General features: G+C 45.8%; 6 protein-coding genes and 1 long non-coding RNA gene across 17 annotated transcripts; 4 read left to right on the plus strand and 3 right to left on the minus strand.

The window, feature by feature from the left end:
* Window positions 1-4,230: 4,230 nt before the first annotated feature.
* Window positions 4,231-95,670, minus strand: PDE4DIP (phosphodiesterase 4D interacting protein). 6 transcript variants are annotated; one of them, XM_083621354.1, is made up of 44 exons: window positions 95,534-95,670; window positions 87,635-87,684; window positions 86,179-86,417; window positions 84,855-84,965; window positions 72,103-72,179; window positions 67,574-67,682; window positions 65,907-66,082; window positions 64,844-64,961; window positions 57,002-57,121; window positions 55,645-55,764; window positions 55,047-55,139; window positions 54,601-54,819; window positions 53,325-53,483; window positions 50,371-50,484; window positions 49,748-49,885; window positions 48,878-49,057; window positions 48,385-48,579; window positions 47,301-47,441; window positions 46,682-46,763; window positions 45,720-45,811; window positions 45,357-45,473; window positions 44,865-45,002; window positions 44,217-44,329; window positions 43,663-43,790; window positions 27,209-27,297; window positions 26,411-26,622; window positions 25,320-25,692; window positions 24,703-24,883; window positions 23,824-23,940; window positions 21,846-22,293; window positions 20,917-21,152; window positions 19,635-19,686; window positions 18,675-18,913; window positions 17,304-17,438; window positions 15,601-15,789; window positions 14,084-14,374; window positions 13,166-13,297; window positions 12,238-12,415; window positions 11,483-11,607; window positions 9,685-9,860; window positions 8,591-8,722; window positions 7,258-7,375; window positions 6,321-6,367; window positions 4,231-5,231 (listed from the first exon to the last, which is right to left on the minus strand). In XM_083621354.1, the coding sequence occupies exons 2-44, from the start codon at window positions 87,663-87,665 to the stop codon at window positions 5,184-5,186; spliced, it is 6,528 nt and encodes a 2,175-aa protein (XP_083477480.1). In that variant the 5' UTR covers window positions 87,666-87,684; window positions 95,534-95,670; the 3' UTR covers window positions 4,231-5,183. The 6 variants fall into 6 exon arrangements, with proteins under 6 accessions (XP_083477480.1, XP_083477483.1, XP_083477481.1 ...); XM_083621357.1 differs by lacking the exon at window positions 95,534-95,670 and adding an exon at window positions 91,806-91,891; XM_083621355.1 differs by lacking the exons at window positions 48,878-49,057; window positions 95,534-95,670 and having other exon boundaries at window positions 87,635-87,677.
* On the plus strand, window positions 31,111-41,257 carry LOC310765890. Its single transcript, XR_014549847.1, has 3 exons — window positions 31,111-34,997; window positions 35,041-37,165; window positions 40,403-41,257. It is a non-coding gene; the product is annotated as an uncharacterized lncRNA (long non-coding RNA).
* A 15,520-nt stretch (window positions 95,671-111,190) lies between the features above and the next one.
* Window positions 111,191-123,121, plus strand: PHGDH (phosphoglycerate dehydrogenase). Its single transcript, XM_083621416.1, has 12 exons — window positions 111,191-111,422; window positions 114,839-114,990; window positions 116,318-116,383; window positions 117,040-117,094; window positions 117,208-117,306; window positions 117,487-117,619; window positions 118,324-118,472; window positions 119,288-119,440; window positions 119,996-120,128; window positions 121,439-121,566; window positions 121,976-122,198; window positions 122,893-123,121. The coding sequence occupies exons 1-12, from the start codon at window positions 111,282-111,284 to the stop codon at window positions 123,039-123,041; spliced, it is 1,581 nt and encodes a 526-aa protein (XP_083477542.1). The 5' UTR covers window positions 111,191-111,281; the 3' UTR covers window positions 123,042-123,121.
* Window positions 123,122-123,786: 665 nt separating this feature from the next.
* HMGCS2 (3-hydroxy-3-methylglutaryl-CoA synthase 2) lies at window positions 123,787-146,675 on the minus strand. Its single transcript, XM_083621425.1, has 10 exons — window positions 146,454-146,675; window positions 141,254-141,717; window positions 137,250-137,375; window positions 135,735-135,899; window positions 133,568-133,736; window positions 131,805-131,975; window positions 126,237-126,343; window positions 125,605-125,730; window positions 124,854-124,996; window positions 123,787-124,108 (listed from the first exon to the last, which is right to left on the minus strand). The coding sequence occupies exons 1-9, from the start codon at window positions 146,555-146,557 to the stop codon at window positions 124,890-124,892; spliced, it is 1,539 nt and encodes a 512-aa protein (XP_083477551.1). The 5' UTR covers window positions 146,558-146,675; the 3' UTR covers window positions 123,787-124,108; window positions 124,854-124,889.
* A 1,309-nt stretch (window positions 146,676-147,984) lies between these two features.
* TNFSF4 (TNF superfamily member 4) lies at window positions 147,985-185,301 on the plus strand. 4 transcript variants are annotated; one of them, XM_083621490.1, is made up of 4 exons: window positions 147,985-150,214; window positions 173,267-173,431; window positions 181,845-181,881; window positions 184,899-185,301. In XM_083621490.1, the coding sequence occupies exons 1-4, from the start codon at window positions 150,179-150,181 to the stop codon at window positions 185,279-185,281; spliced, it is 621 nt and encodes a 206-aa protein (XP_083477616.1). In that variant the 5' UTR covers window positions 147,985-150,178; the 3' UTR covers window positions 185,282-185,301. The 4 variants fall into 4 exon arrangements, 3 of the variants coding, with proteins under 3 accessions (XP_083477616.1, XP_083477617.1, XP_083477618.1); XM_083621492.1 differs by lacking the exon at window positions 147,985-150,214 and adding an exon at window positions 178,319-178,475 and having other exon boundaries at window positions 171,602-173,431; XM_083621491.1 differs by lacking the exon at window positions 147,985-150,214 and having other exon boundaries at window positions 171,052-173,431.
* On the minus strand, window positions 150,707-168,295 carry LOC310765875 (mitotic-spindle organizing protein 2A-like). Its single transcript, XM_083621497.1, has 4 exons — window positions 168,121-168,295; window positions 165,671-165,789; window positions 155,233-155,370; window positions 150,707-151,109 (listed from the first exon to the last, which is right to left on the minus strand). The coding sequence occupies exons 1-4, from the start codon at window positions 168,273-168,275 to the stop codon at window positions 150,967-150,969; spliced, it is 555 nt and encodes a 184-aa protein (XP_083477623.1). The 5' UTR covers window positions 168,276-168,295; the 3' UTR covers window positions 150,707-150,966.
* Window positions 185,302-211,578: 26,277 nt separating the features above from the next.
* On the plus strand, window positions 211,579-231,395 carry TNFSF18 (TNF superfamily member 18). 3 transcript variants are annotated; one of them, XM_083621501.1, is made up of 4 exons: window positions 211,579-211,738; window positions 212,664-212,971; window positions 229,448-229,478; window positions 230,286-231,395. In XM_083621501.1, exons 2-4 carry the CDS (start codon window positions 212,813-212,815, stop codon window positions 230,633-230,635), a joined length of 540 nt encoding a protein of 179 aa, XP_083477627.1. In that variant the 5' UTR covers window positions 211,579-211,738; window positions 212,664-212,812; the 3' UTR covers window positions 230,636-231,395. The 3 variants fall into 3 exon arrangements, 2 of the variants coding, with proteins under 2 accessions (XP_083477627.1, XP_083477626.1); XR_014549840.1 differs by lacking the exon at window positions 212,664-212,971 and having other exon boundaries at window positions 230,286-230,388; XM_083621500.1 differs by lacking the exon at window positions 211,579-211,738 and having other exon boundaries at window positions 212,427-212,971.
* The last annotated feature ends 30,598 nt before the right edge of the window (window positions 231,396-261,993 follow it).

The raw sequence follows: 261,993 nt of genomic DNA on the forward strand, positions 1-261,993 counted from the left end.
GAGTATAGGACGAGCTCCTGACAGTACCAACCTCCCCACTGCACCAAGGATTCCCTGCCCGAGCTGCTTCTGGTCATGGCAGATGTTCTCCTGGAGACACCTAGTTTGGTTGTCCTAGGGCAGGGTTCTGCAACCTTTAAGACAAAAAGAGCCACTTGGACCCGTTTCCGAAGGAAAAAAAAACGGAGCCGCAAAACTCGTCATTATAAAAATAACTTTTTTGTCACTTTTTTTTAATTATTTCTTTGTTTGACCCCTCAGAATTACTCCTCCTCATAGAAATAAACGTTAAATTAACAAGTTACCTTTTTTTGTGTGTGTGTTCTTCACTCCCCTTCAAAAGAGTGACCAGCGTACATGCCCCCTTTCAATGCAGTGACCAGCGTACATGCCCCTTACAATGTAGCGGGCGGGCGGGAAGGTGACGTCGGGGCGGTGCGTGACTAATGCACGCACCGCCCCCATGCGACGTCACAGCCAGTACAGCGCCCACCACAGTGGGGAGTGTCGGGGCGCACAATGCGCCTCCTCCCCTCGCTAGTATCCGCCCCGGAGCCGCGGCAAAGGTGTAAAAGAGCCACATGAGCTTGCCGACCCCTGTCCTAGGGGATTTTAAAATCCATGCCAACACGACCTTACAAGGGGCTGCTTGGGACTTTGTGGAAAGCATGGCCTCCATGGGGCTGTCCCTGAATGAGCTTGGTCCAACTCATAGTCGCGGACATGCCTTAGACCTGGTGTTCACCTCTAGTAACAAGGGTGATCTGACATTAAGTAAAAGTGAAACAAAAGAAGTGCCATGGTCAGATCACTTCCAGGTGCAACTGGACTTCTCCACGACCCTTCCCCTCTGCAGGGAGGTGGGACCAATTTGGATGGTCTGCCCCCACCACTTAATTGATTCAAATGGTTTCCAGAGAGTGGTAGTGGATGCTTTATCCCATTTTGATGGCCTTTCAACTGATTACCTGGTGGCCTGCTGAACCAGTGCTATTGACGGTGTGGCTCCGAAGCGCCCTCTCTGATTGCATGAAGCCTGGACAGCCCCGTGGTTTTCCCAGGAGCTGAGGGCAATGAAAAAATTTTTGGGACGGCTAGAGCGCCGGTGGCGGAAAACTCATTCTGAATCAGATCAGACACGGATTAGAGCTCAACGTCGAGCCTACCAAGTGGTGATAACGACGGCGAAGAGGACTTTCTTCACCGCCTCTATGGCATCTGCAGAAAATAGCAGCAGGAGACTCTTTCAGGTGGTTCGCAATTTAACAGAATCACCTTTGACATCGGGGCCTGGTAAAGACCCCAAGATCTCCTGCAACGATTTTGCAAAGTTTTTTGCAGATAAAGTCTCTCAGATTCGGAAAGAGGTGGACTCCACCGTGGGAGCAGGGCAGGGGCGGGAGACTGCTAAGAGTCCTGTCTAGTCGAGTTGCATGGGATCAATTCCAATCTGTTACCTCCGAGGATGTGGACAGGCTGCTTGGACGAGTGAAACCAACCACCTGATCTCCTTGACCCTTGCCCATCCTGGCTAGTAAAAGTGAGCTGGGAAGGGCTGGGCAGTGGGCTCCGCGGGGTGGTGATTGCTTCCCTCTGTGAGGGAGCCTTCCCAGACCTGCTGAAAGAGGCGCTCATTAAACCTTAAATTCTTCAACATCTTTAGACCTGGCCAATATGGCCAACTATTGCCCGGTCTCACAATCTTCCATACTTGTGTAAGGTAATTGAGCTGGTGGTTGCTGAACAACTCCAGGCATGTCTGAAGGATGCAGACCATTTGGATCCCTTCCAGTCTCACCATGGGGCTGAAACTGCCTTGGTCATTCTGGTCGATGATCTCCGGCGGGCTGGGGACAAAGGTGAAAGCTGTTTCCTAGTTCTGCTGGATCTCTCAGCGGCCTTTGATACCATCAACCATGACATCCTTCTAGACTGTCTAGAGAAGCTGGGGGCACTGTTATACAGTGGTTCTGCTCCTCCCTCCTGGGCCGTGTCCAGAAAGTGGTGTGGGGGATGAGTGTTCGGACCCCTGGGCTCTCACTTGGGTGCCTCAGAGTTCTGTCCTCTCCCCCATGCTTTTCAACATCTACATGCAGCTTCTGGGAGAGATCATCAGTGGGGTTGGGGATGATACCCAGCTCTACCTGTCTTTCAAATTGGAACCAGTGAAGGCGGTGAAGGTCCTGTGTGAGCGTCTGGGGGCGGTTGGAGGATGGATGGCGGCTAACAGATTGAGGTTGAATCCTGACAAGACAGAAGTACTGTTTTGGGGGGATGGGGTGGTCAGGTGTGGAGGACTCCTTGGTCCTGAATGGGGTAACTGTGCCCCTGAAGGAGCAGGTGCGCAGCCTGAGTCATTTTGGACTCACAGCTGTCCATGGAGGCACAGGTCAATTCTGTATCCAGGGCAGCTGTCTACCAGCACCATCTGATATGCAGGCTGAGACCCTCCCTACCTGCGGACTGTCTCGCCAGAATGGTGCATGCTCTAGTTATCTCCCGCTTGGATTACTGCAATGCGCTCTACATGGGGCTACCTTTGAAGGTGACCTGGAAACTACAACTAATCCATTATGTGGCAGCTAGACTGGTGACTGGGAGTGGCCACCGAGACAACACAACACCAGTCTTGAAAGACCTACATTGTTTCCCATTACGTTTCCGAGCACAATTCAAAGTGATGGTGCTGACCTTTCAAGCCCTAAAGGGCCTCGCCCAGTATATCTGAAGGAGCATCTCCACCCCCATCGTTCTGCCTGGACACTGAGGTCCAGCTCCAAGGGCCTTCTGGCAGCTCCCTCACTGCGAAAAGCGAAGTTACAGGGAGCCAGGCAGAGGGCCTTCTCAGTAGTGGCGCTTGCCCTGTGGAACGCCTTCCCATCAAATGTCAAAGAAATAAACAACTATGTGACATTTAGAAGACAACTGAAGGCAGCCCTGTTTAGGGAAGTTTTAAATGACTGATGTATTGATGTATTTCTAATTATTTGCTGGAAGCCGCCCAGATGGGCAGGGTAGAAATTTGTTGTTGTTGTTCATTTCCACAACCTCTCCTGAATCTGATGAAAATAAGAAATGGAACTGAGTGTCATCAGCACTGTACTGATACATTATTCCAGATTCTAAGATGACTCAAGTAGTTGTGGGTGGGTGCTAAAGTGGAGAGACCCCACAGGAGCTCATACCATGGGTGGGGGGGGGGCAGGCTGTAGTCTCCCAGCACCCTCTCCAAGTATCAGCCAAGAATGAACAGAACCGCTTCCTTATGGCGCTTTCAGCTCCCAGTCTGGACATGGACATGTTTAGGGGAGCGTGATTGGAAGCACAGGGGGTGCCACAAGTATGATGGTGAATGGAAGGGAGGGAGGTGCTGAATTTTGGCATCGCACAAGATGCTGCTGAAATTTGACCACAAGGTCCACCACTGCTGGACATCACATCCAGAAGGAAACTCATCGAAAGCTCCTGAGGTCCAGGTAAATCAAGAAATTTCCTTTCTCCTGTACTGCCAGCAGATATTGTGGCAAAACCAGACCAAAAGCACCAGGGCTGCTTAAGACATTTTTGCTGCATGAGGTGAACCGGAAAACGCCCCTCCTGTCCCACTGCCATGGAACCTGACTAGGACCAAGTGATAAGTGACCAAGGTTTTATCTGAAATTTTCTCTCTCTACTGGGTAAGGCTGTTAGGATCGCAGCCCAGACCTCCCAACATCTGCATCTGCCTGAACTAAAGAGTGGTTGTGAACATGTGTAATAGTCCTCCTCAATGTCAGCTGAGAGCTGCCAGGTAAAACTCTGCAGTTGCACTCATAAAAAGACCTGTAGCAGCAGCCCAGTGCATGGAGCTGGTGGCCGAGTCATCAGGAAAGAAGGCTGCAATCCTGGGTGCAAGAGGGTGTTGGCAAGCAGGAGGGAGAGAGAAGGGCTGTGGAACCGGCAGGCGGTTTTGCCGGGACTCGGAGCGGCTAGAGCCATCCCTCTGTCTTCTCCCACTGCAGCGGCTGCCTCACCAAGTCTTGTGACAGCTCTGGTCCTGTAATGCCCAATTGACATCCAGCTCAGTAGCTATCTGGAGCTGTGTTTAAATCCATTAGCTCCTGCAGGAAATAGAACTGAGGTAACTCTTTAATTTAGCGGCTCCTAGAATAGGTTCAGGGACTGGCCCAGGCCCATCTTGCACTGCGAGCAAAGATGCAACTTGTCCGTTTCCATCATAGGCAAACTCCATTCACTTTTTAAAAAAGTTTTATTGGGAATTCAAATAATACAAAGAAAACATGGTTCATGTCTTTCAATAAATTTAAGCAAAGCCAACTTTCATTCCCCCCCCCATCCATTAGAGCCCTTCTTAACAGCATACAGACTATAGTAAGGACTCTTTAATCCTTTCACAATTAGTTGTTGTGTGCATTATATGTAAACTGGTGTTACCTGTTCCAGGTAAGCAACAGTCACAACAAGTCTTGCAGAAGGTGACTTGAGATACACAGAAAACAGCCTATGGGCTGATGGGGCTGGCTTTGAGTTCAGAAGTAACTTCAGAAGATGGAAATGAGTAGCTGAAGAGTCAAATGTTGCCGGGGCTAAGGGAGCCTTGCTCTCTCTCCCCTTTTCCCAGTAATTCAGCATAATTACATTTTCAAATAATATATCTCAGGGCTGTACTTCGCTGGAGCAAGGAAAGCATTGCCTTACATTCTACACCCTGATTTACAGCAACATACACAGGAGAATGCTAGAAGCGGCTGAGCCTCAGCCAGCCAGCCTTACAGAGTCAGACGATTGCAGCTTCGGATGAAGCCACATTTAGAGCACTCCTTTTTTTTCCAGACAGCAGCATTTATAGCAGTAGTCTATTTTTAGTATAGTATTGCACTTTTGGCTGGATCATTTCCAGGCAAATTGCAGCCTGATCCCTAGCAGCAGTCACTCCAGAGCACACACAGGCAGTGGTCGGGAGCAGCTTGATGCCGCACCCTGAAGGAGATGGAGTTGGCAAGTCAGGCAGTGGTTGGGTTCCAGGACAAATCCTAAAAGTCAGGGCTTGCTGGACCATGAAGAGCTGCCGGTCTGGGGCAGGGTCATTTTCTGATGCCTGGGTTTGGGTGATGAACTGTAATTGAATTTCGTTTTCTTCCACCTGCTTCTGGGCACTTAAGCTGCTAGGTTTCCTTCTTCGCTCATGCAAGAACATGGTCACAGGATGGAAGAGGCTGGGGGGAGATCCCCTAGAGAGGATAGTGCGCAAAGCAGAGGTCTAAGAACGGGGTTAACTCCCTCCCTCTCATCCTTCTGCTTAACCCTACCCTACCATGCAGTGGGGACAAGGAGCTCTGAGGGCTCTAAAGGGCAGGAGTGGTACACTGGTGCCATGGGACAATATCTTTTGCAACACCAACTTTGAATTGAAATCCATGGCTGCAAATGGTGGGGAGTAAACACAACCCACTGCTGACTACAAAACTGGCTTGGGGGCCCCTATATTCTGGGTACAAGGCTGCTTAGCCCACATGAAAGCCAGGGACCCGCACTATCTCAGCGGGTGTGGAGAGCGGAACAGGACCTCCTCCCTCTCTAAGCTGGTGATAGTCTGGATTTGAAAGGCAATAAGGCGTTTGTGCAGCAGGTTGGAGGTTAAAGGCGCTCCCCGACAGTCTGGAGAAGAGGCAGCGTTTCTCTTCCTTGGAGTAGCAGAAAAGAAGCAGCACACGAGTGACAACCTGGCCTTAGGACTTTCTCAGCTGCTGTTTCCTCACAGTTCTTTCCCACCTTCTATGATTATCTTGGAGAATTTGCTGGCCTGGAGCAGGCAGGGAGGGTGGTAAACTGAACAAAAGCCCTTGAAAGTAGGAAAAAGTCTGAGTGTTTCTCTCCCCATTATGGGGATGCCTTTTTTCAAGAACATGAGTCTGGGGGTGGTGACCCTGTGACTCAGGGGCCAACTCCTGTGTGGGTAGTTAAGAAGTGTGAAAGGGTTTGTAGCCTTGCACAAGAAAGAGGGACAGCAGTGGAGTAAGGCCTTCGGAGCAAGCCCTGTGGTGCTCAACAGCAACGCCACCACGACTTGTAGGCCAAGTGAACTCTGGCCTAGCCAGGCCTGCATTCCTCTGTGGCCTCCTGGCTCACCTGTATCATTGTGCAGGTAGAATCATAGAACCATAGAGTTGGAAGAGACCACAAGGGCCATCGAGTCCAACCCCCTGCCAAGCAGGAAACACCATCAGAGCACTCCTGACATATGGTTGTCAAGCCTCTGCTTAAAGACCCCCAAAGAAGGAGACTCCACCACACTCCTTGGTAAGTGGACTTGGACTTACCTCCAGGTTCATCCTTGCTTTCCTCAGCACATTGTATGTCCTTGTCACTGTAAGCAAAGTAACAATCAGGCTTGTCTCTGAACATTTCCTCCCTGACCCCTTCATCGCTTTTCCTTCATTGCCCAGGCAACTTGTGAGATTTCCCTTCGTGCAGTAGAGGGCAGTGGGGGGCTGGCCAGCTACGCAGAGGCCCAATATGCCTTACTGCTTTTGGCAGCAGTGCTGTAAGTCAAAGAACCCAGGGCTGTGGGGAGCAGAGCCCAGTGCCCTGATGGGGATGCATGCACCTGTATGTGCTCTGCATGCGTGTGCATGTGAGAATGCACAGGACAGTAGCCAGCCCACTGCTAGGATACAGCCCCAAGTCAAAGAAAACAATGTCTGTGACATGTAATAACAATAGCTTATGCAGTGGGGCTGGGAAGACTTTATCAAACATACCATTAGAACTAGGCAGGCATTTGAGTCAAGGCACTCCCTGAGACCTCTGCTCCGATTACTGGGAACAGAATTGAGGCCGGCACACAGCCCAGGAGCAGGCACCTCTGCTCCCTCTGCCCCATGACAAGCACCCAGATGTGGGAGGCCGTGGAGGAAAAGGCCCTCCAGACTTCTTGAGTCTTTGATTGTAATTTCCTGAAACCCCCCAAGTACTTCTGAGGCAAAAAGGAGGGCAATCACCCATTCCTATTTTTAATTACAAGGATGTAAACTTGTAGTGTAAACTTGTAGTTTTCTTCCTCTCCACTCCCTTCCTGCCCCAAAACAAGACACAGCATTGTTTTCTGGTTGCTGTGGATTCAGCTGCAAAGAGGGCAGGAGGACCCTAAGTTTTGCCCGCTCTGGATCTGTAGGCTGGATGAATGCCTTGAGGGCTGCACAGCCAAGCCACCCACCCCTGCCCAACCAACCATCTCACAGCTGGGAGGCAGCTCACAGTGGCTAAGGAGGACGCTCTCCATGCTCTCCTTCCCACGGCCGGCAGTCCGCAGGCGACTCTCTGGCTCAGCTAGTCTGGCTCTGAGCTCCTGGATCTCCTCCTTCCGAGATGGCTCCTGAGAAAGAAGCTGGTTATTATTTTCTATGGCATCTCCAAGAGTGACGCAGTCCAACCATGAAACAGAACGAGGCTATGGACTCCTGCAGGTAAAAGAATGTGCTGCACCTCTTCAAGCAACATATGAGTAAAAGACATTTTATAATTCTTCACTTTTCAAAAGTAAAACAGCATTGTAGTTCATGCGTTGGTAACCTCTAGGACAGACTACTGCAATGCGCTCTCTGTGGGGCTGCCCTTGGGTCTGGTTTGGAAGCTCCAGCTGGGGCAGAATGTGGGAGCCAGACTGTTGGCGGAAGCTTCTGACTGAGGACAGGTCACACCATTGTTAAAACTGCTGCTCTGGCTGCCCACCTGCTACCGAGCCAGGTTCAATATCCTTGTATTGATTTACAAAGCCCTGAACAACTTAGGTCCAGCGTACCTCAGGGGACACCTGAACCCTTATAGTCCAGCTCGATCACTGAGATCTTCTGCAGGAGTGTCTCTTGTCATTTCCTGAGTTGGTGAGGCTCATTTGGAAACAATGAAAAGTTGAGCCTTTATCTGCCCAGTCCTGAGGAACTCCCTGCCAATAGAGATTCAGCAGGCATCTCCTGTGCCAACCTTTAAATGCCTGCTGAAACCATTTCTGTTTCATTAGGTCTATGCGGGCAATTTAGAGTACTTTCCCCAAATGGTCTGATGATGTTTGCTTAATTTTTTATTTTATTTTTTGCTTTTAACTTGTTTTTAACATTCTATTAATTTATTGTCTGGTTTTATGTTTTTATATTCTTGTAAACAAACCTCTGTGATATATTTTTATGATACAGTGGTATATAAACGCAATTTTCTTTGCCGAATTGAATAGTCTAGTCCATTCTAGCACTCATTCTGTTGCACATATAAATCAGCCCTAAGAGACTAAGTTAGGAATGCCTGCAGCATGACACAAAACTACTTGAGATGCCACTTCCTAAGAGCAGTCTCTCTCTCTCTCTCTCTCTCTCTCTCTCTCTCTCTCTCTCTCTCTCTCTGCACCACACAGAATACGCCGCCCTTTCTTATGTCTCCATCGTCCCCTTTCCAACACACCCACATGCAAAACAAAACACCCGGCTGCATGAGGCAGACAGCGCACAAGGAAGATCTCTGTCACATGGCATTCAAGGAATTTTGCTCCTAAAGGAAAGGATGGGAAGAGGAAGCATCTCCCTGCTGCCTGTCATACTTGCGCAGAGACGTGAGGGCCGGGAAGGGTTGCTCTCCAGAACGTTGCCAGGAGCGAAGCGGATTTCTCCAGGATCTGGTGCAAAGAACTCATGTTGGCAAGCAGTTGCCTGATTCTTTCTTGGCAGAAGATCTGCAGCAGCAGAGAGAAGAAACTTTTATCAAGAGAGTCTCTTGCACAACCTCAGCCACTTTGACGCCCCTGTTTAACTTTTGCATACTCTCAAACATTCCTCAGATGAAAATAGGGGACATTTCTCACGACCTGACAACTGGCCCTCCTTGACACGCCCCTATTTTTTGCTTCCCCCGCCCTGCAGAGCATTTCCTGTCAGAAGAATGGTAAGGGCCACCAGCACCACCCCAACGGGGCATGGCCCCCCCCCCACCGTCCTGAGAAAACCCCTCAGTCCAGATTTTATTTTATTGGTAGACTTACAAAAAGAAAAGCACACGCCAAACAATAAATTTTAGAAAGCAGCAAGATTAAACACAGACACATAAAGCATTAAAAAATCAAAATCAAGACTCCTTGTGCTCTGCTCCCACTTTCTTCCTGCCCTCTCCTTGCCCCTGGGAGCCGGTGCATCATGGGGATCTGGGCCTCAGCAGCCAAAGCCTCTCCTCCTCCTTGGCTGCCCTTCAGCAGCCACTACAAGCTGCCCAAGGGAGGAGGCCAGCAGTGGCAGCCATTGAAAGGCCATGAAGAGGCAACCGCCACTCGGGACAAGCACCAGCTCACCCTCCTCGCTGAGCGTGGGGGCAATAGCACTGGCGGGCAAAATAGGGATATTCTGGGATCAAATCAGAAGCTGGGATGGTTTTTTAATTCTGGGACTGTAATTCTGGAGAGTATGCATTTGGTGGTCCTCAAGCTGTCTCAGTAAGTCCTCCCAGGAGCACCTCTGTCATAACATGAGGGAGCAGCCTTTCTTCTCCCCATGGCCCAGGTGGGCTGGAAAGATACCCTGTGATAACTGTTGCAGTCCCAACGACCTGTGGCCATTCCTGGGCCTCGCAGTCTCGTGATGGTGTGGCTGAGAAAGACCACGTGGCTCCGGAGGAGTTTATATTTTCTGCATCTTCCCACTTTACCTTGGATTGCTGTAGTTCTTGGCCAGGATGCAGGAGAGTGGCCATTTTGTGGATCAGAGTCTTGCCTTCCAGAATCTGTTTCTTAAGGGTGCTGTAGTCCTTGAGGTGGCTGATCACATGGGACCCCTGGCTGTTGATATCGTTTAACAGCACCGGCTTCTCCTGCTTCTGTGTCCCTGAAAGCAAAGCACCAGACTGGAACCGAATTGGGTCAGCACCTCTTTGGAGTTCAGATCACACAGGCTTTGCTCTCTTCAGCTACAACCAGATGCAGGACTGGCTCACCTATGAGGTGGGGGGAGGCAGCCACTTCAGGCAGCAAAAGCCCAAGAGCTGTTGCCCTCGTGGTCATACTGCCCCACCCACCACCACCAGTGGAGAAGCAGCGCCGACTTCTGGCAAGATCGCATGAGATCTTGCTAAAACTTAGTGAGAGTTGGGTGAAATATCAAGATCTGCAATTTCTGGCTATTGCCTTGACCTGCATCCACACAGGTCAGGTGTGACTTTCCTTGCATGTGTGGAGAGAATTAGGTTTAGTGAAAATTCCAGGGAGGATCAAGGAAGACATCCACCCTAAAATAATCCACTGATGGTGTCGGCTGCTCTGTTTAGGTATATTAGTTGTCAGCTTTTGAGTTGCCAACTCAAAAGGTATATGAGGAAAGACTTAGTTGATTTATCTAGCATATTTATCTACAGGTTCCATTGGTCTGCAGCTAATCTTTTGAAAAGTCGCCCTTTTATGTCCATTTCCTAATCTTTTGGGAAGTTGCAATACTTTATGATCATTATTATTGTAATCTTCTGACTATGCTAGACTTCTCACCCAATATTACACAATATTCTCATCCAATACCTGCTCTGATACTGCACAACCCATCAAGCAATACTGTTCATAATGTATTGCAACTTCCCAAAAGATTAGGGAATAAATACATGCTTAATTAATTTCAGTCTGGTCATGATGGGAGCAGGATCAAAGAGTCACATGAATCTTGAGGAGGAAGAGGAATGATACAAGAGTCATAAGGCAAATTACTCAAGCCAGCATTCTGTCAGCATCTAGGAGTGAAGGGAATTGCTAGTTCATTATTATGTTTTTACAGATACAAGCAAAAGAATTAGTACCAAACAACACTAATAAAATAATAAAGTGGAAGAGAATGACATGCCTTCTCTGAGAGCCCCCCAATAACTGTTGCTGAGTTTATCTAAAAGATAAACCAAGGATGGGGAACCTGTGGCTCTCCTGCTATTGCTGGACTCTCCTCCACCCTGATCCACCTGACCAGCGGTCAAAGGGTCTTCCATGTACTGCAGAATGTGAGGCAGAAGCAGCGACCAGCTTTAACACCCCCCCCCAATTCAGCAGGCATTCCTGGGCTCATGAGATTCATCATGTTCTTTTCATTACTTAATGATGTTGAACTGAATGTTTTGTTGATAGCTTCTCTGTTTTTACAGATATATTTGTATTTTTTGCTTAAATGTTGCATATGCATTCTTTTTTAATTATCTCACTGCGTTTTATGTAAAATGCTTACAGATTCTGCATATTAAGGGGTATACAAGTATTAATGGTGGTGGTGGTGAACAAAGTAAGTGGGGAACCCTATGGCCCCTGTGAAGACTTCCTAGGAGCTCCGGGATAGATCTGTTCCACTCCAGACTTCCCAGAGACAGATCCGATGTCCTGCCCTCTCGGCCTCCACCTGCTTCTCCAGTGCCCAGGCCCAACCAGCCAGCACCCCCAGGAGCATTCCAGGGGTGTCCCAGGAAGCAGCTTAGTACCCACCTGAGGCCACCTTCAACTGCGGGCCACACAGCAACTTATAGACCTGTAATTCAGCCTGCAGGGTCTGGAAGTGCAGCTGATTTTGCTCGCACTGCTGCTGAAGCAGAGCCACTCTATGTTGAAGCCTGCAAGGAGAACCCCAAGAAATGAATGGAAGTTTGCCATCTCTGGCTGGGAAGTCAGATGTCTCTGCAAGGCCCTTCCTGAAGGGACAAGCAGAAGCAGAAAGCCTAAAGGCTGCTTCATCAGAATTCCTTCTTCTTCTTCCCTTTCCCAACTTGGGGGGGGGATCAAAGCCCATTCACCCTCCTTTTGGGTTCTCTTCCTGCAAAAGTTCTTTCCTTCCTCCAACTGTAGTGTTTTGGGGTTTTGTTTTTCAAACAATGTCTGATGCTTTCTGGAAGGCTAGTCTTATTAATCTTACAGTAAAACTAATGAAGCAGATTTCACCAAGTTAAAAACTAATTTATTCTGGCCATAAACTTTTGTGGACTGGAGTGATGAAATGTTCAGATGAAATGGATTGCAGTCCAGGACAGCCTATGTCACACTAAACCTGTTAGTCTTTGCTGTGGAGATGCCTGCCGTTGTAGGGATCCTTGTGAATGGCTCTGAGGCCGCCTCAGAGAAAGCCCGTCCCTCCACCCCAATTCCTAGTCATCCAGCCTCCACACCCGACAGCTCCCATCTCCATAAGACTTTGAGGGCAAGGAGATGCTCCATCTCCTTGACTTCTGCCATTCTGTTTGGCCTACCTGGAATTGTTCTTCTGCAGAGCCAGAAACTCCTCCTGGAGGTGCACAAAGTCTTGCTGCTTGCCTCGGATTTCTTCCTGTAGCCGCTGCTGCTCAGCTCGCTGCTGGTGCAGCTCCATCTCGCCGTCATGCAGTTTTGAGTGGGATGCCAGCAGAGCTTCCTGCAGCTGCTCCAGCTCTGGGGATGGGAGAGAGTCAGGGGTGCTTTTATCTTACTAAAGAGTCCTCAAACAGAATGCAACTACACTGCCATTATTTCTTTGATTAAAATAAAAATGTTAGTGCCTTTTCACATGTGACCATCAGAAGGGAGATTGGCCTTGACATGGAAAGGCCAGCTGTCCAAGCTGAGCTTTGATCTCCATCTCCTGCCAGCCTCAGAGCTTCTCCCTCCCCATATGGCACACAGACTGGCAGAAAGGGAAATGACTTTGAAGGGTCTGCTTTCTGGGAGGCAAGCTGGACTTCAGTTCTTTCCATTCGTCATCCAGGTACACCAGAAGACAGCGGAGGGGAGAGATCCCTTGCACTCTGAATGGCTGGATGCAAGGAAGGAAAAGTGAGGGGCATTTCGTACGAGCATTTTGTACTTGAGTACGATCTGAAAGTATGAAATATACAGAGAGCCCCTTAGAGCTTTCCCACTTGGAGCGGAATTAAGCAGAACTTTAACATACTGCTATTTTACCCAATAACACTCTTCTGCATTTCCAAGATTATTCTGTAATGTCTAGTCACTCATGGTCCCATTCAGGAAAGGTCCCTTCTAAATTAAAGTCTTCAGTCAATTTTATTGCTTCCTCTGGATCCCAGCTGAGGGTGTGTGTGACGGGTGTGATATCTAGACACCAACAGAGCACTTTGGGGTTGAGTGCCATCTGTGGCAGATCTCTCCCTGAAGAGAGGGTGAGGATGCCTTTCCTCTTACCATGACTTTTTGGCACCAGGGACAGGCGTTTTTCCAGTTGCTCCCGCAGGTGATCATTGGCAGAGATGGACTCTTCTAGGCGCTGGCGGAGAATCTGGATCTCAGAAAGGTGTTCCTCCAGCAGACCACCAGCTGTGCTCAAGCAGCAAGGAAGGGCACAGATGCAAGAGAGATGAGAGCCAAGGTCGGATGTGCCGAAAGTAATTCTGAAGCTCTGGGAATTTCCTGGCATAGGAAGGAGACCTGACCTGTGCAAGCTACTATCATCCTCAAATTTATAACCTGGCATGAAAAGGTGGAACCACACATCCTGTTCTACAAGAGCAATATTAAGGCAAAGGTAAAAGGTAAATGACCCCTGGATGGTTAAGTCCAGGCAAAGGTGACTATGGGGTGCAGCACTCATCTCGCTTTCAGGCCAAGGGAGCCGGTGTTTGTCCACAGACAGCTTTCTGGGTCATGTGGCCAGCATGACTAAACCGCTTCCATCACAACGGGACACCATGACAGAAGCCAGCGAGTGCACAGAAATGCTGTTTACCTTCCTGCCGCAGCAGTACCTATTTATCTACTTGCACTGGCATGCTTTTGAATTGCTAGGTTGGCAGGAGCAGGGACAGAGCAACAGGAGCTCACCCTGTCATGGGGATTCGAACCGCTGACCTTCTGATTTGCAAGCCCAAGAGGCTCAGTGGTTTAGACCACAGCGCCACCTGCGTAATACCAGTAATAGTAAGAGATGCTGGTGAATCTCACCAGACCTAGACCCGGAAATGCCCATTGATCCAGAGCAGGATGTCACTCATGATCCAAAGAATACTCAGTGGTTTCTTACACTGGAACCATGCAATCAAAGAAGGCTGGTAAGGATGGTTCTCATGACTCATGCAATGAAGAGGACAGGACTGCAGGGTTTACCTGAGAGCTTCTGGCTAGAAAGTGTTGCTAAAGAACATGATGGCAGGATTCCAGAGACACATCTCTCCTGTGGCTCTCTGAAGTTCAGGTGCATACAACAGGGGGGGTTGCTCTCCCCCACCCACCCCTCAGATTTCCTGTTCCATTCAGCAGAGTTTTGCATGGGAAGCAACTGGTCCACATGAGGACAGGCCTGGAGGCAGGGCTTGGAAGAGACAGCAGGGAAGCCCGTGGAAAGGCAGCCAGCCGGTGACCCTGACTTCACAGGAGGTAGAGCTGGCAGCTGCACACCTAGGCAGAGGGGACAGCAGAAAGTCAGAAAGAGGAGGGCAGGACACCATGCTCACTTTTATGTGACACTGCAAGCTTTCCATGGGAGTGGGGACTGCTGCGGCTGTCTACTCCATTCAGCCAACTTCCCCACTTTCTCCCTACAGCACGTGTCCAGGTATTTGGCATCTGAAAACCAGAACACAACTCTATATTGGGTGCAATTCTAGAGAGAAAAATTAGGCACCTGCTTCTTGCTGGTGGAAGATTTGTTAGTATTCAGGAAAAATCCTGCTGTCTATGAAACCAGTCTGGGTTTTCTAGGCTACGACAGTGTTTAAGGGCAAAGAAAAGCAGATGCAATGCAGAGTGAAATAAAACAACATGACAGGTAGTAAGTGCAATAAATAACAACAACACATTGCTTCTTGATGTGGTCCGCAAGTCCTTTCAGCTGTCAAGTTGCCAACAATAAGAAAGACTCAGAAAGCAAGGCAACTCAAACCACACTAGATGTAACATGGGAGATCTGTAATCAGAATCTCCTGTGGGAGAGATAGATACACGCAGAGAGAGATAGAAAGGGAGGGAGCTATGGGTGCTCAACCTTCCCTGGGGATCAGGGAAGGGGGCTGACCCCTTTCTCCTCAATGTTCTCCTGATTAAAATCCTTCCAGAAGCTGGGGAGGGATGGGGAGAAATTGTTCTAATTTGGAATATGGTGCGGGGGGTGGGGTGGGGAGGATTACCTGTTAAAATTCCCGGTCTGATCTGGATCCTCTGAGATTAAAGATTAATTTAAAACACACACAGAGGGAGAAGATCCTAATTGGGGATCTATTGTGTGATGATGTGGCATCTCTGTTCCACACTGTGGCCCAGAAATAAAGGTTGGCTGAGGGAAGCAAAGATGTTGAAGGATGGCTGTATTTGGTTCTCATATTGTTTGAGAAGTGTGAATTCAGTGGCTTCACCTTTAAATGCAAACTGAATCTAATTTCCCCCTCAACCCTGCTCTCGGCAGTGAGCACAGTCCGTCCTACAGTGTCAGTGTCCATTGCCTTTCTGGAACCCTCAAAATACCAGCCCCGAATGAACATACAAAAGTTGGTCTGCAATGGCCTCTGCTATCCTAGGAGGTGGTTAGTTTCCCTGCTCTAAGAGGTGCAGTCAGGCCATGCAAAGATGGTTGTTCACCAAGCCATGCAAGCCATGTGGGAGGTTGGAGAGGGAGGCCAAGCGCTCACTTTCTCCCAGCTGATTCTGCAGCATCTGCAGTTCCTGCTGTGCCTCAGCCAGGGAGAAAACTGGCGCCCTGCAGCAGCCAAGGAGTGGAGCTGGGGCTGGAGGAGAAGACCCCAAAGGCAGGAAGGAGCAGGGCCTGGAGGCAAATGAAACCAAACCAGCTGGCTTGGACAAAGAGTCTGGATGGAACCCTAGGCACAGAATAAGAGAGAGAGAGAGAGAGAGAGAAGGTTAAGAGGGTGAGGTGACAGACAAACATATGAACCAAGTCGGCTCTTCTCCAAAGATGCTGGCTGCAGCTTGGAGGACACAATATCGCCTCTTCAGCGAGTGCTCAAGAAGTCTGCTCAGTGAGAATGACTGATTCTACGAAAGAGCATCTCCCCCCCCCCAGCTATGTGGATAGTTTAGAACTTTCCCTAAAATGATCTGTCCATAAATGGGATGAGGCAGAGTAGTTTTTGTGCACAGGATGGACATATGCTGATCTATCCATCCCCACTTGACCTTGTGGCTTTGGTGGCTAAGGGTCCTTCTTACCAGCTCCATCTGGTTGGTCAGCTGTGGGCTTTCCAGGAGAGACACAGCATGATTGTGATTATTTATGCTCTGATAACCTCTGGGTCAGGGACGCAGGTGGTGCTGTGGTCTAAACCACTGATTGCCGATTGGAAGGTCGGCAGTTCGAATCCCTGCAACAGGGTGAGCTCTCGTTGCTTGGTCCCAGCTCCTGCCAACCTAGCAGTTTGAAAGCATGAAGTGCAAGTAGATAAATAGGTACCGCTCCAGCGGGAAAATAAATGGCATTTCTGTGTGCTGCTCTGGTTTCGCTAGAAGTGGCTTACTCATGCTGGCCACATGATCCAGAAAAACTGTCTGCGGACAAACGTTGGCTCCCTTGGCCAGTCAAGCGAGATGAGCGCCACAACCCCAGAGTCATTTGCGACTGGACTTAACTGTCAGGGGTCCTTTACCTTTACCCTCTGTATGTTATGTGTTATGCATGGGGCTGCCCTTGAAGACAGTTTGAAAATGGCAACTAGCGCAGAATTCTGCTATTAGGATTCTGAGCGGTTTTCCTAGATGCCTGTTCTGAAGTCATGACATTGGCTCTCTGCTGGTTCCCAGGAAATTTTGACTGGGCCTACACCCCCAATGAAACACCTTTATAAAATAATATTTGTTGGGAAGAAAAATAAACATTTACAAAGATGTGGTGAAACTGGAAATATTCTCCCTCCTCACCAAAGGACTGATTCAGAAAAAAGGTGCAGGCTGGCAGGCAGCCCAGCTGAGGGAAAGCTGTTGTTGATGATGTCAAGGGTTAAGTTCTAAAAATAAGCAGTATAGGAATTCAAGCCATCTGGAAATCATTCTCTTCCATGGGAGTTTCCCCCACAAGTTGAAGATGCAGGGAAAAGGTTGTGGCTACATTTTGTCTTCAATATTATGACACATCTAAAGGCAGTGAGGCTTGAGCTGGAAACGCCTGGGTCATAAGCAGCCCCAAGGGGAGGAGGTGAATGAGATGCTTTAGCCCCTTGACAATTAAGATCCCTGAATATTCTTTACTGTATCCTCCTTTGCTCCTAACACGTCTATGTTGCATGTTGATCTTCATAACATCAATTAAGTTATAATTAAAGGTCCACACATGCCGACAATTTGCCCACCATTCCACTCTGCTTTATGTGGTCCACCATACCTCTGCAAGGCTGCTGGGTGGCTTGCGAAGGAGATAGAAGAAGGTTCCTTGGGATGGGCTCCGCTGGAGCAGCAGGAGATGTGGCTGCAGCAGGTGGGGGAGATGGTTGCACAGAAGATTTGCTGGAATAACAGTCTAAAAGAAGCCACAAAGAGAGGATGGGAAATACTTTTGCATGTGGAGAGTATCATGGCTAAACTCTGGGGGCAAATGAGCCCTGATCATATGACAATGGACGAGACAAGAGTGAGAGGAAATGTGGACAGTGATAATAATTTGTTTGTTTGTTGGCTAAATTTATACCCTACACATTAAGAAAACATGGTGCTCTCAAAGTGGCTCATATTAAGTGAGAAGAGACAAAATAAAAGCAGTTGTACAACCATTGCATTAAAAGTATAGCAAGCATCTGAACTGCAGGTATGATCTGCCTCCCACCTTCAGAAATGGTATTCAAATGCAACCAAGGCATGTTCCCATATACACAGCAGTGGTGCAGACCTCCCAAGCCCTTGGGTGCCCCGTGAGGACCAGGTAGTTTGGTGATCTGAGCCTTCTTCTAACCTTACACCAGCTGAATAACTGGCGGAGGAGTGGATACACACATTCAGAATATCTCACTTGCAAATCTAAATTGCTTTTAGACTCGTGTGGTGTGTGTGTGTGTGTGTCTCTTTGGTTTTGTGAATTCCTTGGGAACTTGGAAATGTCTGAACAAAACAACGTTCACCAGACTTAGCATTATGTAACATGGATTGTCTGTGGTTCAACCTAAATCTTGTGCCTTGTTCTGAATATGTTTTCTCTTCTCCTATTACTAACAGGAGGCATGTATTCAGTCCTTTTCTACAATGCTCTCCATCCTGCACCCCACCATACCTGTAATTCGGGTGTTATTCCTTTATAAAAGCAAGCAATCCCATTGTGTGGATATCTACTTGTTCACCTCTCACAAGCCCTTCATTCCAAACGGTTTGGCAACCTTTTGCAATCTCTGACACATGAACCCCACTGTGGGTTTAGTTTTGACTTTCCATGCAAAGTTTTTAGCAAGACTGTACATATATCTGTGCATGGAAGCCCCCTAGGAGCAGCTCCCACCCTGTGGAGAAAGTCTGCAATGGAGCTTTCCCAAGTGTGAGCAAGAGCCTTAGAGAGGCTGTCTTGGGAGAGAAGGGACTACTGGACAGGCCTGGTCTGTTCTGTTCTCTCCCCCTTGCACCTTCGTGTAGAACTGGAGCAACTAGGATCCAGTCTCCGTTCCAGGTTCCCTGCTGCGTTGTCCTTGGAGGTCTCTGCGCCTGGCACAATTTATGCTACTCAGCAGTCCTGGAGAGAGAGCATTCCTCTGGCAGGTCTTTCAGACTATACCTTTGTTTCGGAGGCTGTGGGGCTGGTTTTCACTAGGGTCCTCCTGGCAGAAAACACGCTCGCTGCCCTCATCCATGTCAGAGCAGCCGTCCAGGCCGTCTGAGAGAAAGGAAGTGCTGCTGCCAGAACGGGGCGATTCAGAGATGGTGCGGCTGCTGGAAGGGGTCACTGAGCGCAGGTGGAGCTTCGCCTGGAGGCTCTGGATGGTTTGCTCCTTCTCCTTGAGCTCCTTGCTCAGTCTGGGGAGGGACAAAGTATTTCCACAGAGAGACTTCCCACCTCCCCAAAGAAGACACATCACCTGGGGGGGCAGGGCTCTCTGCCCTTTTAGTGGCTGTGCAGAACAAGGAATCTGAGCAGGTGAAATTGTTTCACACAAATGTTAAAGGTGTCTTCTTGTCACCTTAACATCATGCCAATCTCTTTCTTGTCCTCTGTACCAACCAGCAAACTCACAAAGTCTACTTGTGGCACAAATTCTCCCTTGGAGATAACTTATTACAGGACAGGACATGCGTTGGCTACAAAGGATCCCACACTGCTAAGGGCCACCGGTTGTTGTATGAAGTGTCCCAGCCCTGAGCTAGAGGACCAGGCATCCCACTTCTAACACCAAATTGTTATGGAAATACTGGGGTTCAATACTGGGGTTCAGCCTGGAGTCTCCAGAGGCTAGTAAAGCAGGATGTCTTTATTAAAAGCATTGTAATGTGGCATGACCCAAGCGAGGGAGTGACACACACTTTTCAAGTAAAAAGGAAGCAGAGGGGTAGTTATGCCCATAGGGAGGACAGAAACGGGATACAGAAGTCCATTGACTAAGTGAAGAGCTGTATCACTCTGCCAAGTGGCAAAAATTTACCATACATAAGATGTGCAGTAAAACGGATGCGTAGACGTACCAAATTTGGAGTAAGTAATGTCAAAATAAGCCTGCAGCTAGGAATCTACTACAGTTACCTCAGAGTAAGCAGTTCATGACTAGATTTGTCCTCCATTTTTAGGTCATTCCCTGAAACAGAATTCAGATGAACAGGGTTAGTCCATGATTTTGCAGTCCCCCTACTTTTTCTCCCTCTCCCTCTCTCTAATAGGGGACAAAACAGGAAGTCATGAGGAAAATGTGGGTTCCATACTGAGAAAAACTGATGTCACGCCAAAGTCTCCAACAAGACCCTGCCCTTAAAAAAAAAAAAGCTTCTTAAAAACCTTGCCTATATGGTTTTCAGACTTTTTCACAGACAATCTTAGGAAAGCCTAATTGTAAAACCTGTCTCAGTCAAAGATTCAATAAAGCATGAACACACTGTCTCTGGGCCTTAGCACTCAAGCTGTATGGTGGGAATAACTGCTTGTTGGAGAGAAGCAAAAACATTTCCTTCTCTTGAGCTTGTAGCTAATGAACATATTACTTTAAACCACATGAGGGAACTGTTTGTCTAGTGATCAAGCCAACACTCATGGGTCTAAGTTAACTCCACCTGCAAAAGCTGAACCACTTTAGTCTGTTCTCTCTCCCAACTTGTTGAGACAAAACGTCTGCTATGTTCTCTTTCTCCACTTGTCCTGTAAATAGTTTCTGCATGAATAAAGCCTCTGAACTCCAGAAACTGTAAGTGAACATTCCACTCTAACTCACTCAAGTTGCAAATACTCCCAGTCAAAGGAATGCCCACAGCAGATAGTTAAGTAGTGTTACAGAAGTTGGGCACCAGTCCCACTCTCTGCTGAGTGGTTGCAAGATTCCCAGGAGTTCAGGTGCTCACCCAGGGTTTGTATTCCTTTGGAGGATTGAAGACACAGCGGAGACTGTCATAGCTTGGTCAGTTTAAGAGGGACTTGATCCCCACAGCAGAGCAGCACTGGAGTTCAAGGCATGTCTTCCAGCCAGCTCTGCATCCAGCCTCCCAAAGATGGATCTCTGTATTCTCCCCTTCTTCTTCTTCTCAGTACACCCTGCTCTTTTCATGACATCTCAAACACCCCCCATCCCCATGGCAACCTCCGTCTGCCAAGGCCCAAGATGGGCCTTCAAGCCCTTTTGTCATGTTAATGCCTCTATCCCAGGTGAGGCCTTGGCTTGGAAGGAAGCTGAGCTTGTACTTCCCCACTGGCAGGGCTTTTTTTGCAGCTGGAACTTGCCGGAACTCAGTTCCAGCAGCTCTCAGGCGGGTGCCAGGGTCCCTATCTGCACCCCTACAAGCCCTCAAACTCAAAGTCTGTGAGAGCCAATGAAACTCACTTCTGTTCAGTTTGCTGGCCAGCCGCTCTGCCCACTGACTCCCTTGTGCCAGCTGTTCACGGAAGCTTTGGCCCAAGAAGTAATCAAAGTCGGTGCCTCTCAGGAGCTCCTCAAAGGACTTGATGGTGTCCTGGAAGTGTTGCTTCAGCAGGTGACACACCCCTCGTCCCTCCCGAATCACCTGGCGCAAATGGGAGAGCTCCCGAGCCTGAGCCTGGACCAACGAATTGTATTTCCTGCAGGAGAAGAGAGGACCGTGAGAGGCAAGGCTCCCCCCTCATCAAGTGATGGAGGAACACTCAGTCCCCAGTGAGAAAGAAAGGCACCGGACTTTCAGGGGATGCCGTGGGGAAAAAGACACCTTGGAACGGATCCACAACTCTTGCTTGACTTTGCCAAATTAATTTCACAAGGTCAATGCTCTCCTCAGGGAGGTTATACACCTTTAGGTGCCAGGTGAGAACGCTCCTCTCCAACCAGGCCTTGGGCTGATTAACATCCGACACCCGTTTCCATGTCTTGTGGGAGGGGAAGAAGGCCTTAACGTTTTATGGGTTTTTTTGTTCCTGTTTATATTATGTATTTTGTGCTTTTATCTTGTAATTTTATCTTGTGAATGGCCCTGGGATCTGCAAATGAAGTGGTGTAAAAAAATTTGAATAATGTTGATGATAATAATAATAATAGTACTAGTAATTATAATAATAAAATGTTGTTTGAATATTCTGCCATGCGGAAACGGCTCATATATTGAATATACCAGAGGATATCCAGAAGACCAAGTGTATCTACAGAGCCTTTTAATGGGCTCCACCCCCTGGCAAAGGAGGAGCAAGAAGGCACTGGAGGGGCTGCCTTGGGAAGGTCTGTCTCTCCCAGGCCCAGCAGATCAGTCCCCCCTGCCCCCTGGAACTCTGCCTCAGTCCTACCCCATAGATGCTGCAGGCTTCAGCTCCTCGGCCAGCAGCCACTTGGGCTTGCTCTCTCCCAGATGAGCCTCCAGCAGGGACACCCTCTGGATGAGCCTGGCCAGGTCTCGGCTGGGCTGGAGGCTGGCGGGGCAGAAGGAGCCCAGGCTGTCTGAGTACCAGCCTTCATCTTCTTCCGTCATGCTGTGCGAGGGGGAGCTGCCCAGGGTATAGCCTGGTTTCTGCTGGAGTGGGTGCTCGCCCCCAGAGCCATAGTCACTCGTGGCAGATATGGAGCGCACACGACTCTGCAGGTTCTGGATGACTCTGTGCGAGCTCTGCAGCTGTAGCTGGAGGTCCCGCACTTGCTGGCGGAGAATGGCAGCATCGTCACATGGGCTGGGAGGGGAGCCCAGCATGTTCTTCCTAGGCTTCAACTCCTCATGGAACATATCATGTTCTTCACATTCTGGGGAAACAACTGAAAGGTGAGATATTAGGGCGGGGGGAGGGGACGACCAATATTGCCCTGCCAGGGGGTGCAAGTTGGCCCACAACGCCATTTCCCCTAAGCCACGCCCACCAGCTGACATAATTGGGATTTTAAGATTTTGTTCCAACAGACTTTGAGATTGGTTCATTAAGAAACCAGGAAATGAGCCCCTGACAAAGGTATTTGGGGTTGCAAATCCCTTTTCTTGGCAGCTTCAAAATATATTTCTCTCTTTTTTTGTATGGCATGATACGTGTTACATCAGCTGATGGGGTTCAGTCCTGCTGGTGAAGCAGACCCCCTTCTTGCACCCCTAGGAGCTCACCTATCAGTCACCTGACATTATAATAATGTCAGATGATTCACAGGTAGTCAAGATTAGCACACAGGGTGGAGGGAGATGAGGATCTGGTCCACCAGTCCGAAAAGGGTTTCCACCTGTGCATTAGGGTCCTTTCCACCAAACATTCACTCAGTATGGAGTTGCTGCAAATCCCAACTTCCTGGCAGCTGTTCCTGGACCACACTGTGGATTGAGAGCTCATGGGCTGCATTTACAATTTTTTAGATGTACGGCTAAAAATAATACAGTAAACATATGAAATAGTCCCTAGACCAGTGGTTTTCAACCAGTTTGCTATGGCACCCTGGCCTCTGTCCCTCTTTCCTTCCCTCCCTCCTCTGAGGCTCTCTTGTGTCTCTGCCCCCCAAAGGCTGGCACAGTTGTTTGTGGCAGCAGCCCTGGTTGTAAGCTCCGTAGGTGAATGGTGCCTCTGGGGCTGGCCAGGGGGTGCTGGTTGCCAGGAGCTGAGGCAGCCTTGGAGTAAGCCAGCAAGGGGGTGAGGGAGCCCAGCCAGCCAGTCCACTAACCCTTCCTGTTGGAAATGGGCAGACAAGTGGGAGGCTGGGCAGGCAGGCAGGCGCTGCCCTGGCCTTCCTGGTGCTTGCTGTGTGCACGGCTTGCCTGGGAGGTGAGTGCCTGGTGCCGAAAGGGAGCCTTTCCACCATGCAGGCCCAGCAGTGCCTGCTGCTGCCTCTGCTGCCTCCCAAGGTGAGCAAGGGGCCACCGACTTCCCAGGCAGTGTGAGGAAGCACCTCTCTTTTTGGCAGGGGGGCAGCTCAGAGACCAGGGGCGGTGGCAGAGGCTGCTCAGAGGACACCCAAGGAGAGGGGAGAGGGGAGGAGGCTGGGGAAACCCTCCATGAGAGAAGGTGTTCAAAAAAGGGTGAGAGGCTGCCAGCTCGGCAGACAAGGGGGGACATAACTGGGCTCCTGAGCCCCACAGGGGTGCTGCAGAAAGAATGTAATTGCTCAAGGGAGCTGGGGACTCAGAAAGGTTGAAAACCTCTGCCCTTGATATATCCCACTTTTAGAATCACTCTGGCATCGGGAGGCCTTTGCTTTAGCCCCCCCCCCCCAGGTCACTTGTGGGGCAAGAGCTCAGCTGGAACTCCAAAAAGGCCTTGGGGGCAGCAACAGCCAGCCTGGGGGTGCCTTCCATGTTACCAGGACTGGTTGCCTCTTCTCGGTCAGCCTCGTTTTCACTTTTCCCGCAGGTCTCATAGCCCAGGTCCTGGAGATCCACTTGTATCTGCTTGGTGTCCTGCTGCACTGTGGGTTCACCTGTTACAAAGAAAGCCAAAAATACTAGCCTCTTGCCTTTGGCTGAAGGGCAAAGGCTACTAGAGAGCCTTGGGCACCTCTGCAAATTCCAGGACACAACCTCTCTGCCCCCCCCCCCCTTATGGGAACATAATCCCGAGGGAAAGACTGAGGAAGAGAATCACAGTTGCAGAGCCCACATGAAACAGGGAGTCCCTTTCTTCCCTGCAGCCTTTGCACGCCATCCACAACACTTTCCTGTAGCATTTTTGGATTATTATCAATAATGGTGTGATTCTGGGTTAAATGGCTGCATCCCTTGAGAGGAAGCACTGTGCTCCCATGACCAAAATCTCCACTTCCAAAAAGGAAGATAACTCAGCCACTGAAGCCTACATACAAGCTGAAATTAACTGAAGTGAACTGTTGATTGTTCAAGCTAAAATATATTTATTGTGTAAGAATGACGTAATTTTGCTTTAAAAACCAATGGAACCAACACCCAAAATGGGGGGAATTGGAGCTGCTTACATTTCCTTCCTTTTTAATGCTGTCATGCCCATTCCTCCCCCTGCCCCTGTAAGGCTACTTCATGCTCAATGGGGAATCCTTCTTTGGGCATTTCAGCTCTTCCTCCACAGTTTGTGTTGTATCAGGACAGGAAATAAGACAGCAAAAGGTCACAATGAACTCTCTGCAGACAATCAACCAGCATCTTTTTTTGTTCCTTAGGATTTAAGTGTCCCTCATCCGTGTCCACACATCTGGTGCAACCGTACTCACTGAGCAGGGCCCGGTACTGCTCCAGCTGTGCCACCTGAGCCAGGACAGTGGCCTCTGAAACCAGGAGTTTGCCCCGCAGCCTGTGACATTGTTTTTTGCACTGAGGCAGCTCTGAGGGGAGAAGATGGACTGGCTGCCTGAGCTGCTGCCAGGAGTTGCTTCCCAGTCTGACTTCCCACACCTTTGGAGAAGAAATGAGGGGTTGTATCAGTCAACAGCAGAAAAGACATGTGAGTCTTCAGGGCAGACTTTAAACTGACCCATGAAATATCCCTCGTAGGTTACACTGTCCACACCCAGTCTTTTATTCTACCTTGATCTGCACTTGACTTGCACCAACCTGGTGAGACACATTTTGCAAAAGGACTACATGTATTACCCACTTAAACAGATGCTAAAGCTTACTACAAAGCGCATTAAGTTAGTACTGCAAATAACAGTTTGGAACAGTAAATCCTGCCGTTGCCCAACATCATTATGGAAGTTAATATCCTTTTAAAATCTGTTCTGCGCAGGAGACCAGAGAGCCATCGAACAGGAAGAACTCTTGAGTAGAAATGGCAGCTGCTGCTAGCCTAGGGCAAATCTTCCCCAGCTCTGAGGTAATCCAGAGTTACCTGAGTCTCTTTTAGGCTGGTGTCCACACTCTGGGGACGTGGGCAGTGGCGCTGTGGGGCACTGTCATGGGGAGCCCCCTTGAGGCTGCCTTGCGAGGCCACTTGCAGCTGCTCGGACTCCTGGGTCACACCAGCAGCGACCTGCTGCTGGAAGATGCTTCCACCTGCTTGGCTGCTCAGAGCCAGCTGTTCTTTCAGGAGGCCAATCACCATCTCCGAAGAGTGCAGCTTCTCCTGCAGCTTCCTGACTTCCAACCTCAGGTCCTCTTGCTCTTCCTTTTCATCCTCATTCTCCCAACCCTCAGATAACATTGCTTCTCCAACTTGCTCCTTGAGCTCTGCATTTTCGAGACACAGACTCAGCAGGGCCTTCCTGTAGAGACAGTACCCAGAGATTAAGCACTACTGGTAACTGGCAAGTCTGGGGCAGCCAACGTGGTGTCCCTCCACTGTTGTTCTACATCAGCCCCACACAGCATGGTCCGTGGCTGGGGGTTGCAGGAGATGTGTAGGCCTTTTCTGTGGTGGCTCCCCATTTGTGGGATGCTCTCCCTAGGGAGTTTCTCCTGGCACCTTCATTACATATCTTTAGGAGCCAGGAGAAAACATTCCTCTTCTTCCAGGTGTTTGACTAATTAAACAATGTATGGCCTTTTAAACTGTGGAAAGGGGTTATTGTTTGTTACTATGTTATGTATTTTTGTGTTTTTATACAGTGGTACCTCAGCTTACATACGCTTCAGGTTACATACGCTTCAGGTTACATATGCTTCAAGTTACAGACTCTGCTAACCCAGAAATAGTGCTTCAGGTTAAGAACTTTGCTTCAGGATGAGAACAGAAATTGGGCTCCGGCGGCACGGCAGCGGCAGGAGGCCCCATTAGCTAAAGTGGTGCTTCAGGTTAAGAACAGTTTCAGGTTAAGTACGGACCTCCGGAACGAATTAAGTACTTAACCTGAGGTACCACTGTCACTACACTGTGATTCTTGGAAGGGCAGTATAGAAATTAAATTTAACAAACAAACAAATACGTTAGAACTGAGGTTGCTGCACTCCAGGAGGACATTTCCGGGAGCCACCCTAGCCTACCTGAGCTGAGATATTGAGGAGAACCCGGCTTCTTCAATCTGCCCCTTGAGATGCTGCAACTCCCCTTCCAGCTTCTTCTTCTGCTCTCGAAGCTGCTGAGTCTCGGATTTTGCAGAAAGCAGCTCGGCCTCCAGGCTCTTTTCTCTCTCCAGAGAGGGAGCAGGGAAACTGCTTTGGCCCACGAAGGTGCCATCAGCTCCTTCCTTGGCGTGTTAAAACATGTAATTGAAACAAGAGGAGATAACTCCTGAAAGACCAGAACACCCAGTCTATGGAAGATGTGCCAGAGAATGAGTTGCTAAACAAGCAGAAGTGCACAGCTTCAGCAAGGAGAAGACCGATACTGGGACTTCCAACATAATGACAACAATTTGCACGCAGCAGTTCGCACACACCAAAGCCTTGCTTACCGGGGTTATGTGGTTGTGGGTTCTGGCAAGATCTGATGAGAGGGTCTTTCCAGAACCTGGAAGCTGCAGGTGCTTCTCTGACAGGGACAGGGGGCAGGTGGGGCACCCCCCACACACACCATGAGAGAAGTGAGGAGCAGCAGTGGTGAGAGCTCCTTGAGATCTCCAGACTTCTGCAAGATCTCACCAGAAGTCTCCACCACTTCTCCTTGCTTCTCTGGTGGTGATTGCAGGGATGGGTGGAATTTGGCTGCCTCACTCAGCCTCCTGGGCAGAGCCTCCTTAAGCCAAGCCAAAGGAACAATGTCTCCACTGTTACACAGGACCACACTGCTCCCAGGAAGAAGCATCTGCCCCTTTGAGCATGATGCTTTGCTCTCTGATTCACCTGTTGGCGAGTGGTTCTCTGTGCCTCTTCTTCAATACTGTCTGTGAACTCTGTGCTGGCATCCTCAGCATCCTCCTCTGCCACTGGACCTGGGAATGACACCACAAAGCAGACCCTTGAGACTTCTCCCTGGCCTGTATAAATTTCCATGCATAACTGCCAGCACAGACTCTGCAGCAACTTGATGCCAGATTGACTGCAGATTTCAACAAGGAAAATATTTCAGTACTTGCAGCTCTTCCCTTTACTGCAGGAGCAGCCTTTCCCTATGCAGCAGATACAGATACAGCCAGAAAGTTTGGCTACTGACACAGTGCATGTCCTGCTGCATGTGCCCTCCAGGCCCAAGCAAATGCCCCCAGTGCCTAAGCTTGGATTCCTCCGGTGTGGGTGGGGGTGTTTTGGAATGAACCGGCCTCAAGTAACCACCAAAATGTAAAAAGGTAAAGGTAAAGGGACCTCTGACCATTAGGTCCAGGTTGCACCGCTCATCTCGCTCTATAGGCCGAGGGAGCCAGAGTACAGCTTCCGGGTCATGTGGCCAGCATGATTAAGCAGCTTCTGGCGAACCAGAGCAGCGCACGGAAACGCCGTTTACCTTCCTGTCAGAGCGGTACCTATTTATCTACTTGCACTTTGACATGCTTTCGAACTGCTAGGTTGGCAGGAGCAGGGACCGAGCAACGGGAGCTCACCCCGTCGTGGGGATTCGAACCGCCGACCTTCTGATCGGCAAGCCCTAGGCTCTGTGGTTTAACCCACAGTGCCACCCGCGTCCCTACCAAAATGTATAGAGCACCAGAATTAAGGACTACATTGCTAGATCTCGCTGGTCCATTCAGTAATCTGAAAGTTTGTCCTGAAGAGGAGCCGGTGGTAAAGGGGGAGTGGTTAATGGGGACCGAGAAGAAGGCAGGCACAAGGAAAGAATGAGGAAGTGTTTCTTAACGAAACTATCAGTTAAAATTGCACCAGATTTCCTCTCTTTGTAACAGAAGCAAGGTACAAAAGCTCCCTTCCCCAAGGATTTTGTGCCGAGAAAGAGAGATAGAAGAAGATAGAAGAAGATAGAAGAAGGTAAAGCCATGCAATGCTAACAGATTAAGAAAGGGGAAAGAGAAACTGAAAAAGATCCAAAGATGTAAGGGAACAACCAGACACAAGAGGCTTATTCATTCATTAACCAGGTGCAATCTGTCTCTACCCAGGTAAAAGTGCTTGTGTGGAAGTGTGCACATTTGCACAGTTCAAGTATTGTGTCCACAAACTGTACACTTGTTGACTTTTACAAGTGAATAACTGAGTGTACAGCTCAACTATTTGTGTACGCAGGTATACTGATTGTACATTTGTTGAATGCCATGTGAGGTGTTAGGGGAAGAGTAGTACCTCTGGTGGGGGGCACGTCATGCTCCTTCTAGGGTAGTTTGGTCCCCACTCTGCACTCGGCTCTCACCTGTGGCTCCTAGCAGCTGTCAGCAGGCGGCAGCGGCCACAATCCTAGGAATGGCTTAGACTGGCCGGCTAAAGCAGCTGAGGGGAGCCAATGGGTCTCAAATCCTCCATTAGTGAGGGACTTCCCCTACATGTGAAGACAGGCTCTGGTAGATTGAGCAGATATGACCAAAAGTGGGTCCAATGGTCAAGAAGGCAGTTTCTGTAGAGGGAAGTGAGGGCCAGATGGGGCTCACCTGCCTGAGAAGAGAGCCCATCTAGGAGAAGGAAATCTCTGATCCTAAACCTCTGCTGCCTTGCAGGATACCTTTGGGAGAAGAAAAGGCAAAGAGTAACCCTCCTACACAAGTCCGGAGTGGAGTCCCTAAGGCAGCTGGATGGTGCCTTGTACGCCTCCTCCTGGCAACTCCCGCAGCCAAGCTGGTGCCAAATGTCTTGCTCTGCTTTCCTTTGAGCCACATCAGCAAGGCCAAGATGGTCTTGTCTGGGCAGCCCAGGACTCCCAGACACACATGCCCAGCCTTGTGCCCCAGGGAGGTCACTTTGGTGTTGCTAAAGCAGCAGTTTGTCTTCACTCAAGACAGACAGGTGCCAACATAAGTGTAGTGTGAACACCCCTATGACCAAGAAGAAGAGAATGAGAAGCAGAGAAAGTAGGAAAATTGGGGGAAACAGATTACATTAATTGAGGAGACCCTCCCACCTCCTCAAAACTGGGGTTCTTCAGCCAACACAACAACCTTTTTCTTTTTTGCAAACAGCAGCAATTCAGATTGAATTTAGTTTATCTTATTCTTAAGAGCTGGGTATTTAGTCTTGTGTAAAGCAAGTCTGTACAACTTAGGGTTTGCCCTCAGTGGAGTTTGCTGTGGGTCTGCAGCTTTTTGCATCCCCATTTAGTTTGTGTAGTGCACATGGTATTAGCTTCCGACAATACCAATCTCACTGCTTTCCCCCTATACATTCATGATAATCTGTTAAACGGGGGAAAATTAGGCTCTAAACAGCTTCACTCAGGGCTGCAGACAAACTATTTCTGGTGTGCTTCTGAACTCTGTGTGTGTTCACACAGAGAGAGAGAGAGAGAGAGAAAGAGAGAGACAAAATGTGCTTCCAATGTGTTTCAGCTATACAGTGTGCATTCAGCCTTGGTGTCCAGAGCAGTTTTCACATCTGTGGTGACGCCACCTCCTGGTCAGAAAGCAGATTTATTTTCTGATTTTACCAGAGGGTAGAGCTCCAACCCTTCAGAGCAGACTCTGGCTTATTGGTAGCAACTGAAAAACAAACTTGAGGGGTCTGAGGGCCAAAACTAAAGGACAAAAGTATACATTGTGGCACACAAGTCATTCTTGTTGGGCCCCATTCATTCCTCTCATGCCTGCCTATGAATAAGTTCCAGCAAAACCCAGTTGTGTGCATTAAGCAGCTGGACGGGTGGCCTTGAAGGATCCCTTCCACTCTGATTTTTTTAGAAAAGTGAGCATCCATCTCAGATTGGATGCAGGCTCTTCTTGCCCCTGCAATGAAGTCCCTCTCATGGCACTGGCACCTCTTTCTCTGCTATGTTGATATCCTGTTAGAACTTTCTGCAGAGCACCCTGAAAAAAAGCCAAGTCAGGCTTAGAATCAGCCTTATCAAATGTATAATATCTCTTCTGCCACACTAGCTCATGATGGCCTTGCATATAAAAGGAGGCTGGGCCTGGTAGGAAGAAGAGTAGTCTGAACATGCGAACAGTGGCTTACAGAGCTTGGCACTCACCCTACAGGGTGCTAGTTACAGCAAATTTGGGTGTAGATATATTATAGAAATTTTGTGATAGGAAATCTGTTCTGAGAAAAGCAGGGTCTCCTTCGCAAAAAGAAGACGTCCCCAAGAGTACCTCGCTGATCTCAAATCAATTGCAACACACATGCCCAAAGAGAAATCAGGCTAAATACATACAGAAATCCTTCTGGTGAGGTTACTGTAGGAACACCAGTCTTGTATACTAAAGAACATGGGATGTGCTCCCACGCAGACTGTATTCATCTGCTGCACTTTTGATAACACAGGAGCTCTGTAAGGAAATTATCCTTATGCAATCCTTGATGGCCTCAGAATACTGTATTCAACTATCAAGAAATTGTCTATTGAAAGGTACATTTAGAACAAATGAACAGCAGATTAGTGTCGGAAGCTCAAACTGCTACTTGGCTCCACTACTCAAGTGTTGCCCGAGTCCTGTGACCCTGGAAGCTCCTATCCTTCACCCGCTAGGACAAAAATAGAGGGTGTCAAGATCGCTGCAACTGCATCTCTCTGGGGGACCCAAAAGCAGTCTATAAAAGAGGAAGTCAAGGCAGTGTGTTTACTGACTTAGTTGGTCTCTTACCCTTGAATATGGCCACTCCGGCTGCCATGGTAGCAAAAATAATAATTGGGGAGTTGGGGATGCCTCAATAGGTTCAGTGAGGAAACAGTTTGGGTCGATTTCCTTTATTCTGCAGCCCACTTTTGAATTATCATCTTAATGTTCTAGAGCAGGGATCTTAAGATGATAATGTATTTTGGCCCCCACTGGCCAATTGTCATGGATGATGGGAGCTGTAGTCAAATAACATCTAGAGGACCACAACTTCCCTGTTCTAAACTCGAGAGCTTTGGCAAAAGGTCTGTGGAAGAGCTCTGATGGAAGCAGCCTGTCGCTCTGAGTGAACAAATGAATAGGGCTTCATTTCTGCCTGGGAAAACCCTTCTCGTCTCAGTGGGATTTTATTGATCCCAAGATAAGAGTAAAATCTCATGTACTGCAAACTATAGTACAGGAAAGAACCTAATGACTTTTCATGTTACTTATATTTAAGGGTTTTCTTTCATAATCAATTTTAATGTTGTCTTGTATATAAATAGTTTTAATTTTTAAAGGAACTTCCAACCCAGGTGATGTTAAGAATGCTGTGCAGACTCTGACTTCTAAGGGAGGCGACACACTCTGAAGGGGAATGATTTAACTCATATTCTGTTTTACAGTTGTGCCATTTTCTTAGTGGTGTCTGGTTCCATCATACAGTATATGTTTTCTGTATATAAAGCAGTTTACTCTTGGGTTTCATTATTCCCATAGCAGAATGTTTTTTCCTAATCATATTTGTCCCTGCACAACATTAAATTTTATTTACATGGCTGATGCATTTTTCTAAAGTATGGGATTGAAAGGGCTGTTCCAGAGGGAGTGGTAAAGGTCTCAGAAACTTTCTCAACTGATTTCTTTGTTTTGCTCAGCCTGGAGACACATACTTCCCGCATGCCCGTCAAGGCTTAACAGATTTCTCAGATTCAAGCAGATTTCCATTTCCTTTCCCTTATCAAGTGGGACCTGCCACAGGAGTGCTCCTGTTCAGAGTTCCACATTCCATCCAGCCAATCTTTTCTTGGAGACTCCATTGCATTCCCCCTCCTCCCATTTTCCATCCCACTCCCAACCAAAAAAAGGTCGGCATTCTGGGCCCACTGAGCTGTTTTTGAACAAACACCCGTTAGGGTTACAGATGCCTTTAGGCCTTCCGCCTCCCCTTGTGTGCATTGATAGCACCATAACTTGTCATTTAATATTTGGCTGACTCTCGAGCTTTACTTTGCTTCACATGGTTTGGAAAACCTTGTGGGGGATTTGGGCTTGGCCTTCCACTTACCCAATAGGAGCTGCTCCCACCTCCCTGAAGAGTCTTGGCCCCATTCTTTCCACAAGAGCCAGAAGTGTGCCAGTATCTCTTGAAGAACTATGCACCCTTGACTGGGAGCAGAGGAGCCAACTACTGGGGGCCAAGGTCCCTTTACCCCCCCCCCAATAAAATATCTGAGGTGGTCAGGGCCTCCCAAAGCTGAGGGGCATTGCCATTCAAATGGTCTTGTGATGATGTGGGGCAGGGCTTACCTGACCCCCCTCCAATATTTTATTCAAGTTGGCACCCCTGACTGGGAGCAACTAGTGAGCTCGGCAGGATTTTTCTCTGAGCAAACTTTTGTAGGATCAGGCATCACTGCTGTAATTCTCTGAGCATTTACAAGTAAATCCCACTGAAGCCACTGTTTTGTTTCAAGTAAACATGCATGGAATTGTACTGTAGACTATTCTAACAAACTAATAATAATAATAATAGGCCATGAGAAACCCATCAAAAGAATTCTTTATTGCTACTTTATGCATAAATCTGAAATGAGATTGCTGGTATCTTGAGAAGTCTACTGTATCATTAGAAATTTATCAGCAGGAGTACTTTTTTAATGCAATAAAATACAGTTATTACCCCCGTTTCCCCAGATTTCTAGACACTGCCCCTCCTGAGCAGGACTGCTTTGTAATGAAGAGGCAGAAGAAAGAAACAATGTGTTATTTATGTTTGATTTAATTTAGGAAAGCTGGATGTCTTTGTATATATGATTGTATACAGAGGGGGTGCTTCCATGGGGTCCCCCAGGTATGCAGAAGTATCTTGGTTTGTAAATCAGAAAGTAACCCAAAACATCAAAGAACTTTTAGAAACTGCTGAATGGGGGGCGGATGCCCCCTTAACAGTTTACAGTAATCTGGAGATGAGGATTAAGGTCAGGAAGATGCCCAGGAAGAAGAGGGAAAACCTTCCCTTCCTTCACTAGAGTGGACGTTTTGTGAGGGTAGAAATGGAAAGAGGACAGCCTTGCCCTTCCTTCCTCTCTAGACCCCTCTCCCCATTCCTCTACATAGCAAGAGATTTCTCACATTCCCATTGGAACCCAACCCTGAACCTGAGCCCTTTATCACTATATAGCACAATGCCAAAAAGCTTCGAAGTGCTGGAGAATCCCCTTCCCCGGTCCTTTTTTGACATCCCCTCCCTGGCTCCTGCAGCATTATAATGTACTTATTCCAGAGCGGCTAGAGACCAGAAGAGTTCTCTGCTTAGGAGCTAGAAATACACTGCCCTGTTTCATTGTGCCCATGCACAAAGGAGGAGCAACTTGATTTCCAAGCAGACCTCCCTAGCAGCTCTGCCTGGGACATCTTTCTAACCCTGATCTGGGAAAATATAAATTCTTGCCCAAATAACACATCCACAGCCAGTGTGACAATCATGCATGTGCACACATGCACTGGACAAAGCTCTATACTTCATTCAACAGAGGACTGCCACATTCTCAGGTTTTATTGAGGGATTTGCACTCCAAGCAAAGCCAAATCACCAACATTTCTCAGCCTTCAGCAGAGCTGCTAGCCTGCATTCTGCTCTATTCCACACCACACCACCTCCAGTAAAGTCTGGGGAAAAGACAAGTTGATAGGAGAGACACTGGATGGCAGAGTGGGGGCCGGAAGTATTTGATCAACAAAGGAGCGGCTCAAGAAGAAGCACATTAAGATCCTGGAGTGGCCTAGTCTCCAGACCTTAATCCCATTGAAAATCTGTGGAGGGAGCTGAAGGTCTGAGTAGCTACACATCAGCCTTGAAATCTTACTGACTTGGAGAGGATCTGCAAAGAGGAGTGGAACAAAATACCTCCTGATATGTGTGCAAACCTGGTGGCCACCTACAAGAAATGTCTGACCTGTGTAATTGCCAACAAGGGTTTTGCCACCAATTACTGTCACCTTATGCAAAGGGATCAAACACTTATTTCACTCATTATAATGCACATCAATCTCTGACTCTTGTCTTCTGGGTTTCTGGGGGTTTTCCTGTTGTTATTCTGTCTCTCACAGCTACAATAAACCTACCATTAAAATTATGGACTGGTCATTTCTTCGTCAGAGGGCAAACGGGCAAATTTAGCAGGGATTCAAATACTTTCCCCCCTCACTATAGCTGAATAACTGGCAACTCTGATTTAGAGACTGTACAGACAGGAGAATTTGGGCACACGCAACACAAACTTCCATTTCCTTGCAGTATCAGGAAGTCTCTTCCTGCCAAAGTTCTCCCTCCTCTTACACTAAAAAGCAGGAGATCCCTGTCCTTCCAGCTTCGCAATGTTGCATTAGCTGGCAATGAGACTGAATGAAGGCTGCAGCCACCAATGGCAAACTAACACTGGGAGCTTTTACGTAGGGGGGTCATTCCACGCCAGATCACCTGATTTTAATACTCGACCATGCTCTCACAGTAGGTTTGATAAGCCAAACGATAGGAATTTAAATAAGACAAAAATTAAGCAGAAGTAATAAATCTTTAAAAAGCCAGAAGGGGAGGTTGAGGGAAGTTTTGTTTATATGACAAATGTTACATTGTGTTACAGTGGTACCTCTAGATGCGAATGGGATCCGTTCCGGAGGCCCATTCGCATCTAGAAGCAACGGCACGTCTGCGTACGCGGGTGTCAGGGACTCAGGAGCAGGAGCACTGGGGAGCTCTGACAGCGGGCGTCACTTTTCGCCGCTTCTGCGCATGCACGTGACGTCATTTTGAGCGTCTGCACATGCGCAAGCGGCGAAACCCGGAAGTAACGCGCTCCGTTACTTTCGGGTTGTCGCGGAGCGCAACTCGAACGCGCTCATACCGAAGCACATTCAACCCGAGGTATGACTGTATTGGGTTGAATATGCAATTGTAAAATCCAATAAAATTTATAAAAAACAACAACAGCATCATTGACCATATTACATGTATCGGAAACAAAACAGCTTTGACCATATCATTGCACAATAAAATGAACAAGGGCTCTAAGACGAATTTTGTTTTTATTAATCAATAAAACTTAATTTTAAAAATATATCAGATGACATTATAACATAGGAGGGTACTATTTTAACTATTCTCACAAATGTGTGAGTTATTTCAAGCTCAGAGAGACCTTAAACCTGTACCAAAAAAAATTTTTTCTTTGTAAACAATTTACTTCAAATTCAATTTATTTTATAATGACAAAAAACACCCTCATTTTTAAAACATAACAAGCACATGGTTAGCCCATTCTACAAAAAAAGTATGATACATGTGTTAGTTGTCGTTTGTGCTCTAGGGCTTATTGAACCTTCCGGGAATAAAATGACAAAAATTCACTTTGAATGGTCAGTGACCCTTTTCTGTGGCAGTTAATACCATTTTTATACCTTATTTTGAAATAATAGCTTTATTTTGATACCAAAACAAATATAAAATAAATATTAGCTTTATTTTGATACCAAAATAAGCCCAATTGGTTGAAAAATAAGCGAAACAGGATTTTTTTTCCTAAACGGACACAGAAATTGCATTACCCTAAATCGCGTGAAAATAAAAAAAATAATAATTAAATTCTCCTGCGCCCAATTTTGAACCAAAAAATCTTAAAAAAATTAAATTGAGGTTATCTCATAGGTATCTACACATATATATTTTTTAAAGAAAATCTGAGTCGTAAGAGCACATGGCACCAGGTGATTTGGCGTGGAATGACCCCAGGATGACACTCCAAAGGCAAAGTTGTAGAAGTTCAAAGAAAGTAACAGGTAACTAGATGACTGGCGTAGGAGGCAGGGGGACAATTGCCGGGGGGGGAGGTGTCCTACATTAAGAGAGCCACTTTGTGGGAAATCATTCAAGCCTCTGCCTCATAACGAATGGGTGTGGATGACACAAATATCTGCAAACTTAAGTTTGCTTCCATGTGTTGTTAGTCAAAAACAATACGCTTCCTGGGCAGAAGAAGTCTTAGATGGAACCTTGTGAGCCCCTGTTCATAAAAAGCAGCCCTGGAAACAAATGGGAGGCATAACAAGTTTAGGCACTGCCAGCCTGTAAATAGCTATGAGGAAGGGGTGACACATCAAGGTCAGGCAGGAGAAAACCAGGAGTGAGATGCAGTACAATCACATCTTGCATGGGAGTTAAGTTCTGGAGATAGCACATATACACAAAATACACCCAAGTCAAAGCGCCCCCTTAGAATTGCCCCCCACGCCAGCCATCTTGCCTTCCAGAGCTGGCACACTAAGCAGGTCTGGTGTGCACCCCCCCCCCAATAAGGCAGAGAGCTTAAAGGCCCTCTCCACACCTGGAAAACCTGCACAAAAAGCGCTTTTAAACTCTCTGCTTTTAAACTCTCCGCCTTTCAACCAGGTGTCCGCACTTCAAACACATAAAGCTGAAACTGCACATATTAAACACGAGTAAATTGTGATTGTACTGTAAACAGAGAAACCTCCTGGCAAATACATATATTCACAAGTTAGCAATAGAATTGCCCTAGGATGGCAAATGAATCCACAGCTTAGGACAAAGCTAGGTGCCAGCATGGTTTAAAAATAAAATAGTAGGTATGGTAAAGTGATTACTGTCAGAACCGCTGTGTAAAGGGAGAAGTTTGACTCTTTTCTCCCCGACTCTGGCCCTCATGGAAGTCTCACCCTTCCTCCCATGTCCTACTTTTTATTTTTATTTTAACCACTGGCTGATTCCCAGTGTAACATCTACTTGTGCAGAGTAGAAGGGCTCCCAGTTTCTTCTATAATTCCATGAATGAGAAAAACAGGCTTTCAATATTAGGCACGTTTTAATTAAAAGGCCCCCTTCATGGATCACTGCCTTGCCGTGGCGAAGGGGCTTGAAGAACTCAAAGAAGCTATGAACTATGCCGAGCAGGGCACCCAAGATGAACAGGTCATAGTGGAGAGTTTTGACCAAACGTGATCCACCTGGAGGAGGAACCGGCAAGCCACTCCAGTATCCCTGCCAAGAAAACTCCATGGACAAAGACAGCAGGCATATAAAAGTTATGACGCTGGAAGATGAGCCCCTCAGGTCGGAAGGCGTCCAACATGCTACTGGGGAAGAGCGGAGGACAAGTACAAGTAGATCCAGAGCTGATGAAGCGGCTGGGCTAAAGCCGAAAGGACGTTCAGTTGCGGATATGCCTGGAAGCGAAAGGAAAGTCCAATGCTGTAAAGAAAAATATTGCATAGGAACCTGGAATGTAAGAACCATGAACCTGGGTAAGTTGGATGTGGTCAAAAATGAGATGGCAAGAATAAATATTGACATCCTGGGCATCAGTGAACTAAAATGGACGGGAATGGGCGAATTCAGTTCGGATGACCATCATATCTACTACTGTGGGCAAGAAACCCGCAAAAGAAATGGAGTGGCCCTCATAGTCAACAAAAGAGTGGCGAAAGCAGTACTGGGATGCAATCTCAAAAATGATAGAATGATCTCGATACGAATCCAAGGCAGACCTTTTAACATCACAGTAATCCAAGTTTATGCACCAACTACTAGTGCTGAAGAAACTGAAATTGACCAATTCTATGAGGACTTACAACACCTTATAGAAGTGACACCAAAGAAGGATGTTCTTCTCATTATAGGGGATTGGAATGCTAAAGTAGGGAATCAAGAGATAAAAGGAACAACTGGCAAGTTTGGCCTTGGAGAGCAAAATGAAGCAGGGCAAAGGCTAATAGAATTCTGTCAAGAGAACAAGCTGGTCATCACAAACACGCTTTTCCAACAACACAAGAGACGACTCTACACGTGGACATCACCAGATGGGCAGCATCGAAATCAGATTGATTATATTCTCTGCAGCCAAAGATGGAGAAGCTCAATACAGTCAGCAAAAACAAGACCTGGAGCTGACTGTGGCTCAGATCATCAGCTTCTTATAGCAAAATTCAAGCTTAAATTGAAGAAAGTAGGAAAAACCACTGGGCCGGTAAGATACAATCTAAATCAAATCCCTTATGAATACACAGTGGAAGTGAGGAACAGGTTTAAGGATTTAGATTTGCTAGACAGAGTGCCTGAAGAACTATGGATGGAGGCTCGCAACATTATACAGGAGGCAGCAACGAAAACCATCCCAATGAAAAGGAAATGCAAGAAAGCAAAGTGGCTGTCCAATGAGGCCTTACAAATAGCAGGGGACAGAAGGCAAGCAAAATGCGAGGGAGATAGAGAAAGATACAGGAAATTGAATGCAGATTTCCAAAAAATAGCAAGGAGAGACAAGAAGGCCTACTTAAACGAGCAATGCAAAGAAATAGAGCAAAACAACAGAATGGGAAGAACCAGAGATCTGTTCAAGAAAATTGGAGATATGAAAGGAACATTTCATTCAAAGATTGCCATAATAAAGGACAAAAGTGGTAAGGACCTAACAGAAGCAGAAGACATCAAGAAGAGGTGGCAAGAATACACAGAGGAATTATACCAGAAAGATATGGATGTATCGTACACCCCAGGTAGTGGGGTTGCTGAGCTTGAGCCAGACATCCTGGAGAGTGAAGTCAAATGGACCTTAGAAAGCACTGCAAATAACAAGGCCAGTGGAAGTGATGGTATTCCAGCTGAACTATTTAAAATTTTAAAAGATGATGCTGTTAAGGTGCTACACTCAATATGCCAGCAAGTTTGGAAAACTCAGCAGTGGCCAGAGGATTGAAGAAGATCAGTCTACATCCCAATCCCAAAGAAGGGCAGTGCTAAAGAATGCTCCAACTACCGCACAATTGCACTCATTTCACACGCTAGCAAGGTTATGCTTAAAATTCTACAAGGAAGGCTCAAGCAGTATGTGGACCGAGAACTCCCAGAAGTGCAAGCTGGATTTAGAAGAGGCAGAGGAACCAGAGACCAAATTGCAAACATGCGCTGGATTATGGAGAAAGCTAGAGAGTTCCAGAAAGACATCTACTTCTGCTTCATTGACTATGCAAAAGCCTTTGACTGTGTCGACCACAGCAAACTATGGCAAGTTCTTAAAGAAATGGGAGTGCCTGATCACCTCATCTGTCTCCTGAGAAATCTCTATGTGGGACAAGAAGCTACAGTTAGAACTGGATATGGAACAACTGATTGGTTCAAAATTGGGAAAGGAGTACGACAAGGCTGTATATTGTCTCCCTGGTTATTTAACTTATATGCAGAATTCATCATGCGAAAGGCTGGGCTGGATGAATCCCAAGCCGGAATTAAGATTGCTGGAAGAAATATCAACAACCTCAGATATGCAGATGACACTACCTTGATGGCAGAAAGTGAGGAGGAATTAAAGAACCTTTTATTGAGGGTGAAAGAGGAGAGCACAAAATATGGTCTGAAGCTCAACATCAAAAAAACGAAGATCATGGCCACTGGTCCCATCACCTCCTGGCAAATAGAAGGGGAAGAAATGGAGGCAGTGAGAGATTTTACTTTCTTGGGCTCCATGATCACTGCAGATGGTGACAGCAGCCACGAAATTAAGAGACGCCTGCTTCTTGGGAGGAAAGCCATGACCAACCTAGACAGCATCTTAAAAAGTAGAGACATCACCTTGCCAACAAAGGTCCGTATAGTTAAAGCTATGGTTTTCCCAGTAGTGATGTATGGAAGTGAGAGCTGGACCATAAAGAAGGCTGATCGCCGAAGAATTGATGCTTTTGAATTATGGTGCTGGAGGAGACTCTTGAGAGTCCCATGGACTGCAAGAAGATCAAACCTCTCCATTCTGAAGGAAATCAGCCCTGAGTGCTCACTGGAAGGACAGATCGTGAAGCTGAGGCTCCAATACTTTGGCCACCTCATGAGAAGAGAAGACTCCCTGGAAAAGACCCTGATGTTGGGAAAGATGGAGGGCACAAGGAGAAGGGGACGACAGAGGACGAGATGGTTGGATAGTGTCTTCGAAGCTACAAACATGAGTCTGACCAAACTGCGGGAGGCAGTGGAAGACAGGAGTGCCTGGCGTGCTCTGGTCCATGGGGTCACGAAGAGTCGGACACGACTAAACGACTAAACAACAACAACAACAATTAAAAGGCTTGGACTGACCTGGGGCCCCTTGCTTCACAACAAGGCTCTTGCTATAAGCTGAAGGAACCCTGTGGTTTGGATCCTAAGGGAACTTAAGCTCAGAAAAAGGAAGTTTCCAGGCCCAGCTCCCTGCCCTGGTAGCCGACTGCTCCCCACGCCAAAGCCGCTCTGGAGGGTTGGACACAGTCCTTCCATAGACTTTAACTTACATTAGAATGCAAGTCCTATTGGGGCTTCTCCCCCTGAAGCCCCCACACCCACCCTATATTGTTCAGAATGGTATAGGAAAGGGGGAAAGGGAAGGAAGAGGAAACTTCTCTTCTGTGAATTTCCATAAGTTAACTGCTCTCAGGATCCAAGCCTGTTTTTCTTCCTTAACTAACCTAAAACGGAACAGTCCTTTCCAAAATGGTTTAGAAACTTCCTACTTCAAAGCACAAGATCTGAGCTTGTTTCCCTGGCATCTTTAGCAGGCTTTACTCTCATTTTCAGTCCTACTCCAGCAAGTATGAGGGCTAGGAACCTACTTCAATATAGAACATACAAAAAGCAAGTAAACACTCCATGATACACAAGAATTTAGGAGCTCTCTCCCAACTCCTAGCTGGACAATGGCTGGCTGCTTGCATTCCACAGGGGGTGTGCTACCCAGTTACACTCACATTGGCAATGAGGAGCCAATGGCTCTTTTCCTAGTTAAGCACTGAAAAAAGTAGGATTCACCGCACAATCTGATACACATCCACTCAGACACAAGCACCAGTGAACCCAATAGCACTTATTCTTGGTATGTAAGATTGCAGTCAGAGTTTCACCATCTGCTTCTCAAATGAGACACAAAACAGCAGCAATAATAAATAATGCCAAATCTAGTGGAATGATGAAGTGTCCACCTCTGTGGCCTCTTGGTCTGTCTTCAGTAATGAGAACTGATACCAAGAGAAATATTTGATCTAGTGTTTATGTACCAGTAAGTTTTTGCTTTTTCTGGTGCTGAAGCACAGCAATAAAGTCTGTCCATTTCCAGCATTTGCCAGCCAGATGCTCCTAGCAGCTGACAAGTAGGGCATAAAGGAAAGCAGCTCTCCTCTGTTGTCTTCAGTAACTAGTAAACACAGGCCCTATGCTGGGAATTTGCTAGTTTTTGCTGTCATAAAAAGTAGGCACAGAGAGGCTTAATCTTCTAGCTCATTGCCCACACATTAAAGTACTGCACCAAGGAACAGCAAAAGCAAAGCATCTTGGAAGTTGACTATTCCAAGTTGGAGGTATTAGCAACCTCATTACAAAGCATGAAGGGAGTTAATTCAGGGTAAGTAACATGTTGTCTTTACAGAATGCCACTTCAAAGCCAATACAGGCCTACAATTTCCATTAGATCCATGGGTTCTTTGGGGGAAATGGAACATAATGCTTGCTGACTGACTGGGCAGGGGTTCATGTCCTCTTAGCCACCTGAATCCACAGCAATCTTTTCCAGCCATGTCAGTCCAGGGTTGAAGGCTTGCATTCCATCTCTGTGAATGCACTCAGGATCTAGCTAAACTTAGGACCCGCCAAAAGCCAAATTTGGGCTGAATCCTGCAAGTGAAGGTAACTCCTCACAGCTGTTCTGACAGGACTTTGAATGTGCATAGGCTGATGTTTTATGAAGCTACCCTGGGTGAGATGCCTGTTAACAGGTCTTCTTTCGAAGACAGAGGTCCTTTGGCTGGCCAACTCCCATCCTTTGCAGGGGCGCAACTAGTGCCAGCGCCTTCCGTCAAGAGTTTGGGTGTAATCTTCAATGCCTCCCTTTCTACGGAGGCACAGGTTGCAGCTACAACAAAGGCAGCATTTTTTCATCTCTGCCAAGCTAAGCAGTTGGTCCCTTACCTCTCTCGCCCTGACCTCGCCACTGTGATCCATGCGACGGTCACCTACAGGCTTAATTACTGTAACTCACTCTATGTGGGGCTGCCCTTGAAACCGACACAGAAACTCCAGCGGGTGCAGAATGCCGCGGCAAGACTCCTTACGGGGTCTTTGCTGAGGGATCACATTCACCCAGTGCCATACCAGCTGCACTGGCTCCCAGTGGAGTACAGGATCAGATTTAAGGTGCTGGTTTTAACCTTTAAAGCCCTATACGGCATAGGACCCTCGTACCTACAGGACTGCCTCTTCTTGTATGCCCCATGGAGGACCTTACGGTCTGCAAATAACAACACCTTGAAGATCCCGGGCCCTAGGGAAATTAGACTGGCCTTGACTAGAGCCAGGGCCTTTTCAGCTGTGGCCCCGGCCTGGTGAAATGCTCTCCCACAAGAGACCAGGGCCCTGCAGGATTTGACATCTTTCCACAGGGCCTGCAAGATGGAGCTGTTCTGCAAGGCCTTTGGGCAGGATAAAACAAGCCCGAAGGAGGCCCCCAACCCGCTCAAAGGTCCTTGTATGATCAGTGGAAACAGTTGGTCCTGGCAATTATTAACCACTCTCAATTGCCCGGATTTTAACTTGTCTGAATTAATTTTAAGATGTATTTTAATTAATTGTTGTCTGTTTTTATGCTTATTGTATTGTTTTTATGATGTTAGCCACTCTGAGCCCAGCCTCGGCTGGGAATGGCGGGACACCTATTAATTAATTAATTAATTAATTATTCCACTGTGCATTACTTAGCATGGCAGTACAGGAATTGTGCCAGAATTGGGATGCAAAATCAAGGTCCAAAGACTCCCCAAGGTTAGCCAGGGAACAATTCACATAAATCACCACAATGAAGCAACATGCAACTCCCCAGACTGGCCTGCCTCCATTGATGTTATGCTTATCCCTGTGAGTTGTTATGAGGAGTCTGCTATTAAATAATTTAATTAATAAATAGCTTTGTGGAGTTAGTGGGTGAAAACACAGGGAACTGGTGCTCCGAAAACAAAACAAAACAAAACAAAAAACAAAACCCTCTATGACAAATGCATGTTTGGTATGGCACAGAACAATTAACACAGATTCTGAGGGAGCAGGGATGGGAGAATCTTTATTCAGCCAAATGGGGGAAGAGGTGACGGGGAGCCACTAGAAAGGAATTATTGGCTGCCAAAATCTATTATACAATCTCCCTGGCAAGATTGTACCAGGAACATGAATGACGCATACATGGGTTCCAGCAAGCCCTTATCAGCCTCCCAGTGTCAAGACAGGCTTGCTCTGCGCTAGTGGTAGTGTGACGGCCAGAGCTCAGAAGGCATGCTTGGGCAGGACTGTCACACGCTCCTGTTCCCCACCTCCAATGCCATCCAGCGATTTCAGGTGAGCCAGACTTCTTCCAAGAGCCTCTTCCAGTTGCCCACGGATGGCCTGGACCCGGTCCAGCTCCACCTGCAGTGTCTGTTCACGCTGAGAGCTGGCAAGACTATGCAGAAAGGGAAGCAGATTAGGAGCAGTTTATGAGTTGTTCTGCCAAGGTCTACCACCCTCTCTCTGCTCACCACTTACTCTCATTCCTTCAAAAGCACCAACCACCTCACTCCTCGCAGCTGCCTTTCAGCAACGCTCTCGCCAACAGAGAGAAAACAGGGGAAAGCTGTGGGTGCTGCAAGGTGGGTGCTCACTTCTGACAACCTGGGTATACAAACAGTTCTTCCAAATAACACCTTGAGGGTTTATGATTTACTAAACTAGCCTATAATCTTTGTAGATATGTCAAGCAAACAGCAAGAGGTGGGAAAGCAAGGGAACATAAGCGAAAGAGTTTCTAGTCGCAGCTACAAAGAAAACTCCAGCCTCTACCTATCAAATGCCTCAGCACTGGAGGCAGGGGAACAGAGCATCTCTTCACCTGTCAGGATGAGCTTGAAACTTCACCAAAGTGCTGTAGAGCTGCTTTTCGGCTTTCAGAGTTTCATTCAGCTGATTCTTCTCTGCTGCCAGCCCCTCCAACACCTGCAGCAGCTGAAAGCGCAAACATTTGCCTTCACTTTGTGCTTACGTGAGCATTTTAATGCTATTTAACAGTCAAGCAAATACAACCTTGTGCCAGATTGTGACCTGAGCTGCATTTATGCCGCTTGCTTCTCTTATTTCCTGAGGAAGATCTTGACTGAAGGCAGATGCAGGTGGACCACTCCACATACCAAGACTGCTTTTAATGGTGCTGATATCAGAGTCTTTTGCAAAGGAGGAAAGCCTCCAATTTCCCACAGACAGAGAAATAGACCCCTTAATTTCAGTGGGTCTACTCTGAGTAAAACTTGGTTTGTGAAGTGCAATCAACAGAGGGCTGCCCTTAGACTGCCGTTTGGGGATTAAATGCCTGCTCAGGAAGTTCACAGTCCTTTTCAGCCAGTCACCCTCTCACTGTAGTCTCACAGTGCTGTTGTGAGAAAAGCCTACATAGGTAACTCTGAGCAACTTTGAGGAGCAGGAAACAGACATAAATCAAACTAGCCTGTGTCCACCACATCGCCGCGACACTTTTCTGCCATACCTGCAGTCTTCTGTTTTCAGCAACTTCCTGTCCTTGCTGTTCCATCTTGGCTACCTTTTCCTGAAGCATCAACACTTCCTGGGAAAGTCGCTCAACTACTGGCATTTCTTCAGGGTCAACCAGCTGCATTTGCAAGTCCTGGAAGTCAAGGAGAGAGTGACTTGGAGAATGGAAAAGTGCAGTCATGGCCCTGGGCCATGCGTCTACCACCAACTTCCAGTCAAGAGATCTTCCACATCATTAAAGTGTGGAGTACAACTGGAATGGGAGGCCCTGAATTAAAAACCCAACACAGGTCTTTCATTTGCAACATCCCAAAGAAGGCCTGTGATTAAACAAACTAAACCTGCTTCATATTAAAAGATTCTGCTGCTTCTTATAATTTTGCATTTAACCAAAGGTTTTCTGCTGCCAGTGTTAAATCATATACTAAACTATACACACAGATATCTGTAGCTAGAGAGAACCAGAGTCAGGGCCCTTTTGTCCCACCTTTATGAGTTCTTCTTTTATCTGGATGCTTCTAGTCAGAGATTCAACATCAGAAGCTTGAACCTGTAGCTCCTCTTCTTGGGAGACCAGGACAGACTGAAGAGCAGCAAGTTCCAACTGTGGAGAAGAGAAACGAGAGCCAGTAACAGCAAAGAGAAGGCAAGGGAGAGAAGTGCCCCATGAGGATGTGGCAAATGTTTCTCATGCTGTCTTAGGCTTGCCCGTCTGCTAGATCTGTCGGCTGGCACATGGCATCCTTCCCTAGGAGAACTGCCCTTCCTTTCCCGCTCAGCAGGCAGCACATGGGCATGCTGGTTGTGCTGCCAGGGGCCTCTGTTCCTCAATACCTTGACTCAGACTCACTCTGCTTTCCTTCTCCTTTTTTGTCAATAGCTCAAGCTGTTCTTTGGCACCAGTAAGCTCTTCCTCAAGTCCAGCAGTTGCCTCCCAAGCTCCTGGAGAGAAAGCAGAACAATGTTAGGCTGGGATCTCATACCTCTTACCCCGTCTCACAACTTTAAAAATCAAAAGCGGTGCAATCCCTGTGGAGAGAAAAACTTTCAGTTGAAAAACAACCAGAGTAAAAAGAGTTAAGGATTCCACTTTCCTCCCAAAAGTTTTTTTTTTAAATGAATACACACAGAGAGAAAGATGCATGCAACTATATAATCACATGTTGATTCAGCTTTATTTATTTAGGGCATTCCCAAAGAAACTCCTAGATCAGCAGAGAACAGGAGACAAAGTAAATTAATAAAAATTAATAAGAACAAAGCAAAATAAATAAATAATGGGAGAACAGAATCATATTCATTATTAGCAACAGAGATTAACAGGTCAGCTGCTCCCCCTCCCCTCTCCCCAAAGAAACCCTGGACTAATAAAAAAGCTTTCACCCGGTGCCAGAAAGGCAGTCTCAAAGCCAGGTGATTTTCCTTCAGGACACAGGAGGGTGCTGTGCACCAAATTAAACCTAGTGCAGTGATATCCACACAAGAGATGGGGAACCTGTGGACTACAACTGCCAACACTGGTCATGATGGCTGGGGCTGATGGGAGTTGCGAGTCCAAGCAACATCTGGAGGGCAAAAGGCTCCCCATCCCTGGACTACAATGACAGGCAGCACCTGTCCAGTGTGCTCAGGCAGGGGCAGTTCCCTGGAGGAGCAAAGGGCCCCTGCAGGCAAAGCAAAGAGCTCCATCTCCCTGACAAGCAGCCGTGGGCTTAGAGGTCACATGCAGCATGAAGCAGCTGAATTGTTCCTGCCAGCAAACATTCTGGGTGGCCAAGGGTTAAACTGAATGGAAGCTGCTTATGGACCAACCTTTCTCCACGTTGAAATGGCCATCTCCGTTCTTAGATGTCATGGTAGTGGGGCTCTTGCTTGAGCTTTCTTGCCTCAGTGCCTAAGAACATAAATATACACATTATTTCACTGATAATTCATAGGCCTTGAGAGTTTGAATAAAGTATTCAACTCCAAAGTTGAACAACTACAGTGTTTGCTCACAGTCTGTTTTCTCCCTCTGAGAAGCACCAATTCTGCTCACTCACTTCAACATTGCTCTCATTTCTTTCCTTTAGGAAAGACTTCAAGGCTCTGCTCTGAAAACACTTTGCTTTAAAACTGCACACATAGGGCCAAGCTAGATGTGGTGCTAATGCATCATTAGAGACCATTTCTCTCCATATGGTCCTGGGCTTGCAGGCCAGGCCAGGCCATCATGCAACCATTTCCCCACTTGATTCCTAAGCCCTGAGCACAAGCGGCACTGGAGGCTGAGGCTGAGCACCACTGAAGATGGAAGAGTCTGCTCAGGGCACAGATTATTGCAGCGTGGACCTCCATTTCCTCACCCCTTTTCTTTCCAAGCAGGCCTTCCCCTCCCCCTCTCAGGACAACCTCTGGGAGGGAATGTTCTCTCACAGAAGCACATTCTTACTTCCGAGTCATCCTTCTGTAGGAGATGGGCAGTGGAAGCTTCCATCTTCCCTTGTGAAAGCTGGCCCTGCAGTTGCTGACGTAAATCTTGCAGCTCACAACTTCTTTCTATTAAAGCCCGTGCCATTTTCTCAGAAGATATCTGACAATGATAATGATAATAATGATAATGATAATAATAATAGTAGCAGCAGTAGTAGGAGTACCCTGCCCATCTGATTGGGTTGTCCCAGCCACTCTGGGCAGTACTGATACATCAGCTAGGACTGGTATGAGGGCCAACCGTGAAGGCGGCTCTTCCTGGTGGTATATTGCGAGTGAAACCACTGCTGCTCCCAAGTCCCTCTGCCGCTGAGGCACAAACAAGCTGCAGCCAGGCACTGGTGGCAGAGGGACTCGGGAGAGGTGGCAGTTTCACCCAGCAGTGTAGAACTCTAGATCAGCGTACTCCTGCCCAGATCAAAAGCACACCCTGCCACATGGACTGAACCAGATATAATCTGAGGTAGGATTCCATGGGCTCTGGGGCAACTGCGAGCCTGAGCCACACCAGACAAGGCAGATTGGGTGTGGATGCCAAGCCTCCAACATCCCCTCGGAGACCACATCCAGCAACTCAGCAGGGTGGGGAGTGCGCTCACAGAATCCCTAGCCTGTCATGAGAGCCCAAGCGTGAGGTACAAATATTTGATATGGAAAGACTCCTAAACAGAATACACAAAGAAGGAAGCATACTAGACAGAAGAACCTGAGGGCATAAGAAAAATCCCGAGGGATGAGGCCAAAGGGCCATTCAGCATCCTCCTCTCACGGAGGCCCACCTGATGCCCATGGGAAGCCTGGAAACAGGGCCTGAGGGCAACAGCATCCTCCCCACTTCTGAGTCCCAGCATCTGGTTTCCAGAGACATATTACCTCTGGAAGCAGAGGAAGAACGTAGCCATCGTAGCCATGCAGGAGCTCCTCCTCCCCAACCACTGAGTCTCTCTTGCTGAGACAGAGACGCCTACAGATGCATCTGGGAGAGAGTGGCATTGAAAGCCCAAGAGAAGAGTGCCAACCCCAGTGCACAGCTGCCCACTTACACAACTCTGCTGCTCTCTGGTGTGCACAGCTTGAAGCAACTCCTGAAGCTCAGCCATTTGCTCCACAGTCTGCCGGCTCTTGTCACTGAGGAGTTCCTCTATGGTCTGCTCTTTCTGCTGAAGGCAGAGATACAGCTCTTCCACAAGCTCCCTCTGCCCAGGCCCCAGCTTGCATAGCAGTTTTGCTGACAGTGCCTAGGGAAATGACAATGACAAGGATAATCAAGAGGGAGGAGGAAAGCAGGCCTTCCTATTTCAGACAGGGTGCTGAGATCAAGGAGAAGAGGAAATTTCAGAGGTTATTCAACTACGATTACCTGGGCACCATTTCTGGCAATGTACAATGACCAGCACAACCAACAACTGCTTTCTGGATTCTGGTTTAGTAACGATGTTGTACCTGCAGAATGACTGTGAACCTGGATCAATCACTGGCTGAGAGGAGGGGGCAACAGTCCCAGGGCCTCCCAACAGAGCTGCCTTTCTCACTTACTTCCACTTTCTTATTCCTGTCATGCAACGCCGCCTGCAGCTGCCGGATTGTTCCCTCTTGCTCTGCCTGCCACTTGAGAGATTTTGATTCAACTTCCTCTTTCAGCCAGCGCAAATTCTGGTAGCTTGTCAACAGCTGCTCATGTTCCAGGCCCTTTGCTTTCAGCAAGCTCTCCATTCCCTACGGGAGAGGGGAGAGAGTGGATAGCAAAGAGATCAACAGAAGGCCAAGCCAGACTTCCGTCTAGATTTCTCATGGTACAAAACAAGCAACATCTATTTCCATCAGGTCCTTTATGCACATGGCACTGGGGGGGGGGCACAGCTCTACAGTGGTATGCATACTTTGGACATTTTAAGGTTTTAAGGTCCAAGTTCAACTCCTGCGATCTCTGCTGCAGAAGAACCCAATTCAGGAGAGAAAAGCCCTTTGGAGAGCTACTACAAGTAAGAGCTGCTCAACAGTGGAACGGTCTCCCACAGGAGGCTGTGGACTTACTCTCCTTCCTTGGAGGGTTTAAAGCAGAGCTTGGATGGCCATCTGTCATGGATGCTTTAGCCGAGCTTGCTGCATTGCAGGGGGCTGAACTAGAGGACCCTACTCTACGGTTCTATGATTCTATGTGAGGATAGAAACGTTGGGCTGGCTTGTTGGCACCATTAGGTATAATTAAGTTGTGCTGAGTGCTACTCTGAAACTCTGGATTAACCCTAACATAGCTCAAGTCAACCTAAAAGCAATGGCAAAGGAATTGCTGCAAGAGTCATCTTGAAGAGTGCTGCATTAATACAGTGTCAGTCTCAAGAGTGGGAGGGAACCATGGCAGACGGAAGGAATGGCATAAGCATTGCCCTTCCTGCTGCAACCCACCTGAATGGTAGCCTCATTATGGGAGAGGACCCTGCGCAGCTTTTCCAAGTCATGCTCTCGCTCTTTCACAGCCAAGCGAAGCTGCTGCAGCTCCTGCTCCTTGTCTTCAAGCACACAGAATTTCTCATCGACCGCTCGCTGCAAGAAAAAAGGCCACGAGTGGGCAAAGAAGTAGCAAGCGTCACAAACTCAAGCAACCAAGATTATAATTTAATAAAATACATATAAACTATTTAAATGGTTTACAAACATAGAAAAAGGGTTCCACAATATTGTGGAACTCACAACTCACACCCCACTCATCGTTAAGAGGGAGATTCAGCTCCCCTTCCCCTCTTCAATGTGCCAGACAAGAGAGAAAAGAGGACATCTGCTCTTGGCACTGCAAGGGCCGGTCCAAGGCATTTGGCTGCCTGAGGGAAAGGGCAAGATGCAGCCCCACCCCCTACAGAAGCCACCCAGACTGCCACCTAAGAGCAGCAGGCCACCTCAGAGGTGCAGAGCAGGGTGCTCTGTGCTCCACAAAACCTACCAGCTGAGGAGACCTGGGACAGCAAAGGATGGCACCAGTGTGAACACAGAAAAAATACACAAGAGATTGTGCTGGACACCTCTGTAATTACCTCCAGGATGGCATCCCTGTCTTTGATTCGTTGTTGCAATTTCTTCACCATATTATCAGCTGATGTGGGGCTCTTGTCCGAGCTCTGGTGATACTGAATAAGTTCCTTAGATTCCTGCAGAAATGGAACATATTGACACCATCAATAACACCTGAGCAACTTCAGAAAGCTCCAAGAGAGAAGCAATGCTGGTGAGAGATCCAAGTGTTCTTGGGAAGGCAAATGAAGCAGTTGTGAATAGGGACAAGGAGGCAACTTTTCTGACCCACATTTATCCAAGGTCAGGGCACAAGCCACAGCCAAGCATGGCCTTTTATCATGAGACAGCAAGGACTGGCCCAGCACCTTCGACTCCTTTAACCTTGACTGGCCACTGCAATGTACTCTAGAGCAGCCTAGACAGGGCTTACCTTGAAAGCTTTCTGAAAAACCATTGCATGCCTGCTCACAGGATGGGGGTAGCCACAAGCAGTCCGAACCTGAGTGAATTTATCTGCAAAGAAAGCTTTGCACAATCATTGCAGGAGATCTTGGGGTCTATACCAGGCCCTGATGGCAAAGGTGGTTCCGTTAAATTACGAAACACCTGAAAGAGTCTCCTGCTGCTATTTTCTGCAGATGGAATAGAGGCAGTGAAGAAAGTGAAAAGTGAAAGTCCTCTTTGCCGTCGCTTGGTAGGCTCAGCGTTGAGCTCTAACCTGTGTCCGGTCAGATTCAGAATGAGTTTTCTGCCACTGGCACCCTAACCGTCTCAGCGGTTGTTTCCATGATTGGAGAAGGCAATGAACACATGCAAAGGGTAGGCAGTGGCTAGAGTGGGGAGGGAGGGAGGAGGCTTGTATTCGCAATATACTGCTGGGTTGGAAATTCTGAAATCCTTAACTGCAGTCAAGACCTCAAACTGGTTTGGGGCAATGTTTTGATACATCACCCAGCCCTACTATGTATCTGATCATAATGCAGTTATGTGGGGGCCATAACCTGGGGAAGGCTTCTAGTATCTGGTGTATTGATATGTCTTTACTTAATGATTAACATTTTGTTCAACCAAAGTGGGAAGAGACTATACAATATTTTGAACTGAATTAAGCAACAACCTCTGTGTGAAAGTCTGAATGGGAAGCGTACAAAGCACGTATCAGTGGACATATTATAGCACCTGCCTCCAATAAAAATCAGCTTAAAAACAAGGGAAAGAATAACTTGATAAATGAAAGAATCTTGGGCACAAATGATTAGAAATCCATCTACAAAATACAAAAAAGTATGAATTAAATAATATTCTTTCTCAACAGACAGAATTCATGCTTGCATGTACAAAGAAGAAATACTAGGAAAATGGTGAAAAAACAGCCATGATCTTGGCTAATTGTTTAAAACAAAAGAAAGACAGAGCATTGATTCCCAGTATTAGAGGGGCAACCAGTGAATTATAAAATTCTCCAAGTGATATTAATACCCAGGTTTTTAAAATTTCATGCAGAATGGGCAACTCAATGAAAGTAGAAAAGGAAGATACACATGTCCTTTAAAAAAAAAATACCAAATTTAAACCGTATACAAAAACAATTTTAGCATCTCTGATTTTAAGATCTGGATTAGATGGATTCCCATCTGAATGATTTAAAACTGTGTGGATCTTCTAGCATCAAAACTATGTTTATTATATGAAGAGGGGAATTCTTTCAATGACATTCAATCAAGCATATATCGGTTATACCAAAACCAGACAATATCATTAACTAATGTAAATATAAAGATTTTAACAACCGTTTTGGCAAATAGAGTTCAACAAGGGATATTGCCAATAATAATGAGTGACCAGGCAGGATTCACTAAAACTAAACATGCTTCAGACAATATCAGGCTAGTGGCTGATCTAATAGATTTAAATAGAATAAGAAAGTAATCTTTTTTTTAGGATACTGAAAAAAGCTTTGATATTTGATGCATCCACATCCAAGACACAGGAAATACTCAAACACTTGACTGAATCCTTAGAAGCTAAAAAAACAAAAACCCAGCTATTACTTTTTACAGAAGTTTAGTGTCAATCTGACACACAGACTTTGAGAAATGAATGGAATAAAGAATTAACAAGCCTCATCTTAACTGAACAATGGGATAATGTTTTAGCCTGTTTCTAATGTGTTGTTAGATTCCTAGCAATGCACTGCAAGCCAAAAGCAGAATTAAATAAACCTTCCATTACTGAGCTTTTCCTTTGAGTACATCCCAATATGCTCTGTTGGCACCAACTGGTGTGAAATGGCTGCTGGGGCGTTTGAGCCTCATTGTGGTGGGTGTCATTCCTTTTCTTTACTATACTTTTCACATATTTTAGCCAAGTAAAAGTGAACAAAAATGCAGTTCCCCACAAATCTTATAATAAATGTGTGCTGAGTTGCAATAGGTTCATTTCCCCATGCATCGTTACATGAAGGAGAAGTAGAGCTGGGTATCATCCGCATATTGATGAACACCCAGCCCAAATGCCCTGATGATCTCTCCCAGCGGAGGCATGTGGATGTTGAAAAGCATGGGGGAGAGGACAGAACCCTGAGGCACCCCACAAGTGAGAGCCCAGGGGTCTGAACACTCATCCCCCAACACCACTTTCTGAACACGGCCCAGGAGGAAGGAGCGGAACCACTGTATAACAGCTCTACACCACTCCTCTGTTCTTTTGAAAATGTTATAGCCTTTGTGAGAAAAGACAGAACTACTGCAAAAAATATACAGGATGACAGCATCATGCAGATGAACAAAGCTGGTTAATTCCAGACTAGTGTGGAAGATTCCCTTTAGCAACTGTATTTCCCAACCCAACACCAACAACTCTGGGCACTGTTTTGGTTTTATCTTTGGACCGTCTCACCTGTTAAACACACACACCATCTGAAATAAGGTGTGTTTTTGCCCAGACAGAATTTAACAACCCATCTGTATCTCACCTGTAGAAGCTGTTCTCTGCAAGCCAGCCTGTGCTTCAAATGCTTCAGTTTCAGCTCTTGTTTCTGCATCTCTGACCATCTTTCTCTTTCCAAAGTACAACATTGCCAGTTTTTGTTCTGCAGCTCTGTTCTTACTTGTTGAAGAGCACAACGCAGCTCCTGGAAACCAACACAACAATGTAGTCATTAGTCAATCAGGCCTGGAAGCATCTCTGGAGCTCTCAAAAGGGCAGAAAGGTTGAACTGAGCTGCAACAGGGAAAGCGACAGGACTGCTCACACTCCCCAAAAGGCAAACTCTGGCCATTTCCACCACACTGCCACAAACCGGTTGTGTGAACCTTACTTTTACAGTTAGTAACGTGAGGCTTTTTATTTGTGACATGAAAACATTTTCTGGCCCTTGAAGTACAGCAAAGGACAATGCAAGACATTCAGCTGTTCAAGCTCCATTTAGGCCTGGTCCCTTACCTTTCTCACCCTGATCTGGCCAAAGCAATCCATGTGACGGTCACCTCCAGGCTTGATTATTGTAACTCGCTCTATGCAGAGCTGCCCTTGAAACTGACCCAGAAACTCCAGCGGGTGCAGAACGCCACAGTGAGGCTCCTTATGAGGTCCTCACCGTGGGACCACATTCAGCCAGTTCTATACCAGCTGCACTGGCTCCCGGTGGAGTACAGGGTCAGGTTTAAGGTGCTGGTTTTGACCTTTAAAGCCCTACATGGCCTAGAAGTCTCGTACTTACAGGACCGCCTCCCCTGGTATGCCCCGCGGAGGACCTTAGTGTCTGCAAACACTAATACTTTGGAGGTCCCGGGCCTCAAGGAGGTTAGACTGGTCCCGGCCTGGTGGAACGCTCTGCCGCAAGAGACCAGGGCCCTGCAGGATTTGACATCTTTCTGCAGGGCCTGCAAGACGGAGCTGTTCTGCCAGGCCTTTGACCTCCCTCTTTCTATGGGACCAGCACGGATGGCCGGGCCTGATGAATATTTAATATTCCTTACCACTATAGTTGTTGCCATTCAATTTCATTTTGATTTTAATGTGATTTTGAACTTTATTTTAATCAATCGTTTGCGTTTTTATTGTATTATATATTTGGTGTTAGCTGCCCTGAGCGTGGTCCTGGCCGGGTATAAATAAATTATTATTAAAATAATAATAATAATAATAATAATAATAATAATAATAATAATAATAATTATTATTATTATTATTATTATTATTATATTTTGATGGGTGAAAAGGGCTCAACGAACGAATTCATGCCATACCTGGTTGTGTTTCCATGCAGCCTCTTTCTGCTGCTGCTCCTCTTGCAGCCATGTTTCTGCAAGGCAGGAGGTCTTCCTGGCCTCAGCCAACTGGAGATCCTTTTTCTGCTGAGCCATCTTCAGTTGCTGCACTTCCAGCTGAGTGAAGAAAAGTGTGTTCTGTACCTCAAGGAGTGCTACCGGCTGTGTCTGCTGCAACATGGAGGAGCCCCCTGGGATCTGCAGAAAGGTGAAAACAGAAAAGGGGGGCGGGTTAAGACTGAAATCACTGCCCAGAAAAATACTGGAGCTTTTAAAAGTGCATTCCATGGTATATCATAGGCTCTTGCCGGTAGCCAATGCTGCAGGCAAAATTTTTAAGGGTGGAACATTTTCTAGTTCAAATGTCTGGGATAAGACAAGACATATTCGATATAAGACAAGAAATATCAAAATAAGATACATACCTGCAATTGCCCAAGTTGGGTTTTATGTAGTGTCTCTTGTAGTTTGGCTATTGTCTCATTCTGCCCTTCAATTACACGGTACAGTTCTTCAGACTGCAGGACAGAATTGAGCAGTGAGAAATTAGCAAAGGCACCTATCACCTCCCCCTCCCGAGACATAATCTGTAGTGGGGTAGTTGAGATAATGGATTTCAACATTGCATTATTTCACATGTTCTCTCTGCACAAGCGCTGCCACTTGCTACAAGGAGCAATCTCCCAACTCCTCCCCTGAGTGCTGTTCTGGGGGGGGGTCCCCTGAATCCCCACCAGAGCCTATTTCAGGTAGAGCACAAAGCAGAGGCCCCGCTGCACAAGACAGAGTCCTTCAGCTGGTGGGCATGTTCGGGAAATTCCGCCCCAAGGTGCAACAAGACTGCTAGAATTTCCTAAAATGCTGTACCAGAAAGGACAGCTCACCCCATTCTCTATAGAATTATCTTACCCAATTTCACATACTGGGAAGATTTCATATGCTACAAATAACAGTTAGTTGTAATTTTGAATCACTGGCTCTATTTCAGCATTTACTGGACAAGGAGATGGCAACACTACAAACCTCTTTCTCTTTGCTCTTCAAGGTCTCATTCAAGGTCTGGATTTTGTGATCCTGTCTTTGGGATGTATGCTGAACAGACTTCAGTTCAAAATCCATCTCATTCAGTTTCTCTTGCAGCTGCTAAATGTCGTAAACAAACACACATTTTGAACTCGACCACATAAGATACTCTTTTCCATTCTCGGTACAGACACACCTCAGGGACAATACAGGCTTGGTTCCAGACCACCAAAATAAAGGGAATATTGCAATAAAGTGAGCCCCACAATTTTCTTTGTTTCCCAGTGCATATAAGTTATGTTTACACTCTACTGCGGTTTATTAAGCCAGGCCCCGCCGGCTGCAGGGGTGGAGTGGAGAGGGAGGCAGCTTCCTTTCCCTGGAAGCAGCTGTGCTGCCTCGTAAGGAGAAGTATCTGCAAAGTGCAATAAAATGAGGTATGCCTGTACAGCTTTAACCTACTGCTGAATTACTCAACCTTTCTACATATTTACATGAATTGCAATTTCCTAAGCCTCCAACATATATTGTGTTATTGGAAAGTTTACTGCCCCATAATTTTGGGAAATTTTAGATGAAACCTGAGGATTTCAGGTTTCATTTTTAAAGTAAATGTGTAATACACAACCCCTAGCCTCACCCTAGTGTTAGGTTGCATTTTGTGATACTAGCAAACTGACTGCTTCTGACTGCGACAGATCACATCCACAGGCTGAAATGACAATGTGTGCGTGTGTGTAACACACTGATGGCTCCAACTGGCCCAGAACAGTTTTTTAGGCTTGAGCACAAAAGTTTAAGCCCACATGCCCCAACCCATGGATTCAGTTGTCTCGACACAAATGCAGAGAGTATGGGAAACAAACAAGATGAAATGGAGCTTTTAATTCAGGATGGCAAATATGGCCTGCTAGGTATTACTGAAACCTGATGGGATGAGACTCGTGACTGGAATGTAGGAATTGAGGGGTATAACCAGTTCAAAAGGAGCAGACCAAGCAGGGAGGAAGAGTCCCCACCCCAGTCTTAGGAGGAAGTGCACAGCATCGAAAGTGCTGAGGCAATAGGACTGTGTCTGGTTGTCCCCAGCTCCGCATTCCCATGTCTTGGACAAAGTGTTTTTCATCTAACACACATCGCCTGAAGTATGGAATCTAAACCCTTCCAGCTTTTGAAAATAGGACTGAACCTATGCATTTTTGACTACGGGCACAGGCACCTGTAGATGTTATGACCACCATACAACTAGACATAGGCCAGGAAAAGGCTATAGATGTCTCACCATGTGTTGTGTTTACTCACACACTAGCCCCAAATCTATTTAATGCACTTTTGACTTGTATTATTTAAAAAATACCTTGTTGGTAGCATCAAGGCAGCTGATTTTTTCCAGCAGTTCTACATTATTTAGTTCAGATGCTTGTTTGCCTTGTGATAAGTTGCTTGGAGTCAGTTGCTGCTGGTCTTCAAACAAATACTGAAAAGGGTGAGAAAAAAGTGACATTTGCTCAGATAAGGTTCCTTTTGCAGTTTGCTTCCATTGTTATATAGCTCAGCAGGGAAATGGACTGGTAAATGAAGGAGATTGACAGTGAGAGGCTGGCCTTGGGACAATTTAACCCTTCCAATTCCATAAACACAGCTTTCAAGTTCCCTGACATTTCCATTTTCTACCCAAATATCTAATTTTCCACCAGTTACTAATTAAAGTATCATTAATTATCCCCTTCCCCTGCTCTTCTCAATTCCATTTCTTGCTATTCATTCCTCATTCTTCCTCATTGTTCTAGCAAAACTAACCAGAACTCAAGTTACTTTGTTTCTTCAAGCTGTATTGGAGCTAATATGTCTAGTACAAGAAGTCTGTGTGAGTTTATTATTAAAATATTTCCTGGTGCCTTTCTGACACACAATGACATTCAAGGCAGCTCCAAAATATTTGTTCTCTGTTGCACAATTTCCCCTCATGCTCCTTTAAGTCACTAAGCAAGGAGTCTGATTCATGTTCATCAGCACAAAGTTGCCTCAACTCCATGACTTCCTACTGAGGTAATCTGTAGTCTTCATCACTTTCCCCATGGTGGCAAAAGCAAGGTCTGGCATTAACAACAATTGTGTCCTGTGCCTTGAAAGTATGTACTGCAACCAGGCTCAGACTCACCGCTGAGCTTCAGGATCCAGAGGTATCTAGGGAAATCACTGCCCAGGGACCTGTACCTTAAATAGCCCCACTCTGTGCCGCCCCTGAGTTGTGGAGTAAAAATATTTCATAACCCTTTCGCTTCATCTGAGTGCCCTCCCAAATGCCATTAAAGGTCTGATGTATGGAATATCCTCTCTATAGTGAACAGATTTAGATTCTGATATCTGAATCTGTCACAGTGACGTCAAACAAACATTTCCTGGGGAAAACCTGAATGGCTCCATCTTTCCCAGAGCACAGCCTTTTCTGAGTGAGGGCAATACACTACTGCTGACAGCTCTACTCAGACGTTTCTTGTCACAGCCTTACTAAGCTGTGTCCAAATTAATGAGTTGTTTTATAGGGAAGACCAGGATCTTTTTCTGCTGCAAGCTGCTGATCACTCCTCCGCAGGTAACAAAACTGTGTATTCCTAATAAAGTATGTCTAAAACAACAATGCTACTAATGTCCCACATGCTCCAAAAGCTGTACACACTTGCAGAAAAGTTGTGTACTGTATTAAGCTGCTTGGAAATTATTCTGTGTCACAGGAACAGAGAATGAATTCCAAGAGCTTTAGTGTTTCAAGGGGATGGTGGTATAATACGGCTCTTCTATCATTGCTTGTTACTTTATTGCCATTAAAATTACTGTTTTCATTATTTTGTAGTGCTTTTTCCTATTTGACATTTCTTGGTGTTTTAAAGATGATTACTTTTATTTGTTAGTTTCAAATACTTGTACCCCACCATTCAGGACAATGGCATGACAAGGCGGCTTACCATCACAATTAAAAAGCAATAGATTTAATCAGTAGGTTGAGTAAAATTAAGCAGCCACTAAAAACAGCAGGTCAACATAAAACCATTAAAAGAAAAGCTACATGAGACAAGTCATTGGGGCTCATTTAAGGGAACCCAAGAGGAGCTTGCTGATTATTTTGAGAGGAGTTTCAAAGATCTACAGCCACTCCTTGGAGTAAAAACATATGTATTATTCAATGTATGGTGGAATTTTAAAACCAAGCCACTTAGCTCCTCTGTTTTTACCAACTAGTTTATTCCATCCTGTCTCCAAAAAAACCATCATAATGTACCTAGTTCTCACTCCAACTCCCTTTTATTACCAAAACAAGCCTGTGAGGCAGGTTCGGCTTAGGCAGGCTGACCCTAAGTGAAGCTCAAGGCTCAGTACAGATTTGATTCTAGGTTTCCTCAGAGTTAATCTGACATTCTAGCCCTTAATGCTGGGAGGCATCATCACCTTGGCATCCTAAAACTGCATCAGTGTCTTACTTCAGATGTTAAGCACAGAATACAATATCTGGCTCAAGTACCAGATATCAAGTTTTCTAGCAGACATGTAACTTGGCCCGTTTCTGATTTTCCACGTACATCTTTAAAGCAAGCCGTATCTGGATTAAAAAGGCCTCCTCTGTTGCAATTTGACAATGAAAGCAACCCTGGCTGGTGACAGTATTTTGTTGCCCTCAAAGATAAGAGTGTGGGTTTGTAAATGATCAAAACAGAAAATTAAATCCATTATCTTCTTAAAATTAAACACGGGTTATTCTCTGGCACAGTGGCCTTCAAACTCTTGCACGCCCAGCTCTTATGTTCAGCATGCACTTTTAATATTTTTCTCAAATATGATTTTACTACAACTGATCTGACCTTTTCTCTTTAGCTTGTGAGACCCACCCCACGGGCACAATCCGATGCACACTTACCTGGGAGGAAATTCCATTGTACTTAATGGGACTTAATTCTGAGTAAACATGCATGGGATTGCCAGGTAGCCACTCAAGTTATGGGTCAAAAAGGCCACAAACCAGCTGAAGGCCAACAGATTTGGGGATCTTTTCAGTGCTACGACAATTGCAGTCTTGTCATACCTAGTGACTTCAATTTAAGCCAAAGCTCTAGAAAAGGACCTACTTCTTTGCAATAGTGATAACCCCAAGGTTTAACAGAACAAGATTTTCTCAAGGTGTTACAAGCTCAATATAATCCTCAGCCGCAAAAGGCTTCGGAGGCTCAGCTCTTAATGCGAAGCTTCCACTACTGTGTTTAAAAGCAGTTCAGTGAGCTTCCCCTAATCAAAGCTGGATGATAACTAGATGAAAATGTCATTGTCACCAATCATTGGTATGCATTTTTTAAATTTTCTGCTGCTAGCTGAAATCAGCACTTATCACTGACGTGAATCCAATTCGGCTGACATGGATGTTTCTAAATTAAAGATGACAGAGGCACAATTTCTTAAATACAACCAGAAATTGAACTTAATGAGATTTCAAATTCTAGCAAAGCCAAGAGAATCCAGGACTCCATTGCATATGGTACCTAGAATGTTGGCAACTGCAGCTGACACAGTTCTAGGGGAGCTGCCATTAATTCAAGGTGACACACCAATTATTTAGAATATCTAAACTGCAGAAGTCTGTCTATAGGCAGCACAAGCCCATATTAGATACCATCTGTACAAGGTCACCAACAGGAGAGAAAATTGTCACAATGCTGCCAGGTGTACACTCCGTTTACAAGACCACCCCCTCCTCAATCCATGCCTTTTAAGGGTTTCTCCTCCTTCAAAAATAATTTTGCCAACTTTGCAGTTTCACGTTTTGCACTTAATTACATGACAGCACAGAAAGCGGGATTTTGTTCTGCTGCCCTGATGCTCAACACATCCACTTGGGGGGAAAGCACTGCTTTGTTGCACGAAGTCCAATATACGTTTTGAATAAAATGCATTCTTAACGGTAAAACGAAAACAAGGATTTGTAGCCCCTTTACATGCGCGGCCAGCCGCTCCTTCGGAAACCTAAAAAGGAGCCGGCAGATCCGGAGGCTGCGGCATCCCCTGGCCAAGGGCCTCGCCGGAAAACAGGCTTCTCCTCCCCGCTCGGCTCCCTCCCGGCCCCCGACAGCAGCCCTTCCTTCCCCGCGGCGGCCCGGGAGGGCGCTACCTTCGGCCGCAGCGGGACGTAGTCGGCGCACAGCTCTTCCCACAGCTCGCGCAGCTCGGGCGCCTCGCTCGGAGCCCCGGCCGCCCCCTCGGGGCTTCTCCGCGCCGGCACCGGCAGCCGGCTCCCGCGGGGGCTGCGCACGGGCTTGCAGCCGAAGGCCTTTAGCAGGCTCAGCGCCGCCGCCAGGCCGCCGCCCGCGGGCCCCGACGCCAGCGACTCTAGCGAGGACGAGCCGGCTTCCTCGGCGCGCCTCCGCCTCCGCACCGGCCCGTCCGCCTCCGCCTCCGCCGCCTCGTCGTCCAGGCTCTCTCCGTCGCCGGGGCGCTGGGGCTGCCCGGCGCTCTTCGCCGCCGCCCTCCGCGGCACCCGGCACACGGCCTCGTAGTCGGCGTCGGCCACGCGCAGCGCCGCGCAGCCCCGGCACCGTCGCGGGGCTCCGGGCGGCTGCTCGTCGGCGCGCGCCTCGCCTTCCGTCCAGCACTCGAGGCCCGAGAAAGCGAAGTCCTCCTGGAGCAGCGCCAGGTAGCGGGCGTCCCAAGCGCCCCCGCCGCCCGGCTGGCCCTCCGGCTGGCCCTCCGGCGGGGCCTCGGGGGCGCCGTTGGTCCTCCGGTAGAGGGCGGCCAGGCACAGCTTGAGGCGCTCCTTCTCCAGCAGCAGCCGCTGCAGGCGCTCCACCGACAGCGCCTCGACGCGCGCGATGACCGTGTCGAAGCGGTAGACGCGCTCGAGCAGGAAGGCGCACTTGCCGCAGGCGAACTCGGCGCGCCCGTCGCGGGACACCTCGCGCCCCGTCGCGTGAGCAAGGAGCACCTGCAGGCTGGGCCGGGAGGGCGGCGGCGCGGGAGACGGCGGCGCCCCCGACGCCCCGTGGAAGAGCCAGCGCCGGTGGGTGCCGCACAGCGCCCGGCCGCACACGCGGCACCACTCCGAGCGCATCCCCAGCGCGGCCCCGAGCAGCCGCCCGCCGCCCGCCAAGAGATGCTCCGGCCGCGCCCGCGCCCGGTCCCCCGGCAAGATGGCGGCCGCAGCCGGCCCGCGGAGGCTTCTGGGAGTCGTAGTCCCCCGCCCCGCCCGGCAGCCCCCGGAGCTCTCCAGCATCCCGTTCTCAGAGCAGCAGCCTCCCGGCTCTCCCGGCCCGAGGGGAAGGGGCCCCAGCACCCGGCCATGCAGGCAAAGCCCTCCAAGGAAGGATGGAGCGAGCTTTTTCCTCCCACTCTGGAGGGCAGGATTGAACCAATGGGCTCAGGTCAGTATTAGAAAGAACTTTCTGACGGGAAGAGCTGTTCCGCCGTGGAACGGTCTCCCTCTAGAAACTGTGGACTGGCCTTTCTTGGAGGTTTTTAAGCAGAGCTTGGATGGCCATCTATCCCGGATGCTTCAGTTGAGATTCCCACATTGCGGGGGTTGGACTAGATGACCGCTGAGGGTCCCTTCCAGCTCTACAGCTCTATAATTACGCCATCTAAAATGAACTTTCATGCGATCAGGATTTAAATACATAGAACACAGTGACTTACTAAAAACCAGAAAAATAAAGTTTTAGGCAAACCTTAAACGTACAGTCACATCAGATATGCAAATTCAGATGTTTTGAGCTTGCATTATGTATGTGAAAGGGAAGAATTATGTATCTGTGAGTAATACAATTGACAGAGCAGTTTGCAGATAAAGCTAAGCCAAACCATGGCATAGTGTGAACTCACAGTCCTCACAGACTGGCATCACTGAACTCCTCCCCGAGCTCTCCTGCTGCCATGCTTAAACCATTACTCAGTTTAGGGTGCTGTCTGAACCTGATCTCCTGGTTTTTGGGGGCAAACCACATGCCCAGGTTTGGATGGCACACTTAGCCAAACCACAGTGCAGCAGCAGGAGGACCAATAATATTAATTCATTATTTCTATGCAGCCCATCTGACCAGGTTGCCCCAGCCACTCTGGGCAGCTCCCATCAAAAAATTGTAAAAGCACAATACCACATCACACACTAAAAACTTCCCTTCAGATATCTTTTAAAAATCACATAGCCACTTATCTGTTTGACATCTGCTGGCAGGGCATTCCACAGGGCGGGTGCCACCACCGAAAAGGCCCTCTGCCTGGTTCCCAAGGGAGGAGTACAGCTGCCAGGAACGTACCTGCTTGTGTTTTCCCCACTAAACAATAGTTTGGCTCAGCATTACATGTGAACTAAGCCATTGGCAATGTATGTTTGATTCCGCTAAACCATAGGAACACAAATCCCACATTAAATTGGTGCCTATGGAAAGAGGGTCATGGCCTTTCCAATAAATGAGCCACCTTTAATACACAGGATAAAAAGCCATTAAGCTTTAGGAACAAAGAAAGGAGGAGTACACTGGCTCTAACGCATATATAAATAACAAAGGAGAAGTAAGACAATTATTCTGTCATGAAATTATTACTGGAATGCTGCATTTAATTCTGTGACTCACAGATTTTTTTTGAAAGTTATTTGAAGACCAAAACATTTTTTATACTTTTAAAAGAGACTTAGACTGGAACCTAAGACAAATAATTGGCTTTCTTCCACCACAAGGAAACACAGTTTCCTTCCACATTAGCTATTTTCTCTGGAATCGCCTTCCTTTGAATACTCACCTTGATGGAGAATCCAGAGGACATTGTCAGATAACTGCAGTTGACTGTTGTTGTTGTTGTTTTGTTAAAAAGTTAAAGGACCCCTGACAGTTAGGTCCAGTCACAGATGACCCTGGGGTTGCGGAGTTCATCTCACTTTACAGGCTGAGGGAGCCGAAGTTTGTCCACAGACAGGTATCCAGGTCATGTGGCCAGCTTGACCAAGCCGCTTCTGGTGCAACGGAATACCGAAACCAGAGCAGAACATGGAAACGCCATTTACCTTCCCACCGGAGCGGTACTGATTTATCTGCTTGCACTTTTTGGCATGCTTTCGAACTGCTAGGTTGGGAGGAGCTGGGAGCTTACCCCATCGCTGGGAATCGAACTGCCAACCTTCTGATCGGCAAGCCCAAGAGGCTAAGTGGTTTAGACCACAGCGCCACCCGCGTCCCTGTTTTATTTTGTAGGGACTACAAATTGCTCAAATGCAGTATTTTGTATGTAGAGAAATGCAGTTGTTTCCCCACTCCCCCATTATTTCCTCCTGTGATTTCAGTGCAGGATGAGCAGCTACTAGCTATTGCCTGATATTATAAGTAATTAGTAACATAACTCCCTGGTCTTCCCATGTCACTGGACCATTTTATTAAGTATATTTGCAGCTCCATGCTTCAGGGGGCGATATTGTCTCAGTCCTGCTAACAGTCATCCAGGAATACACACATGTACAAAGAGAGGGAGAGAGAGAGGAATGCCACATAACAGCAAAGGCACCTTCTCACTCCTGGCAGCTTTGGGGCTTTTTATCTCTTTCTTTGTCTACTGGTGGGCTTAGGTGGAACCATGCTGCTCCTCTGCCTGCATTCGCTGAAGCAGAAGCTTGCCTCTTTCAATTGACACTGCACATTAATGCCTCTGTAACAAGGGCTGTCGGCTCATCTGCTATGTGAGGACAGAATGGTCTTTCTATTTGGACTGCGGGGGCGGGGGGGGAGGTACTCAAAGTGTAATGTGTAGGTGAAAAGGTCCATGGTATTTGTGAGGCTTGTTTCATTTTCAAAGCATGTCTGCTTTACTCTGTATTAGCAAAAATAATAATATTTGGAAGGTATCTGGGATCTTTGGGGGGATTCTGTTACGGGTCCAATGATGCTTGAGGATTAGATTGGGACTGAAGGGGTTCTTGTTCGTGCAAGGAGGCCACGTTTCCAATATCTGCACAGGTGGGAAGAGAAGTGGCAAAGGGAGGCAGCTTCCTGAAAACAATGATTCATGGCCTCTGAAGACCAGCGTAAACACTTCCCAGGCAGAGGGAAACATCTTGTGTGGCTAGAGAAGGGACCACAAGGAACCCAACAGCAGGCCGTTTGGGCAGGCAGGATGCAAAAGAACCATTAGAAAAACAGTGCTTGCACTGGAGAAACTTCAGCTGCATTGTTACCTGCACTTTCATTTCCTCATGCTCCTGCAAACGTTGCAACAGGTTCTGCTTCTCTGTGGAGAGCTGCTCAAGGAGCTGCTCCTTGTCCCTCAGATTCCAAGCCAGCTCCTCAATCTTCCTGCAGAGGAAAAACATTCTGGTCACCATGGCTGGAAGCAAGGAACACTACGAGATACAGAGATCCAGGGCAGGATGGCCATTTGGCACGACTGTGGGCAGTTAGACCAGGTCAGGACATCACGGAGGCAAATACAATGAGCTACGGATGGCTTTGTCAGCCTGTCACTCAGAGGAGCACCTCCTCCACCAACAAAGCACAAAACCAAACAAGCCAGGAGACTTCCAGCAGCAAGGCCTCAAGTTCACCCCTGCCCCCAAAAGAGAGATACAAAGTTTGCGCAGACCTCTTCAACTTGTCATGAATTCTGCTCAATATTGATCCTGAGCAGATTCCAGCATACAGTTAGAATAAAAAATTAAACACATTGCAGGATTCCCCAAAAATAGACCAGAGGCAATTTTATTTCATCCAGCAGAGCTTTACTGCTACTGAAGGCAAATGAGCATAATGGTCAAATCTATACATTTAGGATTGGCAGCAAACTTAACTTAAAGTTACAAATAATAAGACTAAACCTTAACACTAAGCATACTGTGTACAGAACACCACACCAGAAAGAAAGAAAGAAAGAAAGAAAGAAAGAAAGAAAGAAAGAAAGAAAAGAGAGCAAATCCAGGCTCCTTCTGGCCTATTATTATAGTCAGCATGACCTTGAGAGAAAGAGAGAACAGGACCACTTTTAAGCCAGCTGTACTCAGCTTCTCTGAAGTGATAACTAAATATAATGAACCTTCTGCTTGTTTCTTTCATACAGAGAAGCTTCCAGAACCCTCTTGAATTAATTAAAATAGGAAAGAGCTCTACCTTCTGCACTAAGAAATGCAAACTGACACAACTTTGGGGAAAATAAAAAAAACCTATCCCCCAAATTTCTCAGAAGATTTAACATTACGGGTGGCAGACACAAACCGAATCAGTGGAACTAAATCCATAGAAACATACTTATTTTTCTCAGCCAACATAGCACTGTAGGTTTCCAAAACAGCCTGGCTTTTCCTGGTCTCATCCTGCAGCTTGGTGAACTTCATCAGCTCCTTGGTGAGTTTCAGACAGCGATCCTTTTCAACCTCTGCCATAGTTGTCATCCTCTCTGCTTTGCTCTTTGCCGACTGGGCTTCCTAAAGGAAGAATCAGAGATGAAATCAGCCAAAGGAATCCTGAAAGAGTAGGTGCCTCCAGTTTGGATGTCTCCTGTTGTGTCCAAACCAAAGAGACCTCAGTCTTTCTCTTCAGAAGAAATCAGGAGGAGGCCAGCAGAAGACTGTGATGGATATTTACATGAGCCCTGTAAAAGTTTTCCCAAGTGTCACCTGAAAACTGCTCTAGAGGAGGCACCTGGTATTTTCATCCTACTTGGCAGGCCACAAATGTCTTGGGAAGGCTCACAGGCAGGATGGATGGCTCTGAGAGGGGCTTGGACTGCTTGTAACACCTCATTGAAGTCATTCTCTCACTTGACATTGAGAATGAACGCATTGGTGAAATCTACAGTCAACATTCAATATGGAATATCAGTACAGTTAGTCTGTCAAAACCACATCATAGAATGAGACCCCTTCACCCCACCTAAATCAACTTGGATATACATCACTGCCTCTGTTTTGCACCTACAGATTCTAACTCTGATAGAGAGTCTGCATCCATCACAAATGGTGACCAGGAGCAGTCAGAGTTCACATGTACACCATTCTCTAGCCGTAAGTACATTGAAGTAATGGTTTTCATTAAGCTCCTAGGCTGCAAGCATATTTACTCCAGAAAACAAATATTCCTCATCATTTAACTGAATTAGGGTTAGATAGCAAGTTCCATGACAATGCAGGACCACTCCTAAGGTTACATAGCTATTCCGTTTGAGAGGGGATCCTGATGAGATCAGGCGCTTCCAGCATATGGAGGATTCTACACACATCTCTTGATGCATTCAATGCACCTTTTTGATCCACTTGGGACAGGCAGCCAGAGATGGCACTCACACATGCAGCCCCTCATGTGCTATTTAAACATGGAGGGGGCATATAAACTGCCTTTGATGGGAGCACTTCTTGGAGCAAGGGTGAACAGAATCCACAAGTGAGAGCCACGGAACTCCCAAATCTCACACCTGAATAAACACAACACTAGAACTGAACTTCCTCATTTCCCAACTGTCTTTTTCCAGGATAGTTACCCTCAGTGAGGCTTTGTAAAATGCTGTCCAAGAGCTTAGCTTGCTAATTATCTTTAAACAGACTTGAGTGGCTAATCTAAACAGAGCTCATTATAAGATTTAAGTTTTTGGATTTTTTTATTGAATTATTATGCAAATACAAATGAAACAAAGAATACAAACATTTCTACTGAATACACAAAGAAAGAAAAAAGGGGGAAAGAAAAGAAAAGAAAAACAAAACAAACGCAAACGCAAACAAAACGTAAAAAACATAAGTATAATATAGCATAACTGTAACAGTCATTCCAGAATGTCATTTCTTTACCTGAATACTGACCCTTCTGGGGTGAATCTATTTCTATTATACTTTTTGTGTTTGCAGGATCTCATGATTGTGCCCTACTAAAATGGTCAGCAAAACACACACACATAAATCCCTGTAAGGGAATTTTCTCACCTCCTGCAGAAGGTGGATTTTCTTCTCCAGGATCTCATAGGCATGTTCATTCTGTTGCTGGTGAGAGATCTTAGCCTCATTCTGACTACCCAGGTTCCCAGCTGCTGCCCTGAAATTCATAGCACTAGTTGGCAAGATAGAAAAAAACACCCCTGGTACATGGCAGAAGGAATACTAACAAGAAAAGGAGGAGCCATGGCTCTGTGGAGACTGACTGCTTTGCCTGCAGAAAGACCAAGGTTCAGATCCTCACGGGCACCTTTTGTGAAATGGGTGCCATGCAGCAGGGCTGGAAATGGCCTCTGCCTGAGAACCTAGAGAGCAACCAGCAGGCAGAGCAGAGAAAACACAAGGCTTGATGGACAAGCCCAGCTCAAAGCGAGAGATCAAAGTGACGAGGGACAAATGTTTTTGCACATACTGAAAACTCCTTAGGCCAGGGTTGAGGAACCTGTGAATTTGGGGTTATAGCCCAATCCTAACCACAGATACACAGTAGAAAATTACATTTATTTTACTGAGTTTTACTTCTATGCAAACCTAACACAAGCTTACTCAGAGTAGGATCCATCCACCAAGATCAATGCAGCAACGTCACCAAAAGTTGTAGCAGCATAGTTTGGAACACAAGCGTTCCTCGTACATTAATGCTTGGAAGAAATCAAACATGAGTCCACTTTAAAGTATGACTAAATCTGGATCCAACCCAAAGTTTTTCTGCAGCTTGGTAAAAGAAAATGTGCTTTTGAACAGAAAGTGCATTTATCTTAGACCTATTTAGTCAAACTCCAGGGCACCAATGCCAACTCAAACAGAGCAGAGCAACCCCCAGAAAGCTCCCTCTGCTCCCCAGCCCTGCGAAAAGAGAAGCAATGGAGTCCCAGAGCCTGCTTGTTTCACTCAGTGACACAATCAAAGGCTTTCATCCTAGTGACTGCAAACTGTCCCCAGAGACTGGACGAGAGAACTTAAGAAATGAATATACATGTCTCATTGTACCTTACAAGATTTGTATTTTCCCTATGGATCCCCCTCTAGGAATAAAACACAATGTAAGTTGTTGACTATGCTTGTCTGTTGTGTATGTCAACGATAGTAAGAAATGCATTTAAAATGAAAATTGTCGGGGGCCACTAGGGGCGCATCGGAAGATGGCTGACAATAACATCTCTCCGACCCACACGAGGTAATTAAGAGGCTGTGATGGGAGTAAACAGCCTCCCGCCCCCCCCAAGCGTGTGGGGGGGACTGCCCTTGCCTGCTGTGCCCTATACCACCCCTGAATTTGAGGAGGTGGGGGCACTAGGCAGAAAGCCCTTGTGCGGACTTCGGCGCTCCTGGACGCTGTCTCTGATTCGCGCCTCTAGCTGCAGCAACTTAGAATCATAGAATCATAGAATCATAGAATCATAGAGTTGGAAGAGACCACAAGGGCCATCGAGTCCAACCCCCTGCCAAGCAGGAAACACCATCAGAGCACTCCTGACATATGGTTGTCAAGCCTCTGCTTAAAGACCTCCAAAGAAGGAGACTCCACCACACTCCTTGGCAGCAAATTCCACTGTCGAACAGCTCTTACCGTCAGGAAGTTCTTCCTAATGTTTAGGTGGAATCTTCTTTCTTGTAGTTTGGATCCATTGCTCCGTGTCCGCTTCTCTGGAGCAGCAGAAAACAACCTTTCTCCCTCCTCTATGTGACATCCTTTTATATATTTGAACATATTTGAACATGGCTATCATATCACCCCTTAACCTCCTCTTCTCCAGGCTAAACATGCCCAGCTCCCTTAGCCGTTCCTCATAAGGCATCGTTTCCAGGCCTTTGACCATTTTGGTTGCCCTCCTCTGGACACGAGATCAGGTTAGTCTGACATGACTTATTTTTCAGAAATCCATGCTGACTATTGGTGATCACAGCATTCCTTTCTAGGTGCTCACAGACTGTTTGCTTAATGATCTGCTCCAGAATCTTCCCTGGTATTGATGTCAGACTGACTGGGCGGTAATTATTTACGTCCTCTCTTTTCCCCTTTTTGAAAATAGGGACAACATTTGCCCTCCTCCAGTCTGCCGGGACTTCGCCTGTTCTCCAGGAATTCTCAAAGATGACTGCCAGTGGTTCTGAGATCACATCTGCCAGTTCTTTTAATACTCTTGGATGCAGTTGATCTGGCCCTGGAGACTTGAATACATCTAAACTAGCCAAGTATTCTTGTACTGTCTCCTTAGTTATTCTGGGCTGTGTTTCCTCTGCTGAATCATTTGCTCCAAATTCCTCAGGTCGGGCATTGTTTTCTTTATCGGAGAAGACTGAGGCAAAGAAGGCATTGAGGATTTCAGCCCTTTCTGTGTCCCCTGTTTGCATTTCACCATCTTCTCCTCTGAGTGACCCCACTGTTTCTTTGTTCTTCCTTTTGCTACGAACATACCCATAAAAGCCTTTTTTGTTGCTTTTAACCTCTCTAGCAAGCCTGAGTTCATTCTGTGCTTTAGCTTTTCTGACTTTGTGTCTACACATGCTGGCTATTTGTTTGAATTCCTCTTTGGTGGTTTCCCTGCTTTTCCATTTTTTGTACACATCCTTTTTTAATCTTAACTCAGTTAAAAGTTCTTTAGATAGCCACCCTGGCCTCTTTAGGCACCTTCCATGTTTCCATCTCATTGGTATTGCCTGAAGTTGTGCTTTTACTATCTCCCTCTTAACAAACTCCCAGCCATCATGAACTCTCTTTCCTTTTAGTATTACTGTCCATGGGATCTCACCCAGCACTTCCCTAAGTTTTATGAAGTCGGCTTTCTTAAAGTCAAGAAATTGAGTCCTAGTATGCTTGGCTGCTCCTTTCCGCTGTATAGTAAACTTCAGAAGAGCATGATCACTCGCGCCTAATGATCCTTCCACTTCTACCCCACTAACCAAAAGAAACAATTAGGAGGAAGCTAATGCACATATTTCAAGGAAGAATGGGGAGTAAAGACTGCTAACCGAAGAGATCTCTGAGAAACAAGACGGGTCGAGGAACAGGAATAAATCATGAGAAGACACACCAAGGCTCGGTATGTTCGGCAACGAGACTGGATGGGGGGGGGACTTTCCTTTCTTTTCTCTATGTGATTAACCAAGAATTCCCCCCCCCTCACAAGTCACAAGTTAGAAATGCCGTTTAAATGACTTAAGCTGAGGATTTAAGACTGTGTGGAGATAATTTTCTAACCAAAGCATGTTTTAAGGAGATCGTGGAAAGTATAAGAGCTTTGGAATGACGCAGCAAAAAATAGCGTCGCCATTTTGGCAAGTTCTGTCGAAAGACTTATGTCTGGGAGGAGGAATAGATCTGTTTTCATATTGTGGGTGAGCCTCCTCAGAGGGACTAAAGAAGGCGACAGATTTGTGAGACTGATGATGGAAAGAGTGCTCTTATTTATGAAAGTGATGATATATGGAAACCATCTTGACATGATGATTGGACGAACGGAAAATTCACACAGGATTATAACTGGTGTTTACCTGCTTAAGGAGCTTATCAGAAGAGATCATAAAGAAAAAAAGAAAAATATACGAACAAGATGAGATGTGAGAACAGCAAGATAGGACTGGATAGAATTATGAACATTATTTGGACAGATTTGTGGATATTAACGCAGCAGCAAGAAGATGATTGGAATCCCCTTCGGAACTTGAAATATGGGTCCCCCCAACAAAAAAATTAAAATTCGGCTTTGTAATTCGGAATTTATGTGATTTGATTTGATTTGATTTGATTGGTCGGTTAATAAAAATTATTTTTTTAAAAAATGAAAATTGTCCCCAGAGCTTATGTCTTATTGACCTCTTTAAAAACAAAGGGTGGAATTCAATGTTGCACTAAGGCTGCTTACCAGGAGGGGGAAATATTTACCCTCTTCTCCCCGCAGAGCTGATTTGGGGGGAGGGGGCCAGGGGGAGCAGAGCAGGGAAGCCCTGCCATGCTAACACAACTATTTAGTTGAACCCAGTCCAAAGAAACCTCCCAGTTGCCTTGGGATTCAATAGAAATGACAACATTCTGAATACCTGAGGCATCTGACTCTGACTGTTTAGCTCTACATGAGCAATAACAGGCATCTTGGGACTCAGCTACATTAGTAAAGAAACAGCCATTTGAATGTGCTATAAACATGCAACACCAGATGGCACCAGAGAGCAGGAAATTTTAAAACACAATTTTCCATAGAGATTTTTTTCTTTTGTTGAAACGATCTGATTTCTGACTTTTTAATAGCATTTTCACCCCCATGTTTAGATCCACCCTTAGTGACAAAGCAAGAAACTTGGTTTGCATGCTAAATTAAAGAAAATCCAGATCTGGGAACTCAAATGTGAACACAGGATTGTGACCTTGGTGTAGTGCAGGAGATAAACAGAAGGGCCCAGCAAACTCTCTTTGTGTGCATGCACAAATACACACACACACAAACACACACATGTGTGCATTCCTAAGGGCGGGATGTGTGTGAACCGGGCTCTGCAGACCCATCTGTACCACCTCTTACCGGGCTTGGTCCAAGCTTTGTTGCTTCTCCTGGAGCTCTTGCTTCAGGCTTTCCACTTCCACCTTCAGCTCGATGTTCTGAAAGGTACAAACAGGCATGAAGGATCATAATCTGCTCAGCTGTGGATCTCTCCTGCTGCACCAGTATTCCAGTCTTGAAGCAGGTCTGTCTCCTTTTGACTTCAAATACTGAGGTACCTGGTAGCAGCACACAAAGAGCTTCCCTTTTTTGAAGACATGGTGAAATAAATATAAACATAGAGAAATCTCCACAAACTATTGCAGTTGCAATACTCTGGTGCTCTATCAGGAGCCTAACTGGGTGGGCATGCTGTTGTAGTTGTTGTTGTTGTTGTTGTTGTTGTTGTTGTTGTTGTTGTTGTTGATACACCAAAAAAGGATAAAACAAAACAAAAATGCAAATAAAAACAGTGATAAAGACAATATTAATTACAAATCAATAAAGCAAAAAGTGGTCCTTGAACTACAGACCTGACCTCCCGTCTATTCCTTATTTCAATTATATATTATTTGTTGCCAATACACACTTTTATCATAGATTAACTAATTATTGGTTTATCTTAGGTCTCATATCTTTCTTAAAGCTACTACCGAAGTTATTCAAATGCTGCGACAGAGTTTAAACTGCTATAGTTGCTTTGAAGACTTCCCATTTTGAGACAAATTCCTGTTTTGGGTTGTTCTTTATTTTTTCTGATAGACTGTCTAACTCTGCATATTCTGTTAGCTTTTGGATCCATTCATGAATAGAGGGGATTTCATCACTCTTCCATTTTGTAGCGATAAGAACTCTTGCTGCCACTGTGGCATATAAAAAAATACCTTTCATTTTTTGTGGAATATCCAAATCTGTAATCCCCAGAAGATAAGCTTCTGGTTTTCTCATAAAGGAAATCTTTATCATTTTTTGTAGTTCTAAGTGGGTACTCTCCCAAAATGCCTGGATTTTCTTACACAGCCACCACATGTGATAGAAAGTGTCTCCACACCTCCAGCAGTTGCTTGGGACACTTTTGTACATCTTCAACAGTTTCCAAGGTGTTAGATACCATAGGTGTTGCATTTTTAGAAAATTCTCTCTTAAGACATAACAATTTGTAAATTTCCAATTTCCAATGATTTCCCCCACAAATTTTCCCACTGTGGCATGGTTATTGAATATCCAAAGTCTTGTGTCCACTTAACCATGGCCACTGTGACCTTCTCCTCCGCCTTGACTTGGGCATTTTGAAGCCATTCAGCTCTTTTGTGCAGCAGCTCCTCCCCACTTTAAGATTAGCCAACATGCAGCTTTGGTCAGGGCATTGCATGTGGAGAGGTCTGAAGACAAGCAGCAGCAGCAGCAGCAGCTCCAGACTGATCAAATTGCTGTCACAACAAACTATTTTTTATCTTTAATATTCTACCTCTTCAGGCAGCTCCATCAGCTTCTGGTGAAGTTGAACTTGAGGAGAACAAGCAACTATGAGATGGTGTCAAAAGGAGTGGGGAGAGAAAGAAAAAAGCAAGCAGGAAGAGACAGTGCAGTGGTTTCTAAAACCCATCCTTAGGTTATCTATCTTAACCCACTTTTTGAAGCTTTTAGAAATCATCTTAGTAAAGTCGAAACTTGCACAATTGCTTTGCTGTCTATTTGTATTGTTATGGGTTTGTGGGGGGAACAGGGTTAAGAAGAACTCATATGCAGCAGTGGCTGGCGGAGGCTGCGCCCAGAGACCAGGGACCATGGCTGGAGGCTGCTTTAGACCCAAGCTGGATGAAGCTATGAGAGGGGCAACACTGAAGGCTCTAAGTTGTGTCAATTAAACCATACTTCTTAAAGACACTCATATTTGCTGTGCCTTGAAACACAACCCTGACCGGAATCCCTAGACTCTTGCACCGCTTGTGGAGCCTGGAGTGGCATGTGCCAGTCTGGTTGCACTTTCCGCTCTCAAAATGGGAAGGAAAGAATTCCATCAAAAATTGCCCCAAACTGTTTTAAAGAAGAGAAGCTGCATGATCTAACTATCTGGCTTGGGGGGCGGGGCGGAATCTAGATTCCCATTTGAATTAAAAGGACTACCCCTTTTATTTTTATTTTTACTGTAAACAGAATCAACAACATGCCTCCGCCTCTGGTCCAGTAAAGAAAGCTTTGGCTAAGCAGGAGTGGATTATTGTGCTCCATTAAGTCCCAGTACTCAAAATAAATTCCTGAGTTTCCAAGTAAAAACAACAAAGAGTCTATATAGCTATATAGCATGTTAAAGACTAACAAATTTATGATGGCAGAAATGTTCATGGACTTGAGCCCACTCTTAGTTTGCAAGAATATAAAGGAGATTATAAAGTACAGATAGACATTAGAAACAGAGTTACTGGAACCCAATACTAAGAATCTGTCAAGAATGTATAACTTGCTGTTGAAATGGAATACACAGGATGAGACGGTTAAATCAGCTATGATTAAATGGGCACAAGACATTGGTCATAACATTATGTTTGCTGACTGGGAACAGTTGTGGACCACCGGTATAAAGTTCACGGCATGTAATGCCTTAAGAGAGAACATTATGAAAATGATATATAGGTGGTACATGACCCCAGTCAAGCTGGCAAAAATTTACCACATGCCCAATAACAAATGTTAGAAATGTAAGGAAACTGAAGGTACCTTTTACCACCTTTGGTGGACGTGCCCTAGGATTAAGGTCTTCTGGGAAATGATTTATAATGAAATGAAAAAGGTGCTTAAATGCACATTCGTGAAGAAACCAGAAGCTTTTCTCCTGGGCATGGTAGGCCAATTGGTGTCAAGGAAAGACAGGACGTTCTTTATGTATGCTACAACAGCAGCAAGAGTACTTTTAGCAAAGTATTGGAAGTCACAAGAACTACCCACACTGGAAGAATGGCAGACCAAGGTGATCGACTACATGGGACTGGCGGAGATGACTGGCAGAATCCGTGACCAAGGGAAAGAGACGGTGGAAGAAGACTGGAAGAAATTTAAAGTTTATCTTAAGAATTGTTGTAAAATTAATGAATGTTAAAATGTCTTGGGTAATGCAAAATAGAATTGCAGTGACAAACAATTGGATACGAAAAAGAAAAAAGAGTTAAAGAAAGTGTTTATGAGAAATTGAAATTAGGGGTTGCTGGAAGGATTTAAAACAGGGATGCAGAAAGGGGAGGTATGGGGAAGTCGGTGAAAGAAGGTTTTAGGAAAGAAAGGTTAAGAAATTATACGTGTTTATATGTTTGTTTGTTTGTTAATGTATTGTGTTGTTTTGTCTTTTAATATGTGTTGAAAAACCAATAAAAAATTTATATATATATAAAAAAAAACAGATAGACACACACACACGGCCGGATTTAGATTTGATGAGGCCCTCAGCTACTGAAGGTAATGGGGCCCTTTATATGTCCAGCTGTCCTTTGTCAACAACAAATTGTCGCTGTTTTTTGTGTTGAATATATGCTATATGGTAATTTATGGACCTAATAGGTATCTAAAGCCATTTGCACATAACATATAGGAGCCTACACAACACAAAACACTGTTGCTGTATGTAGGTTTTATTTTATTTGTTTTTTATCTTATATTTTGGAAATGTACATCCAGGGTTTTTTTCCCTTTAAATTTTTTGGTGGCCCCCAAGAGAGTGGGGCCCTAAGCTAGAGCTTGTTTAGTTTATACATAAATCCGGCACTGCACACACACACACACACACACACACACACACACACACACACAGTGCATACCAACAAGGTCGTGGAGCGCAGCCTATTGCCAAGACAGGAAAGTCACCCCTCAAAACATCCCTGAGAGTTGGCCATGCAGCCTCTGCTTACAAAATCCCTAACCAAGAAAAAATCCACCAAGAACCAGCACCCAAGAAGAGGAGATTGGCAGCTGGCCAGTAGTGAGATTTTCTGAATCCAGGGAGGGGTTCTAGAGGTTGCCCCCTGGATACATCCTGACAAAGAGCACATGACTGCTTCATCCCATGCTCAACCCAACATGGGTCCCTGCCACCTCTCCATTCATCATGTCACTGTGGTCACATAAAATTGCTCTTTGTGCAAATAGGCATGAAGACAGACGGCTCCACTGGGGGTTCCAGCTGTCAAGCAGGTAAAGCACCAGCACAACTGCCCACAAATCCCCACGCAGCTGCGCCATGAAACTCCGCGTCACTTGCCACTTTTGTATTCCCCTTGTGCCAATTTAAGCCAAGGAGCAGAAGTTGTATTATTCAGTAGCCTGTGAATAGCATGGCCAGAAGCCAGCAGACCCATGTGATGCTTGCCTCTCCTGGAACAGAATGTCCCGACTTCAGTTGCCTGCTTTAGAGAACACAGATCATCTGCTTCGGACAGAGAATCTGAGCTGCCCATCCACAATTGGATCCCTCGCCCACATGCTCAACAGCCATCTTCTGACTTGTCTGGTGCCCTCAGGTTCAACCCACGCTTTTCCTGGTACTATTGTTTCCTGCCTGCTCATGAAGCACTTGATGACCCACAGCCCAACCAATAATAATACAGTGGTACCTCAGGTTAAGTACTTAATTTGTTCTGGAGGTCCGTTCTTAACCTGAAACTGTTCTTAACCTGAAGCACCACTTTAGCTAATGGGGCCTCCTGCTGCCGCCACGCTGCTGGAGCCTGATTTCTGTTCTTATCCTGAAGCAAAGTTCTTAACCTGAAGCACTATTTCTGGGTGAGTGGAGTGTATAACCTGAAGCGTATGTAACTTGAAGCGTATGTAACCTGAGGTACCACTGTACGGCCACTTTTGCTCATTTATTGCATTGTTCTTTGTACTTCTTTTGTGCCAATTTATTTTTACTGGCTGCATTTCTCTTTCTCTGTGGATTTTCATGTGAACCAGTGATGTGCAATTGTTACTATTACCACAGGAATAGTTCCAATCAATTTGGTGCGCTTTACCCCCACCTTCCTTGACTTTTAACTTCAAAGAGCTGGAATCTATAGGAATGAAGTTTTATCCTCCATTTTACTTTCCTGATGGTCAGATTTTGCATGTTTTGTGGACACTGCTTCTTGTTGTGTTCACCTGCACTTGTGCCTTCCTCCCAAACCTTCGCATTTCATTTTTTTGGTGGAGGAATTAAATTTGCGGCTGTGGTAGGAACATGATTGTGGTGGTATATTAATCCCAACACATGCCAAGGAGCCTTTTGCCCCAATAAATCTTGGTGGGGCTTCTCACCCCACCCCAACCACTGGGGATCTAATCAAGTCTTTCTTTTCCATCAACTTAAATTGAGATAAAGAGCCTGGTTCCCCCAAAATGGCAAGGCGGAGTAAAAGGGTCCTTGGTAGACAGAATATTTCTCCCACAGGTCATTTCTGGGGAATTAGCCAGTCATTGGGAAGATCACACTCTTTATTAACTTGCATGATTAGTCTGTGCAGACGTGGAAGAGCACATGCAGGTAAATGATTTTTTTTTAAAAAAGTGACCTTTCAGGCACCACCCACTTGATTTTGTGTGCATTTCTTAAGACCCTGACACTTTTCATTGCATATTGCAGTGGCATGCAACAGTGTTACAAACAGGGGAGACTCAGGGTGCATCCACACAAATCTTTTGTCCTGGGCTTTCTAGACAAAGGCCCACACTTTCTCAGTCCATTTCCAAGTGCTTTTTTTGTCCTCCACTGTTTTCCCCAGGAAAACCTGCTCTTTACTGCTGAATCAGAGCAAACAACCATGGGAGTTTTCCCATGGGTTGCCATTTGCTCTGATTCAGTAATAAAGAGTGGTTTTTGTGGGGAAAGCACTGGCGGAGGGGGGGGGGAGGTGCTTGGACACAGAGCTTTACAGCCTGGACCTGTTCCTAGAAACATAGCACAAAAGGAAGGCCAGGCATGTTCCACTGCATGTGTCCTATGAGCAGCAGTTGCGTTGGCAAAAAATGCCAGTCCAGCAATGCACCACAAATAAAGGGGACTTCTGTGTGGATGGCACCTGGGCTAGGAAGCTGATGGCTCAAATGTCACCTTTCCAGCCATTACTAGTTTCCCTGTGTGGTTTGCTCTACTCTCCTAGAGCCACAGCCTCCATTTTTCCAGTCAGAGAGAAAGTTGGGAGTGCTTTTCAAGCAACTGTGATTTACTTTCTCCAGCAATGTTCCCTGGCTGGCATAACAGCTGCCTGGGGCTTGGCATCAGCTCTTGAAAGCCAGGAGATCTAAACCGAGCAGAATGCTGCGTCCAATATTTGTCCAATATTTAGGGCATCTCTCTAGTTTGCTAGATGTGCCACTCCTTACTGACTGAACTGTTTCCCAGTCTGTGATGTGAGTTTGTGACGGGTCTGGTACAGCAAGGGAGCAGTTGGCAAATGTTTGACAAACCAAAAGTGGCACTTTAGGTTCTCCCCTCTCTTTTCCTGCTGCAAAGCCACCCTGTCTGATAAGGCCCTGCCAGTTCTGCTGCCTCACTTGTTCTCCCTCCCACAGCAAGAATCAGAACAAACCTCGCAATCATTTTACCCAGTAACCAGGCTATTTATAACTTCCCTCTCTGAGAAGAAGCTATTGGCTGGCAGTTCTGTGATATGTCAGCTGCCTGCACTTGCTTTTCACAATTTGGAGGGCACCTGTCAACACCAGGGTGACATTTCTCTTGCAGTGCACTGACTGTAAACCTCTTAGCCCCAAGTTCTTAGTACGAATGTGTTTGTACAAAGTCAGAAGATGGGTCCATCAAGCCTAGTATTTTCTGCTCTGGTTGGTGGTAGCTCACGAGCACCTCGGGTCTCTTCCAGACTCTCCCCCTGAGATTGTTCTAACCAGAGATGATGGAGGCCTGATGGACCCGAGGACATTGCAAGCAGAACAGGCCTTCTGCTCTGGCCAGCCCCTCCCCTCCTTTCATACAGGGCTATGGATACACAGCCAGGTGGCGGACAGATGTTTATACCACCCATCCCCACAATGCACATCTATGTGACCCTGTGGGTAAAGCACATTTGTGGCATATTCTGCTACTTATGGGAGGCAGCATGTGTGCACCCACATTTGTGCTCATGGGAGCTGAAAGATGCTGCTCAACTCAGCACAAATTATTTACTGACCACTTTTACCTCTCTATTTTGTTCCTGATCAGGAGGGATGGACTTTAGCAACCTTTCAGAGCCAAAAAAATGGCACTCATAACTCCTCACCATATCCACATTCATGTCCTTTTATTTCATGACTGCTGGTTTTCTCAGGAGTCCTTGATGAGAGACTTTGTCAAAAGCCCTATTCAAGTCCAGATATATAATCTGGACATCTCCTTATCTCTAAGAGTCTCCAAACACTTTAAAAGGATAGTGAGGCAGAGCTCCTTCTCCTGCAGAGTCCGGGCTGATTCTTCCTGGGCAGGGTGGGCAGCCTGAGCTCTGCTAGTCTTGCTGGTCCTGGCAATGAACAAAAGCCGCAAGTAAACACACTCCTGGGAACCCGAGGAGTACAAGAAGCCATGGCACAGGTCCCACAGCCCTCCACTCGCATGCACTGATGGTCAAATTGGGTTCTGTATTGTATGTGGTACTATCCTTGAGGTGGCCTTCAATCCTGGGCAGTGGCATGAGCCTCGCCCACCTCCATAACCCAGGCCGTCGATTGCGCAAATGCTCCAGCTGAGGAGGGGAGCAGCTCTGCTGTGGGCTGGCTCTTCCTCACCTGTTGGGATTCTTCTTGGTTTGCTCACTGGAACTCCCTCCCACTGGAGATGAGACTACTGAACGTGTTCACTGTTTTTAGATGTCAGGCAAAGATGCATTTCTTCCATCAGGCCATGGAGGTGGTTGGTTTAAAAACTGGCTTCTTTTGAAGCTGGACTGCTGTTATGTTAATCATTTTTATGTAATATTGCTGTATTGTATTTTAATTCATTGTGTGCCACCCTGGGAACCTTCTGGTTAAGATAATGATACTATTTTTTATTTTTAGCTATGTAGAAGTCATTCTGAAGCATGAAATTGCAGTGACCTGGGGAAGAAGAGGAATGCTAATTGTGTGCTTGGGAACCAAAGGAATTCACATGACTATCTAAAGGGAGAGCCCTCAGGGGCAGCCCGTCCAGTCCCATTTTGCTGCTTGAGGCGAAACAGGGAGGTGCTGCCCTTGGCCATGAGATCTCACCGGAAGAAGCCACTGCAGGACCCTGGCTGGGGCCCCTGCGGGGACATCACCCTGCGGATTCTGACACCTGAGGCGGCTGCTTCAGCCATCCTTATGACTGGGCTGGCCCTGGGAGCCCTGCAATATCTTTAAGTCCAGGGTCTTAAATTGCCTAACCCTATCGTGGAATCCAGTCCTGGGCCAGGGCTGCAATATCTTAAAGAATCAGGGGAACAAGACTTGCTGTCCAGACTCCCAACATGTTCATTCAAATGAACTGCCATATGCGGTGTGATAACAGAGAAGGCCCTACTCTGCCCTGTTGCACAGTAAACTTTGGCTGTTGATGGAACTGCTAGCAGGACCAAAGAGTTGCTTCTAATAGACAAGCCGCCCTTTAATGGTTGGATTTAATTTTAATATAAAGGTAAAGGTACCCCTGCCTGTACGGGCCAGTCTTGACAGACTCTAGGGTTGTGCGCTCATCTCACTCTAGAGGCCGGGAGCCAGCGCTGTCCGCAGACACTTCCGGGTCACGTGGCCAGTGTGACAAGCTGCATCTGGCGAGCCAGCGCAGCACACGGAACGCCGTTTACCTTCCCTCTGGTAAGCGGTCCCTATTTATCTACTTGCACCCGGGGGTGCTTTTGAAATGCTAGGTTGGCAGGCGCTGGGACCGAACAATGGGAGCGCACCCCGCCGCGGGGATTCGAACCGCTGACCATGCGATCAGCAAGTCCTAGGCGCTGAGGTTTTACCCACAGCGCCACCCGCGTCCCAATTTTAATATATGAAGTCCAAATATCTGAGTACTTGAAAATATGAGGAATCCTAAGTTCATTTTCATATTCAGCAGAAATATCCTGGCATGATATTACTGGAGAAATAAGTGGATCATCATCATCAGTGGGTCCAACCTTTTTTTGCATCTCTCGATATAAATATTGAGTCTGAAAGACAAGGCCACTTCCAATTTTAATATCAACTTTAAAGTACAGTTGTTGTATAAGAAGCAGCAGTCAAATGAAGTAACTGATAGTTTCCCCCCCAGAGATGCTATCAGTCAATGGAGTCAAAGGCAGATGAAAGACCAACACATGTGACATGCAGGTTTTTATAAATAAGATAATTAAAAAACAAAAGAGGGGTCAATTGTGCTATGTCCCTTGTGAAAGTCAGTTTTCATGGGGATAGAACCTGCTTCTCTTCAATCTATGCTGAACAACATTGTGTTGAGGGGACATCAAGAAGACTTACTGGGTCAGCATGTGGGCAGCTATCCCAGCCACTTTTCTTAAAGATGTACAGATACTATAAGTCCAGCAGTCAGCTGTCAACATTTCACTTGAATTAATTGTCATACACGAAGGGACCATAACTGGCACCTATCAAACTGCGTCAATATAGGAAAAAACCAGGCAATATCCTGTCTCCCCTTCTACTTTGCCTTGGTAAGTCTCTTAGTCAGAGTCGTAGCTGGGTGATCTTGCGCCCCTGGCAGAACCGCACAGATTGCGCCCCTCCCCAGTCACTGACAAATTAACTCTTCTTTCCGCCTCTCCTCTAACCCCCACCCCCACCCACTCAATTCACCCTCTATTTAAAACCTTTTCTTATGAGGCAATAATTGATATTTTTATTTTTAGGTATATTTATGGACATATTTTTAAGTCTTTTTTTGGGGGGGGCTCGTCTGCACCCCTGGCAGGGGCCCACGTCACCCCCCCTAGCTACAGCCCTGCTCTTAATAAGACATTCTACTTGTATTTCTATTTACTGCTTCATGAATCACAACAGGTGCTACCTGGGCCTCTTAAAGAGTGCCATTAAGCATATTTTCAAAATGTTAGCTCCATTTTGACATTGGAATTTGACCTCCACAGCTGGCTTTGTTTTCCAAAGTCCCTGCGTATCTGTCACCATGTATGTGCCTAGCTAACTGCCTCCTTGCTGTAAGATACTTAAAAAACTGAAATGAAAGAAAGGATGCTGTGAAAACCAGCCTCCTCTGCCCCGGTGAGACTTGTCCTCCTTGTGGTGGTCCAGAGGCCAGGTGCCAGGCAGATTTTGGCCCCAAGCTCTGGTCCTCATTGCACCCCTGTTGGGACTAGAACTAGTAGAGCACCGTGAATGCAATCTTAGGTTTAAGTGTCGTTTGGTTTGATTCAGAGGGCAGAGGGTCCCAACCTATTCTCCAATTTACTGCCTGCAAAGTTTCTGAGATGGAATAATATATGGCACTTTCAATCTGCCTCCAACCAGGCTCCATCTCCATCTGAAGAGTGCGAATCCCCCACAACATCTGACACGTCCACACAGGCTTCTCTCATGCACCGCCTTCATTCCATTACAACTTTCCACATCCATTTCTATCAAGTTCTCTGGCAAACTAAACAGATATGTACACTTGCTTTGAGTGAACACCCTTTTGTGGTAGTGAGTAAGTCAAACACCACTCCCTTAGAGTCTGGTGACATGCCTGACTAAGTTGCTCTAAATGCTGGTTTTTAAAGTTTTCCACCTCCAAGGAATTTTTTCCTGTTGACTCTTCTGCTGAGGAATCACAGCACATGGCAGAAGATTGGGGGTATGTTGTAGGCAGGGTACACCCTTGGTTAACCCGGAGCACTGGCAAGGCTCCCTGGCCCTTGCTGCCACACCAAACAAATGGAGTGTGTGCACTAGAAAGTCATCACATTCTCCTGCAACTGCACATTGCAAAAGAAGGTTGATAGTGGTCAGCAAGCTGCTTTTCAGATAAGCTTCCCACCATTTCTGACACTCACTCTGAGAAAACCCTGGCAAACTTCAGAGAACCACCAAGTCTTCCTTCAAACACAGTTTGAAAACCACCGTTTAAAAATATTGTTGCATATTCCCCTCTTCTCTGAGCAGTAGAGAAGTTTACAGGGTTGGGGAAAAGTACTGGAAATGGACCTAAAAGTTTATTATGAGGCATCTTGTTTTTGCTGGTTGAGAGATTGGATAACATTGGATAATACAGATGTATTGGATTTAGAGGGATTTGACGCGTATTTGTGGTACGATAAGGTTAAAATACATAGAGGTTTTTAAAATCACACTATTGGCGCTGTGGGTTAAACCACAGAGCCTAGGACTTGCCAATCAGAAGGTCGGCGGTTCGAATCCCCGCGACGGGGTGAACTCCCGTTGCTCGGTCCCAGCTGCTGCCAACCTAGCAGTACGAAAGGATGTCAAAGTGCAAGTAGATAAATAGGGACCGCTCTGGCGGGAAGGTAAATGGCGTTTCCGTGCGCTGCTCCGGTTTGCCAGAAGCGGCTTAGTCATGCTGGCCACATGACCCGGAAGCTGTACACTGGCTCCCTCGGCCAATAAAGCGAGATGAGTGCCGCAGCCCCAGAGTCAGCAAATTTATATTATATTGTATATGAAAGAATATTGTAAACATCTGAAAACGTTTGTAGCTTTGAGTTGAAATGTTTTGTAATGATAATATAAGGAACTGATTTACATTTAACAAGGGGAAATATAAAAATTAGAGAAGGTAAAAAAGTGGTTATAGAAATGCTAAGATTAAAGTAAATATATATGGAAGTCAGGAAGAGGGGTGGGAGGAAGTCGATGCTCTGGTAAGAGCGAGGTTTGAGTTTATTGATGTATGTATGGATATTGTGATTACAAAAATTGAAAATGTAATAATAATTTTTTTGAAAAAAGGAAACAGATATAATTTTTGAAACACTTGCTGTTTCACAAATATATGGGTGACAAGTAGCAGTACTTCTCTGTACGGCAGTATCCCATTCCCCAAAGCAGCAGCAGACCCTTCAAATCCTTCCTCCTCTGATATTTCTGACCAACAACCAAAAGTCACACTTTCCTCTCCTTTGGATACATTCCAATGTCCAAACTTTCTTTCAGCATCCGCTCATGCAGACGGAATTGACCCATTAGCCAGGAACCCCCCAAAATCAAATCCATAAATCAAGCACCTTCCACAAACAAATCTTTTAGAGAAACCCATCTGCTTGCAACTATTCTCCTCATAAGATGAGTTTCAATTGCCCAGATACTGCATTTTTATATTTCGATGCTATACATTCTGTTCTGTTGTCACACAGTATTTTATTCTCCAATGCTCATGTTTTCAGAATTCTAAGTTTGGTGCACATTAACAAAGTTGTCTGATTGAATTACCAAGAAGAACATAAAAGACTATTATACTTAGTGCCGCAGTTTGTTCACAAAGTGAAAAAACACAAACTCTGCAGGTTCACCAGCTATCTCTGGAGTGTACATGCAAGTTTCTCACCTCTTCTCGTGTTTTCCACAAGGCTCCCCACACCCCCCATATTTCAAAACCCTCCTCCAGGCAGTGATAACTAGCAGTGAACCCCAGGCGACTCCTGTCAGAAGGACAGACTCCAGCCAGAGCCCAACTTCAGAGTGACACCATGGCAGAACTGCCAGCCTAGACAGCAGCCCAACGCACTGAAGCACTGTTAGCTCCATGAAGTGACTTTTCTTCAGTTAAGTAGTATAGAAAACTCTTGCCCAGCTCTGCCTCCAGGGCCAAACGAGCTCAGACTCTGCAGTCCCCAGGCCCTGCAGGGCTGTTTGCTCACCCGTCTGTGGACGTCCTCCCCGCTGGCCTCATACTTCTGCTGCATGCGCTCCTCCAAGAAGTAGATGCGCAGCTTGAGGCTGAAGTTCTCCTTCTTCAAGTCATTGAGGTGCTGAGACAGAGTACGGTAGCCATTAGACATGGTGGGCGATCCATGGGGTGGAAATCTCCTCTCACCCCTTTTACTGCAGTAACATTGTGAAGCCGAGAAAAGAGGGGAAGCCCAGAGAAATGGGCTACAGCCACAAGGCCTGGGATGCCTATGGAGACATTGGGATGAGCTCAAAGCTCTGGGCGTCAGCTGCCCTTCAGCTCTGGGGCTGCTGCTCAACTCTGGGGCAGAGTGCAGTTCCATTTCTTTTTTTACCTCCAGGAGGTATTTGAGGAATCCTTGGCAGGCGCTCATCCTGCATGAACCCCTTCGCAAGTGGTGTAATCTGAGACAGGCTGTGGAGGGATCTGCAGCCGTCCCTCACCAACTGCAGGAGATTAGCAGCTCCGAGGGAAACAGGGCGACTAGGGCAGCCCCACTCGCTGCAGAGGGAGACAGAGAGATTGCGCCTGGGCCAGGTGTGGGATGAGTAACATGATCAAGGCACAGCACGACGGGGAAGGAGAGGAGAACCCCCTCAAATGCCACTGGAGATCTGGTTCCATCACATAATCCTGCATCTGAGGAAAGGAAAGAACTCTCCTCTCCCTTCCCTTCATGGGCCTAGTGAGCCCTAAAATTTCCAAGGCTCAGGTGGACCTCCAAACAAGGCCTGTGACCAGGGTTGCAAACCTTGCCAGTATTTCAGTGGCCCAGCAACTAATATAAACTGTCAGGTGAGCAGTAGTGAGGCCTGAAGAGCCAGAAAATCTGCAGTTTCCTTGGTACCCACTCAAATACACCAATATTGTTCCACCCTTCCAGGTTAAGATTCATTCCACAAGGTATGGGGTGGGGGGCAGAAATTATTAAAGCTTCCTCTAGACTGCTGCTATACTTCTCCCCACCTGGCAGTCAAACCATGCTGACCTCTCTGCAAACTTGGCAGACATTCTATTAGAAATTTGCAGGAGGATTGTACATTTGGGAAAGGACTGTGATGTATTCCGCAGGATAGCTCAAATCACAATAGATTCTGCTTGTTGCATAAGAATCCCATCGTCCATTAATCAGTGCTGGAAAAATGCAATATCTTCAAAACAAAAGCACTTCTACCTGGAGGGGAGAGAGATTTTTAGTCTTGCTGTTTCAGTCCCAGTAGAGGGAATTTCCAACAGACTCAGGGACAATATGTGGTTTGACTGTTTGGGGGCCATGCTTCCAGACTGCTTACCTTTTCAAAATCCCGCAGCGTTTGGGTCTGTGCTGTGGTGCTCTCGTCAAAGGCTCCTGGGAGGCGGCTCTCAACAAGGGCTGTCTCCAAGCCGCTCAGAACTTTGGGCTGCACCTGTACCATGGAGCAAGCCACATCCAAGTCCTCGGTGCTGGGCGTCTGCAGCAAAGGACCCGTGTTGAAGAAGCTCAAGATCTGTGGCTGGATCTGGCATCTCTGCTGCGTGGTATCAACAAAGGCTGGGGAGCAGCAAGGAGAGAGGTGCATTCAGACCATGGGGATCTCTGCGTCACAGCAAAACTTCATCACAACACCAGACAAAACCCTAGAGCACTGGCACTAGAAAGCCAGGAGATCAGAAGCGCATTCTCTTGCAAGTTCCTCTCTCATGCAGTCTACTTAAAATGGAAGGTACTTTCTGGCCAAGGCAGGGGTTACACGGGAGTAGGGTCAAGGGTTGGCATGGCTGGGCATCTGCCAACGAAGAGTCCCCTGAACCTGCTGCCTTGAGAAGGAGCCAACATTTGTTTCACACTTGCATTACAAAGACAGGAAAACAAAGAAAGAACTCATAGGAATGGAGGATGGAGATATCACAGCACTGAACAAGGTATGAAAAATGGCAGTAGATATGATCCAAGCCACACAGCACCTTCCCTTTAAGTGGTGGTGGGGAGGGTCATCAGGGGAGAAATATAACTAATGGGGAACATGATAGAGATTCATGAAAAGTATGTCTGTTGATAAGGTGAAAAAAGTATCTGTAGAACTCTTGAGTTTCCCAAAGAAATAGAATCAGATTAAGGGCTGACAAAACAAAGTCATTTGTTTCTTTTTTACATAATGCATTAGTAATTTATGGGATCTGATGCCACAAAATGGCTTTAAAATTTACTAGACACTGAGGCTGACAAATGCACAGAGGTCAGTTGTGATCCTGGCTAAAGCCACCAAGTTTGGTGTCCATGTACCAGGGAATTCCAGCTTGAGGGGGGGCAGGACTGCTGTCATCATGCCATCCTGGTCCAATTCCCAAAATCATTTGGTTGGCCACTGCTGGAAAAGGATCTTAGATCACTTGATTCATCCTGCAAGCATGTTCTCCTTATACTCCTATAGAGACAGGGAGGCAGGAAAGGAGCTACAGGGCCTTTTTAGGGATGGCCTGTTCCACAGAGTGGTCCACTGGCCTGGAATGCTTTTCCTACAATATGTTGCATGTTCTTCAAAACCCTCATTCCTATAATGAAGCTCCCTTTGAGGAGCAGTTTATTCTCCTCGTCGGCTGGGGTGTGCTGTCTTATAGGAAGCCATAGATGGCAGGCTTCCACAGGTCTCACCAGGCCAGAAAGGGTGCGAGTACCAGCAAATGGCACTGGCAAGTCTGGCTATATGCTTAACCCCACAGAGCTAGAACCAGCAGATCAAAGCATAGCCCAAGTGGGGCAGACCTTACCCATCATCACGTGTCCAGTTCTAGGAACCATCTTGCCCTTAGACTCCTCCCTGCACAGAAAATGGCAAATGTAAATGAACAGTGTTCAAGCTCATGGAAGCACCAACAGAGCAAAATTTCCCTTCTTGCAAAGTTTGCTCACAAATCACATTAATTCAAGAAATCCCCTCACATTTTATCCTAAGTGTTCAAACATTACGGCTGTGATAGTTCATTGGCTATTTTGTTGCTCCAGTTCCTTCCCTTCGGGCTAATAGGCTGCTTTTGAAGACTAATTTTGCCCCTGGTATGGTGATGGGGAGCAGTCCTGCTTGGGGGAAATTTCTGGAAAATGGCACATGAAGAGGAACAGCCTCTTGCGCCAGAGATTCCAAACCAGCAGCTAAGAGAGACAGGAAGCATTCGGATTGCCAGAAACGTTCATGGAGTGGGTGTTGTCTGCCTCTCACCTGCATTCAGGGCTGACCCACAAACGCCCTCATGTCAAGGAAAGTGTGTCCAGAACCCTCTGCCGCTGGAGTCTCACCAGAAACAGGACTTACTGTTGAGAGTTCATGTTTCAGGTCAAAACTATCCAATTATCACTTTCTGGAACTATTTGGGAACTGGAACAGAGGCATCTTTGGAAATTCATCTTTATCTAAATTTTGCTAATGCAATTTCTACTACTGCCAAACTTTACATGTCTACCTAGAAGTAAGCCCCATCGAGCTCAGTGGGACTTACTCACAAGTAAGTGGGTATCCGATTGCAGCCTAAATAGCACTACCTTGGACAAGCATAACTTCTCAGTTTCAAATTAAGTTCGTTAGTGATTACCATAGACCAGGGGTTGGCAAGGCTTACTGGGCATGGTCTGGATCACTCCTGCGGAGATCCTCCGTGGGCCGGGCCGGCACAGCGTGACGCCAGGAGAATCCCGGAATTAGCCAATCACGTGCGGCCCATTATGTAAATAATGTATATAAAGCAGACATTCTGGGGGAAACTCCATTCCTCCTCACCACTATGAGCTGAATAAAGAGCATGAAATCCACTCTTGACTCCAAGTATATTTCACGGGCGATGAAAGAGGGATCCCGCTGAGCTGACCGCCACACACAGCACTGCAGCACCGCCACCTGCCGCATCGCTGCCTCGCACCGTGTATCCAGGCTTCAGCTCTGGGCCCCAAGGAATGGCAACCGACAGCAGCTTCTCGCTGTTCAACCCAGCATCCGGAGACTGGGAAGCGTATGCCTCCCATTTCACCTTCCTCCTAGAAGCCAAAGGGGTCACCACCGAAGAAGACGCCAAAAAGAGGGCGATATTCTTAAGTGTCTGAGGAGAGGAGACATTCAAAATCGCCTGGGCTCTCCTTGTGCCTGAAGACGTCGCTACTGTTCCTTACAAAACAATAATGGAACGGCTGAAGGGGCACTTCTCGCCGCAGCCCTTGGTGGTGGCTTGTTGAAATGCCTTCTACGCAAAGCGGCAACCCCTGGGAAACCATAACTGGGTTTGTTACCTCCCTCCGCCAAGCCGCCCAGTTCTGCAACTTCACAGAGTTGGAGAACATGCTTCATGGCTGCCTCGTCGGTGGCCTGAAGGATGAGAAGCTGCAACGACGCCTCTACGCCAAGAAGCACCTAACGTTCCAGGTTGCTCTGGAGGAGGCCCTGGCAACTGAAGCTGCCGAGAGGACGACGCAAGAGGCACAGCCGAGCCTGCCACCCCAATCGAGGGTCCACCACAAAAACTTCGCCGACGACTCAGGATCCGACAGGGAGGAGGTGCACCGAGTTCTGCGGCGCACTCAAGCAGCGCACAGATCACAGCTGCCTCAACGAGAAGGAGGGAACTGCGCAAGCTGCAGGGAGAGTCACGAGAGGAGGACCTGCCGTTTCCGCAACTCAGAGTGCAGGCAGTGCAGAAAACTGGGACACATTGTCCAGGTGTGTCGCCAGGCATAGGATGACCGATCCAAGAGCCCAGGTCCCGGGGCCCAACGCACCAAGGCAACTCACAGAGATCACGGACTGCCAGGTATACCAGTTGCCCCACCCCAACATAGAGAAAATTCATGTAGAGGTACAGATAGAGGGGGCCCAGTGCCACATGGAGCTTGACATGGGTTCAACTCTATCCATAATCTTGGCAAGGACCTTAAGAAAACTGTGCCCTACTGGGGGTCCCAAACTCAGACCAGCCCCATTCACCCTCCGGGACTTCCAGAAACGTAAGATCCCCACAATGGGGGTGGGGACCTTTAGGGTGCAATATTGAGGGCGGACGCGGCAACTGAACTTGCTTGTGGTCAAGGGCCCCTATGTTAGCTTACTGGGATTGGCATGGTTTGGACCACTGGGGCTCGCCGTCACTGGGGTGAACCACACTAGCTTACCAGTTGACGTGGACACCATATGCAAGGAATTTCCGGGGGTTTTTGATGGGAAATTGGGACAGTATACAGGCCATTGCCCTACACCTGACCCCGCAGTACGACCTGTCAGGCTCAAGGCCCGCCGGGTCCCGTTCACCTGAAACCCTGTATAGACAAAGAATTGACCGGCTCGTGGAGCAAGGAGTGCTACAGCCCGTGCCTAATGCCCCCTGGGAAACCCCAATCATCACACCCGTCAAGCCTAATGGTTTGGTCTGCATCTGCACAGACTACAAATGTCCCATAAACAAGGCCCTCACGGCCCACGCATACCCAGTGCCAGTGGTCAGCCATGTCCTCGCCACCCTGGCTGGGTCAAAAATTTTTGGCAAGCTGGACTTGGCCCAAGCCTATCAACAGCTGCCAGTGGATGAGGCCACAGCAGAGGCACAGCCTATTGTGACGCACAGAGGAGCGTTCAAGGTAAAGCGGCTGCAATTTGGTGTCAGTGTTGCACCAGGCACATTCCAGAATCTAATGGACTCTCTCCTTAAAGGGATTCCTGGCGTCACCCCCTTCTTCGATGATGTGTTGATTGCCGGGCCCACATCAGAGGAGTTTGAGGACCGCCTCCGCACCGTTCTGCACCGTTTCCAGACAGTGGGTCTCAAGGTGAAGCGGGAAAAGTGTATACTAGGAGTGCCTCAGGTGGACTTTCTGGGATTTATGGTGGATGCAGAAGGGGTCCACCCGACTGGGGACAAGGTACAGGCCATTTGTGATGCCCCAGCACCGAAGGGCAAGACTGAACTTCAGGCCTTCTTGGGACTATTGAACTTTTACCATGCCCCCCCCATAAGGCGGTGGTAGTGGAGCCCCTACACAGACTCCTGGACAAGCGCGGCCCCTTGGGTGTGGGGCCAGTGCCAGGAAGCCACATTCGAGGCAGACAAGGACTTGCTCATCTCAACCTCGGTCTTGGCACACTTCGACGAGAGGCTGCCGGTGGTGCTAGCCTTACCCTACGGAATCGGCGCTGTCCTGGGACACCAGCTCCCGGATGGAAGAGAGGTGCCGGTAGCATACTTTTCCCAGACACTCGCCGCAGCCGAGTGGAACTACTCGCAAATCGACAATGAGGGTCTGGCAGAGTGCATGGTGTGGACCACCAAGGACACCCTCCGCCGCATGACGCAAGGGGATTGGGAGTACCGCCTTGCCACATTCCTTCTAGCACAGGACAGCACCCCCAGCTCAACGACTGGCCAGAGCCCCGCTGAACTATTAATGGGCCGGCGCCTTGCAATCAGACTGGACTGTCTTCACCCCAACAGAGCTCAGGATGAGGTGGTGGTTGGGGAAGGCAGGAACCCCCGGACTTTCGTGGCCCAGGATCCAGCATAAACAAATAATTTTGGGTACTTGCCACAGTCACCGGGGTCACTGGCCCCGTGTCGTACGAGGTGCTAACGGAGAGAGGGGCCATGCTGCCACTGCCACTGCGACCAGATACGGTGACAATTCCCAGGAGAAAACCAGGAGGAGGACAGGTCAGAGGAGTCCCAAGGAAACAGTGGGGCAGTGAGGCCCGTAGAGCAGGAGGGGCCAGCAGGGGAGGCAGAATCAGTAAATACAGAGAGGACCCGCGAGGCCGAAAGGACACCGGAACCAGAGCCAAGACTGAGCGAGCCGGTTGCGCCAGACCAAACAGGCCCATCACAGCCAGCATCCTTGGAACACGAGCCAGAACCCGAACCCCGGACCAGGGAACACCCCAGGCCGCAACGCACACGTAGACCGCCGGCGTACCTCGAGGACTATGAATGCGACCTCCTGGGCAGGACTGGAACTTAGAGGGAAGGAGTTCAATAGGATCCAAAATGCAGCAGTCTGATTGGTCCTAGAACAATAGGATCCAGAATGCAGCAGTCTGATTGGTCCACAGGAGCCACCCAATCCAGCTCCAGGTGGAAGTTAATCTGCAACCTGATTGGCCTACAGGAGAATCCCGGAATTAGCCAATCACGTGGGGCCCATTGTGTAAATAATGTATACAAAGCAGACATTCTGGGGGAAACTCCATTCCTCCTCACCACTACGAGCTGAGCATGAAATCCACTCTTGACTCCGAGTATATTTCAGCTGCCAAAAGGTCAGCAGCCAGATGAGAAAGTCAGGATGGCACCTTCTGCAGAATCAATTTAGCTCCATTAGATGCTCAAATTCCCTGCTTTTCACAGAAGAGCAGTTAGCTGCCAAGGAAGCAGGAGAAATGCAGTTATCCCTGGGGAGAGATGCTCCAATGAGGTCGGGTTGCAATCAATAGGGACATATTTTGAGAAGCAGGGCAGGGAGAAGCCCTTAAACCATGATCTGAATACTTCACCCTTTTCTAGATGACTCTGTGCAACCCAATGGCCAGGCTTCCCTTACCATAAGGTGACGGAGGGCAGAAGGACTCCTTCTTGCAGAGGAAATTAAACTACGGAGTTGGCATGAGCAAAGAAGTCAGGAAGGCTGACTGTTATGGGATAGCTCCATAAAACACACCCGCTGCAACTGTGATACATTACACAAATAGGGAAATGTTGACTTATGCAGTTTCACAATTTTATTTTGAAACAAAATTTAAAAATTCCTTCCAGTAGCACCTTAGAGACCAACTAAGTTTGTTATTGGTATGAGCTTTCGTGTGCATGCACACTTCTTCAGATACCTGCCAACCTAGCAATTCGAAAGCACGTCAAAGTACAAGTAGATAAATAGGTACCACTCCGACGGGAAGGTAAATGGCATTTCCGTGCGCTGCTCTGGTTCGCCAGAAGCGGCTTAGTCATGCTGGCCATATGACCCGGAAGCTGTACGCTGGCTCCCTCGGCCAATAAAGCGAGATGAGCACCGCAACCCCAGAGTCAGCCATGACTGGACCTAACGGTCAGGGGTCCCTTTACCTTTACCTTTAAGGTGCTACTGGAAGGATTTTTTTTACTTTGTTTTGACTATGACAAACCAACACAGCTACATACCTGTAACTAATTTTATTTTGTTATGCTGCAGAATCTGGAATTATGTGTATTTTGTATTTCAATACTTTAAAAATATTAGATGTTACAGGAAAGCACAGAGGTAATAGGAAAATGAAGAATCATTGAGGGCTTTATTGTGTACAAAGAGGCTTTCCTTTTTATCTTTCTCACATCCTCTGAAATTCTTGTGCAGAGCTGCCCTCTTTTCCACATATCAGGAAGACCAATCCTATCCTTCTGCTACAAGCCATTATGTCAGGACTAACATCAGCACCACACAGATGCCGTCCTATGGCCAGCTAGTGGCAGAGCCATCACCTCAATCGCTGCAGAAACCAAAGCAAGTGTAGCAAAGACAACAGAGAGTCCCTTCCTGACGACGAGGTCCCTGCATACCAACCAAGCCTCCATTAGCCTTCTATGGAAGACACCAACGGACATGTGGCAATGGCAGAATGCCAGAATGACATCACCCTTCCCAGCTCACATCCTGTATTCCCTTCTTACATATAAGGCGCAAGCACATTCCCAGGAATGGGCAACAGGACCTCCCACATCAGAGGCCTCCCATGACCCTCTGGCCACTTCCCTTCTTTGGGAAAATTGCCTGCTTATTCCTACCTTCTACTTCCTCTATTTAACCTGCTCTAGGACCACAGGAGGACTTGAACACTTATCCTGCAACTGCCAAGTTGACTGAGGAGCCACCAGTGAGGGATCTTGCTCACAGCTTCTTTGGAATCTCAAGTGTGTAATGTCTACCAGACCATCCTTAATCCTGTGCTTGCTAATATAATCAAAGAACTCTTATTAATATAATCGGAGTACTGAGGCAGGAGCTACTTTTGCAGAAGCCATGCTGATTCTTCTTCAGCAAAGGTTTGTTCTATATACTTAATATATATATTTTAAAATGCACCCCTTATTTTCAACTTTGGGGGGAGCAAAGTTTGTACTCCTTTTTGTTCTCTTTATTTGGACAATACCTCCATTTTCTGAAAGACCTTTTACAGGGGCTGCAAACAGCTTCCTTGACTCTTCTTATTAACTACACTGACATCCCCCCCCCAATCTTTGATATATGCTGCAGCTAAGTTTCTTTTATCATTGTTTTGAAAAACCTGCAAGCATCCTGGAGAAAATGTGACACTTTTGAAAAACCACACAGAAGAAATACAAATAACCTACAGGATAACCAGACATAAACAATAAAGAGGTTCTTACCAGTTGTAGAAGAGGGAATTTGGGATGGTGTGGCTTGTCATACACCTGTCCCAAACCCCTCTTTTATATAACTGTTCTAAGCACAAGGCCCAGATCTTCTTCTCCTTTGCACCTGAGAACTGTAACCAATGCCCTCCCCCCAGCCCCAAATATAACCCCATCAGACTTTACTGGGTCAGTCCCAATTTTGATGCCATTCCATGTTTTCATGAATGAATCACTTTAATAAAGGAGGAGCCAATACATATCAAAGTTATTATAAAATATAAAATAAGCATGGGGATGGAGTTGACAGGCAAAAAAAAACCATATTTATCATAGAATGAAGAAATGGAATGACAATAAGATAAGATTAAATTAAACTGAAAAAGAACAGGACTGATTTATTACTTATAGATGAGAATCAAATACATAATTATAGCATGGAGGCTAAACAGTTCAGCAAAAAAAGTTGCCAAGAAGGATTTAAAGCTTATGGCACATAATAAAATGAACATCCTTTACAGTTTACTTGATAAAATACTGCCTGCCATATGAACAGTATTTAATTATTATTTTAGCATTTCCAACTACTTTCCACTTAAATGTCTACAAGACAGCTCACAACAATATATACACTAAAAACAATGGGTAAGCACAGAAAACAAAAATTAGAGCAGCTGAGAGTGCTAAGCAGCATCCAAGCCGCCTTCCTGTCCTTGGGGGTCACTGAATGGGCCCCTGCTTCACAGGTGAAGGCTTTTTTGGGGGGGTCACAAATAAGCTTTTTCATTCTGTGCCTTCACTGTGAGGAGGGAGTTTCACTGGTGAATCTTTCTCCCTGAAGAAATGGGAAAAGCACCCCTGGAAGAAAAGCCTTGCCTCCAGCTGGGTTCCTTCACTTGGTTCAAAGGATGCCTCTGACGCCTCCTCATCCCCCAGCAAATGGGGCCCTTCTCCAGCAGAGCCCAGCCCAACGCCTCCTCTCTGGGGTGCAAGCCCTCCCTGGATGCTCCCTGCCGCTGTTCCAGGGGGCTTGAAATGCAGCCTTTCCGAGGGATGGGCTGCGGCCAGGGCAAAGAAGAGTACAAGCCAGCTGTCCCAAGGCAGCCTCTTCTGCAGATGCTCTTCTGTGACTGTCGGGCATTAAGAGTCACAGCGCCAGCAGCTCAGGCCACAAGGGAAGAGAGTTGTGCAACCCAGTAAGAGATGCCCACTCACTGCAGGGAACCCTAAAAGGCACAAGCAGGAAGAAGCCCACAAAGCACACCAATGTCTATTATCACAAATGGGGAAAGTCCTACTTACCCCTTCTGCCAGCCCCCTTTGGCTCAGGTCATGGACTGGTGATGAGCCAGGAAGAAGACATGGAGAAAGGGCTTCCCGCCAGACCTGCCTGGCTCACCGTGAGGCCCTCCCTTTGCACAGGACTTTCTTCTTGCAAGAAACTAAGCGGGAGGGAAGCCTGAAGCAACAACTGCCCCCTTCAGCAACACACACAGGCATGCAGCCTGGAAGGGAAGGAAGTGCTGCCTGCAGAATCCAGAGGCTGAGCCTCCCCAGCGACTGCCTGGCACCGTGAAGTCAGCAGCCCCATGGAGGGGGAGCCCAGGCAGGCAGAGGTGGAAAAAGCAGCAGGCAGCTCCTTGGGTCAGGCGGAGGAAAATAAGAAAAAGGCTCTTCCTGCTTTATCTAAGCCCAAACGGCTGGGCACTGACTGGCCAAGGGGCTTTTGACCACTTTAACATCACAGAAAGCCCTGGGTGAGCAGGCTGAATTATTCAGCTCCTGGTAGATTCAGCTTTAAAGACTGCTGCCAAGAGCCCCAGTGTGGAGAGGATCCTTTTAGAAAATATCGGATGAAGCCTGCCGCTGCTCTTTCCCTGCCCTCTTGTCCTCTGCAGAGAGACAGCTGCTCCTCTGGGCTCTGGGGAAGGGGTTCTTCTCAGTCTCAGCTGCATTTATGGCTCCTGTGGTCCCGCCCTGAACCGCAGAAGCATTACAGGCTAAGTGAGATTTCAAAGGGCAGAAGACCATTAGTGAAGTTGCATCCTCAGAAAGTGACTGGGGGGCACAAAATAGCTGCTCCATGGGAGAAGATAAGTGAATCAGTCTCCCTGAAAATTAGCAGCACAGGCTGAAATTCAGGGTGGAGGGACCATGAGGGCGGGGTTGCTTAACCCTTTCCTTCCTGAAAAGAGCTCTGCTACCAGGCTCCCTTCTGGCTTAAAAGGGGAAATAACAGCGGCAGCTGGTGGGTGCTGGACCTGGTAGGGCAACTAGGAGGTCATATAGGCAGGGGTGGTGGAAAGGGGAAAGTTGCCACCCAGAACTGTTAACAAGGGTTGCCATAAACGCCCAGAGCTATGAGAAAAGGTCCTCCTGCTTCTTCACTTCTAGACCTACTTTCCAGAATATGGAGTAACATTGTGGGACATTTATTGGATCTGGGAGAACAGGGTAAAAGCCACGGCTTGGCCCTCAAGTGAGGCCTTTGGCCAGTCATTGTCTCTCAGCCTCACCTACCTCACAGGGTCATTGTGAGGATAACATGGGAAATGGGAAACCAGGAGGGCCACCTTGAGCACTTTGGAGGAAAGGTGGGGTATAAGGGGAAAGGAGTCATAGAATCATAGAATTGTAACGTGGGAGGGGATCCCAAGCAGCTCAGCTGGTCCAACCCTCTGTGATGCAGGCATCTCAACTACAGGAGAGCCCACAACCTCTAAACAGTACCACCAGAAAGCTCTTCCAGATGTTCAGTTGGACTCTCCTTTCTTGTATAGAGCATTGCAACAATCTATTCTGGAAGTTACCAGAGCATGGCGTCACCACAGCCACGTCTTTCTAAAAGGGGCGAGAGATGGTGAAGCAGTCAGAGCTCGAAAAAGGCCCTCCTAGTCACCAAGGCCACCAACTGAATCCAGCAACATCCCCAAGCTGCGAATCTATTCCATCCAAGGGAGTGCAACCCTGTCCATGACCGGATGTCTCTCCACCTCCTGGGACACTAAAGACCTCCATCTTTTCAGGATTCAGCTTCAACATATTGCCCACATCCAGGACATCAATGCCTCCAAGCACTGGTCTGATTTGTTTGCACAAAGTCTGCAGAGAGTTTGTCCACCTTTGGTGCCCACCCAGCACTCAACTCTCACCTGTGGTTACTAGAAGCTGTCGGCACGGGACAGCGGACACACCCCGGGAAACGGCATTGACTGGCCAGCTGAAGCAGTTGAGGGGAGTTGAGGGGTCTGAAACCCTTGGTGAGTTAGGGATTTCCATGAAGGCCAAGAGAGGACCCAACAGTCAAGAAGGTGGTTTCTGCACATGCTGTAGAGGGAAGTGAGGAGCAGATCTAGGAGAAAGAACACTCTGACCTTAAACCTTTGCTGCCTTGCAGGACATCTCCAGGAGAAGAAACGCTCAGGGGTCAACCCTACACAAAACTGGAGCAGAGGCCCTAAGACGGTTAGATGGCTCCCTGTACGCCTCCTTCCAGCAACCGCTGCAGTCCACCTGGTGCCAAACATCTTGCTCCGCTTTCCTTTAGGCCCCATCAGCGAGGCTGAGAGAGGGGGTTTGCCATCCGGGCAGCCCAGGACCTCCAGACACTGTCCCCAGGCTTGCACCCCAGGGAGGTCGCACTCCCTTGTCTCTCCAGACAGATGGATGCCAACAACATTCTGATTTGTTTGCAGGGAGGTCAGATCCTGCCTTGAGCAACTATTACCCCGCATTTTCCAGGGCATTTTCTCGTCTATCTCCTTACTGCAAAAAGTCTGATTATGAGGGGAAGGGGGTTTGTTGTATAAGAGCCTGCAGTCAACTTCCACTGTGCCGGGATGTGGGTGAATTCCACCCCAAACCAGCAACCATCTGGCTGTGCCTGTGAAACGGGGTCATGAAGCCGGGTACCAGCTTGGGCGCTTCCTGGGATTTTCTTTCAGGTTCACACGCCGCCGCCCGGGAGCAGAAGCCCCGGGAAGAGGCCGAGCGGGGTAAGAGGCCACCATCCCCGTGCGCCCCTCTCGGGATCCCCCTGGCGCGCGGGCGCAGCAAAGAGCCTCCGCGGAAAGGGAGCGCGCAGCAGCCCGAGAAGAAGAGGCGGGGGGGGGGGAGTGCCGCTGGCAATGACCATTGTACCACACGACCCTCCGGGCGGCGCCAGGCCGAGGCTGCCCAAGGCCGCCCGCTTCCTCCCCGGGGCGCCCTCTGCTCTTGAGCAAGGCCCCGGCCCCCGGGGCTGCGCTGTCTGGCCCGCTGCGCGCTGGAGCTGCGCCGCCCCAGGCCCGGGGCGCCCCCAGGCCGCCGCCGCCGCCTTCCCTCCGCGGCCTCGCACCCTCCGGCGCGCCGCGACCCCGAGCCGCCTCCCCGCGACGGCGCGTACCTGCTCCCTCCGGGATGCCGTCGCCGAGCCGCGCGCTCCCGGAGCCGCCTCCAGCTGACCCGCGCGCAGCCGCGGCGCCGTCTCGGCGGAACGAAGGGGCTGCCGCAAGGAGGACCGAGAAAAGGAGCGCATCTCTTCCGAGAGACAGAGGAAACCTTCGGAGCAGCCGCAGAAAACGAGCCGGGCCTTTGCCAGGTCGGCGGGATGCGAAGCGCCTTGCGCTGCCTCCGTCACGGGGCGCCTCCAGAATGGAGTTTCCTGGGCCAGCACACAAGGTTTTGCAGCAGCCACGTGAGGACATGAAAACACAACAAACAAACAAACAAAACACATTTATGGTTTTGGTTTTTGGTACATTTAATACGATTTCCCACTTGAGAAGTAAAAAATAACCATTTTACATCTGCAGCCACTGCTGGTATAGAAGCTTGCCAGCACATTTGTCTGTGGGAGAATCATGGCATCATAGAATGGTAGAATTGGAAGGGATCCAAGGGTCATCTAGTCCAACCCCTTGCGATGCTGGAATCTCAGCTAAAGCGACCCTGACGGAGGGCCATCCAACCTCTGCTTCGAGGAAGGGGAGTCCACCACCTTCCATCCCACTGTTAAACAACCCTTACAGACAAAAAGTTCTTCCTGATGTTGAGTCGGAATTTCCTTTCTTGTAACTTGAAGCCATGGGTTCGAGTCCTACGCACCAGAGAAGGAGAAAACAAGCATGTTCCCTCTTCCATGTGACAGCCCTTCAGATACAATATTGGAAGGTGGCTCTCCTATCTCCTCTCAGTCTCCTCCAGGCTGAGCATATCCAGCTCCTTCAACCGTTCCTCATCAGGCTTGATCATCTTGGTCGCCTTTCTCTACATACGTTCCAGCTTGTCAACATCCATGGGTGTAAGTGGGGGGGGCAGCTGCCCCTCATCAAGTAAATAAATAAAAATACTGAATTAACTGAACAATTGTGACACCGATAACTCGGTTCTGCCCCCTCCCAACATAAATCCTGGCTACACCCATGTAACAGCCTTCTTAAATTGTGGTGTCCAGAACTGAACACAGTATTCCAGGTGTGGTCTGACCAAGGCAGAATCGAGTGGTACTATTACTTCCCTTGATCTGGACACTTGATTTCTATTGATGCAGCCTAGAATAGCATTTGCTTTTTTTGCTGCTTCATCACACAATGGACTCATGTTCAGCTTGTAGTCCACCAAGACCCCAAGGTCCTTTTCACATATACTGCTAGTCAGCCAGTGGTCCCCTGGCTGCCCCACTGCTTCTGCTGCCACTAGAACCCCACCCTCCATGCAGCATTGTTGTGAGAAGATAAGTGACAATGGCTTGCTCTCCTTTTGCCAAGTTTCAGCAAGGGGGGGCAGGGGGCACATTCCTGTTTCACTTCAGGTGGCAAAGTGGAGTGGGCAGGCCCTGGAGGCATGGGAGAAGACAGAGGAGCCTGGGAGATGTGGCTCAGTAGATTGTGGTCCTTTTCTTCGCATTGCAGTGTCTTGGATTCTCACGCCACGTTCCTACATGTGACTCTTCTGAGCATTCTAAACCTTTCCCAGTATAGCCTGGGATTATTTAGTAGGCGATGCTGGGGACTGGAACTGGGAATTCCACCGTCTGCAGACAAAATGGGGAGATCCTCCTGGAAGGCATGGACAGTGAAGAGGTAGCTTTGTTGCCTTCAGTCCCAACCACTAGGTCAGGGGTCAGCAACATTTTTCAGCCGTGGGCCTGTCCACTGTCTCTCAGGCCATGTGGTGGGCCAGACTATATATTTTTTTTGGGGGGGGGGGAAATGAACGAATTCCTATGCCCCACAAATAACCCAGAGATGCATTTTAAAGAAAAGGACACATTCTACTCATGTACAAACACGCTGGTTCCCGGACCGTCCCTGGGCCAGATTGAGAAGGTGATTCAGCCGCATCCGGCCCACGGGCCTTAGGTTGCCTGCCCCTGTACTAGGTATTCTGCAACCTACTTTCAAATATGTTCAAATATATAAAAGGATGTCACATAGAGGAGTGAGAAAGGTTGTTTTCTGCTGCTCCAGAGAAGCGGACACGGAGCAATGGATCCAAACTACAAGAAAGAAGATTCCACCTAAACATTAGGAAGAACTTCCTGACAGTAAGAGCTGTTCGACAGTGGAATTTGCTGCCAAGGAGTGTGGTGGAGTCTCCTTCTTTGGAGGTCTTTAAGCAGAGGCTTGACAACCATATGTCAGGAGTGCTCTGATGGTGTTTCCTGCTTGGCAGGGGGTTGGACTCGATGGCTGTTATGTACTGAGTTGAATAGGATCCAAACTGCAGCAGTCTGATTGGTCCTAGAACAATAGGATTCAGAATGCAGCAGTCAGATTGGTCCTAGAACAATGCAGCAATATGATTGGTTGGCAGGAACCACCCAATCATGCTCCAGATAGAAGTGAATCCACAACCTGATTGGCTTACAGTAGAATTCCGGAATTAGCCAATCATGTGCAGCCCATTGTGTAAATAATGTATATAAAGCAGATACCTCGAGGGGACTTTCATTCATTCCTCCTCACCACTATGAGCTGAATAAAGAGCATGAAATCACTTTGCGACTCTGAGTATATTTCACTGGCGACGAAGGTGGGATCCCGCTGAGCTGACTGCCACACACAGCACCGCAGCACCGCCACCTGCCGCACCGCTGCCTCGCACCGTGTATCCAGGCTTCAGCTCCGGGACACAAGGAACTCAGAATGGCAACCGACAGCAGCTTCTCGCCGTTCAACCCAGCATCTGGAGACTGGGAAGCGTATGCCTCCCGTTTCACCTTCCTCCTAGAAGCCAAAGGGGTCACCGATGAAGAAGACGCCAAGAAGAGGGCGATATTCTTCAGCGTCTGCGGAGAGGAGACGTTTGAAATCGCCCGGGCTCTCCTTGCACCCGAAGACGTCGCTACTGTTCCATACAAAACAATAATGGAACAGCTGAAGGGGCACTTTTCGCCACAGCCCTCTGTGGTGGCTCGTCGAAATGCCTTCTATGCAAAGCGGCAAGCCCCTGGGGAAACCATAACTGGGTTTGTGACCTCTCTCCGCCAAGCTGCCCGGTTCTGCAACTTCTCAGAGCTGGAGAACATGCTTCGTGACCGCCTCGTCGGTGGCCTGAAGGATGAGAAGCTGCAACGACGCCTCTACGCTAAGAAGGACCTAACGTTCCAGGTCGCTCTGGAGGAGGCCCTGGCAACGGAAGCTGCCGAGAGGTCGACGCAAGAGGCACGGCCGAGCCAGCCGTCCCAACCGAGGGTCCACCACGAAGACCTCACCGACGACTCAGGATCCAACAGGGAGGAGGTGCACCGAGTACAGCAGCGCACTCAAGCAGCCCACATACCACAGCTGCCTCGACGAGAAGCAGGGAACTGCGCAAGCTGTGGAGACAGTCACGAGAGGAGGACCTGCCGTTTCCGCAACGCAGAGTGCAGGCAGTGCAGAAAATTGGGACACATCGCCCGGGTGTGTCGAGCTCGGCCCACCCGACGCCAGGCATCAGATGACCAATCCAAGAGCCCCAGGTCCCGGGGCCCAACACACCAAGGCAACTCGACGGAGCTCACAGACTTCCAGGTATACCAGTTGCCCCACCCCAACGTAGAGAAAATTTATGTAGAGGTACAGATAGAGGGGGCCCCATGCCGCATGGAGCTTGACACGGGTTCAACTCTATCCATAATCTCGGCAAGGACCTTAAGGAAACTGTGTCCTACTGGGGGTCCCAAACTCAGGCCGGCCCCATTCACCCTCCGGGACTTCCAGAAACGTAAGGTCCCCACAATGGGGGTGGGGACCTTCAGGGTGCAATACCGAGGGCGGACGCGGCAACTGGACTTGCTTGTGGTCAAGGGCCCCTACATTAGCTTACTGGGATTGGCATGGTTTGGACCACTGGGGCTAGCCGTCACCGGGGTGAACCACACGAGCTTACAAGTGGACGTGGACGCCATATGCAAGGAATTTCCGGGGGTTTTTGATGGGAAATTGGGACAGTATACGGGCCCCCCCATTGCTCTACAGCTTGACCCCGCAGTACGACCAGTCAGGCTCAAGGCCCGCCGGGTCCCGTTCGCCCTGAAACCCCGTATAGACGAGGAATTGGACCGACTCGTGGAGCAAGGCGTGCTGGAGCCGGTGCCTAATGCCCCCTGGGAAACCCCAATCGTCACACCCGTCAAGCCGAATGGTTCGGTCCGCATCTGCGCAGACTACAAATGTACCATAAACAAGGCCCTCACGGCCCATGCATACCCAGTGCCAGTGGTCAGCCATGTCCTTGCCACCCTGGCTGGGTCGAAAATTTTTGGCAAGCTGGACTTGGCCCAAGCATATCAACAACTGCCAGTAGATGAGGCCACAGCAGAGGCACAGACGATTGTGACGCACAGAGGAGCGTTCAGGGTAAAGCGGCTGCAATTCGGTGTCAGCGTGGCACCAGGCATATTCCAGAATCTAATGGACTCTCTCCTTAAAGGGATTCCTGGCGTAACCCCCTTCTTCGATGATGTGTTGATTGCCGGGCCCACACCAGAGGAGTTTGAGGACCGCCTCCGCACCGTTCTGCACCGTTTCCAGACGGCGGGTCTCAAGGTGAAGCGGGAAAAATGTCTACTAGGAGTGCCTCAGGTGGACTTTCTGGGATTTATGGTGGACGCAGAAGGGGTCCACCCGACTGGGGACAAGGTACGGGCCATTTGTGATGCCCCAGCGCCCAAGAACAAGACTGAACTTCAGGCCTTCTTGGGACTATTGAACTTTTACCATTCCTTCCTTCCCCACAAGGCGGCGGTAGCGGAGCCCCTACACAGACTCCTGGACAAGCGGGCCCCTTGGGTGTGGGGCCAGCGCCAGGAGGCCGCATTCCAGGCAGTCAAGGACTTGCTTGTCTCAAACTCGGTCTTGGCACACTTCGACGAGAGGCTGCCGGTGGTGCTAGCATGCGACGCCTCACCCTATGGCATTGGCGCTGTCCTGGGACACCAACTCCCGGATGGAAGAGAGGTACCGGTGGCATACTTTTCCCAGACACTCAACGCAACCGAGCGGAACTACTCGCAAATCGACAAGGAGGGTCTGGCAATCGTGAAGGGAGTAAAAAAATTCCATGATTTCTTGTACGGGCGGCCCTTCACCGTGGTGACTGACCACAAGCCCTTGCTTGGCTTGTTTGCCTCCGAAAAGCAGACCCCCCAAGTGCTGTCTCCTCGTGTCCTCAGGTGCTCAATTTTCCTTGCCAGCTACCAGTATGCACTGATTCACCGCCCTGGGAAGGCGATGGGCCATGCGGACGCCCTCAGCAGGCTACCACTACCGGAAACAGGCCCCGACCCAGCACCTGCACAAGAGGTTATGAGCCTGGAGCTGCTTCCCGACCGCCCCATTCAGGCACAAGAAGTTGCACACCATTCCAAGAAAGATAGGGTCATCTCCCGCGTCCTGGACTGGGTGTGGAGGGGATGGCCCAGCAGCAGCCCCGGGCCAGAATTCGCCGGCTACACAACCCGCAAACATGAACTGTCGGCCCACAAGGGGTGCCTGTTATGGGGAAGCAGGGTCGTTGTTCCCCAGCCCCTCCGCAAAAGGGTCCTCACAGCCCTACACGAGACACACCCAGGGGTAGTAAGAATGAAGGCCCTTGCCAGGAGTTATGTGTGGTGGCCAGGGATCGACGGAGAGATAGAGGCCTGGGTCAAACACTGCCAGGCCTGCCAAGAATCCCGCCCAGATCCCCCAAGGGCCCCAGTCCAGTCCTGGGAGTCCGCCCGAGCACCATGGTCACGCCTGCATGTGGACTTCGCTGGCCCCTTTCAGGGGAAAACATTCTTCATAGTGGTGGACTCCTACACCAAATGGCTGGAAGTCGCACTGGTACCGTCCACTTCTACGTCCGCAGCCATCCGGGTACTACGCAGGCTGTTTGCAACCCACGGGCTCCCTGACACTCTCGTCTCAGACAACGGGACTGCATTTACGTCAGGAGAATTCCAAACCTTCACAGCGCAGAACGCCATCCGCCACATCCGTTCGGCGCCATTCCACCCTGCCACCAATGGCCAAGCAGAACGCATGGTGCGGACCACCAAGGACACCCTTCGCCGCATGACGCAAGGGGATTGGGAGTACCGCCTTGCCACATTCCTCCTAGCACAACACAGCACCCCCAGCTCAACGACTGGCCGGAGCCCCGCTGAACTACTAATGGGTCGGCGCCTTGCAATCAGATTGGACCGCCTTCACCCCGATAGAGCTCAGGATGAGGTAGTGGTGGGGGAAGGCAGGAACCCCCGGACCTTCGAGGCCCAGGACCCAGTGTACGCAAAGAATTTTGGGGCAGGCCCAGCATGGGTACCCGCCACAGTCACCAGGGTCACTGGTCCCGTGTCGTACGAGGTGCTAACGGATGGGGGGCAATGCTGGCGCCGCCACTGCGACCAGATACGGCGACGATTCCCGGGAGAAAACCAGGAGGAGGAAAGGTCAGAGGAGTCCCAAGGGAACAGAGGGGCAGTGAGGCCCATAGAGCAGGAGGGGCCAGCAGGAGAGGCAGAATCAGTAAATACAGAGAGGACCCGCGAAGCCAAAAGGACACCGGAACCAGAACCACGACTGAGCGAGCCGGTTGCACCAGACCAGACAGGCCCATCACAGCCAGCATCCTTGGAACATGAGCCAGAACCTGAACCCCGGACCAGGGAACACCCCAGGCCGCAACGCACACGTAGGCCACCGGCGTACCTCGAGGACTATGAATGCGACCTCCCGGGCAGGACTGGAACTTAGAGGGGAGGGGTGTTATGTACTGAGTTGAATAGGATCCAAACTGCAGCAGTCTGATTGGTCCTAGAACAATAGGATTCAGAATGCAGCAGTCAGATTGGTCCTAGAACAATGCAGCAATATGATTGGTTGGCAGGAACCACCCAATCATGCTCCAGATAGAAGTGAATCCACAACCTGATTGGCTTACAGTAGAATTCCGGAATTAGCCAATCATGTGCAGCCCATTGTGTAAATAATGTATATAAAGCAGATACCTCGAGGGGACTTTCATTCATTCCTCCTCACCACTATGAGCTGAATAAAGAGCATGAAATCACTTTGCGACTCTGAGTATATTTCAATGGCCTTGTGGTCTCTTCCAACTCTATGATTCTATGATTCTATGATTCTACTTTCATCCATGGATCTGTTCGGGTTGAGATGTTAAAGCCGTATCTGGGGTGTATGTGGGGAGTTAGCGGAGGGCTAGGGCCTCTGGTGGGAGACACCTTGTGCTCCTTCTGCAACAGTTTGCCCACCTTGGATCCCCATTCTGCACGCAGCTCCTAGAAACTGTCTGCAGCCACAGCAGCCACACCCCAGAACGGCTCCATTGTCCCCATTGTCTCTGGAAGGAGGACAGCAAATCCCTCTTCATCTCGGATGATGAACTGCTTCTCCTACTAAACCTTTACTGCCACCTAGTGGCTGATTCTGTTATGTAAGCAGACATGTTCAGAATTGGGCTATTATTTTATCATTAAAAACTTTGTAATAAGATTAATAAACATTTTAGATTCAGACACATAATAATATTTTTGTTCCCTGGCTAACAATATTTGTCACATAGAAAATTCCTGGCAAACCACGACATCTACTGAAGGACATGCACAACCCAATTAGATGTTAGAGGCAAAGGAGACCATTTTCCAACTCTCTCTCCTTCTGTCTGTCTGTCTGTCTCTGTCCCTTTGGGTTGAGTAGTTACTACCCTGTTTCAAATATTCTCTTTCATGTCAAGTTTTAATTTATTAATTGATATCTCAACTTTATGTATAGAGTGCAGTCAATGAGGCTTACAACATGTAAGATACAAACACAGTAATGCATTAAAAAACAATCAGAAGGAATGATTATGGATGGACTCTATGGGGTTGCCTTTGAGTCTTCTGCTAGTGCAGAATGACACAGGCTAGCAAAGTTTTCCCAACAATTGAAATCAGGAGGGGGGATAAAAATCCTGGGGGTGAGTACTGAGGAGTGAGAGGGTAGGCTCTGGATTGGGAGGGAGCCTTCAGCAGAGAGCCCCCCCCCCGGCTCTCCTCCTTTGTGGGTAACGGTGGGCCTGCGCTCCAGGGGTGGGCATCCGAAACACCTCCCCTAGCACCCTTTCTCCAGCAATCCTTTTTGGCCCGGAAACTCTTAAAACATATTTTTAAGACAAGGATCAATATAGTTTGAGATTTTCTTTAACCTGCAGTTGTACAGAAAAACAACCCCCCCCCCATCCTAGTGCAGCACTGGGGCACTGAAAAAACCCAAATGGGAGGTGGAAACCATGGATATTTTCAGGAGTGCCATGGCCCTCAGAAGTGGTGAGAAGCTCAAAGATTTCAGAAGCTACTCAATGTTCTGCCTGATCACCCCATGAGGCTCAGCTGCATGAGGAGTCTGCTAGAGTTCAGAAGAGAACGTTTTTATGAGAAAACCAGCCAAGCTACTGCATAACCTACTTAGTTAACATTAATGGCTTCTCTATGACAGAGAGTGAGTGACAGATGTTCTTCAACAGCCCTGTACTCCCTCACCTATACTGCAGCCTCCATTGATTTCATTGGGGAGATGGCATGGGAACCTGCCTGTGGCAGAATAATCCACTGGGTAAATTGGCAGGAAACTGGACCCCTGGCCTGTGTGTGTGTGTGAAGAACTGAAGCCAGATGAAAACATGCTTGTTTGAGGCTGAGCTTCGTCCCACTGTCTGTTTGCAGTTACCTTGGACTTTCTCCTGACTCTGTCATCATCACGTTCATCTGGAGCAGCTGCCAATGTTTGCAGAGCAGCAGTGGTCCTTCCCCCGAGGAACAGAACATGCCAGATTGCCCTTACACAGCATTTCTAAAAAGGCGGAAAGCCCTCACTTTCCCAGGGCCTGCACTGGCAGCTACTTCTCTTTAGGCTGAATGCTTTGAAACTCAGTGAGCAGCACTGCTACTCCTGCCCATGCAAAATGTCGCTCCTTGTTTATATGCTTTGCATCTGCTGCAGTGCTCTCAATACCTCTGGGTCTTATTGTACCAGTCTTTCATCTCCCTTCCTCTGGAATCTGGCAGAACTCGGGCTCTGCAGCTGCAGCACAATGAGCCCACAACTGATGGGGGGGGCACGTTCTAGGGATCACACCTAGAGTCAAAACTGCATACACAGTAGTCAAAACACACACTGGGCTCAAGGGCACGTAGGCAGGCCAAAGTCTTTTTCCCCTGGATGCTTGTCCTCTGTTTAATTCTTTTGCCAGGCATGTAAAACTGAATGTGCACAAGTTAGATGTGCCTAAACTTATTGTATTCAACTGACGTGCCCCCATAACCACTCAGGCGACACTTTCACAGGACTTAATTCTTTGGTTCAGCTCCCAACATGGTACATGCTGTCATCCACCAGCAAATCTATCACAGAAAATAGAACAGGAAAGAATAAATGGGTCCAAGTCTGAGATCAAGAGAAAGCCCTGCGGCATTGAGCTTTGGTGAAACAGCAGCAAGAAGAGACAAGCCAAGAGCTTCCCTGCAGCAGGAAATCCCCACTTACTGACTCTTGCTGTCCCCCCAACCTCTCCAATATTGCAGGAGACTCTTGAGCTGAAATCCCCATCTATCCTGTCATTTCTTATGAAAAACTGCATTTTGATGTGTTTCCCGCAAACCAACTTCAATCTGAACTGAGAAAAAGAATGAGCTGGCTGTGTTTTAAGTCAGCAATGTGTACACAGACTTGGAGCCTTGGAAAAAGAAAAAACAGTAAGAGGCTCAGGACTGATTTGAATCCCTTTCTCTGCCCCTCAGAAACATGATGAGACCCCTGGGTGCTTTATGCTGAAGCTGAAGTATCAGCTGGAGAGACAAGGAGAGATGAATTCTCTTGATGGAAGCTGGTCAAACATATATGCTCGACTCAAAGCATTACACAGTCACCATTTGTTTTATTACAGATCTTGCACAATTGTACAAAAAGATTTTTAAAATTCCTTTTATAGAAGACTGCATGAATCAACATGGCTTTCTCAAAACCTATAGTAAATACCTGTGTATTACTTATAATAGATAAGCTGCCATCCTGTAAGCTAGAAAGATAAGGCTGCCTATTGCCCGGTCTGCTAACTATCAACACCTACCAGCTTTGGTCAAATGAGCAGCAATGCTTTTCCTTGTGCAGCCTTTGAGCTGTGTCTTGCGCATGTCTTGCAGCCATCTGAACATTAATGATTTGGGTAGAAACCCGGACCTGAGTTTGAGTTCTCCATCAAGTGGGAGCCACAACAGTAAGTTTCCTTCTCCACTAAAGTCCACCAGTTCACCCACTTAGGGTGGGGGCAGCTAGCTTTTCAGGCTCAGCACCAACCGTTTCTTCCCAGGCACTTCTGCCTTAGGGACCTGGGCTCCTGGACAGGCAACACGGACTACCAGGGACTCTCTAGCCTGGGAGGCTTGTCTGGGGCCAACCCATGAGACGTAAGAAAGGGGCGATGGACAGCAGGAATCCATTGCTCATTACTGCCTTCCTTAATCGTTTTTGGGGTGGGGATGGGGAGGCTTTTTCAGTCCAAGGGCTCTGTTCCCATCTGGGCAAACTTCCCACGGTGCGCAGGGCTGGGCAGAGACAAAAGTGGCTCCAGCAAGGACTAGAAAGGTTTCCTTTGATGCAGACGGCCAGTTGCTCCTCACACATTTCTTTCTTTCCTCCCTGCAGGAAGCAAGAGGCCATGTCAGGGTACCAGGACCCCTTCTACCCCACCCCCCAAAACACTCCAGGGGTGTGGCTGCGAAGAGGTCCAAGGGCCACACAGAGAGACCTGATGGGCCACATTTGGCCCTCACACTGGAGGTTCCCTTCCCTGGGTATGCAGGGCAGCGTGGGACTTTCTCTGTTTTCAGCAGTCTCTCCCTGCCAGCTTTTGGGCAAGACTAAAATGGCCTCAGGAGAATTATTCATGTCTCTCTATAGGATTAAGTTCCAGAGTATCTCAAGCTTGGAGATATTGAAATTGACCTTGATCTTAGGGATTGATCATGATGAGGTGATTAACCGCTGTGACTGAAAGGTTATGCAACATTTCTTATCAAAGGCTAAACGATTGGCTTTGTGCAATGAAGTGTCCCTCCAATGAGACTTGGCTCCCTTTTTATTTCTACTGAGCATAAACCAGATATGAGCTCATATCAAAGATGGCTTTTGCATGTTATTGTAGAAGCACACATTTAATATTCCAGCATTTGCCTGCTTCTACCCTATACTGTGTGAGGCAGCTATAAATTTATAGGGAAGCTTTTAATATTTGATGAATTATTGTACTTTAATATTTTGTTGGAAGCCGCCCAGAGTGGACGGGGTATATATTATTATTATTATTATTATTATTATTATTATTATTATTATTATTGATAATAATAATTTTGGGGCAACTGGACCACATGGGCAGAGTAAGGGCAAGTCAAGGCTGCAAGGGGGAGGCAAGTCCTGATTTCTCTTGCTTCTTCTACCACTCCCTAAACAGCAGGGCCTAAAATCTTCTAATCTAAAGGGTAATTCTGCGAGGCATGAACACTTCTGGCTTATATTGGAGCAGCAAGAAACTGAGCATGCTGTGGAAGCCTGCGCTGAGGAGGCAGGAGTAACCACGACATCTTGTTGCAATTTTGCAAATCACAACAGTAAAAAATAAAAATGGGTGTGGAAAGGACGGGGGTCGGGGTGACGAAGGGGCTTTGAAGGATGGCCACTATGTGCACAAGCAGCTGGAAAATGGGGTGCTGGGGTGGGAGTGGGAAACGGGGGTCCTGGAACTGCGGGAGGGGGAGACTGCCTGCTTTCCCCCAAGCCCTGGAGCGACGGTGACAAGCACCAAAAATGAGACATCTAGCCTGCAGTCAGGACAGAGCAGAAGCGGCTGCAGTATTAGCTTCTGCCATGAGTTGCGAAGAGAATCCGACAACTCTTCCTGGGTCCCAGATGAAGGCAAAGTATAGTTTGCTTGGATAAGGGACTTATCAATCAGGCATTTTAAATTGAGTGCACCTTACCAAGCTCAGTTTGTACCATATATTTAAGTAGGAATTCTCTGCCCGTCTTGCAGCCCAAGTGACCAAGTTGGTTGCACATCAGATATGAGTTCAGCATTTCTAAGCAGAACACCAAGGAAGGGGCAACCAATTATGGCACGCGCCCTCCAGGCGTTGCAGGACTCCAACTCCCATCATTCCCGACCGTTGGCCAAGCTGCCCGGAGCTGATGGGAGCATCCGGAGAGACCCCTCGGGGGTCAAAGCCTGCGGGGAGTCCCGACGTGGCGCGCGGAGTGCAGGGAGCCCGGCATGTCCGCTGCAGGAAGCTGCGCTTTGTGCAAACCCCGCGGCTCCTGCCGCGCGATTTGATGGATTTCTCCATTTATCAGACAGTCAGTACCCGGAGCGACCCAAGAAGGAGGGGCGGACGCCCAGAGGGCCGAGGGAGGCCGAGCCCCTGGCCGGAGGGGCGCGGCGGGGCGGGGCCGGCCTGCTCCAATGGGGCGGCGGCGGCGAGAGGCGTCTTTAGGGCGCGCGGCGGAGCCTCGCCTTCTCCGGCGGCGGCGGCGCGAGCGGCGAGCGGACCATGGCGTCGGGCGCCGCGCTGCGGAAGGTGCTGCTCAGCGACAGCCTGGACCCGTCGTGCCCGCGGCTGCTGCGCGAGGCCGGCGTCGGCGTGGCCGAGAAGCCCGGGCTCAGCCCCGAGGAGCTGCTGGCCGAGATCCGGGTGAGCCCCGCAGGGCGCGCGGCGGGGGGAGGTCCGAGGGCAGCCCCGGGAAGCAGAGCCCCCAGGCCCCGAGCAGCCCGGCGTGGCGGCGGCAGCCCGGAGCGTCTCCGGAGCTGGAAGGGGCAAGGCAGGGCGCCTGCTCGGAGGAAAGAAGGGCGACCAGGGGTGTGGAAAGAAGTTTATCACGTTAGCATCTCAGGGTTGCCCCTCCTTTTGCAGGACACGTCCTCCTTTTCATGGGTCTGTAAAATGAGAATCCTCCTAGTGATCCATAGTTAAAAGCAGAAGTCGCAAATGTGTCCTCTTTTTTGCTCTTCAAAATATGGCAAACCTGTATTGGAAGAAAGCAAGGTTCTGCAGTGACCCACATGATAACTCTGCAGATGGCTGGGTTTTTTAGTTCCTCTTCCAAGCCTGAGACAGGCAGCACCAGGCCCTAAGAATGCCTTGCTCCCTCATTAGCTGGGCAAGGCAGAACAAATGCTGGCAACCCCAGGAAATGGAAGAGTTGGCATTGATCCATCTCTTCTTCAACATTCCTGGTGTCACCTGCTTTCCTCCTGGCTGAGCTACTCAGGCACTTGCTACAACTCTCCAGTCCGCACCAGCTCACTCAGACACGGGAGAAGAGACCTTTAGAATGGGGAAAGCGATGGAAAGAGGAGAAAACTTCAATAGGGAACGGGACAAATACAGACTACACTTAAAAGAGCTCTTTGGCAAGCTTTTAGTAACTCTTGCAACATTACAAAGACTTTGGATATTTTGGAGGACCATAATGTGGAAAAAGTATAATGTGCAGTTGATTTAGATATACAGTGGTACCTCGGGTTACATACGCTTCAGGTTACAGACTCCGCTAACCCAGAAATAGTACCTCGGGTTAAGAACTTTGCTTCAGGATGAGAACAGAAATCGTGCTCTGGCAGTGTGGCAGCAGCAGGAGGCCCCATTAGCTAAAGTGGTGCTTCAGGTTTAGAACAGTTTCAGGTTAAGAACGGACCTCCAGAACGAATTATGTTCTTAACGCGAGGTACCACTGTACAGTCATACCTCATGTTGTGTCCAGGTTACGTGTTTTCGTGTTGCGTCCCACGACAACCTGGAAGTACAGAAATGGGTTACTTCCAGGTTTTGCTGCTTGCTTATGCACAGAAGTGCTAAATGGTGCCGTGCATGTGCGCAGATGGTGGCGCTTCGGCTTGCGTCAGTTCCATGTTATGGGCAGGCCTCCAGAACGGATCCCATCCATAACATGAGGTTCAACTGTATAAAGGATCCATGGAGGGGAGGAGGGGAGTCCTAAGATTTGGAAGAATCTTGTTTTATTTTAAAATTTAAATGTGGTAAATGTGAGTTTATTTTGTAAAATCAATAAAAATGATTTCAAAAAAAGAAAAGAAAAAGCAGAGACATTTTGATATCGAACAGTTAAAACTTGGTGTGTGAAGTTTTTGACATCATGGATAAAATACAAAACAACTCTAAAGTAAAAATTGTAATTGTTCGGGTAGTTTATCCAAGCACATGCACACAACTCTTCAGACATGCTGAAATTAGGATGCTTGCATTTTTCATTGCCTTCATTTTCTTTTCCTGTTTTGAAACCAGATCTCAACCAATTTAGAGCAAGTGAAAGTATGCAGGGGGGACTCATTCAGGAAGCCCCCTTCCTTGGGGAGCTCACCTTCATTTCCGTGGGACTGGAGGAGAACATCACATAGGGTTGCATCCTTTGTTCCTTATATTTCACTGTTGCCCTACCACAGATGTTAGGGAAGGGCAAAAGTGTTTTCAGGTTGATCGCTTCTCTGCCTTTTCCTCTTTCATGCTCCTTAGCTTTATTTATAGACAATCTCCCATTCCCATTTCTCACAGGGAGGGGCTTTGTGGGAGAACCACTGGAAAATATTCCACCATGGAAAACTGCTGTTTTGTTAAAATGTGGTTGGCTGGTGCTGAAGAAATGCTGCCTCTCCCAGTTTTTTGTGCTTGTTTAGAACAGCCGAAGGTGCAGAATATCTGCTTGGTTTAGCCTCAGTTCTTGTGGAACGGGAATGAAACTTGCCTCCACCTGTCTGATTTTACAGCACACCTCAGAATTTGAAAGACTAATAGCAGAGAATTTGATTAACTTTCCTCTTGATGTGTCAGCGTTCAGCACTCTCTGCCTTGAACCACATTGGCTGAAAACACCTTCCTCATCCCTATTCCAGCTTTTTCTGGTGAGGAGGGTGACAATGTTCTTCTTTGCAACATAAATTGCAAAAGCCGAACAACAGTGCATTTGTACATGTGTGTGTCTGTGCACACTGTCTATACTCCATGCCACTGAAAGCCATCCCAGCTAAATGGCGAGATTCTGCCCTTGTGGAATGGGCAGCCTTATGTGGCACTATTGTGTCCATCCTTTGTGGCTGAAAGTAGCTCCCAGATGGTCTTGTGAATGAACTTGACGATCTGTCAAGGGGCCCAAGGGAGGAGGCTTTTTCCTTGGGTTCAGAGGGTTAAAGCCTCTCAAAATCAAAGCCAGCACCCTGAATTGTTTGAGCCAGGCTGAGGGCACAGACCCTGGTTCAATGGACTCTTGGCTGAGCCCTGTGGATAGGCAGCCAGTTGCTGAAGTATCTGGGCAGCCATCAGAGGCCAGCCATCCCATGCAGCCTGTGTGACAGTCATTGCAGTGCACCTGGAATTTGCATTTTGGGTTTCTCTGGCCATATTTTGGCTGCACTTTTGACTTTCTGCCTTAGCTCGGCTGCATTTGGGGACAGATGCTGGGGTACCCGCTTGGCATGGAGCCCTCAAAGCCAGGCCTCCCCTGTTCATGGTAGAACAGCTTCTTCCCCCAGGTCTACTGCAGGAGAGAGATCCCAGAACTGGAAGCAGGTGGCCTGCTACTGTTACCTAAAGGTGGGACTTCTTTGGGAGATTTTGTGCCCATGGTGCCATAGTGCCCAACTTGACTTTTGCTGACTCTTTGCTCATAGCGCAACCCTGGTAACACTTCTGTGCATCTCTTAAGGGGCTGTGTGGCTGGAGACTGAGCTGAGGAACTGCTGGCATATTATATCCACAGATGTACCTATCAAGAGCCATTATTTACCTCAGTTCTGCACCTAGCGTGGTCTAATCCTGCCTCCCTTGGCCTTCAGACATTTCAGAGTCAAACCCCCAGATAATAGTTCCACCCTAGTAGCTACGTTTGCATAAATTAAAGCATGGCATTCAAATTTCTGAATTTGCATACCGTAATACGTCATTCATGCACCTTAGAGAATTTGGCTATTGGTGCAAAATATTTGTTGCCTTGGCCAATGGTTTCAATTTTTTAAGCCCTGTTCCTCCGCTAGCCTCTCTGCTGGCTTCCGGTTCTCTAGGCAGCCCTTTGCTCACTCCTGCTGTGATTTCTTTAGGACTGCGATGGGCTCATTGTGCGATCTGCCACCAAAGTGACTTCAGAGGTCATCAATGCTGCTGAGAAGCTGCAGGTCATTGGTAGAGCCGGGACTGGCGTGGACAATGTGGATGTTGATGCCGCTACGAGGAAAGGAATCCTGGTCATGAAGTAAGCCGCTTCTCACATGGGCGCAGGGGGTGCCACAAGATCAGAGGAAGCCTGGCAGGAAGGGTGTCCAAAGAAGGTGGAGGCCAACAACCTATTAGTTCAAGACCCCCCAAGGTATCCCCCCCACATAGTCACACACGCACAACGTAGTTCATAGAATCGTAAATTTGTAGGGTTCGAAGGGTCATCTAGTCCAACTCTCTGCAATGCGGGAATCTCACGAAGCAGCCTGTGACGCTCCAAGGAAGGGGAGTCTCCGCCTCCCGAGGGAGTCTGTTCCACTGTTGAACTAATAATAATAATACTTATACCTCACCCCTATGACTGGGTTGCCCCAGCTAGTCTAGATAGCTTCCATCATCATATAAAAATCACAGTGAAACGTCAAACATTAAAAACTTCCCAATACAGGGCTGCCTTCAGATGCCTTCGGAAAGTCATATAATTGTTCATCTCTGACATCTGATAGAAGGGTGCTCCACAGAGCAGGGACCCCTACCAAGGAGTACCAGAAAACAAGCTTTTTTAATCTTCCATGTGACAGCCCTTTAGATATTTGGAGACGGCTATCCTGTGTCCTCTTAGTCTCCTCCAGGCTAAACAGACCCACCTCCCTCAAGCGTTCTTCATATGGCTTGGTTTCCAGTCCCTTGATCATCTTGGTTGCCCTCTTCTGCAAACATTCCAGCTTGTTTTGGAGCTGGGCTCTCTGCCAAAACATTCAGTCCCAGGGACAGGGATTTTCCCCTGTGGTTGAGCTGTGCTCCCTAGTGCCATGTAACTTTGAGTGATCCTTGGAATGGCAAGGGGGGGGGAGGGCAAGCTGTACTTGTCTCCCTTAACCACAGTTAACACTAATCATATTTCTCAGTTCAGCTATATTGGGTAATTGCAATTTACTGAAAATTAAAGCAACAGCTTCTTCCTCCTAACTGCACCACAGGAGGAGAGGGAGCAAAGTATTATTCTGCCTGTGAGGAATATTTCAGGTGATAACACATCATGCTCATTAGGGGGATTTAGATGCATTGCTAGCTTTGCCCAAATTTGTACAAACAGAACTTGGGAGGAAAGTTGTCTCATGTGTCCACAGGGAGTGGGGTGTGTGTGCTCAGACACGGAGCTTTTGAGCACTGACCTGTGCCTTGGTGGGCAGGTGTGGGTGAGCCCTAAAGCTCTACACAAGAGGGATGCCAGGGAGTATTTGCTGTCTCTGAAGAACAACAGGCACAGAGTTCACAGCTCTCATTGTGGAAGAGTTGGGGGGCCTTGGAGCTTTTTGCCAGGGGCTCCATCCAACTTCCTCTGCTTTTGTTTTGCTCCTCAGCACACCGACTGGCAACAGCCTCAGTGCGGCCGAGCTGACGTGTGGCATGGTCATGAGCCTGGCAAGGTAGGTGATGGGGCTCTGGGAAGAGAACAAGGCCTTCCAGAAGCACCGGCTGCACCGCACTGCATCTCTTTGGGCTTGAGAAGAACCTGTAGCTCTCCCCAACGACATGTTTCACATGGAGCTGCACACTATCTGTGCAGACATACTCCATAGAACTAGGGCAGCCCCCTTCTTGTCACAGAAAAGCAGCTTTGGAGGGGTGCCTCACCCTTCCCTCCTGTTATTTTTCTGCTGAAACCCATCTCTTCAAGCTACACGTTCCCATGCAGAAAAGGGCCCTCGCATACACATCTGAAACCCTGTTTGGGAAAGGGGATGTTTTTGGGAGGTGCATTCTAGAAGAATAGGGAAAGGGTGAAGCCATTCCCTGCCACTGTTCTACTCCAAATGTCTTCCTCCTGCAGTTCCTTTGCCTCATAAGAAGTAGCTGTTAGGTTTTGTTACACAAACACAAACACACTTGTGAAAATTTCCATAGCTGTGTCTCTTTTGGACACAGGCCATTCCTACCTTCGGGAAAATGAGCTTCCCCCACAACCAAAACAATCTTAAATCTTCCGCACCAACATGTCCAAGAGAAGAAGACATGCAGATGGCTCCTCTGCTGTGGCTTGCACCCTTGTTGGAACCTGCTAAACTGGAGTCTTTCATTTCAGGCAAATCCCACAAGCTGCAGCTTCAATGAAGGAAGGGAAATGGGATCGAAAGAAGGTAGGAGGCTGGGTTGGGGTCTCCATCTCCCGCTGCGCTGCTGGGGCGCAGGAAGGACGCTGCGCAGGCAAGGCCTGCCATCTTCTCACACGGAGGTGTGCTTTTTGCCTTAGTTCATGGGGATGGAGCTTCAGGGGAAGACACTGGGCATTCTTGGCCTAGGCAGGATCGGACGAGAAGTGGCCGTTCGGATGCAGTCCTTTGGCATGAAGGTAAGAATGCCCTTACAGAGGGGGACCACTTGTGGTCTGGAGGAGGCAGATCCTGCGGCCCTGATCCGTTGCCTTCTCAAGAGGCCCTGTGCCTCTCTTCCATGCTGGGGGTGTTGAGATGGGGTGGGGAATCTCAGTGACCTTAAAGAGCTCTCGGTCTCTCTCCGCCTTGGCCTTCAGACCATAGGCTATGACCCCATCATCACTCCCGAGGAATCTGCTGCTTTTGGAGTTGAGCAGCTGCCTTTGGAACAAGTCTGGCCGCTGTGTGATTTCATCACCGTCCACACCCCTCTGCTGCCTTCCACCACAGGTAAGGGGTGCTCCTGGGGACTGCCAGAGGTGATCCTGCAGGGTCCTGGGCTGCTTGTGTGCCTGCAGAGTGCTCCACTGGGAAGCTGCCTGGTTCTACCACGAATGGGGCAGCAGGGCTGTGTGTGGGGACTGAGGAGCCCCCACAACTGGCTTGGGCGTGGGAAGTTGGCTGAAGCAGCAGAGGCAGCCCAGCCTTCGCACGGGGGGAGTGCAGAAGGTGGATCATGGATGTGAGGGAGGAAGGGTGCTGCCAGAAAGAAAAGCCCGCGGATCGCCTCAAGCGGGAGACATACAGCTGGTACAGAAAGGCAGCAGGGGAAAGCTGTATTGTTGCTGCCATAATAATAACGATGTTTGCCTGATGGCTTGTTTTTCATAATTCTGTTTCTGTTACTCATGCAGAGGAGCAAAGAGTTAATATGCAGGAAAGCGTCAGAAACTTCTCCTGGCACTCTATGCATTTTTCAAATTTTTCAACTTTAGGATAAGAAAACTGCTTCCTTCATTAAGAAACTGAAAGCTTGATTTCCAGGGTGGCACCCATCTACATTTGGGGGTGTGGTAATCATAGACGTGCAGCCCCAAAGCCCCCCAGGGGATGGTGGGCCCGCTTTGCCGCCCCCCTCCTCAGGAAAGCCGGCTGCGGCTGGAGTGGCGTGGGAGCTGCTGCCACCTGTGTTTTGACGGCTGCCTCCTTTCCAGGGCTCCTGAATGACGCCACCTTTGCTCGGTGCCGGCGTGGGGTCCAGGTGATCAATTGTGCCCGAGGAGGCATTGTGGATGAGGGTGCCCTTTTGCGGGCCCTGCAGTCTGGCCAGTGTGGGGGAGCAGCCCTAGATGTCTTCACGGAGGTGAGGTGCTTGGGCATTGGATTTCATTCCCTGGCTTTCCTTGGGGTGCCACCAGGATCTCTTTCAATGCCTCAGGCTGCACACGAGCCCTTCTTGCTTTTGTGTGGTTGTTGGAATGCCAGCATGTGGCAAGAGGGTCTCATCCAGTGCCTTGCCTTGGAGCAGGCAGCCCTTCTGCTCCCCTGGCACAGATCAGCCGCACCCAAGAGGCTCGTGGAGGAAACGCTGCTGGTGAGGGAAGCCTTTGGGGTGAGGGCCTGAGCCTTGCCAGGACTTTGCTGAGTGTGGAAGCATGAAAGGGCTCCAGGACTCCTCCCCTGGTTTCCAGAGAAGGTGGCTATCTTTGCAGCCTTGGGCTTGAGGGTGTGAGAGCGTGGCTGCTGGATCAGGCCTGGGGCTCATCTTGGCCAGCATCCTGTTCTCACAGGGGCCAACCATATGACTGTGGGAAGCCAGCCAGCAGAACAGGAGCGCAAGAGCCCTCTCCGCCCCCGTGGTTGCCAGCCGTTGGCCTTCAGAAGCATGGCTGCCTCGTGGCTGGTAGCCCTTGAGAGCTACTCTCCTCCAGGAATTTGCCTCGTCCTCTTCCAAAATCCTCCATGTTGGGGGCCACCACTGTCTCCTGTGGGAGCGATTGCTGTAGTTTAACTCTGCGCTGTGTGAAGGACTTCCTTTTGTCTGTCCTGAATCTCCCAACATTCCCCTTCACTGGCCGCCCGCGAGAGATCAGCTCGGACAAGGAAGCCGTACAAAATGCTTTGTGACTAGAAGGCAGGCCTTAGCAACCGACTCGGCTCTTCTTCTTCCCCCTCCAGGAGCCACCCACGGACAAGGCCTTGGTAAACCACCCCAATGTCATCTGCTGCCCCCACTTGGGTGCCAGCACCAGAGAAGCTCAGAGTCGCTGTGGCAGGGAGATTGCAGTGCAAATAGTGGACTGGGCCCAGGGCAGGGCACTGGTTGGCGCCGTGAGTCCTTCTCTTCAGTTGTTCTTCTTGTTTTTCAATTTATAAAATTAATCTTAATATTGGTTTTTAGTTTAAATCTGTGGTTTATTTTGGGTTTATTTTTGTTCTTTTTTTGTTTTGTTTTGTTTTCTAAAATTTGAGCTTTTTAGCAATTTAAGATGCAGAATAGCTGTTCTGCAAAGCATGAGCATGTTGGTTTTCTCAACGCTTATTTAAAGACAAGCTTGTTAGATAAAGCAAAATATTCTGCCGTGCAACTCGGCAGACTTGCAAAGTGTCACGTGGCAGTCTGGCTCAACTTCTTTGCAAAGCAAGTGTCACGCTTTGATCCAGCAAGCTCAGCATTTGCACTCTTCAACTGCCAATATCACTGTTTAGCAAATGATAGCAACAGTAGAACTGAGCCCAGGCAAGGTCTTTGGATGGATGCCTGGGTAGGTTTGCAGGAAGGCAGAAGGAGAAGCACTGCCCTTCATTAAAAGTGTTGTCATTGGGGCTTGGATCCCTGGTAGTACAAGCAGGAGAAATGGAGCAGAGGTTTTTTCTTTCCCTCAGGTCAATGGCCAAGCTCTCCACAGTGCATACGCACCTCATACCAAACCATGGATTGCCCTGGCCAGGGCCCTGGGGACTGTGCTGCAGGCACTGAGCCACCCAGTGAATGGAGGCGTTCAGGTTGTCACTCACGGTGAGAGGAGAGATCCAGGAGCAGCACTGGGCTGGAGATCCTGTCGGGTTTTATTTTTTAAATGCCTAAGTCTATTTACCCCTCTGCTTTTGCTCTCTCACCTCTCCTTAGTGCAGAGTTCTGTGTTCTTGTGCTTTAAAACCCCTTCTTCATCCTGTGTGAAAAACAGTTGAATTTTGCAACCCATATCAATGAGTTTTTGCCACTCATGAACCATTTACTTTTAAGGCAATTGCTGCAACCATGATGAGTGCAAGCTTGTTTTTCTATATGTAGGAACATCCAAGGTTCTCAGGGAGCTGAATCCTGTATCGGGTCCTCCTTTACATGCTGGTGCAGAAGACACAGAGCCCTGCTTATTTAGCTACCACAAGGCTGGGGAAACCTCGCTGTGGTTGGACTCCCAACTCCACACCAATGCGGCCCATGGCCAGCACGGGTCCTGGGAGCTGTAGGCCCAGCCTCGGGGGGGGGGGCGCGGCTCAGGCCCCCCCCCCCCATGCTCTATCAGTTGTTCTGCAGCCCTCTTGAAAGCTTCTCCTTTGTCTCCTCCTCTGGCCTTTCTGCCTCCTCGCCATGCTGCTTCATCCTCCTGCAACTTGCCTATCTGCCCAGCGCTCTGCCCTGCTGCCTTGGGTGTGTGCTTGCTCTTCTCCCTCCTCCCTGCTCTTCTGCCAAGTCCACAAGGTCTTGGTGGGGAGAGGCCTGCCCCTAACTGCCTGCATCCCCCTCTGCTCTTGCTGCTAAGGAAACATGAGCCGCTAACCGGTAGCAGTCTGTCATGGGTGGTACTAATGAACACACAGAAGAGATGAGAATGTGCTCCGTTGCTGCAGTGTTGCAGTTGGGGAGAAGCAATGGGATCTTGATGTGTTGCTGCAGCTGCAGTGAGGCTTGTGGGCTTGTTTATCGGTCCTGATGCTGTCCCTTTAACAGCAGCCTGATGGCTGAGCAAGTGAACCTTTCCCACTGCTATTTAAGGTGCCAGTATGGGGCCTGTGTAAAGGGAAAGGGGTGGGGGGCTGTTAGCCCACCCGGCGGCTTTTGTCTCGTGATTCCCACTGGAGGGGAGCTAGTGAGAGGCTTGCACACGAGGAGGCAGCAGCCCCAGTGTTGCTTTTCACAGATACCGCCAAGAAGCAAGTCAGGCCCCAGGGTCCTGCTGATTGGGGTGTCTGGTTCTGGCATAGCCCTTGATCAGATGGTCCGGTCTCTTCATTGACTCGCCTTCTGGTTGCAGGGTGAGGACAGGACAGGAAACACGCAGGACACTTTTTAAATTAATTGACCATGCCTGTCACACTCACTAGGCGCAACCTTGCAGAAGGCGGGCAGCTACCTGAGCCCTGCTGTGGCCATCGGCCTCCTTAAGGAAACTGTGCAGAAGGACGCAAACCTTGTCAATGGGCTTCTCCTGGCACAGGAATCTGGGCTGAAGGTACGTCTGGTGCCCTCCGCTGACAGGTCCCTAGGGTGGCTCCTTGGGGAGCCTCGACGTAGCAGTGGGGTCTTTGAGCCTTTCCTTTGGTCTGCTCAGGAGAGGGTGGCGTCTCCCCCCCACCAAGACATGGTTTTTATCTTTGCAGCTGCAAAACAGTCAGAAACTCAACTGGTGCAGCTTCCTCAGCACAGATATGTGGCTCAGTTTCACATACTGAATTTCTGCCCATTGAGCAGATTTTACACTTGCCCTCTCAGCAGGGGCCTTGCTGTTCCCTGCCTCTCTCTCTTGCGCCATGATGGGCAAGAGTTGAGCTCGCCTCGAGTTCCCCAAAGAGGGAATCTGGAAGCAGATCTCCTCTGCAATGAACAGGCTCTGCATCTCTTTTGCCATTTCCCCCCTGCAGATCACCACAACCCACAGTGGCAGAGCCCTGGGTAGTGACGAGGCCCTGCTGCAACTTTCTGCACAAGAGTCACCCTATGTGTTAGTTGGGTCTGTGGAAGGCAGCACTCCTGTCCTGCATGAACTCAGCGGAGCCGTCTTCAAACAGCATGTTCCCCTCTCCGGCACTCTGCTGTTCTACAGAGCCAAGACCTCTGATGCCAGCCTGTTGCCAACCGTCCTTGGTAAGGAGAGGCCTCCTCTTCCCTTTCAGAGCTCCCTAATCTAACAATTGGCACGGGGAAACCCTTGTCTCTTGACAGTGCATCCTTCACTCTCCGGGGCCGTGTAACAGAAGAGGGCTTTGCTGGGACAGAGCTTGTCAGGCCTGGAATTGCTCCTCTCCTGCCAGCCACCCTGCCCAGGGGCTGCTGTTCCAACCCTGTGCGCCCCAAAGACGAGAAGGACATGTGCCAATGCTTGAGGGTTCTAACACCCCACAGATGAGGAAGGATTGGGGTGAAAAGGAGGAGGAATGGATCCTGGGTGGGATGAGCAGGAAATGGGAAACCTCTGGGGATGGTTGGGTGAAGACACCAACAAGGAAAACCTCAAGGGTGGGGAACAGATGCAGGGAAGGGCAGGTGCAGAGAGCAGCTGTAGACAGGTAAGGGAAGAAATGGTCTCTCTTTCCCAGGGAGAGGTTTGTGCTGCCCTCAGGCTTCCTCGGGAAGATGGCCACACCTGGGCACTCCTTAACGGGAGCAAAACTTCTCTTACCCAGCATACGGCCATGACTGTGTCCCATTATCTGCAGCCCCAATGTTTTGTTAGATCTTATTCCTCCCCCAATAGAAGCCATTTTAGCCAAACAGAGCAGTCTGATCTCACGATATTTGTCTCCTAGGATGCATGGACTCAATGTTGTTTTGTTTGCAGGACTGCTGGGGAAGGCAGAGCTGTTGTCATACCACCGTTCCGGCACCGTGGCTGGGCAGGCATGGAACGTCCTGGGTGTGTCTTCTGCCCTACAAAACCTCCAGGAGCTGAAGCGACACGTGACAGAAGCTGTTCAGGTTGCCCTTTAAGCTGTGGTTCAAAACCTGGCAGGGCCAGCAAGTTTCCTTAATTAAAAGTTGCACATTCCAATAAAAAGAACTTGCAAAAACTGCTGTCCACTGCATCCTTGAGCTATAAGAGCTGAGGGGTAACATTTTTGATATCGGTCTGTCTTGAGAGACAGTGGAGTGCACCTCCAGGGGTGAAATCAAACCGCTGCATTAGCAGCCCTGAAGTGACCTCTCCAGAGCACAGGCCTGGGCAATGTGTGTGAAGGTCCTGGACTACCCAGGTGAGAAGACCCCTCTTTCGGCCTCGCTGAGGGGGTCCAAAGGAAAGCAGAGCACTGAGGCAGGCTGCAGAAGAGCTACCGCCTGTGGTTGGCATATTTTTTATCACAGGGATTTATCATAGAATCATAGAGTTGGAAGGGACCCTGAGGGTCATCCAGTCCAACCCCCTGTAATGCAGGAATAGGCAGCTGTCCCAGACGGGGATCGAACCTGCAACCTTGGCGCCGTCAGCACCACACACTAACCAACTGAGCTATCCAATCACATTTCCAAAGTTGGGAATTATTCTTCATCAGCCTCTGCAAATGCTCCAGAAGAGTACAAAAAGTCAAATCTTATTTAGAACAGGATGAAGTGAAAACTGCCTTTGAGACTACAACTAAGAAATTACCATAGATGTAAGATTTCTGCATGTGCCAGGATCTCTTTTGATGGAAGTCACAAAAACCAGCCCCTTTCCCAAATAAAAATACCCCTCGCCTTCTGTGTTAAAATATTTTATATACTTCAACAAATCTTTCTTACACTAACAAGGCCTATTGTCCAAAAAAGTGCCAACAGGGAGAAGCAGATGCCTCCAAGCAAAGGGAACCCGGAGCTCAGCAGTGAAGGCAGAGCAGGAAGTTGGGGGGGGAGGGGAAGGAGCAGAGGCAAGCATGGAGAGGACGCAGTGCTGTGCAAGAGGAACGCTGCCCCCCCGCCCCCCGCCAGAGCAGTCATCTTGAGAAGTGCAGGCATAGGTTGACTTGCTATTCTTTTGGATGGTGGAACCATTCGCCTGGCCTCCTTCCATAAGGCTGAGACTGTAGGGGCAAAGAGAAGGGAGGTCTGGTCAAACTAGCTGGCTCTTCCAGATGGGAAAGGGGGGCTGCTGCAGTCCCCTTTCAGGTCCACTAAGGGGACAACCAGGTCATAAAGTATCTGCCACCTACTTTGGCTACTTGCCTTGGAAGACATTAGCTATGCCCAGTGTGGTATTCTGAGTCACAGAAGAGACCAAGAAGGTGCATGGAGCCTGAGAACACCAGGCCCCTCTTCATCTCATGAAGCATGTTGGCGTAAAACCTTAAATAACACATTTTCAGCTCAAAATGGGCCTCTGGGAAATGGGGAAAGGTTTCGGGAAAACCTCTTAGCCTTTCTTGTGCTGCAACGTTTCCCTCCCACTTCTGCCAGAAACCATTTTGAAACTTCTTTTCCCTTTCTCTTTTTCTCACACAACCATATTGTTCAGTTTCCGTGAGTCTGCTGGTTCATGGAAGCTGCTTTGTGTCAGGGAGAGAGCAGGACTATAAAACAATTTGAGCAAGAGCTGGCCAAACTGCTTCTTGATATTTCTGCCTGTGCTTTCTCCGCCCTGAGAGAAGTCCTAGGTGGAGATGGGTTGGAGAAGGCTAATCTGAAGCAAAGACTCTGTGGCCAGAAGGGCATTTGCTTCCCTCGCCAAAAGCTGAGCTGCCTTCTCTGGACTTCCCCACATGACAACTCAGCCCACATCAAGCGGCTTCCCTTCAGGGACTGCTTTTAGAGCCCAGGATTTTGGCTTACCAGGAAAATCCCTGCTCCTGGCCATTCTGCTCTCCCCTAGACTGGTCTCCGGGCATACTTCCTGCGGTTCTTGTCATCCACTTGCTCTATGTACCAGGTTCCTGGGAAGAGGTCATCCTTGGACCCGTGTGGGGTGTGGCCCACTGCAGAAGGACAAAGCAAGAAGGGGGGGTAGGAAGGCAGAGGGAGGGACCAGGACAATATGATGGGGGGGGGGGTTGTCACCCACAAGACAGGCTGTGAACACTGGCTCTTCCTTCCACTGTGTGCACTTGGTGATCGGAGGTGGCTTAGGTCTTCAGGAGATAAGATGTTGGGGAAGGCTACTTTAGAAAACGATTACTCCCTTTCAAGCCTCCTAGAGAGAGACCCATTTATTCCCCAGAGCAATGGCAAATCTGTGTGCTGTGTTGAAGTGCCTTTAGAAACTCCACAGAAAAAAGAAAGTCCTTTTGCTCCAGAGGGTGCCTTGGGGCTGCTTTTCTAACTGCATTTCCAAGAGCTGAACCTGATTTTATATTTCCCACTCCCCATAAAGAAACGTAACTTAATGAACATCATTGAAAACGCTCTCACCAGAAATGCAGAGCTCAAGTGGTTTTTGCAGGAGACATTACTAAGCAAGCAACTGGAGTTTAGCTTTCTCCCTTCAAATCTTTCCTGCCAAAGCCAGTTTACCTTGTGACAATGTCTTTCCAGGTCCTAAGGTAAAGCTTATTGCACCAGGAGCTAAAGCTGCTCACATGCTCACCCAAGTGATGAGTGTCCTCTCTGAGTTTCATGATCTCAGAAAACTTCTCTGGGGGAACACATTTCCGGGAGTCCAACCGAGTCTCCAGATCTGAAAGACTGGATACCAGTTTTTCCAGAGGGGAGCCTGGAAGAGAGAGGGCACACAGTTTCCCATGAGAAATCCTGCTGCTTCCAGGGACCCCAGCAACCCCAGATGTCATGGGTGCAGTAACATTTCCCCAACAAGGCAATGATTTTGGAGCAAACGATGAATTAACTGGCCTGGTTAGTTACTGTGCTGAAATGAGCCAAAAAACGGTGAAATGTGCATTTGGGAGGCTGCAAGAAGAGCTTCTGGGTGTAAGAGGAATGGCCCCATGCAGCGTCAGCACTGGGCACCATTGGGCAAACCCCAGGACCCCAGCAGGACCCACCAATGCAGACACAAGACTGTTCTGGGGTCCTGGTTCCTTTTATATTTTCCCTTCTCCAGGGTTCAAAGGAGCACTGGGCACCAGCATTTTCATTCCTCCAGTGCCCCAGCAATGTAGAGCGCAAGTAACTTTTGCAGGCAGCACAAACTCAGGATCCTCTAGGAGTTCAAAAAGTTTGAGAAGAGGAAAGGGAGCTCTACATCAAGAAGGCACTCACCTGGAGCAGAATTCTGGGTCACCTTCAGGGAGAACATGCTGGCTGCCAGTCCTGAGCCATAGGAGAAGACCCCAATTCTAGAGCCAGCCAGCTGCTGGGCAGAGAACCTGCCGGGATTGAGACCAGAAATGTCAGAAAGGAAAAGAATCATACAATCATAGAGTTGGAAGAGACCACAAGGGCCATCGAGTCCAACCCCCTGCCAAGCAGGAAACACCATCAGAGCACTCCTGACATATGGTTGTCAAGCCTCTGCTTAAAGACCTCCAAAGAAGGAGACTCCACCACACTCCTTGCCAGCAAATTCCACTGTCGAACAGCTCTTACTGTCAGGAAGTTCTTCCTAATGTTTAGGTGGAATCTTCTTTCTTGTAGTTTGGATCCATTGCTCCGTGTCCGCTTCTCTGGAGCAGCAGAAAACAACCTTTCTCCCTCCTCTATGTGACATCCTTTTATATATTTGAACATGGCTATCATATCACCCCTTAACCTCCTCTTCTCCAGGCTAAACATGCCCAGCTCCCTTAGCCGTTCCTCATAAGGCATCATTTCCAGGCCTTTGACCATTTTGGTTGCCCTCCTCTGGACACGTTCCAGTTTGTCAGTGTCCTTCTTGAACTGTGGTGCCCAGAACTGGACACAGTACTCCAGGTGAGGTCAGACCAGAGCAAAATACAGTGGCACTATTACTTCCCTTGATCTAGATGCTCTATTCCTATTGATGCAGCCGAGAATTGCATTGGCTTTTTTAGCTGCCGCGTCACACTGTTGGCTCATGTCAAGTTTGTGGTCAACCAAGACTCCTAGATCCTTTTCACATGTACTGCTCTCAAGCCAGGTGTCACCCATCTTGTATTTGTGCCTCTCATTTTTTTTGCCCAAGTGCAATACTTTACATTTCTCCCTGTTAAAATTCATCTTGTTTGTTTTGGCCCAGTTCTCTAATCTGTCAAGGTCGTTTTGAAGTGTGATCCTGTCCTCTGGGGTGTTAGCCACCCCTCCCAGTTTGGTGTCATCTGCAAATTTGATCAGGATGCCCTTGAGTCCATCATCCAAGTCGTTGATAAAGATGTTGAATAAGACCGGGCCCAAGACAGAACCTGTGGCACCCCTCTAGTCACTCTTCTCCAGGATGAAGAGGAACCATTGATGAGCACCCTTTGGGTTCGGTCAGTCAGCCAGTTACAAATCCACTTAGTGGTAGCATAGTCAAGACCGCATTATACCAGCTTCTTTACAAGAATATCATGGGGCACCTTGTCAAATGCCTTGCTGAAATCAAGGTAGGCTACATCCACTGCGTTCCCTTCATCTACCAGGCTTGTAATTCTGTCAAAAAACAAGATCAGGTTAGTCTGACATGACTTATTTTTCATAAATCCATGCTGACTATTGGTGATCACAGCATTCCTTTCTAGATGATCACAGACTGTTTGCTTAATGATCTGCTCCAGAATCTTCCCTGGTATTGATGTCAGACTGACTGGGCGGTAATTATTTGCGTTCTCTCTTTTCCCCTTTTTGAAAATAGGGACAACATTTGCCCTCCTCCAGTCTGCCGGGACTTCGCCTGTTCTCCAGGGATTCTCAAAGATGACTGCCAGTGGTTCTGAGATCACATCTGCCAGTTCTTTTAATACTCTTGGATGCAGTTCATCTGGCCCTGGAGACTTGAATACATCTAAACTAGCCAAGTATTCTTGTACTATCTCCTTAGTTATTCTGGGCTGTGTTTCCTCTGCTGAATCATTTGCTCCAAATTCTTCAGGTCGGGCATTGTTTTCTTTATCGGAGAAGACTGAGGCAAAGAAGGCATTGAGGAGTTCAGCCCTTTCTGTGTCCCCTGTTTGCATTTCACCATCTTCTCCTCTGAGTGACCCCACTGTTTCTTTGTTCTTCCTTTTGCTACGAACATACCCATAAAAGCCTTTTTTGTTGCTTTTAACCTCTCTAGCAAGCCTGAGTTCATTCTGTGCTTTAGCTTTTCTGACTTTGTGTCTACACGTGCTGGCTATTTGTTTGAATTCCTCTTTGGTGGTTTCCCCCCTTTTCCATTTTTTGTACACATCCTTTTTTAATCTTAACTCAGTTAAAAGTTCTTTAGATAGCCACCCTGGCTTCTTTAGGCACCTTCCATGTTTCTGTCTCATTGGTATTGCCTGAAGTTGTGCTTTTACTATCTCCCTCTTAACAAGCTCCCAGCCATCATGAACTCCCTTTCCTTTTAGTATTACTGTCCATGGGATCTCACCCAGCACTTCCCTAAGTTTTATGAAGTCGGCTTTCTTAAAGTCAAGAAATAGAGTCCTAGTATGCTTGGCTGCTCCTTTCCGCTGTATAGTAAACTTCAGAAGAGCATGATCACTCGCGCCTAATGATCCTTCCACTTCTACCCCACTAACCAGGTCATCAACATTGGTTAGGACCAGATCTAAAATGGCTGTTCTTCTTGTTGCTTCTCCCACTTTCTGGACAATGAAGTTGTCTGCAAGGCCAGTGAGGAATCTGTTTGACCTTATGCTCTTGGCTGAGTTTGACATCCAACAAATATCCGGGTAATTGAAGTCCCCCATTACTACTATCTCCCTTCCTTTTGCATGCTTGGCCATCTGTTCCAGGAAGGCATCATCTATGTCCTCCGTTTGGCTTGGGGATCTATAGTAAACTCCCACAATGAGGTCACTGTTATTCTTCTCTCCCTTAATTTTGACCCAAATGCTCTCACTTTGGCTTTGAGGTTCTAAATCTTGGATCTCTTCACAGGTATACACATCCCTGACATATAACGCCACTCCTCCTCCTTTCTTGTCTGGTCTGTTTCTCTGAAATAGATTGTATCCCTCCATTATTACATTCCAATCGTGGGACTTATCCCACCAGGTTTCAGTGATGCCTATTATGTCATATTTAGTTTGCTGTACCAAGAGCTCAAGCTCATCTTGTTTATTTCCCATGCTTTGCGCATTAGTGTACAGACATTGAAGTCCATTAATCATTCCCCCGTGTCTCTTATTTAAGGATTTTTTCCTCTCACCACTAGGTCTGCGTGCTGTTTGCTCCATTCGGTCTATGACATTTGGATGATCATCTTCATCAATTGATAGACTCCTACCTTCAGGAGCACTGTCTCCCTCCCCCACATTAGTCAGTTTAAAGCCCTCCTGATGAGGTTTCTGAGATTTTTGGCAAAAACATTCCTTCCAACCGTTGTGAGGTGCAGCCCATCGCTTGCCAGAAGTCCATCTTCAAGAAACTGCAGTCCGTGATCTAAGAATCCAAACCGTTCCTGTTTACACCATTTGCGAAGCCAGCTGTTCACTTCCACTATTTTCCCCTCTCTCCCTGGGCCACGTCGTTCAACTGGGAGGACAGATGAGATGACAATTTGTGCATTTAATTGCTTCAATTTCCTGCCCAGAGCCTCGTAGTCTCTTTTGATCTTCTGGAGGCTATTGCTTGCAGTGTCATTGGTTCCCACATGAACCAAGAGGAAGGGGTATTTGTCAGTGGGTTTTATGATTCCTTGCAGTCGTTCAGTTACATCTTGGATCTTAGCCCTGGGGAGACAGCACACTTCCCGAGACATCTTGTCAGGCCCACAGATCACTGCTTCTGTTCCCCTCAGTAGGGAATCCCCTATCACCACTACACGCCTCCTCTTAGGTTTGGTCGGGGTTCTTCCGTGAGCTGTCCGTTCCACGGTCGCCTGCACATTCCCTGAGGACTGACTTTGCTGCTCGTCTTCATATACCTGATCGACTGTAATGAGGGAGAGATCCTCAAATGGAGTCTGTTCTTCGTCTTCCATGCTAGGGGAGAGGACCTCAAAGCAATTGTGTATTTCTAAACAATCAGAGCGAACCCTGGGCCTCCTACTTCTTTGAGTCACGTTTCTCCATATATCTGGCTCCTGTGTTGGTGAACTAGCCTCCTTCTCAGGGGAGTCCCCTGTCTCCTCCTTGGTGGAGACGGTGTGCTCTGTTGCTTCCAAGAAGAGCTCCAGCTCTCTAATTCTTTGGGGCGTAGCTACACGTTCCTCCAGTTGCTGGACTTTGTCTTTTAAGAGAGCAATCAACATGCAATTGCTGCAGGTAAAGCTGCCTGCAACCTTTGGCAAGATGGCAAACATTGCGCAGGAACCGCAGACGACTGCAGCTGTTCCCTCACCCTCCATCTTGAGAACGTGTCGTTGGGGGTGGCTACAGCGGTCCTCCATCATAAGAAGCGTGAAGACAGGACAAATAACTTCCCCCCCAAAAAACCTAGGTCTCCCCCAACAAACGTTTGAGACTAGCTCCCCTAAATCTAAAAGATGGATCAAACTGCGTGCGCCGCTAGGCGCGCGCCGCTGCCCTGCAAGCTCTGATAAGCTCCTCCCACAGCTAATCACCTGCCTCAACAGAAACCCTGCCCCCTCTGACCTTTGCACAGGGAGAGCAGCTAATCAGCCACAAAGAAACACACACGCGAGAAAACCCTTTTTAGGGAAAGTTTCCTTTCTTCCCCAGAAATCACACCAGGCAAGGGCAAACATTGACGCCCCTGCAAAAATCATTACCTTGCAAACACTTTTCCAGATGATTGCAGTTTTGGGGTGAGGTGCAATCACATACTTGCAAATTCAGCTGCCACAATTCAAGCTGATTTTGTGTTCTTCCACAACAAGCCCATTCCACACCCACCCACACCCAAACTGGCCTATTTGTGATAAGGCAAGTGATGAGAAAATGCACAGGGAAGTGCAACATTGTATAACCCTGCAAACGAATCAGGATGAATGTTCAAATAACCAGGCTGCCTTGAGGCAACCTTCCTGGCTCATCCTGGTTTGCGGGGAATGGCAGGGATAGTGTGACAGAGGACGTGATGGAAACATGTTTTGGAAGGTTGTGTTGCAGTGTACAGCAGACGGGCAAGATGTCCAGCCGGTGGCAGGGGGTCAGCAACTTCCGTTGCTCCTTGGTGCTACTGTCAGAGATTTCTACACAGCCACAGTCTCCTCTCCCTGGCAGGCCAAAAGCAGCCCAAGAGCTGGAGAGAGGCTGGGAGGCCAGATCCAGCTGCCGATGAGCCACCCCAGGTTTAAAGTTTTAAAATGCCACCTTCTGCTTGAAAGCTCAAAAGGCAGCTAGCAACTGTCACAGGTTAAAACCAACAAATGCGGTACTATGCAAAACCCCCAAAATATAATGAGCAGAAACAGGAAATATTTTCATGGGTATGTGAATATAAAAGTAGGGCTGCAAGGGAGTGGGGGCCACAACTTCAGCCCTTATTTAGCAGAATTAATCACCTTGGCTAAGAGGATTTTTAATCATCAGAGAATCATGGCTTTACCCATACCAAGAATCCTGGGAATTGTACTTTACAAGGCGTGAAATACAGCTCCCAAAGAGTCTTTAAATGCATGGTGTGTTTGCAGCCCTTGCTTTCTGACCAAACCTTATGAAACACGACTATTTTTTGCCATTTCTGTGTCCTCTTCACCTGCCCTGGATTTGGAGTGGGAAGAATCCATTATTGGAAAGAGCAGGGGAGGCGTGGAAGGAAAGAGCAGGGGTGACTTACTGGGCCAGGAGAGATGCGAGGCAGCCATACACTGAGGGAGTGTACATGTTTCCATTGCGAGCAGAGAGGAAGAGAGAGGGCTGTGTCTTCTGGCGGAACAGCTCCTGGCTGGCCTTCTGGAAAGCTCTGTCCACCTCCTTGCTGGAGTAGGTTTCTTCCAACTTCACGTTACTAAAAGGGAAGGTGGGCAGTCAGTCCTGGCCCCAACTGTGGAATACCCTTTTCTCGGGGGGGGGGGGGGTGAGGCCAGGGAATGTGCTCTCATACACAGAGGCACGGGGGTGCACTGAGCTTTCTCTGCTTGGCTTAATTTCCATGAGCACATTTTAATAAATTAACATTTTAAAAGAGCCTAAAACTTTCTCCATAGAGGTAGAGGTGGCAGGTTCAGTTAAATTCAAAGCTGGCAGAGAAATAAACATTTTCTGGAGTTGTCCTCCTAGCCTTGCTGGAGGCGGAAGCCTTTCTTGCTCCCCCCGCTCCGATCAGGCTCAAAGTACTTTGCTGAGAAAGACCCCACTGCATAAAAGACATAAAGCATTTTTTAAAAATCACTTGACTTTCAGTTGCTTCAGAGGTTTGCTCAGGTTAATTGTTAGTTTTACAGGATTAATTATTAATACTGGGTTTTGCCTTTTGATCCGTTTTCAATCTTTGAGAAAAGTAATTTATAAATATCTAAACAAATAAAACAGATAAATAAGCTTTCCCAAAGAATATAATTTTTTTCTATTGGCAAATATGAAGGAATTGAGGATGTAATAGGTGCACTGAAGGCTTTGCTGCTGGCCAATGGGTGGCTTCGCATGGGAAGATCAGCAAAAGACAAGACTCTGCCTCAGCAGCCGGCAGGTGAGTTTGACAATGGGTGAATACAAGCTAATGGAGATAAAGGAACTTCAGGTGAATTTCAAGTCAGGGATGAGAGCTAAGGGTTATCATCTCTAAAAGAAAAGAATGCCAGCCCCGTCTAAGTCCCAAGGCAGGTGTGAGCAGATGATTTGCAAGGTCTCCTTTGTTTTCCTGGAAGTGCAAGGTCAGCCAACCAGAGGCAGGTGCAAAAGACGGAGGGAGGAGGGGCAGGGGAGACCAGATCCAGACACCACACCCTCTCTCAGAGGACAGAGCCATTGATCTACCATGCGGCATACGCAAGTCCTGTACATCTGAGTTACTTCAGATAAGAAAGCCTAATCATTTTAATGGAAAGAGGGGCTTTCATTTTTACATTGGAGCTAGTCCACTGTAGATCATGCAAGGATCTAGATCTAGATCCATCTTCTGCCCATCCCTGTCCTGAAGAACTTCTAAGAACAAGCTTGCCCCCTGTCCCACTATCTTCTCCAGTTCTTGAGTGATGTCTTTAAAAAAGGTAAAGGTAAAGGACCCCTGACAGTTAAGTCCAGTCGCGAACGAATCTGGGGTTGCGGCACTCATCTTGCTTCACTGGCCAAGGGAGCCAACACAGTTTTTCTGGGTCATGTGGCCAGCATGACTAAGCCGCTTCTGGTGAACCAGAGCAGTGCACGGAAATCTCATTTACCTTCCTACCGGAGCAGTACCTATTTATCTACTTGTATTTTGACGTGCTTTCAAACTGCTAGGTTGGCAGGAGCAGGGACCGAGCAACGGGAGCTCACCCCATCACTGGGATTTGAACCGCCGACCTTTTGATCGGCAAGTCCTAGGCTCTGTGGTTTAGACCACAGTGCCACCCGCGTCCCATACAAAGCCACTAATAAAGGAAGCTACACTCCACTGACCTGAAGTCCTTCAGCCCCTTGTAGACCCCACACTCGACATCAGGGTTGCGGGAGGCCAGGAAGTCGTTCAGCAACACCCGCGCCAGAGACTTCTGCACCAGCTTGCAGAAAGGTGTGTGGAAGATCATGAACTGGAAGTCTTCGAGGGTGCACTGCTTGGAGATCCCAGCTGCCTCAGGAGTAGAAGAAAGCATCAGAGAGATGGAGCCCCCCCCACAACTGCACCCAGGAAATGAGACGTGCAGTGGAGACACACCACCTGCTCAGCCCTAGCATGCAAGATGTTACCCCCCCCAAAAAAAATAGCAAGCACAGGTGCCTGCTTTTCACTCCCACCCCCAACTTCAGTTAGGATTCTCCTGATCTGCTGATAATGTGGGGGGGGGGGGGTAGGTAATCCAACATAAAATTGGTGGTGGTGGTGGGGTTATGTTAACCACCCTGAGATTATTCATCTTTGGATGAAGGGCAGAATACACATTTGATAAATTATCACCATAACCAAATTGCAAATTACCCAACTGTGGAGGTAAGGAAGCATTTCTGGATGTTCTGGGGACCTTTTGCTTTGGGGTTGTTTTTTTTAAAGGGAGGGGATGTTTTCCTGGGGGCCACAACCACCTTTTCCCTCACCCCCTACTTCTGTGGGCAAAGTACTCCTCAGTGGCTGTGGGGGGACACTAGGTGTGACACACAGCTCTCCCCCCAATCCACTCTTTTGTGCATGTTCATGTGTATTGGAAAACTCACAATGGACCTTAGGTTTCTGGAGCTCAGGGAGGGTGGGGGACACCCAACCTCAATGTGAACAGAGCTTCCCACTTGTGTAGATAGGAAAGACGGAGCCAAAAGGGGCCCCACCACCAGGTGGGGCGGGGTTTCTCCCTCAGCATCCTGGCTGCTGGCTTACTGAGAGGGAGGCTGGGAGGTTGGCATGGTGCAAGCACCCTGGCAGGACCAGCGTGAGGGCTTTACCAGTGCATTTGAGGCACACCGACCTCCTTGCCGCCTGGCCCCCTCCCGCTTCCGGTAAGCAACAGCAACCTAAGTAGAGCAGCTCCTCCCCAGCCAGCAAAGCCCTTCTGGACAAGGTTCAACCAAAAGCAGTCGGGTGCAAATGAAAGTGCGAAGAAGCATGCATGGACAATTGAGATTGGCGTGGTCCATGTGCACATTCATGCTCTGGTGTGCCCACAGCCTGGAAGGAAGGCACGGCTGGATGATGGACTCAAGGGCATTCTGATCAAATTTGCAGATGACACCAAACTGGGAGGGGTGGCTAACACCACAGAGGACAGGATCACACTTCAAAACGACCTTGACAGATTAGAGAACTGGGCCAAAACAAACAAGATGAATTTTAACAGGGAGAAATGTAAAGTATTGCACTTGGGCAAAAAAAAATGAGAGGCACAAATACAAGATGGGTGACACCTGGCTTGAGAGCAGTACATGTGAAAAGGATCTAGGAGTCTTGGTTGACCACAAACTTGACATGAGCCAACAGTGTGACGCGGCAGCTAAAAAAGCCAATGCAATTCTGGGCTGCATCAATAGGAGTATAGCATCTAGATCAAGGGAAGTAATAGTGCCACTATATTCTGCTCTGGTCAGACCTCACCTGGAGTACTGTGTCCAGTTCTGGGCACCACAGTTCAAGAAGGACACTGACAAACTGGAACGTGTCCAGAGGAGGGCAACCAAAATGGTCAAAGGCCTGGAAACGATGCCTTATGAGGAACGGCTAAGGGAGCTGGGCATGTTTAGCCTGGAGAAGAGGAGGTTAAGGGGTGATATGATAGCCATGTTCAAATATATAAAAGGATGTCACATAGAGGAGGGAGAAAGGTTGTTTTCTGCTGCTCCAGAGAAGCGGACACGGAGCAATGGATCCAAACTACAAGAAAGAAGATTCCACCTAAACATTAGGAAGAACTTCCTGACAGTAAGAGCTGTTCGACAGTGGAATTTGCTGGCAAGGAGTGTGGTGGAGTCTCCTTCTTTGGAGGTCTTTAAGCAGAGGCTTGACAACCATATGTCAGGAGTGCTCTGATGGTGTTTCCTGCTTGGCAGGGGGTTGGACTCGATGGCCCTTGTGGTCTCTTCCAACTCTATGATTCTATGATTCTATGATTCTATCACTGACCGTTCTCCCAGCCACACTGACCTTTCTGCCACTGGCTCTCGATCTTCTTGCGATATGTGGCATAGCACCGATCCAAGGCTCGAAAGTAGCACTGGATGGAGAGCTGCCCATCCACCACAGGATACTCTGAAGCCAAGTCTGGCTTATAGAAGTCATAGACATGTTCCATGTGGGTCCCACGAAGACCTTGGCAGGAAAAAGTTACAGGTGAGCTTGCGTGGTGCAGCAATAATTCTGCTAGCACATTTGAAAGATAAGCAGGGTCCGGCATGGCTCCAGATTGGATGGGAGACCACATGGTGAGATTCCTGCACTGCAGGGGGTTGGACTAGATGATTCTTGGGTGTACCTTCCAACTCAACTATTCTATGACACCCCAGTATTAGCAATGGCAACAAAGGGAATAATCCTCCAGTTATTAACCATTGCACTTGAGGTAAAACCCACAGATACCCCTAATAACTTTTTCTTAGTCTGACTGGTGCATTTTCTGCTTGACACGCTTGGTTTATGCTTCCAAGCTATGCATCTTTCTCCCAGGTTCTATTTTAGTGGCATCACCTTGTCTAGGAGCAAAGATGCAAAAGGAGAGAGAGAATCTACGGGGGGAGTACAAAAGATGCTAAAGCAAAATTCCACCCTGAGCCAACACTAGTGTTGCCCAGACACTGATGCCTATGTCCAAAATAAAAGAACCTGGCTAGCTCTCTCCCTATCTTTTCTTTTTTAACTCAGGGAGCTCCGAATCTCTGGCAGCTACTCTAAGAGCTACCAGGCATAAGGGCCTATTCTCCTCCCTGAAAAGCTTGCCTGCCCCTCTGGGTGCAGAAAAGGAGGAGCAGGCCCCCCGCGCATTTGCAGCTTTCCATATGAATTCCTGAAAACTGTGAGAGAGAGGATGCATTTGACTATTTTGGCAGAGATGTGCTGCTTTCCCACCAGCAAGAGCTCCATGAATCTCCAGCCAGCACACCACAATGGACTCATTCATGCAGGCTTAATCTGTTTGCATAGAGGGGCTTATGAAGCCTGACAGAAGTCCATCTTTGACTGCCCTGGTTCTCTTCTACATTTGCACTCAAGCAAATCCACACAAATGTCCCACTTGTTCTGTGCTGCATGGATGTAGTCAGAATTTTCTTCGAGGGGGGCAGGCTTTATGTTGGGGGGAAGAACCCAGTTATCTGTGATGCAATTGGTCAGTTAAGCATTTTTATTTATTTTCTTGGGGCGGCAGCTGCCCCCCTTGCACCCCTCTGGCTATGCCCACGTCCAGTGGGCCTGTTGGGACACAGGCAGTGTGAATGTGTCAGCCACCCAGTCTGCCCTCTTGCAGCAGGAGGGGGGATGTTGCATGCTCCCCCCCCATCCCGTCCTCCCTTTTTATTTTTATTTTAATGGCATGGTTTCAACTGTGACCATAGCACCCGCTTCAGCCAATGCAGAAAAATCTAATGGATGGCTGGTTGGTTTATGGATAAAATCCCTTGCTATGCAAAGCAAGCTTTTTAGACATGGCCGCGTTTGGATACTCACCTCTCTCTAAGGCCAGGGGAGCATCTGGTCCAACCAGCATAGCTACGGCTCCAGCACCACCAGTTGGCCGCGCATTCCCAGTGGCATAAACAGCAATATCGCCACAAACCACCAAGGCATAGCGTCCTGGCATGGGAAGAGCATCACCAAAGTGTCAGGGCTGATGACGAGGAAGGCAGGAAAAGCTCTTCCTGGTCTGCGTCATCATAAAAATGTATCAGTGTTTCACTTGCAGGTGTGAGCTGCAATATAGTAACAGCTACTTCTGAATCTCTGTCTGTCTGTCTGTCTGTCTGGCACTTCACACAGTCAGAGCAGGGGGGAAAGACAAATCCCTCCCCCCACCAGCTTACAGCATAACTATGACAATAGTGAGTGAAGAGAAATACTTAAAAAGAAGCAAAAGAATGGCAGCACCTTACAACTGAAATAACAAGCACACACACACTGTTCATAGGCAATCCCATGTAAAGATCTCACACATCTAGTTTGGCCCTGAGGACTGAAAAAAAAAATGGCTGGCAGAGACCATGCCTGATACTACAAAGCAAAGGTACGATATGAAAAAGGAGAGCCTTCAGTCCTTATTAACCTACTCATACTCTCCCAAAATGCTTTAACTATTTTTCCAATAAAATGCACAGCAAAACAGGTATTCTTGTTTTCTGCTAAGCCAAAAACACACAGGTTTCTAGGTATAAGAATTTTGCAAGTAGCAATGATGAAATGGTGAACCCACGATCTCTCTCCTTAGGCCTGTTAGGCATGGAACAACCCCCAGAAAAGAATTATTCTGGACTTGAGGAAAGCACAGCTGTCTTCCCAACAGCCAGAGGCTTCCAAGGATCTTCTGAGTGGAGCACAAAGACAATGGACTTCCCCTCTTGCTTGTCCCCAGAATCTGGCATTCAGAAGCACCTCTGAACATAAGAAAAACCTGCTGCAGTGGCGGACGTTGGGGTCTCCTAAACTTCAGTGCCTGCCTCTCATGCTCTATTCCTCTAAACCATAGTTGCAGCATCCCCCGCAAAGCTGAGGTTCCGTGCCCAGTGGGACCAAACTGGTTGCATCCCCCTAGATCCGCCTCTGGCCACCTTGCCCAGCCTCCTCTTCTCACAGGGGCCGCCCCGATGCCTGTGGGAAACCAGGGAGCAGAACTAGAGCACAAGAGCAGCCCTCTCCCTCCCAGGGTCTCCAACAACATGTCAGTGATGACAGTGAATTTGTGGTGGATTTATACTGGACCACCCATCGTTCTGCTTTATTTGTCGCTCTGCGATGCTTCCCAAAACATTGCTGCCTCATTGCCACCTGGAGGGGGCACTCTAGCACAACAGAGCAACAAAGGACAGGCAAAAGAAACAAACAAAGCCTAGAACTTTTGTGGCATGAAAAGTTTGAGGGCTTCATCATGACATTATGGGACTTGTACCAGTTGGAGACAAAGCAGGAAGACCACCCAACAAATATTTTGCAGGCGCAAACAGTATCAGGAGTAGGATTGCGTATAACCGCCCCAAGACCACCTCAAGCATAAACAATATGAGAACATTGCTGTTTCCTTTTTGTAAACTACTTTGAGGTTGGTTTCCTTTTACTACCAAGCGGTATATAAATTTTAATAAACACATGATCATAAATGCACAGTAAAGAGGGCTGAAGGCACAGATGGCAGCCCGTTCCACATGTTCACGATGCCTTGTGTCTTCACTTTTGCCTGTCCTTTTGCCTTCCTGCATCTTCTGCCAGTCAATGGACCAGCAGATGGGCAGAATCATGCAGGAAGAGCCTCAATCAGTGGAAATGTATGACTAAGGAAGGGGGACCAGACTATGGCCTTGGAGGTCTTTCTTGGGTGGGGGCCTGCCCCACTTGACCCAACAAGGAGCCTCCTTTGATCATAGGTTTACAGCAGTGGCTGCTTTATTTTCTAATAAAATCCCTAAAACTGGTCTTTTCCATTGCTATGGAAAACTGAGCTTCTCACCATGGTCCCTATCAGTTCACATCCTGTCTAGGGATCTCTATTGTGTTAACATTGCCCAACTCTGCTGCATTAAATCAGTTATCAGTCCATAAAGGGACCTGTTCCATTTCCTCTAAGTTTACTCAGAAACCTTTCAGGAGGAACTTCGTCAAAAGCTGAGCATGGGAGCGCGAGGACACATCTCCTCCCATATCTGCAAGGACTGAGAAAATTTGGTCCATTGTAACTATGATTAAGCTAACTTATTGTAGATACATACACTCTCAAAGTATAATTCTTTCCTTACAACCTGAAAGGCAGGACTTCTCTTTGCAGAAACCATAATAATAATCCTACTATATGCTTGCAAAGTTTATACAGATAATTGCCTGGCTCTCTCAGCTCTCTATCTCTCTTTAAATGGTTTTCCTTCCAAATCTCTGGTCAGGAGACGTATTTTTGTTAGAAGACCTATGACTCATATGTGAGAATGAACCACTCGGCTTGAACAATCTGCAACTCTCACTCAGCTGTCTCTGGGAAGACTCTGCAATATGGAGGAGAAGGGTTGTGTCTCTGCACAGTTGGCATTCAGAGGCAAACACTTCTTGCTTTGTTCCTTTCCCGTATGCTTGTGACAGAACTTAGCAACTAGATTCTTCTGTACTGCTAGAAACAATGGCCTTGTGTCTCCTTGAGGTTTGTCTAGCAAATAATTTTTTTTTAGACAGGGAGCAGTTTTAACCTCTTTACTCCCATAATACAGGGGTGAGGATCTAGCAGGTGGGCCACCTGATGGGAGGGCATACCTGTCATCAGGTGTAGGGTGGGCGTGGCTTGGCCAAAATAGCCTTGCAGGCCAAATGGTGGACTAATTAGCCTGATGGGCTGGAAGCCCCCCATCCCGGCTGTAACAGGTGTTTCTCTAGCTCTTTTTCTCCCCCCCCCCCGGCTAGCTCCCCCCTGGTCCGCTTCGCTCCTTGTGTCCCTCAGAAAGACTCTGGGAACTGTGGTGCCGCAAGAGAATCTATAGAGTCTACATGGCACCCACCAAATTCCTTCTCCTCCAGGAGCACAAAAGTGAACCGCCACAAGCTTTCTTTAACGTGAGGAGAATGGGCAGCCCCAATGTCTCCTGATGGCAGAAGTATAAAACTGCAAAATGCTACCTGTGATGGGATGTTGAGCTACTTGTGCGTAAAGTTACTGATCCCTCAGTGTTTGGCTAAGTCCACAAACCACTGTCTGTAACGGAGCCCCATAAACATGGCTCCGTCAGTCGCTGGCAGAATCCGACAGTGGGCGTTTACGGAATTTCTTCCAGCATAAAAGCTCCTTAACGGAAACACGTCTTCTGGACTCTCTACGTGACAATTTCCGGCGAGGAGTGGGCGTCCCTATAGGAGGTCCCGAAACCTCCTCGCTGTTCTCGCTGGAATTGTCTCTGAGTCCTCCTTCCGACTCACTATCCCTTGGAACTGCCTCTCTCCCCCTGCTGGTTCCCTCATCAGCTGACAAGTCTCTGCCAGCCTCTGTGAGTCTCTTCCTCTCCAGTTCTCCCGATGGCAGTTCCCTGACACTACCCTATAGCAAAAAATGGGACAAAACCTGCCTGGGAGAGTCACTTAAGCAGCATGCCTTCTCTACAAAAAGCTCCAGGAATAGGAAGTATCATTTGCTGAGTGGCGCCAAGAAACGTCACAAAATGTTTTACTCACAGCAACTTCTGAAAATTCCAAAGGAGGGAAATTTGAGGGTGATTCCCACACAGTCCAGCCTCCTAAACATTTCCAAACTGTCTCCTGGTGTGAGACCTCAGGCAAGTGTTTGTGGCCCCGAGGCTTCAAGTTACACCACCTGTTATTCTGAGACCGGCTGTGCCTTACATCCATGCCTTAGAGATGGGGTGTAGGCAGGCATGGAAGGATATATGACTGGGCCAAGTCGGCCCTGTGGACGTGCCTGGATGCTTGTTTTTGGAGAGGACACCTTCCAGGTGGGGGTCTGAGGGGGTGCCACTGAGACCACCATCACTTACCATCCCAGGAGCTGGACTCAATCCAGTCAGCTGCGTTGAAGAGGGAGGCTGTTCCTCCATAGCAGGCATTGGTGGTGTCGATGCCTTCAACATCTGTGTTTCCTGAATCTTCAAAGAGCTGCATCAGAACAGTTTTGACAGCTTTGGATTTGTCAATGATGGTCTCTGTGCCAACCTCTAGTCGGCCGATGGACTCCCAGGGCAGGCGGCTTCGCTCTACCAGACGCTGCACGACTGTCAGGCACAAGGAGTTGATGTCCTCGTGGGCTGCACAGAAGCCCATCTGCTTCTGCCCCAGGCCCACAGTGTATTTTCCAGCCTCCACCCCATCATACTTCTCCAGCTCAACCTGATCCACATACTGGGAAGGGAAGTACACCTCCAGAGCAAGGATGCCCACATCATTGGGCCAGGAGGAGGAGGAGGAGGGATTTGCCTGGTGGTGCACAGAGCCTGTGGAGAAACTGCAAGGCAAGCAGAGAGGAGAGTTTCCTTACTGTCTACAAAGGAAGAGGATCTCTGGCCGCTCAGACAAGATGCATATAACCAAACAGATTTCCCCATGGCATTGCTTTCCTCAGAACTGTCTCCATGGTGGATCATCACAAAGCAGCTGCACTGCTGCTGCAGAGGTTCAAAAGGGATACTTGGCCAGGGGGTCAGATTTAAGCCCTGGGCCCCGAACAGTGCATCTCCTGAAGTTTACTATACAGCGGAAAGGAGCAGCCAAGCATACTAGGGCTCAATTTCTTGACTTTAAGAAAGCCGACTTCATAAAACTTAGGGAAGTGCTGGGTGAGATCCCATGGACAGTAATACTAAAAGGAAAGGGAGTTCATGATGGCTGGGAGATTGTTAAGAGGGAGATAGTAAAAGCACAACTTCAAGCAATACCAATGAGACGGAAACATGGAAGGTGCCTAAAGAAGCCAGGGTGGCTATCTAAAGAACTTTTAACTGAGTTAAGATTAAAAAAGGATGTGTACAAAAAATGGAAAAGGGGGGAAACCACCAAAGAGGAATTCAAACAAATAGCCAGCACGTGTAGACACAAAGTCAGAAAAGCTAAAGCACAGAATGAACTCAGGCTTGCTAGAGAGGTTAAAAGCAACAAAAAAGGCTTTTATGGGTATGTTCGTAGCAAAAGGAAGAACAAAGAAACAGTGGGGTCACTCAGAGGAGAAGATGGTGAAATGCAAACAGGGGACACAGAAAGGGCTGAACTCCTCAATGCCGTCTTTGCCTCAGTCTTCTCCGATAAAGAAAACAATGCCCGACCTGAAGAATTTGGAGCAAATGATTCAGCAGAGGAAACACAGCCCAGAATAACTAAGGAGATAGTACAAGAATACTCGGCTAGTTTAGATGTATTCAAGTCTCCAGGGCCAGATGAACTGCATCCAAGAGTATTAAAGGAACTGGCAGATGTGATCTCAGAACCACTGGCAGTCATCTTTGAGAATTCCTGGAGAACAGGCGAAGTCCCGGCAGACTGGAGGAGGGCAAATGTTGTCCCTATTTTCAAAAAGGGGAAAAGAGAGGACCCAAATAATTACTGCCCAGTCAGTCTGACATCAATACCAGGGAAGGTTCTGGAGCAGATCATTAAGCAAACAGTCTGTGAGCACCTAAAAAGGAATGCTGTGGTCACCAATAGTCAGCATGGATTTCTGAAAAATAAGTCATGTCAGACTAACCTGATCTCGTTTTTTGACAGAATTACAAGCCTGGTAGATGAAGGGAACGCAGTGGATGTAGCCTACCTTGATTTCAGCAAGGCATTTGACAAGGTGCCCCATGATATTCTTGTAAAGAAGCTGGTAAAATGCGGTCTTGACTATGTTACCACTCAGTGGATTTGTAACTGGCTGACTGACTGAACCCAAAGGGTGCTCATCAATGGTTCCTCTTCATCCTGGAGAAGAGTGACTAGTGGGGTGCCACAGGGTTCTGTCTTGGGCCCGGTCTTATTCAACATCTTTATCAACGACTTGGATGATGGACTCAAGGGCATCCTGATCAAATTTGCAGATGACACCAAACTGGGAGGGGTGGCTAACACCCCAGAGGACAGGATTACACTTCAAAACGACCTTGACAGATTAGAGAACTGGGCCAAAACAAACAAGATGAATTTTAACAGGGAGAAATGTAAAGTATTGCACTTGGGCAAAAAAAATGAGAGGCGCAAATACAAGATGGGTGACACCTGGCTTGAGAGCAGTACATGTGAAAAGGATCTAGGAGTCTTGGTTGACCACAAACTTGACATGAGCCAACAGTGTGACGCGGCAGCTAAAAAAGCCAATGCAATTCTGGGCTGCATCAATAGGAGTATAGCATCTAGATCAAGGGAAGTAATAGTGCCACTGTATTCTGCTCTGGTCAGACCTCACCTGGAGTACTGTGTCCAGTTCTGGGCACCACAGTTCAAGAAGGACACTGACAAACTGGAACGTGTCCAGAGGAGGGCAACCAAAATGGTCAAAGGCCTGGAAACGATGCCTTATGAGGAACGGCTAAGGGAGCTGGGCATGTTTAGCCTGGAGAAGAGGAGGTTAAGGGGTGATATGATAGCCATGTTCAAATATATAAAAGGATGTCACATAGAGGAGGGAGAAAGGTTGTTTTCTGCTGCTCCAGAGGAGCGGACACGGAGCAATGGATCCAAACTACAAGAAAGAAGATTCCACCTAAACATTAGGAAGAACTTCCTGACAGTAAGAGCTGTTCGACAGTGGAATTTGCTGGCAAGGAGTGTGGTGGAGTCTCCTTCTTTGGAGGTCTTTAAGCAGAGGCTTGACAACCATATGTCAGGAGTGCTCTGATGGTGTTTCCTGCTTGGCAGGGGGTTGGACTCGATGGCCCTTGTGGTCTCTTCCAACTCTATGATTCTATGATTCCTTCCGACTGAGCTCCCTCCTCAGCTTTGCTTACAATTGCATCCTAGTGAGCAGTGCTTCTCAAACTTTTTTCTCTGGGCCACACTTTCAGAATAAAAATTTGCTCATGCCACACCATTTTTTTTTAATTGATAAGAAAGAAAAGCATTGGAAAACAAAAAGAAACAACTCCTACCAGTGCTTGATTTATAACACAGATCACAACTATTTTATCATATGATCATGGGGCAGCCAGAAAGCATCAAACAATGCAGCTACATAAGAATGTGGATCGTTCCCAAAATGGATTGTTCTTCAATCTTCTGGTCCCCCTTGCCCTCCTCTCCTGCCACACCCTCTGAAAACCAATGCTAGGGAGAGCCTCTAACATCCTGCTCCTAGGTGACGTATCAGAAGACCTTCTCCCTGGCGAGCCAGCTCTGGAACTCTTTCTGCTGTGAAATTTAGACACCAGCTCAAAACATTTTGGTTAAATGTGTTCATCATTCTTCAAAACTTCCAGCATTTCTATTTTTATGTTTTATTGTACCGTTCTTCTGAGAAAGGCTCTTGAAGGATTCTCTGTCTTTCCAAAGGCAGGTAAAAACCTTTGAGAAGTTCTGAGAAGCAGCATCTCTGTTTTTTGCTTCTGTATTATTTCCTGCTTTGTTGTTGCTGCTATTGTTTTTATTATGTACATCCCACTTTTCCTCCAAGGAGCTCAAGGTGATGCGGATGGTTCTTCCCCCGCCCATTTTATTAGAACAACCACCTTGTGAGGTGACGGGTTGAGAGTGACTGGCCTAAGGTCACCCAGGGGTTGGGATTTGAACCCTGATCTCCCAGGCCCTAGTCCAACGGTCTAACCACTGCACCACACTGGCTTTCATTCTTCTTTCTGTGACGAGTGCATTGTGCAATTTTTATTGCTGTTGTTTTTACTTTATAAACTACTGGTTTTTTTTCCAGAAATATTTTAAGATTTAAAAAATGAGATGTGACCTTCTGCCCCACCCCCACTTTGAGGGATGGCTTTGAGCTGTGATGCCCCTTAACATTGTCACCTCTGCTGCAACTTGGACCCGGGTGCCGTCTGATAAACATTCTTGGTTCCTTTGCCTCCTCATGGACCTCCTTACCATCCCATATCCTAACCCTAAGATCAAGAGATTCCTGTGTTATAATCTCACCCTGCACACTGACTCTTATCAGGAGGTTAATGTTTAATTGAAAGGTCTTTGATTAAGCTGATGCAAGGTCAACATTTCTGGACACAGCTCGAGTTCAGGTCCAAAGGGCAAATGTATTTTTTCAAACTAGATTTGTATTCTTGCCCTTTAACAAAACCCACTCTCAATTCATTTTTTGAAAGATCCACCCCGTTTTTGTGCCATATTGGTTCATCCTGCTCTTGGTTTTATCATAGGAAACTGATCTAAGAAATTTGTCCAGGTTTTAATGTGTTTTATTAATTTTTTGAACTTTTTTGGTAGCTAATTTGAGTTTATTTTATAAAGAAAAGGAGGGCATAATAAATTTAATGATCAGTCAAACAAAAAAGCAAACATGTTCTCCGGTTCCTCTGCTAGTGGCTCCATTTTGTCAATCCACTTTCCCCCATCACTCAGTGCCTGGTCTAAGGTCAGTTTGGATGCAGAACGTTTTCTCCCTTAAGGGATTTGTGTGCAGGAAGGAATACAGGATCACAATGTTGTGAAGGAAGCCCAAGTCCATCTATGGATTCTGCAGTCAGGATCTCTGAGCAGGAGCAGTAGGAACTTTGTCTCCTACTTGTGGATTCTGCCTGCAAAACACTTCTGTGAAAATGTTTGCTGGATACAGGCTATTGGTGCAGCTAAAATATGGGAAATGCAGCCAGAAATCAATATTCCTGTTTTTGTCATGTAGAAAGATTTTCATGAGTGCTTTCATGAGGCACCCCTTGAGCTATTGGTTCCTTTGTACTGGCAGCCTCCAGGTATGAAAATCCACAAATACTCTCCCAAAAGCTGGAAAGGAACTGGTGGTAATTGTTTTGGAAGGTGTGACATAAAAAACACACAAAAAACTGGTGTGGTTGTTGTACGGAAAAGGACTTTTCAGAATGGCCTGTTTTCCATTTTCAAGTAGGATGCAGGTGAGTCTAGAGAAAATGTAAACCTGCTGCCCTTTGTTAACTCCTGCATTCCTTAGAGCATCATCATTTTGTCAAAGCCTTCTAGGCAGATCATTTATATATTTCAAAACTTGTGCGAAATGTCCTGTTTACACAGACTGAGGCTGTCAACGCTGCCCCCTCCCCCCTCCGGCCTCCTTACCTGTTTTGCTGCACCATTGCTGGCAAATGGACTCGCCCAGGGGGCCTTTGCAATGTCCATTTCATCGGCCAGCAGCGCTTTGCATTGCTGAAAAGCCGGAACATTTTCACAGGCTGGCTGGAGAGTCAAGCTAAGCTGGGGAGTGAATTCCTCGCAAACCCCACTGGCTTTTAAAGCGATTCCCTGAGCCCCCACAGCAAAGCCCAACTAAGTCCCTCCCCACCCTTATCAAAGAAGCCAGTGGGATGTACTTCACTATTTCCCAACTAAAGGTCATAGCACACTGACGGATCTAACAGGCTTGAACACCGTTTTTTGCAGCATTAGTCCTGGGGATTCCTTACTTTGAAGACACCAGTCATCTCTAAGCCCTGAGCCTTGCTACCCTCAGGGGTTCCCTTCCCAAGGAAGAGCCCTTCTGCTTCTTCCTCTCCCTTTCCACCCTCTGCAAGAGACAAAATGCTCACTTTCTATACGGTGTTTTCGCCAGCTAGGCAAATAGCACTAAGACAGAGGTATTTAGATCAAGAAAATGCCCGGGAGGAAAGGATTCACAAAAGTCTCCTCTGCTAGCCCCTCACATAATGCAAGAACCGAAGAAACGCCTGGCAGACAGATCAGGCCAATGGCCCACCTGGTCCAGCATCTCGTTCTCACCGTGGCTGAACAAATGCACATAGGAATCCCGCAAGCAAGAGCTCTTTCCCACCTGTGGCTTTTATTTCTTAAATTACTATACCGCCCTTCATCCGAGGGTCCCAGGGCAGTTTTCAATAGAGAACCATGAAAATAAATAAAAGAATAAATAATAAAATAAATAAATAAAATTTATTATTATTATAAAATAATAAATAATAAAATAAAAACAATAGCCCCACCCCCCCACCAGTTTAAAAGGCCAAAGGTTGATTAATCAACCAAAGGTTTCCAGCAACTGGGATTCAGAAGCCTGGCTGCCTCCAGCTGAGGAGGCAGAACAGAGTCACTGTGGCTGCTAGCCATCGACAGACATCGACAGCCCTCTCCTGCTCCTCCAAGACGGCGCCCCATCCTCTTTTAAAGCCATCGTGGCTGCGGATCATCACTGCCTCCTGTGGGAACGTGTTCCATCGTTTAACTATGTGCTGCATGGAGTCCTTTCTTTTATCTGTTTCTGCAATAGCAGTGCTTATGCTGGGGTTTCAGCCATGACTATGTTTGCAAAATAAAAATACTTTTCATTCAACTGCTGTCTCTAGCTTTAAAAATATAGGCGCCCTCTGACAATGGTTGCTTGTGGACGGCTAAAAGGCTGCTGGCTTGGCTAGGGCCCAGAGCCCCTCAAACCAAGGGAGGGGGCAGAAGAGGCTACTCTGCACAGCTGCCCCTTGGGATGTGGCTGGACTCTAGCTCCCAGGAGCCTCAAGCAGCACGGCCAGAGGGCAGAGAGGGCGGAAGCTGGGGAGGCATAAGTCCCGCCCCCCCCGGCCGCAGGCTCCAAAGACACCCAAGTCCAACTCCACCAGCAAGTCCTGTGTCTAGGAGTTCAAAAGCAGCAGGACACTGGGTTGTCCATGGATGGTTTCATTGAGAGGATGAAGGCACCAAGAAAGGAGGTGGCGCAAGGATGGCACCCTGAGGTGGCTCTGTTTTCTTTTAACACTCACTTGAGGAACAGGGTCCAGTTGAATGCAGATTTCAAAGCAGCGGCCCAGCTGGGGGGGAGGAGGAGAACAAGGAGCTGCTCTGCTTCAGAGGAGGCCCTGGCAATTCAGGGCAAAGGCCACACAGGAATGCAGGCGAGAGGTCAAGGCAGCAGATAAATTCTGTTGAAACTGCCGAGTAGCATGTGAGTCTGAGGGTCAGAAACGAGAGGAAGTTGCTAAGGATCAGGATGAGGGCTCTCACCCGCTGGCTGCCAATCAGAGCAACAAGGGTGAGGAAACACTGCAGGGCAGAGGTCAGGTGGCTACACGCCACCCCTGCAGGATTAGTCGGCTGCCTTTCTCAGGGCAGAGTCGCAGGCTGATCTTGCTCAAGAGGGCAGCTGCTTTCAGATCCTTCTGATTTGGCCCTCCTGGCAGGGACTTTAGACTCAGTCCCAGTAGGACTCTACGAGAAGCCTTCCTGGAGCAGATCCAAAGTTAATCTCGCCCGGCATCCCGTCTCCCACAGTGGCCCATCCAGACACCCTGCGAAGGCTGGAAACTGGACTTGAGTTCAAGATGGGCTCCCTCTGGTTGCCCAGCAACTAGCCTTCAGAGGCACCCGAGCTCCAATACTGTGGCCATCGTGACTGGTAGCCACCCATTACCTTATGAGTTTGGCTGATGTCCTTCTATACATTGCCAGCTGTCCCACCCCATCCCGTGTGAAGAAGTGCCTCTTTTGGTCTCTCCTGAATCTCCCACCTCTCAGGTTCATTTGATGACACATACTCCCTGCCAAGTATTATGCAAGAGGGAGCAACTCTTCCCTTGACCCACTTTCTCCCTTCCATGAATAATTCTATAAATCTGTATCATGTCTGCCCCAAACTTAAAAGTCCCAAATATTATAAGCTTTCACTTATTTGCATAAATATTTATATGCCTATTTATAAGTATACATTCGTACCCTGGATCCCGAATGCCTTGTGAGTCGAATATTTTGGCTCCCGGACACTGCAAGCCTGGAAGTGAGTGTTCGGGTTTGCAAACATTCTTTGGAACCCGAATGTCCAACGCGACTTCTGCAGCTTCTGACTGAGTGCAGGAAGCTCCTGCAGCCAACCAGAAGCCGCGCTTTGGTTTCCGAATGTTTTGGAAGTCGAACGGACTTCCGGAACAGATTCCGTTCGACTTCCAAGGTACCACTGTAGATGCAAATGAATAATGAAATATATCTCACCATAGTGGAGAAAACCATGGCCAGATTCCTACCCCCATCTGGTCGACTTTGCTTTGGCAAATATAAGAGAAGTGGGAAAGCTTTTTCTATGTTGCCCTGGGCTCCTTTAGTAAGACTATAGGGCCACTGACTTACCGGGGTGTGAAAGTCAGGAGCCACCCACAAGTAATAAGAACTATGGCAGAGAGAGTGTCAGCAGATGAGCTGTTAGCCATAATTGTATTTCCATACTAGAAAAGGCTCAGCCTGTTGAATTTCTCCATGCTGCACAGCTGTTCAAAGTTGCAAGAGGCCTGCTCTTCCCCAGCGCAACCTCTAAACCAAGCAAATACCTCATGTTTCATGGGCTAGAGAGGGGGATATAACAATATTTAAGATATACAGCTTAAGATGTACATGCTTTGATAAATTCAAGAGTTGCTAAAAAGCAAGCTGTACATTCTAAGAGAATTTGTGGTGGTAATTTATATACAGCTCTTAATAATATGCCAGTCATCTTTTTCTTATTTTAGCAAAAAGGATTTAAGCCTCTGATATTAATATATCCATTTAAGTGTTTGTATCATCAACTCACTCCCACTTGGCCCCCTGGGGGAAGGAAAGCAGTTAACCCCCCTTCCCTTTTGACTGCTGCTGCCACCCATGTAACAGCCCCTCCTCTACAAGGCCATTTCTGGCTAAGAGGGACATGGAGGATTTGCTCCAGGAAGAACCCAAGCTCCCCATAGCTCCCAAAGCAATGTGTGGCTCAGAAAATGGAATGCTCTGGAATGTGCTTTTCTGTCCAACTGATCTAAGGACTGCTCTTCATCTTTTCCTTTGCAGCTTTGAAGCTGCTTAGAAAGGAAAGGGACAGGATGGGGAGAAGAGCCCTTGGACTACCTTGTAAAATTGTAAGTAGTTTTTTTTAAAGTTTATTTAGTTTTGCCACAGCCTGATGCTTATCAGCTTTCCGTGATGCAGAGGACAGCTTTTCCCTGCTGGCACCAGGGTTGTGGAATGCCCTCTGGGCTCACCTACAAGATCAGCAGCTCCATTCTGCTGGCTCGTGAAGACAAAACCTGCTGAGGCAAGCATTCCCCTGAGCTTGACCTTCCTGATCTGTTTTGTTTAACTGTTTTAATTGCTCTGCTTTTTAACTGTCTTGTTTCATTGTCTATTTTAATTATGGATGCTTTGCTGGAATTGTTTCATTGTGCATTTTAATTATTTATGGATTTTATCATTTATAACTACTTAGAAGAGATTTTGGCATGCAACAACAATGGCAGCATAGTGGGATTCAGTAAACAGTAAGAGGATTAAGTTCCATACTATAAAAAGTTGGTGTGCTTTTCTTTAATTGCTAAATTCCCCAAAAGGAAAACAAATAAATGAGAGAGAGATGCACCAACAATGTCTTTATGAAGGAAGGACACACACCTGTAACAGGGAGTTGCAACAGTATATCCTATATCATCAGCTATGACCACATTTGGAATTTGAAAACCAGCCCAACCGTGATGAAACCAACCTTCATCTCATACTTGTTTTCTTGATAGGAGCTATATGTGACATTTTGGAACATTACAAATCCATCTTGACTGGGTGCATTCACTACATTGCAATTTCGCCATAATACTGGAACCACCAATCTTCCAAGCATTTATGTACTCTTCATGGGACATCCAGCCTTCTGCAGCCTGCTGCCACTTGGCTGCCGAGGGACTCGCTGAACAGAGCCTTCACGGTTGCTGGGATCTAGCAGAGCTTGGTTCCCAGTTGCTGCAGAGCTGGTTCTTGTTCTCCCTACAGGAAAACAAAGATATGCTAACTGCAGAGCTGTATTGTGACCAACTATCAATTGCTAGCATTGCTCAAATACATAAAATTTGCCTAAAGTTTATCTATAACACGATATACTCTTAAGTTTGCTCTTTTTTGCTTTTCTTATGTAATTTTAAGTAGCAAGTCAAACATTAAAAAGCAAGTTAACACATGTAAATAAACACAAGCTGTCAGATCAGTAGTTAACATAGCAGTCCATAGATATCACTCTTACTATTTAACATAATATGAGTAATTGTCTCTTGTCTTTCACTCTGTCTTACTGAGGATCATGAACAAAACTATACTTCACCTAGTAAAGCATGTGGGTAATATTCAATATCAGTCATAGAGTAGACCCAATGAAATCAATGGACTATTCTGAGTATTACCAATGTCGGATATCATCCTACAGGTTTATGGCATCAAGAACTTTGTTGTTTGAATAAGAAATCTTAAAAGCCAATTTCTTTATGGACTTGTGATGTCAGCCTTCTCTGACCCATATATTTATTAATTTGGTCCAATATGCCAGATAACATGTTCTTAGTACCTAAGAAGGTGGATCAGTTTCCCCACCCAATTATGGGCAAGTGGTCATACAAACTGTGGTCATTATGAAATTCTCACTGGGTGCTGCTCATTTAAGGTAACCAAATATTATTACTAAAGGATCTTTTGGTAAATCATGACCAACAATACTGCCAATAGTATTATTTAAGGTAACCAAATATTATTACTAAAGGATCTTTTGGTAAATCATGACCAACAATACTGCCAATAGTATTATTTCTGCCATTAGAGTTCCAGTATTTGTGGAAAGGTTGCAGAATGTGAAATATGTTTACTCTAGAGGCTTGAAAATGCTAGCACTGATCTCTCACTTTGTCTTACTAGTGTTAAATACCATCTGAATAGTAGTTGTGAGCTACAGTCTGACCAAATATTTAAGGAAAGCAGCACACTAAGCCAGACTGAAAGAGGAGCTCAGCTCAACATCAGCAAAGGCTTGCTTCATCCATCAACACTTATTCAGAATTCTTATCCTAAACTTTACTTTTACAAATGGTAACTATCCAGGTAGCATAACCAAGTCCACCATCCATTGCCTCTGACCGCCAATACTCCCTGCAACTGGCAAAGGACCTAAAGCCAGCAGAGCTTCTCTCTGTGTATTCCTCCCTCTTTCCTCACCATACAAAAAAAATATTCTCCCTGCTGACATCATCTTCGATTCTTGGCGTAAGAGAGAACTGCTCTGCATTTAGGAATCCTGGGCCTCTTCCAAAATAGCAGGACTATTGAAAGCAACAACTGCACAACACACATTGAATTTCCGTTAAAAGCAGAAAAGCTTGCACTTCCTCAAACAATTCAGCAACTCGCATCCCTCCCAACTGACTGGTGGGGCTGAGATTCAAGGACACCTTTTGTCTAGATGTCCCAGCTTCTCCTCACTGGGTCCAATTTTATGACAAGGTATTTTTTTTCCTTACCATTTGCATCAAAGTGAGCAACTATGTGGCATTTCAGGGTGAAAACATAGTTCTTCTAGTACATAATAATTTATCACAATGCTTCAGAAGGGTATATTTCAGATTCCCAAATTAAGATCTAGCAACTATTAAAAGATGGTATTCTATGCTCTTGGCACTATAATACTGAATGAAGACATATTCAGGCCTATCTAAAAAAGTAATACTGTAAGCCTGCAACTTGCGCGGGGGTAAGTTGCAGGGGCTAATGCCAAAATCACATATAGCCAAAGCAGACTGGATGCAATGGCAGGTGGGAGTGCCAAAGACTTTTCTCCCCATATGCCATCCTCCTTTCTGCCCCCATTTTTAATTTTAATTTTTATTTTTTGCCAAGCACATAAAGCTGAATGTGCACAAGTTAAATCATGCATGTAAGTTGCTGGCTTGCTGTATTTCCAAACAGCATCCACAGAAGTTACTGCTACGCTAATATAATATAATGTAACACTAATATAACAATGCATATAATAGCACATTGTGTCACCATCACCACGAAGTGGAGAGAACAAGGTAAAAGCAAATCCAGAGCCTTAGGATTCCCTGGGACTCTGGTTTCCAGGGCTGGAGGAAAAGGGTGGGGGTAGAGGTTGATCATCTCTGGCGCCATCTCCCAAGGAAAGCTATACATTTCTTTGTCACTTCACAGAATCACAGAACTGTGGAGCTGAATGTGCCCACGAGGGTCATCTAGTCCAACCCCCTGCAATGCAAGAATTTTTTTGCCCAGTACGGTGGTACCTCGGGTTACAAACACTTCGGGTTACAGACTCCACCAACCCGGAAGTAGTACCTCAGGTTAAGAACTTTACCTCAGGATGAGAACAGAAATCACGCGGTGGCGGAGCGGTGGCAGCGGGAGGCCCCATTAGCTAAAGTGGTACCTCAGGCTAAGAACGGACCTCCAGAACAAATTAAGCTCGTAACCAGAGGTACCACTGTATTTTCCCCTTTCATAAGAGTCCATCATTATGTAGACTTGGAATTTTTATTCTGAATGTATCTATCCAAACCCTTGTGCTATTTGAGAAATTTGTTAAAGTCCATCCTTTATGTTATATACCAAGAACTCCAATCAAAATCCTAAAGCAGGAATCAATCCTCCTCCGATGTTACTGTCTATATGGAAATCTGTTTCTATTCCTCTCCAAGCCTTCCTCCTCCTCCAGAATCCAGTCTCTCTACATGACCCTCAGCCATAGGAACCAGTCAGCCATTCAGGGAATCCAGTTTCTCACTAGGCTCTCCTGCACACGCATAGAATTGGCAGATACTTTTCCCCAGAGGGTGAAGTGGAAGCTGTAGGAGGCTTTTCATTTGTACAGAGAGGTAAACCCTTTCTACCTCAAACATGATTAATCCTGATGGGGCAGGTGGCTTACCAATGGCCTTTACCTATTCAGCTGCAGGGTGGATCCCTCGGCTTCCCCAGAGGGCATTAGTGCTCCTAAGTGTCTGCAGCTTCCTTCTGCAATTCCAGCCTGAGACCTCATGCTTCCTGGTGCACACAGAGCACTGAAGGGCAAACAGCAGCCAGTGCCAGCTGCAGATAAAACTGCTGGGGAGCAAGGAAGGGACGAAGAGGGACAGGGCAGAGGAAGGAGTCTCTCTCCTGTGTATATGCAATGGCATTCTGAAGGGGACACACACACACACACACACACACACACACAACACTCAACTTCATATTGCCACACACATACAAAACTGCTCTTGAAGGATTTGCCCAACATTTTCAAGAACACTGAATTCAGGTATCAAAAAGAATGGACAGAACATTTTAGCCCAGAAGTCTGAATTCCGAAAGCTGAAGATTCCAACGCTGTATCTTAGGATGAACAGGTTATGCAGTATGAACAGAAAAGGAAACTGTACAAGCACTCCAAGCTCAGTCAGAGCATCTCAGAAAAGTAACTCAGCCAGAGCTTTCCAGAGCACATGGCAGCACATGACAGGCTAATGCATTTGACAAAGGGGCCTCTGCACGCATTGCAATGTTCAGGTGTGTCTGAACCAGGCTATCGTGATCCCAAGTAGCAAAAGGCACATGGGTGGCACAATCCAAAATAGCTAAATCTGTGCATGTCATGGGAAGGCATTCCTCTGTGGACGCAACCCAGTCTGCCTTTTTGGTCTTGACATGCAGCCCCCCTCAGAAATCACCAGAAATGTGAGTCACCTCTCCTGCCAAGAAGGTGCATTTAGGATACGCCCAAAAGAAAATATACAATCTTCCACATTCTCTTCATAAAGTGGTAGTAGTATTAAAAGCTTCCTATGTTTCCTCCCCCCAAATGCCGTCTCATTAAAACTGCAATGAGCACTACACAGTGTTAATTTTGTATAAGTTAAAGTACTAACCACATTTACTTGGAAACAGGTTCTGCTGAAATCAATAGTACTTACTATCAAGTAAATGTGTTTAGGATCTGGAAACAAGAGAATAACTTTTTGAAGGGGATTCTCTTTTGGTCACAGAAGGCTGAATTAAAACCCAGTAGGTCACAAACACACACAACCTGCAAAAGGAGAGAACAGGCAGCAAGAAAACTGGAAAGAGCCAGGGGGACCTTGAGAGAGAGGCGAGCAAGCTGCAGCAGGACTGTAGACCACAGCCTTAGTAACTCTTATTCTTGGAGGTCGAAGGGCAGAGGAAAGTGAAAGTGGTGCAGGGATTTTACTGGTCTTGGCAGAGACAAATGGGGGCTCTAATTCAAAGAGAGACACAGAAACAAATTAGAAACACCACATGGCGATAGACACAGAAACAAACTTGCAAATGCTCAAATATCCCAACAAATGTTCAAAGATGTATGACTTGAATGCTTTGTTACACAGGGTTATGTAATCATGGCTATTTTTACTCCCCCTATACAATTCACAATTAGTGGAATAATTCTGCATAGATACTTGTATTATGATCTTTTAGCCAGGTTGAAGGATTCAGGAGGAAACAGGGGCTATATCACCTCTATTTCAATCTCTTCAGTTGTCTTCTTGCAATTCTAAGCCATTATGTGATGCACCAAAGGATCTTGATTTTGTAAATATGCATATGGATTTCTGTGAAATGTTCCTGATAAGATACTAAATGACAGAAGCATAAGCAATGCATTGGATCAATTTTGCTCCATTCTACTTACAAAGAGGCACATGCATGGAGAGAAGAGAAAACAAGGCTCACAGGGCAAGGTAAGAAGGAATCTGGTTCTCTTGTAGCAACCTTTATTGTGGCCGTGACCCCAATGACCCACTAGTGCACAATGCAGAATGAGGGGCAGGCACAGCTTGGGGGGATTCCTTTGTGCAACAGGGTGAGAAGAGATTCCACACAAGAGGCATTCGTGTTTCTCCCAGACTTTCCTCAGTCTCAAAATCATTTCCTTCTCTCAACAGTCCTAAATCACCTAAATATGTTCATCCCAACCACTGCACAAGACAACTCACTTACGTGTGGTTAGGATTTTGTGTTTCTGGAGAATGAACTTATACTGCCTTTGTTCTAACTCAATGTAGTGTGGTAAAACTGACACACAAGATCTCTTTAAAGAATTATAATATAATAATCATGATGTCATTATTATTCAACGACTTGCTTCAACTTGTTTTATGCTGCTCGCAAGGAAGCCAGTGTGAAACACTCCAGTTGTTCTGGAGTCGCTCCCATCACCCCTGATCATGCTGGCTGGGGCTGATGGGAGTTGTAGTCCACATCATCTGGAAGGTGCCTAATTGGCTGTCCTTCCCCTGAGCAAGAGTGGCTGACAGATGTTAACGCCTGATGCTTCACACCAGTTCTACCTCTGTGTAAAACCATTCACCGCCTGAATGGCTCCCTGAATTCCCCACCTTTGGTATCTTTCAGGGCTGTTCAGGAACCTTTTAATATTGCTCAGGCTGTATACCTCCGCTAAGCCAAGGCTAACGATTCATCAACATGTATTGTCACAACGTTACCAGAAAAAAATACTGAAGGTCTTTTATGATCACATAAAATAGCAGGTCATATATTCCTATCCAACATTGCTGAAAAAGTGTGGAACAACATGGGACCAGATACCATAAACATAGGAACTAAAATCTGAAACTAGTGATTTCATGTCAAAAATACCCAATGTGAAAAAGAGGCCTTGCTCCCAAAGGATTGGGAAGTGAGCAATAAAACATCTGGGAGATGGAGGCAGCAAATTATAAGCTATTTCATCTAATGCTTGATCCACCTATATTCGTGGAGACATTACTAAAGAAAGAAGCACAAGCTTTGTTCAAGAAGAGTTAGCATGACTTTTGCAAAGGCAAGTACTGCATCAGCAATCCTGAGTGTTAACAAGCATGTTAATAGAGGAAGATATTATATACCGTATTTTTCGCACTATAGGACGCACCGCCCCATAAGGCGCACCTAGTTTTTTGGGAGGGAAATAAAGGGGAAAAAATTATTTCCCCCCCCAGGCGCGGGGCTGGGGCGGGGGAAGCCCGAGCTTCCCCCGACCCCAGCCCCAGAGCAGGCAACTCTCCGCAAGCCGTGGGAGCCCAGCACCAGGCTCCCGCGCCTTGCGGAGAGCTGCGCGAAGCCTGGAAAGCGAGAGGGGTCAGTGCGCACGGACCCCTCTCGCTCTCCAGGCTTCAGCGAAAGCCTGCATTCGCCCCATAGGACACACACACATTTCCCCTTCATTTTTGGAGGGGGAAAAGTGCATCCTATAGGGCAAAAAATACGGTACTTTGAACTCACAAATATCCCCCACCATAGTGGCAGAAGTTCTCATATGAATCAGTAACTGGTCAAAGAACAGGAAAGAGGATAGATGCAGGATATAAGCTGCAGAGTCCGCAAGGATCTGGAGTGACTGGTAGCATATAATACAGTCATAATACAATCATATAGATAATTTGTGATAGTATTTAATGATGCCAAGCAAATAACCCAATGAAGCAGAAAGCTAATCTGTGAGCAAGCAGGTAAGGGGAGGTAATAATGAAAAGGCTCCTTAGAAAGAAATTTCCTCCAGACCAGGGGACGGTAAGAAGATAAAATAAACAGTTCAAACAATTAAAACAGGGTCCCGAAACCCAGAAAGGCATCCAAATTGCAAGTTGAGAAGCTTAAAAAGTTAGAGTGTTTTTAAAAAAACTTTTAAAAATAGCAGATAAAACCTTTTTGCAGGAGCAACGCCGAGCCTCTTTATATAGATCCCCGCTGTGTCACCATCTTCCCAGCTAATCTGTATTTGATTTATTGTAAATTATTGCTTATTTCTGGAGCTTTTTAATAGGTTTTATTGGATTTGCTGGTTTTGTAACTGGATTTGTAATGGCTTTTAGCCAAATACAGTAAATGATTGATTGAAAGTATTTAAGTAATTAAGTAGAGACATCACCTTGCCAACAAAGGTCCGTATAGTAAAAGCTATGGTTTTCCCAGTAGTGATGTATGGAAGTGAGAGCTGGACCATAAAGAAGGCTGATCGTCGAAGAATTGATGCTTTTGAATTATGGTGCTGGAGGAGACTCTTGAGAGTCCCATGGACTGCAAGAAGATCAAACCTATCCATTCTTAAGGAAATCAGCCCTGAGTGCTCACTGGAAGGACAGATCGTGAAGCTGAGGCTCCAATACTTTGGCCACCTCATGAGAAGAGAAGACTCCCTGGAAAAGACTCTGATGCTGGGAAAGATGGAGGGCACAAGAAGAAGGGGACGACAGAGGACGAGATGGTTGGATAGTGTCTTCGAAGCTACAAACATGAGTCTGACCAAACTGCGGGAGGCAGTGGTAGACAGGAGTGCCTGGCGTGCTCTGGTCCATGGGGTCACGAAGAGTCGGACACGACTAAACGACTAAACAACAACAATTTAAGTAATTTGAGTCAGGCGTACAGCAGTTCAATAGGAGTAAGTGGGGGGGGGGGGGAAATAATTTCAACTTCTGTACACTGATGAGGCCTGAACTGGTAGTGATTAACCAGGAAAGAAATTGGGAGGCCATGCTGCACCTCTCAAAGAAGATGTTGATGCAACTGCTGTGAAAAAGACAAATTCCAGGCTTGGGGTTATTTATTTATTTATTTATTTAATGTGTCCCCCGCCCTTCCTTGAAAGCAGCCCAAAATACTTGTCTGGTGACCGTAACGTATATGGTGAAAACATGGGGCCCAATTTGGGCCTCTGCCTTCCTACCCTATTATACATGTAATATGAAGCCTTCAGCTTGCTAGACTGTTTCATCTGGGTACCAGTTTGAGTCTGTAATGCCTTCCATAATCAATTATGTGGTCGTAGCTGAGAATACATTCCTGGTTGACCCATCTCAAAAGGATACCGTGAAGCTGGGAAAGATGCAGAAGAGGACCACCACCATGGCCAAGGGAGTCAGAACATGATTCCCACGGGGAAAACTAATGTACTTGGAACTTTTTGGTTTAGAAAAGAAAGGAAATTATTGGGGTGGGAAAGCATGATAAAAGTTTATAAAAATTATGCATGTTGTGGAGAAAATGGATAGAAAGAATTTTCTTTTAATATTAGAACCAGAGCCATACAATGAAACGGTGTGGAAGTTAATTAAAAATGAAACGTAGGAGCGGTTCCTAAAAAGCGTTCTTCAAATAGTCGTTGGCTGGAAGCACAAAGCCAAATGATCATCTGAAGCCAAATGGATGAGACCTGTTCTCCGCATATTATCCAGGTTTTGCAGCAAGCTTCATCAGTCCATAATGCTAAATAATATAGAATACAGAATGGCATTCCAGTTACAATAAACGAATGCCCACAAAATACATGCAATACAGTGGTACCCTGGGTTACGCACGCTTCAGGTTACATACACTTCAGGTTACAGACTCCGCTAACCCAGAAATATTATCTCGGGTTCAGGTTGCTTCAGGTTGAGAACAGAAATTGTGCTCCGATGGTGCGGCAGCAGCGGGAGGCCCCATTAGCTAAAGTGGTGCTTCAGGTTAAGAACAGTTTCAGGTTAAGAACGGACCTCCAGAACAAATTAAGTACGTAACCCGAGGTACCACTGTACCCATCTCATGTTGTATTTTAATCACTCAACACGGTTCATTCAAGACAAAAGGTACTCACAGGCACAGCAAATGTAGAAACTATAGAATGTAGAAACTGGTGATACCAAACATTTAAATACATTACAGGAGCTTGGAATCCTGTTAAAATATAGAGTTTGGGATATACTCGCCGTATAAGACTACCCCCGCCTGCAGCAAACTAGAGGCAGCCCCCCCAAACCTAAAGCCCACCAAGCGCCGCCGGGGCAGAGCGTGCACCCCTCCGCTGCCTCTGCCGTCGCAGCAGCAGCAGCCCGAGGTGAAGCGAGTGAGCCCCGATCGGCCGCCCAGCAAAGCGACGGGCTGCACTCACCGGCTGGTAGTTCTGGCAGTTGTGGGGATGCCCAGCTCCTTGGAGCCCCGGCTGAAGCCGCGCACCACCTTGCCGTGGGAAGGGGAGGCTGCTGCGGTTGCTGCTGCTTCGGGAGGCGGCCAGGGATGGAGGTGGGGGGAGGCTCTTACCATCCTTCTGCCCGTCGCCATTCCAAGCTAGCTGCCGCTGCCACCACCTGCCACCACCATATCCGGCGTATAAGACGACCCCCGACTTTGGAGAAGATTTTCCAGGGTTCAAAAGTTGTCTTATACACCAGAATATACGGTACTCACAGGCACAGTAAATGTAGAAACTGGTGATACCAAACATTTAAATACATTACAGGTGCTTGGAACAATGTACACATGATAGAGATTGTTGATAAGGAAATTTGTATGGTATTAGCAAATTTAAAAACTCAATTAAAATCACAGAAAATGGACAAGTTGGTGCAGATCACAAAGAAGGAGTTAAACACTTATACTGAGGAGATTAAGAAATTGAAAATGCTGAAATTTAATAGGGATAAAAATGATTATGCCCATAACTACATATGCTGGTGGATTAATGACGATAAAAAGGGTAAAATCCAAACCAGAAGACACGACAGCACCAGACCACGTGATTTCCCTAGTGATTATGATTCTATCAGTGCTTCCAGCCACAGTGACAGCAAGACGGAGAGAGAGAGGGAATTGCAGCTTAGGTCCAGCAGGCGTTATCCGGGTTTTCGCAGGAGCCGGGGAAACGCCCGTCCAGGAGGAAAGGATTCCAACAGAATCATTAGTTGTTAATTTGTCTTCTGACGAGTAAATTAGAGTGGAAATATACTTGAGAAAGGATTGGGTTTTGTGCCCACACCTGGCAATTCCGCCTTTCAAACTCACGTAGAAGTTCATAAAAGCTTAGAGACTTTTTTGCAGGCGAGATATACCAGCCTACTCCATTGAGAATTAAGTCCCGGTTCAATCCTGTAACACACAATCATTATATCCAAACATATCAGTCCTTAGTGTTAAGAGATATAGAGAAAATCGAGTGGAAGAAACAGCATAAATCCTTCAATTTGTCTAGGGAAGAAAACAATATTCTTAAAGAGATTTCTGAGAAAAAACATCTCGTTATTAAACAAGCGGATAAGGGAGGGGCCGTTGTAGTTTTAGATAAACAAGTGTATGAATAGGAGACCTTTCAACAGTTGAGTAATCACAATTATTATCAACCCGTGAATTATGATCCAACTAATGAGGTCAGACGCAAGCTCTTATTGGTAGTCCAAGAGGCGTCTGCCCTGGTTTAATATCTGACCAGTTAGCTGAATTCTTGGTACCAGAACATAGTCGTGTTCCAATTTTTAATACCCTCCCCAAAATTCATAAAGGGATTTCCCCCCCCCTCCCACCCACCCCATTATCTCTGGGTCTCTCCTTGAGCCTGCAGGACAATTTGTGGATTCAATCCTTAATTCTTTGGCAATAAGAACCCCATCCTACATTAAGGATACTCAACATTTTATTTCTGTCATAGAAGGTCTCGCTGTTCCCCTGGGTGCTATATTAACTACTTGGGATGTTGAAGCTTTGTATACTAATGTTTCATTGGATAGGTTACGTTCCCTGGTTGAACAAATACTGCATGACAATAAAACAATAATCAAAATGATCCGCTGGTACATGTGTTATTCAATCTGCTGGACCTTATTCTTGAAAATAATTTCTTCCGCTTTAAAGAACAGTTTTATTTTCAATGCAGGGGTGTGGCGATGGGCGCCCATTGTGCACCATCCCTCGCCTGTGTCTATATGCGTTATTTTGATTTAGAATATATTTTGAGTGATTCGAATCCATTTAGGAAGCATTTATTGGCTTATTATCGTTACATTGATGATCGTTACATTGATGATTTTATTTTTGTTTTGGACCAGGATATATTCTTGGAATTTGACATTTGGTTAAATCAATGTGATACAGCTTTAAGATTTACTGGTAAAAAGAGCGAGGTTAGCATTTCCTTTCTAGAAGTTGAATTACTTTTTGTTACTGAACGTAATGAACATGTCATTAATTTACGCCCATTTTGCAAACCTACTGATAGGAATTATTTACTTCATTATCATTCTAACCATCCAGTCAAATTAAAAAAATAGTCTCCCATTCAGCCAATTTATTAGACTTAAAAGAAGTTCTTCTCTTGATACTGATTTTTTAAAAAATGCTGCATCCCTTTCCTCTTCATTAAGAGATAGAGGCTATCTGGAGGAAATAATTCAAACGGCCTTTGAAAGGGCTAAAAGAACTTCTAGGCAGGAATTGTTGGTACCGAAACCCCAAAACAATCAGGACAGGATTTTTGGTTCTATAGAGTACAACTATTTATCTTCTTCTATTGAAAGAGTGATTACGAGACATTGGCACATCATTTCCCATATTCCAGGCTGTGAAAATGTGCCCATTTTAGGCAAAAGGCGTACTAGATCGCTTAGGGTCATTCTTTCCCACACTGATCTACTTGAATACCATAATGACGACCCACACACTATGCTGAAAGGGCGTTATAGATGCAGTCATTGCACATGTTGCAGATTTGCTTTGCCCGTGAAATCATTTACCAACACAATAAATGGGCGAAAGATTGTCTTGCAACAGTTTACAAATTGTTCTACAAAAAATTATGTGTTGTGCTTGCGGGCTTTTATATGTAGGTCCTGTGCAATCAGGACTGGAATTTATGAGCAAAGGTCCAAAATATGCAATGCTTGCCTACATGCCCCGTTAGTCCAGCATTTCCAGCAAGAGGCCCATACTGAAAATGACCTGAGTTTTTTCATCCTGTGGACTTTAAAAAAACTACCTTTTAGATCTGTTGATGTATGAAGAGCCTTGATACAAAAAGAGTAGAAATTAATATTTCAACTAGGAACCTTGTTTCCAAAAGGTTTGAATACTGAATTTGACCCTGATTGTTATATATAAATCTATTTTTGTGTCTTTCTTTGTTTAGCAATAACAGGGAAGTGTTACTGTACCTTTAACCATGTATGAATGTGATTATTGATTCCAAGCACCTGTAATGTATTTAAATGTTTGGTATCACCAGTTTCTACATTTGCTGTGCTTGTGAGTACCTTTTTTCTTGAGTGAAATGTGTTGAGCGATTAAGTAAGATACAACATGAGATGGGTATTGCGTGTATTTTGTGGTCGTTCGTTTACTGTAACTGGAATGCCATTCTGTATTATTCCATATTATTTAGCATTATGGACTGATGAAGTTTGCTGCAAAACCTGGATAATATCTGGAGAAAAGGTCTCATCCACTTGGCTTCAATTGATCATTTGACTTTGCGCTTCCAGCTAATGACTACTTGAAGAATGCTTTAGCAACCGCTCCTACGTTTATGGCTTTGTGCTTCCAACGACTATTTGTTCCAGCTATGTTGACATACTTATTGCATACATAACCAGTACAGCAATGAGAGAGACACTGTTACATTCTATGTTTGTGAGTAGCTCCAGGCTTGGTTATGCACACTGCACTTTAGTTTGCTTATTGTCTAGTTGGCTTATGAGGTTATATACTTATTCTAGTAAAATTGTTGTTTATATTCATAAGCCAGTTCTGGTGTTGTTGGAAAGAAAGTGAAGTCAGCAGCCACTTCTCTGTTCCAAGCTTTGCCTTCCAAAAGCTGCTTTTCCAATAACAAAACAAAAAAAGAGGACTATTTTGTGTGCACTATGTAATTTGATGCTTAATTCAGAGGAGCCACAAATGTCAGGCTGTAGCAGTTGCTCCTCTCCACACAGCAGCACTCTTCTCCTCAATCAGAAAGATGGGGGGGGGGGAGAATGAGGGCTCTTTGCTTATTTCAATGCCCCCTCTCAGCCTTAAAAAGCAAGATCTATAGTCCTGACGTGATAAGAGTGCTACAATGAAAGTGGGGAGTAGGTGAACAGGAAGGCAAGATCTGGGCGACTTTTAGCACAGCTCAGGGTGGTAGATACAATATCAGAGATGGGAGAAATTAACAAGCAAGCCCAAACACAGAATAAATCCAGGGGGTTGTATGTGGGACCTCGGCCTTTGATCAGTAGGAAGCCATCCAGTTAAGTGGTCTAGCGCTGCAGACTCCAGTACGGACCAGAAGAATTAACAGATCATTAGGTATGTGCATGCATGAATGAATGCTCACCAACATGCAACCAAGAAGGGCCCTGAAAGAAACCAGAGGGCGGCCTGTTGTGCTCAGCTCCCCACCTCCTGCAAGCTTGTCTCCTGTTGACCCACTTTCTTTCCTTCTCACATGTGTGCCTTCATCTCAACTGCCATGTCTTCCTAGTGGCTGAACAGCTTCCCCACAGTCTTCACAGTTTCTACTGCAAACTCACCTTTTCTGTGCTGCCTTCTAGTACTTAAGCCTCATCTCCCTGGTCCTCTGCCTCCCGCTTTATAAAGCCTTGTTTTTGCCCTTCTCTTGAATGAGACTGTAACCCGGAAACCAGATTATATCCAGTGCTAAGCACAAACATGGTCAGAATTGCTGTGAAGGGGCCTTGGCTAAGAACAGACGGTGCTATGACATAAAATAAGGCCACCAAAGAACTACTGCTTCTGGTCAAACAGATATGCTAATTAGAAGCAATAATTCTGAACTATGACAGGCAAAATGTTCGTTCCTGAACTGTAGAAGAACAGTAAACAAGGTGAACAAAATTGTATCTGCTCTAATAATGTAAATATTTACTGATCTTTCAAATGCTGCCTGAGAAACAGACATAAAGGGTGATCTGGAATGTATATCATATTGGGAATGCAATGCTCAATGCACTTTGACAAGTCTAATTGAAAATCAAAAGAATTTACTTCCCAAGAAGCCTAGTTAGGATTAGACTGAACGCAACACAAGAATGTACAGTTGCATTTTATTGAAAACTTGCTGACTCAGCAATAGCTCAGCGGCGGAGCTTTCCCTGACATCTCCAGGGGAAAAGACACACGTGAAACCCAGGAGAACAGCTGCCTGTCAGTGTTGACAACACTAAGCTAAACAGATGGCTGACTCATAACAAGAGGGTTTCCTATAGTCCCAGGAACACAATACCTATTACACAGGATGTTATCTACAGCTTAGAAAGTGGATGTTAAAAATCAGTAAAATAAATTCATGCAGAGAGTGGCACTTATTTTTTTAAATCTTTGGTTTTAATGGATTGTGTGCAAAAGAGGATCAGGCTTGAGTGATATAGAAAATATCAGAGGTCAGAAAATGGACATTTCACAAATTCTAATTTCAACTGCATAGCAAAGAGAGTAGTTTTTAAAATGGCTTTATACTTTCAAAGATGTATAACTTCAGTCAGATTTGCATGATTTATACAATTCTCAGTTTGCAACTTGAAAGCTATTAACATATAGAAAGAAAATGATACTGTAGGCCCATCCTAGCAGCTTAACATCTTCTTCAAATTGAGAACTGACTGTGGAAAATAATCAAAATGCAGGAGAGGTACTCAGATGCTTAAAGATACTCTTATCGTTGCTACTAGTTTCCCTGGCACAAATTAAGCCCTGATGAGCAGCAGCCTTTAACAAGCACCTCTTTTCTTAAGGGATGGGGCACCACTAACCTTGCGCTGGCTCAGGAGCAGCCTCAGCACTGACAAGCCTCTGCCCAGCACACATGGAGCGCAGCATCTGGAAAACAGCCAAAGGTGCCACATTCATGCGCAAAAGGTCCAGCAGAATCCTAGAAGGGAACATAGGTAGACATTAAAAGTACTATACTAACAATTCATTGTCTGGAAATTAGATTTCCTGATTTGTTTCTTGTTGCTGGGTTGTTGTTTTTTGGTTTCCCCCCAAAAAACGCAGACTGCAGTTCACATTCTCTTTAACTTAGGCCCTGTTTTATGTGAAAGTGTCATAGAATCATAGAATTGTAGAGTTGGAAAGGATCACGAGGGTCATCTAGTACAACCCCCCGCAATGCAGGAGTATTTTGTCGTCCAACGTGCAGCTCCAACCCACAACCCTAAGATTAAGAGTCACATGCTCTACCGACTGAGCTACCCTACAGTCTTGAAACAGTTACAAAAAAATGTCCTGCAAATTCAAATTCAGTGCATAGGTATTATCCCCATATTGTGGACTGGACTGGAGACAATGTGGCTTACAACATACCATTTATCCCCACAATGTGCATGAGCTTTCTGGTCTGTGGGCCTAAGATGACCTGTTAAGCCATGTCCACCCGCCCTACACCAGATGTCATATATGATGCCAGGTGTGAGGCAGGTAATGCTGTAGCTTTGAAACCCCACACAATCAGCTGATTGTTGGGTCTTGGAAAGTACTGAGCACTAAGCTTGACAATCAGCTGGTTGTCTGCATTTTGTTGGCTATGCCTTTGCATGCATGGGCAAAAACGCATCACCCGACTCCATTATGTCCATTGGCTGTCAGGTGGGCAGCCCTACCCATTTTTATTTTTATTGTTGTTGTTATATGCTGCCCATCTGGGTTGGCCCAGCCACTCTGGGTGGCTTCCAGCAAAATATTAAAACACAAAAAAACTCAAACATTCAAAACTTTCCTGTACAGGGCTGCCTTCAAATGCCTTCTAAAAGCCAGAGAGATGTTTACTTGGGGCAGGGGGAGATAGCTCAGTTGGTTAGACCATGGTGCCGATAACACCAATGTTTGATCCCCATACGGGACAAATGCGTATTCCTGCTTTGCAGGGGGTTGGACTAGATGATCCTGAGTGTCCCTTCCAACTCTACAATTCTATGATCCTATGGCTGCCTGAATCCAGTTCCACAGCCCTGCCGGGAACTATCATTCATACTGCAACTGAGACTGACAGAGGGAGTGGCTTACAGAAAAACTTTGAGCATAAGAGGTAAAAAACAAGGGTCCTGGGAGCTCTGAGTAACACAGGCAGGAGTACCTCTCTGCTGCCAGCTAATGCTGATTCCTCCAAGAGTGGTAGCTTAGAGCAGATGCCACTTATAGACTACTCTGGGCTCCCTGGCCCCATAAGATACTCTTTCCTGCTACATAATATAGTTGGGGGGCGGGTGGAATTCAAACATGTCACATGTAGTGCCTCTGACCCCTGTGGTTGTGGCAGCACTTAAGAGGAGTGCCAAGTGGCACTATTTCACTTCCTCTGCAATGTTATGTAGTGGCATTGGAGGGAGTCACCATCAAGGGACAGGGGCCTCTGAACAGCTGGCAGGCGAAGGCTTCCTTGCTCCCACAGGGAACTGGTTGCTTTTAGTGAAGCTGGTGCTGTTCTGTCCTTGCTATGACTGTCTGTGCGGTTTCAAGAGATCTTCTGTGGGTGGTGTTAGAATTCCTGCTCCATGATTGCTGGCATGGGATTGTTGTCCTTCACATGACGGTGTATGTTTTGACTCCACAGAGTGGGAAGTGACAGAGACAGGATGTTTGTGTTCCTGTGTTCCGTGAAGTGGGACTATTGACCTTTGTTCTTTTTCTTTGCTGTCTGATGCTAGAGAGAGAGGGAGCCATGCTGCAGTGCTCTGTGTGTGTTTATATGTAAATAAAGTAGATTAGCCAAAATGCTGTGTTGCTGAGGTCTGTTATGCAAACTGTGAACACTCTGTGGATCCCTAAGTGTGCCTGTGTCTGTTGGCATTGGTTGCTGTGATGTTCGGGCAGAAGAAAGCTTTTGAAGCTCCTGAACAAAAGACCAGGAGGGAGAGAACATGCCAGTCGGACATGTGCCTCTGCCAGGGTCCTACTCAAGTGTAGGACGAGCTCCTGACATGTGGGTGGGTGTTATTCTATGAATGCTTGTTTTATTTAATAATGGGTTTACACACACCCCTCCAGCCTTTCACCTGTCCTTATTTATCTGCAATCTGCCTGGAGTCCCATCAGGGCAAAAGGCAGAGAGTAAAGAACAAGTGGCAATTACAGTAACCATAGTCTGGCTTAGCAATGCGGAGCCTTTGATTCCCCCTCCGGCTTTTGTGTGCCGCCTTTCGCGCGAGGGTCGCGGGGCGGATTACAAAGGCGCGTCACGTTACGCCGCCCGCCCCCCGCTCACTTGAACACTTCCGGGTCGAGACCGCTCCCCGCCGCCTGCGCCAGCTCGAACAGTTCTGCCTCTTCCGCCGTGAGGAGCTTCCTCCGGGGGCGAGGCGCTCCGGCCCCCGCCTTCGCCAGCCCCGCCGCCGCCGCCTCCGCGCCCGGGCCAGACATCGCCCCGCCAGCCGGCGCGAAAGGCATGCTGGGAGCGTCGCCGCGCCCCGGCGCCCGGCCCTGCCGCGAAGAACTCTGGGAAGCGAAGTTGGTCGGAGGCGGGGAGGCGAGTCGCGCACGCGCCGCCCCAGCGCAAAAGCCCCGCGCCGCGTCCGGGCGGCGGGGAAGCCGGGGGGGGAGCAGCCCCGCGCGCGCTCAAGGGCCGGAGGCCGCCCGACGAGCCAGGCAGCAGCCGAGGAGCCTCGGCGGCGCGGAAGCAGCGCCCCCCGGGCTGCCCTCGCCTGAGCCCTCGCCGCTGCTGCTGCTGCTCAGTCTCAGAAGCGGGCGGGGGGGCAGATTCCTGGGGCGCCCCTCGGCCGGGACCCGCTCGCCGGTCTGGACGAGGCAGACATGGCAGAAGTCAAGCGGGGGGGGCGCTGGGGTGAAGGAGGCTTCTCCCTCCCTCCCCCGCCAGGAGCGAGGGGCGGCCGCAGAATCCCCTGGCCCTGTGGTGCAGGATCCGTTTCACTTATTGCAGCCTCGGGCTGTGGACAAGACGCTTGAAAGAGGACAGCCAACCCCAGGGCGGGGCCTCTTAAAAGACTCCTAGACCCTTGGCCTCCTGGCTTGGGCCTGGGGAGAGGGCCAGGCGCCTGGACAGAGGCTTGAAGAACTACTGCCCGGTTGTTACTCCCTCCCTGGTCAGGTGTCCAAGGGGGCTGTGGCTGTACAAATACAGTGGCCCTGCTCTTTCTAGCTTGTGCTAGGTCCTGAGGTGGTCATACTATGAGGTCCTGCAAGACTGTGTTCTACAGTGGTACCTCAGGTTACATACACTTCAGGTTACAGACGCTTCAGGTTACAGACGCTTCAGGTTACAGACTCCGCTAACCCAGAAATATTACCTCGGGTTAAGAACTTTGCTTCAGGATGAGAACAGAAATTGGGCTCTGGCGGCGTGGCAGCAGCAGGAGGCCCCATTAGCTAAAGTGGTGCTTCAGGTTAAGAACAGTTTCAGGTTAAGTACGGACCTCCAGCAAATCAAGTTCTTAACCTAAGGTACCAGTTCCGCATAGTTTAGCAGTTTTTTTGCCACTGTTCTTTCATTGGGATTTCCTTGTTCTTCCATCTTTGTGCTAACAAAACTCTTGCTGCTGTTGTAGCATACATAAATAAGTTTTTTTAAAAAATTTCTTGGCAGGTCTTGTCCTACAATCCCTAACAAAAATGCTTCTGGTTTTTTAACAAATGTCATTTTAAACATTTTTTTCAATACATTGTATATCATTTCCCAAAAAAAATTAATTTCTCTACATTCCCACCACATATGATAAAAAGTCCCTTCTTTTTCTTTACATTTCCAACATATATTTGACCTGGTTTTATACATTTTTGCGATCTGTACTGGTGTAATATACCATCTATATATCATTTTCATATAATTTTCTTTCAAGAGAGAACAATCATCTAAATTTCAACTTTACTTTCCACAGTTTTTCCCAGTCCTCAAATTGTATATTATGTCCTATATCCTGTGCCCATTGATCATAACCAGTTTGACCTCCTCATCTTTTGTTTCCCATTCTAGCAAAATACTATATGCTTTCTTCAGCAGCTTCCCCCCTTCTATATTTATATTTTTTGCTGTTAACCATATCCCTAAGTATTTTACATTTTTATGAACTTTCATCTCAATACTTTGTATCAACTCTTTTTTCTTTTCTTCAATTTTTTTACTAATAGCTTAGTTTTATTTCTGTTTAATTTAAATCCTGCCACTTCCTCAAATTCTTGAATCTTTTCTATCACTCTAGGATTAGATTTTTTTGGATCCTCCACCGTAATTACTAAATCATCAGCATATGCTTTCAATTTAAATTCACTTTTTCCAGTTTTTACCCTGTGATCTCCTTATCTGCTCTTATATTTCTTGCAAGTGCTTCCAGGACCAGAATAAACAACAGCGGTGATAGAGGGCATCCTTGTTTAGTTCCTTTTTGTATCTTACATTCATCCATTATCACCTGATTTACAATTAACTTGGCATTTTGTTATGAATATATTGCTTGTATTCCTTTTAAAAATTTTGTTGTTGTTGTTTAGTCGTTTAGTCGTGTCCGACTCTTGGTGACCCCATGGACCAGATCGCGCCAGGCACTCCTGTCTTCCACTGCCTCCCGCAGTTTGGTCAGACTCATGTTTGTAGCTTCGATTTAAAAATTTAGGCCCAAAATTAATTTCTTCAAGCAATTTTTTCCATGAACTCCCAAGACACATCGTCAAAGGCTTTTTCAGCATCTATTTTACAGATTTTTTCCTTTCCTTATACAGTTCTGAGAAATATTTTACAAATGCTGCTCTTATTTCCTTCATCTTGTCTGTAGTCTTTCCATTTATATTAATTTTATTTATGGAGTTTCTCTGTTCAATTGCCACGCTAGCAGTTTTCCTGATTTATTGGCATGTTCAAAGTACTTCTGTTTCATTCTTTTTATCTTTCAGCTAATTTTTTCATTAACTATCATTAACTATCATTGGGTTTGTAATATTCTAGTTGCCTGCTTAGCTGACTCTTTATTTGCTTTTTTTGACAATTGTTTCTCCTTTTCCATGATTTCATCTAAAATCTCTTTTTTCTTTTTTTCTTTCAATTTCCTTTTAAATGAACTCTGTTGTATAAGCAGTCCCCTCATTACCCCTCATTTAATGAGCTTTCATCCTGATTTGCTTGCATAAAACTTATACAGAAGTTAGACCGTGTCTAGTTTTTATTGAGTGTTTCAGGGGTTTTTTGTAGGAAGCCTAGTTATTTCTAAAGGGCCTGTCCAAAATACCTTCTGGGGGAAAGGAAATCTCCATGCAGATACTTTCCAAATTGCAATCCTATGTCAGAAATGAGCACCTCTCAGCTTAGGGCTCCTTCAAATGATCCATTTAATGAGCTTTCTTTTTTAAAAAATATATTTTTATTATCAATTTCAACATAACCAATTATCAAACCATATAATCACATACATTATTCCCCCCTCCCTCCCTTCCATCCCTCCCTCCCCTCCCCCACCAAAGACTTCCCTCAGCTCCTCTCTCTGATTTCTCAGCACATATTATTCTCTCTGTGTTATAAAATTTTACATATCCTTACATTATCTATCTAACATGTTATCAACTAATAAATTTGTGTATGTTTATTCAAAACTAGCCAAGGAGTCCAGTTCATTTTGTTGTCTTTTTAGATAGTCATACCTCGGGTTGAAGTAGCTTCAGGTTAAGTATTTTCGGGTTGCGCTCCACAGCGACCCGGAAAGTAATGGAGCGCATTACTCCCAGGTTTCACCGCTCACACATGCACCCTCTTTAATTGCACAGTGCTTCTGCAAAAGGCAGGCTTGAAGCTGTACCCGTCAATAAATAGATCTGAGCCACAAGGGGGCATCTTGGGAACTCTCCTAGAAATAAGAACTTTTCATTTGACTTCAGAAGTGAGCAAAATGCTTCCTTGCTTATTAGATTATATCAAAGGTAATGTTATGTTTTATATGCCTGTTGTTTTTGCCATGGAGTTTTTCTGGCAGGGATACTGGAGTGGCTTGCTGGACCATAAAGAAGGCTGATTGCCGAAGAATTGATGCTTTTGAATTATGGGGCTGGAGCAGACTCTTGAGAGTCCCATGGACGGCAAGAAGATCAAACCTATCCATTTTGAAGGAAATCAGCCCTGAGTGCTCACTGGAAAGACAGATCGTGAAGCTGAGGCTCCAAGACTTTGGCCGCCACCTGAGAAGAGAAGACCTCCTGGAAAAGACCCTGATGCTGGGAAATATTGAGGGCACAAGGAGAAGGGGACAACAGAGGATGAGATGGTTGGACAGTGTTCTCGAAGCTACCAACATGAGTTTGACCAAACTGTGGGAGGCAGTAGAAGACAGGAGTGCCCGGCGTGCTCTGGTCTATGGGGTCACGAAGAGTCGGACACGACTAAACAACAACAATGTTATGTTATTTGCCCTGTGTTCATGGGACTAGGACAGATTACTTTTTAAAATAAAACAACCACATGAAAATGGTACCTTGTTCTGATTGAAAAAAAATTCAAACTGTTGAAGGCATTTAAAAATGAAAAATAACCTCCTCTACTTGAAGAATTTGGCCTTGCTGGAGGTTTATGCTCTCATGAGAATATGGGAATTGTAGTTTATACCCCACAGAGCTACAGTTCCCAGCACTGTTAGCAAACTACAATTCCCATTCTTTTGGGGGGTATACGCTATAAGTGTATGGTGTGTACACAGCTATAGAACTTGTTTGAATTTAAGGGGTAAAGGTTAGAGGGAGCATGCATGATTAGAGGAGGAAAGGGAGAAGCCAAAGATCAAGGGTATGGTTTCAGGAGTAAGAGGCAGTACTAAAGAGACCCGGTTAATACCAGGGGCTGGCCTAGTATCTTTTATTTAGAACCATAGAATAGTAGAGTTGGAAAGGACCATGAGGGTCATCTAGTCCAACCCCCTGCAGTGTAGGGATCTTTTGCCTAATGGGCTCAAATTCACAACCCTGAGATTAAGACCAACTGAGCTATGCCAGCTAAACTTTGCTTTTATTTATTTTATTTGTAACCCATCTATTTCTAGCTTACTGTGTTGCACTGTGTTCACTGAGTGACATTTGCCTTGTGCGTCTTCTGACCCAGACACTCAGAAAGGGGGTCAAGAAAGGCCTTTGAGCAACATATTTGCTCCACGTTTGGGAGGCACAGCCAGGAAAACAGAGATCCATAAATCTCTGGGGATCAGCTTAAATGTCTATTAAAAATGAATTGGGATATCTTAAATATCAACCACCACAATCACCCACAGAAGGAGAGAGAGTGAGATTCAAGGGAAATTTCATATTAGTCATAAAGAAGTTCCCCGCCTCTGTTTGCATATAAGGCTTAAAATGATCTCTTAATGCTATTTAATAGCTGTCCCTGGGAATTCACAGCTCTCTTCTTCCTTTGTGCTTTGCACATGGAGGAACAAGTGGAGATGGAGGCCAGAAAACTGGAAGAAGCACCTGCTGAGAAGTGTGAGGAGGACAGGAAAAGAAGCAGACAAATCTGGATGCAGCTTGGGACCATGGCTGTACAGCTGGTGGTCTTGCTTGCCTGCCTGATCTGCATTGGCTTGTGCTACCTTAGGGTAAGTCTGCAAAAGAACCTTACAGGTATGACTCTCCTGACAGATTCACACAGACGAGGCTTTCCCATCCTGAAGTCCACAGATTTGTTTATGTTTAGGCTCTCCTGAATCAGAAAAAGGCACACACTTTTCATATAATAGGGTTGCTTTCATATAACAGGGCTCTTTTAAAACCACATGATTGGTATTGGAAAGCCTGCTATTAAAATGGTCCCTTGGTCTGTTCATCTGCATGTATGCTAAGGAACACATACAAAAAGCTGCGGGCTTCTGTGGAGTTAGGGTATGTGCAAATCTATCTTTGCAGAAGTTACAATGTAAATGGCAGGTTATTTGAGCTCTTCCTCTGACTCAAAGATTTAGCCACACTGTTTCCCTCCTTAATCACAAGATTCTCCAACAATGTAGGACAGGTTTATTGCTTTGCTTCCTTAAGAGAGAAATATTATAGCTATTTCTCACATCAACTGTTGTTAGAAACGGGTGGTTTTAAATACTAGGAGCACGTAATGATCATTTCCACTTGGTGTTCAACAGTTATTAGCATACCTCAAAAATCGCCAAGTGCCTTTGGCTAATGATAAACTTTGTCCTAGTTTTCATCATTTGTTGGTAAATCTCAGAATTTGTAACTAGTAAATGTAAAAAATCTCATACCACTTATTTTTGAAATTGGCTGATAATCTCAAGGCTTGGCAATCTTAAGGACAATTTTAAAATTCCATTCTCATGTTTATATTTTGTTAGAAAATGCTAGGCTTTATCAAGGCACACTGAAACAATTGGAAAATAAGTCTTAGAACCATAGAATTGTAGAGTTGGCAGGGACCCCATGGGTCGTCTAGTCCAATCCCCTGTAATTTGCCAGTAAATTATTTTTAAAAACCTTACCAAGTTCATTAAATAAAAAGTGCAATGCCACCCTCATTCCCAAAATTTAGTGATAAATACCAGCACTGGAAAATAACACAAGTAAACCTCACATTTTTATTTTGGCCAGATTCAACAAGGGAGGTCCAGATTTGGAAATGTACTTGCCTGCGGAAGTGGGGCTGGGTTTGCCACACACAGATTAGAAGACCACAGGGAATAAAAGTGAAGAGAGGTGGAGACGGGTGGGAGTGAGACCCGAATAAGTGATAGTCCTGATCATCCAAGCACCTTGGGGGGGGGGACAACTAATTTCTAGTTCTGAACATAGAGGCTGGGGCAAAGAGGGCTTTATCGCTGTTATTTATTAGTGTTTGTGGAGAACAGGAAATACTAAAATAAAGACAGTTGCAATGAGGGGGCGGTTGGACCTTAGCATGTTGACATCCTTTGAGAGTCCAGTTTGCCCTGCTTGTGAACTCCATGCCAGTTGAAATGTGCTTAGGATACTATTTCTATGCTGGGGAAAATTTTTCACAAAATGCTAGTACAATGAATTTACAATAGTGGTTTCTGCTGTCACAGCAGCATTACACCACACTAATTATTTTCCTCTCAGTGAAGTTATTTAAGAGTAGTCCTGACTGTTTTTGGCTCAGGAAGTTTCATTTCAGCCATTTTAATCGGTCTTGGAATAGCAGCCTTTCAAACTGTGACTTAATTTTTTAAAATGTAGCTAAAAAATTTATACCTATTGAGACACATTCTAAATCAGCCTAGTGTTTAACACTGTATCCACTCAAACGTTTCACTACTTCTTCATCAACCTGTAATTGATGTAATGGTCAGATTGGAGAGGAAAATATATCTGATCTACCCTGATGGATAGACCTGCAACCATACATGGAACAAAATAAAGGTCCATGAGAGAAAGGTAACAATCTGATGCATGATGATGGGCTGGTCCAAGAAATAAGATCTTCTGTCTTAGCTTTGCAGTTTTTGTTCTTTTTAATTCTAGTGTGTGGGTTTTGTCAACAGAAGTAGGGTTGAACTACCGGCTAATTAGTTCCCTCCTATGATAAACTCCTCTGGTAGATGAATACAGCTGTCCATTTGGAACCAGTAAACTGTACTATATTTTGCTTTTATCAAACAGGTCAAATCATGCCTTAATATTTAGTTTTAAACTAAGCATGTGGTTATTTAAATTTTATTTAAAATGTTGGCAATTCAAGAATGAGTTAGACCAAGTTAATGGCCTTTTAGGCTTCCTCCACGTGAGTAGGGGGTTTTGAATAATAAAAATTATATGTCACCGGGGGGAGGGTGTCAGGTTTTTAGAGATGCTTAGGTGGGGCATGGCCCAAAAAGATTGGGAACCACTGCTCTAGATTTATTGTGGGGAACTTTGTCGCTAATTCATGAACGCTAGCCTTTTGATGTGCTAAGAAAGTTCCTTAACCAAAAGTGCTTCTTAGAGTAAACTCATCAGGAATAAACTCATCAAAGCAACATTCTGGAGTTCTAATTAGATGGGGAACCTGTTGGGAGATAACCCTGAGGCCTTGTGCCTTCCCCCAATGCAGCGTTGCCCGAGATTTATCACTCCGGTCTCCCGTCACGTTGATGTGACCCATATCCTCCTGGGACATGAGCACACGACCAGCAGAGTCCAAAATAGTCCAACATTCAGCTTCACTGGATGTGTATGAGAGGAAGAAAAGCTTTTCTCTATCCACTCTCCTTACCGTGTTTAATTTTATAAACTTCTGTCTTGTCGCCTCTTACTTGCCTTTTCTCTAAACTAAAAAGTCCCAGATGCCTGTAGCCTTTCCTGTCAGAGGAATTGCTCCATCCCCTTGATGTGGGGCTGCCTTTGTGCCTGATCTGGAAGCTCCCACTGGCGCAGAATGCGGAGGCTGGACGGGTGGTGGAGACAGACAGACAGCACCTAAGTCCCTGGAAGCTTGCCCGTGCTGCCCAAATGCTTCTGGGTCAAGTTCAAGGTTCTTGTATTATTTTACAAGACCCTTAAGAACTTGGCTTCAATATACTTTTAAGGACAGAGGTCTTCAGCCAGTTACTGTATGTGGTCCCGCATGTAGGGGTGGCCCATTTAGCCACCTGAGGTGAAACGGGAAGGTGCCCCCGCACTCCCCAGCGCTGCTGCCCAAGGGTCACTTGCCAGGGTTGTGTGGCTGTGGCTTCCGGCGAGATCTCACAAAAGCTCCACAAGGTCTCGCCAGAACCTGGAAACTACAGCCCCTCCTCCCTGTCTCTCCAGTGGGGGCAGCCAGAGGGGAGAATTGAATCAACTCCTTAGGAATTGCCAGTGCTTTTTTTTAAAAAAAAGGTGCCGGAACTCACCATGAAGTTGTTACAGTAAACATTTGAAAAAAAACAGTGCTGGTGCTGCGTACTCTTGAGTATCCCAGGGAACATGCACTGTTAATTGCTGCAATTTCATTAAAAACCAGAGACCAAAATGTATGGACCTGCAGGTACTCCCACCAGACTTGGAAGTATGCTCCCCCAGCAGCCTCACCAGCAGTTGGGGAGCATGTTAGATGCTATCTGTAACATTTGTGCTGGTTGGCAAGGAAAATAATAGGTATAAAAAGAGAATTCCTGGGTGCCTGGTACTCTGGCAAGAGAGCCCTAGCAGAGATTTAAAATCACAAAATATGCATCGAAGTAGAGCATGGAAATATAGGCTGTTAGACTTTTAAAATCCCTCCTCCTAGCTTTCTTCCAAAGTTGCCCACGTCCCCTTAGCATAGCAAGTAAAAATGGTTTACTTGCAAACTCTTCAAAGGTCAAATGCATGTGCTTTTCCGTACAGCAGCAAGAAAAGACAGGCAGTACAACTTAGTTTAAAAAATGTTTCTAAACATTTAGAAAAATGTTGCTAAAGCCACATGGTCTATGCTTGGAGCATCCAGCTTAGACATCCTTACTAGTTGGTTCACATGAAGGAAAGGAAAAAGAACAAAGGCTTTAGTAACCCTTCTTCCCAAGGTGAAGGTGTGTGACCTAACTAAGCTTACGCTATGGCCTTAACCCCTCCACGCATTAACTAGAGCTAAGCATGTTGGTTATATGAGGCAGATATAGCCCATAGTTTGCATTGGGGTCTTGTACCACCCATGATACAATTAAAGCATGGTTTCTCTTGTATGGGTCAAGATTGGTTTCACTGACTGATCAGATCATGCCATATTCCATCATCACCTATATTCTCTCCTCTATCTCCCTCCTAAACAACGTTGATGCCCAATATCAAACCTGTGTGTCGCTTATTCCTTACACAAAGCTGCAACCAAACCTTTACCACACCCCATACCAAGGAACAGAACCTCAGTTTTTGTAAGAGGTCTAGTTCTAGTAGCCTGTGCTCAGGTATGGGGATCCAACAGAAGACATGTTACCTGATGAAAGTGCAGCCACCCGTGGCCAGGCCTCTCAGGCCCATATTTTCTATAATACAACTTCAAGGATAATCACAGTATTTTACCTTGGAAAAACAAATCTTTTATTGGCTTTTGCCACAGTGATCAGAGGAAGGGGGATAGGGAGAACCTGAAATAAGTACAAACAGGTTGGAATAATTTTCATTTGCAACTCAACAATCTGTCTTAAAGTTGATAACCGAGTTCTCATTCTTGTCCATCTATTAAATTTCTTTTTCATTTGAGTATCCACTGAATGAAAATTCAAGATAAAACATTGTATGTCTGGCGGATGTTTTTTGTAAGCTTACTGTGCATGGTTTAGAGATTATGGTGGCAAACAGTTGGTTTGCTTTCTGTACATATACTAAGCCTAATTAGTCCCACTGTGAATGACATCTGAAACCAGGACCGTGCAAATGAAAGCAAGCTTGAAAATGATGCCTAAAATCCTTCCTCCCAACATAATTCTGCCTTCATTTGGATTCAAAATAAAGGCTGGTTTTCTCTGCCTCTAGATACTTCCACAACATTCCAACCTACCTGTATGTTTGGTTGCTTGCAGAACACAAAGAGCATCTGCCACCACCATATGCGGTTGAGCAGGAGGACACAGAGTGGTAACCAAACCCCCAGGCATCACGATCACAAGAACTCTCTAGCAGCTGCATGCACCACCTACAGACTAAGGGAGACCAGCGCTTGCTCCCACCTCTTCGCTAGTAAGAGGCCCATTTACAAATGTCAAGAGCTCTCTAAGCAGATGCCAAAGTGCACTGGCCGTTTGGGGGCTGTTTAGGGGAAAACCCTGGTCCTTTGCTCTCTTTTTTAAGCTGTGAAATTGTAATCATCTTTGTAGTTGGTTCAGAACATTAGGGATCTTTTTATATTAAAAACATCTAAATTGGGCACCCCCAACCTTCAGCCCTCCAGATGTTTTGGACTACAATTCCCATCATCCCTGACCATTGGTCCTGTTAGCTAGGGATCATGGAAGTTGTAGGCCTAAACATCTGGAGGGTGGTAGGTTGGGGATGCCTGATCTAAATCAAATGTGTTTGTTTAATATTTAAATTCATAATGGGTGCCAGAGCCTTCTGGAGGTGTCTTCTAACAGAAAGAACCAGGGAAGATGTTGCTGCTCTTTATGCTTGGAAGTACAGCTGGAAAACTGTACTTGGGGGACTGTGCCAGTCTGCTGCAGTCTAAATAATAGCCTTATGCTCACTTAAGGGATGCGGGTGGCGCTGTGGTTTAAACCACAGAGCCTAGGACTTGCCGATCAGAAGGTTGGCGGTTCGGTCCCTGCTCCTGCCAACCTAGCAGTTCGAAAGCACATCAAAGTGCAAGTAGGTACCACTCCGGCGGAAAGGTAAACGGTGTTTCCGTGTGCTGCTCTGGTTTGCCAGAAGCGGCTTAGTCATGCTGGCCACATGACCCGGAAGCTGTACGCCGGCTCCCTCAGCCAATAAAGCGAGATGAGCGCTGCAACCCCAGAGTCGGTCACGACTGGACCTAATGGTCAGGGGTCCCTTTACCTTTAACTTAAAGACTAAAATCCTAACTCTGCTTACTTGGGAGGAAGCCCCACTGAATTCAAAAGAATTCAATCCTGAGTAGACATGGTTAGGATTGTGCTGTAAGGATTCTGTTAGGAGTCATTCTGCAAAGAAACAGGAAAGATGATTGTAACTTTAAGAACTGTTTCTGTGAGTTCTGGGTGTGGTTTTCTAGGCTGATTAGGTACAGCTGGTGATGACTACAAAAGGAGGCGAAGTGGCCACCAGGTGGTGCGTTGGAAGATGGCCGACAATAACATCTCTCTGACCCATACGAGGTAATTCAGGGGCTGCTATGGGAAGTAGTTAGCCTTCCCTTCCCCCCAGGAGGTGGGGGGACCCTGTCTTGCCAGCGGTGTTCACAATGCACCCCCTGATCCGAGAGATGGGGGTGCCGAACACTTGGCACGAGCCCTCAGTGAAGTCAGCTCTTCCTGACGCCGATTCCAATTAGCGCGTGCTGGTTGCTTCAGCTCGGAATTATAATTGGAAACATATGATTGGAAATGAAGCTGAAGCACATATATCAAGTAAAGCTCGACGATAAGGCTGCTGAGTAATGGATCTCTGTGACCGGGAGCGACGGATGGATAAGTAAATCCTTTGATGTGTCACCACTAAGAGATTGTATGTTTGGAACGAAGGGGTGGTGGTGGAGGAAAAACCCTTTTTTCCCCTTTATATGATGTGATAAAATAACCCTCCACCCCAGAAAGAAACAAGATCGTCGCGTTTTTTAAGAATCATAAGCAGGATTTTAAGAACTGTGTGGGGATGGATTACAACAGGAGAGAAGATTTGAACGGTGAGAAAGTGGAAAATTTTTATGACGCAGTTAAAAATGGCGTCTCGCCAAGACAGGCTTGCCGGAGAAAGAAGGACGGGGGAGGAGAATCAGGAATGTTGGAAAGAGAAGGAGTGTCGGAATTGAAAGTTTGACCTGACAGAGCCCTCTGACCTATTTGATTTCTTTGGCTAGCCTGGAAAAATAAAGGACAGACCGAAGATTAATCTTGTTTATGGAAGCGTTAAACAGAAGCTGTCCTGGACTGATTTAGCTTTTGAAGAGTACAAAACCCACACAGAGACAACAGCTTTCAGTCTGCTTGTGAGAATCATCAGAGATCGCAAAGAAAGGAATATATGACTACAACAAGATGAGAAAGAAAGTAATAAAGGACTATCCGGATTGAACTGGATAGAACTGATTAATTAATGCAGTAAAATGAGTGATGTCTGGACTTATCCGGAATTTTGGACTCGTGCGGAGCTTGATATATGGGCACCCTCAAAAATTTAAAATTTGGCTGTATAATTCGGAACCAATGTGATTTGAATAATGTGATGTGATTGGCCTGTTAATAAAAATTATGTTTTTTTAAAAAAGGAGAAGTTGCAGTTTGAATTTGCCTTCAAAAGAGAACACCCACATGCTTTGCGTTTGTAAGGTTGTAAATAAAACTCTTGCTTGAGTATATTTTACACCTGTCTCATGGTTCTGTCGTGTGCTGCCAGGAAGATACAGCTCCAATAGATTCTACTCAACTAAATGACTTGTCAAGTGATTTCAATGGTTCTACTCCAAATATGAGTTCCTTAGACACAACCCTAACAGATCTATTGTAGTATAAACTGTTTCAGTCTAAAACTCATTTCATCAGACACATGGCAGATATATATTAGATACACATACACACACACAGGGAGAGAGAAAATTTTAATAATACTGCAGTCTATGTTATGGGCATGTGAATCCAGTTATATAACTAAAACAAAGGCAGGAAATAACACTGGATAGCAACATGGCTATTTTGGAGCTTCTGTATATGTGATGTCTTCAAAGTGAAGTTGCTGTACAGGCTTGTGCTGGGGGGGGGGGGTGCTATGCATGAGATGCCACCAACTGCTCTAATCCCCAAGCCTGCAAAATATTAACTATCCTGCGGCCATCATTCTTGACCCCTCTGGTGTTTACTTAGAGCTCAGCTTTCCCCGTTCTGCCTCTGAACACAAACACACAGAAGTAGATACCTTGCAGCCCACAGAGGTTTTACTCTCTAGTAGCACTCCACTCTCCCAGTGCTGTGCACTGCCTCTGAAGAGGCCAATGTTCCCAGCATCTCTCGGGGGGGGGGGGGGGAGGCAGTGAATCGGGGTGCGAACTTGGATAAAAGATTACGGGGGGGGGGAGAGATAAGCCCCACCCTGCTCACATGATGCAGTGCATGCACACCATTTGAATGTCAACATTCATCAACTTTAGGGGGCCCCAGCATCCTCATATAGTTTTTTTGGGGGGGTGAAGGGACCTTAGCCCCTAGGAGTTGCACCTGCAGTGGATCAGCACAGGCAGTGCTCTGGAGTTCTGTAGCTTGCGGGAAATAGTTGTACTAAAGGACTGCAGTTGAGACCTCTTAAAACTTCCCATGCAAAAGGCCCCATAATGTTGGTTCCCTGGTGTCCCATCATGTCTGCATTTCCATCTGGAGCTTGTAGGCACCTTTCATAACCTCATGTTTTGTTGTGTTTCAGAGTCCAGACCCACAGGCACAATGGATCTACATCAAGTGTGAGTTCTCCTTCTTCTCCTCCTCCTCCTCCTCCTTCTCCTTCGTCCTATTCCAAAGGCTTGAGGTGGGTTGCACTGTTCTCTCCTCCCCCATGACCAGTTGATGCTTCCAATCTTGACTTCCCTCCAACCCAATTTGCCCAGAGGGAACTGAAGCAGCAATGAATATTCTCTGACCAGGCTGCATGAGGGAGAAGAACACTCTCTCCCGGGCTCTGCATTTGCTCCTCTAGTGAACATCCAGGCAGGAAAATGATCTAGATGGGCTTTACCAGGAAGAGAAGAACCATCTTCACCCTCTCCTACTCGGGTTTGCCTGTTCCTTCCCTCCCACCTTGTTCCAGTGAAAGAAGCAGGAGAATGAATTTAGGTTGAAACAGTTGGAGAATAATTCCTACTGGTTTCTTCTCTATTCCCTTTTACTGCAAACAGCCTGATACCTGAGCAGGGCAGAGATAAGAGGTAGAATGAAGGTCACGTTGAAGCTGCGCTTGGCAGCCTTCAGGAGGAGGAAAGCTCTTGGTTCAGCTAATGGCAGGTGTTCTGGGTGGAGCCAAGGATGCACAGGGGTGGGGAGATCAGTAAGACATTTAACACAAGCCTACCGAATTTGCACTTTCTCCAACAATATGTGGACCAAAAAACAGATACAGTGGTACCTTGGGTTACATACGCTTCAGGTTACAGACGCCACTAACCCAGAAATATTACCTTGGGTTAAGAATTTTGCTTCAGGATGAGAACAGAAATTGTGCGGTGGCGGCACAGTGGCAGCAGGAGGCCCCATTAGCTAAAGTGGTGCTTCAGGTTAAGAACAGTTTCAGGTTAAGAACAGCCTTCCAGAACAAATTAAGTTCTTAACCCAAGGTACCACTGTATTCTTCTAAACTGGCTCTCTGACCAAATAATATGTACAAAAATTTGTATATTAGATGAATGTGTGAATTAAAAATGCACATTTAGGAAATAAATATATAAAATATATTATGTCAAGGGAAATGGCTTGCAAAAAATGTGTATCGGGCAAAATTGCATACAGCCATGTGCAGCCTAGAAGAAACATGCATTTGAATGCTGATGAACTTTCATGAGGACTTTAAAAAATAATACTCCCAAACTGATGCCGAAATGTGGAGAACTGAACATAAGATGAGAAACTGAGGTGAAGCCAAACAGATGGATTTCTCCATGCCGAGCTGGGCGCCTGCTTGGGTTCCAGGGCAGGACTGCTGCACCAGATGGAAGTGGGTGTGAGAGGAGACTTTGCCCTTCAGCTGCCATTGCAAAGTTACAGAGCACAAAAAGGATATGCAAATGTCAGCCCCCAGATTTAGACAGAATTGTAGCAGCAAAAGATGTATACAAAGTGTTTCCAAAACATACAGAAGAATAAAAAGCATTTAAGCAAATGGTGGGTAACAAACACACAAAAAGGCTACAGAGAACAAAAATGGTTAGTTTGAATATATTTGGTGCAGGTAGTTCAAAAATAACAATCTGCCTGGACCAACAGCTTAAACTCTCTTGTTTCTAAGACAGAGGTAGAGAGAGATGGAAGTGAAAAATATTACTGTTCTATCAGGATTGGGTGTGTGTGTGCAAGGGGTTCAGCAGGCGCAGTGGAGGCTCAGGAGCAACAGGGAGAAATGGAATGCAAATGCTGTGATTAGGACAGAAAGGTAGAAAGAACAGCAAGATTTGGAAAATGGTGGGACAGAGAGAAACTCAAGGATTCAAGGAAGGGGGGCTAAGTGCAGGGAAGGAGCAGCTGAGTTCCCTGAAGTTCCCTGTGACTCAAGAATCTGGGGTTAGGGCTTGAAGAGCCAAGCTCTCAAATTTTGAATGTTAGCAGACTGCATTTTATCCACAAAGGTAGGCCTGCTTTCTTAGGCTGCCCTGAGCCCGGCCTTGTGTGAGATTCCAGCACAGCCTAGGAACTTTAGAATCCTTCCAGAGCAGAGAAATGACTCCTGTCCCCTTTAGATCACCCTGAGAAAAACAACAAGCATGGAGAAAGAGGTCAGGGGACAGGTTGGAGGAGGCAGGAGGGAAATGCCAGCTGGGATTGGAGCTGAGACATATGGTAACTTCTGACAGAAGAGTTTGGATTTGATATCCCGCTTTATCACTACCCGAAGGAGTCTCAAAGCGGCTCACATTCTCCTTTCCCTTCCTCCCCCACAAGAAACACTCTGTGAGGTGAGTGAGGCTGAGAGACTTCAGAGAAGTGTGACTAGCCCAAGGTCACCCAGCAGCTGCATTTGGAGGAGCGGAGACACGAACCTGGTTCCCCAGATTACGAGTCTACCGCTCTTAACCACTACACCACACTGGCCAGTTTTTACCCAGAGGCCTAAGTGAGGCAACCATTTTCTTGACAGAGATCTGAAATTTCAAGTGCTGAAATGTCAGGTGCTGACAGAGTTTGTGTGTAAAATTGAGGAGTCTGGAAATGCAAGCAGCAACGGCAGGTAACAACCAGTAGGGAAAATGCTTGTTGGTTAAGACCCGTGGCCCCAAAGAGATGAGAAACAGATTAGGTGCAGAGTCGGGAACTTGCATACTTTTTTGAAGATGAGAGCGAGTTCAACTCCTTTCAATGATTCTAGTTTCGTCCTTTCAATGAGGGCAGCTCCTAGAAGTTGCTTTCTCTGTTGTGTTGCCAGATCCTTGTGCTTTGTACAGCCACCAGCAGAACAAGAGTCTTAAGGGACAGTGAGATTAAGCACCTTGGAAACAGACACACACACACCCGCCACCTATCGAAAGTGGGTGAGAGGCACCATTTTGTGGTTGGCTTCAGATGCCCAAATGTCTTGAGCCAGCCCCACCCAGTATGCTCAGGCCCTACTTCATGCAAAAGCTTCGGCAAAGACCCTTGCTTCTTTACCTTCTTTTATAGATTTTCTGTTCTCTTGCTTTTACAATCCACCTCCAATTTTCTTTTCTGGTAAGAGAAACTAGTAGGTTAGGGACTAACACATTTGTGGCTTTTCCTGTGTTTTCTTGCATTTCAGATGACTCCATTGCCTATAAGAAAGCGATTGGTGTTAAAAAGAGGGATGGCACAATGGAAATAAATGTTCTAAACCGCTCCATCCCAATCCACTGCGATGGCCTCTACCTGTTCTCTTTGGAGGGAACCATCACCCTGCCCAGGGCTCCGCACGAACTGATCCTCAGGGTCTACTGTCAGCCCCAAGAGCCCCTGCTGGAGGTAAATTGCAGTGAGGAGAATACAAAGGTGAAGGAAGTCTTCGTGCATGAATTTCGTTCCCAAGAGGCAGTCTACTTGGAGGCACACCCTAACAATACTGAAAATAATGAAGCACTCACACTGGATCTGAATCTGAACCTCATCATGTTAACTCCTCGTTCATATTGCCGTCCTGAAAATTAATAAAACGACCAGTGAACTCATCTCCAGCTGTTTGGGCAATTGTGTACTGGCTTCGAATTAAGCACATCCAGAATTGACTCCCACTTGATGTATTTGAGAATAATTGTTCCCAGGTCTAATTAGTGTTGGTTGGCCAATGGCGTAAAAATTTAAACAGACCACCTACGCCCTGACCGTGTGCTGACCTTGTGTGGATGGCCATCCCTTGCAGATAAGGGTCTTCTGTCCCTTCTGAACTGAGCCTATGCAGAAGAATGCATGGAGCTTGGGAGGGGGAGCCACTGGGTACCATCCCAGTGTTGGCATATGGCATGTGCCAAACATGTGCAGCCCTCCAAGCGTGTAGGTTCGTGACCGTGCAGTTTTGAGCTGGAAGAAATTCAGTCAGACTCCAACTTTTCAGTCAGTTCAGTCCTTTACTGACAGGTCCAAAGTATTAAGGCAGCTTCATTTCATACACTATATGCAGGCTTCCCCTAGATCTCTAGCAGAAGGTGCAGGCTTCAAATGCAAAGGAAGCACAACTCACAGCATACATACAGCACAGAGTTCAGTATCAAACTGGCAGAGCTTCCTTGCAGCAATGCAAAGCGGCAGTGTACAGCCCCTCTTAATAGACCCAAGAATGAACACAGTTGCCAGGTCAGTGACCTTTGAACAGTAATCACAAGAGCTGCAGGTGCAAGAGAAGAGAAGCAAGTGCAACAGATTTTCCTTAATAGCAATTAAAGGAACCTAACACCCCTTCTTAATTCTGTTTAGGAAAAAACTTGTACCAGAGCATGTGCAAAGTGTTTATACAGTTAGCTTCACTAATCCCAACTTTTCAACTATTTTTTGTGTCTTTCGAAGCTGATGGGTTTTGTCATTATGTCAGCAATGTTCTGGCTTGACAAGTTTCATTAATACTTGTGCCACTTGTCTCTAACATGTCTATATTTTATGTCCACATGTTTTGTCCTAGACTTAAATTGTTCAGACTCTGCCATGGATATACAGGCCTGATTGTCCTCATAAACTGTCACAAGTAGCTTGGCTTCTAGATTCATATTAGTAAGAATCTGCACAAAATAGGGAAGCTCATTGCTCAATTCAGACAGAGCAGCATATTCTGCCTTGGATGTAGATGCAGATACCAACCCCTGTTTCCGAGATTTCCAACCCACCAGAGACCATCCAAATTGTACTATTATTCCAGTAGGGGACCTTCTTGTCTATATATTATTTCCATAGTCTGAGTCACAGTAACTCATTAACTCCTCTGCCCCCAGACTCTGCCACATGACCCGGAAAAACTGTCTGCAGACAAACACTGGCTCCCACTGCCTGTAAAGCGAGATGAGTTCTGCAACCCCAGAAAAAATAAAAAAATTAAAATCAGTGCCGAGCTGTGGCATTTTTTGCTATTGTATTGTATTGATCTTTATTACGGCCATTGGCCCATCACACGACAGTTTCCAATACTAACATAATGTACTTAAACCTCCAAATTTAAAACCGCCAAAAACTTACAAACGACAGACAAGAACCAAAGCAAAACAAAAACAAAGGACCAACATCATACATTACAATAAATTTGTAACATAAACATCGCCCTCTGCTTATAAATTAGTAAAAGACATCCATGGTGATATCACCTAATTACAACCTAAAACATAGATCATAGTTTAAAGGGATTATCCGAGCCGCACAGGAGTCCGTTTCTCTTCTTTAGGGATAGGACGCTGATCAAGAATCTGGCAACCATGAGTGATCTTAGGGGGTCATCATCATTTAATAGATATCTCAGTTTGGCTTCATTCGTATCATCGGCAATTCCCTTTAGATATTGAGCAAGAAACTTGCTCCTGGCCGATGAGTGAAGAGCACAGTCAAGAATTATGTGATGCAACGATTCCGGTGCCCCACAATTACAATCACATAAGAGCGGTATCTGTCCATTGGAGAATCTATTTCTCAGCACGTTCGATGGGAAGGTGTTGAATCTTGCCTTTACAAAGGCATATCTATGAGCCGAAGAAGTCAAGGAATTCAAATAGTTTGGGAGCCTTAAGAGGGGTAATAAACCAAGGTTTAGAGGTGAGCAGGTACCATTGCCCAAGATCATTTTCTGCTGCAAGTCCATCTCCTCTAGTTTACAGGTTACTGTTCTTTTAGCTGGAACTATATCCTGCTCTAGTAATTTGGATGGGGAGATTCCCATTGCCGTAATTTTCAGTTGTAAATTTTTTACCCATGGGCTCTGGAAATCATCTCTCCACATACATTGTATCAAGTACAAGTTTGGGAGACTGTGCCATAGAGATAGCCAGTGACAAAGTATGTGCTTCCACAGAGCGTTTTCCAGGGATACAGTATTAAGTTCTATGCGTAGCGCTGAATTACTTACACAGTTGGGCAGTTTCAATATCCCTCTTAAAAACTGATTTTGAATAACCTCTAAGTGAGATAAGTTGACAAAAGTCCCCCAAATTGAGATGGCATAAGCAATTGTCGGGATCACCTTGGCCTTGAAGACTTTCAGCGCCGATGGGATATGAAGGGCCCCATCGGTGAAGAAAAATCGCAAGATCGCCAAGGAGATAGCTTTGGCTCTGTTTGTAACATAGGCTACATGGGCCTTCCATCTAAGGTTATGTTGTAACCAAACTCCCAAGTATTGGAATCTATAGACTTGTTCGATGACTCTCCCGTCAATTCTCCAATTATGGAGTTTCCGGCTCTTTGAGAAAACTAGGACTTTAGATTTTCCATAATTAATTGTAAGGGAATTTGCGTTACAATATGATCCAAAAACTTTTAAGGCCCTCATAAGACCTACTCTAGAAAAAGAAAGGATGACTGCGTCATCCGCATATAGTAACAAAGGGCAGCGATAAAGTGCTAGGCGTGGTGCGTGAATCTTTTCTTGAGCCTCTATTAGGGGAGTCCTCATGTCGCTTATGAACAAATTGAACAGGAATGGAGCCAATATACAACCCTGTCGGACACCTCTGTTAATGGGAATTGAATTGGTGAGATCACCCTCAGGGGTGAGTCTCACTCTAGCCGCTGAGTTCTCATGGAGTTTGATTATTAGCCAGAGAAGCCTTCTGTCGATGCCCCAGCGGGTGAGTTTTTCCCAGAGGATGCTCCTGGAGATACTATCGAATGCTGCCTTTAGGTCAATGAATGCCACACAGAGTTGGCCACCCTTTGGGGTGGAATATTTCCAGGCAAGATGCTGTAAAATTAGAATATGATTAATTGTTGACTGTTTTGGGCGGAATCCAGCTTGTTCGGGCCCAATTAATTTTTTCTCTTCGGCCCATTGAATAAGTCTGTTCAACAGGAAGCGGGCATACAGTTTCCCCACTATTGAGAGCAGACTGATATTTCTGTAATTCCCCGGGTCATCTGGTGAGCCCTTTTTGTGGATTGGAATGATAACAGCGGCCTTCCATACTTCCGGGATCATTCCAGAGTTGTTAACGGCATCGAAGATGGTTGCCAGGACTTTGGCCCACCAAAGCTTCTGCCGGGATCAGGTCTGGTCCAGGCGCTTTCCCTGTTTTGAGTTTAACGATCAAGTCATGGATGTCATCCGGATCGGGGGGGGGGGGCATTTTTTGCTAAACTTCTAAAGTTTGAATGCCCCATTCTCTGATGTAGGAGATGGGTGCAGCTGTCGTGGAGAGGCCTATTGGCTAGAATTGTTTGAGCAGATACTTGCATTTTTAAAGTGGAACTGACATCAGCTGTATCCTGCATGATATACAAGTTGTTCTCACGATAACCTTGTGCACATACGATGCCATCCTTCTCAATCCAGCAAGTTGTGCTAGGAAAGATTACAATGTAATTATCTTTTGTCAAGCATGCTACACTTAGCAGACAATACTGGAAATTTTCCACTAGCAAAACATTCTCTAAATGTGTCCTCAGACAAGGCACATACCCTGGCACTTGCCCTTGGATTAAAACACATGAACCATCGCACAAGATATAGGACACAATATAGTTTGAGGACTGGGAAAAGCTGTGGAAAGTAGATCTGAAATTTGCTGACTGTTCCCTGCTGAAAGAAAACTATACGAAAATGATGTATAGATGGTATATCACACCAGTACAAATAGCAAAAATGTATAAAACTGCATCAAACATATATTGGAAATGTAAAGAAAAAGAAGATACTTTCTATCATATGTGGTGGGAATGTAGAGAAGTTAAAAAATTTGGGGAAATGATATATAATGAATTGAAAAAAATGTTCAAAATGACATTTGTAAAAAAAAAACAACAGAAGCATTTTTGTTAGGGATTGTGGGACAAGACCTGCCAAGAAAAATAAAAACCTTATTTATGTATGCTACAACAGTGGCAAGAGTCTTGTTAGCACAAAGATGGAAGAACGAGGAAATTCTAACGAAAGAACAGTGGCAAGAAAAACTGATGAGCTATGCGGAACTGGCCAAGCTGACATATAGATTGTGTGACAATCGTGACTTCAAGGAAGAATGGGAACTTTTCACAAATTATTTAAAAAGACAACAAAATGATTTGAACTCCTTGGCAGGTTTTGAATAAACATCCACAAATTTATTTGTTGAATATATGATAAATAAGGCAATGATACATACAATTGTACAATATGCAGAGGATAATATGTGCAAAGAAACCGGAGAGAGCTGAGGGATGTCCTGGGGGGGGGAGGGAGGGGAGGGATAAAAAGGGGGAATGTAAATGGATATATTGATTAATAATTTGGTTGTTAAAAATTTTCTGTATACACACACACACACACACACACACACACACACATATATAGGCACACATGAACCATCAGCAAAGGCCTTAAGAAACACATAATTCCCAGGGGTTCACTAAATGCTTAGTACAGGCAGAGTCCAACAGCCAGAATCTGTCAGCAGCTCTGGTTTCAGGAACTGTCCCTTTCACCACAGATGAGACAAATTATTTGCTTCTATTTTGAATGGGAATGTTTTTTATGGCCAGCATCTCCAGCCAGTACAGTCTCTCTTGAGGTGCTGCATCGAGCCACACCAAAAACACTGTCACATGACAATCACCCTGGCTTCTCCCTCGCTGCCTCGGCACGCTGACTCCTTCAAGAGCTGATCTCCACAGTTTGCAGTCACAGGTCAGCCCCCACCTGGCTTTCACGATGCTCCGCCAGCTTCACATGCTGTCTCTGCTGATGTTTCTGTTCTTGCTCTAACGCAGGGTCAGGTCAGCCACATCCATTGCCTCTAACGATACCACCACAACATCCAAGATTCAGGTAGCACGTTCAGGTCAATGTAGGCTTTATTCAATTCAGTAAAAGCCATTCCATGCTCTTCCAGTTCCACAAACAGCTGTTGCATCCTCTGTTGATGGGCTGATACACTCTTACCCTCCTGCAGAGTTGCTTGTAAGCCTGACCTTGGGCTCGGCAGTGGTGCGTACATAAACATCTCGCAACACATTCCAGCACTCCTTTGCCATCTCCATGCCTTTAAAATGAACCAGCTGTTTTCCAGACACAGGATAATGTTAGACCCCACTTTGTCTTCATCTTTCAGGTGCCGGGTGCTCACCTCCTCTGGTTTTGGCTCGCTTACAATGTCCCACAAACTTTCCCGGTGAAGAAACATTTTCATCTTAATGCACCAATCAAGGTAGTTGTGGTCATCTCACTTGCTGGATCATCACCTTGTTGTGGTGAGTGGGCTTGCATGTTCCTATAACCCTTGTGAGCAAAGCCGTCAGGAATCTCATACTCCCAGCAGGGTCACATAAGGCAAAAGGGAAGGAGCTAGACAAAGAATGATCCAAGAAGTCCTCAACAGCAGAACAGGCGGATGATAACAAGCGATACATATTAAAACGGCTGTGAAGGTGGATGAAGGCTGCAGCAGATAGGAATCTACCAGTTTGTTGTGACTACTTCATGCCATTGGAACAGAGCCCTACTGCAAAGACTGTGCGTTGGTCAGCGTGCACTGATCTACACACATAAAACAAATTCACACACAGGAGACTTCTAAACCCCCAATCCAACCCCCCAAAGTCCCATTGCGATTGGCAAATGGCAACGGGGGCAGGATCGTGAAATCTGGAAGCCCCTAGTCATGATCCGGCACATGGGCGGTGGATGCAGATTCAGTCATTCTGACTCAAGGAACAAGGCAGTTGAGCAGCTCGGCAGCTGTATCCATGACTGAGCAGCCCTGTTTAGGGTCCACTCTGCTCACCCCAAAAAGGGGGAGGGGCTAGAAAAGGTGCCCGGAACATAGTCTGCCTCCCTTTTTCCCTGACTGGATTATCATGCCCAGTGGGGTCACCACCCAGAGGTCATAAAAGACAATTGAACTTTGGAACATGGAATATACGGACTGTCGGATAACACAGATAACAGGCGTCCTGAATACAGAACTGCCATCATTGCAAGAGAGCTGCAATGTTTTCACATCGATATTGCAGCACTTCAAGAGACTCAAAGAGCAGGCGAGGGACAACTGAAGGAAGAAAAAGGAGGCTACACTTTCTTCTGGACAGGTCTATCTGAACAAGAACATCGAATACATGGGGTAGGCTTTGCTATCAAAAACCATCTTGTGAAGCTGGTGTCAGAAGTCCCTACCGGCATAAATGAGCGACTCTCAACCCTTCGAATAAAACTCACCAAAAACCAACAGGCTACTATTATAAGCACTTATGCACCAACACTGGATACCAATGAAGACATCAAAGAATTTTTTTACTCTCAGCTGGATACCGTCCTATCAGAGATGCCTAAGGAAGATAAAATTATCCTCCTGGGTGATTTTAATGCAAAAGTTGGGCGAGATTTCAATCTGTGGCCTGGGACTATTGGGAAAGAAGGAATTGGCAACAGCAACCAGAACGGAATCTTACTTTTGACGATATGTGCAGCGCACAACCTTGTTATTACCAACACACTCTTTGGACAGAAAAATAAATTAAAAACTTCGTGGAGGCATCCTCGGTCAAACCACTGGCACCACTTAGACTATGTTATTGTCCGTGATAAGATCGCCGTGATGTGCTCCTTACCAGAGCTATGACGAGCGCTGACGACTGCTGGACAGATCACTGACTAATACGCTCCACGATGGCTATCAAGATTATACCTAAACATAGGCTTCAAGGAAGGAAACCAAGGCACAAAATGAACACTCAAGCCCTTCAAGTTCCCATTAAGCGGGATTGCTTCCAAACGACTCTTAAGGCCCATCTGCTTTTGGAATTCCCTGATAACATTGAGGAACACCGGACCAAGCTATAAACATCCATTATTGCAGCCTGTGAACAAACTATTGGATACCAAACCAAGAAACATCAGGACTGGTTTGATGAGAATGACAGTGAGATTGAGTGCATGATTGACAAGAAAAGGAAGGCTTTTCAGATCTGGCAAAGAGATAGAAACTGTGCCACTAAGAAAAAAACCTATGTCAACACTAAGGCTGAGGTTCAAAGAAGAACCAGAGAATTAAAAAACACCTGGTGGGTAAAAAAAAGCTCAAGAGATCCAGCACTTAGCTGACACTCATGATGCACAGAGTTTCTTTAAAGCCACAAAGACCATCTATGGGTCAATAAATCATGGCATATGCCCCCTATGCTCAGCAGACGGTACTACACTTCTAAAAGATAAAGAAGCTATTGCACTGTACTGGAAAGAACATTACCAACATTTCCTTAACCGCAACTCCCCCGTAGCTGCTGAGGTCCTCTCACAAATTCCACAAAACCAAGTTAGAGATGAGCTTGCAGTATCTCTAAATCTGGGAGAGTTGTGTACAGCTATCAGCCAAATGAAAAACAACAAAGCCAGCGGACCTGATGGGATACCTGCTGAACTCTTCAAAGTGAGTGGAACACAACAACTTCACAAGCTCATCGAAAAAATCTGGGACACAGAAGAGATCCCAGAAGACTTCAGGGATGCCAAAATTATTAATCTCTTTTAAAAAGTTGACAGAAGAACTGATTGCAGAAACTATAGAGGCATCTCTCTATCAGCTGCAGCCGGCAAAATTCTTGCAAGGATCTTAGCAAACCATCTCTTAACAATATCCGAGGTGACCCTTCCTGAATCCCAAAATGGTTTTCAGCCTTCTAGGGCAGGGGTCAGCAAACTTTTTCAGCAGGGGGCAGGTCTACTGTCCCTCAGACCTTGTGGGGGGCCGGACTATACTTTGAAAAAAAATATGAACGAGTTCTTATGCCCCACAAATAACCCAGAGATGCATTTTAAATAAAAGGGCACATTCTACCCATGTGAAAACACGCTGATTCCCAGACTGTCCGCGGGCTGGATTGAGAAGGCGATTGGGCCAGATCCGGCCCCTGGGCCTTAGTTTGCCTACCCATGTTCTAGGGGGACAGTGGACATGATTTTCACTGCTTGACAGCTTCAAGAAAAATGCAGAGAGCAAAACCAACCCCTGTATATGGTGTTTATTGACCCGATTAAGGCTTTCGACACTGTGAATTGTGATGCCCTGTGGACTGTCCTTCTGAAAACTGGCTGCCCAGATAAATTTGTAAACATCATTCAGCTCCTCCATGATAATATGACAGCAACAATCGCAGATAACAATGGCTCTCAAAGTGAACCATTCACAGTGGGATGAGGTGTTAAACAGGGTTGTGTTATTGCCCCAACTCTATTCATTATTTTCATTGCCATGATCCTACACTTTGTCGAAGGGAAACTCCCCACTGGGGTAGTGAAATATATCGGAGTCGAGAGTGGATTTCATGCTCTTTATTCAGCTCATAGTGGTGAGGAGGAATGGAAGTTCTCCCAGAATGTCTGCTTTATATACATTATTTACACAATGGGCCCCACGTGATTGGCTAATTCCGGGATTCTCCTGTAGGCCAATCAGGCTGCGGATTCCCTTCCACCTGGAGCTGGATTGGGCGGCTCCTGTGGACCAATCAAACTGCTGAATTTCTGAATCCTATTGTTCTAGGACCAATCAGACTGCTGCATTCTGAATCCTATTGTTCTAGGACCAATCAGACTGCTGCCTTTTGGATCCTATTCATCTCATTACATAACAGGTAGAAATCATATATTGAACAGATGGAAAGCTCTTTATCTGAGCAGGTTGAAAGCAAAAAGTAAGGTTACCATAACTTCTGTCATAGCGTTTCAGTATGCTGATGACGACGTAGTGTGGGCACGCTCAGAGGATGACCTCCAAACCATCCTAAATAACTCTGCAGAAGCTTATGAAAAGCTTAGCCTATCACCCAATATCCAAAAAGCCAAAGTGCTGCACAACAAGTACAAAACAACCCCTATGCAGTGCCACAAATCCAACTCAATGGTGTAACGTTGGAAAATGTCGATCACTTCTACCTGGGCAGTTATCTTTCCATAAGGGCCGACACTGATGCCGAAATCCAGTTTTAATTTTAATTTTAATTGTTTGAATTAATTGTGGGATGTATCTTAATTGATTGATCACTTGTATTATGCATATCATCTTATTTATATGATGTTAGCCGCTCTGAGCCCGGCTTTGGCCGAGGAGGGCAGGATACAAATTAAATTATTATTATTATTATTATTATTATTATTATTATTATTATTATTATTATCCTGGCGACACCAGGCACAGAGTTGAAATAGCAACCAAAAAAGAAAAAAAAATCCAGTAAACAAATGCTTCAGCCACTTGCTGGTCCAATTACAGGGGCAGAGACAAATATAATAAAAATAAAGCAAAACTGTGGCAACTCTATCAATTAATAACTGCTGGGTATTGTATCCCTTCTATGCAATTCCTTCCCAGATGGGTAGTCAGATGATCCCAAAAGATTTTCTGGGTCTTTTTCAAAGTAAAAAGTTCAGACTGGCATATCACTTTGTATCACACGCAGCAGTATTTACAATATTATTTAAGCCTTAGCTGCTGAAAAGGTAACACAATCTCTATTCAGGAAAATCTTCCCCTTGCCGACCAGACTCCTCCAAAAGAGAGGAAAAAGGGGAAAAAAAATATAAGTCACTGGAGGGGTGTTTCGCTCCCCCCCTCAGTAAAATAAGTCCAGATGTATTAATATAAAAGCAGACAACTGCAATAGTTCAAAATGAAATTCTCCATTAGAGGGAAATAGATATGTTACGTTACATTTTGCCGAATAGTCCTGCACTTTAATTCTCACCACATCTGAGGCTGATCTCCTTTTTTCTTAAAAAACCATCTTTAGATGTGGCCAATATGGCCAACTATCACCCAGTCTCAAATCTACCATTCTTGGGCAAGGTGTTTGAGCGGGTGGTTGCTGAACAACTCCAGGCATGCCTGAAAGAAGCGGACCATTTGGATCCCTTCCAGTCAGGATTCAGGCCTCATCATGGGACTGAAACTGCCTTGGTCACGCTGGTCAGTGATCTCCGGCGGGCTAGGGACAAAGGTGAGAGCTGTTTCCTAGTTCTGCTGGATCTCTCAGCGGCTTTTGACACCATCGACCATAACATCCTTCTGGACCGTCTAGAGGGGCTGGGAGCTGGGGGCACTGTTATGCAGTGGTTCCGCTCCTTCCTCCTGGGCCGTGTTCAGAAAGTGGTGGTGGTGGATTAGTGTTCAGACCCCTGGGCTCTCACTTGTGGGGTGCTTCAGGGTTCTGTCCTCTCCCCCATGCTTTTCAACATCTACATGCAGCCGCTGGGAGAGATCATCAGGGGATTTGAGCTGGGTGTTCATCAGTATGCAGATGATACCCAGCTCTACCTCTCTTTCAAATTGGAACCAGTGAAGGCGGTGAAGGTCCTGTGTGAGTGTCTGGAGGCGGTTGGAGGGTGGATGGTGGCTAGCAGATTGAGGTTGAATCCTGACAAGACAGAAGTACTGTTTTTGGGGGACAGGAGGCGGGCAAGTGTGGAGGACTCCCTGGTCCTGAATGGGGTAACTGTGCCCCTGAAGGACCAGGTGCGCAGCCTGGGAGTCATTCTGGACTCACAGCTGTCCATGGAGGCACAGGTCAATTCTGTGTCCAGGGCAGCTGTTTATCAGCTCCATCTGGTACACAGGCTGAGACCCTATCTGCCTGTGGACTGTCTCGCCAGAGTGGTGCATGCTCTGGTTATCTCTTGTTTGGACTACTGCAATGCGCTCTATGTGGGGCTACCTTTGAAGGTGACCCAGAAACTACAACTAATCCAGAATGTGGCAGCTAGACTGGTGACTGGGAGTGGCCACCGAGACCATATAACACTGGTCTTGAAAGACCTACACTGGCTCCCAGTACATTTTCAAGCACAATTCAAAGTGTTGGTGCTGACCTTTAAAGCCCTAAACAGCCTCAGTCCAGTAAACCTGAAGGAGTGTTTCCACCTCCATCGTTCTGCCCGGACACTGAGGTCCAGCTCCGAGGGCCTTCTGGCGGTTCCCCCACTGCGAGAAGCCAAGTTACAGGGAACCAGGCAGAGGGCCTTCTTGGTAGTGGCACCCGCCCTGTGGAACGCCCTCCCAACAGATGTCAAAGAGAAAAATGACTACCAAACTTTTAGAAGACATCTGAAGGCAGCCCTGTTTTGGGAAGCTTTTAATTTTTAATAGGTCATTGTATTTTAGTGTTTTATTGGAAGCCGCCCAGAGTGGCTGGATAAACCCAGCCAGATGGGCGGGGTATAAATAATAAATTATTATTATATTATTATTATTTTCACCTCGCTGTCTTCCAAATCATTCCAATTGAATTCCAAATTATAAGTCCTTTCTTCCAAATCTGGACTCGGTTTTCTTTTGTTGGAGAATCTGTCACTTTACTCCTGAGGAGCCTGAGGCTTCATTCTGCTGAGTTAGAAAATGGCTCCTTAGCATCCGTGCCTCAATCTCGCCGATCTTCTCCGCTCCTTTAAGGAGCGATCCGGGCGGCGGAGAGGCTGCTTGAGGATGCTGTGTCCTTTTGGGCTTTACGGAGGTCTGCAGCGCCTTTGCATAACCCCCACTTTCTCTGCAGAATATGGATTTTCTCCAAAGGGCTAAATCCCGCTCCCTCTTGGTCTGTGACAGACCAGAAGGTTCAAGATCGCCAGTGTTGAAGCAATGATTCTTCAACATCAACTTCGTTGGACTGGTCATGTTGTGCGGATGCCTGATGATCATCTTCCAAAGCAACTACTCTATTCCAAACTTAAAATTGGAAAGCATAATGCTGGTGGTCAGCGAAAGAGGTTTAAAAACTGTCTCAAGGCAAATCTAAGAAAAATGCAGTATAAACACTGACAACTGGGAAACACTGGCTTGCGAGCGCTCCAGATGGAGAACAGCCTTTACCAAAGGTGTCATGGGCTTTGAAGACACTCAAACTCAGGACGCAAGGGAGAAACGTGCTAAGAGGAAGGCACACTTGGCAAATCCACACCATGATCAACTCCCTCCCGGAAACCTATGCCCCCACTGTGGAAGGATGTGTGGATCCAGAATTAGCCTCCACAGTCACTTACGGACTCATTGTTAAAACCATGTTTATGGTAGACAATCTTACTTGGTGATGCCCAAAACATTTTTGTAGCCTCCTAAACTTGTCTGTTATTTCAAAAAAGCTTCATTTGATCTGTGCTTCAGTGGAGATTGTGGTGAAATAACCGATGGAAAATTACATTGTTTCAGGAGGATCCCTTTTACTAAATCTGACACCAACCCTCACACAAAAGAGGAAGAGGCTGCCTGCCGAACCGAGCCTTGAAAAGCACAGAGCACGGAAAGAGGAAGAGAGTCCTCCTCCATCTCTGCTACTTTTGAAGAGGTGAAAAAGTAATGAACCTTCACACAGGAACCTGGAGAAGTGTTTAAGGCCACCATTGCACCCATGGGCCCTGGGCTGGTGACAAAAATGACAGACAAAACATTCACAACACCTGGAGGCCATCAGTCAGGATGTGTGTCCACAGCAGTGACCAGAGGAGAAATGACCGTTGGAGGAGTGCAGAGAGAAGAAAGGCCCTGGTGCATCTGCAGCAGCACAACTGGACAACTTCCTTAGCCCCAGCTGCAACAAAACATGTCTCTCCCGCTTTGGTCTCTGCAGCCACAGGAGGTGTTACAACACTCCAAAGACTTCACCCCCAAAGGCACCCTCCTCCACTATCTTCCGAGACAGATGGATACCAACAAAAACTCACTCCTGATTAAATCCAAATTTGTTAACAAATTTGTATAAATTGCAGGTGCAACCTCTTTCCCAACACACACACACACACACACACAGAGAGAGAGAGAGAGAGAGAGAGAGAGAGAGAGAGAGGCTTTCATATACTTCTAGCAAGGCAAGAATATTGGCTTTCATTTTTAACATTAACATGCTGCTCCTGTGTCAGAAAGTGAGCTATATGCTGACAGCATCCCTGTCATGAGCTGCTGGGAGAGGGATTCATTCTTAGTTCTACTCAGGCCTTCAAGGAACGTGTGAGGGCTCAAACCATGCAGAGGCACAAGAGGGTCTCATCCCAAACATCCCACATAGGCAAGTTGCACCCTCTCTGCACCCCCTTTTGTGCTTGGAGTACAGTTACTGTGCCTCAAAGGCAACCAAGCTAAGTTGTGATTCCTGCCTTGCTGGGGGTTGGACTGGATGACCCTTTGGATCCCTTCCAGCTCTAGAATTTGGTGAGTCTAGGTTCTGGGCAACCACCCCAGACAAAGGCAAAGGCAAAGGCAAAGGCAAAGGCAAAGACCAGTCTAAAGGCAAACTGAGGTCTGGACTTCCAGGTCTGCTGTGGGCAATGGCAGATGGTGGAGATTGCTTGTGCTGAGCGACCCACTTGCTGTGAGGAGACGGGAAGGCAGCGAGGGCAACACACCTTCTCTCAACAAGCCCAAAGGTTTTTGTTCGGGTTCTGGAGGGTCCAGCAGTGTCAGACATTCTCTTGGAATTAAAGGAATAAGGGTAGGCAGAGACAATGCAAATTAAAAGCATTTGCAGATGACATGGTGATATCTGTAGAAGAACCAATAAAGTCAATTCCAAAAGCATTAGAAGTGTGTGTGTGTGTGCATGTATTGATCAGGTCTTAAAATTAACAAAGATAAAACCAAGCTCCTGGTAAAAAATATGAATGATGAGAGTAAAAAGAATTACAAAATATATCAGGTCTAAAGATCGGGCGGGGGGGGAGTAACTATTTAGGTGTATCGTTAACACTAAAGAATATACATCTTTATAAAGATAACTATTTGAAAACCTGGGAGGATATTAAAAGAAATTTGCAAATATGGGGTAGAATGAAACTTTCTTTGCTGGGCAGAGTGTCGACCATAAAGGTGAATGAATTACCAAGAATGTTATTTTTGTTTATTTAAAACATACTTGCAGAAAAAACAACAAAAATGGACTCGTTGGCAGGATTTAAATAAATATTTACAACTTTATTTACAGTGATAACAGAACATTATGTATAAGCATCAGAATGTAACATTTGGTGTAATAAACCAGAAATGGAAGTTGAGGGAAGTCAAAGGGAGGGGGGGACTAGAAAATGGATGTTAAATGATGATATTGAATATTTGTTATGAGAAAAGAAAATCAATTAAAAAAATTATTTTTTTAAAAAAAGAATGTTATTTTTGTTTCAATCAATTCTGGTGATTGGCAAAACAGATTGCTTCAACAAATGGCAAAAAGATATTTCTAAATATATCTGGCAAGGGGAAAAACTGAGATTAAAATATAAAATACTGAGAGACATGAAAGATAGAGCAGGTTTCTTCCTGCCAGATATGAGACCATATTATAAAGCATCTTGTCTGTGCAGGTTGATGGCATGGTTGCTATTGAAGAGTCCACATATTTTAGATTTGGAAGGTCATGATAATATTTTTGGTTGGCACACTTCTCTGTGGTATGAAAAGGTGAAAGTACATAAAGGTTTTACAAACCATATAGTTAGGGGGGAAATCTATAGAATATGGGACATATATAAAAAAATTATGGGAAACTAAAACACCACTTTGGCTTTCACCTTTGGAATCCATGGTGGTGAGAAAGAAAAATATGAAGGAAAGTCGGGCGACTTATAGAAATTTATTAAGAGAGGAGGGCAGAGAATTAAAATTAAAAGAGTTTAAGGATCTACCAGGAATGTTAGCAACATGGTTACAATATCATCCTTTGAATGAAATATTTAAAAAGGATATGGAGCGGAGGTTTGGGGAACAACTATCACAATTAGAGTGAGACCTGTTAAATTGTAAGGTTAAAGTGATGTCTAAAATGTACAAGAAGTTATTGGAATAGGAGACAAAAGATGAACAAGTGAAATCTTCAATGATACCCTGGGCAATAGATGTTGGTCATAACATAATATAGAAATGGAAACATGGGAAAAAATATGGAATACAGATATAAAATTTACAGCATGTTACGGTTTAAGAGAAAATTATATTAAAATGCTATATAGATGGTACCTAACACCTAGTAGACTGGCAATATAATCAAAGTCAAATAAGTATTGGAAATGTAAAGAGAAAGAAGGCACCTTTTTCACATGTGGTGGTCTTGTAATAAGGTTAAAGCTTACTGGGAAATGATATATAATGCATTGAAAAAGATGTTTAAGATAACATTAGTAAAAAATCAGAAGCTTTTCTCTTGGGAATTATAGGACTGGAAATACCCAAACAGTATAGAAATTTATGTATGTATGTGACTACAGCTGCAAAAATGTCATTTGCTCCAAAGTGGAACGATGAAGAGGTCCCGACGAAAGAAGTTTGGATACAGAAACTAATAGAGTATGCAGAAATGGCGAAACTTACCAGAAGAATAAGAAATCAAGATAACAAACTTTTAAGAAAGGAATGGAAATGGTTTATTGATTATTTACAAATAAACTGTAAACAGATCAAGACATTGGCAGGATTATGGTAGAAACCTGCAGTTTCAAAATAATATATATGAGAATAGATGAATAAAAGAATAAGATAAGATAATTTGGAGTATGCAGGAAAGGACAAAAATAAATGTAAGGAACCGCAGAAAGAGGGGGAAGTGAGTCGAAATTGAAAATTAGCAAAATAATTGTTGTAATGTATATAAAGGAAAATAATGAATAAGATTAATAAAAATAAAATAAAATAAAGGCAAACGGAGGTCTGGGCAAATAGATAGCAAAACCAGGGCCCACAGGTTACTTGCAAGTGGGCCTTTCAGAGGAAGGACAACTTCTCAGCTTGGATTTGAGGCTTTTAAGCAGGAGCTGTCAGATTCCCTGCACAGGACTCAGCCATAGCTCCCTGGAAGCTTCTGGAAGAAGGTAAAATGTATACAAGGTTCCTAAAATAGTTCTTGGAGGTTGGTGCACCATTCAGGAGATACTTATGAAATTTGTGCCATTTATGTTCCGCAGAAGATTTGTAACTTGGATAGAACTGTTTCCCCAGGAGTTTGATGTCTCTGTCTGAATGCTGGGATATGCAGTTGACAGCAGGGCAGGCAGGCAGAGAAGGGGGAATGGCATGCCCACTGTGGTCAGCAGGGCACCAAGAAGTCTCAGAACTGCCTGCAAAGGCTACTGGAGACTGTTTCTGGCTGCTGAGGAGAGTAATCCTCAGAGAAGCTCAGCCCTCCCCCATACTAGATCTGGCAGCAGAGCAGGTGCCCATGCCAAGAGGACAGGGCTCTATCCTGGAAAGCTGACTTGATTGCTGTTGGAGGCCCCACAGGAGTTGCTCACCTCCATCACTGATGTTTGTGGTGGCTCTGGTGGCCTTGCCCTTGGCCAAGAACAACCCCACCTGGAAGCCTTCTCCCTCTGAGTCAGATCCAGAAGCAGAGCAGCTGATCCCATCCAGGCCCTGAGGTCAAGGCTGCTTCTGCCATGCCAGTCTTCCCTCAGACTGCGGACTTCATGTTTGTTTCAACTTTGTCCACACTTGAGGCTGTACCTCTGTTGCTGCCCTGCCTTTGGCACAGCTTCAAGGTTAAGGCTTGCAGAAATCGGTAAGCTATGCAAAACTTAAGAAGCCCCACAGCCTTACCAGAGAAGAAGAAGAGGGGCACATTAATTATACAGACAGAAAGGAAACTGAAACAAAGCACTCGGCCTGACTCTGCACCCGTGCACAAGGGACCACATGAATCAATAGAAGTGCTGTGGCTCTGAGTATAGAGCTCAGTGCAGTGCAGCCCACTGGCGTTTCAATGATTCGTCACACCAAATACCAGTTTCCACAAGAAAGAGGAACTGAGCTGTTCTTCCTTCTAGTCACTTAGGGTAGAAAAAGGAAGCCACCCCCACCCCCATATTTCAGATGAAATTTGATTTTCTTCATGTGCATCTGCAGCTTGGGTTATTATGAAGTGTAGCCAATACAAATACAAGTGCCACCCCTCAGGTTGAAAGCAGCAATATCCTGCTTTCAAAATAAAAGAACAGCTTGAGAAGTCCATAAATGTGCATGCAAGTAAATCCACATATTGGATATGGGGTTATCAATGAGAAGCTCACTCCTGAAGCTGTTTTGCTTTGATAAGCAGTCAGTGACTTTTCCTCACCAAACAGCATGCTGTCATTTAAGTGCAGTAAAGCAGGGATTAGATGTCATATAAACAAGACATTCAGATATAGGTGCCTGTTTTTAGCATGGCAGCATATACTCTATTCCGAACTTAAAAATGGAAAGCGTAATGCTGGTGGTCAACAAAAGAGGTTTAAAGACTGTCTCAAGGCAAATCTTTAAAAATGTAGCATAAACACTGCCAACTGGGAAACACTGGCCTACGAGCACTCCAGTTGGAGAACAGCCTTTGTATGTTCAGACCCAGAAACCTCCCCCCTAAATAAATTCACACTTGACTCAAATTTTAGTTTGGTTTTTGGCAGAATTTAGGCCACAACTTTATTGATTACAGAAAGTGAATGGTTGCATAGGCTCTGGTTTGACTAGCTCCCTGCCATGCAGGTAGCGCTGACCCAGGGTTCCAGCATAGCTCAGCCAAGGGTGAACACTTGGATGGGTGAAAAGTCGGGAACAGACTATGTCCACCACCCAGATGTCCCCCTGGACTCAGGCACGGGCACAACCCCCTCTCAGGGGATGACCAAACCATCGAGTCCTTGGATTCCTTTAACGGAATACCCTTCACACAGGGATGGTGAGACCGTTCCCCCTTCCCTATCACCTGAACCAGAGCCTATCCGCCACACAAGCACCCACACTCACCGCAAACCAATCACACCTGTAACCAGTTCCTTAACCCTGCTGACATGGCGGTGAGCCGCAAATCATTCCCAATCACAGACAGATGAACCCCATCAAGTCTGTAAAGGGACGCATCATAGAAGGCAATGGGATTTACCATCCCGCCCAAGGCCAGAACCTTCTTGGCCAGAACCTTCTTGGCCACCACGCTCTGGATGCACCTCCTGGCCCTCTCGGTGGCAGCTGGGCATCGGCTTCCTCGTCACGCACATCACTGCAACAGCTGCGACCAAAAAATATTGAGTCCGGGAAGAGCTGCCTTCAACTCTTCCAAGTCCTCCTGCATGCGGGTCCTCAGGCTCAAGCCGGGAGCTTCCGGCAAACCATTCTCGCCCAGCTGCACCACCATCGCCACAGGCGTGCCTTCCGCAGACACCTTTGCCCGCACCGTCAGGAGAAGCTCCTCCCAACACATTCCTTGTCTGGATATCCAGGATACACACACGTGGTCGGGAAGCCTGAGCCTGCATCCAAATCCAGTCTCTGCCACCCTCCTGCTGTCGCAGTGGACAATGCTGTGCCCGACTATCCAGACGTGCAGGGTAGGCGGACCTTGGAATGAACAAAACAACATTGGCAACTGCACCACAACGCTGCTTCCGAACATAAAGTTTTGACCAAACGTGATCCACCTAGAGCAGGAACCGGCAAGCCACTCCAGTATCCCTGCCAAGAAAACTCCATGGACAAAAACAACCGGCCATTAAAGGTAAATATAAAGGACCCACAGATAGTTAAGTTCAATCAAACTTGACTATGGGGTATGGCGCTCACCACACTTTTCAGGCCAACGGAGCCGGTGTTTGTCCACAGACAGCTTTCTGGGTCACGTGGTCAGCATGACTAAACCACTCCTGGCACAACGGGACACCGTGATGGAAACCAAAGTGCATGGAAACACTGTTTACCTTCCCGCCACAGCAGTGGTACCTCAGGTTACATACGCTTCAGGTTACAGACTCTGCTAACCCAGAAATAGTACCGTGGGTTAAGAACTTTGCTTCAGGATGAGAACAGAAATCGTGCTCTGGCAGCACGGCAACAGGAGGAGGCCCCATTAGCTAAAGTGGTGCTTCAGGTTAAGAATGGACCTCCGGAACGAATTAAGTACTTAACCCGAGCTACCACTGTACCTATTTATCTTGTACTGGTGTGCTTTCAAACTGCTAGGTTGGCAGGAGCTGGGACAGAGCAACAGGAGCTCGTCCTGTCGTGTGGATTCAAACTGGCAACCTTCTGATCAGCAAACCCAAGGGGCTCAGTGGCTTAGATCACAGCGCCACCCGCGTCCATAAGGGCAGGATGCCATTCTGTCCATTAAGATTAGCTTTGCCTTTACAATCCTAGGTATAATGTGCGTAGGCAGGAGTTTCACTTTGTGCATGACAGAAGAAAGGACTTCTTGGTAGGTGGTGCTGTCCATAGTAAGAGCACACCAGAAAGCCTCTATTCCTGTCTGGAATAAGAGGGTCTCACAATTTCATTTCACACAGCCAATGGAAAGACAAAGTGCATGCACCTGTGATGTAGCAGATACAAGAAACCCAAACTTGTCCCACATTTCTCCTTGCCATGTCATGGGAGCTGTGCTATAGATTTCAGTCACAAGCACAATCTCACTAAGCTATCCCCCCACTCCCGAAAAGCAACCCCCTCAAATCACAAACATCTATTTTTCTAATTTAACGTGCTGTGAGAGATCCCTGCCAGCAAAAGTAAGCCAAAAGCTGCAGTTTGACTGGCGGTGTCAGGAATTGTGCAAAGTGTGTGCTTGCCTAGGACATACCTCAGAACGAAGGGCCTCATCACAACTGGGTGCTGCACAAACTTAAGGAGGTCCTAGTCTCAAAGTGACTGGTGCTAATTGCAACCTAGCTTGGCTAAAGTGCCAACCCGGTTTCACGGACAAGCAGAGTTCTGCAACTAGCTCTTAACACAAGAAGCCTAAGTGGCCCCTGACTAGCTGCAGACGCCAGATTCCATGTAGGTGGGGTTCAGCTGGAAAGCATATCCTCAAGAGTCTCTTGCTGTCAGGAGCCAAAGTGGCTCAGCCGTGGGGCACGTGGGGCAGCAGCCTGATCCCTCCCAGTCAAGATGTATCTGGCCTCCCTTATTTTATTTCATTCCATTTACAGATCCCTTCCTCTAAAACATCTCAAAGTGTTTCCCTTCAAATGAGTCCTTCCTAACCCAGCAAAATCCCTGAAACCAGGGATTATAGAAACAAACATTAAGTTGCCATCCACTGAGGCCCACCCCTCATGGGAAAGTGACACATAATTGGGGTGATCTCCAGAACGTCTCATGAATGTGGAAAATAAGAAATATAGATGGGAAGACAGTAACAAGTGAGGGAACAACTTGAAGGGTATCCAAGACAAAGATAAACCTGCAAACTGGGTTGACTCTATAAGCAGCAGCAGATAAAATAAAGGAACATGAATGGAAGAAGAAAAGAATAGATAATAAAGGGAAAGGCAGCAAGCCAACCGAAGGTGCAATCGGATGTCAAGGAAAGATAGGGTAGGAAGTGTATATAGAGACCATGATAGGACGGAAAATGTATATATAATGTATATGAAAAAATGCATGATTGTCATTATTTAAAAAGAATGTGCAATTTCACCATAAAAATAGCCTGCAGCAGGTGAGTGTTCCTTTGAATGGCACAGTGGAAAATAAGAGACTCCCCCTACCTGCTGGGTTGAATACCTTATAGCCATTTATGAGACCTTCTCACACCTTCCAAATATAGTGACAGAGGAGTTTGTTTAGGAGGATGCAGGATTATTCCTTGAAAGCTACAGTCTGCTTGCACTTAGACTATGAAAATTATCAGTTTGTGGGCCCAGCAGCCACATGACAGCTTATTAGCAGAATGAATTCTTCTGTTGGCTGTTCTTTTGTAGAAAGAGCTTCCTGTTTCAGTTCTGAATTGTATGTTGTTTCTGTAAATTACTGGAGATCACCACTGACAAAAAGGGAAGTGAAATGCCCTCAAGCCTGGACTCCATAGATTAATAACAAATCATAATCTCATTTTACTAGGTTAACTCAACCCCTCAACTGATGTCATCCTGGCTGAGTCCATGGTTGTGGTGGGCAGTGGTACGCCAGCCATCGCCATCACAGCAGAGATGCCAGGGGCTTGGGGGGGGTGATGGGGTTGCAGCATTATCCCCTGGATGCCCCACCAGCTATTTTATGGGAAGTGATTCATGAACAGAATGGAATAACAAAAAAAAGCAGAATATGTGCTCAACTGCATACAAAGCAAAGGAAATAGAAAATCTCACCCAATCATATATTATTATTTTTTAAAAAAATATTTTCAATGCAGAATCATAACAAAAATTACAAACATTGAATCCAAAATAATACTATACAAACAAAAAAACACCGGAACATACAAAAAAAAAGCAAAAAAAGCAGAGGAAACAAAACAAAACAAAACAAAAATGAAAAGGCACACATCTACAGAAGAAAACCATATCATCATTCTAATCTAGTCATTACATACATATAAACATATTGACTTCCTTCCTCTGTTCTAAGACCTCAAAAAATTTACTCTTACTGTATTGTTGTGTCTAATGTAGATTACTTCCATCTTTGTACTTTTTTTTTTAAAAAAAAACATTTTTCTTTTTCTTTAACCCTGTAAAGCTTCATTCATTACATACCGATATACTTACTCCAGAACAATGTTTTTTCATATACTCTTTAGCACATCCCCATTCTTTTAATAATTTCTGGTCCAATTGTCCCCTTATGAATGCTGTGAGTCTTGCCAGATTTTTGTATTCACAAAATTTAATTTGCCATTCTTTCGCTGATGGAATTTTTCTCCCTTTCCAGTTTTTTGCTATAAGCATCCTGGCAGCTGTTGTTGCATAAAGGAATACTTTCCTTTGATTGTCGGGAATATCGTTTGTGATTAAACCTAAAAGGAATGCCTCCGGTTTTTTACTGAAAGATATTTTAAACATCTTTTTGAGTTCTTCATAAATTTCATTCCAGAATTGTTTAATAGGTCGGCATTCCCACCACATGTGAAACATTGTTCCTATTTCTTTTTTGCATCCCCAACAGGTGTTTGATTTGAATTTGTAAATTTTAGCCAATTTTACCGGAGATAAGTACCATTGGTACACCATTTTCATGAAGTTTTCTCTGATTGTATAACATGCCATGAATTTAATATCATATTTCCATAATTTCTCCCATTGGTTCAGCCAAATTACATATCCTATATCACATGCCCATTTAGTCATAACTTCTTTTACTTCTTCATCCTTTAATTCCCATTCTAATAATAAATTATACATTTTGGATATATTCTTTTTTGAGTTTTGTAATAATACTTTTTGTAATTTTGATTCTTCTTTTTCAAATCCTATTACTTTATCCTGATTGAATATTTGTGCAATTTGGTGATATTGTAACCATGTGGTACAGTATTGGGTCACCTCTTTGTATGGTCTTAGTTTTAATTGGCCCTGTTCCTCCTTTAGGAGCTGCTGGTATGTCGCCATTCTTCCTATAGTATTTTTCTTTTTAACCGATATTACTTCTAACGGTGAGACCCACCATGGGGTTTTCAGTTCTAACAACCTTCTATGTCTCACCCAGACCTTGTATAATGCATTTCTAATTACATGGCTTAGAAATTCTTTATGTACTGCCACTTTGTTATAAATCAGATAGGCATGCCAACCGTATCTGTTGTTCCATCCCTCCAAATCTAGAATGTCACTATTATCTAACTTAATCCAATCTCTGATCCAAGTAAAGCATGCCGCATCGTAATATAGTCTCAGGTCTGGGAGTCCAAAACCTCCCCGCTCTTTTATGTCGGTTAATAATTTGTGTTTGATCTGTGGCTTTTTGCCTTGCCATATAAACTTTGTTAGGTCCGTTTTCCATTTTTTAAAACAATCATCTTTACCTATTATGGGAATCATTTGAAAAAGGAACAGGAGTTTTGGTAAGATATTCATTTTAATAGCCAAAATTCTACCCCAGAGTGTTAAATTCAATCTTGTCCAAATTTCCATTTCTCTTTTTGTTTCTTCCCAATTTTTTTATAATTATCTTCAAACAAATTTATATTTTTCATTGTTATTTGGATTCCTAAATATTTCACTTTTTTTACAATTTGTAATCCAAATTTTTCTACCAGTTCCTTTTTCTCTTGATCCCCCATGTTTTTTACCATTAGTTTCATTTTTTCTTTATTCAAAGCAAAACCTGAAACCCTTCCAAAGTTTTCCATTTTTTCTAGAGCCTTTGCTATGCTTTCCTTTGGATTTTCCACCATTAAGACTAAATCATCTGCAAATGCCCTTATTTTGTATATTTTCTCCCCTAGGGATATTCCATTTATTTCTTGATCCTGTCTGATTTCTTGATTTAGTATTTCCAAAACCAAAATGAATAATAATGGTGAAAGTGGGCACCCTTATCTGGTGCCCTTCTGTATTTTAAAATAATCAGTCGTGTCATTATTTATTATTATATTTGCTTCTTGTTGTTCATAAATTGCTTTTAGCCCTCTTGTAATTTGGTCTCCCATGTCCATTTGGTCTAATAATATTTTTAGAAATTTCCATGAAACTTTGTCAAACGCCTTTTCCACGTCTACAAATACAAAGGCTAACTTCTTACTCGGTTTCATGTCTAAATACTCGATCATATCGATCACTGTTCTTATATTATCACTCATTTTCCTGCCCGGCAAGAACCCTGCCTGCTCTTTGTTTATACAATCCTGCAAAACTGTCTTTAATCTTGTTGCCAATATTTGTGCATAGATCTTGTAATCATTATTTAGTAATGATATTGGTCTATAATTGGTTATGAACTCTTTATTTCGTCCTTGTTTCGGGATTACTACTATGTGAGCCTGCTTCCAGGTATTGGGAATCTTCCCGTCTTCTAGTATTCTATTTAAGAGTGTCTTCATAGGTGATAATAGTGATTCCTCTAATTTTTTATAATGTATTGCTGTAAGACTATCTGGACCTGGGGATTTTCCCAGTTTCATCTTACTTATCGCTTGATGAAGCTCTGTCATGGTTATTGGGGAGTTTAGATCTTGAATCTTTTCTTTCTTAATTTTAGGTATATCCTTTCCACATAAATACTCTCTTATTTCATCCTCTGTCTCATTTCCTGCTTTATATAGCTTATTATAATATTTTATAAAGCACTTATTAACTTACTCAGGATTATCTAAAGTTCTCCCTTCTTCCACTATTTTATCAATCAGTTTTTCCTTTTGTCTCCTTTTCAGTTGCCAGGCTAGCATCTTTCTGGGTTTATTTGAAACCTTTGTTTCATCCATTTAATATTATCCTCAATTTCACTATTTAATATTGCTGAAGCCTGGGTTTGTAATATTTTTAGTTTTTGGTTTATTAATTCATTTTTTGGTTGTTTTAATAATTTTTCATTTATTCCTATTTCTTTCCGTAATTGTTCTAGTTTTTGCTCTCTGTTTCTTTTCCCTGTTGCACTTTGTTGTATGTAAAAGCCTCTTATGAAAGCTTTACTTGCATCCCATATTGTCCTGATGTCTGTATCCTGTTCTTTATTTAATTCAAAAAATTCTTTTATTAGTTCTTGTGCTTTCTTCACAATCTTTTCGTCATTTAATATTCTTTCATTAAGTCTCCATCTTTTATTAGTTTTCTTATATTCCTTTAATTCTAATGTGACTGGGTTGTGATCTGTAATAATTTTGGTCTGTATTTCTGCTTTTTTAATTTTAGTTGTTAAGTTATTTGATACCCATATGCCATCAATTCTGCCGGCTGATTTTTTTACTTCCGAGAAATGTGTATACTGTCTTTCTCCTGGGTTTTTATATCTCCATACGTCAATCAAATTTAAGCTTTCTACCATCTGAAAGGTGTCTGGGAATCTGCCTTTTTTTGATTTTCTTTCTCTCTGTGTCCTATCTAATTCTATTAATGTAACACCATTTAGGTCTCCCATCAAAATAATCTCCTCTTCTATAAATTCCAGTAAATTAGCTTCTACGTTTCTGAAAAATTCTGTTTTGTTACCATTCGGTGCATAAACTCCTACTATAATTAAATGTTCTTTACCTTTTGTTATTTTTACCCCTAGTAATCTACCCTCATCATCCTTAAAGATATTTTTTGCGTCTAGTTTAGGGTTCATGGCTCCCATTCAGTCTTTTCTTTTTAAAATCCGCTCAAGGCATCAAGGCAAATGTCAAAACCAAACCTCTTGGAATAGCCCACACTTTTGGAAGTTGTGCTGCTCTTCTGTGCTTTTTTTGTCCTTAAGTCAGATTTTATGAGGTCTAAAAAGACCCAGAAACAACATACGGAAAACATAGCCAGTCAGTGATTTGATTAGCACTGCACAGATGACCCATAAAAAGAGAGTAAAACAGAGAGTGGTGATTCCACAGCAAACCCCTCAGGTGGTTTCTGAAAAGGGTTTAATATTGCAAACAGATCGTTCAAATATTGCAACTGGTCTACTGGCATTTTTTTAATTTTTCAATCAGAATCCCCCTAGAATGAATAAATACAGATTAGATTTTTTGAAAGGCACACAGTGTTGTGTGGACCTTGCAAACAAACACACATGGAAAGAAGATTCCACCTAAACAAAAGAAGATTCCACCTAAACATTAGGAAGAACTTCCTGACAGTAAGAGCTGTTCAACAGTGGAATTTGCTGCCAAGGAGTGTGGTGGAGTCTCCTTCTTTGGAGGTCTTTAAGCAGAGGCTTGACAACCATGTCAGGAGTGCTCTGATGGTGTTTCCTGCTTGGCAGGGGGTTGGACTCGATGGCCCTTGTGGTCTTTTCCAACTCTATGATTCTATGATTCTATGGATGAGGAGCACAGTTTTCACCACAAAGCCCTGTCTGGAAGGCAGCTGGTGAAGTGCAAGGGCTGGCAGAGCAATCCTGTGCCAGATGTCTGCCAAAGCAAGGCCCACCCCTTTCCATTGGGCCGGCAGCTGGACAGGCAGCACATCTAAGCTGTGACGCTGAGCCTGGGCTACAGAGGGTGGGCGAAGAACCCATGGCAACTTCTGCTTTCATGTTACTTCTGTTTTTGCGCTTGGTTCAAGAAACTGTAAGTGGAAAACAAGGCTTGAGAAAAAGAGAAGAGAAGACAGGGAACTAAGGCAATGAAAGAGTGAGCAGAGATGGTGGCTCTGAAGAAACCCTGCAGTGTGTAAGATATGGGGGGCTGTATGCTGTGGGGCAGGTGGGGGGCGTGAGGGAGACAGGTCCACATACCGAGTGATTAGAGGAGGACCTGGAGCAAAGTATGTGGTGGCCTAAAAAGAAAACAATGGCAGATGGGGACGTGGCAAATGATGGAATGAGGAGCCAAAGAGAAGCTAGGAATGGAGCAAAATGACACAAGGCTCAGAGACAGAAGGGATGGTGCAGCCTTGGCATGCAGGAAGGATCAGGCAGAGGAGAGCCAGTGGGGCAGACTGAAGGTTGCTGCCTTCAGAGGGGAACCCTGCCAGTTGCAACTTCTTCTTCTTCTTCTTCTTCTTCTTCTTCTTCTTCTGCTGCTGCTGCTGCTGCTGCTGCTGCAGCATTTGCAGCCCTTAAGGAGGACAACAAGAATCAGGAAGCAGAGGCAGGGACTTGATTTCATATATAGATTTGAGCCATTCAGATGGCTTGACTGCACATTCCTAATATTAAGTCAAAGCTTTTGAAACTCACGTAGTTCAGATACTTGGACTGTTTCACAAGGAAAACCAAAACTCTTGTACATATTGACCTTATGTCTCTTAAACTTTAGATAAAAATAAATTGCAGTACATTGTATTTCATTATGCAGTGCCCTTTTACAACGCTTCATAGACGTAAGCTAAGGTTACCAGACGTCCCCGTTTCCTGGCGACAGTCCCTGTATTTACAAATCAGCCCCTTGACAAAATCCAGTGAAGTTGAAAAGTGTCCCCAGATTCATTGAAAAAAATCTGGTAACCTTAACGTAAGCAGCTGATGTGATTGTCTTCCTCAGCAGCCTCTCCTGTCCTTGGAGCAGTTTCATTTCACAGCCTTTGTGGGGTTTTGAGCCAGAGGAGAGTCCTCCTCCTACGTCAGTTTCGCTCAGTGTGTCTCCTCTTCTACAGCCCAGACTGTGATGAAATACAAACTCCACCCCTTGTTAAAGAAGGTAACCTCCAAGCATATAAATATCTTTCCCATGGCTCAGGGCTACTAACTTCTGGAGACATTTTTAAGGAGTTCCAGTAAGCACAGGCTGGCTGGAGCTTCTGCCATGGAGGCGCTGGCTTTCACAGAGGGGCCCAACCCTCACAATGACCCCCAAACAGCAAGAAACTATAGGATTACCCTGTGTCTTGCAGCATTTTTGGTCATCTTGATGCTGGTTTTACTTCCATTTTCTATCGCCTGCATTCTTCTCCATCACAAACAGGTAAGCAGATAACAAACCTCTAGAGAAAGATTTATTTAAAACATTTTCCTCCTACTCTTCAGCTGAGAAAGCTCCCAGAGTGAGATCATTAACAAATAAGCCAGTCGCTGCCCTCAGGTTTATAACCACAAGACAGCAGAAAAGGCGAGGGGGGGAGGGGGCAAGCAAACAGGGGCTCCAGTTCTTGCAAGTTACAAAGTTCTTGCGAGGATCCCCTTGAGGGAGAAGCGCCCAGAGGGGTGAGTGCTAAGGGAGTGCCCCCCAATTCTCATCTATGATGCTGCTGCTGCAGCCAAATGGAACGACTGATGTTAGTATATCGATGATTTGCATTAATTAGTAGTTGTAACAATTTTATGTCTATGGTAACTTTATGGGAAATACAATACTGGAACTTTGCAGCATTGGTCTAGTGGACTTTTAAGGAAGAGCCAGTGCAAAATAGTTATTAGACTGCTGTGACTCAGGAGACCCCAGGTCATAAAGTCACGAAACATCTTTGGGGCCATTCATGCGCCCCAGGCCCTTGTGGCGTGGATAAAATGGGGAAGGGGAGAAACCATACCTGCCCCCTAAAGCTCCTTGGGAGGTGGGATAGAAGAGGCATCAATGAATCTCTGCCCTGCGGCAGGGGGGTGCTTTTCTTCCCATGGCCCAGGTGTTACCGACAGGTGGTGTCTGAAGGAAAAGTGGGTGAAGCAACAGGTGTGGGTCTTACCTTCAGTGGCGAAGCAAGCCGCTCAGGCGCCTGGGGTGGCATGCCCAGGGGCGGGGCGAGCTGCCCATAGGGACGGGGCACACTGTGGAGCCTCCGGAGTCTGCCTGCCTCCTCCCACTCAGCCGTCCTGCACGGGGGGGGGGGAGAGCAGCGGGCAGACTGTTTGGGCAGCGCAGAGCCTGCACGCACCCAAGCCACCGTGTCTCTCTCAGGAGAGACATGTGGCTCGGGCACGCTGCAGGCCCCGTAGTGAGTGTCGCCTGGCATTTTGTCACCCCCCTCAGTGGTGACATCCGGGGCAGCCCACCTCCACCGCACCCCCCTTCCTCCACCCCTGCTTACCTTTTCACAGCAGGCTCCCCTCCAGCCACTCAAGCATACTAGATGCCCCCACTGCTCTATCCTAGAACCGGGCGACAATGCCAACCAGGCAAAAAAAAAAAACCCTCAGGTTGTCTGGAGAGTGTGGCCTGGCAAGAGGGTGTGAGGCCTGGAAAGAATGTCAAGGGCCAGGTATAGGGGCCTGGAGGGAAATAGTTGGCCCCAGAACTGAGGTTCCCCATCTGTGCTCTATGAGATTTTATTTTTAGTTCCTCCTTGTCCATGGTCAGAGGAGCTGTGACAAAGCACTGTGGCTTCCACTAATAGCACAAATCACAGAATCATAGAATTATAGAGCTGGAAGAGCCCCTGAGGATCATCTAGTTCAACCCCCTGCAGTGCAGGAATATGCAGCTGTCCCATACAGGGATCGAACCTGCAACCTTGGCGTTATCAGCACCAGACTCTGGCACACCCTGCTACCCTGCTCACGAGGTGCAGTTCCATGACAATTGTTCATCAGGTCAGGGTGGCGGGGGGAGCCAGCCAGTCAGAACTCTGAGTTCTTTAAGAAAAGTAGTCTATTATTTATATGGGTCTTATGAGGATTCAAGCAGAGGTACTGGCGTAAACGAGCATCCCACCTCAAATCGTTGCAAGCAGAATAATTATGTGCCTGGCTCAGGAATGAGGTTGAAATTCAATTTGGTTCACATTTGCCTGGTTTGCACTTTCAGAAACAATATGCAAAGTGAAATGGTCATCTGTCAAGATTCTCCCTTTGCCAGTTCTCCAGCCCAGCAATGTGTACAAAAATGCAAGCACAAAGGTAAAGCTTGCATCCATATTCAAGTATATATAATAATGAAGATCTGAAGAAGAAGGAACTGATGACTCGTTTCCTTTTTGCTTCATGAGGAACAATAGCTAAATACTGGGGGAAATTCAGTTTATGACTCTAGAATATGGGTACACTAGTGGCCAAAATTGTGGAAACATTTTGGAAAAAGTGTATTTCCAAGGTTTGATGGCTCATAACACCACTTATTCTTTTTTAGTAATACCGTAAAATATCAATGGAATGAAGAATGTAATGTAACAAAGTTTGTTCAATTATCTGTATTCTATCAAAAGTTATAGCCAAAGAACCAGAAAAAGGAAGCACAACTTGCTTAGGTTGATATGGAGTAGCTTTCCTTCATTTGAATGTAGCCAATGAGCACGAGTGTTTAGAGAGCCAATCGGGTGTCATCTTGTTTTGGCAATGATTCAGTCAGGTCATGGTAGGATTCAGCTACTGATGGTATGTACTAGAGCTGAGAGGACATTGGTCAGTGTGTTGTGTGATTGCTATCAAGTTGGTTGGATTTTTTGTGTTCTTTCATTTAGTGAGCTTGTAAAACATAATAAATAACTTTAAAGAAATGGCGCAAAGAGTTGACTGGTCACCCAGAAAGTGAAGTAAAATAGTACTATTAAGTGAACAAAGCTAAAGTTATAAAGAAATTAGAAGAAAAAATAGTGGAAACTTAACCAAAGGTGGCATTTCTAATTTTTTGAAGAGGTATAAGGAGACTCAGTCGCTACAAAATCAGACTGGTAAAGGCAGCAAAAGGTGCACAACAGCAAGCGATGATAGAGGAATTGAGAGACTGTGCCCACGTGACAGAAGAAAATCATCTGAGTGTATACAAGATGACATGGCGTGATGTAATGTGAAGTTGAGTGCAAGGACAGTTCGGTGCAGACTGCAGGAATATGGTCTAAATGCTAGAATTCCAAGGGAAAAGCCATTGCTATCTCTCAAACAAAGGTTGAAAAGGCTAAACTGGGCTAAACCCATGTTAACTGGACAGTGGAACAATAGGACAGTGTTATTTGGAGTGATGAGACCAAAATATCTTTGCTCGGTCGTGAAATATGTAAGAAGAATTGCAGAAGATTTACATCTTCCTTTTATTAAGATAAAGGTAAAGGACTCCTGGATGGTTAAGTCCCGTTGAATTTGACTCTGGGGTTGCGGCGCTCATCTCGCTTTCAGGCCAAGGGAGCCGGCGTTTGTCCACAGACAGCTTTCCGGGTCATGCGGCCAGCAGGACTAAACCGCTTCTGGCACAACGGGACACCGTGATGGAAGCCAGAGTGCATGGAAACGCAGTTTACCTTGCCACCACAGCACAACTGTGTGGAAATGATTTTTGAATTTGCAATTACCTTCAACGGATTGATAAAAACAGAAGATGGAAATTATGGTTTCTAGCTAAAGGGCAGCTTATTTGTCTTGGAAAGGAGATAAAACAAATACGTTTGGACATATGCTTGTTACAAATGGCAGAAAGCCAGATTTCCTCCATTTTGGGATGTGTCACAGTGGAAAATCACAGACATGAGAAAAGTGAAAGTGAAATGCCACAGACAGGAAAATAAACACCCACACAGAAATATATTATATTGGTCTAACCTGCTTGCCAGACGAACTAACGAAGGATCAACATCAGATTGTCTTATTGGAATTACCTGGACTAATTAAAGAGAAGCAGTACAAATATGAGATCATCACCCCCCAAACCTCAGAGCATGGGAAGTCAACCAAAGATTTATAATTTGGCATAAAATTCGGACTGTTTGTTAATTTTATAATTTGGAATGTTTTTAATGTGGTTTTAATTAGATTGTTAAAATGGAAAACTTAATAAATATTATTATATAAAAAATAAAAAAAATAAAAAAATTCAGAGAAAGCTATCACTGTATTTTTCGCTCTATAAGACGTACTGGACCATAGGACGCACCTTGTTTTAGAGGGCGAGAACAAGAAAAAAAAATTCTCCCCCTCTCTGCTCAGTGCCCCTTCAGCGAAGCGGCAGGAGGCGCTGCGCAGAGAGGGGGAGAATTCCCCTCCCCTTGTTCTCCCCCTCTAAAACAAGGTGCCCTTCAAGGTGCGTTCAGTTGCCTTCAGGCGGCTACCTTGGAAGCCTGGAGAGCGAGAGGGGTCAGTGCGCATCAACCCCTCTCGCTCTCCAGGCTTCAGGTTCCTTTCAACCTGCTCTTTGGGGCTGGCGGGGGGAAGCCCACAGCCAGCCCCAAAGAGCAGGTTGGGGAGCAGCGGAAAGGCGCGCAGCCTTCTGCTGCTCCCCGAGCTTGTGGGGCTGGCGGTGGGGGGAAGCGCTGCTTTCCCCCACCACCAGCCCCAAAGAGCAGGTTGGGGAGCAGCGGAAAGGCACGAAGCCTTCCCGCTGCTCCGCAAGCTTCTCGGGGCTGCCGGGGAAGCCCGGGGCTATGGCTTCTTTAGCCCCGTGCACCCTCTCCTGGCTGGAGAGGTGGCGCACGACTAAAGAGGAAGCCAAGACACCAAGCGGGATGCTTCCCGCTTGCTGTCTATGCTTCCCGCTCACTGTCTTGGCTTCTGCCATAGCCGCTCTCCAGCCGGGAGAGGCTGCCCGTGGCTATGGCAATACCCCCACCTCCCGCAAAAGCCCACAGGAGCCGCGCACCCTTTAAGGAGCGTGCAGCTTCTGTGGGCTTTTCTACGAGGAGGCAGAAGGGACTGATTGGCCACGTCAGTCCCTTCTTCCTCCTGAGGAAAAGCCCGCAAGAGCTGCGCGGAGCTTGTGTGTGGCTTTTTTTTTAATATAAATATTTATTAAGTTTTCCAATTTTATACAAACACAAAAAGAAAAAGAAAAGAAAAATATTAAAAAACAAATCAATTTCGATAACAGTTTTTCAATAACATGCTTCTTTGACTTCCTCATACCTCCCCTTCTTGTTTTCTAGTTCAAATTGTTAATCCAGCAAATCCTAATCTCTTAACATTCCTTTTAATTAACACCTTATTTTCCAATCAACTTTTTAAATTTTATGACTTAAACTATTTTAATCTCTATTATCTTTATCATAACAGCTAGAGACCACAAAAGTTCAATCCAGCATCTTTTCAGAGTTCATTAATTTTGTAGTATTTCTGTAAATAGTCCTTAAATTTCTTCCAATCTTCTTCTGCCGACTCTTCTCCCTGGTCGCGGATTCTGCCGGTCATTTCTGCCGGTCCCATACAGTCAATCAACTTCATCTGCCATTCTTCCAGAGTGGGTAGATCTTGAGTCTTCCAGTGCTTTGCTATAAGTATTCTTGCTGCCGTTGTAGCATACATAAAAAAAGTTCTGTCCTTCTTTGGCACCAAATGGCCGACTATGCCCAAGAGAAAAGCCTCTGGTTTTTTCAAGAAGGTATACTTAAATACCTTTTTCATTTCATTATAAATCATTTCCCAGAAAGCCTTAATCTTTGGGCACGTCCACCAAAGGTGAAAGAATGTACCTTCAACCTCCTTACATTTCCAACATTTATTATCGGGCAGATGATATATTTTTGCAAGCTTGACTGGGGTCATGTACCACCTGTATATCATTTTTATAATATTCTCTCTTAAGGCATTACATGCCGTAAATTTCATACCTGTGGTCCATAACTGTTCCCAGTCAGCAAACATAATGTTGTGTCCAACATCTTGTGCCCATTTAATCATAGCTGACTTAACCGTTTCATCCTGTGTATTCCATTTCAGCAGCAAGTTATACATTTTTGACATAATCTTAGTTTTAGGTTCTAGCACTTCTGTTTCTAATTTAGATTTTTCCACCTGGAAGCCAATTTTCTTGTCCAAATTATAAGCCTCCTTTATCTGAAAATAATGGAGCCAGTCTCGCACTTTATTTTTTAGTTTCTCAAAGCTCTGCAATTTCAATCTATCTCCTTCTTGTTCCAAAATTTCCCAATATTTTGGCCGTTTGGCCTCCATATTGAGCTTTTTCTGGGCTTTCGCTTCCATTGGTGACAACCACCTTGGGGTCTTGTTTTCCAGTAAATCCTTGTATCTGATCCAAACATTAAAAAAAGATCTCCTAACAATGTGATTTTTAAATGCTTTATGAGCTTTAACCTTGTCATACCACAAATATGCATGCCATCCAAAAACGTTGTTAAAACCTTCTAAATCCAAAATGTCTGTGTTTTCAAGAAGCAGCCAGTCTTTCAACCAGCAGAATGCTGCTGATTCATAGTACAGTCTGAAGTCTGGCAGGGCAAAGCCACCCCTTTCTTTTGCATCAGTTAAAATCTTATATTTTATCCTGGGCTTCTTGCCCTGCCAGACAAATTTAGAAATATCTTTCTGCCACTTCTTGAAACAATCCATCTTGTCCACAATTTGTAATGTTTGAAACAAAAATAACATTTTAGGCAATACATTCATCTTTATAGCTGCTATTCGACCCATCAAGGAAAGCTTCAAATTTGACCATATATCGAGATCTTTTTTCACTTCTGACCAGCATTTCTCATCGTTATTTTTAAATAAGTTCCCATTTTTAGATGTCATATTGATCCCCAGATATTTCACTTTCTTCACCACAGTCAAACCTGTTTCATTCTGAAATTTCTCTTTTTCAAACAATGTCAAATTTTTCTCTAAAACCTTAGTTTTGGACTTATTCAGTTTAAATCCTGCCACCTGACCAAATTCTTGAATTAATTCTAAAACTCTTTTAGTACTAGATTCTGGCTCCTGTAACGTCAAAACTAGGTCATCTGCAAAAGCTCTCAATTTATACTGTTTGGCTCCGACCTGTATGCCTTTAACCAACCGGTCCCTTCTGATCATATTCAGCAAAACCTCCAGGACCGATATAAAAAGTAAAGGGGAAATTGGGCACCCTTGTCGTGTCCCTTTTTCAATCTTAAATTGCTCCGTAACTACATTATTTACAATTAATTTAGCCTTTTGTTCAGAATATATTGCACTTATACCATTTTCAAAACCTTGGCCTACCCCCATACCCTGTAAGTTCTTTTTCATAAAACTCCAAGAAATGTTGTCAAAGGCTTTCTCCGCGTCCACAAATATCAGAACAGCTTTAGTATTTATGTTCACATCTAACTTTTCCAAAATATCAATTACATTCCTCAAGTTGTCCGATATGTGTCTTCCCGGCAGAAAGCCCGCTTGGTCCTTATGTATCTCTTCAATCAATACTCTTTTCAGTCTCTTGGCCAAAATATCAGCAAAGATTTTGTAATCCACATTTAATAAGGATATGGGTCGGTAGTTTTTAAGTTGGGTCTTTTCAGTCTCTGTTTTCGGTATAAGTGTAATGTAAGCCTCTTTCCACGATTCTGGTGCCCTTTTCCCTTCTAGAATCTCGTTGCAGACTTCCTTCAGAGGTTGGATTAACCAGTTCTTCAGAGATCTATAGTATCTGGAAGTCAACCCATCCGGTCCCGGAGATTTGCCCAATTGCATATTTGAAATGGCACCTTCTATCTCCTGATCTGTTATTTTACAGTTCAACAATATTTTACTTTCCTGTGAATTTTTTTGTAATCCATTTGTTTTCAAAAATCCATCAATGTCTCTTTCGTTCTGTGGCCCTTGTGTGTATAGTTGCTTAAAATACTTCTGAAAACAGTTTCTGATCTCATTTGGATTATTTATGTCTTTCCCTTCTACTTCCAGGTTTGTAATTGTATTTAATTTTTGTCTTTTTTTCAGTTGCCAAGCCAGTAACTTCCCACATTTGTCCGCCGATTCAAATGTCTTCTGTCTCATCTGTTTGATTTTCCATTCTATTTCCTGATTCATCAGTTCCATATATTGTATTTGATAGACCTTTATTTCTCTCAAAATCTCTTGTGACTTTGGCTTGGCTCTCAATTTTTTCTCACCTTCTTTAATTTTCTCCAAAATTTTATCTTTTTTCTCATTTTGCCTTCTCTTTTTTAATGCATTCTGTTGTATCAAAAACCCTCTCATCACGGCTTTACTAGCATCCCAGATTACTCTTTTTTCCACATTTGTTGGCAAATTTAATTCAAAGTAGTCCTTTAGAGTCTTTTGGGCCTTGTTGTATACTTCTTCATCTCTAAATAAGGTGTCATTCATCCTCCATCTGAAGGTGCCGGTTGTTGTTGGCTTCATCTCCATCTTTACAGCATTATGGTCAGAGCAAGTTTTAGGGCAGATCTCCACTTTTTTTATCTTTGGTGCCATTCCTCTAGTAGTCCAAATTTGGTCAATTCTGGTCCATGTCATCTTGGCTTCAGAGAAAAATGTTCCCTCTCTCTCCAAAGTGTTCTTAATTCTCCAAATATCGATCAAGTCCATATTATCAGTCATTTCAAAGAAAGTTTTTGGTAGTCTACCATCTTTGGTCAAAACAAAAAAAATTTTTTCCTTCCAGTAGCACCTTAAAGACCAACTAAGTTAGTTCTTGGTATGAGCTTTCGTGTGCATGCACACTTCTTCAGATACCATCTTTGGTGACTACCTGTTTTTGCGCCTTGTCCATATTAGTGGATACAACTCCATTCATGTCCCCCATCAAAATTATATTATAGTCCATAAAGTCCATCAAAGTCTCATGCAACTTCTTGAAAAATTCCGACTTCCCCTCATTTGGTGCATACACACCTACTATCAAAAATTTCTCTCCTTGAAACTGAATTTCAATAGCCAAATATCTTCCTTGTTCATCTTTGAGAATAAATTTCGGTGAAAGTTTCTCCTTTGCATAGATCACCACTCCTCTCTTTTTAACTTTATCAGACGAGATAAATTCTTGCCCTAATCTTTTATTAACAAGTATTTTCCTGTGTAACCTCGTAACGTGTTTCTTGTAAACAAATCAAGTCCAAATGTTCTTTCTTTAATATATGAAAAATCTCTTTTCTCTTTCTAGGAGAGTTCAGTCCATTACAATTCCAACTTAGAAGTTGCAGAGACATGATTGGTTAATTAGTTTTCCCTCCTACTGCACCAAGTTGTTGTTCTTCTTCTGTCAGTGGCTTGTCTCTCCCTAAGCCGGAGCGTCCAGATATCAGATTTGCTATCTCCAAGAGTCCTTTTCCTGGCACCAATAAGTCCTCACCAGATTCCACTTCCTTCTGTAGGTCTTCTTCGTGGTCTTTCAAAAACTTGTCCTTATCGTTTACTGTCCTTATTCTTATTTTCTTTCCTCTATATTTAAAAGATAGGCCTTGGGGGAATTCCCACCTGAAAATTATTTTATTTTTTCTCAGCAAGGCAACCAGGTCTCTGTAGTAGGCCCTTACCTCCGGAATGTGTTTAGGTATGTCTTTGAAGATTTCCACAAAGGTATCCTCAATTTCCAAGGTTCTTTGATAATGTAGGTTCAGTATTTTATCCCGTTCTTCCTTTGTTTTTAAGGTAATCAGACAATCTCTTGCTTTATTCTTTCCTTGTCTTCTGCCGAGTCTGAATGCACTCACTATCTTGAATTCCTCCTCCCCCAGATCCTTCTGCCAAAATTGTGACAATTCCTTTGTGAGAAATTCTGCCAAATTATCTTTCTCACTTTCTGGCACACCTCTTATTCTTAAATTTCTCGCCTTTCTTTCAAGGTCTATCATGGACAGTGTCAAATCATACTCTTCTAACTTTTTATATACCGGTGGAATCTGTTCCTGCACAACAGTTGCAATTTCCTTGGCCTCTTCAGCCAGTTTTCTAGTTGAAGCTGATTCTTCCAGTAATTTTTCAATAGACTGTGTATTTGAGTTCACCTTTTTCCCTAGTTCATTAATACTTGAGGTATTCAAATTAATACTTGAGGTGTTCACATCGATTTTTGCAGAAGCCTCAGCTACTTGTCTATTTGTCTCTTCCACCTTATTGGCCAACTTCTCCAAAGATGCATCAATCTTACCCAATGCTTGGGCCAAAAGTTCATCAGTTGACATAACCTTTAATTTTACCTGTGGGGCAACAGCTCCTGCTGTGCCCGCTACACCCCCTGTTGAAGGCCTTCTTGTAGTGTCAGCTTTGTAGTGTCTACCAGACCTGGTGATTTTTTCCTGTGTCAACTCTGTTTTTTTATCATCTGCCATAACACTCACAAGCACTCCCAAGGTCAGTCACACACTTGGAGAATTTGTTTTGGGAAAGGAGAAATTTTCCCACAGCAGTACTTGTTGTCTAGAATGTCATTGCAACATAGTCACCTCTAGGGGTCACAAGTCCAACTTCTTATTGCAACTTTATAACAAATAAAGTTCTATTAAAGTCCCAATATCTTAGTATCAAATTTTCAGTCCCAAAAGGTTACTCTCATTACCAAAGTATTTTATCCACACTGTATCCTTGCAGAGCTAAATCAAACTTTTTTTTCACTCTCCGTTTGACAGTTCCCTCTGATCGGCTTCCCTGTCATAGGCAGTCCGTTCCCAGGTTTTAAAGTCAGCAGATATATTTTAAAATTTCCTTTCCTTGCAGGTCAAATATCTTTCAGGTGTCTCCCCCCTGTTCCTGCCAACAGTGGGGGAATTTTCCTCTTTAATGCTGGATTTTAATCCTTCCAGAAACTTGTCTTTCTTAGTCACAGCTTTACAGTCCCTTTGCTTTTGATCTGTTAACAGTCCGGGAAAGCAGACTTCCTGTTTTTACCTTTCCCGTTTCGGCCGAATTCTTTAATAATTTTCTTCCAAATATATATCAAAATCCTACTCACGGGTAGTTGTTTTCAAGTCCAATTATCCAGTAAAGAAATCAGCGCTCTCCGACCCTGGCTGTGCGGCTTCACTTTGCGGAGACGGGTAGACAGCTCTCAGCTCCGCACCCCTCACCCCCAGTCCAATCCGGAGCCTTTAAAAAGGCTCCTTTGCAGTGGGGGGGGGGGCGCAAATGGAGCCCGCTGAGCCTTCAGTTCACAGGCTTCCCCGCCTGTGATTTTTTTCGGGTCCCCACTTCGCCGTAGCGGTAGAACCCCAGCTCCACAAAGCCGATTTCCTCCGGAGTTCAGAGGAAATCCGCCATTACGGTCGCTGGCGCTGACCGGAAGTGGCTTTTGGGGGCTTTTCCTGTCTGCCTCCCCCCTGCATTCGCTCCATAGGATGCACACACATTTCCCCTTCATTTTTGGAGGGGGAAAAGTGCACCCCATAGAGCGAAAAATACAGAAATTAAAAATGTCTCGTATTAGTGAAAATAATATACAAAATGCATTACATTACATGTAATTGCATAGGAAAATGTCTATTAGGAGAAATTCGCACTAAGAAGCTGATCAATTCTCAAGATGACTTTTAAAAATTAATTCACAGACTGATGTGGAAATGATTGGATAAATGAGAAAGATACTTTTTATAATAATAATATTTGAATTATTATTATTATTTGTTTATGTATTTTTAATAATCTTTATTAGTTTCCCACATAAACACATATACATAGATAACAAGTCATACAAAGCAAAAGTAACGAAAGTAAAGAAAAAAAGAAAGGAAAATACAATATATTACAATTAAGTAACAAGTTAAAATGTAAAACTTCCAATCATTCTCATTATGCTACTTATATTGTCTATGTTTTCTCGCACAGATTTATATTATTTCACATTATTTTTATATATTCCGATAAGATATCTGATACACTTTTTGCTTACAAGTATCAATCTAGTTCTGCAAGCATGTTGTTGTTTGTACAATACAATTTTAAATATTCCTTAAATATTTTCCATTCTGCATATACTTTCTGGTTTGAAACTCCTCTGACTCTTCCCATCAGTTTTGCTAGTTGCAGGTACTCTGTCATAAGAGTCTGCCACTCTGTTATCGTTGGTAGTGTTTCATTTTTCCAGTTTCTTGACACTACTATTCTAGCTGCTGTGATTGCATCCATAAACAATGGTCTTATACTTTTTAAAAATTCTATTGGTAGTATACCTAGTAGGAAGATCTCTAGGGTTTTTTTAAAATGTAATTTTAAATAACTTTTTCAGTTCACTGTAGATGTTGTTCCAAAATTCAGGGATAACCAGACAGTTCCACCACATATGAAAATATGACTCTATGTCCTTTTTGCATCTCCAGTATGTTGGCGACCTGCCTTTATACATTTTAGCAAGTTTTAAAGGGGTGTGATGCCATCTGTATAACATCTTCATAGTGTTTTCCCTGAGGTAGCATGCCCTGAATTTAATATCTGTCCTCCACAATCTTTCCCATTGTTCCATGTAGATATTGTATCCAAGGTCCCGCACCCGCCTTACCATTACTAGTTTAACTTCTTCCTCTTTTACTTCCCATTCTAATAAGTAGTCATAAATTCGTGAAATGTGTTTTCCTTTATTGTGGGTTAACTCTTTTTCAAATTTGGATGTTTCTTTGGCAAGACCTTCTTTCTTATCTACACACAATCTTTGGTTTAACTGAAAATATTGGAGCCAATTCGACAGGTGGCTTTTGATTTCATCATATTTCTTCAAAGTTGGCTCATCTTTATCCGCTTCTAGTAATAATCGGTACGTGGGCAACTCTCTTTTCATATTCCTCTTTTTAACTGCTATGACTTCTGCGGGTGAGGTCCACATTGGTATCTTTGGCTTCAGTAATCCTTTATATTTAATCCATTTCTTATAAAATGATTTTCTTATCACATGGCTCAAAAACCCCTTGTGGACCTTCACTTTTTCATATATTAAGTAACCGTGCCATCTGTACCGATTGTCGTGGCCTTCAAGATCTAACACATCGGTATCTTTTAAAGTGAGCCATTCTTTTAGCCATACCAATCCTGCAGTTGCGTGGTATAATTCTAGGTCTGGAAGCGCAAAGCCTCCTCTCTCTTTTTTATCTATTAGTAATTTGTGTTTAATTCTCGGTTTCTTTCCGTTCCAAACAAATCTTGCTATTTCCTTTTTCCATTCTTGGAAACATTTCAATCTTCCCAGGAAGATTTTTCTTCCCAAAAAAACCATTCTGGGAAGAATATTCATTTTCACTGCTGAGATTCTTCCTCAAAAATATTTTTTTTTAAAGATCTTTCCAAGATTTAATGTAGTTGTCTTCATACAGGTTTATACTTTTGGTTCATATCCAGATCCCCAGATATTTAACCTTATTTTTAATTTCCAGGCCTGTTCTTTCTTGTAATTCTCTTTTCTCTTCCTGTGTTAAGTTTTTGGTCATTATTCTTCCATATTTTCTTTTGTTGTTGTTTAGTCATTTAGTCGTGTCCAACTCTTCGTGACCCCCTGGACCAGAGCACGCCAGGCACTCCTGTCTTCCACTGCCTCCCACAGTTTGGTCCAAATCATGCTGGTAGCTATGAGAACACTGTCCCACCATCTCGTCCTCTGTCAACCCCTTCTCCTTGTGCCCTCCATCTTTCCCAACATCTGGGTCTTTTCCAGGGAGTCTTCTTTTCTCATGAGGTGGCCAAAGTATTGGGGCCTCAGCTTCACGATCTGTCTTTCCAGTGAGCACTCAGGGCTGATTTCCTTAAGAATGGATAGGTTTGATCTTCTTGTAGTCCATGGGACTCTCAAGAGTCTCCTCCAGCACCATAATTCATATTTTACTAATAAGGTCTATAGCTGCTGGTATGCTTTGTTTCAGATCTTGTGTTGTTACAATTAGATCGTCGGCGAATGCTCTAACTTTATAAGACTTTTCCCCAATCACTATTCCTTTTGTATTTTCGTCTTTTCTGATATTTTGTAAAAGTGGTTCTAGGGCTAATATAAATAACAGAGGTGACAAAGGGCGTCCCTGTTTTGTCCCTTTTGCGATGGGGATATTATCTGTAAGGTTGCCATTTATAAGAAGTCTAGCTCTTTGTTGGTGATATATTGCTTCAATTCCATTTCTAAATTTTGTTCCTAGTTCCATTATTTCTATCTGTTTTTTCATAAAATGCCAGGAGACATTGTTGAATGCCTTTTCCGTATTGAGTAATAACAAGGCTGCCTTTTTCTCACTTTTAGCTTCTAGATATTCCAAAATATCAGCAATGTTTCTGGCATTTCCTGAAATTTGCCTTCCTGGGAGAAACCCCGTCTGGTTTGGGTGAAATGATTCCTCTGATAGCTTCTTTAAGCCTGCTTGCCAATATATTGGCAAAGAGTTTATAATAACAGTTTAATAGTGATATTGGCCTGTGACTGGATATTAACTCTGGGTCACCTCCCTGTTTAGGTATTAGTGTTACATAGGCTTCTTTCCATGAGTTGGGGATTTTCCCTTGATTAAGGGTGTTATTCATTATTTTGGTTAGTGGTATTAAAATCTCTTCCATTTTTTTATAGAATTCCACTGGGAGACCATCTAGGCCTGGTGTTTTCCCTGTTTTAGCCTTCTTGATTGCATTCCTGATTTCTAATGTTGATATCGGAGCATTAAACATTTGGACTTTCTCTTTTTTAACCTCTGGGGTTTTCTGTTGGGTTACATAATCTTCTACTTCTTCCCCTATGTCTACATTTTTAAAATACAAATCTTCATAATATTTAAGAAATTTTTGTAACATTGTTTTGGGATCACCTATTTTTATTCTGTTGATTTGTTTTTCCTTTTTCCTTTTTTTGAGTTGTTTATGTGCAAATTCAAAATTGTTCTGTTTAAACATTTTCAGATTCCATTCAATTTCTTGTTCTATTTTCGACTTGTATTCTGCCTGTAATAATTTGATTTCTTTTTTAAATTTTTTCATTGTTTAGTTGTTTATTCAGCTCTTTTTTCTTTTCCTTTATTTCTTCTAACAATCCCATTTTCTCCTTATCACTTTCTTTTCTTTGTAAGGCAATTTGTTTTATAAAGTATCCCCTAATAACCGCCTTGCCAGTGTCCCATATTGTTCTAACGTCACTCACTTGTTTATTATTTAATTCAAAATATTCCTTCAATGTATTTTTAGTACCCTCTACTATTTTTTCCTCTTTCAATAAAGATTCATTCAATTTCCATCTCCTTGTTCCTGTTCTCCAGTCTGATTTTATTCTTAATAAGACCGGGTTATGGTCTGAGATTGTTTTTGGTATAATCTGTGACTCCTCAATCCTTTTAAGCATATCTATGGAAACCCATATGGAGTCTATCCTGCTAGCCGATTTATTTGGTTTGGAAAAATACGTATATTATCTCTCTAAAAGGTAAAGGTACCCCTGCCCGTACGGGCCAGTCTTGACAGACTCTAGGGTTGTGCGCTCATCTCACTCTATAGGCCGGGAGCCAGCGCTGTCCGCAGACACTTCCGGGTCATGTAGCCAGCGTGACAAGCTGCATCTGGCGAGCCAGCGCAGCACACAGAACGCCGTTTACTTTCCCGCTGGTAAGCGGTCCCTATTTATCTACTTGCACCCGGGGGTGCTTTCGAACTGCTAGGTTGGCAGGCGCTGGGACCGAACGACGGGAGCGCACCCTGTCGCGGGGATTCGAACCGCCGACCATGCGATCGGCAGGTCCTAGGCGCTGAGGTTTAACCCACAGCGCCACCTGTGTCCCATTATCTCTCTAGCCCATGCTTATATCTCCAAGAGTCCTTTAAGTCAAAGCTTTCAGTCATATTCACAAAGCTAGACTGTAATTTCCCCTGTCCTTTATTCCCTCCAGATCTGTCTAGTTGTGGGTTTATTACCCCATTAAAGTCTCCGAGTAGTAATACTTTATCTTCCAGGTAATCCAACAGCTTTGTTTCTAAGTTCTTGAAAAAAGCTGTTTTTTTCTCACTGGGAGCATACACCCCTACTACTATTATTATTATTATTATTATTATTATTATTATTATTATTATTATATTTGAATTTATACCCCTCCTTTTTCCTTGACAGGGACTCAAGGCAGCTTATGGACAAGCTCGCTCATCCTTCCTTCCCTCTGTGGCTGGGTACCCCCATCCCAAAGGGGACACAATTCAGCTTGGTGGCCAAGGGAGGGAGGAGGGTAGCAGGTGGCAGCAGCAGCTCTTTTGGGGAGGGGGAGGCCTGCTGGGGCTTCCCCTGATTACAGTGAAATGCTGCTCCCAAGATGGAACATGGTCTGCTGGCAGCTCCTTTTCCCACTGGAGTTGTTGCGCTGCTACAACTCATGAGTGCTGGCTCTCAGTGATATTCATGCTGGCAGCATCTTCACAAACATCTGAGGCCTGCTGGGCTTCTCCCACCATCAGATGAGTTTCTGCTTGCCCCCGATACTCTGCCCTGGAACCCGAGATGAGTTTCTCTTCTTGGAGATGGGATAATGGGCAGCAGATAGAATTTTCAATCATTATCTCAGATATGTAAAACCTGCAAGGGTTTTGGGGCATTGGAACAAGCCTGATTCCTCTTCAGGTGAGTCTAAGCCTGTTTGCCCATCTCCATTTGCCACTAATACCAAGTACTGTTTACAAAAGATGAATTACGCTTTCGTTAGCTAAGAGCTGCTTTTATCTGAGAGCGAGAAACAGTTTGAATGCCGTGTTTGCAGATTTTCTCTCCCCCCCCCGGAAGTCAAGTAGCATTTTAGCCCCACAGCAACATGTGAGGTAGGTTAGGCTGAGAGACTGTGACTTCGTGGCCAAATAGAGATTGGACCTGGGTGCCCCCGTATGAAAGGAATACTTGGGTAATTACATAGTGAATTCCCAACTTTTCTTTTCTCCACAGTCACCCAAGACTTGCTGGATTCATGGATCTTGTAAGTACTCAGATCTGCTTGATATTTTTTTTAATTACCATATTTTATTTATTTAAGACACTTCTATACTTCTTTTCATCAAATATGTCTCAGGGTAGTTAAAATGATGGACAATTCTACTATTGTGATTACTATTCATCCATCCATTCAGTTTCATAATGGGATTGAGGAAAGCTGATTATTTCTTGAAGTTTCCTCTGCCCCCTTCACTGGTGTTGCCTATGCAAAAGCAAGGCATAAGGACTAATTCTGCACACAAACAGGATCTGAGTGTGAGGTTGACTCAAAGTCTCTCTCATACTGAATGGACATGAGGGAGTTGCAGGGCTGTTGCTGCACTGTCCTAACCGCCCCCAGCTGTGCATGTTAGCCAGGCATCTCCTCCCTTGTGTGATGGGGCTCTACATGCATACCGAAGTATTGGTACTGAACTTCTCCACATCCAATTAGCCAGGATCCCTCCCCTCATGTGCAGGAACTCTTTACACATACATCAGCATGTTGGGCAATCGTCACATGGTTTGCAGAAGTAAAAAAAACCTAAAACAGCTAGGGGGCCCTGCCTCCCCCCAAAAAATTAGCTCAGTGAAGGCTGAGCTTCCTCAGTAGCCACAGAATGCAGAAAGCTAGTTGGAAAAGAAACGTGGAAGTATCTAGGAGACAGAGATGACTGGTTAGAACACGGGAAAGGAGGCCTAGGAAGTGAGACTGTCGGATACCATTTTGCTGCACATAATAGTACAACAACAATAACCATTTTTTGTACTTTGTTTTTGGTGTTCTTCTCCCCTGGTTTATGCCTGCAAGCTCCAGTCCCTTCTGACAAGACTATCCATTGGGAATGGAAACCCATTTGCCCTGGCTCTGCACTGACTGCAAGTCCCTCCTCACTGGAAATCTTGGAAAGTGGGATGTATTTTGTCTATGCTTATGTGGCCCTTACGGAGGAGGCCTCGACTGAACATCGCTTTTCTATTTACCTGATGGCCGACTCTCAAGTTCACAGTGTTTTCCAAGGGCCCAATGCTATGCTTGCATTTATAAACATGGGAAGGCCATATTTCCTGAAAAATGGAATAAAGTTGCACTTGGACATTAATGAAGGACTCACACATATTGACAGCAATAGAACATACTGGGGGATTTTAAAAATTTAACAAAGGCATCAACCTGTGTCAGCTTTTACTAAGTTGAAAGAACTTGCAGAATTAATTCCTGAGGGGGATTCTGGATTTCTCAGCACTACACCAAGGCGTTTGCCCATGTTCCTGGAGGTCGGCTGGTTGCCCAGTCTTTGCCTTACATTTTCCAAGACCATATGCTTTGGCTTTGCTTCACTCCAGCCAACAGGCAGGCTAGATCTTCTTGCACAAAGGAAGCAGAAACTGCAATACCTTGACTCATCCAAGACACATTTGCACCATTTAATTGAAGATCCTGCCTAAACCAAAGATGGACGGAAGGTGAACCTAGATGTGCCGGTAGATTTCTGGGTAATGTGCAGTAAATTTGCAAGAATCTCTGACTCCCAACTGTCTAACAGTCACAACAACTAAAAAGCCTCCACCCCCACCCCCAAATTTAGGTTGCTGAGAGATAACATTGTGGGGAGGGAACCAGAAGGGGATTTTTGTTTGAAAGAACTTGTGAATGAACTTGTGATCACTATCATAACTAGCCTCACGAATTCCTGAACTGAGCATATCCTTAGAGGTATTCCCTTCATTTAATTATTCATATATATATCTGCCTATCTTTTTAGGATAAAAAACACTGACTTGAATGTCATTGGGCTTCTTCACACTTGCCTTTTGCCTGACTCTTTTCAGGCAGAGATATGTGCTTTTTTTTGTAAATAATTTTTTATTACTTTTTGACAGTTACATTTTCACAAATAAAAGCAGTAATTAACTCACATTTCTACCAAATCTAAATTTATACAAGTACCTTCTCTTTGAGATTTTTTTAATCTCTGGACATCCCCCCATACCCACTTCTGGTTCCTTATATTAACCCAATTCTTCTGCATTTCCATACTTACACTTTTCCAATTATTATTTCCCTTAATTTTCTACTAGTTGCAAGCATTTACTTAAAATCCTGCCAATGTATCAACTTGTTTACAGTATTATTTGCACATAAACAATAAACGATTCCCACTCTTTTTTAAGCTTCTCGTTCTCATAGTCTCTGAGCTTTGCCATTAATTTTGCCACTTCTGCATAGTCCATTAGCTTGATTCGCCATTCTTCTTTCGTTGGTGTCTTTTCTTCCTTCTATCCTTGAGCTAACAATATTTGTGCGGCTGTTGTAGCATACATAAATATTTTCTTCTGTTCTTTAAGAAGTTCAGTTCCTATCTGTTAAGTTGTGGGTGAACATATCAGACAACACAGCAATTCTTCAGACAGCTCTTGTTTATTCACAGGCCAGAACAGAACAGGGCTGAAGGGTTCAGCCAACCTGCTTATATAGAGCTCAACTACATGGCAACAGTAACAACTTTCTGTAACTATCCAATCACTGAACGTCACTTTCAATTCCTTATTTGCATATGCAGACCTGAGTGAAAACTATCTACAGTATCCCTGCTGGCCCAGGGTGAGAACTTCAGTACATAACACTATCAATCCTAGTAAGAAAGTTTCTGGGTTTTTAACAAAAGTTATTTTAAACATTTTCTTCAACTTATTATAGAACATTTCCCAGAAGCTTTTAATAACCTTACATTCCCACCACATATGATAGAACGTACTGTTGGGATACTGCCAGGGAGACAAAGGCCATCATGCCCCCACGCCGTCTCAGGACAATCCATCAACCTCCCGTAGAAACGCAGTATCAGTCCATTAGCGACACAAGCCTCAGAAACATCTTTCCACATTCCAAGGACTGTGCACACCCTTTGCAGAGTTCGCACAACGAAAGATGCACTCAGGAGAGCATTATTTACAACTTTATTCAGCGTTGGTCAGAACAAAGAAAAAAACATGACTGCCTGCTTTGATGTCCAGGCACAGAGAGAGGAAACAAAAGCTATATACAAAAACAGAAACATCCTGTGAACAGGAAATATGCAGGCTATGACACAACAACCTGCTCCCTTCTTAAGGTGGAACGGAAATATCCTAACATCCTCCCCCTTTCCGTGTAACCTGTAGTACCTGTGGTTCAACCCAATTGCAACCTCTGTATGTAAACCTTAAGTTGTTCTCTGTTAACAACCTTAGACAACAGATCAGCAGGAATTTCATTTCCTGGCATGTAGGACACCTGAATGAGTCCTTTCTGAATACACTCTCTTGCACGATGTAGCTTAATCTGCAAGTACTTGGTTCTTTGCTTGCAACTCTCTGAGTTCAGCAAAGTCAAACAGGATCTATTGTCTTGATACACTTGTATAGGACATTTCACAAAAACAGTTGCATCAACCATTCACAATCCATGAGTGAAAATGACAGAGCATTGAGTTCTGCTTCACAGGAACTTAGGCTTACTGTCGTTTGCTTCTTGCACAGCCAGTCAAACAGACAGTGGTTGTACATGTAGCACACTCCAGAAGTGCTTGTACCATCCGTGGTGTCACTTCCAAAACTAGCATCTGCAAAGATTTCAAGACCTCCAGTCTTCTGACTGGTGAACTGAGGTTCACCTGTAGTGCAAAGTCCCTTTCAAATAGCGGGCTATGCGCTTCAGAGCTTTCCAATCCTGAACAGTAGGATTGTTAGCATGTCTGCTAAGCAGGTTAGTGCTTACAGCTATGTCAGGTCTTGAACATCTAGCAATGAAATTCAGCTTGCCTAGAATGCATTTGTACAGCGTAGTGTCAGAAAACGCTTCAGCAGTACTATCTACCTGGTAACCCGTCACCATCGGTGTGTCTGCTGGGTTTGCATCAACCAAATTCAACCTGGTTAATACATCAGCAATTTTCTGTGTTTGGTGTACCAGAAAATTACCTGCTTGGTCCCTCTCCACCTGCAGAGAAAGATAGTTGGATACCTCACCAAGATCCTTCATGTCAAAGTGCTCCTTCAGCTGAGCTAGGGTGCTTTGGTACAAAGCCTGATTCTTCCAAAACATCAGAAGATCATCAACAAAACATAAACAATACAGTTTGTTTTGTCCCTCCTCCTTGACAAACACACATGGATCAGCTTTGCCCTGGTGAAAACCTAGAGAAAGCAATGTCTCAGTGAGTTTTGTGCTCCAACACCTGGCACTCTGCTTGAGACCATATAAGGATTTCCGAAGTTTACAGACCATTCCCTTCTGTATCTGTATCCCGTCAGGTGGAAGCATATACAGCTCCTCCCCCAAAACCCCGTACAAAAAAGCTGTATTAATGTCGTGATGGGAAATGTGCAGTTTTTCCTCTGCAGCAATATTGAGCATTAGCCGAATGCTCTCATACTTGACGGTGGGTGAGTAGGTCTCGTGGTAATCCTGTCCTGGTACCTGTGAAAAATCTCTGGCAACCAATCTGGCTTTGTGTCTGACAACCTTGCCATTCTGGTCTGTCTTGGCCTTGAAGACCCATTTGCTGCCAACAGTATCATTCCTGGGACTACCGGTACCAGCTCCCAAGTTTGGTTCCTATTCAAGGAATCAACTTCAGCCTTCATGGCATTAAGCCAAGGCTCAGCATCTTTAGAGGTTAACTCCTGAACCTCTTTGAAGCTTGAAGGTTCCCATACTTTCTCTGAGCTACTAAGAACAGCAGTTGCCGTCTTAGCAAACTCATCAGCAAATCTCTTTGGAGGTTTGCCTTTGGTGGCCCTTTCAGATCTGCATACTATACGCAAGTCTTCTTCACTCATCTCCTCCTTCTTAGGAGAAAAGTGACCAATGGTGAACAGTGGTTCTTCCAGTTCATTGTCAGATGCATCAGATGGTCTGACTGAGGCCTTTGCGCTCTTGTAGTCTGCTGTCATCACTGTTGCTGACACCAGCAGCAGCGCCGCCCACTGAGCTGGAATCCGAACTCTGATCATCATCATTATCATTATCATCATCATCATCCTCAGCTTCCTCTTCTACCTGAACATCATCTGCTTTTTTCACATCACCTTGATCTTCCTCTGGGTAACTCTGGAAAATTCCCACATTTCCCCCCCACTTAGGATTGTACTCAACACTCTTTGTGAACTTAATGGACTTAGAGTCAGTCATCCAGATGCATACCTGTATGCATCTTTTTCGTACCCCATGAACAAACCATGTGCCCCACGCTTCCCAAGCTTGTTGCTCTGTGGGGTGTGTACCCACATGTCAGAACCAAAGATTCTTATGTGCTTGACATAAGGTTTCTTACCAAACATCTTCTCATAGGGAGTACAACCAATAGGTGATGACAGTCTCCTGTTAAAAGTATAAACAAACGTGTTCAAAGCCTCCCCCCAAAACTTCTCAGGGAGATTGGCATCATGCAACAAGGTTTTTAGGCCTTGAAGCAAAGTCTGGTTTGCTCGCTCAGCAAGTCCATTCATCCATGGCGATCTAGGCGTTGAGAGGTCATGCTGGATTCCCTTCTCAGTCAGGAAAGCTTCAAACTGCTGAGAAGTGAACTCCCCGCCCCGATCAGTAAAGAGACAGCCGATACGTTTACTGTGAGCATTCTCCAACCAAGCACAGAATGCCTTGAACCTAGGAAACGCTTGCGATTTCTGCTCGAGCATAAACACATGAATGTAGGACCCTAATGAAATAAAAAAGAGCTTCCTCAAATTCTATGAAAACCTATATAAAAGAGAAGAAGAAGATGCCATAGAAATAGAAAAATATCTAGAAGAAAACAGAATTAACAACATATCGGAAGAGGAAAGAAGTCTGTTAAACAAACCCATAAAAGTAGAGGAAATTCAAGAGGCGATAAAGAGGATGAAACTGGGGAAAGCCCCAGGCCCAGATGGTCTATCGGCCAAGTATTATAAAGTCCTAGAAGAACTTATAACACCGGTGCTATGTGAAGTAATGAATGAGATCTTAGGAGGAGGAAGAACACCAGCATCCTGGAAAGAAGCATACATTACGTTGATACCGAAACCTGATTCGGACAGACAGATCATTAAGAACTACAGACCGATTTCATTACTGAACAATGACTACAAGATCTTCGCAGACGTAATGGCGACCCGACTTAAAAAGTGTCTAGTTAATCTCATCCATACCGATCAGGCTGGTTTTTTACCTAATAGGCAAATAAAAGACAACATAAGACATAAAATAAACATCATTGAATACTTAGAATGCAAAAATGAAATCCCCACAGCTTTAATGTTCATTGACGCCGAAAAGGCTTTTGACAATGTATCCTGGCGTTTTCTTATAAAATGTTTGGAAAAGACAGGGATAGAGGGCACATTCCTTGAAGGAATAAAAGCAATTTACTCACAACAAAGTGCCAAATTAATTATCAATAATAACTTAACAGAACCCTTTGAAATTTCGAAGAGTACAAGGCAGGGGTGCCCTCTGTCACCTCTTCTGTTTATTATGATGTTAGAGATAATTACAAATAAGATAAGGAAAACTTCAGAGATACGCGGAATAAATATTGGAGTGAAAGAATACAAATTGAAAGCATATGCTGACGATCTTATATTGTCTTTAGAGGATCCAAAAGAGAGTGTAAGTAAGGTGTTAGATCTGTTAGAAGAATTTGGAAAATTATCTGGTTTTAAATTAAATAGAACAAAAACTAAAATGATGACTAAAAATGTGAAAGAGGAGGTAAAAAACCATCTTGAATCTCAAACTGGTATTAAAGTAACAAAAAAAGTAAAATACCTTGGAATCTGGATAACGATGAAAAATATAAATTTGATGGAAGATAATTACATAACTACATGGAAAGAAATAAGGAAGGACTTAGACACCTGGAATAGAATAAAACTTTCTTGGTCGGGTAGAATGGCGGCGATTAAAATGAGTTTATTACCGAAATTGTTATTCCTATTTCAAAATATACCGATAATCAGGGGAACCTCAGTATTTAAAGATTGGCAGAAAATACTCTCTAAATTTATCTGGCAAGGGAAAAGGCCCAGAATCAGATTTAAACTACTCACAGATCAAAGAGATAGGGGAGGATTTGCAGTTCCAAATTTAAAGTTGTATTATGAAGCCTCGTGTCTTTGTTGGGTCAAAGATTGGATTGTTATTAAAAATAAAGACTTGTTAGATTTAGAAGCATTTAATATAAGATTGGGTTGGCACTCTTACCTATGGCGTAACAAGGGAAAGGTTCATAAAGGATTTTCTAACCACATTTTTAGAGGACCACTGCTGGAAGTGTGGGAAAGAAACAAAAAATTATTGGAACAGAAGACCCCTTGGTGGCTATCGCCAATTGATATCCTGACAATAAAAAAAATAAACATCGAAGGAGAAAGATGGACATATGAAGACCTATTAGTAAAAACAGAGACTGGTTGGAGGATTAGGCCTTATGAAGAAATAAAGAACAAATTGACAGGATGGATCCAATTTCACCAAATTAATTCTATATGGTCTGAGGATAAAAAGAATGGGATAAGTGAGAAAAAATCTAGATTTCAGATTGAAATACTAGAAAGTAAAACAAAACTCCTATCGAAAATGTATAGCCTGTTACTTGAATGGGACACCAAAGATGAAGAAGTAAAGGAGGTAATGATCAGATGGGCAATGGACTTCGGACATAACATAGAGTTTGATAAATGGAAGGCATTATGGAATAAAGGTATGAGATTCTCGGCATGCACAACACTCAGGGAAAATATGTATAAAATGATGTATAGGTGGTATGTAACGCCCGTAAAATTGGAAAAAATATATAAAACTGGTGATAAATTATGTTGGAAGTGCAAGATCAAGGAGGGCGATTTCTATCATATGTGGTGGTTGTGTGAGCCTATCAAAAAATTCTGGGAATCTATTTACAATGAATTAAAAAAAATCCTCAAATATACCTTTATAAAAAAATCCGAAGCCTTTCTGCTGGGGATAATTGGGGAGGAAATCAAAAAGGAAGACCAAACACTCTTTCAGTATGCGACAGTGGCTGCCAGAACTCTAATAGCGCAGAATTGGAAGACATCAAAAATCCCAACTATAAACGAATGGCAAACCAAACTATTTGACTATTTAGAACTGGCAAAAATGACACAGAAAATAAGAAATCAAAAAGACATAAAGTTTAATAAAGAATGGAATAAATTTATGACATACATGGAAAAAGAGGTAAAAAATCTAAAAATCACAGTAGGTGTGACGTAACACTTGTGACGTAAAGAGCCTTTTGAGGAAAAGAAACTGCAGATAAAAAATCATATAATATATTCTGAAACCGAGATGAAGGGAAGTCAATTAATGTTGTGTGTTATTTAGTTATTTAGTTAATGTAAGTTAGTTAGTTGGTGTTTTATGTTAGGTGATGTTTTTTCTTTTGTTCTTTTTATTATTATTATTTCTTTTATTTATGTACTCCTTTTTTGTATGTATGTGTTATGTATGTTTATTTCTTCACTTGTTTTAATGTTGGATGTAGCAAAATGAATTAAAACCAATTAAAAAAAACAAAACATGAATGTACCTGGAAAAAGAATCAATTAGAACCATGAAGAACCTTGCTCCACCCAAAGAGGGCGCAAGTGGATCAACCAGGTCTGCGTGGACTAGCTGGTAGGGTTTGGAAGCCTGCCTGCTAGACTCCTTGCCTTTTGGAGCAACCTTCACCTTGTTCTCTGCACAAGATACACATTTCATGTGAAACTTACAGGGCTTGATGTTCAAACCCTGAACCAATCCAGGCATCTTGGCCAGCGCCTACCAAGACATGTGACCAAATCTTCGGTGCGCCTCGTGAATACACCCTGCATGAAGAACTTTGTTAGTTTGTGCAACACAACAAGAATCAACATTAGACACAGCAGCACCATTGTCATCATAAGTTATACAGAACAAACCATCTATAAACTTTGCATGAAAAATGTCCTCTTTGCCTTTCCTGATGACACAGACGCTCTTCTTGAAGGAAATCTCAAAGCCATGCCCAATCAGCTGTGGGACACTGAGCAAATTATCTGCAGAATCTGGAACATACAGTACATCTCTGATGGTAGTGTGCAGACTTGCCAGTCTCACATTCCCAACTCCTGCAATTTGCAATGTCTTTCCATCAGCCTGGTGGATCTCTCCATCTTGAGGCGTGAAGGAGATAAATAGATGTTTATCTTTTGCCAAATGGCGGGTAGCTCCAGAGTCAACAATAAATCTGGCTTTGGCCTTTGGAACAGCAGTGCCAGCTAACAGAACCTTGTTTTCCACTGGCTTGGGCTCCTGCTTCTTGCCCCCCTGCTCCTGGCCATCAAACTTGCCTTTAGCCTTTGGTGAAGCTGTGCCAGCAAACAAAACCTTGTTTTCCACCGGCGTGGGCTTTCCACCCCCCTTCTGCTTTGGGCCACCTGCTGGCTTCTGTCTCTGTTTACTTCTGGCCTTCCGGCCTCTGCAAAGATGACCTTGGCTCTCATGGGAATCAGAGCTATCAGCTGCCGACTCCTTGGCTCCCCCTGGAGGCTGGAATGCTGCCTGGGATGACATTACAGTCAGCTCCCCCTGCAGCTTGCAACCGGTGCCCTTGGCATCCCTGCAATCACTCCCATTCTGGGAAACAGCCAGGACCTCCGATGCAGTCAAACTCTGGGCTGGGATGACCGGCAGATGGGCTACTTTCAAAGCATTCCACATCTGACGTGCTGTCCTGTTGCCAGCCAGTGTTGATATTTCCTCCAGAGAGACGGATAAGACTATTACGACTATGGCCCGTGAATCTTGGGCCCTCCATCTATCTGTCAGAGGAACTGGAGGGGCTTCACACACAGTGTGCCACATTCCAAACTGTCGTAGTAGACTCTCACACCATCTTGCCCAGGTCTCATAATTGTGCTGATTTAACTTTGGGCACTGAGTGCCATCATCTGAGGCTTGTAAAAACTCCATTCCAGGGTTTTACTTGAGCCGTGAGCCTTTATGCCTTCAAAAACTCCTTATCTTGGCAGCTCATAAATCACGAAGCCTCTGGCGTGGCTCCCAGGCTAATTAGCCAGCCGGACATCAAAGTCTCTGCCGCGGCAACAGAAAAGCCTTACTTTCGCTTTTCCCCACATACCTCACAGCAGTCTGTCGCAGTCTTACTCTCCTGTAAGTGCCGTGAATCTGGGCCTGAAACCTGTTGTTGGGATACTGCCAGGGAGACAAAGGTCATCATGCCCCCACGCCGTCTCCGGACGATCCATCAACCTCCCGTAGAAACGCAGTATCAGTCCATTAGCGACACAAGCCTCAGAAACATCTTTCCACATTCCAAGGACTGTGCACGCCCTTTGCAGAGTTCGCACAATGAAAGATGCACTCAGGAGAGCATTATTTACAACTTTATTCAGCGTTGGTTAGAACAAAGAAAAAAACATGACTGCCTGCTTTGATGTGCAGGCACAGAGAGAGGAAACAAAAGCTATATACAAAAACAGAAACATCCTGTGAACAGGAAATATGCAGGCTATGACACAACAACCTGCTCCCTTCTTAAGGTGGAACGGAAATATCCTAACACGTACCCTCCTTTTCTCTACATTTCCAGCACTTATTAGAACTTGTTCTGTACATTTTAGCAAGTTTTACTGGAGTTAGGTACCATCAGTACATCATTTTCATATGGTTCTTTTTAAGTGTGAAACATGCAGTAAATTTCAAATCCGTCCTCCAAAGCCTTTCCCAGTCACTCATGTCCCACATCCTTTGCCCATTTTATCATTACACACTTAACACCTTCCCCTTTGGTTTCCCATTCCAACAGGAATTTATACATTTTTGACAGTAATTTTGTATTATCTTCTACAATTTCTTTTTGAAATCTTGATATTGTGTGGCTAAATCCTTTCTTTTTATCATTTTTAAATTTTTTCTTTATTCGAAAATAATGTAACCAATTTATTACATTCTCTCTAATTTCCTCAGATTCTTTTAACTTTAATTGGTTGTCCACTTCTGTTAACAGCTCTCTATATGTTGGCCATTTAGTCCTCATATTTACCTTTTTTAAAGATACTGCTTCTACTAGGGATATCCACCATGGTGTTTTTTGTTCTATTAAATCTTTATATCTCTCCCATACCTTAAAAACCACATTTCTTATTATATGATTATGAAATCCTTTGTGGACTTTTGCCTTCTGATACCATAAATACACATGCCAACCAAATATGTTATCATGCCCTTCCAAGTCTAACAGGTCTGTATTCTCTAATTTAATCCAATCCCGAATCCAGAAAATGCCTACTGCTTCAAAGTATAATTTTAAATCTGGTAAAGAGAAACCTCATCTATCTTTGACGTCAGTAAGAAATTTATATTTTATTTTCAGTTTCTTCCCTTTCCAGATAAATCTTGTAATATCCTTTTGCTATTCCTTGAACCATGTGCTTAAATGGTCTGTGTGTTATGTACTGAAGTTCTCACCCTGGGCCTGCAGGGGGATACTGTAGATAGTTCAGGTCCACATATGCTAATAAGGGATCGAAAGTGATGCTCAGTGATTAGATAGTTACAGAAAGTTGTTACAATTACGTTGTACTGGAGCTCTGTATAAGCAGGCTGGCTGAACCTTTGAGTTCAGTTCTGTTCTGGCCTGTGAATAAACAAGAGCTGTTTGAAGAATCTCTGTGTCGTCTGATATGTTCACCCACAACTTAACACTGTGTCTGAGCATTCCCACCCCCCACGAACTCCCCCCATGAAAACCTGTTCTTTAAAGCTGAATCAGAGGAAATGTCCATTCAGTTTTCTGCACATTGACATTTGCTCCGATTGAGCTTTAAAGAGCAGGAATGCTCTGGAGGAGAAAGGGGGGGGCTTTAAATTGCAGACCATGTCTGTAAAGATATGTGTAGATAAGCCCTTAGTTAAACGCACATGGCACTTCAATGTCTACAAAGTGCTTTGCACAATTATTTCAGTAATCGTAACATCGTCTTTGCAAAACAGATGACAATTATAATTCCCCTATATAAGAGTAAAATTGTATATTAGTCATTCAAAAATCCTTTCTATTCTTTTTTTAAAAAATCAAAAATCAAAGCACAAATGCCATTAATAAATTTAGTTCAAAATTCCAGATATCAAAGAAGACAGATGGACGAAAAATCAGTACATTACAAAATACTGATCAAATGTTTCACATCAGTTGAAGAGTACCGATATGTTTGTTTTGCCAAAAAGCAACTAAATATTTCAGAAAATGTTATTAGGCTTTGTCTTCCTTTCTTTAGCTTTATAGACTTTGGGAAATAACAGTAGACAACAGACAGACAGACAGACAGACAGACAGACAGAGGGTTTATCTTGTCACTCAATGAAAGAGGGTTCTGATCAGGGCTTGTTTTCAGTGTAGTGCTAAGTAAGCGTCTCATCAGCACAAGGATTTCTGTTTGCGCAAGGGATGCCTCCTTGTGCCTCCTAAATGTGTTCGGGGGGGGGGGGGCTTAACCCTCCAGAGCAGATTTGGGGTGGGTGTGGGGCACACGGGGGAGGAGAGGGGATGAAGTCCTGTTGCACAAGCAGAAGTTCTTCAGCTGATGAATGGAAGGCATTGGATGCTCCCCAGTGATTTCTAATATTTTGTGGAATATAAACTCATAACAATGATAATTTCACATTGATTTAGAGGCAGTTTTGAAGTATATCTTAACCAAATCTTGTCTTTCATGAGCAAGTTTTTCTGTTGTCTCTCCCTCTCCCCCCCTCTCATCTTCAATTACTAAAATCCAATATAAACCACATTTTATCAATCTCAAATTACAATTCAAATTCAAATATATCTCAATTTTATATATTTGAGCCAATTATACATTTTGTATGGCCTCCCGTGTGCTAGGTTTCAAGGTGAGTTGTCTGACATGGACAGTGTCAAACCGTGGTCCTCCAATTGCTTATATACTGGTGGTATCTTCTCTTGAGTAGCAGTTGCAATATCTTTTGCTTCTTCAGCTATCTTTCTGGTCAAAGCAGATTCCTGTAATAATTTTTCAATAGACTGTGTATTGGTATTCACCTTCTGTCCCAAATTATTAATGCTTGTAGTATTCAGATCAATTTTAACTGATGCTTCAGCTACTTGTTTATTTGTCTCAGCTACCTGCTTAGCTAAGTTTTCCAAGGATTCATTAATTTTCCCAAGTGCATGTGCCAAAACGTCTTCGGACGACATAACTTTTGGTTTGACCTGTGGAGGAGCAGCCCCTGATGTTCCAGATGCTCCAGATGTTGAAGCCCTTCGCTGCTGCGCAGTGTCTGTCCGATAGTGTCTGCCAGACCTAGTAGTCTTTTCCTGCGCCAGCTCTAACTTTCCTCTCCCATCTGCCATAACACTCTCATGAGAATCCAAGGTCAATCCCACGGTTGAAAGTTTGTTTTGAAAAGGAATTTTCCTATAACCCAGTTGTTATTGTAGCAATGTCAAACCTCCTCTAGGGGGACACAGTAACAGCCAGAGCTTGCAACTTTTAAAAACAAATATAGTCCTTATGAGTCCCCCAATTCACTTAAAAACAACAGTTTCAGTCCACTTAGACAGTTACTTTAAAACCAGGAGAAGTCCAGAAACACTGTATCTCTTTTTGCAGAGCTAAGTCAAAAGTCCTCTGCTTACCGATAGGCTTTCCACTGAGCGGCTTTCCTTGTCTAGGGGCAGTCAATTCCCAGGTTTTAGGCAGCGGATTTTAGCTTCCTTTTCCTCTTGTTTTTGCAGGTAAATACACCTCAAACTTTCCCCCCTCCTCTCCTGCAATCTGGAGGGGAGACCGCTTTCCTGATGTTAAGATTTAAGTCTTTTTCCAAAACGTCTTTTCAAGTTTCCGCTTTACAGTCTCTTTGCTTTAATCTGTTTACAAGAAGGGAAGGCAGACTTCCTGTTTATACCTTCCCGCTTCGGTGTCGAATTGACTTATTCTTTTAAATCCAATTTAATCCTACTCACGGGTAGTTACTTTCAAAGTCCAATTGTCCCAGGAAAAAGTCAGCGCTCTCCGATAACAGCTGTGCGGCTTCACTCCGCGGAAGAAGCAGTCGACTCTCAGCACCACGCCGCTCACCCCGTCCCGCTCCGGAGCCCTTAAAAGGGTCCCTTCGCAGATTGGGGGGCGCAAATGGTGCCCGCCGAGTCCCCACGTTCACAGGCTTCCCCCACCTGTGATTTTTAAAGGGCCCCCGCTTTGCCGCAGCGGTAAGACCCGATCCCACGGAGCTGGTCCCTCCGAGACTCAGAGGGAATCCGCCATTAATCGATGGCGCTGACCCGGAAGTCTGCAAGAGGAGTTTTGTATCCCATATATTTCCTGTGTGTGATGTTTATCTTGTCCATGTTGTTTCTTCATTCTTCCTGTTCTCCATTGTATCCTGCACAGCATTGCTACTTCCACTCTTTTGCTCTTTCTTTTCCTTTGTTCCCAGAGAATGAAGCTGTAATTTCAACTGCATCACATGCCATCTTTTTTCTTTTTGTTATTGTTTGAGTCTTGATAGAGAGTAATCTGGCATCCTGCCAAAGCTTTAGCAAGACTCCCAAATCTATAAAAATGTATTGGACACAACTTGAACAGCTAACAATTTACAGATGCAAATGATCAAATATTTATATGTAAAACAAGGTTAAGGTAAGGATCAGGTTAGCCATATTGAGTTGTATGCTGTTGGTGGATTATTGTCATTGTCTTGTTGGGCTGTGTATGTGATAAAGGGGAGCCATACCGGGGTGAAGGCGTCTTCTGTTTGTCCCCGTGTCAGTTTCAGTTTATTAGTTAATTTTTCTAGTAGGGCTGTTTCCCATACTATTTGGTACCATTGGTCCATGCTTACTCCTGACAGGTCTCTCCAGTGTCTGGTTATGGTGTTTCTGGCTGCTGAAAGTAGGTGGGTTATGAGTTCTTTGTGGTGTAAATGGGCATTGTTGTCTTGGAAGATGTTTAGCTGCAATTCAGAGTGACAGAGGACAAAACCAGAGGGATGTATTTCATCTTCTGAGGAGAAGTAGTCTATACAGATTTGGATACACTTCACAGGAACGGTCACTCAGCTCATGATAATAGACTTGATCAATTGCTAATGGATCAACTGGGGAAAATTAAAGCAGTTATAAATGCAGAGACATGGGGCAATGAAACAACACAATGCTGCTGGGGGAAGAGCTCTCTGGTGTTAGATAGCAGCTAGACATTAGCCTAATACAATTTTCTTCTGCATTTGCACTTAAAGAAAAAATATTACCAGATGTTCAATAAAAATATTACCACACATTAAATGTTGTAGGCAGTTCTAGATCTAGATCTCACCCCCAACTTAACATGCATTTTTTCCTCCTCCACCTCTTCACAGTGAAACTTTAATAATATTTAGTACTAGCTTGATGCTGCCTGGGAATTTTTGAAACAAAAAAAATATGTGATTTTTAAATGGATAGTTGACCCATCATACCCAAAATTGGGTGAAGTCACTCCAAAGTCATGTAGTGGTCCTCCACATTGATTTAAAATGGCACTTGGCATCCAGACATCAGCCAAGACTGCAGGCCCCCCTCCCCCAGGAAACCTTCAAGAGGAAACAACCCATGCCAAATAATTGGTAAAGTCACGCCAAAGTCTTTGGCCAAAGCCAAAGATATGTTTTGGTCCACCATCTTGAATCAAAATGGTGTTCAGCAACCAAACATCTACCCCCACCTCAGAAACCCTTGTGCCAAGTTTGCAATGATATCTCAAGAGGCGGCCAAACCTATGCCAAATAATTGGTAAAGTCACGCCAAAGTGACGTTTTGGTCTGCCATCTTGATTCAAAATAGGAGTGGCATCCAAACATAAACAGAAATTGCCACCCCCACCTTTGTGCTGAGTTTGGTGGTGATATTTTGAGAGACATCTGAAAGCATAGAAAGGAAATAAAAGGGGCAAACCATTTTACAAAATATGTAGTAGACATTTCCTGTTCTTTGCATTGGTAAGACGAAGGCTCAGTGACTAAGAGGTTCACACCAAATACTAGCTGCAATTTTCACTAGAAGATTTCCAACCAAGTGAGCTTAGATGCAACTCAGCATCACTCATTTCCCTCCAATATTAAACCAAGAGAAGAGCAAAAGCCACACTGACAGGAGTTTCCATCTGACTCAGGTGACCCTCTTTCTGAGGCTAGACGCTTTCTGTTCTCTCTACTGCCTCCCACCCCAGTCCAGGTAAATCTTTGTTTTTTCCCTTCCTTCCTTCCTTCCTTCCTTCCTTCCTTCCTTCCTTCCTCTGTTTCTTTCCCCCTTTCACTACCTTTTCTTCTTTCCAAACAATGTGTATCCATGTGGCCCCACCTACACCTGGAATGCTGCCTTTAGCAGCTTTCCACCCAAGCCATCTGGTCCTCAGAAAGGTTCCATACCCATTTGAGGAGAAACGATTACCATCTCTGGTGGCATTTATTATCTCATTGCAGATGCAGCAAATAATCTCCACTATAATCTAGAAAGGAGAAAGTATGGATTTTCAGAATGATTGAAACTCCTTGGTATTTTGAGACTGAGCCATATTAGTCAGTGGGGTCACCACAGCACTGAAACTGGAAGAAATGATTTCTGAGCCACACAAATGAAATAGAGTCCAAAATCTTTGGACTTCCCACCTTCCACTCCATAGGTTCTGTTGTTAAACCTTTTCTACTGCATCTATATCTTTAATCCATGTTTTTTATTATTCCATTGTCTCCACAGTTCTCATTACACTACAAGTGTTATTGCAATCCTGCTAACGTTTTCAACTGCTTACAGTTATAATTTTTTCCCATTCCTTATTGAAGTTTGGTCTTCTTGGTTCCTGAGCTTTCCAGTCAATTTTTTTCCAATTCATTATATATCATTTCCCAGAATTCTTTTATTACCTTGCAAGACCACCACATGTGATAAAAGTTGCCTTTTTATATTTACATTTCCAGCAGATATTTGTACCTGTCTTATACATTTTTCCTAACTTGCTAGGAGTCAGATACCAACGGTCCATAATTTTCATATAGTTTTCTTTCAATGTACAGCATGCCAAAAATTTCAAATCAGTTTTCCAAAACCTTTCCCAAGATGAAAGTTGAATATTATGTTCCAGATCCCTTGCCCAGTGTATCATTACAGATTTAACCTGTTCATCCTTTGTATGCCACTCCAAAACCAATCTATACATTTCCGAGAGTAATTTTACGTTATTTTCTAACAAATATTTTTCAAACCTTGAGATTTCATGGCTGAAACCCCTCTTTTAAAAATGTCATTTAATTGATGAAATTGTAACCAATCAGTTAATAAGTCCCTTATTTCAACTGATGTTCTCAAACCCTGATACTATAACAAAACCCCAGAGCGATGTACAACACCTCAGTCCCCCTCTGCCCCCACCTCAGCACAACAGACAATGCAGGGAGCGGCTAAGGAGGAAATCCATGTATGCTCTCTGTAGTCCCATAGGCAGCGACATGCGAAACATTGCACTGAGGCTCATCAGCCGGGCTCCTTGGTGCAGGCTAGCAGGTTATGGCACTCTTCCAGAATCAGCGACTTCAGCACGCACACCAAGAGCTGCTTAAGGAGAGCAGGGAATGCCTTTCAGGTCCCAATTAGAGCAATGAAAGTGTCCCAGAATATATCTGTGCTGCTGGCTATGGGTCACGCAGTTGGATCAGCAATGTCACAACACAAATTGTGTTGGCCTAGAACTTAATCTACCTGCACCCACATTTGGCCCAAATCCATATGGGAATGGGAAAAGGTGTCTGGGTCCAGTAGACATTGTCCTCGCTCTGTATTGCCTTATGAAGCATTTGGGCCTCATTGTATTTTGAGAGAAATCATCCTGTGAGTTCACCTTCTTTGCTGCCTGTCTTGCTCTGCACATGTTTTAATTTTGCTGTCTCTCTGCCCCACTGCAGTTGTGCAGCTGGGAGAAGGCCCTTCTCGCCACTCAGGCTGCCTGAGCTTCCACGGAGAAGCTGCTCCTCCGCCCGCCCTGTGAGCCATCCTCTGCCACACCAGCACCCGCTTTGCAAGGCAGGACCATCCAGGGTAAATAACTTAAAACGTCATCTTCAGAATTTTAAACTTTCTGTACCTGTGGCAATATTTATTGGCTCAGAATGAAATTTGGCACCTTATCAAATGGTTCATGCATGCCGAAGTTCAAGCTATTAGCCCAGTATATGTCTGTTTGGATGTTTGTTTATTGTTGCCCTGAGACCTGTGGGTACAGAGCGGTATATAAATTCAATAAAATAAAATAAAATAAAATTCAATAAAATAAAATAAAATAAAAATAATAAATGTTGTGGGTACCTTACAAGTTTTTTATTGCATTTTATTTTTGTTGGAAGCTGTGCTTCTATTTTTATTTTAGCCTCTTCTGAGAAAACATTGTATTTGCGGTAAGGAGCCTTCCATATTTATTAATTCAGTGTCCCAACTACAAGGAGATAAGCACAAACCATTTTCCTTTTAACTTTCATCTCTGGTCTAAATAAATTAAAATGTTGAATATTTTTTACTGTCAAACATGAAGAGATAAAATACTAAACATGCACAAAACTGATGTGTGGCGGGACCCTGGCCAGGGGTGCCCTGACGGGGAGCCAGCCAAGGGAGTCGTGGAGTGAATTGCAGGCGCCCCAGCAACCTGGTTAGGCAAGGGGAGGAGAGGGGGCTCTGGCACTCGGGTTCTGCGTGTGGGCTCCCCCTAGGGGCTTGCTGGAGCACTGCATTTGACAGGCCAATGGTCTGATCCTTCACAACTGTTCTCATGCTCACATAGTCCTGTGGGCGAGAGCTAGCAAGGCGGTTCTTAAAGGTTAACGTTAAGGTGAGAATTTGCAGAACCAGATAGTGAACCCCCAAGCCAAGCAGCAAACACACTCCTATGCAAATGCAAACTAGCCAAGCATAGAGAAGAGCCCTCCTTGCTGAAGCAGAAGCAGTCCTGGAATAAGAGGCGAGGTCCTCTTGTGGATCGGGAACTGGTTAAGAAGCAGGAAGCAGGGGGTGGGAATAAGTGGACAGTTCTCCAAAGGGAGAGATGGGGAGTCCCCCGAGGGTCAGTTTGGGGACCTGTGCTTTTAAACTTGCTCATTAATGATCTAGAGCTGGGGTGAGCTTTGAGGTGGCCAGGTTTGCTGCTGATACTAAATTGTTCAGGGTGTTTAAACCAAAAAGGGATTGCAAAGAGCTCCAAAAGACCTCTCCAAACTTACTGAATGGGAAGTTAAATTGCAAATGCAGTTTAATTTAAAATGTGCAAAGTGATGCACAATGGGGCAAAAAAATCTTAATTTCATATACAGTGGTACCTCGGGTTACATACGCTTCAGGTTACATACGCTTCAGGTTACAGACTCCGCTAACCCAGAAATAGTGCTTCAGGTTAAGAACTTTGCTTCAGGATAAGAACAGAAATTGTGCTCTGGTGGCGCAGCAGCAGCAGGAGGCTCCATTAGTTAAAGTGGTGCTTCAGGTTAAGAACAGTTTCAGGCTAAGTACGGACCTCCAAACGAATTAAGTACTTAACCCGAGGTACCACTGTATTCATAGGATATGAAGTGGCAATGACTGACCAGGAATGAGACCTTCAGTTCCTAGCTGATAGCTTGAAGAAGAAGTCAATCCAGTGAGTAGCAGCTGTTAAAAGGGCAAATTCTGTGCTAGGGATCTTTAGGAAAGGAATTGAAAATAAAACTGCCCATCTCATAATGCCATTATACAAATCTATGATGTGGGCACACTGGGGAAACTCTGGTGGCCCAACCTCAGAAAGGAGAGAACAGAGCTGGAAGGGTTTCAGAAAAGGGCAATCCTGTTGGGATACTGCCGGGAAGACGGGGGCATCAGGCAGGCATCAGGCAGCCCCCCAGCTGGCTCCAGCCACCGGCCGGCAGCCAGTCTCCCTTGGAACAGCATCAAACAGCGACACGAGCCTCAGCTACATTTAGAGACCCGTGCACGCTCTGTCAGCAGAGTGTGTAAATCAACACACAGCAGATTAGGCGGACAGAGAGATGTGCAAGCATAATGTACAACATTTTATTCAGCATAGTTCAGGAACAAAGGAAAACATGTCTGCTTTCCTTTGTCTCCAGCAAAACAGCAGTATAGCAAAAGCAACATATAACAGAAGTTCCCAGCGAGTGCTGGAAGTAATCAGGCATGTGACACACAATGGCCTGTTCCCTTTTAAGGTGGAATGGAACTATATCCTAACAAATCCAAGTGACCAGAGGGTGGAGCAACTTCCCCATGACGAAAGTTTACAGCATGTGGGGATCTTTCGTTTAGAGAAAAAGCAAATAATAAGAGGCAACATGATCGAAGTTTGTGGAAAAATTATGCACGGTGCAGAGAAAGTGGATGGAGTTTCTTATTGCAGTAGACATCCTGAGCATCCACGAAAGCTGAATGTTGGAAGACACAGAGCAGACCAAAGCCATTCAGCTCCCACATGACGAAGGCCTTCAGCTGGAATGGCTTCGAAAGATGGCTGTCAGCATCTACTAACCCCGATGGTTCTGCTCTTAGCTCCACTGTCGGAGGCAGGAAGCTTCCAAATGCCCTCTTGCTTGCAGGCTTCTCAGGCCTCTGGCCGGCCACTGCCAGTACACAATGCTGGACTCGAGGGGCTGCTCATCTCATCCACAGGCTCATCTCGTGCTCTTATGCTTTGGGAAGTTCAATCAGTTTCAAAATCAAAAGCCATTTGCCATGGGATTTAGGTTGGGGGCAGGGCAGAGCCCAGCTATCTGTGATGCATTTGATCATTTATTTATTTACTTGATGGGGGGCAGCCACTGCCTCCCCTGTACCCCCCCCCCCGGCTACGTCCATGGGAGGGCTGATGTTCAAGAGGCGCAGGCTTCTTCGGGAACATGGAACAAATAATGTGGTTCTTTAGATTCTACCTTGTACTTCTACTGTAATTATGACCTATAATGACTTTGATCATGATGCTGATGGTAATCTAGACTTCTCTCCCACTTAATTTCATTTGTGAAATTTTTGTATGTTCAGGCAGCAAGAAAAGAGGGGGGAATTCCATTCTCCTAATGCCTGTGATATCAGATCAAGGTCTGCCGTGTGGTTTCTGTAAGGGCCCTCACTGATTATTTTAGAAACTCATCAGTGTTCTAGTTATTACTCACTTAAATTCTAGCCAGCAAAGGCTTCTGTTTGATGCAGCAGCGGTTTGAAACGGCCAAACCGGAGAGCTCAGGAATTCTCTAGAACATGGACACTCAGCTTAGAGGGTCCAGTGTGTCCTATCGCAATTTGTATTTCTTTGGCAGTGTTCTGTGAAGGTGGTTCTGAAAACATCACATTGTCTTCATCATCTCACACTTTGACCCAAAAAATCCTTTCTGTAATGGCATCAGTGGCATATGAATTCCTCACCAATGAAAACCTTGGCTCTCAGAGTGCTACCAGTTGTGATTCCTTTTAAACTAAGCAAAGCTGTATGCAGTTCACTGAAGGACCATGAGAAAGACGGAGTTCAGACTCACTTCTGTTGAAAACTAAAAAGAAGGGGCTATGTGGAGCCTGGTAATAAGCATGAAGATCAGAGAAGATGGTCCATATTTCTGTTTTCGAAACCATTTTTGTCCTCTGAGATATTTGTCCTCTGAACTATTCATTAAGACACACTAAGAGGGAAGAGTCGTCGTCCCCCCCCCCGCCCCCGCTGCTGCTATGCTAGGGTTGCCATGTGTCTGGAATTTCCCGGACATAGCTGGCAATTGGCCATCAGAACCGTGTCCAGGCGGAATTCGATGAAACATCCAGGAAAATCCGGTCATATGGCAACCCATGTTGGCAGTGTCGTTTTTGGTGATTTCCCTCAAAATTAGCTCATAATTATATCCAGGGCATTTTTTTCAGCCGGAACTCACTGGAACTCAATTATATCGTATAATCTGATGTAACAATGTCATTATATAGTTGTCATTACATCACAGTAATTCCTGTTTGAGAAAGACAATAATGTTCACATTTTCATGGGGACCTACCTAATTCACACTTACGCCAACAGCTATCTGTCAAAATGTACGTTTCTCTGAATTTTGTGATGTACTCTTTTGACCAAATAAGATGTACAGTGGTACCTCGGGTTACATACGCTTCAGGTTACAGACTCCGCTAACCCAGAAATAGTACCTCGGGTTAAGAACTTTGCTTCAGGATGAGAACAGAAATCATGCTCTGGCGGTGCAGCAGCAGTGGGAGGCCCCATTAGCTAAAGTGGTGCTTCAGGTTAAGAACAGTTTCAGGTTAAGAACGGACCTCCGGAACGAATTAAGTACTTAACCTGAGGTACCACTGTATATTTCAGAAAATGTGTTTATATATTTGGTAAAATGACATAAAATCTCTAGAAAGAAATGTGCATATTGGGAAAGAGTCACACTAAGATGCTGATGAACTTTCATGAGGACTTTATTATTTTTATAGTCACAAATGGATGTGGAAATGTGAAGGATCAAATCTGAGCTTAGAAAACCGGGAAACACCAGGGTGGATGGATTCATCCATTCCTAGACGAGAGAACATATGTATCAGGCAGGGCAGGTGTGCAGGGGCAATACTTTCAGATGGAAGCAGTTGGGCTCCCGTGCGTGGCAGCCCCCCAGCACTTTTGCCCAGGGTCAGTGCCCTGCTGTGCCATTGCATGCTGGTGGATTTTGTGGCATGGGCAGCCAATGTGCCTGGAGTGTGGGAGCTGAGTTCCTTTTATTCACAGCCCCAGCTGACGGTGCAAAATACCTGCCGGCTGAGGAAGCGCCCGAGGCCCGCAAGCCAGGGCAAAGGGATTCAAGCAGCAGCAGTCAGCAGAGACAGCAGAGACAAGCACAGGTCTACAGCACAGATCAATTCAGTTTCAATAATAGTCAGAAGATTTTAATTATTGTTTTTTAAATTAAAAAGTTTGCGTCATTTGAACTTCAGCCTTTGCTTTAGGGGATATGTGTTGTTCTTGGTACTCTTGAATGGGGTGAGTAAACAGCCTTAGAAATGGTTGCAAAAAGAAGTGATCTTTTGTGTAAAAAAATAACAACCCTACAAGCTCCATTCATTCCTGGTACTCAGAACAAATATCCCTGGGTTTAGCATTCCTTAACTCTAAGTAAAAACAGCAAAGAGTCAGTCACGTGGCACTTTAAAAACTAAGCAATTTATTACTGCATAAATTTTCATAGGCTCAAGCCCATTTTGTTAGATACATGGGGCAATTCTAAGTGTGTGTCATTTTGCTTTGGTTGGTGGATTCTGGGGTTCTAGCTGGTTGGTGAGTTCTAGTGAAAAACAGTAAATTCTTCAAACCTGCCGTCTGTCCACTCCTGCATCAAGTGGTGGCAGTTCAGATCCAATTGTTCCATGTTGGGAATAAGTTCAATGGAGCAGGACAGGTTAGCTGTTAGGCACTTTGCAGGTAGAAGAACTTTGCAGGTAACCAGCATGGCAAATGCAGGCAACTTGGGTTTGGACTTGGTTTGTTGTGACTGAGACTGTGGCATGAGACTAAGTTACACTGCTCAGTTTTGTACTGTTCACAGATCTCTTTTAAAAGGTAATTATTGAAATTCAAACGTTTATATTTTTCTTTGCCAGTGGTGGGGTTGCTATGTCAATCAACATTTGTTTTAGTTTGAAGGAATGGGCCAGGAGGGGGGGGGCACCAAAACCTGGCGCTGGCCCTGGCAGCAATAATATTGAAAAGGGCCAGCTCATCCGTCTTGCATCTGAAAAGCTGCCCCCCCCCCACTGTGAAAAAGTTTGCAATGTCAGAGCAGTTTGTTCAGCTAGGGGAGCACATTGCAAGTAGTCCTCAAAAACACAGCATTTTGCTCTCAGTTGTCATGCCAAGGTGGTGCAAGAAGTGATCTCAGCATAGGCTCCATATCTTCCTTGAAAATAAAAATAATTGTATGAGGGTCAACTGTTAATTTCAATAGTTCCATAGCAAATGTCACCGGAATTTCAACAGTTTTACACAGAGTTCCATTGCTGCCTTCCAGTCTTTCTAAGTTAGAAACCAGAGTGTCTGGAGGCCCTGTGTATATTGTTTTGAAGACCTGATACCACCACACAAAATCCCACACTCCCACATCCTCCATATTCATTGAAATTATTGTGGAGATCCCCTCCAGAATATCTCAAATGACCTCTGCATGGTGTCTGGGTGTTCAACTGCATGCAAATCAGCACCTCACCACAAGAAAAGCAGAGTTTCAAATCTCAAGGAGAGAGTTGTACATGTTTGGACATGCAGACACCCAACTGAATACATCTGTATGTACCTGAAGGCAGAGCTAAGACCATAAAAATGTAAGAAGCGCCCCTGGAACAGACCAAAGCACCATGCAGTCCGGCTTCCGACTTCTCCCAGCGGGCAGCCCAACAAGCAGCATGTGAGGCAACCGTTCTCTTTTGTCTGTCTCCAGAAATAGTACAGTGGTACCTCGGGTTACATATGCTTCAGGTTACATACGCTTCAGGTTACAGACTCCACTAACTCAGAAATAGTGCTTCAGGTTAAGCACTTTGCTTCAGGATGAGAACAGAAATCGTGCTTTGGTGGCGCGGCAGCAGCGGGAGGCCCCATTAGCTAAAGTGGTGCTTCAGGTTAAGCACAGTTTCGGGTTAAGAACGGACCTCCGGAACGAATTAAGTACTTAACCCGAGGTACCACTGTAGTTCAGTGAGTTGGCATTTCCATTAGCTGTTATGGCTGAAAGCACCCTTGACAGTCCTCTGCACCGTGAGCACGGCTAATCCCCTCTCTAAGGCAGTGGGCACCACATCTATAGAAGTTCCAGAAGACAACAATAAGTGTTGGTGATTGATGTGAAGAACTTTGGATATTTGAAGCTGTCTTCTATGGAGCCAGAACTTCTCATGATCTGGTTACATCCTAAATAATGACATTATCCTACACAATAATACACTTTAAGCAGATTGTAGAACATTTTTTATTTTTTTTAGCGAAAAGCAGCAGTGCCCCTGGGCTTTCTGGCTTTTGTCATAAACAGACTTAACATTTGAAAAGGTCCCATGACACCACAAACCCACATCACAGCAAGTTGCTTCCCTTGTCAGGAGTGACAAGCTGCAGAAACCCTTCTTAAAATACAGCTATAGTTGGGCGAAATATCAGATAAAACCTCTCTGATGCAAAGGCTCTGATGCAAACAATGCCTTGTTTACAGAGGCTGTCCTCCGTTGAGACACCGCTGAAGTATCTCAGGGCTCTTTGCTTCTAAGCTTAGATACTTTCACATGGAACCGAGAGCACGGAGTCAAATTTTCCTTCCACCCCAAAGGACTTTGGCGTGCTGATCCCCCACAGCTTGGTTTGGCCTCCCATCTCATGCCAGTTGTTGCCACATCAGTACACCCTTACTTCACTGTCATCAACTGGCTCCTTGGTGAAAATGAAAATAAATAAATCCTTAATCTGAAAAAATGAAAACATGGGATTCAGCAAACTCCTAAACAAGGATGTTTATAATAAAACCTACAGAGAAGCTGGGAAGCTGCAGTTGTAAACACGTTTACCAAGAGTAAACAACATTGAACATAATGGGATTTACTTCTGAGTAAGCGCCATATTGACCTGAATACAGACAGCCCCCAAATACAGGCCACTCTGCTAAAATGAGATTTCTTTGAAAGGAAAAAATATATAGGCATATACTGAAAAATAATTACAGGAACACACAAACACACTTGTGAGAGTTTTTCAATTCCCAAAGAGATGTTTTATTCATTTTAATAATCACTGCTCCCCCTCCATTTCTTTCAGTTCAAAGAAAGATGCTTTAGCCAGTTTAGTCATCACGGCGTTCTTCATCTTTGTCACTTTCATTGTTGTTCTCTTCTTCCTGATCTTACCACAATATGTCATCTTCATTACCACCCGTTGCAATGGGAAGGCAGCATTTTCTGAAGTCACTGGCAACAGATTCAGATTATATTCTCTCTCTTTCCATTGAAAACAACTTACAGCAGGTCCAGTAGCTTCTTAATTTTTTGGCTTGGTGAGAGGACATATTTTCTGAGCAAAAGTCAATCAGAGAACTGCATTTGGAGGTTGTCCTTGAAGGGCTTATTCACAACTCCCTTGAGGACTTGTAGCTGTAATGTCATTCCACCAGAGACAAAGCTGGATCTGGAAGGCCCCCCCCCGAATGCACACCTGCTCCTTTGGGGATGGGCAGTTGGCCAAACTCTTGGATGTGGGAAGCATGTACCCAACATGCCTCCATCTGGCTGGGATTCAAGTTCCTCACCCATCCCACCACCACATCCAAGAATCATAACAGGAAGGTAGAACCTGATAGCCCCCATATGCATGTTGGTGTGCTGTGGCAATACAAAGTGCTGCTCTCTTGAGGGATGGCTCTTGTCCAGGTCCAGGAAGCCTCACTGCAGCTGAGATGCAGGGGGGTGTTGCTCCATCTTCAGCACTGACATCAGGATGCACATCTGTCATCAAAGGGGGGGGGGAGGATGGGGCAAGTTTCCTTGGAGCCTCTGCAACTTGCATAAGGTCCTACTGGCTCACATTCACAAAGATGCTTCGTCAGCAGCAATGCCCCTCGACTGCAAAAGGTGCCTATCAGGGAACATTAAAATGAAAACAGCATTCCTCTCCCCATTCTGTCGCTCAGAGGCGCTCTCCTGAGATTTCTGGATTACTGAAAGTCACAACACAAGGGACACCATCTTTTTGTTTTTTGCAGAGATGTATGCCAGCGATAGCCATGACAACACCTGCCTGTTTCCAAATGACCTGCAGCCTTACTGCCTGGCCTCTCAGAAGTTTTCCAAAGCTGCTTCATTGTATCATAATATAGTGGGGTACCTGCATCCCTAGCAGGCAACACTCCTATCTCATAATGATTTGAATTAAAATAATTATTTATTTATTAAACGTGTCTATCTCAGGGTGGTCCACAGCATAAAGATACAAGAAAAAACACACCAAAAGACATAAAAAACCCAAGAACAACAAAACACACACCCCAATTTTAAAAGCAGAATAGTAAGTTCCATCTGCTCAGAAATGCTAACCTGGTTCATTTGGGTAGCATTTTCCCTGCTGTGCTTCATTGAGAGCAGCACTGGATTTCTTCTAGATGCAAAGAAAATGGGTGGCTCATGCAGATGCAGAGATATCTTTGAGCCAAGATTTGGTGGCCAATTGTTCAAAACCAAGTACCTTCTTTTGTGGCACTCTTACTATGATAAACCGCTAATTATCTTTATGATTGTGGAGAAAGGCACATTAGGTGGCTGGAGACATTTCACACAGAGAGAAAGAGACAGAGGCAGAGAGAAAGCAGACTCTCCAGGACAGGTGGGGGCCCATGGACTCCAGATGTTGTTGGACTCCAACTCCCATCAGCCTCAGAAAGCCTAGTCAATGGTGAGGGACGAGGAGACTTGAGAGCCACAGGTCCCCCATTCCGGCTCTAAGAAAAGGCCAGGCCTTGTTTTGCATCCCCCACCTAGGAACGCACAAACAGGGAGGGAAGGAGGAAGGAGCTGGAAAAGGATCTTTCACGTGCATTTGTGGCCTTTGCACATTGCTGACTGCAAAAAAACAAACTGTGGGTCATTTCCTTTGAAAAGTTAGTTAACAGTCCCTTTCCTATTGAAATTTGTGTGAAATTTTCCCAGGGTGAAAAAATGTGCCATGTTTGCCCAGTGTCAAAAATGTGTCACCGCTGCCATCCAGTGGCTGCACACTGGAACTCCTGGGACTTTTTCCGGGCAGTAGGCTGTGAGGTTTCTAGGGCACAGAGAAGAATTTCAAGTTAGTCTGAAGTCAGGTCTGTGGTGGGAAGACTCCTTCAAACTCTGTCATGCAACTCTTTTGCCAAGGAAGGAACTAGAAAAAGCAAGAGAGAAGGTAGCTGCAAGGTGCTCTTGCTGCAAGTTCCCTGCATAGAGGATGCATAGAGCACCAGGATGGCAAGTCAGTCTAGCAGGATGGAGCCTCACCAAGGAATGGCAGAATTGAGGCCTCCGTCTTTGGGGGAAAGAGGTGTAGCTGCAGGCAGAAGCTCCCAGGTACAATCCTTGACATCTCCAACTAGGCCGGGGGGGGGGGGGAGTCCTTTATGAAACCCCAGAGAGCCACTCAGGGAAGGCAGTACTGAGCCAGAGGGAGCAACGGTTGGACTCTGTATTAGGCAAACAAACAGAGGCAGGCGCTCTCCCTCTCCCTCTCCCTCTCTCTCTCTCTCTCTCTCTTAGAAGTAAGAAAAGGACCAAGTCACAGGAGCCCAATTAAGAGAGTGATTCAACCATGCACATGAACCTACCTACATTCTGATCAACATAATGGCCGCTTATGCCACCATCTTGATAACAGATTGTCTCTCTCTTGTAGAACCTCTTGCCATAGAACCTTAGAATCATAGAGTTGGAAGGGACCCCCAAGGGTCATCTAGTCCAACCCCCTGCAATGCGGGAATCTCAACTCAAGCATCCATGGCAGATGGTCACCCAACCTCTGCTTAAAAACTTCCAGTGAAGGAGAGTCCACAAGCTCCCAAGGGAAACCGTTCCACTGCTGAACAGCTCTTACTGTCAGTAAGTGTTTCCAAATGTTTAGTCGGAATCTCCTTTCTCGTACTTTGAAGCCATTGCCTCGAGTCCTACCCTCTGGAGCAGGAGAAAACAAGCTTGCTCCGTCTTCCAAGCCTTTTAGAAACCTGTTTGTCTGGGTTCCTGTGACTTTTCTCAGGTGTAAGGTGTAAGGCACCTTTTTAAATGCCCATGAAAGACCACATGGGGCGGGAGGCCAGGGCACAGGCCGGCTGTGTTGCTGCAACCCCTCATGCATTTCTCAAGTAGGAAAGCAGGGAGGGCATAAATTCACACACACACCCATTATCAAGAGGCCAAGACAGGCATCCTCTTCACTCCCCATTCTCCAGCTCAGGGATGGGGAACTTGTGGAGCTTCAGAGTTTACAGATTTTCCATCACTGGAAAACTTTTGCTGCGGCTGAGGAGAGTCCAGAAACCTCTGGAGAACCACAGCTGCCCCTTCCTTGCGCCAGCGAGGGTTTACTTTCAATAAGAGAAAAATGGAGCTTGAAAGAAAGGAAAGAAAGAAAGAAAGAAAGGAAAGAAAGAAAGAAAGAAAGAAAGAAAGAAAGAAAGAAAGAAAGAAAGAAAGAAAGAATTGCAGAGGCTGTCTGTGTGTTTGAGTGAAGCATGGCTTAACTTGTAAAAACAAGGATCAGGCTTTTTGTTTTTGCAGGGTCCAGGTGATGTCTTGGCACACGCGACGGGTTCCGCCCATTGCAGCTGCAGAATATTGAGGGGGCCTGGACCCTCCTTGAAAATTTGGGGGTCCTCAGCCCCCTGGCCCCCCTAGATGGCGCCCCTGCCTCTTGGAATCAAAATGCCAGGCTTTACCCCTCATTTCCATGTAATCCAGATTTTCCCTGTCTGGGGAAAATCCAGTAAGTATGCAAAGCTGTTTCCAATGTGGCTTTCAAAATCCCTGTGACCCATTTGCCGTATTAAGTCCCTACCTGGAAGCCCAGAGCAGAGCCGGCTGGAGCTGGGAGCAGCTGGGCCTGGGACAACTTAGCAAGAGCCATGTCTGCTGAAACCTGGCAATTCAGGTTGGGTTTGCTGTTGATGTAAATCTGAAGCAGATGCTGGCAGACAGTGAGCAGGAGGGTGTTGCGGACAAAGTGGGGAGGGGTCCCCCATTCAAATCACAGGAGCCTGAGTGGATCAAGCTGAGCGTTAAGCTGCAGGGACTGGCAGCAGAGCAGTGCTGAAGCGAAAAGGCAAACAAGAACGGGCCCACACCACGGCAGCAACTACTGACATCAATATCCCCAAACACCTGCCAGAATACGGCAGGAAACCTCCATTTTCCTTTGTCTGAAGGAACCATCCTGTTTGACAGCAAGCCTGTTAAACTTCAAATCCCGCTTAGGAAAGAGCAGCCCCTCCAGGGGACATGGAGGAGGAGCAGGCAGGATGCGCACCACCCAGGCAGAGCTTGCTGCAAAGAGCTCAGTATCGCCTCTCTCTAAGGCACACCCGCCCCAAGGGAAACCTCTAGTTCAGCCTGTTCTGCATGCGGAAGGGCACGGGAATTCACTTTTTTTAAAAAAGACAATTGCTTTTACTGGGCTCCAACGAAATAAAGTTATTATACAGTGAGATAGGGGAGGGGACCTGAGTCGTGACATGGGCAGAACAGAGGAGACATAATCCCTGGACTGTAGCCCCCTACACAGGACCACCGTCCTGGCAGCCATCTTGAACAAGAGTGCACATCTTATGAAACCCCTTGACATTTCCTTTCATTACCCGACCTTCTTGTATTGGAGTGATCAGGGCTCTGTTGCAGCATGGATATCAATAATTTATTGGGTTACTTTACAGACATCCTGCTATAAGAGCCATAGCACTACTCTCTCGTTTTTAACTGACGTATAGGATAGTATCACAAATGCCACTTCCTGGGCAGCTTGTGAGATGAGTGCAGGGTGCGGCCCTCCAGCTCCGGAGAGGCTCGGCCCTTCGAGGCTACTCCGTGGGGTGAGCCACAGTCTCCCCACTTTGGGGGTAGGTTTGCAGAATCTTCCAGCAACTGGGAAATTCATTCTCTGGTGCCAAAAGAGAGATGCAAGGGGCTTGATAAATAGCACATGAAGGATGTAATTCTGTTTCTGACTTCTTTTGCCCGCAAGTATGAAAGCAGGGGCTCTTTCCCCCACAGAGGAGCGTAACAGGATCTATTTGATGTGGCAGAGTTTCCTATCAAGAGGTGTGAAGTGTGTCATGCAGGCCACAAAGCTCCCTCTGGCTTAGACTTGCCTACTTAGGGTGTGAGGCAGTTTCCGGAAGTGCAAACTACAGGGGGGGGGTGCTTAACCCTTTCTTTTCTGGGGCAAAGAGTTCCTGCACAAAACATGGGGCAGATGGCTTCCCTCCTGCTTGCAACATTAGGGTGGGACTTGGGCATGAGAGGGTGGAAATCCTTGCCTTGGTTGCATCTCATCTCAGATCTTCCTCCTTGTCAGTCTAGAGCTGTAGAGTCAGTCACACGGTGGCTCCTCAAAGTCTTGTCGGCTGCCTGCGTTTGTATAAGAGACCAGTGCGCTAGCTAAATGTGATCTCCCATCCTCTAATAAAGGGCTCCAGACCCAACTCTCTGAAATGATAGGCAAGGGATGCTGTGGCAATGCCTTGTTTTCTTTTTGGGGAGGCAGATGTGCTTCCTGGAAAAGCATCCCATATGCTATAAAGATACTGTTGTGAGTTTGGGGTGTGCCGGAGTCCCTTCTAATCCCTGGATCCAGCAAGGATTCAATTGCTGGAATAGCCAGGCCAGCTTCTTGGTATTGACCCTCTAACTATATGTCATTAAGCTAACAAAGGAAGTGGCTCTGTGCCAGAGATCACATGGGCGCCCTGGCCCCCAACTAGCTTGTAGTTAGAAGGACAAAACGCCAGAGTTGTGTGCGAGAGCCGGAAGCAGGCTGCAGACTGAAGCCTAAGAGGGAGAGACAGGCTTGATTTCTGCCTGAATCCAAGGCTGTGGCTATGGGAAAAGCACAGCCTTCTGGGGTGTTAATGCTGTGAGCCCCTCCATCATAGGCCCAGCTTGTGGATATGTATAAATAAATTGTATATCCTAAAGACACCACAGTCTCCGCTGTCCCTTATTTCAGGGAAACCAAACCTTGGGAAAGCACCTGCAACCCCTGGCATCTGGCTCCACTCAGATATTTTTCTTTTTGTGTGGGGGCAAAAATATATTCACCCCAGACTGCAGCCACAGGTGAAATGTTCAAGGGCTAGTTGACATGGCTAACAGAATGAGGTGATGTGATGCCGCTTCAGGCCACAGGGGAAAGTTGCAGGCTCCCCCGCCCCCCCAGCAACTCTTTCCTAGTGCAAGTCAAAGCAGAAGAAAAGTCTAGGTCCAAGGCTATAGTCCAACCGTCAGATTTCCTTGAAACCAGCTCTAGAATAAGTAAGTCCCAGCCAGGGCTTTCAAGTGGGCATTTCTTTCTTATTAATGCTTCCAATCCACCTAGACCAGACGATGAGATGCAAATACAGTGGTACCTCGGGTTAAGAACTTAATTCGTTCCGGAGGTCCGCTCTTAACCCAAAACTGTTCTTAACCCAAAGCACCACTTTAGCTAATGGGGCCTCCTGCTGCCGCCGTGCCGCTGCTGCATGATTTCTGTTCTCATCCTGAAGCAAAGTTCTTAACCCGAGGTAATATTTCTGAGTTAGCGGAGTCTGTAACCTGAAGCGTCTGTAACCCAAGGTACCACTGTATGTACAGCGTTGTGGTGCACTTTTCAGCAGACGGAAAGTTCTGCAACAGAAGGAAAGGTCTCCTGACCAAAGGCCCCATTTCCTGAGAAACCAA

Source organism: Podarcis filfolensis (genome assembly GCF_964270895.1).
Source record: "Podarcis filfolensis genome assembly, chromosome: 6".
Lineage (NCBI taxonomy): Eukaryota > Metazoa > Chordata > Lepidosauria > Squamata > Lacertidae > Podarcis > Podarcis filfolensis.

Bases quoted from the DNA above. Each gene is read 5' to 3' on its own strand.
- LOC310765875 (XM_083621497.1), bottom strand. From the start codon at position 168,275: ATGTCTGGCCCGGGCGCGGAGGCGGCGGCGGCGGGGCTGGCGAAGGCG. The intron at 165,790-168,120 runs GTGAGCGGGGGG...GTTCCCTTCTAG, and splicing joins CTCGACCCGGAAGTGTTCAA to GATTCTGCTGGACCTTTTGC. The intron at 151,110-155,232 runs GTCCCCCTGGCT...GTTTTCCTGTAG, and splicing joins TTGCTCGCCTCTCTCTCAAG to GGAGAACAAGAACCAGCTCT.
- PHGDH (XM_083621416.1), top strand. From the start codon at position 111,282: ATGGCGTCGGGCGCCGCGCTGCGGAAGGTGCTGCTCAGCGACAGCCTG. The intron at 117,095-117,207 runs GTAGGAGGCTGG...TTTTTGCCTTAG, and splicing joins GGAAATGGGATCGAAAGAAG to TTCATGGGGATGGAGCTTCA. The intron at 119,441-119,995 runs GTGAGTCCTTCT...TCTTTCCCTCAG, and splicing joins GCAGGGCACTGGTTGGCGCC to GTCAATGGCCAAGCTCTCCA.
- HMGCS2 (XM_083621425.1), bottom strand. From the start codon at position 146,557: ATGTTCCGGCTTTTCAGCAATGCAAAGCGCTGCTGGCCGATGAAATGG. The intron at 137,376-141,253 runs GTAAGTGATGGT...TTCCCATGCCAG, and splicing joins TGAGTCCAGCTCCTGGGATG to GACGCTATGCCTTGGTGGTT. The intron at 135,900-137,249 runs GTGAGTATCCAA...TTTCCTGCCAAG, and splicing joins TCCCCTGGCCTTAGAGAGAG to GTCTTCGTGGGACCCACATG.
- PDE4DIP (XM_083621353.1), bottom strand. From the start codon at position 61,735: ATGCGCTCGGAGTGGTGCCGCGTGTGCGGCCGGGCGCTGTGCGGCACC. The intron at 26,623-27,208 runs GTGAATCAGAGA...TACATGTTTTAA, and splicing joins AGAGAACCACTCGCCAACAG to CACGCCAAGGAAGGAGCTGA. The intron at 19,687-20,916 runs GTGAGTTTCATT...ATTCTGTTTCAG, and splicing joins GGCCAGCAAACTGAACAGAA to GGAATGACCTAAAAATGGAG.
- TNFSF4 (XM_083621491.1), top strand. From the start codon at position 173,201: ATGCTATTTAATAGCTGTCCCTGGGAATTCACAGCTCTCTTCTTCCTT. The intron at 173,432-181,844 runs GTAAGTCTGCAA...GTTGTGTTTCAG, and splicing joins TTGGCTTGTGCTACCTTAGG to AGTCCAGACCCACAGGCACA. The intron at 181,882-184,898 runs GTGAGTTCTCCT...CTTGCATTTCAG, and splicing joins ACAATGGATCTACATCAAGT to ATGACTCCATTGCCTATAAG.
- TNFSF18 (XM_083621501.1), top strand. From the start codon at position 212,813: ATGGAGGCGCTGGCTTTCACAGAGGGGCCCAACCCTCACAATGACCCC. The intron at 212,972-229,447 runs GTAAGCAGATAA...TTTTCTCCACAG, and splicing joins TTCTTCTCCATCACAAACAG to TCACCCAAGACTTGCTGGAT. The intron at 229,479-230,285 runs GTAAGTACTCAG...TATGCCTGCAAG, and splicing joins TTGCTGGATTCATGGATCTT to CTCCAGTCCCTTCTGACAAG.